The sequence below is a fragment of the Chaetomium fimeti genome (assembly GCF_033439085.1).
Source record: "Chaetomium fimeti strain CBS 168.71 chromosome Unknown B0H64scaffold_4, whole genome shotgun sequence".
NCBI classification, from domain to species: domain Eukaryota; kingdom Fungi; phylum Ascomycota; class Sordariomycetes; order Sordariales; family Chaetomiaceae; genus Chaetomium; species Chaetomium fimeti.
The window spans coordinates 7,901-266,127 of NW_026944332.1; the positions used below are offsets into that span (position 1 = coordinate 7,901).

Genomic DNA, 258,227 nt, shown 5'->3' on the forward strand with positions numbered 1-258,227 from the left:
CAGATCAAGGGGCTCGGCCTCCTGGATCTGTTGACGACCCACCACGGATCACGCAGATCCAGGTACAGAGGTACCTAGGAATTAGATAGTATATAGTCACTCGTTCTGGAGAGCTCTGGGAGTTCTCCAGTTAGCAATCACAACTACAGTTCGCTACAAGCTCGAGAGCCTACTGTTGAGACAAGTCTTTGTTGTGCACCCTTTGGCTGCACCGAACCTAAGCACCCTTGAGAGAATACCTTCGACCGATACTGAACCCTAACAGGACGGGTCCAGAGACAGGTTCGTCACAGTAGTAAAGGTAGAGAGGTTAGTATAGTATCCTAATATTAGGTAGTTAGCTTTTTAACCTTTACTATTAGATTTACCTAAAAGAAAGAATTAACCTAACTTTTTTATTCCTCCCCTCTTTCTTTCCTTTTTACCCTTACTCTTATTTCAATATCCTTCCTTGTCACGAATATGCCCACAAGTGGGACCCCCGAGGCGCGGGACGCCCCGAGCCAGTCGTTTAACGAACCAATCACAGGGTGCTCTATGGAACACCCGGGAGCCAGGAAAGGGGGCGGCCAGTCAGGAGCTGCTCTCATGGGCTCTCGAGAGCTATCAAGAGCGGCGAGCTCTAGAGGGCTCTCGAGAGCTGTCTAGAGCTCAGGAATTAGATAGTATATAGTCACTCGTTCTGGAGAGCTCTGGGAGTTCTCCAGTTAGCAATCACAACTACAGTTCGCTACAAGCTCGAGAGCCTACTGTTGAGACAAGTCTTTGTTGTGCACCCTTTGGCTGCACCGAACCTAAGCACCCTTGAGAGGATACCTTCGACCGATACTGAACCCTAACAGGACGGGTCCAGAGACAGGTTCGTCACACGTTGCTAACTCCCTTTGATCTGTTACAGTTCAGGCTCGAAGGTAAAACGACATGGCAACTCAACCGACGCCGGGCCAGATCACGGCCGCGCTTCAGAGAGTCACCGAACGACTCGACGAAACTGAAGAAGAGCTTGCGAAGACCAAGGCCAGCAACGCGGCATTGGCAGCCCGACTTGCGGCGACCGAGGTCCACACCAAGGACCCGGCCAAGACAAAGGTCAAATTGGAGCAACCCGAGAAGTACGGGGGCGACCAGGAAGCCTTGCCAGGTTGGATCACGGAGATGCGGAACTATCTCGACCACAACTCGCACCAGTTCGCCACCGAGGAGTCCAAGACCAGATACGCCGCCACCCGACTCAAGGACAAGGCCCTCAAGTGGTTCACGGGAACACTGAGTGATTTCCTCGGCGGAGCAATCCACAAACCCTTCACCAAAAAGGTCTTCGAGAACTACTCCGAGTTCGAGAGTGAGATTCAGAAGGTGTTCGGTGACAAGGACGAGAAGTTGCACGCCCAGGAACGGCTAGGACGGCTGAAGCAGACTAGGTCAGCCACCGCCTACGCCACGATTTTCCGACAAGACTCCATGAAGGCAGAGATAGACGACGAGGGGCTGATGCACCTGTTCTACGGAGGGCTGAAGGAGGAGGTCAAGGACGAGCTCTACAAGGAGAGCCGACCCGACACACTCGACGAGTACATCGCCATGGCTGTCAAGATTGACGACCGACAGTTCGCCCGCAAACAACAGAAGAAGGGCAGCGAGACTCAGCGATCCGCAGGCTACCACAAGCCCAACGACAAAAAGAAACGCCAGCACCAGAGCACGTCATACGGTACGCACTCAGGACCCATGGACGTCAGCGCTGCCCAAGCACAATGGGCAGGAAAGAGAGATGGTGCCAAGGACAAATCAGGCATCACTTGCTACAATTGCGGCAAGAAGGGTCACTTCAAACGTGACTGCCGCAGCAAGAAAGAGTGGAGACCGGTTCCAGGGAAGGAAGCCGCCACCATCGACCAAGACACGGTCGGAAGAAGAACCCGATTTCTGGAGGTCGCAGCCGCCAGCTACACGCAGGACGACCTCGAAATCGACATTGACCGAGTCATCGAGCAGGACGATGAACTCACCGACTCGGATCAAGGAGACCTGATGAGCAGCGTCCATCAGGAGGGAAACGACACCGCCCACCATGCTTTCATCGAAACGGATGACGAGGGAGAACTGGCTCCCCCGCGGCACATCCGACAAGTCGCTGAGGACTGGGGCATCACCCTGGTTCAGCAAGAGGATGGGCAATGGCGAACCCACGAGGGTGAAGGAGGAGTCAGCCCGAACCTCATCTTCCTACAGCGGAGGGTCCTAAGCCAACGGCAAAGGATCGAGGAGTTGTCGAGAGAAAAAGAAGAGCTCGAGCAACTGCTTCAGGAGAGGAACGACCAGTATGGACGACTTTGCGCGGAGCTCGAATTCGCGAAGGAACGAGTCCAAGAGATCACCGAGGCCAACAACAGGGCCGGGGATCACGTCGAAAAGACATTAAGGGAAGCACAGGCCTTGCAGGACGACATCCGCCAGGCACTTCCGCATCACACACCGTGGGATGGACCCACCGAAGAGGCGGAGGAATACGAAAACGGAGTGCGATATCCCGAGCAACTTTTCGACTACGCACAGGAGCAGAATGCGGCGAAAGGAAGGAAACAACAGAACTGGGAAGAATACTGGACTCGACATCAGCACATCGTGCGCACCGGGCGACAAACCTCCGACCTCGAGTGGTGGGGTTTCCGGGGCGAGAACAACACGGAGGGATTCCAGTTGTTATCAGAAGACCACGAGCGGGTGGACCCACGAAAAGAGAACCACATCTACCTGCCCTGGTTTCAGTGTATCGCGCACGAATGTCGGTACCATTTCCAGGACAAATTTCGCAACAGTTTCTGGCCCACGAGGGAAGAAAAGGGGATGCAACCCCTGCCCATCAGATGGGTATACGACAGCGGCGACGCTCCCGCAAGCATGTTGTGGGACACACAACGCACTCACGAGGGCAGGCTGAGGGTTAAACCCAAGGCAGCCTGGCCCCGACGCTGTCTAACGGGCGTAGGAGTCAACGAATGCCGAAGCGCAGACTGCCTATCACACGCCGACGAGAAAATCTGGGGATATATGGAACAGCAATCCCAGAGGAAGCCACACCAGAGGACAAGAGCGTCCCGAAGGAACGAGAGGCGCCCAGCCGAGGCGTGGGTGGCCCAATGGCTCCAAGAACACCAGACGATTGATGCCGCAAGCCAAGGTGCGGACAGGGACGCCTTGAAACACCACGAGAGCTTGGGAAACGGCTCAGGGCCCTCCGAGGGGCCCGGAAATCTCTAACTCCACAACAGCGGAGACAGGCTGCGCAGTACAGGAAGAACTGGCGCAAACAGAAGCCTTACAACGACCTCCCAGCAGACGAACACGAAGTAGCTGCTGTACGAAGCACCAAGCCAGACAACAGGCTCTGGATCACTGCGCGATGGGGGAAGATCGAAGCCCTCGCGTTAGTGGATGGAGGAGCGCAGATGGATCTCATCTCGCCCGCATTTGTGAATCAACTCAGAATCCCATGGAGGATCAAGAAGCAACCACACGTCGTCAAAGGACCATTCGACACGCAATGGGTACGACGAGAAACAGAACCACTCGACATCGAGGTGGAGGGAAAAACCACCCAAGTGGTATTTGACATCGTGAACATGGGACCAGAGAAAGACATGATTCTCGGACGCCCATGGCATGAGAATTACGACCCAGACATCAGTTGGAAGGGAGATGGCCATCTGCGACCGCGGGAACAGCGGGAGCATCCGACCAGCTTGATGGGAGAACGCGCAGAACAGGAGCCACGGGAGAGCAGCGGGTCAGAACGAACCCCCTCTACGGGCCCACCGCAGGAAGCAGCCAGTGCAGAACCACGCACTCTGGAATCCGGAAGAAGCGGCACACGACGAAAGAAGCAGACACGGGAGGAACGAACCATCGCCGTCGTCTCAGTCGACGAGCACGGAATGCTCAAACACGAACAATGGGTCAATCAGCTCGAAGCGGCAAGCATCGAGCTGGCAGCAGAAGAAGTCAGGGAACTCGAAGCAGCAAGCATCGAGCCTGGGAACAACAAGTTCGCGTACTACGAGGGTACAGCGAAGAACGCGAAAACGGGACAGATCCCAGACGATTACAAGGGACATCCGGCGTTCACGGCAAAACATCTTGCAGGGCTACCAGACCACGGACCTTGGGATCACGAAATCAAACTCAAGGAAGGAGCCCAGTTGAAGTTTTTCAAGGTGTATCACACCAACGAGAAGCAAGATGCAGAGTTGAGGAGCTATCTCGAAAAGAACCTCGAGATAGGACACATCAGACCATCGACATCTCCAGCAGGCTACCCAGTCCTCTTCGTTCCAAAGAAGGATGGGAAACTCAGGATGTGTGTGGACTACCGACAGTTGAACAACGAGACGGTGAAGAACCGATACCCGCTGCCACTGATTTCGAGGCTTCGAGATCAGCTGTCAGGAGCACAACACTTCACACGACTCGACCTTCCAACAGCGTACGCCCACATCCGCATCAAGAAGGGAGACGAATGGAAAACGGCTTTTCGGACACCCTACGGGCACTACGAGTACCTCGTCATGCCGTTCGGGTTGACCAACGCACCAGCGACGTTTCAAGCCGCTATCGACCACGCAATTCGACATTGCCTCGATAAGTTTGCAGTCTGTTACTTGGATGACATTCTCATCTACTCCAAGACACTCGAAGAACACAAGAAACATGTGCAGCAGGTGCTGGATGCACTGCACAAACACAAGTTGTCAGTCAACAAGGACAAGAGCGAGTTTCATGTCAAAAAGACAGTGTTTCTGGGTTACGAAATCTCCCCAGGATGGGTCAAGATCGAACCCGAGAAACTGGAAGCTGTCAGGACGTGGCCGACACCAACAAACGCCACAGAGGTTAGGGGATTTATCGGATTCGCCAACTTTGTCAGGATGTTCATCAAGAACTTTGGCGATATCGCGAGACCTCTACACGAGCTTACGAAGAAGGATGCCACATTCCAATGGAAGCAGGAGCACGAGGAAGCCTTTCAACGGATCCGCGACGCAATCATCGCCGATCCAGTGCTCATGCTGCCTGACCCAAATACACCTTTCGAAGTCGAGGCTGATGCTTCGGACTTCGCGATCGGAGGACAACTTGGTCAGAGGGACAAGGACGGCAAGCTTCATCCAGTTGCGTTCTTCTCCAAGAAACTCGAAGGACCAAGGCTCAATTACCCGATCCACGACAAGGAGCTTCTCGCAATCATCGAAGCATTTCAGGAATGGAGACCATACCTCAGCGGCACGACACACGAAGTCCAGGTGTACACGGACCACAAGAACTTACGATACTTCACCACCACGAAGGTACTGAACGGACGACAAACTCGGTGGGCAGAATTTCTGTCCGAATTCAACTTCACGATCCACTACAAGAAAGGCTCAGAGAACGCACGAGCGGACGCCTTGAGTAGGAGAGCGGATCACCACGACAACACATCTGAAGCCTCGCCACCATTGCTACATCAACAGACAGACGGATCGCTACGGCACGCTTCCCAACCGACTGAAGACTACGAGATCGCAGCACTTCAGCGACAGTCGGAAGATCCCGAAGCTAGGCCTCTGCAACCGTTTGTAGAATGCTGTGCGGCCTTCAGGGAACAACGATTGGAACAAGATTTCCAAGGAGTCATCGCGGACGACGAGCGCGATGCATGGCAAGAAAAGTCAGAATCCAAGATCGCGGGATTGCGACTTGATGGAACGAGACTCTGGTACCACGACAAGGCCTACGTCAGGCTTGGTGACCAAAAGGAGCTCATTCGAAAGATCCACGAGTCGAGACTCGGAGGACACATGGGAATCAGCAAAACAATTGCAAAAGTCAAGCAGAATTACGACTTCCCAGGAATCAAGCAGGCGACAGAAGCAGTCCTAGCAGAATGCGACCTCTGCGGACGAAGCAAACCAGGACGACACAAGCCCTATGGGCTGTTGCAACCATTGCCAGTCGCAGAACGACCATGGAGCTCGGTGACGATGGACTTCATCACCAAACTGCCAGTCTCCAAGGACTCAGTAACGGGAGTGGAATACGACAGCATCCTCACAATGGTGGACAGACTCACCAAGTGGAGTTACTTCCTCCCTTACAAGGAGACATGGTCAGCAGAACAACTCGCAGACGTGATCTATCGCAACATCACCTCGGTCCACGGCTGGCCGGAGGAATGGATCACAGACAGAGACACGAAGTTCGCATCAAAGTTTTGGCAAGCTCTGATGACGAAGCTGGGTACGAAGAGTAAGCTTTCGACTGCTTATCACCCACAAACGGACGGACAGACGGAACGACTCAACCAGATCGTTGAACAATACCTACGGTTGTACGTCAACTTCCAGCAGGATGATTGGGTCGAGCTGTTGCCAACGGCACAACTCGCCTACAACACCACCGTCACGGAGACCACCAAGGTCACGCCATTCTTCGCGAATTACGGCTACGAAGCAGATTTGCGACAAGGGCCCGATGTTTCGGTGCCCCGAGCGGCAGTCAAAGCCGACAAAATGAGCTCGCTGCACGCGATGCTCAAGGAAGAACTCGAATTCGTACGAACACGGATGAAGAAGTTCTACGACAGGAACAGGCTCGAGGGACCTCGCCTAGAAGAGGGGGGCAAAGTTTACCTCATTTCTCGAAATCTTCGCACGAAACGACCAAGCAGGAAGCTCGACTTCCGCAAGATCGGGCCGTTCAAAATCAACAAAAAGATTTCGGAGAACAATTACGCACTCGCGTTACCCTCGACAATGCGACTACGGACCAACGTTTTCCACATCTCGCTTCTGGAACCAGCACCCAAGGGCGCACGACTCGACAAGGACGCCGAGGCAGAAGACGAAGAGGAGGAATGGGACGTTGAGGAAGTCCTAGATTCACGCATCACGGAAGGACAGTTGGAGTATTTGGTCAAATGGTTGGACTTCGGCCCAGAAGACAATTCATGGCAACCAGCTACAAATCTCAACTGCCCCGAGAAGCTTCAGGAGTTCCACCAGAGGAACCCGGACCGACCAAGAAGGGCCCCGCCGAAAGGTCAACTCCGGCAAGGAAAAGGTCGTCGGAAGAACTAAGCAAGTCAGCGGCAGGGACGGAAGGAGGTCAGGGTAGGACAAACCCCTGAACCCAAGCAGGATCAAACAAAGAAGAATCGACGCCCGAGGAGCTAACGGGTGGAACGTCGGCGGAGGACGGAGGGCCCGAACTGGAGGATGCCTCTTCCTGCGCCACCTCCGAAATGTCCCGCAGTTCGCGAGACACGGCTTTCTGCACGCGCTCCTCCAAGGCACGCTTCTGCTTGCGCAGACGCAACAACTTGGCTAGCGTCTCCTCCTCTTCAAGGTCCAGTTTACTTTTCTCCGCCACAAACGCTCGAACTGGAAGATGGTCAGAAACCAGAAATCGTCGACAAGGAACACACGTACAAGCACCCGGATCAATTCCCCAGACGTCGCAGGACGGACGGTTGAAAAGGTTGCAGGGACCACAGCGCTTGGAAGTGCCGGAGACACTGCAGTCCAGCCCCTTCTCGAGACAATAAGAACACTTGGGCATTAGGAAGGAGGAAGTGGTATTGGCGAGACGGACGCGGCGTTCAGTACTCGTTCCACTTCCGCGCTTTCGTTTCTTTACACTGTCAGTCATGATGAAAGGACAGAAGTGGGGAGGAGAGGAGGAATTACCAACCAGATTGGACTGGGGTTGTTGGCACTATTTCAGAAGAAGGCTGGGAACATGGCCGACGGGACGTCGACCCTGGAGGAGGGGCATCGTGTCACGAATATGCCCACAAGTGGGACCCCCGAGGCGCGGGACGCCCCGAGCCAGTCGTTTAACGAACCAATCACAGGGTGCTCTATGGAACACCCGGGAGCCAGGAAAGGGGGCGGCCAGTCAGGAGCTGCTCTCATGGGCTCTCGAGAGCTATCAAGAGCGGCGAGCTCTAGAGGGCTCTCGAGAGCTGTCTAGAGCTCAGGAATTAGATAGTATATAGTCACTCGTTCTGGAGAGCTCTGGGAGTTCTCCAGTTAGCAATCACAACTACAGTTCGCTACAAGCTCGAGAGCCTACTGTTGAGACAAGTCTTTGTTGTGCACCCTTTGGCTGCACCGAACCTAAGCACCCTTGAGAGGATACCTTCGACCGATACTGAACCCTAACAGGACGGGTCCAGAGACAGGTTCGTCACATTCCTATTAGAATAATAAACTTACTTTAGGAATCCTTAGATTAAAAGGATAATATCTTTAACAATATTTCTAACGTTAAGCTTAATAATCTTATAAATATAATTTTCCCAACTAAAAAACTAAGTTAAGAAAAGGTTTAATAAAATAAAGAATAAGAAAATAGTAAAGAAAGGAGTAATACTAAAGAATTAACTTTAATTCTCGCTCTTTAGTTAGTTTATCCCTTATATATTATTTAGATAGATATAATCCTAGGGTCTGTTCAAAGCTAATAAATTACTATTTAGTAATTAATAAGAAAAATAGGTTCTTTAAAGATCCTTTAGTAGGGAAGATAATAAATCCTTCTTTAATTAGTTCTTTTAATAAGTCTATTTCTACTATAAGTTTCTTATAAAGAGTATTGTTTTAAAGAAGGAGGAAGTAAAAAAGCGGTTTATAGTAAAGTTATAGTTATAAGTATAGGAGAAATTCGAACTAAAGGTAGATAGTCGGAATAGGCGGCTATTTATTTGTTATTTAGGATATCTTACTTTATGTCACGGTCATGGTCGCATGCAGGGCTATGTGGGGGCTGCGCGGGAAGCGCCCCAAGCCAATCATTAAGAATGGGCCTCCGGCCAATCAGCAGAGGAACGGAGGGAACGACTACCGTTCCTCAGGTGCCATAAGGAACGAAGGGAACGGCTACCGTTCCCTATGTTCCTAGGGAAAAGTACGAAGGTACCTATGGACTTAGATAGTATATAGTCACTCGTTCTGGAGAGCTCTGGGAGTTCTCCAGTTAGCAATCACAACTACAGTTCGCTACAAGATCGAGAGCCTACTGTTGAGACAAGTCTTTGTTGTGCACCTTTTGGCTGCACCGAACCTAAGCACCCTTGAGAGAATACCTTCGACCGATACTGAACCCTAACAGGACGGGTCCAGAGACAGGTTCGTCACACGTTGCTAACTCCCTTTGATCTGTTACAGTTCAGGCTCGAAGGTAAAACGACATGGCAACTCAACCGACGCCGGGCCAGATCACGGCCGCGCTTCAGAGAGTCACCGAACGACTCGACGAAACTGAAGAAGAGCTTGCGAAGACCAAGGCCAGCAACGCGGCATTGGCAGCCCGACTTGCGGCGACCGAGGTCCACACCAAGGACCCGGCCAAGACGAAGGTCAAATTGGAGCAACCCGAGAAGTACGGGGGCGACCAGGAAGCCTTGCCAGGTTGGATCACGGCGATGCGGAACTACCTCGACCACAACTCGCACCAATTCGCCACCGAGGAGTCCAAGACCAGATACGCCGCCACCCGACTCAAGGACAAGGCACTCAAGTGGTTCACGGGAACACTGAGTGATTTCCTCGGCGGAGCAATCCACAAACCCTTCACCAAAAAGGTCTTCGAGAACTACTCCGAGTTCGAGAACGAGATTCAGAAGGTGTTCGGCGACAAGGACGAGAAGTTGCACGCCCAGGAACGGCTAGGACGGCTGAAGCAGACTAGGTCAGCCACCGCCTACGCCACGATTTTCCGACAAGACTCCATGAAGGCAGAGATAGACGACGAGGGGCTGATGCACCTGTTCTACGGAGGGCTGAAGGAGGAGGTCAAGGACGAGCTCTACAAGGAGAGCCGACCCGACACGCTCGACGAGTACATCGCCATGGCTGTCAAGATTGACGACCGACAGTTCGCCCGCAAACAACAGAAGAAGGGCAGCGAGATTCAGCGATCCCCAGGCTACCACAAGCCCAACGACAAAAAGAAACGCCAGCACCAGAGCACGTCATACGGCACGCACTCGGGACCCATGGACGTCAGCGCTGCCCAAGCACAGTGGGCAGGAAAGAGAGATGGTGCCAAGGACAAATCAGGCATCACCTGTTACAACTGCGGGAGGAAGGGTCACTTCAAACGTGACTGCCGCAGCAAGAAAGAGTGGAGACCGGTTCCAGGGAAGGAAGCCGCCACCATCGACCAAGACACGGTCGGAAGAAGAACCCGATTTCTGGAGGTCGCAGCCGCCAGCTACACGCAGGACGACCTCGAAATCGACATTGACCGAGTCATCGAGCAGGACGATGAACTCACCGACTCGGATCAAGGAGACCTGATGAGCAGCGTCCACCAGGAGGGAAACGACACCGCCCACCATGCTTTCATCGAAACGGATGACGAGGGAGAACTGGCTCCCCCGCGGCACATCCGACAAGTCGCTGAGGACTGGGGCATCACCCTGGTTCAGCAAGAGGACGGGCAATGGCGAACCCATGAGGGTGAAGGAGGAGTCAGCCCGAACCTCACTTTCCTGCAACAGAGGGTCCTAAGCCAACGGCAAAGGATCGAGGAGTTGTCGAGAGAGAAAGAAGAACTCGAGCAGCTTCTCCAAGAAAGAAACGACCAGTACGGACGACTTTGCGCGGAACTCGACTTCGCCAGAGGACGAGTCCAAGAGATCACCGAGGCCAACAACAGGGCCGGGGATCACGTCGAAAAGACACTAAGGGAAGCACAGGCCTTGCAGGACGACATCCGCCAGGCACTTCCGCATCACACACCGTGGGATGGACCCACCAAGGAGGCGGAAGAATGCGAGAACGGAGTGCGATACCCCGAGCAACTTTTCGACTACGCACAGGAACAGAATGCGGCGAAAGGAAGAAAACAGCAGAGCTGGGAAGAATACTGGACTCGACATCAGCACATCGTGCGCGCCGGGCGACAAACCTCCGACCTCGAATGGTGGGGTTTCCGGGGCGAGAACAACACGGAGGGATTCCAGTTGTTATCAGAAGACCACGAGCGGGTGGACCCACGAAAAGAGAACCACATCTACCTGCCCTGGTTTCAGTGCATCGCGCACGAATGTCGGTACCATTTCCAAGACAAATTTCGCAACAGTTTCTGGCCCATGAGGGAAGAAAAGGGGATGCAACCCCTACCCATCAGATGGGTATACGACAGCGGCGACGCTCCCGCAAGCATGTTGTGGGACACACAACGCACTCATGAGGGCAGGCTAAGGGTTAAGCCCAAGGCGGCCTGGCCTCGACGCTGTCTAACAGGCGTAGGAGTCGACGAATGCCGAAGCGCAGACTGCCTATCACACGCCGACGAGGAAATCTGGGGATATATGGAGCAACAATCCCAGAGGAAGCCACACCAGAGGACAAGAACGTCCCGAAGGAACGAGAGGCGCCCAGCCGAGGCGTGGGTGGCCCAATGGCTCCAAGAACACCAGACGATTGACGCCGCAAGCCAAGGTGCGGACAGGGACGCCTTGAAACACCACGAGAGCTTGGGAAACGGCTCAGGGCCCTCCGAGGGGCCCGGAAATCTCTAACTCCACAACAACGGAGACAGGCTGCGCAGTACAGGAAGAACTGGCGCAAGCAGAAGCCTTACAACGACCTCCCAGCAGACGAACACGAAGTAGCTGCTGTACGAAGCACCAAGCCAGACAACAGGCTCTGGATCACAGCGCGATGGGGGAAGATCGAAGCCCTCGCGTTAGTGGATGGAGGAGCGCAGATGGATCTCATCTCGCCCGCATTTGTGAATCAACTCAGAATCCCATGGAGGATCAAGAAGCAACCACACGTCGTCAAAGGACCATTCGACACACAATGGGTACGACGAGAGACAGAACCACTCGACATTGAGGTGGAAGGAAAAACCACCCAAGTAGTGTTCGACATCGTAAACATGGGGCCGAAGAAAGACATGATTCTCGGGCGCCCATGGCATGAGGAATACGACCCAGACATCAGTTGGAAGGGAGATGGCCATCTGCGACCGCGGGAACAGCGGGAGCATCCGACCAACTCGATGGGAGAACGCGCAGAACAGGAGCCACGGGAGAGCAGCGGGTCAGAACGAACCCCCTCTACGGGCCCACCGCAGGAAGCAGCCAGTGCAGAACCACGCACTCTGGAGTCCGGAAGAAGCGGCACACGACGAAAGAAGCAGACACGGGAGGAACGAACCATCGCCGTCGTCTCAGTCGACGAGCACGGAATGCTCAAACACGAACAATGGGTCAATCAGCTCGAAGCGGCAAGCATCGAGCTGACAGCAGAAGAAGTCAGGGAACTCGAAGCAGCGAGCATCGAGCCTGGGAACAACAAGTTCGCGTACTACGAGGGTACGGCGAAGAACGCAAAGACGGGGCAGATCCCAGACGACTACAAGGGGCACCCGGCGTTCACGGCAAAACATCTTGCAGGGCTACCAGACCACGGACCTTGGGATCACGAGATCAAACTCAAGGAAGGAGCCCAGTTGAAGTTTTTCAAGGTGTACCACACCAACGAGAAGCAAGACGCAGAGTTGAGGAGTTATCTCGAAAAGAATCTCGAGATAGGACACATCAGACCATCGACATCTCCAGCAGGCTACCCAGTCCTCTTCGTTCCAAAGAAAGATGGGAAGCTCAGGATGTGTGTGGACTACCGACAGTTGAACAACGAGACGGTGAAGAACCGATACCCGCTGCCACTGATTTCGAGGCTTCGAGATCAGCTGTCAGGAGCACAACACTTCACACGACTCGACCTTCCAACAGCGTACGCCCACATCCGCATCAAGGAAGGAGACGAATGGAAGACGGCTTTTCGGACACCCTACGGGCACTACGAGTACCTCGTCATGCCGTTTGGGTTGACCAACGCACCAGCGACATTTCAAGCCGCTATCGACCACGCAATACGACATTGCCTCGATAAATTTGCAGTCTGTTACCTGGATGACATTCTCATCTACTCCAAGACACTCGAAGAGCACAAAAAACACGTGCGGCAGGTGCTGGATGCACTGCACGAGCACAAGTTGTCAGTCAACAAAGACAAGAGCGAGTTTCATGTCAAAAAGACAGTATTTCTGGGTTACGAGATCTCCCCAGGATGGGTCAAGATCGAACCCGAGAAACTGGAAGCTGTCAGGACGTGGCCAACACCGACGAACGCCACAGAGGTCAGAGGATTCATCGGATTCGCCAACTTTGTCAGGATGTTCATCAAGAACTTTGGCAACATCGCGAGACCCCTACACGAACTCACGAAGAAGGATGCCACATTCCAGTGGAAGCAGGAGCACGAGCAAGCTTTCCAGCGGATCCGCGATGCGATCATCGCCGACCCGGTGCTCATGCTGCCTGATCCAAGCACACCTTTCGAAGTCGAGGCTGATGCTTCGGACTTCGCGATCGGAGGACAACTTGGTCAGAGGGACAAGGACGGCAAGCTTCATCCAGTTGCGTTCTTCTCCAAGAAACTCGAAGGACCAAGGCTCAATTACCCGATCCACGACAAGGAGCTTCTCGCAATCATTGAAGCATTTCAGGAATGGAGACCATACCTCAGCGGCACGACACACGAAGTCCAGGTGTACACGGACCACAAGAACTTACGATACTTCACCACCACCAAGGTGCTGAACGGACGACAAACTCGGTGGGCAGAATTTCTGTCCGAATTCAACTTCACGATCCACTACAAGAAAGGCTCAGAGAACGCACGAGCAGATGCCTTGAGTAGGAGAGCGGATCATCACGACAACACGTCTGAAGCCTCACCACCATTGCTACATCAACAGACAGACGGATCGCTACGGCACGCTTCCCAACCGACTGAAGACTACGAGATCGCAGCACTTCAGCAACAGTCGGAAGATCCCGAAGCCAGGCCTCTGCAACCGTTTGTAGAATGCTGTGCGGCCTTCAGAGAACAAAGATTGGAACGAGATTTCCAAGGAGTCATCGCGGACGACGAGCGCGATGCATGGCAAGAAAAGTCAGAATCCAAGATCGCGGGATTGCGACTTGATGGAACGAGACTCTGGTACCACGACAAGGCCTACGTCAGGCTTGGTGACCAAAAGGAGCTCATTCGAAAGATCCACGAGTCGAGACTCGGAGGGCACATGGGAATCAGCAAAACAATTGCAAAAGTCAAGCAGAATTACGACTTCCCAGGAATCAAGCAGGCGACAGAAGCAGTCCTAGCAGAATGCGACCTCTGCGAACGAAGCAAACCAGGACGACACAAGCCATATGGGCTGTTGCAACCATTGCCAGTCGCAGAACGACCATGGAGCTCGGTGACGATGGACTTCATCACCAAACTGCCAGTCTCCAAGGACTCAGTAACGGGAGTGGAATACGACAGCATCCTCACAATGGTGGACAGACTCACCAAGTGGAGTTACTTCCTCCCTTACAAGGAGACATGGTCAGCAGAACAACTCGCAGACGTGATCTATCGCAACATCACCTCGGTCCACGGATGGCCGGAAGAATGGATCACAGACAGAGACACGAAGTTCGCATCAAAGTTTTGGCAAGCTCTGATGACGAAGCTGGGTACGAAGAGTAAGCTTTCGACTGCTTATCACCCACAAACGGACGGACAGACGGAACGACTCAACCAGATCGTTGAACAATACCTACGGTTGTACGTCAACTTCCAGCAGGATGATTGGGTCGAGCTGTTGCCAACGGCACAACTCGCCTACAACACCACCGTCACGGAGACCACGAAGGTCACACCATTCTTCGCGAATTACGGCTACGAAGCAGATTTGCGACAAGGGCCCGAAGTCTCGGTGCCCAGAGCGGCAGTCAAAGCCGACAAAATGAGCTCGCTGCATGCGATGCTCAAGGAAGAACTCGAGTTCGTACGAACCAGGATGAAGAGGTTCTACGACAGAAACAGGCTCGAGGGACCTCGCCTAGAAGAGGGGGGCAAAGTTTACCTCATTTCTCGAAATCTTCGCACGAAACGACCAAGCAGGAAGCTCGACTTCCGCAAGATCGGGCCGTTCAAAATCAACAAAAAGATTTCGGAGAACAATTACGCACTCGCGTTACCCTCGACAATGCGACTACGGACCAACGTTTTCCACATCTCGCTTCTGGAACCAGCACCCAAGGGCGCACGACTCGACAAGGACGCCGAGGCAGAAGACGAAGAGGAGGAATGGGACGTTGAGGAAGTCCTAGATTCACGCATCACGGAAGGACAGTTGGAGTATTTGGTCAAATGGTTGGACTTCGGCCCAGAAGACAATTCATGGCAACCAGCTACAAATCTCAACTGCCCCGAGAAGCTTCAGGAGTTCCACCAGAGGAACCCGGACCGACCAAGAAGGGCCCCGCCGAAAGGTCAACTCCGGCAAGGAAAAGGTCGTCGGAAGAACTAAGCAAGTCAGCGGCAGGGACGGAAGGAGGTCAGGGTAGGACAAACCCCTGAACCCAAGCAGGATCAAACAAAGAAGAATCGACGCCCGAGGAGCTAACGGGTGGAACGTCGGCGGAGGACGGAGGGCCCGAACTGGAGGATGCCTCTTCCTGCGCCACCTCCGAAATGTCCCGCAGTTCACGAGACACGGCTTTCTGCACGCGCTCCTCCAAGGCACGCTTCTGCTTGCGCAGACGCAACAACTTGGCTAGCGTCTCCTCCTCTTCAAGGTCCAGTTTACTTTTCTCCGCCACAAACGCTCGAACTGGAAGATGGTCAGAAACCAGAAATCGGCGACAAGGAACACACGTACAAGCACCCGGATCAATTCCCCAGACGTCGCAGGACGGACGGTTGAAAAGGTTGCAGGGACCACAGCGCTTGGAAGTGCCGGAGACACTGCAGTCCAGCCCCTTCTCGAGACAATAAGAACACTTGGGCATTAGGAAGGAGGAAGTGGTATTGGCGAGACGGACGCGGCGTTCAGTACTCGTTCCACTTCCGCGCTTTCGTTTCTTTACACTGTCAGTCATGATGAAAGGACAGAAGTGGGGAGGAGAGGAGGAATTACCAACCAGATTGGACTGGGGTTGTTGGCACTATTTCAGAAGAAGGCTGGGAACATGGCCGACGGGACGTCGACCCTGGAGGAGGGGCATCGTGTCACGAATATGCCCACAAGTGGGACCCCCGAGGCGCGGGACGCCCCGAGCCAGTCGTTTAACGAACCAATCACAGGGTGCTCTATGGAACACCCGGGAGCCAGGAAAGGGGGCGGCCAGTCAGGAGCTGCTCTCATGGGCTCTCGAGAGCTATCAAGAGCGGCGAGCTCTAGAGGGCTCTCGAGAGCTGTCTAGAGCTCAGGAATTAGATAGTATATAGTCACTCATTCTGGAGAGCTCTGGGAGTTCTCCAGTTAGCAATCACAACTACAGTTCGCTACAAGCTCGAGAGCCTACTGTTGAGACAAGTCTTTGTTGTGCACCCTTTGGCTGCACCGAACCTAAGCACCCTTGAGAGGATACCTTCGACCGATACTGAACCCTAACAGGACGGGTCCAGAGACAGGTTCGTCACAATACTTAGAAAGAGTCGATATAAATAAAAGAAGTAGAAGCTCTAATAAGCTAATAAATATTAATAATTCTATAAATAATTACTAGCTAATAAATTTAAATATCTTTAAAGATATTCGCTAGCTATAATAGAGTATAGATTTAATAATACTTTATACTCTGATATAACATTTTATTAAAGAATTAATTTATAAAATCCTAGGTAAGGAACTGCGAATTTAGAGGAGTGTATATGAAGCTCTATAAAAAGCAATAGAGGTATATTTATCTAGGCTTTTTTAAAGTAAATTATCCTCTCCAACTCTATTCCTTTCTATAAGCTTACTAATTAGCTTATAGTGAGTAACCTATATACAATTTATACTTAAAGGGTAATAGTATTACTTTAGGATTTCTATCTTATTTAAGGAATTCTATAAATTATTATATTAATATATAAACTTATAAATATTACTAAATAGGGTTAAATAAGCTGGAGATTTTCTTAAGTAACTAGCTATTTAAATAATAATAAGATTAACCTTACTATCTATATTTCCTAGCTAGTAGATATTATACTATACCTTTAGAACTTTCTTTACTTACTTCCTATAAAGGATAAGGTCTAATACCTTCTAATACTATAACTAAGAGAACCTAGAAGAAAAGACCTATTTAATAATATCTTTAGAGATATTATACTAATCTTCGTTAGAACCGGGGAAGGTTAACTACTTGCTATATATATTACCCGATCTACCTATAATAATCTCTCGGATCTTTATAAAAATGGATTAGCAATAAAGAGGGTAGGTAATTAACTAGTAAGCTTACTATAGTTTACCTATACCAACTGTTCGAATAGCTCGGTAATAGCAACTATAGTTATACACTTATATAGTTGTCACGGATATGGCCGCATGCAGCCGGCCGGCGGGGTATGATGGCAGTAACCCCGGACCAATCACCCGACGAGGCACTCAGCCAGTAAGAAGCGAGAGCCATGGTGCTCAATGTGCTCAGAGCCAAGACTCGTGAGCACCATGAGCACCAGGTGCTCAATGTGCTCAGAGCCAAGACTCGTGAGCATAATGAGCAACAGGATTAGATAGTATATAGTCACTCGTTCTGGAGAGCTCTGGGAGTTCTCCAGTTAGCAATCACAACTACAGTTCGCTACAAGCTCGAGAGCCTACTGTTGAGACAAGTCTTTGTTGTGCACCCTTTGGCTGCACCGAACCTAAGCACCCTTGAGAGAATACCTTCGACCGATACTGAACCCTAACAGGACGGGTCCAGAGACAGGTTCGTCACACGTTGCTAACTCCCTTTGATCTGTTACAGTTCAGGCTCGAAGGTAAAACGACATGGCAACTCAACCGACGCCGGGCCAGATCACGGCCGCGCTTCAGAGAGTCACCGAACGACTCGATGAAACTGAAGAAGAGCTTGCGAAGACCAAGGCCAGCAACGCGGCATTGGCAGCCCGACTTGCGGCGACCGAGGTCCACACCAAGGACCCGGCCAAGACAAAGGTCAAATTGGAGCAACCCGAGAAGTACGGGGGCGACCAGGAAGCCTTGCCAGGTTGGATCACGGAGATGCGGAACTATCTCGACCACAACTCGCACCAGTTCGCCACTGAGGAATCCAAGACCAGATACGCCGCCACCCGACTCAAGGACAAGGCCCTCAAGTGGTTCACGGGAACACTGAGTGATTTCCTCGGCGGAGCAATCCACAAACCCTTCACCAAAAAGGTCTTCGAGAACTACTCCGAGTTCGAGAGTGAGATTCAGAAGGTGTTCGGCGACAAGGACGAGAAGTTGCACGCCCAGGAACGGCTAGGACGGCTGAAGCAGACTAGGTCAGCCACCGCCTACGCCACGATTTTCCGACAAGACTCCATGAAGGCAGAGATAGACGACGAGGGGCTGATGCACCTGTTCTACGGAGGGCTGAAGGAGGAGGTCAAGGACGAGCTCTACAAGGAGAGCCGACCCGACACACTCGACGAGTACATCGCCATGGCTGTCAAGATTGACGACCGACAGTTCGCCCGCAAACAACAGAAGAAGGGCAGCGAGGTTCAGCGATCCGCAGGCTACCACAAGCCCAACGACAAAAAGAAACGCCAGCACCAGAGCACGTCATACGGCACGCACTCGGGACCCATGGACGTCAGCGCTGCCCAGGCACAGTGGGCAGGAAAGAGAGATGGTGCCAAGGACAAATCAGGCATCACCTGTTACAACTGCGGGAGGAAGGGTCACTTCAAACGTGACTGCCGCAGCAAGAAAGAGTGGAGACCGGTTCCAGGGAAGGAAGCCGCCACCATCGACCAAGACACGGTCGGAAGAAGAACCCGGTTTCTGGAGGTCGCAGCCGCCAGCTACACGCAGGACGACCTCGAAATCGACATTGACCGAGTCATCGAGCAGGACGATGAACTCACCGACTCGGATCAAGAAGACTTGAGGAGCAGCAACCACCAGGAGGGGAATGACACCGCCCATCACGCTTTCATCGAAACGGATGACGAGGGAGAACTGGCTCCCCCGCGGTACATCCGACAAGTCGCTGAGGACTGGGGCATCACCCTGGTTCAGCAAGAGGACGGGCAATGGCGAACCCACGAGGGTGAAGGAGGAGTCAGCCCGAACCTCACCTTCCTACAGCAGAGGGTCCTAAGCCAACGGCAAAGGATCGAGGAGTTGTCGAGAGAGAAAGAAGAACTCGAGCAGCTTCTCCAAGCAAGGAACGACCAGTATGGACAACTTTGCGCGGAACTCGATTTCGCCAGAGAACGAGTCCAAGAGATCACCGAGGCCAACAACAGGGCCGGGGATCACGTCGAAAAGACATTAAGAGAGGCACAGGCCTTGCAGGACGACATCCGCCAGGTACTTCCGCATCACACACCGTGGGATGGACCCACCGAAGAGGCGGAGGAATACGAAAACGGAGTGCGATATCCCGAGCAACTTTTCGACTACGCACAGGAACAGAATGCGGCGAAAGGAAGAAAACAGCAGAGCTGGGAAGAATACTGGACGCGACATCAGCACATCGTGCGCGCCGGACGACAAACCTCCGACCTTGAATGGTGGGGTTTTCGGGGCGAGAACAACACGGAGGGATTCCAGTTGTTATCAGAAGACCACGAGCGGGTGGACCCACGAAAAGAGAACCACATCTACCTGCCCTGGTTTCAGTGTATCGCGCACGAATGTCGGTACCATTTCCAGGACAAATTTCGCAACAGTTTCTGGCCCACGAGGGAAGAAAAAGGGATGCAACCCCTACCCATCAGATGGGTATACGACAGCGGCGACGCTCCCGCAAGCATGTTGTGGGACACACAACGCACTCACGAGGGCAGGCTGAGGGTTAAACCCAAGGCAGCCTGGCCCCGACGCTGTCTAACGGGCGTAGGAGTCAACGAATGCCGAAGCGCAGACTGCCTATCACACGCCGACGAGAAAATCTGGGGATATATGGAACAGCAATCCCAGAGGAAGCCACACCAGAGGACAAGAGCGTCCCGAAGGAACGAGAGGCGCCCAGCCGAGGCGTGGGTGGCCCAATGGCTCCAAGAACACCAGACGATTGACGCCGCAAGCCAAGGTGCGGACAGGGACGCCTTGAAACACCACGAGAGCTTGGGAAACGGCTCAGGGCCCTCCGAGGGGCCCGGAAATCTTTAACTCCACAACAACGAAGACAGGCTGCGCAGTACAGGAAGAACTGGCGCAAGCAGAAGCCTTACAACGACCTCCCAGCAGACGAACACGAAGTAGCTGCTGTACGAAGCACCAAGCCAGACAACAGGCTCTGGATCACAGCGCGATGGGGGAAGATCGAAGCCCTCGCGTTAGTGGATGGAGGAGCGCAGATGGATCTCATCTCGCCCACATTTGTGAATCAACTCAGAATCCCATGGAGGATCAAGAAGCAACCACACGTCGTCAAAGGACCATTCGACACACAATGGGTACGACGAGAGACAGAACCACTCGACATTGAGGTGGAAGGGAAAACCACCCAAGTGGTATTCGACATCGTGAACATGGGGCCGAAGAAAGACATGATTCTCGGACGCCCATGGCATGAGGATTACGACCCAGACATCAGCTGGAAGGGAGATGGCCATCTGCGACCGCGGAAACAACGGGAGCATCCGACCAGCTTGATGGGAGAACGCGCAGAACAGGAGCCACGGAAGAGCAGCGGGTCAGAACGAACCCCCTCTACGGGCCCACCGCAGGAAGCAGCCAGTGCAGAACCACGCACTCTGGAGTCCGGAAGAAGCGGCACACGACGAAAGAAGCAGGCACGGGAGGAACGAACCATCGCCGTCGTCTCAGTCGACGAGCACGGAATGCTCAAACATGAACAATGGGTCAATCAGCTCGAAGCGGCAAGCATCGAGCTGGCAGCAGAGGAAGTCAGGGAACTCGAAGCAGCAAGCATCGAGCCTGGGAACAACAAGTTCGCGTACTACGAAGGTACGGCGAAGAGCGCAAAGACGGGGCAGATCCCAGACGACTACAAGGGGCACCCGGCGTTCACGGCAAAACATCTTGCAGGGCTACCAGACCACGGACCTTGGGATCACGAGATCAAACTCAAGGAAGGAGCCCAGTTGAAGTTTTTCAAGGTGTACCACACCAACGAGAAGCAAGATGCAGAGTTGAGGAGCTATCTCGAAAAGAACCTCGAGATAGGACACATCAGACCATCGACATCTCCAGCGGGCTACCCAGTCCTCTTCGTTCCAAAGAAGGATGGGAAACTCAGGATGTGTGTGGACTACCGACAGTTGAACAACGAGACGGTGAAGAACCGATACCCGCTGCCACTGATTTCGAGGCTTCGAGATCAGCTGTCAGGAGCACAACACTTCACACGACTCGACCTTCCAACAGCGTACGCCCACATCCGCATCAAGGAAGGAGACGAATGGAAGACGGCTTTTCGGACACCCTACGGGCACTACGAGTACCTCGTCATGCCGTTCGGGTTGACCAACGCACCAGCGACATTTCAAGCCGCTATCGACCACGCAATTCGACATTGCCTCGATAAATTTGCAGTCTGTTACTTGGATGACATTCTCATCTACTCCAAGACACTCGAAGAACACAAGAGACACGTGCGGCAGGTGCTGGACGCACTGCACGAGCACAAATTGTCAGTCAACAAGGACAAGAGCGAGTTTCATGTCGAGAAAACAGTGTTTCTGGGTTACGAAATCTCCCCGGGATGGGTCAAGATCGAACCCGAGAAACTGGAAGCTGTCAAGACGTGGCCGACACCGACGAACGCCACGGAGGTCAGAGGATTTATCGGATTCGCCAACTTCGTCAGAATGTTCATCAAGAATTTTGGCGACTTCGCGAGACCTCTGCACGAACTTACCAAAAAGGATGCCACATTCCAGTGGAAGCAGGAGCACGAGCAGGCTTTCCAGCGGATCCGCGATGCGATCATCGCCGACCCGGTGCTCATGCTGCCTGATCCAAGCACACCTTTCGAAGTCGAGGCTGATGCTTCGGACTTCGCGATCGGAGGACAACTTGGTCAGAGGGACAAGGACGGCAAGCTTCACCCAGTTGCGTTCTTCTCCAAGAAACTCGAAGGACCAAGGCTTAACTACCCGATCCACGACAAGGAGCTTCTCGCAATCATCGAAGCATTTCAGGAATGGAGACCATACCTCAGCGGCACGACACACGAAGTCCAGGTGTACACGGACCACAAGAACTTACGGTACTTCACCACCACCAAGGTGCTGAACGGACGACAAACTCGGTGGGCAGAATTTCTGTCCGAATTCAACTTCACGATCCACTACAAGAAAGGCTCAGAAAACGCACGAGCGGATGCCTTGAGTAGGAGAGCGGATCACCACGACAACACGTCTGAAGCCTCACCACCATTGCTACATCAACAGACAGACGGATCGCTACGGCACGCTTCCCAACCGACTGAAGACTACGAGATCGCAGCACTTCAGCAGCAGTCGGAAGATCCCGAAGCCAGGCCTCTGCAACCGTTTGTAGAATGCTGTGCGGCCTTCAGAGAACAAAGATTGGAACAAGACTTCCAAGGAATCATCGCGGACGACGAACGCGATGCATGGCAAGAAGAGCCAGAATCCAAGATCGCGGGATTGCGACTTGAAGGAACGAGACTCTGGTACCACGACAAGGCCTATGTCAGGCTGGGTGACCAAAAGGAGCTCATTCGAAAGATCCACGAGTCGAGACTCGGAGGACACATGGGAATCAGCAAGACAATTGCGAAAGTCAAGCAGAACTACGACTTCCCAGGAATCAAGCAGACGGCAGAAGGGGTCCGAGCGGAATGCGACCTCTGCAAGCGGAGCAAGCCAGGACGACACAAGCCGTACGGGCTACTACAGCCATTGCCAGTTGCAGAACGACCATGGAGTTCGGTGACGATGGACTTCATCACCAAACTACCAGCCTCCAAGGACTCAGTAACGGGAGTAGAATACGACAGCATCCTCACGATGGTGGACAGACTCACCAAGTGGAGTTACTTCCTCCCTTACAAGGAGACATGGTCAGCAGAACAACTCGCAGACGTGATCTACCGCAACATCACCTCGGTCCACGGCTGGCCGGAGGAATGGATCACGGACAGAGACACCAAGTTCGCATCAAAGTTTTGGCAGGCTCTGATGACGAGACTGGGTACGAAAAGTAAGCTCTCAACCGCTTACCACCCACAGACGGACGGACAGACGGAACGACTCAACCAGGTCGTCGAACAATACCTACGGTTGTACGTCAATTTCCAGCAGGATGACTGGGTCGAGCTGCTGCCGACAGCGCAACTCGCCTACAACACCACCGTCACGGAGACCACCAGGGTCACACCATTCTTCGCGAATTTCGGCTACGAAGCAGATTTGCGACAAGGGCCCGAAGTTTCGGTGCCCAGAGCGGCAGTCAAAGCCGACAAAATGAGCTCGCTGCACGCGATGCTCAAGGAAGAACTCGAATTCGTACGAACACGGATGAAGAAGTTCTACGACAGAAACAGGCTCGAGGGACCTCGCCTAGAGGAGGGGGGCAAAGTCTACCTCATTTCTCGAAATCTTCGCACGAAGCGACCAAGCAGGAAGCTCGACTTTCGCAAAGTCGGACCGTTCAAGATCGACAAAAAGATTTCGGAGAACAATTACGCTCTCGCGTTACCCTCGACAATGCGACTACGGACCAACGTTTTCCACATCTCACTTCTGGAACCAGCGCCCAAGGGCGCACGACTCGACAAGGACGCCGAGGCAGAAGACGAAGAGGAAGAGTGGGACGTTGAGGAAGTCCTAGATTCACGCATCACGAAAGGACGGTTGGAGTATTTGGTCAAATGGCTGGACTTCGGCCCAGAAGACAATTCATGGCAACCAGCTACCAATCTCAACTGCCCCGAGAAACTTCAGGAGTTCCACCAGAGGAACCCGGATCGACCAACGGGAACCCCACGGACAGGTCGACCCCAGCAAGAGGGTCACCCAAGGACCAATCGAACCCGGAGGAAGGGTCGCCAGAGGAACTAAGTCAATCGTCAGCAACCAACAACGGGGGGGAACAAGAAAAACGAACCTTGAAAGCCACGCAGGGTCGTGAGGGAGCCCGACGGAAGAAGGGTCTGCCGACGGGGGACCGGCAGCTGCTTTTGCCGCCGCCTCCTCCGCCTCCTGCGCTCCAGTTTCTCCAGCTCCTCGATGGAATCGAGCCCCCGAGCAATGGCGCGCTGCATCTTCACCAGCCACGTTCTTTTCAGATTTCGGAGACGACGCACTTTGGCGTTGGCTGCCTCCGCCAGAGCCTCCGCCTGCTCCAGATCCGACTCACTTGATCATGTTGAGCCACGATACCTGAAACATTTGGGCTGTTACACCCAAGGCATCACAAAACGGTTCGTGTCGACGAGTGCATTCGTAACAAGAAAAAGAATCGTCGGAGGACACCTTGCACTCATACCGAACTCCTCGCACCGAGAACAAGGCTTGTGCATAATGACTCCTAGGCGCAAGATACGCGCTAGCAACTCGTCACGTTTAATAGTTTTGGGATGAGGCGTAGAGGGTTTGGGTTTCGTTTTGCTTACGCGGTTTCGACATCTTGTCAGCATCATCGCGGCAGTAAGGCGAGGACAGAAAGAAGGACAGGGGAACCACGCACATCAGGGATGGGCTGACTGGCGCTACTTAAGCAGAAAGGTTGTTGGGGCCTTTCGGGTCGAAAGGCACGGAGGAGGGGCATCGTGTCATGATCACTGTGCCAGACGCACGGAAGCGGGGCGCGGGACGCCCCGAGCCAATCGTCAAGGATGGGAGCGTCAGCCAATAAGAAGCGGATCGTGTGGGAGAATTCACGATCCATGGGATCGTGGAATAGATAAGACGATCCAGGATGGATCGTCTTGAGGATAAGACGATCCAGGAGGCATAGGTACGAAGGTACCTACGGACCTAGATAGTATATAGTCACTCGTTCTGGAGAGCTCTGGGAGTTCTCCAGTTAGCAATCACAACTACAGTTCGCTACAAGCTCGAGAGCCTACTGTTGAGACAAGTCTTTGTTGTGCACCCTTTGGCTGCACCGAACCTAAGCACCCTTGAGAGAATACCTTCGACCGATACTGAACCCTAACAGGACGGGTCCAGAGACAGGTTCGTCACAATACTTCTATAGCTATAACTACAGCTAATCCTCCTACTAGAAGAAGGATATCTCTAAAGAGTAAGTTATAATTATTTTAATCTCTTAATAAACCTCTAATATTAATAATTTTAGCTGCTATACTATAAGAAATTCGATAATACTAGAAGACTTATAACCTATTGATACCCTATAGGCTATTCGAAAGGGTTGTTTATAAAGTTAATATAGACTTTAAAACTAGTTTATACTTCTAGTTAACAGCTATCTATATACTATAGGAGGTAGTAGAGGTATACCTTATTAATCTATTTATAGGTATATTAATATAATTATTTATATAATTACCTACTAATAGTATCTAGTAATAAACCTTATATATATCTATAGTAAGTAGGTTACTATTTAAAATAAGGATATCTATTTTATATAGGCTATCTACTATATAATAAGAGTATATATTAAATTAATTACTATATATAATAGCTAGTAGCTATAGAGGAGGGTAATTAGATTATAATATAATTTATATATACTAAATTAACCTTTAATATTATTTTATACTTTCTATTTCTAAGTTAATATAATTATATAAATAATTATATATAATATAAAGAGACTTACTAATATTATAATTAAATTAATATTATAAATAAAACTAAGTTATACCTAGTCTTCTTATTCCTATAATTGATATTAATAAATATTAAAATCACTTTTAGGTCCAACCCACCTACAACCCAAAGTCATTTAGGTCCAACCCACCCAAAACCCATTCATTCTGGATCCAACCTACCCAAACCCGTTTTCCATTCGGGTCGGGTAGGTAGAACCCAAATAAAGCTTGGCGGACCTATGGGTACCCGTGGGTGGGTAATTCCCGGGCCTAGGTACTCTATTCCTCTCTAGGCTAGGCTAGATATCTTTATCTATGAGAGAGAGTATATCTAGTTTTACTTCCTTCTCGATATCTTCTACTAGTGTAGAGCCCAGATTAATACCTTCTTTCGTAGTTTCTAGCTATCTGTGGGTAGAGTTTATGGTACCTACTTTTCCTTCCGCGAGGTACACCATTTGCTGCTGAGCGAAGGATTTGGTGTGGCAGTGTAGTGGAAGCCTTCGTCCTCCGCGGGGAGTGGAGCATGGGACCATGTACTTGTACTCTGTATATCCTCGCTTCTCCCATACCTCCTTAATCAGCATCATTTCGTACCTACCCGTCCCAAAACGCATCATGTCCCAATCTCGAACCAGAAACACCATTTCAAATGGCCCAACGTCCCTCCGGGGCCCGGGAAGAACGCGTGTGATCGTCAGTGTGACGAACCTGTCTCTGGACCCGTCCTGTTAGGGTTCAGTATCGGTCGAAGGTATTCTCTCAAGGGTGCTTAGGTTCGGTGCAGCCAAAGGGTGCACAACAAAGACTTGTCTCAACAGTAGGCTCTCGAGCTTGTAGCGAACTGTAGTTGTGATTGCTAACTGGAGAACTCCCAGAGCTCTCCAGAACGAGTGACTATATACTATCTAAGTCTTGAGGTATCTCCGTACCTTGCTCTGTATGCTCCGTGCCAGAGCACCCAGAGCGTCGTGCTCTCCCTGCTCTGTGCCAGAGCACCCAGAGCGTAGCGTGCTCTGTCGTGCCAAGAGCAGAGCACCCAGCTGGCCGCCGGTGATTGGCTCGGGGCGGCCCGCGCCCCGTGGTGGCATGTCTCCAGCACGCCCCTCGTTGGCTGTTCGTGACACGATGCCCCTCCCTGTTGGTCTTCGTCCCGAAGACCACGCGCTTCTTTCCGTCCCCGAAATAGATCCAACAATTTCCTACTCTGTCCGTGGTGAGTCTTCTCCTTCACCTTCTTTTCGTCATGTCGCGCGTTCGCAAGCGCAACAGTACTGACCGCCGTCATGATCAGGTCGCCTGTGCCGACGCATTTGGCTCCGTCATGTCTACTTGCTCGTACTGCCGTAAAAAGAAATTAACCTGCACCGCGGCGGACAACGCTTCCAAGTGTCGCCCGTGTCTTGCTGCGAACCGCACTCGTTGTGACGTTCACGGGGCAGATCGTGAGTCCCCCCTTGCCTCGTCAAGTGTCTTCTAACATGGTAGTGCGTGTCTTCATCGAACGGAAACGTCAACTGGACAGTGAGCGCCAAGCGACCCTGAGCAAGCTCCTCCGCTTGGAGCGACAGTCCCGCGCCCTTGAGGAAGAGGCCTTGGAGGCGTTCCGTCGCGAGTCGGAGCTTCTGGACGAGGAGGAGGAGAAAGAGCGACGGGACGCTGAGTCATCCCGGGCGGTGGCCTCCTCGGTTCCCGTCCTGTCCCCTGACGGCACTTCCCTGGTGCCCTCCTGGCCGCAAGGGTCCGCCCTTCCTGTCGACTCTTTTCCTAGCGCCTCATCCGACGATTTCCTCGCCGGGTTTGACTTGTCCGTGGGGTTTCCTTTGGTCGATCCGGGTTCCTCTGGTGGAACTCCTGAAGTTTCTCGGGGCAGTTGAGATTCGTAGCTGGTTGCCATGAATTGTCTTCTGGGCCAAAATCCAGCCATTTAACCAAATACTCCAACTGTCCTTTCGTGATGCGTGAGTCTAGGACTTCCTCAACGTCCCATTCTTTTTCTTCGTCCTCCGCCTCGGCGTCCTTGTCGAGTCGCGCGTTCTCCGGCGCTGGTTCTAGAAGTGAGATGTGGAAAACGTTGGTCCGTAGTCGCATTGTCGAGGGCAACGCGAGAGCGTAATTGTTCTCCGAAATCTTTTTGTCGATCTTGAACGGTCCGACTTTGCGAAAGTCGAGCTTCCTGCTTGGTCGCTTCGTGCGAAGATTTCGAGAAATGAGGTAAACTTTGCCCCCCTCTTCTAGGCGAGGTCCCTCGAGCCTGTTTCTGTCGTAGAACTTCTTCATCCGTGTTCGTACGAATTCGAGTTCTTCCTTGAGCATCGCGTGCAGCGAGCTCATTTTGTCGGCTTTGACTGCCGCTCTGGGCACCGAAACCTCGGGCCCTTGTCGCAAATCTGCTTCGTAGCCGTAATTCGCGAAGAATGGTGTGACCTTCGTGGTCTCCGTGACGGTGGTGTTGTAGGCGAGTTGTGCCGTTGGCAACAGCTCGACCCAGTCATCCTGCTGGAAATTGACGTACAACCGTAGGTATTGTTCGACAACCTGGTTGAGTCGTTCCGTCTGTCCGTCCGTCTGTGGGTGGTAAGCGGTTGAGAGCTTACTTTTCGTACCCAGTCTCGTCATCAGAGCCTGCCAAAACTTTGATGCGAACTTGGTGTCTCTGTCCGTGATCCATTCCTCTGGCCATCCGTGGACCGAGGTTATGTTGCGATAGATCACGTCTGCGAGTTGTTCTGCTGACCATGTTTCCTTGTAAGGGAGGAAGTAACTCCACTTGGTGAGTCTGTCCACCATCGTGAGGATGCTGTCGTATTCCACTCCCGTTACTGAGTCCTTGGATATCGGCAGCTTGGTGATAAAGTCCATCGTCACCGAGCTCCATGGTCGTTCTGCGACTGGCAATGGCTGTAGTAGCCCGTACGGCTTGTGTCGTCCTGGCTTGCTCCGCTTGCAGAGGTCGCATTCCGCCCGGACCTCTTCTGCCGTCTGCTTGATTCCTGGGAAGTCGTAGTTCTGCTTGACTTTCGCAATTGTCTTGCTGATTCCCATGTGTCCTCCGAGTCTCGACTCGTGGATCTTTCGAATGAGCTCCTTTTGGTCACCCAGCCTGACATAGGCCTTGTCGTGGTACCAGAGTCTCGTTCCTTCAAGTCGCAATCCCGCGATCTTGGATTCTGGCTCTTCTTGCCATGCATCGCGTTCGTCGTCCGCGATGATTCCTTGGAAGTCTTGTTCCAATCTTTGTTCTCTGAAGGTCGCACAACATTCTACAAACGGCTGCAGAGGCCTGGCTTCGGGATCTTCCGACTGCTGCTGAAGTGCTGCGATCTCGTAGTCTTCAGTCGGTTGGGAAGCGTGCCGTAGCGATCCGTCTGTCTGTTGATGTAGCAATGGTGGTGAGGCTTCAGACGTGTTGTCGTGGTGATCCGCTCTCCTACTCAAGGCATCCGCTCGTGCGTTTTCTGAGCCTTTCTTGTAGTGGATCGTGAAGTTGAATTCGGACAGAAATTCTGCCCACCGAGTCTGTCGTCCGTTCAGCACCTTGGTGGTGGTGAAGTACCGTAAGTTCTTGTGGTCCGTGTACACCTGGACTTCGTGTGTCGTGCCGCTGAGGTATGGTCTCCATTCCTGGAATGCTTCAATGATTGCGAGAAGCTCCTTGTCGTGGATCGGGTAGTTAAGCCTTGGCCCTTCGAGTTTCTTGGAGAAGAACGCAACTGGATGAAGCTTGCCGTCCTTGTCCCTCTGACCAAGTTGTCCTCCGATCGCGAAGTCCGAAGCATCAGCCTCGACTTCGAAAGGTGTGCTTGGATCAGGCAGCATGAGCACCGGGTCGGCGATGATCGCATCGCGGATCCGGTGGAAAGCCTGCTCGTGCTCCTGCTTCCACTGGAATGTGGCATCCTTTTTGGTAAGTTCGTGCAGAGGTCTCGCGAAGTCGCCAAAATTCTTGATGAACATTCTGACGAAGTTGGCGAATCCGATAAATCCTCTGACCTCCGTGGCGTTCGTCGGTGTCGGCCACGTCTTGACAGCTTCCAGTTTCTCGGGTTCGATCTTGACCCATCCCGGGGAGATTTCGTAACCCAGAAACACTGTTTTCTCGACATGAAACTCGCTCTTGTCCTTGTTGACTGACAATTTGTGCTCGTGCAGTGCGTCCAGCACCTGCCGCACGTGTCTCTTGTGTTCTTCGAGTGTCTTGGAGTAGATGAGAATGTCATCCAAGTAACAGACTGCGAATTTATCGAGGCAATGTCGAATTGCGTGGTCGATAGCGGCTTGAAACGTCGCTGGTGCGTTGGTCAACCCAAACGGCATGACGAGGTACTCGTAGTGTCCGTAGGGTGTCCGAAAAGCCGTCTTCCATTCGTCTCCTTCCTTGATGCGGATGTGGGCGTACGCTGTCGGAAGGTCGAGACGCGTGAAGTATTGTGCCCCTGACAGCTGGTCTCGAAGCCTTGAGATCAGTGGCAGTGGGTAGCGGTTCTTCACCGTTTCGCCGTTCAACTGTCGGTAGTCCACACACATCCTGAGTTTCCCATCCTTCTTTGGAACGAAGAGGACTGGGTAGCCCGCTGGAGATGTCGATGGTCTGATGTGTCCTACCTCGAGGTTCTTTTCGAGATAGCTCCTCAACTCTGCATCTTGCTTCTCGTTGGTGTGGTACACCTTGAAAAACTTCAACTGGGCTCCTTCCTTGAGTTTGATCTCGTGATCCCAAGGTCCGTGGTCTGGTAGCCCTGCAAGATGTTTTGCCGTGAACGCCGGGTGCCCCTTGTAGTCGTCTGGGATCTGCCCCGTCTTTGCGTTCTTCGCTGTACCCTCGTAGTACGCGAACTTGTTGTTCCCAGGCTCGATGCTTGCTGCTTCGAGTTCCCTGACTTCTTCTGCTGCCAGCTCGATGCTTGCCGCTTCGAGCTGATTGACCCATTGTTCGTGTTTGAGCATTCCGTGCTCGTCGACTGAGACGACGGCGATGGTTCGTTCCTCCCGTGTCTGCTTCTTTCGTCGTGTGCCGCTTCTTCCGGACTCCAGAGTGCGTGGTTCTGCACTGGCTGCTTCCTGCGGTGGGCCCGTAGAGGGGGTTCGTTCTGACCCGCTGCTCTCCCGTGGCTCCTGTTCTGCGCGTTCTCCCATCGAGTTGGTCGGATGCTCCCGCTGTTCCCGCGGTCGCAGATGGCCATCTCCCTTCCAACTGATGTCTGGGTCGTATTCCTCATGCCATGGGCGCCCGAGAATCATGTCTTTCTTCGGCCCCATGTTTACGATGTCGAACACCACTTGGGTGGTTTTTCCTTCCACCTCAATGTCGAGTGGTTCTGTCTCTCGTCGTACCCATTGTGTGTCGAATGGTCCCTTGACGACGTGTGGTTGCTTCTTGATCCTCCATGGGATTCTGAGTTGATTCACAAATGCGGGCGAGATGAGATCCATCTGCGCTCCTCCATCCACTAACGCGAGGGCTTCGATCTTCCCCCATCGCGCTGTGATCCAGAGCCTGTTGTCTGGCTTGGTGCTTCGTACAGCAGCTACTTCGTGTTCGTCTGCTGGGAGGTCGTTGTAAGGCTTCTGCTTGCGCCAGTTCTTCCTGTACTGCGCAGCCTGTCTCCGTTGCTGTGGAGTTAGCGGTTTCCGGGCCCCTCGGAGGGCCCTGAGCCGTTTCCCAAGCTCTCGTGGTGTTTCAAGGCGTCCCTGTCCGCACCTTGGCTTGCGGCGTCAATCGTCTGGTGTTCTTGGAGCCATTGGGCCGCCCATGCCTCAACTGGGCGCCTCTCGTTCCTTCGGGACGCTCTCGTCCTCTGGTGTGGCTTCCTCTGGGATTGCTGTTCCATGTATCCCCAGATTTTCTCGTCGGCGTGTGATAGGCAGTCTGCACTTCGGCATTCGTCGACTCCTACGCCTGTCATACAGCGTCGGGGCCAGGCTGCCTTGGGCTTGACCCTTAGCCTGCCCTCGTGAGTGCGTTGGGTGTCCCACAACATGCTTGCGGGAGCGTCGCCGCTGTCGTATACCCATCTGATGGGCAGGGGTTGCATTCCCTTTTCTTCTCTTGTGGGCCAGAAACTGTTGCGAAATTTGTCCTGGAAGTGGTACCGACATTCGTGCGCGATGCACTGGAACCAGGGCAGGTAGATGTGACTTTCTTTTCGTGGGTCCACCCGCTCGTGGTCTTCTGGTAACAACTGGAATCCCTCCGTGTTGTTCTCGCCCCGAAAACCCCACCATTCAAGGTCGGAGGTTTGTCGTCCGGCGCGCACGATGTGCTGATGTCGCGTCCAGTATTCTTCCCAGCTCTGCTGTTTTCTTCCTTTCGCCGCATTCTGTTCCTGTGCGTAGTCGAAAAGTTGCTCGGGGTATCGTACTCCGTTTTCGTATCCTTCCGCCTCTTCGGTGGGTCCATCCCACGGTGTGTGGTGCGGAAGTGCCTGGCGGATGTCGTCCTGCAAGGCCTGTGCCTCTCTTAATGTCTTTTCGACGTGATCCCCGGCCCTGTTGTTGGCCTTGGTGATCTCTTGGACTCGTTCTCTGGCGAAATCGAGTTCCGCGCAAAGTTGTCCGTACTGGTCGTTCCTTCTTTGGAGAAGTTGCTCGAGTTCTTCTTTCTCTCTTGACAACTCCTCGATCCTTTGCCGTTGGCTTAGGACCTTCTGTTGCAGAAAAATGAGGTTCGGGCTGACTCCTCCTTCACCCTCGTGGGTTCGCCATTGCCCGTCCTCTTGCTGAACCAGGGTGATGCCCCAGTCCTCAGCGACTTGTCGGATGTACCGCGGGGGAGCCAGTTCTCCCTCGTCATCCGTTTCGATGAAAGCATGGTGGGCGGTGTCGTTTCCCTCCTGGTGGTTGCTGCTCATCAAGTCTTCTTGATCCGAGTCGGTGAGTTCATCGTCCTGCTCGATGACTCGGTCAATGTCGATTTCGAGGTCGTCCTGCGTGTAGCTGGCGGCTGCGACCTCCAGAAATCGGGTTCTTCTTCCGACCGTGTCTTGGTCGATGGTGGCGGCTTCCTTCCCTGGAACCGGTCTCCACTCTTTCTTGCTGCGGCAGTCACGTTTGAAGTGACCCTTCCTCCCGCAGTTGTAACAGGTGATGCCTGATTTGTCCTTGGCACCATCTCTCTTTCCTGCCCACTGTGCCTGGGCAGCGCTGACGTCCATGGGTCCCGAGTGCGTGCCGTACGCCGTGCTCTGGTGCTGGCGTTTCTTTTTGTCGTTGGGCTTGTGGTAGCCTGCGGATCGCTGAGTCTCGCTGCCCTTCTTCTGTTGTTTGCGGGCGAACTGTCGGTCGTCAATCTTGACAGCCATGGCGATGTACTCGTCGAGCGTGTCAGGTCGGCTCTCCTTGTAGAGCTCGTCCTTGACCTCCTCCTTCAGTCCTCCGTAGAACAGGTGCATCAGCCCCTCGTCGTCTATCTCTGCCTTCATGGAGTCTTGTCGGAAAATCGTGGCGTAGGCGGTGGCTGACCTAGTCTGCTTCAGCCGTCCTAGCCGTTCCTGGGCGTGCAACTTCTCGTCCTTGTCACCGAACACCTTCTGAATCTCACTCTCGAACTCGGAGTAGTTCTCGAAGACCTTTTTGGTGAAGGGTTTGTGGATTGCTCCGCCGAGGAAATCACTCAGTGTTCCCGTGAACCACTTGAGTGCCTTGTCCTTGAGTCGGGTGGCGGCGTATCTGGTCTTGGATTCCTCGGTGGCGAATTGGTGCGAGTTGTGGTCGAGGTAGTTCCGCATCGCCGTGATCCAACCTGGCAAGGCTTCCTGATCGCCCCCGTACTTCTCGGGTTGCTCCAATTTGACCTTCGTCTTGGCCGGGTCCTTGGTGTGGACCTCGGTCGCCGCAAGTCGGGCTGCCAATGCCGCGTTGCTGGCCTTGGTCTTCGCAAGCTCTTCTTCAGTTTCATCGAGTCGTTCGGTGACTCTCTGAAGCGCGGCCGTGATCTGGCCCGGCGTCGGTTGAGTTGCCATGTCGTTTTACCTTCGAGCCTGAACTGTAACAGATCAAAGGGAGTTAGCAACGTGTGACGAACCTGTCTCTGGACCCGTCCTGTTAGGGTTCAGTATCGGTCGAAGGTATTCTCTCAAGGGTGCTTAGGTTCGGTGCAGCCAAAGGGTGCACAACAAAGACTTGTCTCAACAGTAGGCTCTCGAGCTTGTAGCGAACTGTAGTTGTGATTGCTAACTGGAGAACTCCCAGAGCTCTCCAGAACGAGTGACTATATACTATCTAAGTCTTGAGGTATCTCCGTACCTTGCTCTGTATGCTCCGTGCCAGAGCACCCAGAGCGTCGTGCTCTCCCTGCTCTGTGCCAGAGCACCCAGAGCGTAGCGTGCTCTGTCGTGCCAAGAGCAGAGCACCCAGCTGGCCGCCGGTGATTGGCTCGGGGCGGCCCGCGCCCCGTGGTGGCATGTCTCCAGCACGCCCCTCGTTGGCTGTTCGTGACAGTCAGGCAATCCCAAAACCACGACGGAACTCAGGAAGAAACCAGAATATACGAAGACGTGTTGGTCAATCCCGACGGCAGCTTTTTCCTGTTCTCGGACAGGCCGCCAGAGGACGTATTCAATTTCGGCCTACCAATCGGACCCCGCGAATCCTTTATGCAGGTCCAAGAGGTCCGTCTCACCGCGCCGTCGGAACGGTCCATCACCCAAGACAGAGAAGACGGCCTTTGCATCTACTGCCAACTGCTCTTGCTCCCGGACGCACCCGAGTATACCACGCACCAGCCGTGCATGGGGTTGCTGATCCGGAACTGGGACCGCTGTGTGCTCTGTAGGTTGATTAACGTTAGCATCGGACGTGCAAATCCGGCTTGGAAAGCACAATATGAGGCTGGGCTGGCAGATCTGTCGAGTCCGGATACGCGTATCTGGGCCCAGAACAAGAAGTTTGACAAGTATTCCCTTATAGTGGCGACTCTGGGTGGCCACTCGTCCAAGGAGGTTCGAGGGACGCCAATTGTGTGGACTACGAGTAACAAACTAGGTACGACTCCCTTTCCTATTCCTCGGATGAGAGAACCATTGACTTACACTGTAATGTACGAAATAGGAACTTTGAGCCGTCGCCTGATATGGGAGGCCTACTACTCCTCTGAGCAGCACGAAGCAAGTGCGCGGCTCAACGTAATCAAAGACTGGCTGCGCGAATGCCAATCCAAACACACCACTTGCAATCAACTGGCAAGTCAAGGTAGCCGACCACTCCCCACCCGCGTGCTCAGGATCACCCCGCAGAACGCAACTATACCCTTCACCATCCAGCTGCACGAGCCGGACGGCGAGAGTGCACCATACATCGCCCTAAGCCACTGTTGGGGAAAGTCAGGCCCTCTGAGGACGATAAAGTCGAATATCGAACAGCACAAACAAGCAATCGTGTTTGAAGCTCTGCCATTGTCTTATAGAGACGTCGTGGTAAAGGCGTGGTACCTCGGCTTCCAATATCTCTGGATAGACTCCCTCTGCATCATACAGGATGACAACGACGACTGGGAAGCCGAGGCGGCGCGGATGGCCGCCGTCTACTCCAACGCGACACTCACCTTTGCGGCCACCGAGGCCGCAGACCCGTCCGAGGGTTGCTGTCCCCGCTACAGCAGAGCCTTTCCGATACCTCTAGAAGGCGACGACAAAGCCCTCGTCCGTTTCCAGGACAACCTAAACCTAAACGGCGGAGACGCCGCGCTCAACACCCGAGGCTGGGCCTTCCAGGAAGCCGCCCTATCCAGGCGCATGGTCTGTTTTGACAACGACCAGCTGCTGTGGAAGTGCACCAGCAGGCACGAGTCCGAGGACGGCCTGCGGGTCGTCTCCGAGGCCACCCCAAACACGGGCGACTGGAATGTCTGGGCCTGTCTTGCGCAACTGGGCAGCGGCAAACCGAGTTACGTTTTTTGGTACAAGATGATGGAAGACTACTCCGGCCGGAAGTTCACTTTCGAGAAGGACAAGCTCCCGGCGCTGGCGGGTATTGTGGAGGTCTTCGAGGACCACGTCGACGACGCGCCACTCGTGGGTCTCTGGCACGGAGACATTCTGGACGGGCTCCTCTGGCGTGCCCACGAGCCTGGAGAGCGAGTCTCTTTCTCGGGCGTGGTGCCTTCTTGGTCGTGGACCTCGGTTAGCGGCCGGGTCTCCTGGGGAGGCTCATTGATTAGTATCCTGCCAGAGGGCCAGTTGAAAGTCATCTCGGTGGGGGTTGACTGGGCTGGGCGCCCGATGACTTCTCCGATCTCAGGGGCGGCCCTAGAGGTCCATGGGCGCCTAAAGAAGGCAAAGGTCGTCAGGAGCGCCAACCTCGTGTACCTGCACGAGATCGACGAGTCCTCCTCTGAGTCTTCGGAGCTGCGAACATCTGAAAATGGACAAGAGGAAACACTCTCTAGACCAGAGATTCTGGGATATTGTCACTTGGATGTGGTCAATCCCGTGGGTCCCCACATTTGGTGTCTCGAGGTGTATCAGGGCCTCCAACGACCAGGGCCGGAGTGTCCACGGAATCTCGCTCACCGAGTGCTTCTTCTGGAACCTGTGAATGAAGTCAAGAGTGAATTCAGCCGAGTGGGAGTAGGTTGCTTGTGGCGGAACTCGTACCGACAGGACGACGGGGTTATGGGCAGTGCGGTAAAGGAGACATTTCTGGGGGTCCCCCGACGCACGGTTACAATTTTATAAGCCTCGGGGGTTCAATTTGAGTCGATCTTATCGAGGTGAGACTATCATAGCTGCGTAGCGGGGGTACGGGCCAATGCCATACTGCTTGAAACGAAGCTTCAATGTGTTGAAACCGCCATGGACCAGGGGAGATGTTATTTCTGCTCCTATTAGCGGTGTTGTGTGTTCACTAGAAGACGGTGGAATGCCATCGATAAACCTTGGCTAGATTAACCTAAACATGATAGGCAGAGTGTTGGGAAAAGTGGTAAGGGATCTGATTACTGCTTGGGCCCAAGCCATCACTAACGGAAACGAGTTTTCACTCCTCGTAACCTGTGGGGGTGGGCGCGGTTACTGAGCAGCCTTGCGCCCTACTCGGCAGGCGGAAGAGCCGAGAAGGAACATCCGTTACCGCTTCCTCCTTGCGAAGATCCAGAGTTACACGCCTTTGAATACTTAGGCCCTTTGATGGCGGTGATGTGAGCCTTTCCCCGCGGGTGCTTGGGGCACGAGTATAGACTAGACTGTATAGGTTATGGTGTGGAAGATGGATGGGGGAGGACGGGATGCTGCGAAAGGTGCCATCACACAGCGGCGAGTGCTCATCCCGGCTCACCCCATTGAAGGGTGAGCCGGAGCCATGCGCGCAAGAGTGAGATATTCCGTCGAAACAATAGGAAGAGTGATGATTTGCAAAGCCCTGACGTTTAGCTCCTAGCAACGTTGCGAACAGTCGTGGACATGTAACGATAAAACCGAAGAGGAAGAACATCACTCGCATTCAACGAAGGACTGAAACCCATGGGCCATCTGTTGAACCCCAACATCAAAACAGCCAATAGCATTAGGCGCCCTCGTTCAACTTTGCTGGGACGCTGGGTATCCTCACCTCGGTACTTATCCCGCTTCTGTAAGCGGCAAGCCAGCGAGGTAGTATTCGCTAAACCATGTCGCAGCCATCAACCGGGCTTGTTTCGAGTCCCTCGGTCGATCTTGTATCTTATTCGAGCGCCTGGGTAAAACGAGATCGCACGTCCCATTCCCTCACGCTTCAAGACTCGGACATCCAGTGGCCCCTCCGCTGATCGCCCGAACAACAAACATCCTCCAATGGTCAACTTCGTCGATGTTGGTTCTCGAGATTAAATCATCATGGCCCGGATGTCTCGAGAGACCCAAGCGTTCAACGCAACACTAGAATCCAAGAAGGACGTGGATGGTATTCCGGGAATGACAAAGTCGGCAAGTGAAGATGGTACCCAAGCAGGCTGGGAACGATCGGTCGACCGAGTATAAATTGGTCCTCTTAACCCAGCCTTGAAAAAAACCGTTCCACCAGATCCTAGCCATCACATCACTCAGCCCCAACCCTCTCTCTCGATACCCCGGCCGATCAGCTCACTATGCACTTGTCTCTTGCCTACGGGGCGCTCGCCCTGCTCCCGCAGCTTTCACATGCCCACTTCCTCTTCCCGCATCTGATGCTCAATGGCGTCAAGACGGAGGCCTATGAATACGTCCGCGAGCATGACAACGGCTTCCAGCCCTCTTTCACGCCGGAGATCCTCAGCAGTGATGATTTCCGCTGCAACAAGGGCTCGTGGAACCACCGCTCCCAGCCCAAGACGGCCAAGGTGACTGCCGGAAAAGACTCGGTTGGATTCCACCTCCATCTCGACTTTGGCATCTACCACCCAGGCCCGGTCACGGCAAGTCCACCCCCTCAAGCCCCTTCCCCTACTCCAGCTAACCATGTTATCGAACAGATCTACCTGTCCAAGGCGCCCGGGGACGTGCGTGACTACGACGGCTCCGGCGACTGGTTCAAGGTGTACCAACTGGGCACCATGATGCCGTGGAACGGCACCGACCAGGGCTGGTTGACGCGGGACCTGAAGCAGTTCGAGTTCAAGCTCCCCAGCGAGATCCCCGCCGGCCAGTACCTGATGCGCATCGAGCAAATGAGCATCCACCAGCCCTACCGCCAGAAGGAGATGTACTTCCAGGTGAGTCCCGGACAGATCCGAGTCTTCTGTTCTTTGTTTGTTCACTTACTGACACACTGGGCTCGCTTCTAGTGCGCCCACCTCGACATTGCCAGCGACTACAACGGCAAGACGCCGGGACCCACCATCAAGTTCCCTGGTGGTTACCAGCCCAACGATCCTGCGATTCAGCTCGACAGCTGGGCTCAGCCGCCCCCCGACTTTGCTCCCATGCCTGGCCCGGAGCAATGGCCTAACTAAGGGGTGTGGCTTGATGGTCGTGCTGCTAGTGTGTCAAGGGAACATGGGGTGGATATGTGGAGATAAATGAGATGACAGTAGGGATAACATGGCCAACATGACAGGTACCTTTACGTGGATAGCTACTCTACGTATCCAATCATTAGTGTTCGATGGTTCGTTTTACATCTTTCCCTGGGATTATCGAAGTGTTCCCAAACATCAGACGCTTGTAGAAGTGCGGCATCGGCATTCGAGGCCGCATAATTCATCATGACTGAGAAGACACCATCAACATACCTAGGTACCATGACGTCCTTGCCACCCCCGTCCCCCAACCCCCTACCACAACCCCCCATCTACGGCGCCGGGCTATACAACTGCTCCCCATTCTTCTCAAACCCCCTCACCACACCCTGACCCTCGCTCCCCACCAACCACCCCGCAAAATCCTTAGCCATCTCGGGGTTCGGCGCCCTGGCGCCTACCAGCAGGTGCGCCGGGTTGAGCAGCGGGTCCTCGGCGTCGTCGGTCGCGGCCTTGAAGATGGTCGTCTCGCTCGTCAGGTTGGCCGGCAGCGAGAGGAAGGTGCCCCGGTCCGTGAGCGTGTACTCGTCCAGCAGGATGGCGGCGGTTAAGGCTTGGATCGGGAAGGTGATGAATTGGTGGTACCAGGTCGAGTAGGCTGTTGACCAGGGGACCTGGGGGGGGGTGTTAGTGTTTGGGGTGGGGTAGGAGAAAGGGGGGGGGCGTACCTGGCCGATGCTAATCCAGAGGTCGGACTCTTTGATGTTGGTCGCGGATTTGTCGTAGCGGCTTAAGAACCGCACCGACGGGGTTGTGTTGGCGGCCTCGGCAGCCTCGTGCAAGTCGGAGAAGATGGTGTAGATGTCGGAGTCACCCGAGATGTTGGCAGGGTTGGAGGGGGGACCGACGATAAGGAAATGGTCTCGCCAGGCGTAGTAGTCAGGGGCTAATGCGATGCCCTGCTCGATAGCTATCCTTTCCGCTGCTGTGCTGTACGTGATGCCGATGTCGATCAGGCCATCCTTGAGGTAGTTGATGCTGTATGTTGTATCACTTTGATACCAGGCAACCCTGAAGGGGTCTGACCCGTTCGAGACCTTGTCCTCGATGAAGGCATCTGCGAGAGCTATTCCCCAGGCTTGAGTTAAGACCTGTCCTCGAGGGCCGCCCTTGGATTGACTAGATACCTTTGATCAGCCCGCTCTGCCCAGCGCCCCCGTTGCCGATACTGAGGAGAATGGACGAGCCGTTGCCATAGCTAGCGTCATAAACTTCCGCTGGGGTTTGGGCTGCGCAGAGGAACGGCAGCGTTGCAGTGGCGAGGAACCGAAGTGAGACCATCGTGAACTTCTGCAGAAATAGGGATTAAGGGATTATGTTTGACAAGATCTGAGTGCCGTGTCTCTGACACCTGCGAAAGGCGTCGAATTTATGATCCATCACGCAACGATGGTATGCAATGCCCTCGACCGAAAACGACTTAGAGAGAAATAAGCTTCAAGTTTGTCTGGTCTCATGTACGCCACGACATCAATCATTCTTCTTCTCATGCACCAACTAGTCCGTTTTTCATACCCCGGACCAATGCGGACTTATCAGGAAGATTCTCATCACATCCAAGAAAGGGATGGTCTGTGTAGAGCTGAAAACTCCAACGGCTTACGTGGGCCTGGTCGAACAGATTCGGCTGTGCCCACGTCGTCAACGATCAACGGAGGCTTTCCGGCATGCCTGCAATTGGTCCAAGGTCTGCCCGGGAGCAGGGGACAATCCGTCCCCCTCTTCCCAAAACACGTATGGATGAGGCATGTTCCGTGAGGGAATCGGCGGGGTATTCATCGACCTGTCTCCTCACTCTGCTCCATTCCCGGGATTTCCATCCTCCAGAAACTTGAAAAAGGTGAGCCTGTTCCCGTCCGTATCTTTGATTGTAAACTGCCGGTATCCCCACTCCTTATCTGCGATGTCCTCTACCATCTCAGCATTCCCGTGCGACTTTAGCTCTTGGTAGAAGTCATCCAGCTCTGCCGTGCCTAACGCGATCCATGCCGACGACTGCGTAACAGCACTGGAGAAGTAGATGTTGGCCGCCGCTTTGTCACCCGCATAGAGCGAACAGAATGTCTGTTTGCCTGACTGATCATCTGTGTGGATGCCGCCAACCGTGAAACCAAGCACTCGTGTGTAGAAGTCGACCGTGGTTTGGATATTGTCAGACCGGAAATGTGGGATGATCTTCCACGCCGACTGGACTTGGTTTTTGTCCGCCATTGTGCTTGTCACTGTCGACGAGTACTGCTGAATGGCCTGCGAGAGGGCAATAACTCGGTTGAGTTAGCGGGCGGGGAGTGTCAAAGGTTGGGGCTGAAGGTTGAAGCAATGAAGCGGCATTTTGGGCAGCTTCATTTTCGAAGACCTTCCCCTCCCGGCCCAACCCCGGCTCAAAAATGAACGAAACTTGCTGGTGGCTAAATCGACCTTTCGAATTGTTATGGATGTGTAGGAAGCGAGAGCACGAGGTTGGCGGGGCTTCTTTATGGCGGGGCCAAGGCTGCTTCGCTTGACCGCCGCAAGTCCACGCCCGGCCTGGGCTTCGATAAGATGGTGCTAGCTCGTGTGCTTCGCAGTAGTATTCCCGGGTTACAAGGCGTAGTTAGATTTCCCGGTTACAAACACGGGCGGGATGTTTGGCCGGGGACGGTACATAAGGTAGTAAAGGAAAACTTCTATTGTCTATATCGAGGAATCGAAATCGAAAAGAAAAGAAAAATCGAGTACTGGGTTTGAAGCAGTTTATTCTGGCTGCCGGATGATGTTGTTCCATTTCTGTGGTCGAGGTTGGTCGACATTCGACATTTGAAGTCCGGCTTTTTATTCCCATGGTGTGCCTGGGAGTCGTTCTCCTCAAAGCGCGTCAGTATTCGAGAATTGACCGGACTCGGAGTGTGAATCATCAAACGCATCCACATTCGATGTTTTGTCGCAGGGTAAGTGGTCCCCGCCTGGCTGGTGGGGTCGAACATTTCAACGCTAAGCCCGACAGGGCCAAGCCAACGGACCTCCCCCTTGTCGCCCACGCAGAGCTGCCATTGCCGCAGTTGCACTTCAGCCATTCAAAGATTCGCAGCAGTCAGTGCTGGGCAACCTCGACTTTTCGAAAAACTTCAGCCACGACCGACGTAATCACCATCCTCTTCCTCTTCGATTTTCCTCCACGAACATCGCCTCCGCCGCGACCTGCTTTATTGGCTCTTGCCCCAGGAGCGCTTTTCTCTTCTTAAGTTTTTGATACCCGTCTCGGCTGCGCTAGCTTCGGTTGATTTTACGAACATCGGTCGCGCCTCCTCGATTCTCAGCCTCCGCTGATCCCCACGTCAACAACGACTTCTTCCTTCCCTTCGATTTTCTAGTCCGCCTTGCCCCGAATCGCGCGCGGAATCAACTTGCGGGATGGCCTCTGTGAGTTTCTGCCCGGTCCCCGCTACACTACCATCCTACCCTTCTGCCAACTCGATATACAAGCGCCCCGATTCATTCTTGTATCGATTTTATCGCATAATAGCCGCGCACCATGTGCTGCGAGTTCGGCACGTGCGACGCTCGAAGTGTTCGCACACAGCTAATGCCAGACCAGCAACCTCGTCCGACCCCTTACAACCAGGGCTACCTGCCCAACGGCGCTAGCGGCCCCGTTCCTGGCGCCACCCCTCTGCTTCCGAACCAAGGCCGTGTTATCCAGAGCGGTCCTATTAGAGTGCTCTGCATTGCCGATGTGCGAGGTGCGAATACCCAGCAGTGCCCAGACTGCGCGACCTCGGTTTGTTGACGATGGATACATAGGCAACCTCCGCTCCCTCAACGACCTCGCCCGCTCGGCTCGTGCGGATTACATCATTCACACCGGCGATTTTGGCTTCTACGATGAGACATCTCTCGACCGCATCGCCGAGAAGTGAGTTGACATGAAAATCTGGCCACGGCCCCTGCTGACTGTTATTGCGACAGGACCCTAAAGCATGTCGCCCAATACTCCCCGCTCATCTCGGAGGCCACGAAGAAGCTCATCGCGCAGGGCGTTCAGGGCCCGGTCAAGTCACGGTTCGACGCAAGCGAACTGCCACTCTCAGAGCTCCCCCAGCTCATCACCGGCGAGCTGAAGCTGGAGGTACCGGTCTACACGGTATGGGGTGCGTGTGAGGATGTGCGGGTGCTGGAGAAGTTTCGGTCCAAGGAGTATAAGGTGCACAACCTCTTCATCATCGACGAGGCTCAGTCCATGTTGCTGGAGGTCGGCGGCGTGAAGCTCCGGCTTCTCGGGCTGGGCGGCGCCGTCGTCATGCACAAGCTTTTCGACAACGGCGAGGGACGGACGACGATCGCTGGCGGCCAGGGCACCATGTGGACAACTCTGCTGCAGATGGGCGAGCTCGTCGACACGGCAAACCGCGTTTACGACCCCACCGAAACCCGCATCTTTATCACACACGCGTCCCCGGCTCGCGAGGGTATCCTGAACCAGTTGTCGGTTACTCTCAAGTCCGATTTCTCCGTGTCGGCTGGCTTGCACTTTAGGTATGGAAGCTCGTACAACGAATTCAGCGTTAACCCTACCCTGGACCATTACCGCGGCAAGCTCGCAGCGTCCAAAGCGTCCTTCAACGATGTGTGGGACACGGTCAAGGGTGAAGTCGAGCCGGCTATCAGCCAGGTCGAGGCCCAACAGACCCTATTAAAGAACGCACTGGCGGTCGTTGAGAAGATGCCTACGACTGCCGCGGGCGGGAACCCATTTGGCGGCGCTGCTGCCGGCCAGTCGGCCGCGGCCCTGGGCCAGGTCGACGAGAGCGCCTTCAAGAACATGTGGAACTTCAACCTCGCGGATGCTGCCTTTGGCTGGCTCGTCCTAGAGATCCAGGACGGCAGAATCGGAACCGAGATGCGCGCCCAGGGATTCAACTTCTCTCACCGTGGAGCCAAGCAGCAACCCGGTGTTCAGCCCGCCCCTATCGCTGCCGGTAGTAGCCCGGTCATCCACACAGGCCCTTCCGCACCACCGGCGGCCAGCCCTGCCGCTCAGCCGAGGGTCGTCGCCCCGGTACCGGCACCCCCCCCGCAAACAAAGCCAGCCACGCCCCAGCCCCCGCCGGCTACTTCCCCGGCGCCTCGGGAAGAGAAGGCGGCACCGGCTTCTTCTAACGGCGCTGCAAACGCACCCGATGCGGCCCCAGCCCCCAAGAATCCGGCCGATAACATTATCGGCCTCTTCGTTATGAATGCCCAGAGCGATGACCAGGTCCGAGACTTGTTCTCCGAGGATGACAAGGCCAAGATCATCAAGATCGACCGCTGGGGTGTTAATAACAAGGTGGCGCAGTTCAAGACGACCGAAGACCGGGATGCTGCCATGGAGCGTCTTCCTGACGACGTTAAAAACCGCGCCCCCGGTCAGGAGGATCGCTCCAAGCCGCTGGTCAAGATCTTTTCTCCCCCCGCCCCCCGTCAATTCTCGCGCGGCGGTGCTGGCAACTGGGGCAGCGGCCGCGGTGGTCGGGATGGTAGCAATCCCCAGAGCGGGTACCGAAGCGCCGGCGGCGGAGGTGCTAGCGACAGCGAAGGTGCCGGGCGTCGCGGTGGACGTGGCGGACGCGGTGGTCGCGGTGGGGAGCGGGGGCGGGGCAGAGGCCCACGGGGTGGTATCAAGAACGAGGGCGCTAGCCCTGCTCCTCCGGCTGACTCTTAGGTGGCTCAGCCTGAGGCCCTGGCAGCGTCCCGCTTGTCGACAGAGGGTTGGTAGCGGCGTGCTCACTCGCCGTCCTCAACCCATGGCAGCCAGCCCACGTCGACGACGGCCGATCATGCAAGGAGGATGAAATCCCACGAACCGACTACGACACGCGACAACCTTGGCTTCCTCCTTCCACCAACACAATCCCATCGACGACACCATTTCACTGTGATGATATTCGGCTCGCCTCTCGGCAGCCAACCTTGTTTCTTTGTTTCTTTTTCTTCTGGAAGGGCGGAACCTGGATGGATTGGGCTCGCTTCTTCTTTGCTTGGCTTCGGAGATAATACACAACAACGGGGGAGGTGGTTCGGAAAAGAAGCAAAAGATCCCTGTGACTCTTGATATTTCTGGAACTGCGCTTGGGGATCGGAAGGTGGGGGAGTTTAGAGATCCGTTGGTCGTTGGTTGGTTGGCTGCCTCTTGAACTGGTTTTTTTTTCACTTGCCCTCGTCCACCCGGGACACCAACTACACTGCAACCACTTTCGCGCCCCGCCAAGGGAGTTAGCGGTAGCATCAGCGAGGCGACATCTTGTGCTTCTGCTGGGATGTAGTTGGTAGTGAATATTCGCTTGCGAGTGCCATCGTTTTGCGTGGGGGGATGGGATGTGGTCTTGTCCCATATTGTGATCTCGACGCCCTCAACAGCATTGTACCAACTACATATATCGTTCTAACATGTGACCCCCAATCGAAACCTTGTGGTAAAGTGGCCAAGGTAGCCCCGAAAGCCGCGTCATTTCAAGGTGTGGTTGTAAATCATCGCTAAATATCCACGCCCCTTCTAATACGACTGAGCGGGATGCCCGGATCTAGTTTATGTTATGGCACACAAGGATCGTACATGTACACACAAGCCTCCGCTATTACACACCGACGCAACAATATGTACGTCAATCAAGCCCGCGGCTTCATCCCCTTGTGAATCGCCGCCACCCCCCCGGTCAAATCCTCGTATCCCTGCCCGGCCACGACGAACCCGGCATCCACAATCATGTCGCGGAACTCGGCCTGGCTCGGGAACCGCTCGATGCTCTCCACCAGGTACTGGTAGCTGTCGCGGTCCGCCGCCACCAGCTGCCCGATCAGCGGGATCGCCCGGAACGACCACTCCTTGTACAGCGCGTTGAACACGGGGAACCGCGAAGCCTTGCTGAACTCCAGGCACGCGAACACCCCGCCGGGTTTTAGGACTCGGTGCGCTTCGCGCAGCGCCGCGGGTATGTTGCTGAAGTTGCGGATCCCGAAGGCCACCGTGTAGAGGTCGACTGATTCCGCTGCGATTCCGCCGGTGGCGGTGGCCGGGTCGAAGAAGGCTTGCTCCTGGTTGCCTTGCGCGTCGTGGGTTGTCGGCTCGACTGCGGACGGGTAGGCGTGCAGGGGGCGTGTCTGGGTGAGGTTCTCGGCGTTGGCTTCGACGAAGGAGAGTGCTGCTTGTTGGGAGGCGGGGAGTTGTCCGGCGCGTTGTTTGCCGACTGTGAGCATCGCCCGGTTGATGTCGGATATCGTCACCCGCACGTCGGTGTTGCCGTTGAGCTCGTGGGCGGTGCGCAGCATCCGGAAGGCGATGTCCCCCGTGCCGCCCGCGATGTCGAGGATGTGCTGCGGCCCGCGCGGGTCGGGGCCGGTGGTGAGGGGGGAGAAGCCGGGGTTGAGGGAGGCGACGAAGTGGTCTCTGTTAAGGGGGGTTTGGTGTGGTTAGTGTGGGTGTGGTGACTGGGGAGGGCGGCGAAGGGGGGCTAAGGGGAGAACGCACTTCCACACTCGGTGCCAGCCAAAGGACATGAGGTCGTTCATGCGGTCGTACGACTCTGCTACGCTGGTAAAGACACCCGCCACGCGCTCCCGCTTCTCGCTTTCTGTTACTGTCTCGAAGCCGAAGTGGGTTGGCCTGGACGGATCGGGGACGGCATAGTCGGGGGAGGTATTCGGTGTCGGGCTATTGGAAAGGAGTGTTGTTGAGAAGGGTCGTGTGGATCGTAATTGTAGCTCGGGATGTGTAAAGGCGCTCCTCCGTACGGGGCGGAGGGCCCTTCTGAGGGCTGTTCGGGCTGCCATGTTGAGCAAGTTCACGGCACCGAGACAGCTCCGGGACCAGATCTGGAAGAATTCGGGATCAGCTCATGCATGCTTGCTTGCCGAAAAATAAATCGGGTCCGCCCGGAGGTGTGGCTGTCTCATGTGGCTTGACACCCGGGAATCCAACGCCCTGTGTGTTTCAGCCCTGTTTGCGGGGTCGAGATGCGCGCCAAGGGGGTGGAATGGATGGTGGGGTTGACGTTCGAGTTTGTTTGTTCCCGCCGTGCCGCCGTCCTTGCACCTCACCAATACCACCGACGTACCGCCTGTTGGGATGCAGTCGCACGTACCTGGCTTACTGGGCCTCGGAGTCACGGGCCTCGCGCGACTTTACCATAGCACGAGTGGCCGTCCGGACGTACTTGATACCGAGCACGCCGAGAAGTGCAGCGATGCTCAAGACGCAGAGCACGGCGATGACAATGCGGCTTTCGTCCGTCATGCTGCTTGAGTAAATTAAAGGTGGGATTTCAGGTTGTGCTGATGGTTAGGTTGGTTGTTTGGATTTGACTGGGGTTGCAATTGTATCTTGTGGGAGGCACACGATAAAGTTGCTGCAGTCGCACAAGCCGGTGACTCGGGTTGCCGGGTGAGGGGTTGCTGGAAACAACACAATCTAACGTACACAGTACATACCTAGGAAAAAGGTCGGCCAAAATCAGATGAATTCGCGCGCTCGCTCGCTATTTGTCTAGAGTTTCCTTCCCGCCCACAAACTCCCCAAGGTCATACTCATCAGGGTATCTCTCTAGCTGGCTCTTTAACTCCTTCATCTGCTGTTGCAGGTCCGGCGTCAGCTCTTCGTACACGTCCTCGAACATGGTCCGGACCGGTGGCTTCTTCTCGCGCTCGGCCTCAGAGAAGGCCTTGAGCACATCCCGCCTAATACTCTCGCGGGCCTCCTTCTCCTTGTGCTCGTCCCAGCACCCCTTCGCCTCCATCCATTTGCGCAGCCTCGCGATCGGGTTGTCCCGCCTCTTCCAGTCCTCCACTTCTACCTTGGCGCGGTAGGCAAACGAATCGTCCGATGTGCTGTGGTGGCTGACGCGGTATGTCATGGCCTCGATCAGAACGGGCCTGCCGCCGTCCTGCAAGGCGATCTCGCGCGCCTTCTTCATCACCTCGCGGACGGCCCAAAAGTCATTACCGTCCACGCGAATCGTCTCAATTCCGTATCCAAGACCGCGGCTGGCGATGCCGTCGCCACGATATTGCTCTAGCGTCGGCGTCGAGATAGCGTACCCGTTATTGCGGCAGACAAAGATGACCGGGCAGGACCGAGTCGCCGCGATGTTCAAGGCAGCATGGAAGTCGCCCTCGCTGGCTGCGCCCTCGCCAAAGTACGCTGCTACCACTCTCGGAGGTATGCTGGGGTCCTGCATCCGCTGAATCTTGAGGGCATAGGCGGCGCCGGAAGCCTGCGGAAGCTGCGTCGCAAGGGGCGAAGAGATGGTGTGCTGGAACAAGGTAGTCAGCATAACATGGACTAATATCCCGTGCCACGCAGGAGTTCGCCTACGATATTCAATTCCCGACTGCCGTAGTGCACCGGCATGTTCCTGCCCTTCCCAGGATCCTTATGGTTCGCAAACAGCTGGTTCATAAAGTCGGCGAGGGTAAACCCGCGCTGCTTAAAGACGCCCTGCTCGCGATACTGGCAGAACACGACATCCTCCTTCTCAAGCGCCGACGCAGTCGCCACCGACACGGCCTCCTCACCAGCCGACACCATGTAAAAGCTCAGCCGGCCCTGGCGCTGGGCGTCGAACATGATCAGGTCCATGACGGACACGGTCAGCATGTCGCGGTACAGCTTGACCACCTCCTCGTCGCTGAGGTCGGGCTCGAAGCTCGGGTCGACGGCCACGCCGTTCTGGTCGATCGCCCGGTACGTCGGCAGCGCCGGGTAGCCCGCCGGCTGCTCGAATTGCATGCTGCTGCTAAAGGCCGACTTGACCGCCCCGGGAAACATGACGTGCTTGGAGTCCGGGCGCTGCGAGATGGAACCGGCATGTCGGCGGGTTTGCTGTCGCTGGTAATTGTCGCGTTTGTGGTGAAGACCCGGGGACCCGGTCGATGAGGAGGTGAGTAGCTGTGTGGATTGGGCTAAGGGAGAGAACTGAGTCCCTCCCAGACGCAAGAACGCCCCATGAGGGCGGGACAGGCGCATTCTCTTCATTTCTAGACGGCGGGCAGTGTCAATTGGAGGAAGAGGTTGTCAAATGGAGTGGTAGATGTCAAGATTTCAGTCCATTGCCCTTCAATGGAATGGGAAAAAGGACGTCGTCCCTCGGGGCGGGAGGAGAGAGGTCAGCTGGCGCTGTTCCGGGATAACGACGTCACTTGTGCCGACGGAAACCGTGCATGTTCGCGGGGTCTTGGCGTTCAGGGGTGTATTTGTCTGGGGTGCTCCACGAAACCTTCCCGCGGAGGAGAGCTTGGCATCTGCGGCTCCTTGCTCCCTGCTCACCTGCCTGCAAAGTCAACAAACCCAGGTTCGTCTCATCAAGCACATGGTGGGCAGTTTACTGTGTATTGTGTATTAACCCGTCGGGACATTGGACCTACTGTAGATCGGCCGTGTTTTGTCCAAGACTACACATCTAGTTTTCTCCGGTGGGCCGAACCCCTGGACCGACCACATCTCACCACTCGCAGCCATATTCTAGACTTTGTGTCCTCCCGAAACACCAGTGGCGTGGCTCTGTTGGTTCTTTTGCAAGTACATACCTTGGCGGTCGAAAACCCGGATTGTTCAGTACTAGCGGAATTAACATAAACACACAATCAAGGTTATCGTGTCCACTCGTGACCTGGTGCTCGTCCACGAGCGTGGCGATTTTTAGTTCCTGTAGTTGAAAGTCCGAATGCACATCTCAAAATAAAACGTCCTCGCTTCCACATTCATGACAATGTTGAGTGCAATGCCGGCCGGCCAGCCGACACTTGAGCTCCGTCTAAACTAAGCCATCATCGAGTGCCCACAGCACTAACGATAAACGATACACCATAGAGGAGTCCCTGAAGAAGTACCCCGAGCTTATTGAAATCAGACACCCTCACTGCCTGAAGAATTATGAATCTAGGCCAAAACAACGAACTTGCTTGCAAGTACCAGGAACACCGTTCTCAGCCTTTCAACGACAAGTGGAGATTGCGAAAGGAGCACGACAAGCGGCACGTGTTTGAACCATGGCATGGCCCCAAATTTTTACTCTTCCCAGGCGGTGGGAGTTTTATTTCGTTTGTCTAAATACCTAAACTAAGTGTACTCAATATCCGGCGCCTTGTACAGCGGCCTTCGCCGTTATGGAGTTAACTGTAAATCAATTTGGCTACTAGGTACGCAACATTCAAGTTTAGCATTTGAGACCCCAAAGACCTCAACAGCCGCCATTACCGCCATAACATGAATCTTAGTATATCTGCCATCTCTTTCTTACTTCAGACACCCCCCGAGAGGCCTGGACTGGGACATTGATGCTCTTCTTCGAACCTTTTCGCGAGGCCGTTGAGTTGCCTGTTTTCCCATTCTCGGGGGCAACGCAAGCATTATCACTTTGGTTCAGCCTCTACCGGGCAGGGATTACCACCATCTGTTAATCTGTCGTCCTCACTCTGCACCCGGTGTATGTTCAGCGTAAGATATCTCTACTGACGACCTACCCAGCAAGGTTCTCCACCTTCGTAATTCTTAGTACCTAGGTTAGGTACTATATATGAATATTAGTAGAGTACCATTGCGGCCCAAACAAGTCCCAAAGAGAACCGGCATAACAAGTTCTATGATTGGAAACTGATCATGTTAGAAGAAGAGCTCTAGACTGGTTTGGAGATGGTTCTAGACAAGAACCCATTAAATCAGCATTGTCACTTTGTGTGCTCTCCGCAAGCTATATTTTGTGTTTTCTTTATGCTGGGCTGAACCTGTAATTGGCAGACATGGGCAGTTAGGTAGTTATGGGCCCGCCTCGCCCTCCCGTCACCTTGAGGGGTGATTTGATGGTGGATGATTCGGGTTGGGGGAGGTTGAGCTTATCTCAATCTCGCCCGCGCCGCCCCTCCGGAGCGTATCCACTCAATCCGTGCCACCCATGCCGGTCTCTCTTGGCCGAAGCCGGCACAAGGATCCCGCCGAAACAAGCGCCAACCAGATGCTCTGACATCAGGCGCCTTGTCCAACGCAGCATTTCGCTCACCATTGCTGAAGCATCCCCACCAGCCAACCACCTCCGCCTGAAGTCGACCTGCCGCCGACCCCGAACCATCACCAAGCAACCAACACCCGATACCCAACACAATCCATCGTTCGATGAGTAAACCGTATTTTCCTCCAAACCGCCTCCCATCCGAACCGCCGCCTGACTGCCTTCCGATGGCGTAATCCATGGCAGAACGACGCACTGCAAATCCGCGGTCCAGAACGGCTCTTGAGAACGACCCAGCGCGCCTGCCTTTGGCATCATCATCATCACCAGCCGTGACTGCCTCCCCCACGCTTTCATCATCGTTCCTGCCTCCTCCTTCTTCTTCAAGGTACAACCCCCCCACCCCACTCGTTTCCTGATTCTTTCCCTTTTGTCCCGAGTGCTGCACTTGCGTCCTGTCAACCTCCCACTCTGTCGCCTACCTCCGCCGTGCCCAGCCGAGCGACCGATCGAGACCAGACATCACACGGCACTGCTTCCTGCAACCACCCAGCGCCTACCTGCAGTTTCGGAACACCGGTGCAAAGTCGAAAAAGAACAATAAGAACAGGAGAGCGAGATAAAATCTACTCCATTTGTTTGCCTTTGGGTGGTTTGGTCTCGTGCTCGCTTGGGCTGTGACGCATGCAGGGAACTCGGCTCGACTTCAAACTGCCCCACAATCTTGGGCAACAAATGTTCTGTTTCGCGGGCGGCCACTCAATCGCGATCTCCCTTGCAACTGCCCACAAATTTCTTTGATGCCGTCGACCTCTGCGACCTTTCCTAAAACTTCCTTATTTACCCTGCCTGCTGTCGCCTCCATGACAAGCAGGTCTTGAACTCATATTTACTCATGTCGTCCAGGGTTACCCGCTCGTCCGCCCGTCAAGCAGCGAGCCAAGCAGCCGCAGCAGCCTCCTCAAGTACGACTACCGGTACCGCCACTCCCACCTCTGCACCACCTCCCCCGCCGGCCCCGCCGACGCCGAAGCCGGCACCGAGCGCTCGGAAGCGAAAGAACAATACTAGCCCCGCCCAAGGTGCCGCCGAGTCGCCGCCGTCATCCCGCAGGCCCAAGCGACAACGGGTTGCACAAGCATCCCCCCCGCCGCAACCACCTCCCGTCCCAGAATTGACCCCGTCTTCCCGTAGGAAGGGCAAAAGTCTCGCGGCCATGTCGAGCCCTGGGTATGTTAACCCCTAGACGTTGTCTCATTATCGCATTAGATGCTAAGTAAGACCCACACAGAACGCCGGCAGGCCCTGCCGACCACCCCGAGAACCCGCCAACCGCATCGTCCAGTCGGCGATCGAGTCGCAACAAGAAGCCTGTGCAGACGCGAGGTATGTTTTTGTCACCTCCCACTCGCTCTTCTAGTAGTCTTACCCAACCATCTCTAGTGGACACATCCGTTCCCGCCCCTACCTCGAGCCGGCGATCAAAGAGGGGTTCCAACGATGCACAAGACCAAGACGTCGTTATGGGCGGCACCGAAGAACACGAAAAGGCATCCGAAGCGCCGCCCCCGCCGCCTCCTCCCGAGGATAGATTCCCAGAGGATAGTGACGAGAATGACGAGGACGAGGAGGCCCTACGGCGCTACGACGACGAAGACGACGTCGGTGATCCCTTTGGCGGCTTTGGCGCCGCTGGCGGTTCGGTTCCGGGCCTCACCAACACCCTCCGAACGCTGACTGGCATGGTGTCGGGCACATCTTCAAGGCTTAGGGAGATCTTGCATAACCTTCGACAAAAGGAAGATCCCACAATGCAGCTGATCGCGCTGCAGGAGCTTTCGGAGCTTTTGCTCATCCATAACGAAGATACACTCTCGGGGCATTTCTCGCCCGATGCGTTCGTGAAGGAGCTGGTAGGCTTGATGCAACCGAACGAGCTCACGGGGGAAGAGAATCCAGAGATTATGCTCTTGGCATGCCGCTGTCTTGCCAACCTCATGGAAGCCCTGCCAGCCAGCACTTCGAATGTCGTTTACGGCCATGCCGTCCCTATTCTATGCCAAAAGTTGCTCGAGATTTCCTTCATCGACTTGGCCGAGCAAGCGCTCAGCACCCTGGAAAAGATCTCAATCGAATACCCTTCAAGTATCGTCCGCGAAGGCGGCCTGACTGCCTGCCTCTCCTACCTAGAGTTTTTCGCCACAAGCACGCAGCGGGTTGCCGTCACCACCGCTGCGAACTGCTGTCAGAACCTCGACCAAGAAACCTTCCCCGTCGTTCGAGATGTTATGCCAATCCTCCTTAATGTTCTCGGAAGCAGCGACCAGAAGGTCGTCGAGAAGGGCTCGCTTTGCGTCACCCGCATCGTTGAGAGCTTCCGGTTCCACCCGTCAAAGCTGGAGGAACTCGTCAGTGTCGACCTGCTCAAGGCCATTCTCCGCCTCCTTGTCCCGGGCAGCACCAACCTGATCGGCGCGCATATCCACACGCAGTTCCTCCGAATCCTTGCCTTCGCCGCACGGGCGAGCCCCCGCTTATCAGCCGAGCTGTTCAAGATGAATGTGGTAGAGACGCTTTATCAGATTCTGACAGGCGTGTCCCCCCCGAGTGGCCATGATGACATCGCTTCGAAGCTTGATAGCGTCTTGATCATGCAGGCGCTCATTCACCGCCCGCGAGACCAGATCATCGAAACACTCAACGTCATCTGCGAGCTTCTTCCGGATTTGCCAAAGTCGGCCGATCCCGCCTCGTGCGACTTTCCTGAGCTCAGCCCACCGGCTGAGCCTATCACGCCCTCGTCCCTCGGTTCCCGTAGAAAGACTACAAACGAGAGGCGGATCGAGCTCCTCGAGGGCTGCAAAGAGGAGGTCCGGCGGTTCTGCATGATTCTTTTCCCCACCCTCACCGACGCCTACTCGAGCACTGTCAACCTGAGTGTCCGAGAAAGGGTCCTGACGGCTCAGCTCAAGATGCTCTCGAACCTGGACGAAGAGATTCTCGTGGACGCCCTAAAGTCGGTCTCCTACGCATCCTTCCTGGCGTCAATCATTTCTCAACAAGATCACCCCTCGCTTGTTCTTTCTGCAGTAGCGGCTGCCGACTTGCTGATGAGGCGCCTGGGCACCGTGTATCGGTATCAACTCCACCGCGAGGGCGTGATCGCCGAAATCACGAAACTGGCCAACCAGGAACCGGAGCCCGAGCCGGAAGTAGAGCCCGAACCGGAGCCGGTGCAAGAACCGGAATTGAAGGTTTCCACCAATGAGACTCCAGAGCCAGAGGATGAACCGGAGACGGATGCTGAGCCGGAAGCCGAGCTGGAGGTTGAGCCGGAGTCAAACAGGTCTTCGGCAGAGCTCGCCGACGGCCATGCCGACGACGATGGGTCTGAAGCCGAACACGAAGAGGACGAGGAAGCCGACGAGGACGACGAAGACGACGACGAGTCTCACCAATCTTCAGAGGATGACGACGAGAATGAGGATAATGAGAACGGGCACGTCGATGGACAAAATCGGGACGACATGTCGGCCTCTCCAGTTAGCTCCGAGGGCTCCACCATGTCCACTTCTGGGCCTCCCGCTCGCCTCCCCTCGGACCTCCCGTCTATGAAAACGAGGATCATTGAACGTACCAAGAATTTCCTTGAGGTCCACGAGAACGAGGAGGAGGGAAAGGCAATGAAGAAGAAGGCGACCGAAATACTTGACCGTCTGTCGTCTTTGGCGTCTGAGATTGAGAACTTCTACCTCCACCGCACCTTCTCGTCACAACTGGCGCTCGAGAACGGCACCGAACTCTTCAAGAGGTTGGCGTCTTACTTCGACTCGGACGTGTTGGAGAGTGTCACAAGCGCTGAACTGCTCGCATCTGGCGTCGTCCGCGTTCTAGAAGAGGTCATGGGCAACCCGGATGAGCAGCTCGCCGTGGCGGCGCAGACAGCGTTCCTCCAAGTGTTTATGGGATACACCGTCAAGTCGAAGCCGAAGACCGCGACGGCCGATTCCCCCGCTACCCCTCTCAGTGTCATGATCCACAAGCTCCAGGACTTGCTTAGCAGGTCCGAACACTTTGAGGTTCTTACCGTCCATCACCAATCGTTTGATAGCAATCGGAGCAGTGCAACTTCCATGCTAGCAAAGCAGATTCGACTCAAGCTCGTGGCTGATGATGATTCGGACATTCCTCGACATTATCGGAACATCATGGTCTCAATTCACGCCATCACTACCTTGAAGTCCCTCGACGATTATTTGAGGCCTCGAATCAGCCTCTCGGATCGACCTCGTGCGTCTAAGCGCGAGGCCGTTTCGAGGGCGCTCGCTGCGATGGCCAGTTCGGGTCTTCCCATGAGTGCGGCAGCAGCTCGGTTAATGGAGCGCTCGCTGCCGGGGGGTCTGGCCCAGGCCCCTGCGCCACCTCCGGCTCCAACATCATCGCAGCCATCAGGCTCGCGGTCGACCCGAAAGTCCAAGTCCAAGTCAGAGCCAGTAAACGACACACCAGCAACACCGGAACCTTCATCCTCAAAGGAGAAGACTACACTGCGCCGGTCCTCTCGCCGTCAAGTGGTGTCGGAAGGGACGCCGCCGCCGCCGCCGCCGCCGCCGCCAGAGAATGAGAATGACGTTGAGAATACGCTCGAGTGCGCTGATGAGAGGCAGCTGTCGGATGACGAGGAGATGGGTGATGATGACGCCTTGGATATGGTCCCTGACGTTGACGAGGGAATGGAAGACGCGCCCACGCCTGACCCGTCCGCCGTGAACCTAGAGTTTGTTGCTGGGGGTAAGGTGACGGCACGCCAGGAGGATGGGACTAGAGTGCCCACTCCATCCCAGAGCCAGAGCCGACCCACGACCTCGCTTCCCAACCGTTCAAGCGCGCTGACCGCGGCTTTGCTTGGGACTCCAACTCCTGCCGGGTCTTCACGACCAATGTCCTATGCAGCCGCGATCCAGTCCGTCCCGCAAGATTGGCACCTGGAGTTCAGTATTGACGGCAAGGTTGTGCCCAACGAGACGACTATATACCGTGCTGTGCATAACTCTGCGCAAACGACTAATGACCATTATGGCCGCACCGTCTGGTCGTCCGTTCACCCTATCAAGTTCAGGCGGGTGCCTGGTCCGCCCCCGACAGAATCTGCCGCCTTTGGCAACCCGACCGAGCTGGGCGCGGACTCCGAGGACAGCAACACTCCTGGATCCCTGGCCAAGTCTCCGGTCACGGCGTCTATTCTGCGACTGCTGAAGAAACTACACGATCTTAACGCCAACATCGACGATGTTTTGGTCGAAAACAAGGAGACTCTCAAAGTCAATGTCGAGCCCCTGTCGCAGTTCGTCAACACCAAACTTACCGCCAAGTTGAACCGGCAGCTGGAGGAGCCGCTGATCGTGGCGAGCAACTGCCTCCCGAGCTGGAGTGAAGACCTGGCCAGGCTTTATCCCTTCCTGTTCCCGTTCGAGACCCGTCATCTTTTCCTACAGTCGACCTCTTTCGGTTACGCCAGATCTATGAGCCGCTGGCAAAGCGCCCAATCTCAGGAAGAGGCTCGGCGAGACCGGCGAGACGAGAGGCCGTTCCTCGGGCGCCTGCAGCGCCAAAAGGTTCGGATTTCCCGATCCAAGATTCTCGAGTCGGCCGTAAAGGTGATGGAGCTCTACGGCGCTTCGCAAAGCATCCTAGAAGTCGAATACTTTGACGAAGTTGGCACCGGACTTGGACCCACGCTCGAGTTCTACTCGACCGTTTCCAAGGAGTTCTGCAAGAAGAAGCTCAAGCTCTGGCGCGACAATGACCCCAACGGAGATGACGAGTTTGTCTTTGGCCCGAACGGGCTCTTCCCTCGGCCGGTCAGCGAAGCATTTGCGGCTTCCGAAGAAGGGGACAAGATTCTTCAGCTCTACAAGATGCTTGGCAAGTTCGTTGCGCGGTCCATGATCGATTCCCGGATTATCGATGTGAACTTCAACCCCATCTTCTTCCGCATCGGCGCGGAGCTGACAGCTGTTCGGCCGTCTTTGGGCGCGATCAAGTCGGTCGACCCGATGGTTGCGAGATCGCTCATGATTGTGAAGAAGTTCGCGCTGGCGAAGAAGGCGATTGACGAGGATCCGAGTCGGAGTGCGGCCCAGAAGGTCATCGATACGGAAAACATCGTGGTCGACAAGATCCGGATTGACGACTTGTATCTCGACTTCACGCTGCCCGGCTACCCGGAGATCGAGCTCATTCCCGAGGGGGCCCAGACGCAGGTGACCATCGACAACGTCGACCTATATCTCGAGAAGGTAATCGACATGACTCTGGGGTCCGGAGTCCGTCGGCAGGTGGATGCATTCCAGGCGGGCTTCTCGCAGGTGTTCCCATACTCGGCGCTGAGCGCCTTCACGCCGGACGAGTTATGCACGTTGTTTGGACGGGTGGATGAGGATTGGTCACTCGAGAGTAAGCAACCTTTTCCCCTTTTGCCACGATGAATTGCGACGAATTGCGAGCCGTATCTAACCATGTCTGTTTAGCTTTGATGGATTCGGTCAAGGCGGATCACGGGTACAACATGGATAGCAAGACAGTCAGGAACTTGCTACAGGCGATGAGCGAGTTCACTCCGGCTCAGCGCCGCGATTTCTTGCAGTTTACTACGGGCAGCCCGAAGCTTCCTATTGGTGGTAGGTTTTCCGCCATCTCGTATCTTTGGCGTGGTAACTAACGAATCATTACAAACAGGCTTCAGGAAGCTCACGCCCATGTTCACGGTGGTTTGTAAGCCCAGCGAGTCACCCTACACGTCGGACGACTACCTCCCCAGCGTCATGACGTGTGTCAACTACCTCAAGCTGCCCGACTATTCGAACATTGATATTCTACGGAAGCAGCTGTTTACGGCAGTGAAGGAGGGTCAGGGGGCGTTCCATCTGTCTTGAGGGGGGGAAACACGGAGGGCAAAAGCATGATTGGGAGGGAGGCCGTGTACTTAGTGTAGTTATTTTGTTTGGACCGGACAGGGCCGTATCTCTTTCTTCGGCAACCTCGCAATAGCAAGACTTATGGTACAATTATCATGGGTTTCGAATATCTTGAGACCACGGTAGTCAGCGTGCAGTGAAGTTAAAAGTCACCGTCTACAACGTTTAATATGGTCATGTTAATCCCGCCGTAGGATTCGTTGGCTTGATCTGATGCCTCAAGACATAGGGTCACCGTGATGGTGGATGGGATTTGCCTGCGCAAAAGGTCAAAGTTAGGGTTACTTGGGACGCAACTGCCCCTTTTTCTTCGCGAGAGGTTGTGTATTTGTGTATGTTTGTTTGGTAAAAAAGGAAGGAAGAAGACAAGGCAAAAGATTAAAACACTAAACGACGAAACGAAGATATACTCTTGAGTTTGGAGGCAAGTAGGGGACTAGGAACAGGAGACACATATTATTTTCCCAAAAGTTGGCAGCGGTTGTTTGAACTAATTTGACGAGTTGAGCTGGCTGATTCGTTTGTTGACTTTTGTTTGTTTACCATACCTTAGTAAATAGGTAGTGTAAATAAATCGAAGCCGTTTCCCATCTGTAATTTACAAAATTGGACAATTGGACTCGATTCTGATAGAATCCGCAACTCGCACTCCATCTTCAAACTCGCACAGACTCGGGATGGGACCAGAGCCGATGATGTCATTCCTTGCGGTTCGATCATTAAATGAAGTGCTGCTGCAGGGGTGCGCGACCAACGCGCCCCACTTTACAGACGCGTTGGTCGACGCGCCCTGGACTTGCGAAAGTCAAACTAAATCCCCATTGACAACCTCATTTTCGAAATCAAAATCCAGCCAACTCGGTCGCACACATCTGTGGCGCATGCGTATTCCTCGGTCTAAGTTGTAATCACCACTTGTTTTACTTCGTCCACCACGCACAGCCGTGATCGACCGGCTATCACCCACACCCACACACACCGAATAAACATAACTGTGAACCGCAACACACAGCGGCCACCCGAGCGGCAACCACAACCGCGTAACCACGAAACAAGCTACAACCCACGCCACACCTTCAAGAAACCAACATCGGGAGAGACTCCACAACAACCTAGCGAAAGAAAGACACCCAACATGCCACCCCGCCGAACCCCGCGGCGCCCCGCCGGCACCACCGCCCCAACACCCACCACCACCACCAAGAACAACAACAACCCCAAACCCACCACCACAACCGCAGCCCCCAAACCACCCGCCCGAATCAAATACGAATCGACCCCCGTCCCCCAGCAAGCCACCTTCCCCGCCCGCCGCAAAACAGTCCGCACCTACGGCGCCGGCGGTCGCCGCTCCCTGCCCGCGCGCCTGGAGACCACGACACCGCCTGCGTCGAGCGAGAGAGCGGCGACGAGGAGGAGTCTCAGGCAGCAGACGCTGACGCAGATTGATTATGTGAGGTCTTCGTCGGGGCTTGGGGGGGAGGAGGAGGAAGGGGGTGGGGATGATGGGGAGGGGTTGTTGTTGGGGGAGGAGGAGGTGGAGGGGTTGCAGCGTGGGAGGGATTCCAATGGGGAAGGAGAGGAGGGGGAGGGGATGGATGTGGAGGTGGAGATGGTGAAGGTGGTGGCGAAGCGGAAAGCGGCGCCGGAGAGGAGGTCTAAGAGGAGGAGGACGATGGGGGATGTGCCCGCGCCCACGCCGGCACTGGTGAAGAAGGGGTCGAGCTTTCATACCCAAACGCTGACGCAGTTTTTGGGGGGGTCTGCGTCGAGAGTGGAGGATGAGGGGTTGCGGGTGGAGGAGGATGGGGAGGGGGATGTGTGGGATGTGCCGCTGTCCGGGGAGACACCTGTCAAGGCCTCTGTGCCGCGGTGGAAAGGGAAAGGGAAGGCTGTGGTGCCTGACGACCCCTGTACCCCCAGCAACAAGCGCATCAAGGTCAACCCTGACGAGGTTCCTGCTTCGCAACCGACGCCGTTCACGCCGCTGCTGGGTCACAGTCCGCTTGTGCCGATCAAGTCGCCGCTGACGCAGAAGTCGACCAATCTCGATGCCCCGCTGCCGACGATAGAAACGGTCTCGAAGTTGCCGCGGACTTTGACTATCCAGGATAGTTACAGCATGGGGGATAGTAGCAGTCTGGGATTCCCGTCGTCGGCGGCAGGTGATACGCCGAAAAAGGAGGAGACACCCACGCAACAATCGATGCGGGAGCCGTTGAGTGAGATACCAGTTGCTAGTATCGAACTCGGTGTCGGTTCCACTCCGGCCGGGGAAACACCCACAGCGAGGAGAAAGAGGATGTTTTTTGAGATTCCGGATACGGACGATGAATTGGACAGCATCGCGTCGACGCCCTTCAAGACGCGTTCTACACAGCAAACACCTCTGAAGCGAGAGGTGACGCAGGACTTCGACATAGCTGCGGATCCAGGCTCACGGTCACGAGCTAGGGTGATTGCTAGTTCGGAAACTCCCGCCAGTTCGTGCAAGTCAGATAAGGAGAATGGGACACCTGCCCACGGGACACCTACTATCGGGATGTGGGAAGACGAGGACGATCGCGCGGATGAGAGGGAGGGCACGCCAACTCCAACGCAGGGCAGAAAATCGCAAGCGGCTAACAGGGCGAGCCAAGTCAGCCCCAACACGGCCTCGCAGTTTTGGACGGGATCGGCTGAGAATAATGCCAGCATAGGGGCATCAGCTGGGGGTTCACGCGAACCTTTGACCGAACTTGTGGTGGAAGAGGAGTTAATGGTCAGTGAAGAAGACCAGCCCGGTTTACCAACATCGGCTCCTCTCGCATCACAGTTCCACGGCAGCATGGGCAAATCGGATGGACGGATTCGTAGGGGCAGTCTCCAGTTCGAGGATCCGGATGAAACAGCCAGCGAGGCCGAGGAAGAAGAGCAGGCCGAGGAGGAACATATGCCAGTCTCAATTCTTCGGAAGGCGACGTCACAAAAAAGCCAGCGCGCCGATAGCAGGAAAAAGCGCGAGTCTACGCCAGAGCTCAACTCAGAGTCGTCAACTGGCCAGGCTCCGGGAACTCCAACACCTGTCGTCCGGAGGGTCCAAATCGAGCTGCCGCCGTCATCTCCCCGTGAGGTTTACAAGGAGACTCCCCGAAAGCCGCACAAATCGTCGCCCATTTACCAACGACATACCCAAGTCCGGTCTCAGTTTTACAGCCAGGGCCTCGAGAGCCAGCGTATTCCGCTGGCGGTTATTCGCTCCCTTGGACCGCAGACCGACCGCTCTGACGTCCTCACCTTGTTCCCCGCGGATATTGTTGAGGGCATTACGAGCGGCGTGAGGGACCACGAGTTTCGCAATTACAAATTCCCGGTCCAAATCTCACGCTGCTGGATCTACACCGACCTCCCCGTGGGCGAAGTGAAATACATGGCCACCCTTGGTCCTGCCAAAGAGCCTGGACAGATCGATGCCCGCACTGGTGTCGGCAACGCCGAGTTCAACGCGGGCACATCAGGCTACAAGTTTGCCCACAAGCTTTTACAAGTGTATCAACTCAACAACCCGGTGCCACTGGCAGATATGGAAGAAAATGGGCTAGGACCAGGGGCACCGCAGCATTACAAATACCTCCCTCCGGCGATTGTGGGACAGCTGGTAGCAAACCTGAGGTGTCCGCTCTTTGCCGAAGAATACGAGGAAGACTTCTCAGGCGACGACGAGGATGTGACAATCTCGCAGGAACTGGCAGACCAAATACGCAGCGACATCCTGCACTCGACACAGAAACCGTCTCGCGGCGGCCGCCCTCATAACGAGGAAGATATCATCCCCGCCAGCCAGAGCCCGACCAAGCAGCGCCCAGCTCCCACTACGTCCCAAAAAGCAGAAAACGGCTTCACCCGACCCCCAGTCCCGGCACGATCAAGCCAACGGATCCGCGACCACCAAAGCAGCCAACCATCGACAACTCCGCGCCCCAACCCACCACCGCACCACCACCGCCCTCAACCAACCCCCTCCCGAGCAACAACAACACGCAGACCCCCGTCATCGCGATACGTCCGCCCCTCCCAAGCAACCACCGCCTCGGACATATCCGCCGTCTCATCCCCCGAGAAATCCTCCGGCCCGCCCTCCGTGCCCCGCCCCCCTTTACCCGGGTCCAGCGACCACTCGCTGCCCAGCCTTCCGGATGATGACGACGATGACGCGGGCGCCAGCCTGCTCCCGCGCCCGCGCCCGGGCTTGATCCTGTCGTCGTCCCAGGGCGGGGTGCTGCCGCCGGATAGTTTGCTGGTGGATGATGTGAGGATGGCGCCGCCTCCGGTGGAGGTGTGGGATTCGGACGATGATGATGATGATGTGTATGGGGATGTGGTTTGAGGGGGAGGGGGTATGGGGGGTGATTGATTGGGTTTGTGCGTTGGGCGGGTTGGGTTATGTTATGTTTATAATGATGGTGGGAGGGGATTTGTTGGGGGTGGGAGGAGCCAGCGTCGTTTTATGTGCATATATACATAGTATACGCTTACTTGTTCGTTTGGTGGTTGGAGCACGACGGGGTTATATACATGGATGGGAACTAGAGGGATGGCTTTCGGAACAGAAGCCGGAAAGGGGAACACGAAAACTGGGACCAAAGATGGAATACCAGAGTTGGTATTTGGTCTTGTTGCGAGAGCGATTTGTAGTTTATTTTTACGAACATATGGTCACCTAATGATTCGTTGGGGACACCATGGCATGAACACGACTCGCAGAGGTACGGCAGTTGCCAGGGATTGATTCAGGGCTGTCTGTTATTGTTTGAATAAGATGTGCATGCCTATCTTCGAGGATGGAGGGAAATAGGACTGGCTTTCGAGGGTAAAAGACTGAAATTGCCATCTTTGTGAGCAAACCTCAATTGAAGATGTAGTGTGGTGAAAAGAGATCTGACCAAAACAGCACGCCAAGAGCCAGCATCTTCGAGTCCCTGTTGCAGATGTCTTGGCCTGCGTGGCCTGCGGCAGGACCCGGTCCAACGAACCACAGCATGCCGTTTTAAGACCGCACGGGCCTCGAGCTCAGCAGCGCTTCCTCGAAATCGGTTCCATCACAGGGGCTTGCAAGCCTCATCCAACTCCACCTGCAACTCCACCTTTTGCATCTCGACGAAGCTGCCCCCGCGATTTGGGCTCGATTGCGCATTGACGGCATTCGCAGCCGGATCTACACAGAACATCGGCCAAACGACAACACATTCCGCGACTCCAGTCGATCCATTGTGCGAGCAGCGCCCCCCAAAATGTCACGGCACCCCCGCCATCAGTCGCTGCCCGATCGTTCATGAATCTCGAAATACAACCTCAGCTTGACGGGCGCTCTTTCCCGTCGTAACCACGGCAATGAACGGCCGCGAGGTGAACAGGGCGGAGAGGTTCGAGGACGAGAAGAGGAGGATAATCGATAGCTGCTTCGCCAAGCGCGACGAGGATGGATCCCGTAAGCACCCCTTCTCGTTCTATCTGGAGTTTGTTCCGGACAGATTTCCCCAGCTGACAGCGTGTCGTATAGCCCTCGAAACATATATAACACATATCAAGATCACCGAGTACCAGACCTCCCCAACGTCGCCGCCCCCGCCCTCGGCGAGAACCCCCCAGTACGAGAAGCCCCGCGTTATTATCGTCGCTGTGCGCAAATCCGGCCGCGTACGCGTGCACAAATCCAAGGAGAATCCCAATGGCACCTTCTCGATCGGAAAGACCTGGTTTCTCGACGACTTGACAGCGATCGAGTCTTTCACGAGCCCGACCGTCAACCCGAACAGCCAGCAATGGGCCGGAGATGTGGGCTTTGTGGTGTCGCTTGGCAAGCCGTATTACTGGCAGGCCCAGTCCGACAAGGAGAAGAAGTTCTTCATCGCCAGCCTAATCAAGATCTACAACAAGTACACCGGCGGGCGCAACCCCACGTTAACAGGCTTTGAACAACGCGAGCTAGACCAAGTCCTCGGCGGTGCCCAAGTACCTCGGCGACAGGAGCGACCACCCCCTCGACCCTCCCCGCTCGACACCGCCCCAAACAGTACGAATGCCTCCGTTTCTTCTGGATACAATGCGCCCCTCAGCGCGCAAACCACTCCGGCGCCGGCCGGCTTTCCTGAACGGATGGTCTCTCGCAACCCTTTGGTGCCGAACGGAAACTCGTCGCCTGCTCAGAGTATCGATACGGGCCGGCCATCTCAGGATCATCAGTCACTGCGCAGGCTCGCATCTAGCAACAAGAGCCAAGACTCAGTTGCAGCGTCGTCCATTACGAGAAGCGAAGATGCAATCAGCCTACGGCCGAGTACGAGAAACGGGCCGAACGGCTCCTCTCCTTACATTACCCCTGAGCCGACCCCAGCCCCAGCATCCGAGGAAAAGCCCCCTGAGCGGAAACGGCCTCCAATGGATCCTCTGCGGCCGTTGGGAGTTGATAAGAACCTGATACCTGCCCCGCTTATGAGCCCAGGCATGCGCCGAGAGCCTACGGTGCCGCCGCGAAACGTAGAAAGAGTCGCACCTCGAAAGGACTCGATTAGTAGTCGCCGAAACGAACCTCCGCCTCGAGCCGAGGTCACGACGCCCAAGCGGTCGCCCAGCCCGGCGGTTTCAACGCCGCCTTCTGCCCCTCCAACATCTGCCATACCACCCATCCCCACGCCCCCCGCTGACAACACCGTACCGGAGTCTCCGCCAGAGCCTGAAGAGGAAACTAAACCGGGCCTCAGGTCCATGATTAACAAGAAATCTAAGGGGGAAATTGCGGGAGCGTTTTGGAAAGCTGCGAGCGCAGCTAGCGCGTTCAAGCCGAGGCCTGGTGGTGCCGCGGAACGTCTGCGGTCGAATCAAAACAAGACTAGCGACGGCCCCGATGGTATCACGAGCGTCGTCCCAGCGCCTCCGAAGCCCGTACCAGTTCAAAAACCACCAGAGCCCGCTCCAGCACCACTTAAGGCAGCGGACAAAGCCGCCGCCCCCAGCATACCCGAAGTCAAGGTTACCGGCTCCGACTCCACCACCAGGTCAATCAGTGCTCAACCGTCGATTGGGGATCTCAAGGAGAAGAAGGCCGAGGAACCAGCGGTGGTGGAGCCGAGGCGTTCTGTCGTCGCCGGCAATGACACCAAATATCTTGCCACGCTCGGCATAGATCCGTCCCTGCTCGACAACCGGACGAACGAGTTTGCCAAGTGGTTGGACTACTTTGGGTGGGTTCCAGGCGAGAAGATGCGCGCGCGCAACTTTGACGAGATGCGGACAGACCTGGATCGCGAGTTAAGCAAAGCGCAAGCCGGCGGCTGGCTCGCCCGTTTTCAGGAGGAGGATGAGAGGGTTGAGGCCATCAAAAGGGGCATCGATCTATCCATCACTGAGTGTGACGAGCTCGACAACTTGCTTACGCTCTACAGCGTTGAGCTATCGGTAAGTTCATCTGATTTTTCATCGTTGCCCATCGTGGTCTGACGGGTGCAGACGCTGTCGGATGACATTGCGTATATCGAGGCCCAGGGCCATGGCCTCCAGGTGCAAGCCGCAAATCAGAAGCTGCTCAGGAAAGAGCTAGAGTCGCTGCTGGAGACCTGCGCCATCAGCGAAACCGACCTCGACGCTCTCAAGGTGGCACCTCTCGAGACAGCAGCTGGCGTGGAGGATATCGAGTCGTCTCTTGTGACGCTGTTCAAGGCCATGATCAAGATTGACCCAACACTGGGTAATAGTGAGTCGCGCAAGAGCGAGGACATGAACGCCGACCAGTCCCTCGGCCTCGACAGCGACTACGGCAAGATGCGCATCGTACAAGAGAAGAAGGAAATGTATCTCGCCGAGAGCTCCCAGTTCATGCGCAGGCTCGTCGTCTTCATGGAGCGGCATTTCTCGGAAGCCTTCCGCGAGACGAAGATGGCACTTGACGGGGCGCTGGCGAAGAAGGCCGACGCCCGCAACCATGAACCCGGTAGAGATCTCCTGTGGATGTACAGCCCGCTGATTCTCTACGCGAGGGACGTCGACCTCGATAACTGGAATCGCATCCTCCAAATTTACCAGGACCGGAGCCATCCGATCTACAAGACCGAATTTAGGGACGCCATAGAAGCGTGGAAAAAGAACGCGAGGAAGGTGACGGGCGATGAGAGCGAGCTCCTTTTCACTTCGCAACAGGAGAAGAAGGAGGAAGGGCTCGCGACAACGGCGCGGAAGCTCACTGTCAAGCGCAGCCAAACGCTGGCGAGAAGTCTCCGGTCCCCGCTCGGCGAGGGTAGCCGGACGAACCTCGCCGAGAAGACACCGGACGGCAGGGCGCTGCCCTACGAGGTGTTCGCTGGCGTCTTAGACGACTTGCTGCCGTTGGTGGAGATGGAGCAGAACTTTATCGTTGACTTTTTCCACGCCACGACACTCGAACAGTCCGACTTCCCGGATCTCGTCACGGCTTCGCGACCTCACGACCGACGTGGTGGTGATCTGAAGCGGCACCGCTTGATGGAGCCCGACCGCGACCTCGCGCGCCGGGTCACCAAGGCGATGGAGACAATATTCATGTTCCTAGAGTCCGGTTTGCAACAACTGATGGACTGGGTGCTGGTCATGGACCCTCTGTAAGACTTCCCCCGCCCTCCTTTTTCCTTCGTCTGAACGCTAACAACCCCCTAGACAAGGCGTCGGCATCCTGGCCACCCTCGAGCGCAAAATGGCCGACATGAGCCAGTCCAACCAAGACTTCCTCAACAACGTCCTTCAAAAGCTGCACGGCAACCTCGAGACCAAGTTCAAGAAGTTCGTCGACGACCAGATCCGCGCCATCGAGGAAACCAAAGTCAAGATCAAGAAGCGCAAGGGCGTCATCCACTTCATCCGCATCTTCCCCCACTTCAGCACGGCCGTCGAGAACATGCTCGCCTCCACGGACCCGTCCCTCGCCGTCCGGCGCATGGTCGACCGCGAGTACGACCGACTCCTCAAATCGATGTTCGACTCGCTCAAAGTCATCGCGCGCGAGAACCCGGCGCTCGGCAGCACGGGCATCCCATCCGCCGCCACGGCGGCCTCGGCCGCGGCCGACCCGGAGGACAAGGAGGCGCTCAACTTCCACATCCTCCTCATCGAGAACATGAACCACTTCCTCGAGGAGGTCGACAACCCGCGCCGCCTCGAGGTCCTCGACGACTGGCGCGACGCCGCCCACCGCGAGATGGCCGAGCACCTCGGCCTCTACCTCAACGCCGTCATGCGCAGGCCCCTCGGCAAGCTGCTCGAGCACCTCGAGAACATCGAGGCCCAGCTGCAGGGCGGGAAGAGTGCTGCGGGTGTCGCGGCCCAGCCGAGTAATACCAAGGCCGTGTTTAACAAGGTGCTGGGTGGGTATGATGGGCGTGAGGTCAGGAAGGGCATCGAGGCGCTGCGGAAGCGGGTGGAGAAGCACTTTGGGGAGGAGGAGGCTGGTGGTGGTGGGGCTGGTGGCGGCGGGTTGACTGTCGGCGGGGGTGGTGCGGCTGGCGTGCCGAGTTTGCCGGGCCGGAGCGTGAGCGGTGGGAATAGTAGTCTGGTGAATCGGGTTACCAAGGAGTGTGAGAAGTTTTATGGGGATGTGGAGATGCGTGTCGGGAGGGTTACCACGGATGTGTATGGTGGTGATGTGCTGTTTGAGTGGCCGCGCGCGGAGGTCCGGAGCGCGTTTTCGAATGGGGCGGGGAGGTGAGCTGGCGGGTAGCGTGTGTTAGATAGTATGGGGGGCTATGGTGATTGATATATAGTTCTTTTCATTTCTTTCTTTTTGGAAGTTGTGTTTCCCTAACTTATGAAGTGATGAGTGGTCAGGGGGGAGGGTTGCGGAGCCAGGGGGCGGGGAGCGGAGGGTTGTGTGCATTGGTTATACAACATTGCGGATTGGAAACGGAAAAACTGGGTTTATGGACCATGTGCATTGATATCACCTTGCCAGAGCACGCCTTTGTTTGGGTTTGTTTGTTCGAGGGTTGCATGACCCAACCTCAACAACTACAAAGGCCCCGTGGGACGGCCATCGTGGGTAGCCATGCTCAATGCCGTCTCGAGTTCTTTGGGTCACCTGACAGTTATGGTAAGCTAACGCTTTGGAAGCATTATTTCAGTCTCAAATATCGCTGGATTCTGTCCTAACCAGAAGCACAAGGTCACGTCGAATTATCCCCAGCCGAAGGAGTCTAGCTCCTCCCAGCAGCCACGTTATTCCGCGAAACTGAACGACACCAGGTCCACGATCCAAAACCCCAACCACCTCTCTCCTCTCCTCTCCCATCGTTGCACCCTCAGCCAACCAACCCAGTTTCTATCCCCACCCTCATTCCCCCCCTCCCCATCAGAAACCCCATCACCATCAGTCCCAACCATCAATCACTCCCCCAATCACTCCCCCCATCACTCTCCCCACTAAACCCCCCATCACTCCCCCCCTCCTCATCCGTATCAACACCCATCAGCCCCCGCCACACCCCCTCCCCAAGCGAGCCCAGCTCCTGCTCCACCAGCACCACCGCCAGCGACACCTCGGCCGCCGCAACCCCGCGCCACCGGCCCCAACCGCCGCCAGCACCAACGCCAACGCCAACACCAACACCACCTTCTTTCCCGTCTGAGACGGAAGAGACGGAAGAGGCTTCGTCGTAGGCGGAGTCGTCGCTGTAGTAGGTGAGGGCGTCGCTTTGGTAGCTGGTGGTGGTGTTGGTAGAGGTGGTGGGGAAGTGGGGCGGGGAAGGGGGTGAGAGGGTGATAGATGGTGGTGTGGGTGAGGTTGGGGGGTTGAGGGTGTCGAACAAGATGAGGAGGGTGGGGGTGGGAGCGGTGGGAAGGGGAGAGGATGAAGCGGGGGGGAGGGAGGAGGGAATAGGTTGAAAATGGTTGGGGATGGTGATGGTTGCTGCAGGACTTGGTGACGGGTCGTCTCGGTTGGGACCCCCCGCGGGAAGGTGGAGGGGATGAACGGTCCATGGGAGAGCGGCGGGTGGGATGCTCGCGCTAGTGGACTGTGTTGAAAACCCGTCGTGGATATCCCGGGAAGTTGGTGATGAGTCTCCGGAGAGGGTGAGCTCGCCAAGGGTTGTGATGTTCTCCATGAGGAGTGGCGACAAGGGCGCTCCCATAATAGGTGAGCGCACGGCGGGGCGGGTAGAGAAGGGAGAGTCGGCGTCCTCAAAATAGATGTCGCTGCTCTCCCATTCGTCATTGCTTTCCTCCAGAAGCTCGTCGTCGGCATCGTAGGAGTCGATGTAAGGGCAGGACAGGCAACCATGGCCTTCTATCCCATCGTGGTGGTTACACTCAGCGGCGTTGTTGCTGAAGTAAATCGCAGTGTTGACAGGGAATCCCAGGAAAGACAGGGTATTGTGGAATAGGCGTGTGGCGTGCTGGTCGATGGGGGTGACCTGGTTGTCCATATCGACCGTGTTGTGGACCGCGATGGGGTTGTCGACCTGATTTGTGTCCTCGTTACTAGGCAAATCACCGGTGAGTTGATTAAGTTGCGGCACACTCGGGGATGTCGACGCCGGACGAGAAAAGATTTAAGACGACGACAAGGGAAGGAAGATATGGTAAAGACTGGCGCGGATAAGTAAATGCTTGAGTACCCAATGCGGAGGAGCTGGTAAATAAGGGTGGGTTTACTGGGTTTGTTCAAAGAACCTTAGAACAAGAGACACTTCTAAGTTGGTTGTTCTGAAAGAGGGAGGAAAATGATATTTATATACTCATCCTTGATGAACACCTAGCTCGCACAATAAGCTATGCTCCCATTCAAGCCTCACAAGCTTGAAGTTGATTGCAATTCTTTGCCTATTGTGTAAACATTGTGAAGTAGGTATGCACACTCGCACACTGTGCTTCATTCCACATTAGACACCATCCCACTTACACAATGCCGCCCCCACCCTGAACAATAGCGGCACAATAGCCCCCTTTCATCTCATCAATGCTCCAGCGCATCCTCAAACAACCGCCTCAGCTGATCCCTCTCCTGCTCCAACTCCTTCGCCAGCCCCGGGGCCAGCATCAGCACGCGCGCCTGCGGTATCGTGCCCTCGACCAGCTCCTCAATATGCTCGCGGCGGAACCCCAGTTGCTTTAACCCGGCAGGCTGGTCACCCAAATCAGCCAGGAACTTGGTCAGCGCGTCGGCCAGCACCTCGCCCGCGCTCTCCTTCTTGACGTTGCTAACATCCACGCCAAAGGCCTCGGCGGCGGCGAGATGGCGCTCCGGGTTCGAGGGGCCGGTGAAGCGGAACACGGCCGGCGCCGACACCGCCACCGACACGCCGTGCGGGATGATGGGCGCGTCGACCTCGTACCCGGCGTGCCGGTACCCCGGGTTCTGGCCCGAGATGGGGTATGACATGCCTGGGGGAGGGAAACAAGGAGGGTTAGCAGCCAGGTCCCTCTCTCATCTAAACCATTAAAGTAGGACAGGCTTCACTCACCATGGCACAGATGCACGCCCGCATTCCCGAATCCAACCCCCGCGAGCGTGCTCGCCAGCAGCATCTCGCTCTGGGCCTCCATATCGTCAGGGTCCCGGACAGAGCGCGGCAGGTACTTGACGGTCTGGCGCAGGGCATTCAGCGAGAAGATATCACTGATCGGGTTGGCGCCCTGGTAAGCCGGGCGGAGGATGGGGTTGGTCGGGCGCGGGGTGCGCTCCTGGAAGGGGATGGCGGTCCACGACTCGAGCGAGTGGCAGAGCACGTCGAGCCCCGAGGCGGCCTTGACGGCGGCGGGCATGGTGCGGGTGTTGAGCGGGTCGCAGATGCCGAGCGTCGGCTTGAGGTTGCGGTGCGCCACGCCCGTCTTGGCCCGCCGCGACGCCAGGTCGAAGATGGCCGTCCCCGTCGTCTCGCTGCCCGTTCCGGCTGTCGTGGGCACCGCGATGAGCGGCTTCAGCTTGCGGTCGACCGGCCGCCCCTTGCCGAGTGGCGCGTTGACGAAGTCCATGAAGTCGGCATCCGGGTAGCAGGTGTAGAGGTTCATTAGCTTGGCCGTGTCCATGACGGAGCCGCCGCCGACGGCGAGGAAGGCGTCAGGCGCGTACGGCTTGGCCCATTCGATGGCCTCCTTGACACTACCAGAGCAAGCCTGTCAGACTCCAACCCATCTCACCTAGCAAACACCAAACACCTCACGAAAGAGAACCGAAAAGAGAAGAGAGAAAAACGCACGAATAATCCTTCGGCTCCACCACCACCTTCGCATACACCCGGTACTCAATCCCCTCCGCATCGAGCGCCTCCCGCACCTGGCGCATCGCCTCCAGCCGATCTACAGTCGGATCCGTCACCACGGCCACCCGCTTAGCGCCCATGTTGGCCAGATCCATACCAACCTCACGAGTCACCCCCGGCCCAAACCGGATCGACGACGCCGCCATCTCGAAGGCGTATTCCTTCTGCTGGGCCGGGTCGCGCGGCGTGGCATACCCGCGGCTGCTGCTGCTGCCGCTCCCTCGGTTGGTGTGGTGGAGGGCAGAGGTGCGGTCGGCGAAGCGGGAGACGGTGGTTAACGCTGAGGGCGCGGTGGCGGCGTGGTGGTGGTGGTTGGGGTTGGAGTGGCAGGGGCAGGATGGCGGGTGGCTGAATTGTACTGTGCGGAGGAGGTTGACTGCTCGGGCGGCCCGCTGCGTGGTGGTGATGTGAGTTGAGATGGGCCCGGGAGGTGAGTGAGTGAGAAGGGGATGAGGCGGGGGGCTTACGTTGGGCAGGACGCGGATGGTTGCTGCTCCCATGTTGACCGCTGTAGTTGGAAGAGGGGGTGATTGATAAGTTCAGGGATGGGTTTACTTGTTAGTTTCAGTGTGTGAAATGTAGGTTTTTGTTTTGACTTCGATGAGATGAGAACCCAAAGTGTGGAAAAGTATGTCTAAGAGGAAAGTAGGTTCACGGCGGTCCTGCATACAAACAAATGCAGGGCAAGCACACACGGCAAACCCTCCGAGGTATCGACTGCCTTCCCCCGGACCGAGCCCCAGTTACCCCACACTCCGGTTAAGCAACTCCCGCGCGGGCTGAGGCGGGTTGCGCCGGATTTAGCATTCTCTCGACACCTCTCATAGGCTGTTGCTTGCCCCGGATCCTCGGGGATTGGGGCGGTGGCATCCCCGGCCCACAGCGGAGCTTCCCCCGCACAACACCAGACGACCGACGCTCCGACATTGGTGATCGGTGGGAATGGCAACCAGCTTGTCACTCAACGCTCCAGTCACTGGATAATAATATCTCATTGGATCAACTGATCATGCCGCCAAGGTATGTACGAGCCAAAGTCACCTCGACCAAGAAAGTATATGCAACACAAAAACAACAGAAAACCCAACCGCTCGCTTGTGCAAATCAAATCTAGTACACCTCCAACACATAGCGCGAATCCTCCTTCAACCTCTCGATCTCCTTGCGGGGATCAACCTTCCTCGCACCCTCCTTCGCCTCGACCGCAATCGCCTCCTCCAGCACCGCCGTAACATCCGGCACGGGCCACGTCGGCCCGCACAAGTAAAACGACCCCTCATCCTTGATATACGCCTGCACAATATCGGCAATAGTCTGGCGCATGCGGTCCTGAATATAAATCTTCTGGGGCTGGTCGCGCGAGAAGGCGGCGCCCAGCAGGGTGATGACGCCCGCGTCCATGTAGGCCTCCCACTCCTCGCCGTACAGGTACTCCTCGCGCTGGTGCCGGCTGCCCAGGTACAGCAAGATCGCGCCGATCTCCTTGCCCTGCGCCTTCTGCATGGCCCGGTACTGCACAAAGGCCCGGAACGGCGCCAGGCCCGTGCCCAGCCCGGCCATGATCAGCGGCGCCGTGTCGGCCGTGGGGAGTTTCATGACGGAGGGCTTGACGGAGACTGTTACGGCTGTGCCCGGCTTGAGTCCCGACAGATAGCGTGTGGCTTGTCCGTAGCGCGTGCGGCCCTTGGTGTCGACCCAGTCGACGACGACGATCATGAGCGCGACCGAGGTCGGCGTGACGGCCTGCGCCGACGCGATGCTGTACTCCCTGCGCTTGAGCGGGGCGACGATGCGGACGAGGTCGGCAAAGGCCGGGTGCGCCGACCGGAACGTCTCGAGCACGTCGACGTAGCTGACCGTCTCGACCTCGGACAGCTTCTTGAAGTCGTGGGCGCCGTCCTTGCCGCCCAGGAACTCGAGCTTCTTCCTCTCGGCCTCGTCCGTCGCGAACTCGGCGAGCGCCTCGAAGAAGCGCTTCGGCGGCTTGCCCAGGATGTCCAGGTTCTGCACCAGCGACTGGTACACGGTGCGCGTCTCGGCCACCGCCGCGTCCTCGCGCGACGGCACCTGCACGAGGTCGTCGGCGTTGAGGCCGTAGAAGTTGATAAAGTCCACCACCTGCTTCGGGTCGTTGTCGGCGTGGATGCCGAGCGCCTCGCCGATGTTGTACGTGAGCCCGGAGGTGCCGAGATCGAACTCGATGTGGAAGATGTTGCGGTCGTAGGCATCCGGCGTGAGCCGGCGGTTCTCCTGGACGTGGACCGTGAACGTCTTCACCGTGAGGTCGGGGCGGAGGTCGATCTGGGTGCCGTACGCCTCCTTGAAGACGAGGCCCTTGGCAGCCTCTTGCCAGCTATCGAGCTTGAGCGCCGGCTCCTGCTCGTTCTTGTCGAAAGGCACGAAGCTGGTGGGCGTGAGCGCCTTGAGGGGCACGGCTGGGGCTTCGGTCGCCTCAGCCCAGGTAGCCGGGACCTCGATCGTCTTGAGCGCTTGCGGGAGGGCATCGGCAAACTCGGCTAGCGTCACTTCGCCTTGGGCGACTTCACCCAACTTGGCGAGCTCGGGCACCGTAATCTCGGGCCGTGCGACGTGCAAGAAGGCAAGCTGGGCCAAGAGTCCGGCGTCCTTTTCCAGAGCGGGCGAGAAAGAAGAGTCGAGCACAAAAAGCTCGAGGCCCTTTTCTTGAATCTGCTTCCTTGCCGCAGTAGGGATCCGCTTCTCCAGGTCATCCTCCTTGAAGTTGGGCAACCGGACGATGAGCTTGCTGCCAGCCTTGGAACCCTTCACCACGTCGAGGTCCTTGAGCAGCTTCTCCTCGCCGACGAAAACAACATCGGCCTCCTCGATGGCAAAAGGTGCCTCGATGGACTTCTCAGAGCTCCGGATGTCGGTGCGCACAGCGCCGCCCTGAATGAGGTTGTCGTACGTCTCGTGGACGTAGACGTTGTTGGGAGCCTCGCGCGCGAGCAGCTTACCGAGAGACTTGGGCGCAGCGACAGCCGACGAGTTGTCTACGTCCCAGAAGGTGTACTGACGAGCCTGTTCCAGCGCTTGCAGGGCGAGGGTGATCTCGTTCTGGCTGTCCTTGGCAGTGAGCTGGTGGATGATGGAGGCAACCGAGCTGGGGGTGTGGACCGTCGACGCGGCATACTTGACGTCGACAACCACCGGCTCGTGCGACCGGTCGGCGAACGAGACGGCAGTCAGGACGTCCGAGTACAGCGCAGATTGTACAGACGCGTCGTCCACGGCCACGGCGTCACGGACCTGGCCGAGCACGGCGATCTGGCGCACCGACTCGGGGAGGGCCTCGAGGAATGCCTCCTCGATGAACGGCCGGTAGATGCGGACGTTGATAGCACCGACCTTCTTGCCCTCGGCGGCGAGCGTGTTCACCACCTGCTTGGCGAGCTGGGCCTCGACGCTGCCGAAGACCACGAGAACCAGCTCCGGCGCCTCATGGCCGTGGTACTCGAACGGGGCATACGCGGTTCCGAGCTCGCTGTTGAACGAGCGCAGGAGCTCGACTACCTTGCCGGCGGTGTCCAGCCTCTTGTTCAGAGCGCCGGCTGCCTGCGCAATCTTCTTGTAGATGTCGGCAATGCTGGTCTCGCTCAGCGCATCCACCACCCTCAGCGTCTCCCTGGCCGTGCGAAGGCCGTCGTAGACGTGGAGCGTGGGCAGCAACGAAGCCAGGGCAGTCGCGAGAAGCGACATGTGCTGAACTTCGTAGGCAGAGGCGCTGGAGACGAGACCCAGGCCCAGGTCCTCGGCAGTCTGGAGAGCGCTCTCGTAGTCGGGGACCAGGCCATCGTGGGCCGAGTAGTCGGCGGCAGCGATGTGGGCAACAAAGGGGCTGGCCACGCCATACAACAACGAGAGCTGGTCGAGGGCGGAGCGCAGGTGACGAAGGCTCAGCGAGGGGGCCAGAAGGGTCTGGGGGATGTGGCGCTTGCTGAGGTCAAAGTCCTTGGAGAAGATGTAGCCCAGCGCAAAGGTTCCGGCACCGGCCCGGGTTTGGAGCGGCACGACAGTTGTTGTCTCGCCATGGATGTTCTTCTCGTCGGCATTCGACCACTCCTTCACGGCATTGTCGAGGTTAAAGGTCTCGGGAGAGAAGGAGAAGATCTTGTCGGAGAGCTTATAAGCCGTCTGCTGGACGAGCAGCTGACCGGTGGCATATGTCGGCCCGGAGATGGAGCTAAGGGGGATCTGCTGGTTCGGGGAGGTCTTTTCGAGGCCGGCGAGAGGGATATTCGCTTCTGGGACGGGCGCAATGCCTCCCGTGTTCACCTCGTGCTTCAATTGCATGGTGGGCAGGTTGATATCGTCTTCAATGGCAGTGGCGGAGTGGCTCTTGAACGCTTCTTCAAGAGCAGGGGCTTGGCCGTTCGCAAAGTAACGAGGCAAGAGGCTCGAGAAGGGCCCGGGAACTGCCTCGAAGCGCTTGCGAACCGCAGAAACGGAGAGAAACGACTGCGCCAGCGAGAAATGCTGGGGAAAATGGTGGAATTGGAAGCTCTTGAAGAGAGTTCTGCAGAAACAAAAAAAGGAAAATCACTGAACGAGATGTTCATCCTACCTTTTTGTCAGCCCGCTCGGCCCACGGCAACCCGCGCGGCGTCTCCATAAGTGCCGCAAACATGACTACGCAGTATGGCAAATTCTGGACCGAGCCATCAAAATGCTGTGGCTTCGTCTCGAAGTCGCGTTGATGGAGGACGATGGCGTGATTGACGCTAGCCGTATTTGGTGGTTTTGTGGGGGTCGCTGATTTCAACACTGAGGTTTTTGTAAGCCGTCCCACGTGGGATGGCACGTGTTTGACCTCCGATTCCGGTGCCGTGGCCACCGAGCCGCCGAGAGCCACCGAGCCCCGACGCCGAGCCACCCTCGAGCCGACTTCAACTCGACGAGACATGTCCGAGCGAGGTTGGTTCGTGGAAGAACATGGGGGCAGAGTGGTCATACAGATGAAGTGAAATGCCTCCGATCCCTTAATTGACAGGAACCAAAGACCAAAGTGTTGAAAAGAATCAAGCACCGATCAAAAACAGAGAACAAGAGAATCCGACAGGCTAGGCAGGGTACAACTTCCCAACGGCCGGGTGGTCCTGCCCGTCAGGGCTCTTCATTCGTCCTGTGCCTGGTTCCTGAAACCATGCACCAGGAAACAAGATACGGCCAAGTTAGCCTTTTGCAGTCGGTCGCACAAAATGTTACCACCCCATGCCCGCGACAACACTGGGGGTTATGGGGGAGTTAAGAAAGCAAACTCGAAAGTGAGTGAGAGATGCATTGGCTGAGGTGAGGTTGCGGAGGCATCCATGCTCCGCAAAACGATTTTAGCGCCCGGAGAGAGGAGCCCCTTCTTGGCACGGCAAAAGGGTCCACTCCTCCGAATGTGGGGAATCATTTTCAGAATCCCTAATTGCTGGCCGCACAATGGTCTCAAGAGAATATGAATGTGGTGGCACAGGGTGGTGGAAGTCCGCGATACATCAGTAATTTTATCCGATACCCGCATAAAAGCTCTAAATATCGTAATAGTCCCAACCATATCTTCCGCTCGACCCTTCCCTCGTCAGTCAAGCATCAGCAAGCCGTGGCGATCTCGGTGCCAAGCCGGCGAAGTGGAAACGTCGTCCGGAGCGGCGGCCGGGGACCAAACCGGCCCGATTTTCAGCAGAATCGGGTGGAAGCGGACAGAGTCCGGCGTGTCCGGCTCCGAACCTGTCTCGAGCCACCCCACAGCCGCCGTCCATTCGCGAGGCTGCACCGCTCATCAGATGCGTCATGGGGTGTCATGGGGCCCAGATTGCAAAAGTCGGGCGCCGATGCGGGAGGCGATCCCGAACCGGCTGCGGCTTTTGTGCGCCGCGGGCTGGCCAATGATCTGGTCTCGCCACCCTCGCAATCGCCAGACTGATGATGCATTCCTCCTTGGCATCAAGCTTGCGAAGAACCACCTCCAAGGCACCCGTAAGTATTAGGCATAATATTAATTTTTTCGCCATCGTGTGACTTCAATCCGGCTTGTGAGGTTCGGTTCGAAGGCCGGACTATGTACTTCCAGGTACCCACTGTTGGGACAAAGAAGATGCAGCACCGCAAAAGTCTCTCTGTCGATGCTCGGATGCGGGCAGCGGGAGGACTTGACTGCCGGATCTCCCAGATCCCAAGTCCGAGATCGATGGGAACCTGGGGAAACCAGAAACTGAGATGGAAGGAACAGTCCAACTTTTACCGGGCCGGCAACCACGCCAAACTTGGAAAGCGGATCCCAAACCATCACGGAGTCCAGACAACCGCAGCCATCTTGGCACTGAAACCTGCGTCAATTGTGCGTGAAAACTGCTGAATAATTTTGGGAACAAAAAACTATCGCCTTCGATGGCGTTTGACGACAACTATTGTATTGCAACTATATCAGCCCTGTCAATCAAAAAGTCAGTCGCCTCCTGTTCGCACCTGTCATACCCTGTTTGCCATCAGATCGCCATTAATTCCTTTTATTTATTATTGCTTCCATTCCTGTTCTTTGCATCCCAAACCTTCTTACACTCAGTACCGTCTTGTTCCCGTACAGTACCTGCAATCTCTCATTGACTGATTGCCCCAGTACCCCATTTCCCCACGAGCAAACAGCAAACGGCGCCCAGATCGGCGCTTTCAGCCTATATCCCGGCGCTGGCTACCCCAGACATCCGCATTTCCTAGAAAGGAAACCTTTAATCTACGCCCGCGGTGCCACGTCCGACTGACATCGCCAATCACTCAGGTCGCACACACACTGCTGCTGCTTTCGGCACTAGCCAGCCGAAGTGACGCCGGCACATACCCTCTGACCCGGCGCTGCTTGCTCGGACTCTGCAGGGCTCAGGCCGCCCGGGTTGGGCAGCCGCACGTGCATATCACATCATGGCACCCTCTATCCGCCGGCCGGTGGCAACCGGACAGCCTGAGACTGTCTCAACCTCGTTCCTGCTGGCCAATCTTCACTGTCCCACCTGTGTGTCGACCATAAAAAGCGCGCTCCACGAGTCCTGTGGGGAGCTCATCAAGTGGATTTCACCTAATATAGTCACTTCCGTGGTGACAGTTGAGCACGCCCCGGACGCATCTCCCCGCCAGATGCGCAACGCCCTCGAGGAAAACGGCTTCGAAGTATGCGGCATCACAACCTCGTCCGACGCCGTATCTGACCTGGACTTGGAACTTGGTGACGATCAGCAGCACGGCGAGAGCAGTAACAGCAACATGGAGCGCTCAGCGTCAGGATTCAGTCGGTGGTTCAAGCCCTCCGGGCCACAGACCTCGCGGTCTCAAAAGACACTGGCCCATCTCGCAAATTGCGAGCAGTGCCGAGGCACCATGGGTGCCGAAACGGACGAGAAGGGCGTGTTGGAGACCGTGTCCCACCATGCCAACCTGGCCCTGGGCTCACCCACTGGCTCAAGCCCGCACACCAGCGCCGCCAAATCTTTCATTGCCATTGAGAGCGATATGGACTCCTTGGCTCAACCGCTCTGGCGGGCCACGCTGGCCGTCGGAGGCATGACATGCTCCGCCTGTGCCAATATGATCACCGAAGGACTGAAGAAGAATGACTGGGTCACAAACGTCGTCGTCAACCTCCTCGGCAACAGCGCGACCGTGGACGTAAGGGAAAAGGAGAAGGCCGACGAGCTAGTCCAAGCCATAGAGGACCTCGGGTACGAAGCGACCCTGGACTCGGTAACTGACCTCAACCAGGAGAAGCGGAAGGGCCCAGACCACTCAGACACGTGGCGGGTAACCGTTGCCATTGGCGGTATGACGTGCGCCTCCTGCTCAAACGGTATCACGAGGGAAATGAAGAAAAGGGATTGGGTCGAGGACATAACCGTCAACCTACTCACCAACAGTGCCTCGGTCGACATCCAAGGCCGTGACAATGCCGACAAGCTGGTGGAAGCGATCGAAGACCTGGGCTACGACGCCGCCCTTGACGCCGTCGTCAGCCTAGCCCAAGAAGCCGCCGAGGACCACGAACGAACGGTCGAGATCCGCATCGACGGCCTTTACTGCGAGCACTGCCCGGACCGCGTAACCAAAAGCCTTGCCGGCTTTCGGCGCCAGATCGAAGTCATCACCCCACCAACCCGCCAGCGCCCCATCATGAAACTCACATACACCCCGGACGCGCCGTCCTTCACCATCCGCCGCATCCTCAGCGCCGTCGAGGCGAGCGACCCGGGCTTCACCGCCACCATCTACCATCCACCAACCCTCGAAGAGCGCTCCAAGCAGATCCAGCGCAAACACCGATTCCAGATCCTCTACCGTGTCATCTTCACCGGCGCCGTCTGCATCCCCTCCTTCATCATCGGCATCGTGTATATGTCGCTGATCCCCTCCGACGACCATACCAAGCACTTCATGATGGAGCCTTGGACATCGGGCATCGGCCGCGCACAAATAGCCCTCTTCATCATGGCGACGCCCGTCTACTTTTTCGCCGCCGATCTGTTCCACCGCCGCGCCATCAAGGAGATCCGCACCCTCTGGCGGCGTGGCAGCAGGGTGCCCATTTTGCAGCGGTTTTATCGGTTCGGAAGCATGAACACGCTCATGTCGTTGGGCACGACCATCGCCTACATCAGCTCGGTGAGCCAGATGATTGCCGCCGCTGTGTACCAGCCGGAGGAGGTCAACGACTCGAATTTTTATTTTGACTCGGTCGTGTTCTTGACCTTTTTCTTATTGTTGGGTCGGTTGATCGAGAGTTATAGCAAGTCGAAGACGGGCGATGCGGTGGAGATGCTAGCGAAGCTGAGGCCGACGACGGCGATTCTAGTGGAGGGGTACGGGACCGAGAAGGAGGCGGATGTCGTCGTCAAGGCGGATTTGCTCGACTTTGGGGATGTTGTGCGCGTTACGCACGGCGCTTCGCCCCCCTCCGACGGCACGATCGTGAGGGGCGAGAGCAACTTTGACGAGTCCAGTCTGACGGGCGAGTCGCGGTTGGTGAAGAAGGTGCCGGGTGATGAGGTTTTCTCGGGGACGGTCAACAAGAACGCCTCGCTCCTGGTGCGCATCACCGGCGTGGCGGGAACGTCGTTGTTGGACCAGATCGTCCACGTCGTCCGCGAGGGTCAGACGAAGCGGGCCCCGATCGAACAGGTTGCGGATATGTTGACGTCGTACTTCGTCCCTGTTGTCACCTTCATCGCCGTCCTCACCTGGATCACCTGGCTCTCCCTCGGCCTCAGTGGCCGCATCCCGGCCCATTACCTGGATGTCACATCGGGCGGCTGGGTTGCATTTTCGCTGCAGTTCGCCATATCGGTCTTCGTCGTGGCCTGCCCCTGTGGTCTCGCTCTTGCGGCTCCGACAGCCATCTTCGTCGGTAGCGGCCTCGCGGCGAAGCATGGTATCCTGGCCAAGGGCGGCGGCGAGGCGTTCGAGAAGGCCAGCAGGATCGATTGCGTCGTCTTCGACAAGACCGGGACCTTGACCATGGGTGGCGAACCGAGCATCACCGACTCCGAGATCTACCGGGAAGATGCTTCCCAAAGGGACGCCGTCCTCGCGACCCTCAAAGCGGTCGAGGAGAACAGCAGCCACCCCATCGCCAAGGCCATCGTCTCCTTTTGCGCTACCCACACCACCTCCAGAGCCACCATTGACAACCTTCAAGAAGTTCCCGGTAAAGGGATGAAGGCGACATACCATAGCTCCGCCACGCCCGAATCCTCCTTCGAGCTCGCCGTCGGCAACGAGTCCTTCATGTCCGACTTCTCCGTCTTGATCCCGGCTGAAACAACAGCCACACTCCAGCGCTGGAAATCCGAAGCCAAGTCGGTCGCCCTGGCAGCCACCCGACCCCTCGACGGCGAGAAATGGACCCTCGCCGCCGCACTCTCCATCTCAGACCCCATCCGCCCCGAGGCTCCGCGTATTATCCGCGCCCTCCAATCCCGGGGCACCCGCGTCTGGATGCTATCAGGCGACAACCCCACCACGGCGGTAGCCGTCGCTCAGCAGCTGGGCATTCCCGACGACCAAGTCATCGCCGGCGTGCTACCGACGGGCAAGGCGGAGAAGATCAAGTATCTGCAGTCGACGCTCCGGGCGCGGGTGGGCGACAAGGACGAGTCTAGCAGCAAGCGCGCGATGGTGGCCATGGTCGGCGACGGCATCAACGATTCGCCGGCGCTGGCCACGGCCGACGTCGGCGTGGCGATCGGGTCCGGCGCCGACGTGGCCATCAGCAGCGCCGATTTCGTGCTGGTCAAGAGCGACCTGCGCTCGGTCGTGGATCTGCTGGACCTGTCCAAGGTGGTGTTCACGCGCATCAAGTTCAACTTTGGCTGGGCCGTCGTGTACAACTGCATCGCGCTGCCCGTGGCCGCGGGCATCTTCTACCCCATCATGAGCAACGGGCAGCATGTGAGGCTGGACCCCGTGTGGGCGAGCCTGGCGATGGCGCTGAGCAGTATAAGCGTGGTGCTGAGCTCGCTGGCGCTGAGGGTGCGGATGAACGGGATCGGGTACCGGGAGAGGCGGATCGAGTGAGCGAGTGATGCGAGTGAGCGAGTTGATTTGCGTGCGTTAGTTTTCTTGGGCTTCTTGGTCGTGCTTGTGCTGTGGCCTATGGGAGGGAGCGGTTGGGTCGGACAGGCAGCATGCATGTCTTGGTTTGCATGCCACATAAAGATAGTTAGATACCCTTAGTTTTTATTCAATGTCTTATGTCTTGTATTACTTTGTCTTTCCTTGAGATGTCCATGAACTAGCTGACTCGCTGTTGCTGTAAAGAAATAGCTTAGTTACAGGTCTTAACCTGGAACTCGGGAAAGGAGGTCGTCTTGGTCCGAGACTCGAAATGAGATGGAAGTCCACACTGTGCGGGCACTGTGATTTGCATGCCAGGATCAGAGCTTCAGCTGCCGCAAGCTCAGATCCGACTGGGCCTGGTTCCGAAATGTTCATCAGTCAACATGAGCAAACAACGGAAGGAACCGATTTCCATCCACTTCATCTAACTTCCAGGCCTGAATATTGGCCAATATGTGTTAGCTAACATACTTGTCCGATTTTGTGGTTACAAAGAGCAGGCCGTTTCTTTCTCCTCGCTCTCAATCGAAAGTTACGACACCAAACAGTGGGGGTTCGTCACTACGGCGACCACACCAGCCGCGCCCAACTTCAGCCGCCGCACAGCCGTGGAACACAGTACGGAGCAGAGCAATCACATTTCGGCACATAGCAAAAAAATGAATTCCAACGTTAAGCGCAAGTTCAATGCGCTCCTCCAGGGCATTGGCAACCGCCCACCAGCTGAATACGGCACCGATCGCGACAGCATAGCCGATCCCGCATCATCACCCGCTTCGCAGCGCTCATCGCCGCACCTCCCGAGGACAATGGCCAGCGACAGCAGCGTCGATCTGCAAAAGAAGCGCCGCGTCGGCGGACCGACTACGACCCCCTCAAAATATACCACATTACAAACGACCCCGATGCGATCCTCGCCCGCGAGCATACGCAGCGTCGCCCCGACCACGACCTCCGTCTCGAACGTCACACTACGCAAATGGACACCCGGTGCCGGCAGCCCGGCGCCCGACGCAAGGGAGGGGCTCCCCCCCGCGCCCAAATATTGCCCGGGCGACCGCGACCAGCTGCTCCGGCGGCTCGGCACCTTCCAGGAGCTGACGGACTGGACGCCCAAACCGGACCGCGTCAGCGAGGTGGAGTGGGCGAAGCGCGGCTGGGCGTGCCAGGGCAAGGAGCGGGTTAGGTGCACGCTGTGCGGCCGCGAGCTGGTGGTCAAGGTGAACCGCAAGGAGGTCGACGGGAAGGAGGTCGCGGTGCTGATCGCGTCCGAGGTGGCCGAGTCGGTCGTGGACGCGTACGCCGAGCTGATTGTCGAGTCGCATGCCGAGGACTGTCTGTGGAGGAAGAGGGGATGCGATGGTAAGTTTTTCTTCTGCCCGCCGCCCACCGCCCGCCGATCGTCACGTTTTACCCAGTCCATAACTAACAACCCCGCAGATTCCCTCCTCCGCCTGCCCCTCCCGAACCCAAAACTCGCCCTCCAAGGCCTCCGCCAGCGCTACGACGAGCTCTGCGAACGCTCCGCCTTCCTCCCCTACGAATCCAACCTCCGCCTCCCGCCCACCCTCGACCTCGACACCATCATCACCCACCTCCCCGCCAACTTCTTCACCTCCCCACCCCCACCCCCCAACAAAGCCAACCCCACCATCACCACCACCGCCGCCACAGACGAACCAAAACCCAACCGCCCCGCACTCGCCCTCGCCCTCCTCGGCTGGCAATCCCTGACCCACCCCCAGCTCGGCACCGCCGTGCCCAACAGCGCCTCCTGCCACACCTGCCTGCGCCGCCTGGGCCTGTGGATGTTCAAGCCGCGCGAGATCGACCCGGCCTCGGGCGCCGTGCTGGTGCCCGCGCCGATGGACCACCTCGATCCCCTGCGGGAGCACCGGTTCTTTTGTCCGTGGAAGAATCCCGAGGCGCAGCGGAACCCGGGTGCCGCTGTGAGGTCTGGCGGGGGTGGGAAGGGTGAGGAGGGGGTGCTGCCGGCGGCGTGGGAGGTGCTGGTTGTGGGGTTGAGGAATGAGGCGTTTATTCGGGAGAGGGTGGCTGGTGGTGGTGAGCTTGGTGGGATTGGTGGGGGCAGTCGCAAGAAGAAGGCCAGGGGCGGCGTGGTGCCGGGCCATGGCCGGAGTAAGAGTAGCGTTCCTGCTCCCGGGTCGGGCGCTGCTGCTGCTGCGGGGCCGGGGGGTACGGGTGGGGAGGCGGTGCCCAAGACGCCTGAGCGGCCGATGACGGTGGGTGGGGGGCCGCGGGGATTGGGTGGGGGTGGGGATGAGGATGGGGAGGAAGAGGGGGAGGGGGATGACGAGGAGGCGAGGGATAGGAAGGATCGGGATATGATGTCAAGGTTGAGGAGGGTCAAGAGTCTGTTTAATACCAAGGCGGGCGGGAAGTTGAGGAAGCTGGGGTCGAGCAGGCCGGGGACGTCGCATTCGAGTGTGGGCGGTGGGGAGTAGGGCTGGATGGTTTGGGAGGTTGTGTTATGGGAGGGTAGCGGAATGGTACGGGGAGTAATGGGCGGGCGACAGGGTGCGGCATTTGTATTGTTTTCGGATGTTGAAGCGTGTAAAAAGGCAATGAGGTTACTGTGTTGTTGGGCTTGAGCCAACTCCACGAAACCATGTACAAGTTGTATCGCAACCTTCTCTACGCCCTGTGAAAAGATCAACCTCGGCCAGGCTAGCATGTGACTCTGTAGCCTTGTTTTCTTGAACGTGTCGATTTTCAACAATGGGGTTAGTTCTTAGAGCTTATTATGATACTTCTTGGCTTTAACCGGGGTTTCGTTGTAGGACTTGAGAATCGGACTAATAAGAGTAAGTAAAACTCGAGCAAGTGAACAGGCCCCCTCAAAATAGGTGCAAAAAGATCAACAACAAAGTTCCGTGAATTGCTCGGTGTTGCACGTCGCGTTTGGAGAAGAATGAGGTTAAAAATTCAACAGAATTGGGGCTGTCCGGGGATTGAACCCGGGACCTCTCGCAGAATAGGTGCTAACCCAAAGCGAGAATCATACCGCTAGACCAACAGCCCTTCTTCATCTCGTGTGCGATATCGGAGGTAATTTAACCTGAGAGGGGCGGTTTGACGGTTGCGAGCAGGATCGAATAAAACTTACTCGTGCAAGTAAGTGAAAAAAATGTGCTTTTTCGACTGACTTCTTAGTCCTTACTTTACTTTCTTTCGCCTGAGCTGTGTTTCATGACCCTTAGCTTGGTATAATTTCCAAAAGCTGGACTAAGTATTTTATATTTCCTTACCACTATTAAACAGATACTTGGTACTTATCCATTCTTTCTTGTAATGAGATTTCTCGGACAATGGTGATGCTAAATTGTTAACTATAACTACAACTATAACTTAATCTGCATGTCTGTCGCTCTGAGTATCTCAATCTTATATGGCTTTTCTCGTCAAAGGTGAGAGATACGTCATTGCGATATGGGGCGAAGGCCAAAAATCGAGGACCACACACTAATTCAGTAACACAAGTACGTTACTACATGTATGTACTCGATGGAGTAACAATTCCAGTGTTTGTCGTTTAATGCGTCCGATGCATTCAAACTTCGTACAAGTCTCGCCGATGGTATCGCACCGCCTCTTCCCAACCGTCCCATTCCCTTCATCTTCTCTTTTCCGACGTCATTTGCTCAAAGTGCTACACGGGATCTATCTTAGTCACAGGCACGTCAGGTGATGTCGTTGCCGGCTTGAAAAGCCACTCACGTTTCCGTCGTCACGTCGCACCTGCCGCTTCGGTGCCCCCGCCCGAAAAAAGAACGCCTCGGAAGAGATGTACCTCGCCATAGAAACGGGCCTCTTTAGATAAACCTGTCGGTCGACGGCGCATTTCGCAAAATTCCTGCATTTAAAGAGAAACGCGGCCCGCGCCTTCCCCAACTCTGCAAGCCTACCGGAAACGTTGATACCGTGGTCATGCCTACTGGTATTATGGTATGCCACCCTCCCCCTCCCCCGTCTACCTATCGTCCGCTACTAACCGGAGAAGGGAGACACAACACTACCAGGAGAATATGAATTCATTCTCGTTCGTGTTTTTCCGGCGGTGGGACATGACAGAGAGATACACTGGAGAGGTCAAGGGCATATGGGTCTGGGAGCCATCATTATTGGGCAACATGGAGAGAGCCTGTCTCGGCAGGCGCTGAAAGACCACGGCAAAAGGACCGTTCCAGCAACGAAATCTGTACAGGTGGTTTTTATGGAGGTAAAATTCACACATTAACATGTTCAGAAACATTACTCTACGTATACAACGTCATGCCGGTCCATTAGTAATGTTCCCCAAGCCTCCAACCCCGGATCGCCACTACTTTCGCGTCTCGACCACATGGCTCCCTCACAGCCAGTTGACCCACCCGGCACATTCAGGAGACCCTCGTTTACGTGTATGTCAGACTATCAGGGCTTCCTTGCTCGACCGTTGCGCGCCGAGAGCCTGGGGTCCGTCAAGGTAAGCTCAGCCAGCGCCAAGACAAGAATTTCACTCACAGATTGTTGTCCGGTTTGGGACGTAAGCTTCAAACTGGCAAGGCGGAGTGTGGAGGCAATCTTGGTAGGTCCTGGACCTGGACCCAGATACGGAAAACAATGGGATGGCGGTATGGTCGGTTGACGACTTCCAGTGCTGGATTAAACTGATAGAAGTGCTGACGCGTATGGAGTGGCTCATGTTCGTTAATTATTGCTAACTCCGTCTCACTGTCACTCCTAAGCCCGGCTACGACGTTGACGGTTGAACATCCATAACGATCATGTTGGCCATTGATAACGGGGTTGAGCATGAACAGAATGGTCTATAAGTATGCCGTCAGTATGCCGTCTTTTCGCCCGCTTCTCATCATCCTCATCCTTCACTCGACAGTTCATCGCATACACGCACCCTGCTTCCCTCAAGTATCCTCACGACATTCATCGTCCTCGGCACAATGAAGTCTTTCATCGCTATCCTTGTTTCAGCTTCCTTCCTTTCCGGAGCTGTCTCAGCTCAGAACAGTAAGAACTCATATTCAGCCCCCGTATGTTGAGTCCGCTAACACGTACAGACAACACCGTCTCCCACGCCCCATCTTTGATCGACCCGCGAACGCTCTACCCTCAGCGGGTCATCCTCCCTGACCAAGGCTTCCCGGGCCTTCACCGGAACTGGGATCCCCCCATCGACAGCGGCGAGCAATCATACGTCGGCACCGGCCGACTCAAGGGCCGCAAGGCCCTCATCACGGGCGGAGACTCCGGCATCGGGCGAGCAGTCGCCATCGCCTACGCGCGCGAAGGCGCCGACGTGACCATCAACTACCTGCCCGAAGAACAACCCGACGCGGACGAAGTGCGCACCCTCGTCGAAGCCGCCGGCGTGCGCTACTTCGCCATGCCGGGCGACCTGCGCAACGAGACCTTCTGCGCCGACCTCATCCACCGCGCGCACGCCGCCATGGGGGGGCTCGACATCCTGGTCAGCAACGCGGGCTACTTCGTGCAGCACTTCGACATCGCGACCCTGCCCACCGAGCAGATCCTCCAGACCTTCCAGGTCAACGTCTTCGCCTCCTTCTACCTCGTCCGCGCCGCAGCCCCCCTCCTCCCGCCCGGCGCATCCGTCATCTTCACCTCCTCGGGCATGGCGCGCCGTCCGCACGGCGCGGCAGTTGACTACGCTGCCACAAAGGCCGCGCTGGTGTCTATGGCCCAGACGCTGGGCCTGCAGCTCGGCCCGCAGGGGATTCGGGTTAATGCGGTGGCTCCCGGGCTGACTGCTACTAATTTCTTGACGTCGCATGGTTTGACGACGGAGAATGCGGATACCATCGCGGGCCAGCTGCCGCTGGGACGGATTGCGCAGCCGGCGGAGCTTGCCCCTGTTTATGTGATGATTGCGGAGGGCAGGAGCTCGCAGTCGCTTGCTAGTGCGTATGGGGTGAATGGGGGGAATCTGTCGTTTTGAGGGGGGTTGTTAGTGGTTGAGAGGGGAGGGGGTTCCTGGGGGAGAAATAGGTGAGTGTGAGGGGACGGAGGATGTGCTGATGGGTTAGTGGCTTGTTTAGTTGTTTATACTATGGAGACTAGGCTTAGGGGTGCTGTTATGGCCGACTAAATTACCTAGGTACTTACCTACCTAAGGTACTTGAAGAGTGACTATACTATTATACTATTCGCACTGATCCTCAAGTTGTCTTTGGGACAACGTCGATTAGCTATTCTAGAAAGCAGTTGGAGGCAATACGACGTAATTGCTATTCCTGGCTGGCCATATGCATGCATTTATTAACCGGCTGATTATATCTCTAGTTACCAACAACCAAAGGGTGAGTTGCATGATAGCCTTTTTCGGGGCTCAGTCTTACCATCCACTGCACTCAAGACTTGCGGCAGAGAGGCCCGTCGGGCTTCTCGATAAAGGCCTCGGCGCCCACGCAGGTTGGGCAGTAGAATACATGTTCCGGGTCGTACTTCTTCTTGGCCGCCAGGTGGCTCTCATAGTTGGATCCATAAAAGGCCTGGATGTAATCCGGGTCGTGGCGGTCACCCTCATTCATGTAGCCTCCCGTGTCAGGGGCAAGCTTCTTAAGGGCTGCTCCCTTGACGTGGGTGATCTCATGGGTGACGTAGTCCCGAATCTCGCGGCTCGCAACCTTGGGTATGCCCTGCCCGGTGACGAGGACAAAGGGGGAGGTCCGCCAGGCGGGGTGCAGGCCCGAGGTGGTGTCCGAGGCATCCTGGAAGACTTGGCCGCCTGAAACGAGGAGGACAACGTTGGACGCGAACTCCTCGGGCTTGCCGCTGATGATCTCCACCGTGTCGCGGACTTTTTGGTAATCGGACACGGCCTTGTTATCGATCATACGGGACGTCAAGATGGACGTGCTACCCGTGGGATCGTAGAGGCCAGACTCGGCGTGGTAGAATGACCAGTAGTCGGGGTACTCGGCCAACGTTGAGTGAATAAACAGCTTGTCCTCAAACTTCTCAAGGGCCTTGAGTGCAACGGCGATGGCTTCCTCAGCCTCAGCCTTCCCCTTGCCAATTGCCCAGATGCCGTGGGAATAACCAGATGGTGTCTCGCCGATGAAGGGCATGGGAAAGTTGCGGAACCAATACGCATAACCGGCGTATCCCTCCTCGCTGATGTTAGGGAGATGCTGGAGCAGGACTGCAACGGCATCGAGGAGGTCCACGTTCTCGGGGGTATGCTCAAGCGGAGCGATAGCGAGTCGATGGACGGTAACAACGTCCACATTGGGATGCACCTTGATGTGCTGGCTGAGGACGATGCCGTAGCCAGGGCCACCGCCGCGAATGGCACGAAAGAGGTCAGTGTTTTCGCAGTGGTTGGCGGTGACAATTGTCCCGTCTGCGAGCATCACCTCGGCCTCGAGGATCTGATCGGCGCCGAGCCCGTAGTTGCGTGTGGCAGGCCCATGGCCACCGCCGGACGACCACCCTCCGATGGCACCTGGAGAGACAGCACCACCACCGACGGCGATGACATTGTTTGCCTCGGCAACCTTGTACACATCACGCCATTGCCATGCGCCATCGATGTGAATGGCGCTGCCTGTCCAGCCAGACTTTGTGCACGACCCACCCACCCCTTTTCCGTCGGAGGATTTGCCCGAGAAGGTCTCTTGGAAGTAGATGCCGTTGCGGTAGTGGCGCAGCCACACTTGGAGACTGCCATAGCCGTCAGAGCGGGCGAGAAGATCGTGTCCCGTGCTCGTGACGACGAGACGAATGTTGTTGCGCTTAGCAAAGTCGAGCGTGAGGGAAATATCCTCTTTTGTGGTGGCATTAACGGCGTACTGGGGAAGGGGGCCAAGAATGCAAGACGTGGGAGTCTCTCCAGCCGCATAGTCCACGGGAGCGCAGGTGATATTGTAGGGATAAGGTCTGCCAATGGGTTGATTCGTTTGGAAGTCCTGATCCGACCACATCTGTGTCACATGGGCGCATTCATCAAGGTCCTTGTGCGGGCCGTTGTAACATGACTCGGCAATGGGAGAAGTCTTGATGAGCTTCCCTTTGCCCAGCTTCTCGTCCAAGTCTTGCCAGTGGCAGGGCTTTGGCCAGCAGGCATCGCCAGGGACCTGGCGGTGGGTTTGGAAACGAGGTCAGCTTGCAGCACGCACCGAGGGAGGCAGTTGAAAATTCTGAAGACAGTATGAACCGAAAGACTTACACATCTGCAGCCAGGATCGGTCTTCTGCTGAAGTCCCGTGGCAAGGCTAGCTGTGAGGAGCAGTGGCAGTGTCACCTGGAGACGCATTTTGGCGTGGGAAGAGACTCAAGAGAGGCAATAGGGGGTAGCGAAGTGGAGGAGCAGGATGCGAAAAAGTCAGAAACCCATGTTTTTAACTTGATAATTGTCGCAACCACAAGCTCGGGCACGTGGAAATTAGGGGGTGTACCAGAAGAAGATTTGAGCATATTGGGGGCCAAATGCCTCCGTGAGAGAAATGTAACTCCTCCCTGTCCCGGAACCACGTATGGTGTTGCCGCCGTTGGCGCTAGTTAAGTCTTGGTGAAGGACTCGAGCCTTAGCGAACCATTATCAAATCAACAGAGACGCAGTCAGCGGCCAAGCTAACTAAGGCCCGAACCATGCTAGTAGGGGAACAGGGGTCGAAGTTCTGAAATTCTAAATGCAAGATCCAGTCCCCGAGAATCCGGCAGCCCGGCTCCGGTCTCCGTAACCGATGTGCTCATGATTCATGGCGAGAGGTTTCCTTCATATGTGTAAGTTCACCGCTCGATAGGTTTATTCAACGTGGTCGTCGGTAGTCATGCTCAGCCCCAATATTGCCGCTCAGCCTGCAGATAGGCAGCATCGTAGGCTCACCTAGCCTGCTCCCTCGCGGACAGCACAGCCACACTCTCTCACAAAAGTCGGCCGCTCGGGGAAAATAATAATATTGTTTTGTGTCTCGTAAATCTAAAGTTTACTCTATCACGGCCTGTTACGCCACACGATCTCTTGGGTTGGTGAGCAGAGTTGGACCGGTTGTTGACCATTTAGTTGACAGTTGATACCCTCAGAAAGCTAAACTGACGTTTGCCATTGGACACAACTCAACAAAGTCAACATTTCAAGCGCCATGACAGACTCGGGTGATATCGCGGCCTGGGCAGCACTTGCCGCGGCACTGCTGGCCCTCGTCGTCGCCCTCGCCCAGGCGACCCAGCAGTATGTCGCCACGGCCCAGAACATGCGCAAGTGTGAAAAGTCAGTTTGGGGTCCAATGCCCGGACACGCCGGACGCCGGGTGTGGGTGTGGCACCAACTCCGGTTCCGCATCGTCTTCGACATGCCCAACATCTTCCTCCCGACCGAGTACTGGGAGACTCCCGGGAACGCTCGCCAGTTCCCTCCGCACCGGATAACTACCCTCCCGGCGCCATTCGACCGCCCGTCCCCAACCAAGGGGAACGAGATCGACCTCGAGGGGAGCGGAGGCGCCGTCTTCCAGAACCGTTCCGAGGCATGCTGGGTCGCGTTCGCGAGGCAGCTGAGCCGGGTGTGCCCCACGGCGGTGCGCGTCGGACTCATGATGGGCGACGTGGACCGGCTGCCGGCAGACCTCCCCGTGGTGCCGATGCAGGTCAGTCTCCGGGACGTCATTGCGTTGGGGCTGATGACGGGAATGTCCCTCCAGGCGGCCGGCGGGGACTTCATCGAGATGAGCGGGCCGTCAGGCTTCATCAAGAGCAGCGACCACCCGCTCCTCGGCCGTCTACTTCATTTCACCGCATTTTCGGCTGACCTCCGATCGACACTGCTGAAGGGAGACATCAACAAGTCTTGGCTACGGCGGATGGAGGGCATCGCGTCTGTGGCCAACCAGCCCTTTGACAAAGCCAAGAGACGCTACTACGAGGTCATCGGCATGAGATGGCGTACGCATTCCACCCAGTTGCCCTACAAACCAGAGACGGACTCCGAGAACGAGGCCCCCGAGGAGGAGAAGATATTGCTGCCGTTCATCGACCTTAAAGGGGTGGAACATAAGATACCAGCGGACAAGTGTGAGAGCTGGGATGTGCGTCTTCCTGTGTCTATTATCCACCTGGCGGTCCCATCTTCGGTTTGACGCTGACCCCTACTCTAAATAGGCCCTGTTGCAAACTTTGGAAAGTGAAAGCGTAGCGAAACCTCCCTTCATAATCAGAGGCGTAGACAACAAGGCCGTTGCGCCAAAGTCTTGGAGGACGCTACACAGGGTGATTTGCAAGGGGGATCTAAAACCCACCTTCAAGGTAAGAAAGCCGTTGCCTTTATAACTACCGAAACTAATCCGATGAACCAGATCACCCAGGGAGAATACATCTTGCCGCGGCCGGAGGCGCCTGGCGCACCCGTTACCCCTGAAACTAAGCCTTCCGATAATGCCCGAGATGCTGCCACAAAAGACACCGCCAACGGGGAGACGGATGGCGGTAATGACATAGAGTTGAAAGAAACCCCAACGGAAATGCCCAATGAGCCGGCAGGAGGTGTTGCTCAGGGAACCAAACGAAGTCGGCCTAGGAAGGCCCCCCTTGCGTTAACATTGGTGGCACACAACAAAGAAGACCCTATCGAGAGCGCTCCAGCTCCACCCCGACGTGGAAATCAAGCTAGACTTTTTTCTTTTCTTTCAGCCGGACCTGGACCTCGACCCCAACCCCGGGCAGCTTCCGTAACCTCCATGTCCTATTACTCCGGCGACTCCTCTGACGACGAGGACGACGACTACCTCCACGGACCCACACGCTACGCACGCCGCGTCGCCTACGACTCAGAAGAGTACTGGCGCGGGCGCATGAGCCAAGCCTACGTCTCCTCCAGCACGCGCTACTGCACCCCGAGCCCCCCAGTCCTCCCCTTCTTCTGGGCCTCCCAAATCGACATCGAGCTCGGCTACTGGGCCACCCCCTGGGCGCGGGGACTGTACACCTCCTGCCTGAACGCCCTCCCCATGATGGTCGACGTCGCCCTGATCGGCCTGTCCTACACCCTCGCATCCGCCAACATCACTTCAGCCACCACCACCACCACCACCAACAACACTACCACCACCACCCCCAAGGCGAAAGCAAAACAACCCCGCTCCACCATCCTCAAAAACGAAGTCATCTACACGTCCTTCCCCGACCAAGGCGTCTTCCGCCTCGACGACCTCTGGCAACGCCTACGCGCAGGCGAGCACACCTGGCCGCCGTACGCCATCAACGCGCGCGGCGGCGTGACCGGGCTCGAGCCCACCACACTAACCAAATTCGCAGCCTTTGGCGAGAATGCCCCCCTCCCGCCGCTGGCGCTGCTGCAGTCGGTGCACGACGCGGCGCACAGCCCCGACAAGGGGGGTGTATCAAAACCGCTGCTCGCGCGGGACCGGCTGGTGGAGCTGGCGTCGCTGGACCTGTGGCTGTCGTGCGCGGCGGACACGCCGGCGCTGGCGGAGGGGGAGGGGAACTTGGTGAGCAACGCGCCGGCGGTGGTGGAGGAGCTGTGGCTGGACCTTGGGAGCGATATCATGCGCACGCGGGAGGAGCGGTGGAGTCGGGACGGGGGCGATTATGCGGTGCGGCAGCTGGCGAAAAGGATGACGGCATGGATTGAGAGGGTGGTGCGCTCGCCGGCGGAGCGGTATTTTGTGTGGGTGGCGTTTCTGCGTGCGGTGAAGGTGATGGAGTGCGTGCAGGATGGGCCGAGTACGTATGAGGCGTTGGGGATGTTTAAGAATGATATATTGGTCTACCTTGTGTAGGTGGTAGATAGGCTCAGCAAAGTTTAAGAATTAGAGGGCATGTCAATTACAAAAGCAGTATTATGGACGGCGGATGTCAGACCTTCAGATCAAATCATACTCATAACACTTCCCTGTATGGTCAAACGGGACCAGTGGCGGTAATTACAAGCAACTACCTAAACACTATATCCACTCCTTAAGATTCACGAAATCTTAGTCCAACATGGAGGCTATTGGTACCCCTGTGGCCAGGACTTTATACTCCTTTTCCAAGTTGTTGATGTGATGGCACTCTGGAGAGCTTGGGCGAAGACCCAAGTAAAGGTACTTGATATATTGAGGGAACAAACCGTTATCCCGACATCTAAGAAGTCCTAAACACCGACGGAATTTGACACGAACACGGTCAGAACAGTTGCAAATCTGGGCACGGGGCTTCGTTAGCATGTCCTCGAGAACAGAATGTACCACGTTAGTGCAGAACGAAACAAGGGGCTGCTTCTTACGTTGCGCCTGCCAATATCAACTCTAGCATCCTTGATCTTGTAAGTAGCGATAGAACCGTCAAATACAAAGCTGTGGACACAGCAATGACAACGACCCGTGCGGCGAAGCTCTTTACGAGAATGCACACTATCACGGGAGCGAGGAGCAGAAAGGTTATGAGACATAACATCAGGGCCCTCGCAATGTTATTGATGAACGGGCCGGAGGGTACGTAGACGGTTGGGTTGGTCGAGATGTCATGCCCGAGGCCCTGTTTAGTGGTGTTATTAGTTCACTTGTACTGTGAATTCAAGATAGTGGGTTTTCCTTCGTACAACTCTGAACCTTTTGTAGTGCCGTACCAGTCGATCCTCGACCCAGTCCTCCAGTCGTTTCAATGCCGAATCGGTGGGCGACGCGAGGGTGATCAGGTCGCTGGGCTGGTCGAGGTATGCGGTCTCCTCGCGCGTCAAGCATCCTGTCTGGTCCAACCAATTCTGAAGACTGGCTACATCCCGTGGGCTCCCTCGGCTATAGGCCAACATCTGACGGCATCGCTCGACAAGAGCATCTGGAGGAGCTCGGAGATTTAGCATAACGAAATCAGAAGATGGACTCTGTTAGCTGAACACACCGTAGTCAGCTAATTTTGAATGAATCTGCGTGATAATGTCGGCGCGTGCCACATTCCTGTCGCCCCGGCATGTGCCGAGATAGAACGGTGAGGCCTCCTCGCGGTCGACTTGGTTGAGCCGCGCTTCAAGGACGCCGATCTCATCCTGCTGCAAGAGCAGTAGTCTTGCCCGCAACTGGCGGAAAGACCGAAAGGCGAAGAAAGGGCCGTAGGACGAAATAAGGGCCGAGTATTGTGGGTATCCGGAGGGATACTCTTCGACTGGCTTCTGTGAACAAAAGAGCTCTCGCGTGCAATCGGGCACTCTTACCTACTGGGGCATGCCTTGACACCGATTTCGGCAACTGGGAGGAGCTCTGCGGCGTCTTCGACACGTTGGGTGGCCGGCCACCACCTCCTCCAGCTAGACAATACAGCCCGGAACCGATACATTTGGGCTACCGCTACTCCGAATGGTTAGGGGAAGGGGTAACTATGTCAAGTCAACGTGCAAAACTATTTTGTGGAAGCATGGGAGAAAGGGGCAACTGTTGGCGGTACTTGGCCTGGTAGTCTCACTCGTCCACAATAAGCTGTCAGGACATCGGGATTGGCCCCTCTGGCATGCTCTGGATGGAGCCATGTTGCCACACTCCAGCGTTAACTCTGGTTACTGGACCACTCGCTTGCGGTCCTATGCAGGGAGGGGCACATCACCACCCTAACCAACGTGGCAGTGTAACTAGCACTTGCGCCCAAGTATAGGCAGCCTTGGCTGGCCATTCCAAAGTCAGACTCAGCCCATAAGCCATTCTTGGGTTACACAAGCTGAGAGCACACGAAAACCAGGGGCACGTCTCGCGCGCCGATTCGTCGGCCCCGAGAGCTACTGAGGAGCGTGGCTGCGCCAGACAACAACTTTACTCCGTAGGTACACCGCTTTCACGGCAGTGTAATGCAATGCATGGCAATGGCACACAGCCCACAATTGCAGGAACCCTAGTTGGTTGGGCGTCGGGTCATGTGTGAGGCGAGCGAGAGCTGTCAGGCTCCCGTACAAGCGGTGGTCTCCATCGAGTTCAACATAATAAGGTATCCTGCCCCTTCGAATATGGTTTAGAAATTAACCTCGCATTTGTTATCCCTCGAAGACCTTGAACCATGGCAGATTCCCGACGTCCTGCGCCCCCGGCCTTGTATAAGATGAGCAGTTCATCATCAATAACCGTCAGACACTGGCGGGACGAAGGCAACGACAAACGCGCAGTCATCGTAAAGCCGAAAAATGTGTGTTGCTCTCCAGACCAACAAATGGCTATGCTAACTTCAGCTGATGCTAGGGGAGACCGAAGTTCAGAGTCGGGGACACGGTGTACATCCAAGCCACTGCCAACACCAACCGTGATGGGCCCTACCAAATTGAAAGGGTGTTATGGGAATCCCACCACTTCACACTCTGCCGTGCTGGCATCAGCGCTAAGGACGGCCAGTCCTTCTCGGCGGATGAGTTGGAGAACTAAGGTAGCCTCAGGTTTGAATTCCTAGACGAGGGAGTTGGCGGCTTGCGTATGGTAACCTAACCCGTTTGGTACTCGGGATGATGAAACTCGAAGCCTGGAAGAAGTGCGTGCGATGGGATCAGGGCTTTGTGTGTCGTTGTCGTTGTCATAGGACTACCTAGGAAGGAATGATGTAGCTATATTGAACATATAGTAGCCTTGCTCGACCCCTTAATGACGAAGTACCTCGTGTTGGATATTAAGCTCCGCTCGAGCTCTCTTTCGTATCCCCCCAAATTTTACCGAAAGGAAAAGAAGCAACCGGACAATACAAAACGGCCGTTGAAGCTGGGATCCTGAGTCAAACATCTCAGATAGGTAGGTTTCAAAAGAAGCTACTGCTACTCCGTCAGTTAGGGAGCGATGTTGAATCAGCCCATTACACTACTACACATCAGACCCTACGGAACCACGATTTTAGCACTCCGTCCGCCCCACAACCAAGCAGCCAGCCGGTCAAATCTCAGACCACCTCAGCAGCATGGCCGCAGCAATAACAGGCAAGACACTAACCAGCTCGCCGAGGCCGGCAAACTCGGGCGGGATCCTTGCGCGGACAAACGCACCGGCGGCGAGCAGGACGGCAAAGAGGTTGTAGACAAAGCTCCAGCCGAAGTTGAACGCGATCCTACGAATCGACTTCCTGCTCACGGCAATGGTGGTGAGGATACCCGCGAGGTTCGGGCGCATGAGGACGACATCGGCCGCCGAGCTGGCGACGTCGGTGCCGCCCTCGTTCATGTGCACGCCAATGGTGGCCTGGGCGAGAGCAACCGCGTCGTTGGTGCCGTCGCCGCAGAAGATGACGACCGGTTTCTTGCGCTTTGGCGGTGGTGGTGTGGTTTGGAGAGGTACTGGGGTCAAGCAGCGCCTGGATGTAGGCTTGCTTGTCTGAGGGGGTACAGCGGGATCGGATATTGGTTTCGGGGACGTTCAGCTGTGCTCCGACAGAGCGCACCGCGCCATCGTCATCACCTGAGATGATATGGACGGATATGCCACTCTCGATCAGAGTCTTGACCGTGGAAGCGGCGTCGGGTCGGATCGAGTCTTCGAGACCAAAGACTGCAGCGATAGAACCGGCGATGGTGAAGCAGAATACGGTGTATCCTTGCGACAACGTCAACTGCACTTCCGGATCGGAACCGAGGTTGAGCCATCGTGAATTACCCGCCCGAAGGAGCGAGCCAGAGCCTTTGGCAGTCCCTTCGACACCCTTTCCAGTGAGAGTCTTTGGCTGAGAGACTGGGGATGGTGACACGCCTTGACCTTTCAGGTGTGTTGCTACGGCGGCGGAGACGGGGTGCTTGATGCTCCCTACCAGGCCTAGAAGCAGCGACTTGGCCGTGTTTTGGTCGCTTCTAGCATACCATTCCCGAGAAACGGATAACTTTCCCTCGGTGATGGTACCCGTTTTGTCGAGAACGACATGAGAGGTTTTATAGGCAACCTCGATGCTCTCCGCCGATTTGAAGATGACTCCTCGCTCGGCGGCAACGCCGCTGGCAATAACGATCACCATAGGGACCGCAAGGCCGATGGCACATGGGCAAGATACGATCAGGACGGCGATCGCGTAGGTAATTGCTTCAATCGTAGCTTCCTTTCCTGGCTGTTGGCGTACAGCGACGCCGATGGCAATCCAGATAACGAACGTGATTATTGTCAGCGCAACAACAGCCGGTACGAAATAGCCGGCAACACGGTCTGCAAGATCCTGGATCTTTGGCTTTGATAACTTTGCCTCGTCAACCATTCCGGCGATGGTACTGATGGTATTATCGCCGGGGAGTCGCGTGAGCCGGACAAGCAGCACGCCTGAACCGTTCACTGATCCGGCAATGACTGGGGATTTGGCGTGCTTCTCAACTGGTCTGGACTCTCCTGTAATCATCGACTCGTTGACTTCGGATGAGCCTGACACCACCGTGCCATCGGTAGGTATTCTCGATTCAGGAACAACCTTGAAAACATCGCCGTACTGAAGAAGGCGGGCGTCGATCTCCGTCTCCCCGTCGTCGTTGACAAGGAGGGCGGTAGAGGTCTGCAGGGATCGTATGGAGATAGACTCCACGGCCTTCTGACGGGCCAAGGCGCCGACCCAACGGCCCACCATAATCAGGGTGACCAACAAGGTGCTCGTTTCGAAGAATTCGCCCGTCGACAGTGGCTGGCCCGAGACGAGGTAGCCGAACGAGACAACCGAGAAGATGTAAGCCGCGCTAGTGCTCAGGACAATGAGGAAGTCCATTTCGATAATCCTCGAGAATATAAAACTTTTGAGAGCCTTCGGATAGAAGGGACCTGCGATGGCGAACTGAACGACAGTCGCCAAGGCTAGGGATGCCGAGCCGTACTCGATCTTGCGTTCAGGAAGCGGAGCCCAGGCCATAACCAGAACGGGGATCGTAAGACACGCGGAGAGCAAGGTCATGTATCCCATGTGGCGAACGTGCTTGCTGCCGGCTTCGAGAGTTAGGTCGGGCCGAGGCGGAGCGAGATCGATTGGACCATCATCCCAGCCGTGGTTGACGAGATCGCGAGCTCCAATAACCTTGCCGTCGAAGCTGACGTTGACCGTCTTCTTGTCCGCCACTCTCACTTCAGTCACTCCGCCCGGCCAGGGTCGGTCGACGAAGGCAGCGGCATCACCGCCAGGGGCGATGAGATCGAGGTTTGACCCCTTGTTCGTGACCCTCTCGCACTTGAACTCGGTCGTCCTTTCGAGATGCTTCATGACCTCGACCACGGAAGCAGCACCAACCACGTCAAACTCGGCGCGGGAAAGTACCAAGCTGGTCTTCAGATTCTTGACCGCGGGATGTGTGCCAAGAGTGCGGACCAGTTTGGTCTCGCACCCGGTGCACGTCATACCGGAGATGCTGAGAATGACATGCTCCTTCTCATTTTTTGTGAATGCCCTTTCGACGTCGGCACCGTCCTCCTCATCCGCGCAGACTTCCACCGCCCCACTGACGCGGCCTGCAGGCCTCTTCTCGTCGCAGCAAGAATCGGCACAAACGCCTGCGGCTTTACGAGGCCCAGGCTCGGCATCTGTGGAACCAGAGCGGCGACGTCCCTTCTTCGAGCCCGGACGCCTCTTCGCGGAGCAACCGGCCGCGTCTACACCGCTGGCGGCGCAACACGAGTCGACAGAGACGCGAGAAAATGACGGTGTCTCCCGGGAGCAGCGGCGGATGCTCCTCGCGGACGACGAGGGCGGAGGCAAGCAACAAGACTCTTGCCCGAGGGCGACCAGAGCACGGCAGATACAGCCGAGGGCTGCGAGCGTCTCCGCGTACGTCAGGCGGGCCTTGTTTGCATGGTCCACGCACGGCTTGCGGTCCTTGCCTCGGCCGCAAGTAGAGACGGTTGAGCCTGCGAAATAAACATCTTAGCGACACGCGCGGAAGAGCGGGTGGGGGAGTCGATGGAGCACATACTGCGGGTTGTAAGGCTGGGCGTGTATTTCTCGCATTCGCGCAGTGCGAGGCGATCGAGACAGGACTGGTCACAGCAGGGAGCGGCTTTCCCCTCGCAACAACCGGATGCGGCCGTGTCATCCGAACGCGCCGGCGCCGGCGCAGAGCAGCAGCCCTTCTTGCAGTCCGCGTCAGGTGGCGTGGGCTTGGGAGCGCAGCAGTCGTCCTCTTCGGTAGGCTTGGGAGCGCAGCAGCCCCCCTCTTTGGTAGGCTCGTCACGAGTGGATTTCACCTCGCAACAGCTAGGCACGGCTGTGCCATCCGAACGAGGCGGCGCCTGAGTAGAGCAGCAGCCCTTGTTGCAATCCGAGTCAGGTAATGAAGGCTCGGGAGCACAGCAATCCTCCTCTTCGGTAGACTCATCACGAGCGGCGCTAACAGCCCCGAGCTGTTCGGGATTCTTGTCGGTTCCCAGGTTCACATCGTCACAGCAGCTGTCGCGATCGTCCTGCATCGGCGTGAGAGTGGGAACAGGGTCAGAGTCGGCCTGGTGGGAAGGAGCCGGAACTGGCTGCCCACAACAACCGGAGCCGCAGGCCATGATTGATGGTTGCGTAGTCTCGGGCTTTTATCAAGGGGGTGGTAGTTGGTTGGGGCGGGGGACGGCGAATTGAAACGGAGAACAGTTGCTTCGGGCGGAAGAAGTGAAGAACGCTGCACGCCGGGGCATGGATGAACCATTATGCCATGGTGTCGACTGCCAAGCACACCGTGGCGCTCGCTCTATGTAGCTCAATGGCCAGCCTCAGGTGTTCAGACATGTGGCCTATGACCACGACTTCGCGCACCGTACCATCACGAGACGCGTCTGTCGCGAGGGCGTTTGAAGTTCTGGGGAATTCGGAGGAGGAGGTGGAGACGAAATCAAGCAAAAAGACCAAATACAAAGAAATCGAAAGGAGAACAAGAATCAAGAAAAGGGAACAAATAAAAAGAAATCGAGAAGAATAAATCAAATAAAAGATAAGTAAATGGGTCTCTCTGTGCGTCTCGGCATCCCCGTCATGACCGGTCATCAGGTTTGAAGAAGGCCTTCCCCCACCATCGAAAGTGGCGCTCAAGACCGACCTTGGTGATATCTTCCTGTTCCTGCGGAGAGAGCTTCAGCGCAACGGCGCTGAGGTACTCATCCATCCTCTCGCCCTTGCTTGTCGTTGTTATGGGAACGACAGTTTTCCCGATGGCCCAGCTGAGGAGTACCGCGTCGGGGGTTGTAGCGTGTTTAACGGCAATCGACGAGAGCACGGCGTCCAATGGTCCACCAGGTGCTACCGTGACAGGGGCTAATGTCTTGAAGGACGAGACTTGGATTCCCTTCTGTTGCATCCAGGGGACGTAGTTGTCCGAGCGCTGGAGATAGGGGTGATACTCGAGCTGGTTCAAGGCCGGAGGCTCGGTGCATGTCTTCAGGATAGCCTCGAGATGGTGACGCTGGAAGTTGGATACTCCAATGGCCCTGGTGAGGCCGGCTGCTTTTGTCAGCCGATGCCCACGCAGGCAATTCCTAAACAGATTGGATAGGGACAGGGCCGGGAATTGGGGCTAGTGGGTACATACAGGTCGACATAATCAAGCTGGAGTCTCTCCAAACTCTCCTTGAGTGCTTTAGGCGCGTCACGCCAGCCTTCCAGGACCTTTGTGGTGACGAACAACTTGTCCCTGGGGATCCCGCTCTCCTTGATAGCGACACCAACCTCGCGCTCGGTGCCGTACGAGTCAGCTGCGTCGAGATGGATAAGTCCTTTGGCGAGGGCGGCCTTCAAAACTAGTACAAGCTCGGGATTAAAAGGGTCATTGGGGTCGTCCTTGTACCAGGCGGTACCGGTTCCAAACCCAAGCTGCAACGGAAAATAAGATTAGCATCGACTCAGAGACGACAAAACAGGGAATTAGAGGGCGCTAATACAATGGGGACAAGAACACCATCCTTGAGAGGCACGGTCGGCCAGTCAATGGTTGCCATGGTTGCTGTCGAGTACAGTCGTGACTGCTGGGTCGTGAGGATGGGGGAGAATGGACAGCCAAGAACGGACTGGCAGGCGTGCGAGGCTCGAGGTCGGAGACCAACACTGTAGGCGAAGATGAAAGAGCGAAGGAACAGCTAATGTTGGAACCGACGCCCAAACATAATAGCTTCGACGAGGACCCTTGTCGCACAAGACCCGGCAGGGCTACTAGATGTACGAGGGAGCGTCGTGGGACAAACTGGGCTCAAGAAAGTGGAAAATGCCACCTGCCTAGAGCTACGCGTGAAAGAAACAGAAGTTGATTATGGCAAGTGCGGGCGATCCGTGTGACCAGTGCAGAATGGCGTGTTGCCCCGGGTGGCTGCACTGTTCTAGTATGTAGGTACCTAGGTACCTATCCAGGTGAGTGGAATTCACCATTGCCATCGCCTCAGCCATCAGGCATTTCAGGCTTTCGGAGCTACCTACACGATCCAGGACACTCTCGCCGTACAACAACTGGAATACTCTATTCGGTCGACTCCGGAAGCCTTCGGAAACTCAGATCTCGGATTTAACAGCTTCGGAAACTCGCCGAGGCGAAAAAGACTTAGTCCACTCCGATACTGAGCTGATTCGGAAGCTTGAGAAGATGCAGGCCACAAACCAAGACCAGCAGGTCGCGCTTCCGGCGATGTCAAACCATTCCCTACCCTCGGAACCCGGCCTTTTTCGGGAGAAACGATATCTTGCAGGCCATCTCGGTGGCCTTTGAGGGGCAGACATTGCGACCGGCATCGGTGGCCATTTGGGGCACCGGCGGTATTGGAAAGACACATATTGCCCTCGAATTCGCCCACAGACTGTGGTTGAGCGGAGAGGAAACCATCTTGTGGATCTCTAGCGAGACGACAGCCGAGGTCTCCAAGTCCTTCAACGATGCGGCCAAGGCGCTTGAACTCGAAAAGTATTCCGCCGTCAATACCCCGCGCCGGAATAGACAGTTGGTGTTCCAGTGGCTTCAGCATACAGGCGAGTACTCAACATCACGTTGCTTCTTTCCGTCGTGAGATACAAGTCTAATTGGTTGGGTTGTATAGATGTGCCTTGGTTGTTAGTCCTTGACAACGTCGGCAGCTATGAGGCCGTTATCCAAAACTGGCCAACGGTTGGGAATGGCAAGGTCCTCGTGACTTGCCGCAACACCTTTGTAGCAGAAGCGAATACTATTGCAATCGCAATCGAAGTCCCGGCCTTTACAGTTGCCCAAAGTACCGAAATGATCCACAAGATCATAAACAAAAGGTCGGTGCCTGGGGGTAGCAACCAGCTCGAGGAGGACGCGACAAACCAGCTGTCTGTCAGACTTGGGGGGCTCCCACTTGCCATTGACACTATTGCCAAGCAGATCAAGCTTTCTCCAAGATTCAAATCCGTTGCAGGATATTTGGTGTACTACGGAGGGAACCAGGAGCCGGCCCTGAAGCGACGGAAGCGAGGGGGTGAGGATCCGTGGTACCCTCGGGACCTGCATAATCTTTGGCAGCCGGCCTTCGACAAACTTAGCGAAGATGCTACGGAACTGATGGGTATGATCTGCTTCATGCACCCCGAGGCAATTCCGTCATTTCTTTTCCACGGAAAAGACTGGTCTATGCTCCGCCCACGTTGGGAGTCCTTGGAAGATGAAGAAAGGTAGGTTGGGTAGGTACTTTACCTACAGGCTACAATTGCTATGTAACCATCGGCTGCGATATCTGTGCTAACCTTGCGTTGACTAGAGTTGAGGAAGCTACTAACATCCTCCTGGAGTCTGCCCTGGTCGGCATTAACAACGAAACAGGCACTATCGCGGTGCACCGTCTAATCCAAGACAGCTACTTCCTCCAGATGACGGCAGAAAGTCGCCTCAAGTCTTTCCATTCCACCCTTACCCTGCTTCGGACTCACTTCCCTTCACAAGAGTCGGATGGGGTACGTCACTTTTACACAAAATGGGATTTATGCGCCCGTTTGCATCAACACATTGTCGCATTTCGCGATCGTTGCCAATCTGGGAAATGCCGTGGTACACTCCCAACAAACGAGCCAGCGTTTATCGACCTTATCCGTGACGATGCTTGGTACATGGTTGAGACAGAACAGTTTCTTCAGGCCGAGACGGCTCTCCTGTCCATCCTCGGCGATCTCGACAAGGGGTCCCTCCTCGCTGCTACCATCCAGCGAGGCCTGCTTGGACTGTACGAACGGACAGGCAGAAGCGTCAAAGCATGTGCCGCTGCTGAAATCGAGTTCGAAATACTGGAAAAGCATGGCGTCTCCGAAGGCAATGACGCGGCCAACGCCAAGAGCAATGTCGGTTACGCCAGGACCTCGGCACTCAGGGCTGCAGAAGGTCTGAAGTACCTCGATGCAGCAGTGGCAATAGCCAGGTCGTACCCTGAGCCGGAGTGCTACGAGGACTTCAATATCGACCGCTTCCTGAGGAACAGGGGCCGCTGCAAGATGCAGCTAAAACAGTTCGACGAGGCTCTTCGGGACTTTGACGAGGCGGAATACTTCCAGGACAAGGTGCATGGCCCTGACAGCCACTACCACGGAGAGTATGTCCCAGCAGCTTCCCAACCACCCCCCGAACCTTAGACCATGGCTATACGCCTAAACAGACACAAAACGATCCAACGGTGCCAGACTAACCAGTCTCCCAGGACAAAACACGAACGCTCCAAAATCGCCGCCTGGCGCGGCAACCTAACCTTAGCCGCGCAACTCAGCCGCGAAGCCCACGCCCTCGTCTCGGCCGGAAAGCCCACCCACGCGAGCGTCATGGCGGCATTGTACCGCCAGGGCTGGATCGCCATGCTCCAAGGCGACTACAACGACGACTACGACAACTACAACGCAGCACTGCAGCTGTTCGAGAAGGCGCTGGCCATCTGCCAGCTCAACGAGCCGCACCGGGGCAACGCGGGCGAATCGGCGCGAGTTTGGTGGCGCATGGCGCAGGTTTATGAGCGGAAGGGAATGGAGGAGGAGTGGCGGCTGAGGGACATGGCGGAGAGGGTGAGGAGGGAGTTGGTGGTGACGGGGGATTATGTGGTTGTGAAGGGTGGTGATGATGATGAGGAGGAGGAGGCGGGGTGGGATGCGTTGGTTGGGCTGCTTTATCGGTGATGAGGATGGGGGGAGTTAAATCGGGTTTGGCTCGAGGCGGGAATGTAGAGTACCTACCTAGATAGGTAGGTAGATTGTAAGACTTTTCGGGTGTGAGGCCCTCCCGAGACACCTACCCAAGAAATGGCCACCATTGTCCAGGAATGTTGGTATAAAGAACGCACTATATATGTCAGTGCGTTGTGCGTCTCCCTGTATGTACTGGTGACATAAATAACAAGTGCGTTTCGAGCATCACAAGTAAAGCCTGCGCTTTCATTTTCATATGTATCTCCAGTTGTTAGAGACAGTCAAAATCTTTGAAGCTCTTGGAACGGCCGGTGCTGAAGGTTGTCCACCCCATGTCGGGTGGTGTTTCCATGTTTCCCAACATGTAGCCCATTTCCGAACGGCCGGTTCATCAATGGATTCGGCTCAATGGTCTAGTGGTATGATTCGCGCTTCGGGTGGACACCCACAGCCTGTAAACAGGCAAGAAGATGTGCGAGGTCTCGGGTTCGATCCCCGATTGAGCCCCTATCTAGAGTCCATAACTTTTAGTGTTTATTTTTAGACTTGTCTGAGCTATCCTAGCTCTACCATCTCATCATGGAATTGAGCAGATGTTAATATCCATAAAATACATACCCTAACCTATTTCTCAAATTGTTCCGAGTTATCTCACTCTACTCCACTCATTTACTCTATCTACCAAGGACACAAATCCCTTATGGAAAGTCTGGTGAATAAAAGGAGAAGGCGTAGTTTACATTTTTATGAAGCGACCTTGGTGATTACTTTCTAGACTACCTGAGATTCGGGTGACTCATTTTCGTATCAACTACAAACAAGATGAAAAGAAGGTAGGCAAGTAGGAGCAAGTTGCCAGAACCATATTTTCGATTGGGTTAACACAACTAAGACTACTTAGTTCTTAGGATGGATAGAAGGCCTTCGGTCAGATACCAGGTCTTGGGATGGACGCTAGGGTTTAGGACGGACATTGATCCTTGGGACGGACAGTACGACTTTGGATGGACAGAGTAACAACCGTCCGAAGTTATCTTAACGCCCTCCTTATCCAAATCCACGGCGAGCAGCCGGCCGAGCCATGCGGCAAATATGCGGAAATATGCGGCCCAGCCCTCCCGCGGCCCGTTCATGTTCTGCCGGCAGGCTTTTGGCTTTTCCCATGGCGCCCGCTCCAATTTGCAGCTTGCTCCTCCTCCGCCGCAACCTTGATGTCTTCGATGACACTGCCCAGGTACCTCGTCAAAGTCAAGCACGGAGAGCGGCAACGTGCAGAATGAGTCCCCGTTCGATGAGACGAGGCCGTCAGGCTGCTCAACTTGGCGGCTCAATTCGTCCATCGCTTTCCCGACCTTCACGATGTCGCCATTGCGTCCAGAACCATGATGAGAAAGATGTGGCCGGCCACGAACATCGTGTCGCGAGACGGGCCCATCCATACTGTTATGTGTTTGTCGGAGGGGGTAGTTTCGCGCACGCCCTTGCCGGGCTCGCTACGGGTGTATTCTCTGCCATGCACTCCCTTGCGGATGATGATGAATGGGAACCGACAGAGCCTTGCAGTATTAGCAGCACTTATCTGTGGCATCCCGATTCTTCGCCGCCGCGAGCATGACCCGGACCGCCTTCATCGTGGGACCTTCGCCGACATCAAAGGTCGCGACGAGAAGGCTGCACCGACTGTCGCGGCGGCGATGACGAAAGCCGGCGAAGGTGCCACGATGAAGGCGGTCCAGATCATGCTCGCGGCGGCGAAGAATCGAGATGCCACAGATAAGACGGCAAAGGACTACTAGTATGGTTCCACGGAGCTGGCGATTCGGGACATGGCCGCGACAGCGGAAACCAACGGTACGTCTGTGTAGAGATTGGAGGTTGGATAGCTTGATATGGATAGTATAGCTTGGGACGGACAACACAGGTTAGGACGGACGGTAGATCTTCATCCGATGGTATAGCGTCTATCTCAAAGGTGCGTCCGTCTCAAAGGTAAGACGGACGTACCTTTAAGATGGACGCCCATTGTGAACTCTGATATTGCAATGATCGGGATGAGGCGGTTGTTTGCTAATTCTCACCAGAGTTCTCGCAAGAAAACGCAAAGTTTTTCTTGGCCTCAAACTTCCATTAGTCCAAGAAGGAAGTTGTAAAGCGGCAGGTAGATGTTGCCGTCTAGGAAGGCGGCAGCGATCTACCGGTCATCATCAAGTCGTTCATCCTGTCGCTCCCTCACAAGGATTTCAAATGGGCACGCGTCTGCGTCGACGAGGCGCAGTCGATGCGGAAGATGTGTGGCAGCAACTCACGCATCATCCGCCTCTTGGAGGCCAACGCCCTCCATATGATGACCGCCACCCCCGCCCTCAACAAGATCGAGGATGTCAAGTCCTTTGGCTCGCTGGCCTAGCGCTTCAGCAAGCTGGACCTGATCACCCCGAGCAGCTGCGACTGGGAGTACGTGGCCGAAATCGGCAACATAAACCGGGTTGGTTGGCTGGCGTACTCTTCTATTCCTCATGATGAGGCCACGGTCAAAGACTTCCAGGCTGACGCAGGTTCCGACCGCCGTCGACGACGTCACCCTCTGCCGCGGCCTGAATGTCCTCGATGACGGCCTCGAAGCTCGGCTCGTCGACGTATGACCTGCCTTCCCACCGTTGGCCCAATATTCAGCTTGATTCTCTGACATTGTGTCGGCTGTTATGATTGCTTGTCCTTGTTCAACACAAGCTACCTAGACAAGGGCGCAAACCAAACCGCTCGGTACCGCTCTACAACTTCCTTCTCAGATTGTGGCCTGCCGCCGCGCAGTGTCTGCCGACATGGGCAGTGTTCCGGCCTCGCTGTCGCTGGGATACAGTTTCCTCGCAATTGTTGTCATACAAGATGACTCGCAATCCTTAATATATTGCTATATGCTATGAAAGTCGAAATGGGGATAGAAGTATGGTATGTTCATTGGTCCTTGGCTGACTCAAGGCCGTACCTCAAGGTATGCCCGTAGCTGCTAACATTCCGCAATTTCTTGGCCATGTCGGCGATGACGGTAAGTCCCTTCCAGTCCGGTTTGTTGCAACCGAAGAGGACGCGCTTGTCTCCGTCCTTTCCACGGTACACCGATAAGAATACCACGGTAGGCCTTCCGTCCCCGAGCTTTCGTGTTTTAGTGAACTCGAGGGTCGACGATGATGAAGAGAACGGCTTACCCACCCTTCGAGGTCAAAGTAACGAATTGATCCTACTATAGCCGCCCCCCGCGTCGGCCTGGCCCTGCCTCCGGCATGCAACAAACCCGCTGCTGCTAGCAAGATCGCCTGCCTTCGCTGCGACGTCGGCCTTTCCAAGCAGTGTCCTCCCTCTAGCGACGCCGAGTCCGTCGAGCAGGCCATCGACGCCGCCATCCCGTACATGTGTACGGCCAAGTGTACTGCGGGACCCCGTAGCTAATATTATTAATATATTTAAAGCTTTTAATTGAGTGTGTAAAGTACCCGTCCATCCCATTCTATAACATCCGTCTTAACGAAGTATCTGTCTTAAAATAGTATCCATCCCAAGGTAGTGTCCGTCTTATCTTTGGGACGGACGCTATACCGTGGGATGGAAACACACCGTCCGTCCTAACCCGTGCTTTCCATCCCAAACTATACTGCCCGTCTCAAGCTATCCAATTTCTACGATGCGACCTTGTTTGTTATCCCGGGGACGACCGCATCCTCTTCGGTGTGGAAATGCTGATGCGTGTTTTGTGTGCCGAGTTCTGGAGGCCTGCAACCACTGTAATGTCGTCTGCCAAGGTCTCGATTTGCAAGTCTCCTAGGTTTCCGTATAGCTCGCGGACCTGTATGGGGTTGGTCCTGGTCTCTGGGATGTCGGTAGATGTGCGATCTTCCTCCGTGTCGATTTGCTCCATGAAAGGCCGCAAGCCAGGAGTATTGTAGACAATCGAATCCTGGTTTGTCAATGGCGACATCCACGTCAAGCGAAACCATGGCTTCATCAACAGATGGAACACCGCCATGGCTGTCAGCCTCCGACACAACCATGACATCTCCTTTCTGAACACAACAACCAGGTCGCTCTCTCTTATGTTCTATACAACAAACTACGCTACCAAGCTCCAGACCCCGATGTGGCAGCGGCTAGCCTTGATAAACGAAGTTCGCCAACGCCTAGATGATGAGAACACAGACCGAAACACTGCTCGAGGAGAGACTAACAACGATAACGGCGCTAATACGAGCAAGACTCGTATGTTCTTTATATACTGGGCAAACAAGATCTTTACCGACAGAGAGATATCGGCGGTAGAGGTGTGTTACTACCTGTTTGGATATCCGACCGACTTTTGCAATTTCTCGACCTGGGAGTTCCTATTCCCAGGGACTCTCTTTCGAGAGATGACAAGACGGATGGCAGCACTAGACATAGATCCAGAGGAAGAAGGAGAGGGAGAGGATACGATCGTTCTTTCTCACAACGGCGTTCGCCCTAACCGTTACCAAGCATAGGTACTCAGATCGCGGGAGTCACCTCCAAAATCTGTGCTTTTGGGACGACCGCATCCTCTTCGGTGTGGAAATGCTCGCCTCGACTACGTTCAAGAAAACAAGCTTAATACTGCGGGGAGACTTCGAAAATTCGATGGGAATGTCGATATGAAGTGCGCCATCCGCAATAGCCTTCAAGAACTAGATAACGCAACCACGAAGGCCGAATGGATCTTCGACGTAGAAACGTTCGGCTCCGCCAAATCGAGGAATTTCTCCGCAAGTCTAAGGACGACGCCGAACTGCTTCGTAATATAAAGAACTTCGTTCCCGAACGCACTTTCTCACGGACCGTTGGTTTCCGCTGTCGCGGCCATGACCCGGGTCGCCAGCTCGGTGGAACCCTAGTTCTTTGCCGTCTTATCCGTGGCATCTCGATTCTTCGCCGCCGCGAGCATGACCCGAGACTGACCTTTCCAGAGTCCCTAGCGAGCCCTCCTGCCTCCGCTGCGCCGTCGGCCTGTCCAAGTGCTGCCCGCCCGCCGACACCGCTCATGGCATCGCTACCATTTTCGACAACGCCGTTTCCGACCTCTGCTCCGTCAAGCTCCCCGCCGAGCTGGTCCCCTTCACCATGCGCATGCGCGAGGCCTTCGCCTACATGGTCCTCGTCGACCGCGCCGAGATCGTGCGCCCTTCTCCCGCCTCGGCCCCATCCCCATGCCTCATCTCCCTCCTTCTCTTCTTTGGTTTTTCCCACCGGTTCAATTGTTGAAGGAACGCATGTACTTAGTACCTAGCGTGATAAGAGTAATAATAATAATATTAACTAGGGAAGGGTAAGTTAACTTCATCCCATAGTATAGCGTCCGTCTCAAAGGTAAGACGGACGCTATATTATAGGATGGACACCGCCATAGGATGGACACTATAGCATGGGATGGACACTATTTCGTCGGATGGCCCGGAGTATCTCGCCCTAACTATATCGGTACGTACGGAATGGACATTACCTTGGGATGGAAATCTTAATTCATTCGAGTTGGTTATAGTCGTTAAATAGCTAGACTATAGTAGTAACTAGGTTAGGAAAGGGTAAGTCAACTTTAGACGGACAGCATGATTCAGATGACTGCTACCCTATCCATCCCAAGTCGTGCTGTCCGTCCCAAGAATTAAATCTGACTGCTTTCTCTAGTGCAGTCATCTAGAAATGTGACAACAAGGCTGAAGGCAAAGCCATCGGCATTAGAGGGGCAGAACGATTCCGGCAGTGACGCAAAAATGACTTTCGATCTCGAGGTGGACAGACCGGGTGAGAGGCAGGAGTTACGAGACGAAAGCAACTATGGAAAGTGCATCGACGAAGACCACAACTGGAACCACAAGAGTGTGTGATCGTGAGTGACACATAACTAACTCTTCGGCGAGACATTCGAGTGGTCGAGGGATGGGCGGAACATGTTTCACGCCAAGACCAAGTTCCAAGACCATCACCCTGATGCGCACCGCGTACAGATTAGTCGAACACGCTTCATCCTGTAACCGTTGGTGTAGTATTCTACCGTTGAGACTTCTTGCTGTTGTTACAAAACTAAACATAATCCGACATCTCGCTGATGCTGATTCTGCTATGTTCTTGGAATGCCAATATCGCCAACCATGTAGCCCACATGCGTATTCCTACACAAAAATACCCTCAGACCATCCGTCCTACACCCAGACGCCAAAGTAGTCAGTCATGTTGATCACACGACACGCACACCCCATACCATAATCCCGCCATCCATAGGGTTACCAGATCAAGACACGGACAGCTAGGGGGGTATATCAACCAACACCCCAAGCTCATCCACTGCCCATCCCCCCATCCCTCATTCCCCTCGTCCACCCATCAATACTCAGCCCCAACCCAATCCAAAACCGCACAAACCACCTCAACAGCCACAACCGCCCCCCTCGCCGCCATCGCAACCACGCTCTCAACCAGCAACACAGCCATCCACACCGCCGCAAACGCCGCCTCACCCATGCTACTCAAGCCCCTGAGCACCCTCGCCAGCGCGACCGCGACCGCCACCGCCGCAACCGCGTCCCGCCGTCGCGCACCGCCAGCAGCCGTAGCAGAATGCCTCGCATAGCCCAGCCCATGCAAGTGCCCATACCCGGCACCCACCGCAGCCGCAGCCGCATCACCGGGACAGCCCTCGGCAGCCCAGGCTAGTCAATGCCCCCCACCACCACCACCTCCCCCTCCACCACCAGCCACACCCACCATCCCCAAACCACCCCCCACACCCACACCCCCAACACCACCACCATGCAAACCCGACCCCGACCCCGAACCAGCCGAAGCCGAAAGCAGCCTCCGATTCTTCCGCATCAGCTGCCCCAGGCTCTTCTCCAGCTTCTCCGTCTCGCGCCGCGCCGTCGCCAGCGCCTGCTCGGCGTCCTCGAGCGACATGAGCGGCACGTTGCCGAAGGGCCCCGGCGACGTGAAGTTGATGGCGCCGCCGCCTGCGCCGATGCCCGGGCCGACGCCCGCTGCTGCGGCCGCGATGGCTGAGGTGGCGGCGGCGGCGGAGGGGATTGGGAGTTGGGGTTGGTGTGGTTGGGGTGGTTGTTGTTGGCGTTGTTGTGGTTGTTGTTGTTGTTGTTGTTGTTGTTGGAGTTGGGGGGGTTGGGGTTGTTGTTGGGAGTGGTGATGGTGGTGGTGGTGGTGATGATGGTGAGCGTGGTGGTGATGTCGGGGGGAGGAGGACGAGGCTGCTGCTGCTGCTGCTGCTGCGCCGGAGGCGGCGCTGAAGACTTCTTCGACGGTGGGGAGTTGGGAGTTGATGTCGAGGTATGCGCTGTGCGGGTCGGTGTGGTGGTGTAGCTCGTCGGCGAAGGCGCCAACGGGGCCTGGGTAGCTCAGCTCGGGTGGGGCGACGCCAACATCGAGAATGTCGTCGTGGGAGAGCGGTTGGTGGTGGGAAGAGGACACGGCGCCGCCGATACCGCTGTACAGCCATGGAGCGACCGAGCTGAGGTTTGCGGCGGCTGAGCCGCGCGGGTCGGTTGTCCAGGTGGACATGGCCTTGGGCAGGCTCATGTCTCTCGAGTTGAGGTTCAACCGCGGCAAGACGTACTGGTTGATGTAGTAGATGGCCTCCTCGCGCTGGATCTTGTTCACTGGATCGGAGGGATAGGCGCCGGGGGCCGGGGGGAAATAACTGGGAGGTCCGTTGGGTACAGCGCGACCTTTGATCAGGCTGAACCCGCCCCCGGCTTCGTGACGGGAGGAGACAAAGGCGGCAGGGCTGGCGGTGGATTCGGCGACGAGCCGTTGAAGGTCGAGGAAGCGGTCTTCCTCATCGGGAGTGAGATTGCGGATACAGTCGCCGTTGGGGGTCAAGAGAATACGCGTGCCGTCCATGACTTTGCGGACGGGCTTACCCGCTAGGAGCGACGCCTGGTCGTCCTCAGTGACGATCGACTTGGTCGGGGTCATGGAGTTCTTCGCTGCCTGATCCCGAAGCCCCGCGCTGTTGGCATCATTCCGCGACTTGTCCAGCTGGACGCTAACCGACTTGAAAAAGGCCAGGCTCTCGACGCTGTCCGGCACTAGCTCGGCCGCTTGAAGGTCGTGCAGTACCGAGGCCGGCGTGGGTAGGGTTCGTGGAGTGGATAACTCGGAGCTCTTGTCGAGCTTCTCTCCGGCCTTCCCCTTCACGTCCCCGTACCGGCCTTTGTGCAGCGGCGGTTCGTCAGTCAAGGTGGTGGTCTCGTTTGCCGTCGACCGGTACGCTGAAGACTCTTCCCTGATCTCCTTGGCCTCGGCCTCGACGGTTTCCTTGATCTCCTTGACAGGCGGCGGAACAGTCGCAAGCGGAGTCTCCGGGCGACTTGCCGCAGGAGTTGCGCCCTTGCTACTAGGCTTCTCTTTCTCCTTCCTCTGCTTCTTCTTGCGGCCAACGATGGGCGCGATCTCGGCGGCCGCCTCCACCTTGGCAGGCTGCGCTGCGATAGTAGCCGACTCTTTCTTCAGCGCCTCCTTCCGCTGTTTGCGCTGCTGACTCTTTGTCGTCGTTCTTACCGGAGCGGAACCGATTTTGGACGGCGGGGGGGAATTCGTGCGTGACGCCGAGATGGAAGCCGACATGATAGACGCCGTGTCCGAGATCAGCTCGCTCGCGGGTGTCTCGGGGCGCATGCCCGCAGTTGTTACTGATCGCATGCCAGGAGCCGCCAAGATCGGAGTCGATGGCGCTTCTGTCTTTGGCGTCGATACTACGCGGAGGGTCTTGGGAGCCGAACGAGCGAGAGGAGATGCGACAGAGATAGGCGTAAGGGTTGGGAGAGCTGGGAAGGCAGAGTCTCGATCCGTGGCCGACCTGTCCGTCGCCGATGGTGCTTCCAGGTTCTTGATTTGAGATACCTTGGTTGCTGCAGCGATGTTCAGTATGCCAGGGGTGGGACGCTTGTCCGTCTTCTTCCCAGGCGTCACCTCAGAGGCCTTGTCTGGGGCCGTTCCACGGGCTTTCACCTCCGGCTTGGGTGTCTCGCTCTTTTCAGGGGTCGGGATGGGTGCGGGCGCAGGTGAGGGCTTCTCTTTTTCCTTCCCTTTGTCTTTTCCCTTTGCCTTTTCGGCAGGCTTCTCGGGAGACTTTTTACCACTTGCTTTGCTGGCCGCAGCCTTGGGCTGGGGAACCGGCGTTGCGGACCGGGGCTTGGGCGAGTCGAGGGCCGGAAAGTCCTCATCCTGCAAGACCTTCGATTTGGCTTTTGCAATGTCCTTTGATAACCCGCTCTCAGCGGCGAGAGCCTTGACAGCCTTTCTAGACTCTGGCGCCGGCGTGATCGCCTTCTTGGTAAGCGGGCTGGACGCGGCGACGGGCGGTTTTGCCGGAACCTTGGGGAGCGCAACCGGTGGCGTCTGCCGCCCTACACTAGTAGCCGGCAGAGACGAATGCGAGATGGCCGGGGAGGGCTGGGCGCTCGGGAACGAGAACCCGGGAGGCACGGACGGGGTCCCTACGCGACCAAGTAGCTCAAACGCGCCAGGGGGTTGCCGAATGCCGATGTCAATAGGCTCGTCGGCGACGAGAGCATCTATGCTGGACCTCACCTCATCGAGTGAGGGCAGTTCGTCATCTACGGAAACCGGGGTTAGCGTCTTGGTTCGAAATGCGGCAAATGCAACAACGCGCAGGCAAACAAGCTGAAGACACCGAAACATCTCTGATCAGGGGAGGGGCAACACAACAAGCCGCCAGCGCCGCTATGTACAGAAGGGCTTGGGTTACGTCTAGACTACCATCATCGTCTTCCTGAAAGATGGAAAGTTGGAATCCGGTCATGAGAAAGTGGTGTAATGATGCTCTATTATGACCACCGATGCCACCTCGGCCCCGACGGTGCAAAACCTGGGGCCCAAGTTAACGTACATGGGGAACCTGAGAGGAAGACGATGAGAGCTTGCCTGACGTAACCCGATAACCCTGGCGATGCAAAGACCCTGACCGAGGAAGCCAACAGGACAAAGTGAGCCCAAGTTTGCGAACCCCCGGAGAAAGGCACCGTGCTTTTTCGCCCAAAATGCAAATGACGCCAGCCCGAGGCGGCTCCTCCCTCGGAGCCGGCGCTCGGGCGATGCTCCACGGAATCAAGGCGTTGCCTCTTGAACCCTCATACCCTTCGTTGCCAGCGACGCCGCCGTAATATATAATTTGACAAAAAAAGGAAAGAAAAACAACAAAACCGGGTGCCGCCCCTCCCGTGAAGAGATGAATCAATAGAAATCGTAAATGTCGCAGTACCGAAATCACCAGGCCCGGTATCCCGGGTTATACATCATGCCCGGGTTCGTGTACCCACCTTGCGACTGACCACCGAACAGTCCCTGTCCGAGACCGGCATTGCTCTGTTGCTGCAGATGCTGCTGGGACTGCATCCTCGCCTGCAGGATACTCGGGTCCGCAAGATCAACTAGGCCACTCCCCCCAGAGGAGGAAGTGTTAGCGTGTCTGTGCTTCTTCCCCTTCTTCTTCTGCTTTGAACCCAAATCATGGAAGGCTCCAGGCTGAGAACCGTAGAGCGTTGCCAGGTGGCTCGAGGCAGGAGCTGGGGTGGATGAGGTGGAGGGTGGGTACTGGTTAGGAAAGGAAGAGAACATGTACTCACGCTTTCCGGCATCATGCGCCTGGCTGCCCGCACCCCGGCTGCGGAAAATCTGCAGCATCTCGTTGGTGTCCTTCGAAGCGCCGCCGAATGCGGCCGACCCAAAGCTGTGCTGCCCAAACACGCCCGGTGGTGTGCCCGTCGACTTGAGCCCTGGCGGGGGTCCGGGGACAGAACTGGCGTAAAACTGACCACCAGGTTGGTTGTGGAAGGACGACGGCATCATCGACGATTGCTGCGCCATGATCCGGGGGTTCGCCGCCAGCTTCACGGACGTAGCCGAAGCGGTCTCTCTTCCTTCGTTGGCGAAGCTAAAACGCGAGCCCTGGCGATTGTGACCCTGTCCCTGGAACAAGTTCGGCTGCGCAGACAGGTGGTCGACAAAGTTGCTCGGCTGTCGCATGAACGCCGGCTGTTGCGGTGTCATGGTGCGGCTGCCGCCGATTGAGCCTAGATTCGCGCCCGGCTGTGTAAAGGCGGAACCGACGGCCTGGCCAAAAAGCCCATCCGTACTGCCTCTTTGAATAGGCGGCTGCGCGGCTCGCCGGGGGTCGAAGCTAGGGCCCTCGCGACCATGCTCCCGATCCTCGGGTTCACCGCCCAAAGCCAGACTTCCACTGCTCTCGGGTTCGTCTTCCGAGGGCTCCCGGGCGGCGCTCGATTGCTGATCGTCCACGCTGCTGGTATCTTCGGATGCGCGCATAGCTCGCCGGCGCATGCCACCACGGACATCGAAGAGCGGGGGGTAGAGCTTGTTAAACTCCTCGTCAGGTATGTCGCCGCCGGGTTTAGGCCATGCAAGTGAGCACCCCTCAAGTGATTTCAACAAGGACTTGAGAGCGTCGTGCGGGATCCGCTTCGCCTTCTCGACCGCCGGGCTAGCGCTGGGCCTCTTGGAAACTGCTGCCGGGGTATCCCGAGAGGGACCCGCGCCGGTAGAGGGTTCAGCTGGCGCGTCTTCGACAGCCGATTCGGCAGTTACCGGCAGTGAGTTCGAGATCGCCGGACTGGGGGCCGCGGCGCTAGTGGCGTGACTGCCCCGTCGGCTACGAACCTGCGGGTTACGCGCCCAGTTCGCCGAGGCCGGTAGTGCTGGGGCATCGCCGTTGTCGGAGCCGTCTTTGCTGGAGCTTCTCACCATGGGATGCGCGATGGCGGGGGATGGGGACGGGTGAGCTTGTTGTCTCGACGCGGAACGGGAGGAGCCGGCGTTTTGGATAGGTCGCTGCGAGTTGATGCTGTTCATCGAAGATAGATCCTGTCGGCTGTAGCTATCCTCCTCATCCCCCAACTCGTGGAGGAACATGCACTGTCGATTACCGCACTGTTCATGCCTCAGCCAGGCCGAGCAGTACTTGGTTGTTCCTAGCTGCGCCCTCAGCACCCTATCGCCGTTTTGGGAGCCATTAACAGCCTGAATGCACCGGCCAGCGTCCTCCTTCTTCTCAAACGTCACATAAACGCCGAGAGACTGGTTGTGACCGTCGGTGCCCTTGCGACTGCTAATGGAAATCTTGAGGATGTTGCCGTACTGACCGAAAAACTCGGGTTTCCGGAGGGTCTTGAGCAACTCGTCCTCGCGGACTGTTGGGGTCAACCCGGTCACATAAACCAAGTTCTTCTGGACGACCCTGACGCCCACTAGATTCTTCCGATTCTCCTTCTCGGCCTCGCGTTTCTGCACCTCCTTCTGTCGCTGTTCGGCGGCGCGCTTTTTCTGGTTCTTCTGAATATTCGCTCGGAACTCGGCGACCCTATAGCTAGTCAGTGACTGAGAACCCAGAACCGGGTGGACTCAGCTTACTCTTCCTGCGTGACAACCTTCCATTGTATGGTCTTCTCATCATATGGGCGGCGGCATGCTGGGCAGAGCCCGTTCATGTTCGACCGAATGTTGTTGAAGCAAAACTGGCATATCTGGAGGAGCTGTCAGCGGCGCACAGCCAGGGGTATGGGGGAAGAGAGGCGGCCAAGTCCGTACCTGGTATCCACAAGGGCAAGGTCGAAAGTTTCGGTCCGAGAGATCGAACTCCTCGATGCAAAGAGGGCTGTGGCACGCGGGGTTAACGGGTGGAAGAGGGACGCTGAGGGCACAATGGACGGAGAGTGGCGGGGTTGAGATGGTGGGATTTGTTTGGTGGGAAGTTCCATACCAGCAGTCCTCCTCATCATCGAAGTATGTATCTTCTGGCGCCATGGCTGCGGCGGGAGTTCAGGGCAGGGATGAAGCAACGTGGTCGCGTCGAACTGAGAAGGTTGAGGTTAACGATCGATCGGTCGGTTCGTTGAAGATCTTGGCGAACTCGAGTGTTGAGTATTAGGTATCGTGAATGTGACTGGAAAATAGAAGGAAAAATAAGAAATGATCCCTCTGATGAACGCCTTTGGAAATTCACAACGAGGACATGGGCATCCCCCGCAAGTTTGGTTTGTTGGTGGAAAATAGGTAGCAGGAGGAGTGGTTTGCGTGTTTTGAGGAAGAATGCAGGCGACGCAGAGCCTTTCACCCAAGGGCCCGGTGCTGACGCTAGACTAATCCTGGATTAGTGCCCTGCTGAACGTGTCCCTCGGTCTGTGGTTGGACACAGCGGGTCGGCTCCTTGAATTGCTGCTCAGAGTGTCAGGGAACTTGCTCACGTAACCATCCACGTGACTGTCCACCATGCGCTGCGTGGACCAAGCTCCAAGCTCGACGTCAATCTGAAATCGAATCGCATCGTCAAGCAGTCTTCGACCGAGGCCACCGGCTGATTCTCGATCAATTGGCGCCCGCCTCCCGACCACAACCATGGCCAGCAAGCTCTGCAGAAATAGGGCTCTGGCCTCAGCACTACGACCGGCAAACCCATCGGCCGTAGCTCGCAACGAGGCCGCCGTGCGGTGTTTCGCGACAACTGCCCGCACCAACGTCGCCCTTCCCAAGGATGTCCAGAACCCGCGCGCCGCACCCCGCGGTCAGGTCGGCACCCCTCTTCAGGCCCCTCTCGTCAACCCCGCAGACAAATACCAGTCCAAGTCCGACAACATGCACAAGTATGGGTCATGGCTCATGGGGTGTCTCCCCAAGTACATCCAGCAGTTCTCGGTCTGGAAGGACGAATTGACCATCTACATCCCCCCTGCCGGCATTATCCCGGTCTTCGCTTTCTTGAAGTGTAAGGCGACGCTGGACGACCTGTGTGACCGGTAGCTGATTATCTATCTAGACAACACCGCCGCTGAATTTACCCAGATGAGCACCGTCACGGCCGTTGACTTCCCCACCCGCGACCAACGGTTCGAAATTGTCTACAACTTGCTCAGTGTCCGGCACAACTCCCGAATCCGCGTCAAGACCTATGCGGACGAGACCACGCCGGTGCCCAGCGCCACCCCCCTGTTCGACGGCGCCAACTGGTACGAACGGGAGGTGTATGACATGTTCGGCGTCTTCTTCCTCAATCACCCTGACCTGCGCCGCATCATGACGGACTACGGTTTCGAAGGCCACCCGCTGCGCAAGGATTTCCCAGTCACGGGCTATACCGAGATTCGGTGGGACGAGGAGAAGAAGCGCATTGTCACAGAACCGCTGGAGCTTACGCAGGCGTTCCGTAACTTCGAGGGAGGGTCCAGCGCGTGGGAACAGATTGGTGGTGGTGTGGACAGGACACCCGACACATTCAAGTTACCGACACCGAAACCAGAAGAGAAGCCCGAGGAGAAGAAATAGAACAGTTGTGGTGCTGTACATATTCTGACAACAAAACTCATCCAATTCGCCAGTGCTGGGAGGCGCAAAAGGGCGGTTGTTTTGCATCCGAGGTAATCCCAAGGGGTGTGCGGGGCCAATTGAAGTTGAATCGGCCTGAACATTTGCCTCAAGCGCAAGGTCAGATGGGTCCCTGTATCAACCGCCCTGTTTGAAACCCAAAATCTCCATGGCTCTGTGTCCTAGTATTGGGCAGTTACAGCTCCCGCCCAGAGAGCCGAAACCCGGCGCCACCGGAACCTGTGCCAGGCTTCCTTTCCGAGGCATCTCCCCCCAACCCGACTGAGCAAGGCCGAAGAGGGAGGAAGTAACATGCTACATTCCAATCCATCTACTCGTCTCAGCCCCTCATCGACCTCTAATTGCACTATCATCCATCCCATTTGACGCAGACCAAACCAGGTGTTCACACTTATTCCAACCCACCCCCAACATTCCATGTCCAACAACCAACCCTAACCCAGCCTCCTGGACGAAGGGGGCAACCCCCCGACTCCACCACCACCCATCCATCCCGTCCCGTCCTTAACCCCCATCTCCACCCCACAACTCTCAACAATCTTCCAGAAGGCAAGGTGGCCGAGCGGTCTAAGGCGCCACGTTAAGGAGTTTCAATCCTTGATCCTGACTCTTGCGAGTTTCCGTGGTCTCGAAAGGGGCGTGAGTTCGAATCTCACCCTTGTCATTCATTAGTTCACACAGTGAACATTATGGTTTTGCTTCGTTTTGTTGGCTTTTCTCTCAAGAGCAACTGAGCCCTCGTATTTTCCTTTTACTGTTACTAGGGGTCACGTTCTTTTTCGTTTTGAGGTTGCTACCGCTTGTTTATTCAGTCTACTTTGGATCTTCCCACTGGGCAGCTGTCTCTCATGGCTCGACCTTCAGCTTTGCGAGGCACAAACTGTAGTCCATGAGAGGGTGGGTTGTGTCGAGTATTGCCAACAGTGATACCAGGCTCTCCATAACCTTGGTACCAGATGTGATTTGGTCGTCAGCCAATCCGGGGTTCGGCACAGGACGCGGATTCATTACAGCACAAACAAGGCACCACCAGTATGTTAATATTTTTAATTCTCATACATGTCGAAATAATATGATCGCTAGTTCTCTCAAATGACAAATCCCCTCCCAACTACATCCAGCCAGCGCCTGGAGCAGGGTATATACATGCCGATATATGTACAAAGAAATAACCCCACTTCTCAATCGTCACAATCCCACCACCCGGACCGTCACCTAAAGACGGCCCTTGTAGCCCTTGGGGGCGAGGTTGACGTTGTACTCGAGGTCGAGCACGGCCTTGGGGTCGCCCTTGAGGGGCTTGAAGTCGACGACGAGGTCGTCCTTGACGGCGAAGACGGTGTCGCTCTTGATCCACGGGTCGTCGCTGGGGTACAGCTGGGTGGTGCAGCCCTGGAAGTCCTTGTGGGTGACCATGATGTGGATGTGGGCGGGCCGCATCGGGTGCCGGTCCATCATGGTGAGCAGCTGCCACGAGGGCCCGTCGCGCGGCAGCGAGTAGGCCGTCGGGTGCAGGCAGTAGAACCAGTACCTGCCCTCGGCGTCGGCGCGGAACTTGCCCCGCAGGTTGTTGGGCGTCTGGTTGTCCGGGTCCTGGAAGTCGTACTTGCCGTTGGCCGACGCTTGCCAGATGTCGAAGACGGCGTTGGGGATCGGCCGGCCCGTGGTGATGTCGCGGATCACGCCGTGCATCCTGGTCACGCGGCCGTTGGGCGGCACGCCGTCCTGGAAGATGACGTCGCCGTGCTCGCGGAAGGGCGCGTTGGGCGACCAGAAGGGGCCCAGGATGGAGGAGGATGTGGGGTCCATGCCAGACTCGGAGATGATCTTGTGGGCGATCTCGTCGACCAGCCTGGGTGATGTTAGAATAAGGTTTGCTTTTGCTTCTGGCAAGGGGAAACAGGGGTGGGCTTACGACTCGAGACCAAGGACATCACAGATGCGGTGTGTCTCGTTACGGGTCTTGTTGCTTTTCACGTAGATCTCGCCTAGGGCGTTGACGAACTTGACACCCTCCATCCACTCCTCGATCGTGAGCTCCGTCTCGCGGGCAAAGTCATGGATGTGGCGGATTAGAGCACCGAGGACCACACGGTTTCGAGGGGTCGTCTTGGGCCCCATACCATCAACCACCTGCGCGGTGAAGTTGGGGTCGAAGCGGTGAGACGGCTTGTCGGGGGCCATTGTGGTGGTTATGGTGGTGTGTGTTGTGGTAGTAAGGGAGATGGGTGAGTGTAAGAGGTGGTAGCGGATAGGAAGTCAAGGATACAATGATACGTTAAATATCAAGCCTGGAGGGTGAATATTGAAGATGCAAGGTGTGAATGAGAAGCAGAAAGCGGGAAACAAGGCAGGTAACATGATTTGACTTATATAGACCCGGAGGCACCTCGCCTCACCTCGCCCTCCGGTACAGATGAGACATCGCGGCCGGGCAGCCGGTTGTGAATTGGGTTAACGTGATAGGCGCACAGGGCCCATGTGGCATCATTTTCCCCGCTGAGAACCATCGGGGTGTTGTCACGGCAGCTTTGTTCATCCCCAGGTCACCGCTACGGGAGTGGGGTTGGGGAAGGGGCAACTCGGGACAAATTTAGCCCTGCTGCCCTGCCAGGACATGCATTCAGGGGTCAGGGACATCCAGGACCACCGTGCTCGGACGGATCTGGGGCGCTGGAAAACCCGCTGAACCCCAACCAATCCCCAGTTCACTGACATCGGCTTCCCTGTCATGGCGTCCAACGTGCTAACAAGGTCCCTGCGACCGTGCATTTCCATGGCATCCGTTGCCGTCTCATGAATCGCTGAGCGGCTCGCATCGAGGTTCATCCGTGATGGGATGGCTCTATGTACTGCAAAGCCAGAAAGCGTACTGTGTTAGCACTAGGTAGGTAGCTCGCGCAAAAATATCGATTTCGCCGCAACTTGGATACTCCTTCGGGTTCATCCTTTCAGGTTTCGCGCTTTGTGGCGACGATGTGAGGAATGAAGCTCGGCCTCGCGACTGCCAGGGATCTCATCAACAAAATGGTGGGGATGAGCTTTTTACCCTTTCGATCCGGGGTAGCAAGATGCGCGAAAGGCGGGAGGCGGGAGGCGGCAGGCAGCCTGGCAGCCGAGCAAACCATTTCGTGGAATTGCCGGGGCCCGAGTCGCGTGGGGCAGAACTGAAAGCGCAAGAAATCCCGACAAATGCTGGGCGGTTCTTGCATTTACCGCCGCCGCTCCCGACCCCACAATCGCAATTCCGAAGGCGAGGCGCGCCGAGGGGTAAAGATTCACACAGCGCTCAGCGTCATGTCCAGCGCCAAGAAAGGTCAAGCAACCTGATGGAGGGTAATATTACAGACCAGTTACAGAAAAGAGAGATAGCATCAACTGCAATGACAATTCTCCATTCAACACCAATCTTTTCTCGTACGATTCTAAGGGCGTCCCGCAATTGCTTCTCCTTCTTTAGAAGTTATTCCTCTCAGCCCCAAGAACCCCCCCAAGAAAGCCCCCGGCAACAGCATCCGACGTCATTGGCAGCCATGCCCCTCCACCACTTGATGATCGGGACATGGACCCCGCCAGGGGCCATCTTCACCGTTCAGTTCGACGACGAAAACCTCACCCTGAAGCTGGTCAAGCGCACCGAGATTCCACAAGACGAGCCGATATCATGGATGACCTTCGACGTACGATCCCAATTGGCCGTCCAATAAAGGAGGATCAGCTCACAATGGGATGCAGCATACGAGGAAAAACATTTACGGCGCGGCCATGAAGAAGTGGTCCAGCTTTGCCGTCCGGAGCCCGACTGAAATTGTCCACGAAGCATCCCATCCCATGGGTGACGACCGTATGTTTTTATTATTATTCTCACGTCATAGTCATAGCCGAGTCGCCTGCCCGCAATCAACCGCTGACAATCTGACTCGCCCATTAGCCCAAGCGAACAGCGCCGACACAAACACACGCGCCATCTTTTTGCTCGCGGCCAAGAAGCCACCCTACGCCGTCTATGCCAACCCTTTCTACAAGCACGCCGGCTTCGGCAACATCTTCTCCGTCTCGGACACCGGCAAGCTCGAGACCAACATCCAGAACTACCCCTACCAGCCCAACACGGGCATCCACGGCATGGTGTTCGACCCGACCGAGACGTACCTCTACTCGGCCGACCTAACAGCCAACAAGCTGTGGACGCACCGCAAGCTCCCCTCGGGCGAGGTCGAGCTGGTCGGCAGCGTCGACGCCCCCGACGCCGGCGACCACCCGCGCTGGGTGGCCATGCACCCGACCGGCAACTACCTCTACGCGCTGATGGAAGCCGGCAACCGCATCTGCGAGTACCTCATCGACCCGGCCACCCACCTGCCCGTGTACACGCACCACAGCTACCCGCTGATCCCGCCCGGCATACCCGCACACGACAAGGACACGGGCAAGGGCCTGTACCGCGCGGACGTGGTGGCGCTGACCTCCAGCGGGCAGCACATGTTCGCGTCGTCGCGCGCCAACCGCTTCGACCTGCAGGGCTACGTGGCCGCCTTCAAGCTGCGGGACTGCGGGAGTATTGAGAGGCAGATCCTGCTCCACCCCACCCCGACCAGCGGCGGCCACAGCAACGCCGTCTCGCCGTGCCCCTGGAGCGACGAGTGGGTGGCGATTACGGATGACCAGGAGGGCTGGATTGAGATATATCGGTGGAAGGACGAGTTCCTGCACCGCGTGGCGCGCCTGCGGATTCCGGAGCCGGGGTTTGGGATGAATGCTATTTGGTATGACTGATCGTTGTTGGGTTGGGGACCATGGGGCGCGGGCATGATAAAAGTAGAAGGGGTGTGGATCTTGTCGTTTGCCGAGTTTCTGTCCGTGAATGTGGCATGGTGGCCACGGTTGGTTTGTGTACCATCTGTGAACACACCCGGCTTAGGTCCCCTCATGGAACCTGGAACGGTATCGTTGAAGCCAGCACCAGTTTTCGGCATGGAAACAGAAGTTGCATAATTTAGCAATTCGGTCGAACGAGAGACCTCCGCGTCCCAGCCCAAGAACGCTTGTATGTCTGTCGGTTCTTTGGGATCTTCAATATTTGGTATTTCGATGCCGATTGTGTGGCGGGCGGGGACATTCGGGGCACTCGAACCCTGTGTAGTCGATGGATTCCGTCGCCGTGTTGTTTGCTGAAACATTCCGCAACCGCGTTCTTTGCTGAAGCATCCGGCAACTATCGCAACCGAAACCTCTCCAGCTCCATCCCGGTCCCAGTCCCAAACAGCCCCGAGGCGTCCTCCATCAAACCCGGGACATACGCCTCGCCAATGAAAGTCCGCTTATCAGCGTCCTTTGGATCGAGCCTCAGCACATACAGTGTTTCGCCTCCCCGCAAAATACACAGGAGATCGCCCGTCTTGGTCGTAGGCGGCACCATCGCAAAGTAGCGCGACTCCTCCGTCACGGCGAAGCAGCGATGCACGGCGTGGCCCTCTGCCGCCTGTAGCCACGCAGTCGGGTTTGGCTTGGGGGGCTCTCTTGCCGGCGTTGCCTCGCTATTGGGAGGCTTGCGCGGGTCGTGTTTAGTGCTGAACGCGGCAGCGGGAAACAATTTGGATAACACCGAGATGCCTGAAGCGTATGCGGCGTCGGCAATGTCGCGCGGTGTCGAAGAACTCGAAGGAGACGAGATATGACCGAAGAGTGCGGATGGGGCGAAAGTGTCGAGGAATGCCTTGAGAGCCGGTACAGAGGCGTCGTTCTGGTATGTTCCCTGGGTGGACCACTTGGAGGGCTCGTGTTTGGAACTCTGGCCAGGCGTGGGCTTAGGAGGCCGACAGCAACGCCATGCAGTCTGGATAACCTCCTTCTTGGGAGACTCCGAGTTGAAGCAGCTCGAGGTGAATTTGGCGGTAACCTTGTCAATGGTGTCAACAACGAGGCCCTCGACTAACAAAGTGTCGTAGTTATCCTCGAACGAATCCTTTGTGATCAACGACTTGGTCGAGCCGGATGTTTTGTAGCGCCCAGGGTGACCTATAAGGCTGTGAAATCTCCCCGCGTCCCACCGCGGCACCCAGCTCGGTAGTGCTTTTGGTCCCGGAAGTGGTGGCCTAGTCTCCCCATTGTCCGACACACTGTTCAGCAGCATCAAAGTGCTATCAACAGTCAGTGCGCGGATGGCAATCTCGTGGTAGACAGCCGCAATGGTGTTGTCATAGTCGGGCTGGATGATGAGCGCCTGCTCAGCTTTGATCCATGCCGAGTAGTGGCCAAGCTGTGAGAAGACATAGTCTCGAGGATCCGTGGCCAAGTTCCTAGCACTCAAGCACAGTTGGTAAACGAAACTGTGCCGTGCTCGTCCCTCGGGCTCCTCTCGTGGCCGCTCAACAAACCGCCCAAACAGCACCGTGACAGAACTGGTATTAATCTTGTGCTTTTTCTTGAGCTCCCAGCCTTGGGTCTCCAGCTTCCTCATGGAGTGATGCAAAGCCTCCCACTGGATGCTCTCCGAACCCCAATGGACGATTGCTTCAGCGTCCGTCCCAATCTCCTGAGGGATCCAAGCCCTGCGAAACCAAGGTAGTCTGCTGAGCTCCCGCAGAGATTTCCAATTTTCGACAGGAATCCAATCAAGATTCGCCCCTTTCGACTTGCAGAGGCTCGAAAGAAGTTTGTCCTCGAAAATGGAACGTAGGGCGTTTGCAAGCTGAAAGGCTCGGGGTCCGTGGCCTTCGGGATCTGCACCAAGCCATACGAGAACTCGGTGTGCGTCCCGGAAAATAGCATGCATGAGCCGGACCTGTTGGCTCCGCTCGATCGAGTCGCTCTGGTTGATGCATATTTGGTCGATCCAGATTCGTAGCGGAGGTTGTCCGGCAACAGGACGGAGCCGCCGTAGGGCGTTACCGAGACTGTTTGTGATGGCCAGTCTTTTCCCATCGATGAGGATCACATCATTAAACTTAGGCTCGCCCCAGACATAGGAGAGTGCCGAGTAGCGCGGCCCGTTGCCATCGATCCACATGTCTTCGAGACTACCCGCCAGCTTGTCTGTTTTCTTGCCGGCCTTGAGAACGAGCACGCGCGACTCGTAGTAATTCTGGATGGGCTTGTACCGGTAAAAGTCGGCCAGTACGGCCGATTCTAGTGTCTTCTCCCTCGCCAACCGTTCATTTTCCAACGTCTGTCTCCACAGCTCTGCTTGATTTTCTGCTTGCTGTTCCTGAACGTACCGGTGTAAGCTAACCCTTACAGGGGAATAAGAAATATACGGGTCGGGCTCGGTCATAGCTCGTGCAAACGCCAAATACAGGTTGGGATAGTAGGGTTGAAGAAGGAAGATGCACCTTGGCGGTTTACTCTTGGGATGGGAACGAGGAGCAAGATCCGTGACGGAGTGTAAAACCCGACATGAGGCTGTGCCAAAAATAAGCGAGGCGGACTTAGACGCTGCAGATTTCTGCCTCGCATGCCGAGCTACGAATGCATCCACGGCTGGTCTGCTTCAATCACAGATAATCCGTGAGAGAGAAGGAGACCTACTTTCTCATCGGACCTAACGAAGGCTTTTTCTCATAAAAGACTGCCAACCTTAACCGCTGCTCGTACCACTACCTAATCAAGTAAGGAACTACCACCAAAATGAGGCTCTGAGAACGGAGCACAATCGTAATGAGCTTAGTACGGCAGAGCGTCGAACAGAGGGGCTTGTAAGCTAACTAACATGTTACAAAAGTGACTTCTACTATTATAGAACTCAAGCATCCCGTTCAATTCGAAACATCCTATTAAGTCAATGATGTTATAGCAAGATAGACGGAAAAGGAAGCGATGGTTGTAAATGATATAAGCCTAAATCACACTAAGCAAGAATTAAGTTATGGGATAATAGTATAGTGGTCAGTACTTCTCGTTGTGGTTTAACACAGCGATCCGAGAGGACCCAGGTTCGATTCCTGGTTATCCCACTCTTTTTGCTCTCTTCCTTTTCCTCCCCTCCCAGGCTTTTCCGGTTCTCTCTTTTGTGAACCAGCAAAGATGCCCCGTCCCGTCCATCTATGGTGGAGCAACCTCGGCTTCTCGAGGGTTTGCCCACCTAAAGTTGTCTCCTTCAAGAAGCTTAATGTCGTTAGCTCCAAAGAGCTCGTGCGTGCAGTTATCTTCATGAATTCCAGAGCTCCTGGAAGGAAATGCCTCAATGCCCGGCGTGGCGGTCCCCGTAAAGCCCGCTGGTGATGTGGTTGGACTTCTTGAAAGCCCGGGTTTCCGCTGTGGAGCACTCAACCCCCACCATGGAAACAACGTCAGCGTAATCGCATCGCAACTTCTGGAATGCGGGGAATCTACGGAGAGCAGGACCAACTTGTAAGCGGGATAAATAAAGAGAACAGCAATTTATCTCACACGGCTAAGTTAATGATCAACTCTCGACAATCTCCAACTGCCGCCACTCGCAGCCGACCCAAACCCAAGCTCAAACTCAAACTCCATCCTATCTCAATCCTCTCCCTCCTCGTCCTCACACTGGCAATCTTCTTCGCCACCATCACCACCACCACCATCCCTCGCCGTCTAGGTCTCATCCTCAACCACCTCACCCACCACCACCACCACACCACCATTACCACAACCCCAACAACAACAACAACCAACACCATGACCTCCATCTACGCCCGCGAGCTCGAGATCGCCCAGCTGGCCGTGCAGCGCGCCGCCATCCTCACCAAGCGGGTCTTCCACGAGAAGGCCAAGGGCACCGTGTCCAAGGACGACGCGTCGCCGGTGACGGTGGGCGACTTTGGCGCGCAGGCGCTCATCATCGCCGCCCTGCGCGCCAACTTCCCCGGCGACGCCATCGTCGCCGAGGAGGAGGCCGCCCAGCTGCGCTCGGACGAGGCGCTGCGCGGTCTGATCTGGGGGTTGGTGAAGGGGACGAAGCTGGAGGACGAGGCTGCGGAGGCGTTGTTGGGGGGTGGGTTGCGGGATGTGCAGGATATGTTGGAGGTGATTGATCTGGGGAGGAGTGAAGGGGGGAGGACGGGTAGGGTGTGGACGCTGGATCCGATTGATGGGACGAAGGGGTTTTTGAGGGGTGGGCAGTATGCGCTGGCGCTGGCGCTGTTGGAGGATGGGGATGTGAAGGTTGGGGTGTTGGGGTGCCCCAACTTGCCGGTTGATGATGCGGCGCCGTTGGCGGCGGATATTGGCGCCAACCAGACGGATGACGAGGGACGCGGTGTGATCTTCTCGGCGGTCATTGGGCAGGGTGCGACGAGCAGGCCGTTGAGCACTGGTGGATTGACGGAGGGGAAGAGCATCAAGATGAAGGAGGTGACCGAGATGGCCAGCGCGAGCTTCTGCGAGAGTGTCGAGTCGGGTCACTCGAACCAGTCCGAGGCTGCGCAGATTGCGCAGAAGTTGGGAATCACGAAGCCCAGCGTCAGGATGGACTCGCAGGCCAAGTACGGCTCCATTGCCCGCGGCGCTGGCGATATCTATCTGCGCCTGCCGACTTCCAAGACCTACCAAGAGAAGATCTGGGACCATGCGGGCGGCGACCTGATCGTCCGCGAGGCTGGCGGCCGGGTCACGGACACCAAGGGGCGTCGTCTCGACTTTGGCGTTGGCAGAACGCTGGCTAGCAACAGCGGCGTGATTGCCGCGCCGGCGGCAGTCCACGGCCAGGTCCTCGACGTCGTTCAGGACGTTCTCGGGCTGAAATAAGCCATCTCGTGATCGATGCCAAAATATTGTACATATCTATTGCACAGATACAGCCAAATAAAAATCCGGTGATGGAGGAAAATACTGCTAGACATACAACGGCCCACCCGCGACTCGTCTATTTGATCTTCTTTTGCTTCAGCTTGATGGTCTCGTCGTTGATGAAAATGCCCTTGCCCTTGTACGGCTCCGGCACTCTCCACCTGCGGATCTTGGCGGCGAACTGCATGATCTGTTCCTTGTTGATGCCCTCGAGGAGCACTCGGGTAGGCTGCGGCGCGCTGGCCTTCATGCCCTTGGGCAAACCCATCTCGACCGGGTGCGAGAAGCCCAGCTTCAGGCAGACAAACTGCTGGTCGGGGTATTCCTCCAACGCGGGCCGCGGCTCGATCGTCGCCCTGTAACCGATACCGACCAGGCGGAGGACAGCCGTGTGCCCTTCCGATACACCCATAATGTGATTGTTAAGGTACGACCACGTGGTTCCTGCGGCAGTCTGTCAGCCTCCGGTCTGATCGCATTGCTGGCTGTGGCGACGGTAGTCCATACCCCACATCTCCCGCTGGTTCCTCTGGTCCCGGTCCTTCACGCTCAGCTCCACCCTCCTCGCTGCGGCGTCATGGTCGATGTTGACGTAGTCGGGGATCTCGAGCTCCAATGTTCCTAGAACATGTCAGTGCCCCGGTCGACGGGTTGCCGACGCATGCTGCTCACCCAACGGCCCGGCCACTGTGATCTTCCGCTTGTACGTCTTCAGGTACGATGTCATGTCCTTCTTGATGAACAGGTCGCCAATCGAGAGGTCCACGCCCGGCGGCACCGAGAGCGGCGTCCTGCCGAGCTTGGAGGGCCGGTGTGTCGTCGCCGAGAAGGCTCGCCGGGCCGATGCTTGCGATGTCTGGAAGGCCGGGACGAGGAAGCCCGGCAGTGTGACGGTCGAGGAGGGATTGGGTCCCAATGCCCGTTGGAGGGCCTGTCGCCCTGTCCTTGGTGCGAGCATTGTGGGCGACGGCGGACTGGCAACTCAACTCGCGGCGCGCTGGAATCGGCTCTCCTTCAATTGATGCTTGCTCAAAAAAGTTCGGGCACAGCACCGGCGGGCTCCATGTGGGGCTCTATCTTAGTCAGCGGCCAGGGGTTTGACAGTTCGCTCAACACCAAGGCTCAACCTCCATGATTATCACCAAAACGTGCTGGAGATCCCAGCTTGCAACCACGACTCACAATGGCATAAATTTGCTGGTCAATAATCATAAATACTTATTGTGTTTTTCTTATTAAGGTTTTGTTGCCTAGTTCTTTTTTTGATCACTAAAATAAACCCTCCCAGGTACTCTTTCTCTCCCAAGCGCACCTTCCATTCTGCACAAGGGATGTCATGAACTCTCTAAAGCCTTTCCTCTTGTTGAACTTTCACAATAGTTAGGTATTCAGGCATGGCTTACACTTTGCAGGATTTTACTAAGTTCAGATGAAGTTGCAGTTCAGCGCTGTGCTCAACTTAATTCTTCCGTTCCGGATTGTATAGGCAGTTAGGATTTCTGAGTTGTCTATGGTTCATCCAGTTCCAGGCCTCTCCCAGAGCAATTCACGAGTCAAATTTGACACACAAGACTTCAGCATCGAGAATCCATTTCTGCCTATGTGATGTTCCTCACCCCCCTCCCACCTATTCAAGATGCGCCTTCCTTCCCGTTTAAACTCCATGCCCTTCAGCCAAACTTTGCCCACTTCCTTCAGGTTTGTGCCTTTTATTTCCTCTCCAGCAACTTAAACTTCAACCTTCTCTCCCCACCATCATTTACTTTTCCCAAAGCCGCACCAGCAACACTCTTGATCCACCCTTTGGTATACTTGTCTTCCAAGACAACTTCACTTGCGACTAGCTAGCACAAGCAACGAAAAACGACGGAATCGACCAACATGCAGGCCCCCATACTCCTACTAGCCCTTTTGGCGCCCTGCATCCACGGTATCTCCTGGAGAAACGAGAAGAAGGCTGCATTCCGTAAGTTGTGACAAGGATTTGGAACAAACCCGACAGCGACTAACCATCCGCAGTCGTAGCGAACTCAGATAAGCCCTCCGAGGTGCTCCAGAAATCCCGCCTCCCCAACATTTACGCCGTTGCCTTGAGCGAGCTTGAGCAACTTGAGTTGGAGCCTCTCTGCCATCGCGTGGCCGCACGGCTCCTGGTCAACAACTGCCAGCTAGTCGACGGCAAGGACGACGCGACCATTCTCACCGACAGCGGGAGGAAAATTCGCGACTTTGTCGACTCGTATGCCGCAAGCCTAGCCATTTGCGACCTGGAGCGCGGCAGCTTCTCGATCCCTAAGCAGTGCGCCAAATTTCGCGAGCCGTCACTCAGCCAAATCGCCATGCGAGATGAGCCACAGTTGCATGTGAGCCCTGGGGAGATTGGTCTCTGTCTGTCGGCGCTGGCGGCGTCGGATGCCGCGTGGACCACCTGGGTCAGCTATCGCCACAAGGCACTGCGATTTTGCGAGGCTGCTAGGGCCGACCATGAGAAGTGTGAGTTCGCTTGACTGGCTCCATCCCGTACATGACTGACCCTTTCGCAGCCCAAAACATCTTGCTCTATCAGCGACTTACGCGAGTCATTTCTCAGCTCACTAACGGCGTCGAGGCTGAGCTTCAAAAGCGCATGGATGATCTCGACAATCGCGCCCGTCAGTCTGTTGAGACACTCGAGCAGCTCACCCCACACATTGACCGGTTGAGCGAAGGGTTAGCACGCGTGGAAAACTATCTCTCAAAGGACCTTGACCTCGCACTGAAGAAGACCTCCGAGTCTTACCACGATGGGCTCCAACACGCCGAAAACTTGCAACACTTACTGAGTCTCTTAGTCAACAATGTCCTCGAGAGCAATTCTCAACTAGCCTTCGCACACGAAAACACACTTGCGCAAGCAACGCACCGGGTAAACGAGGACATGAGTGCTCTGGCAGCGGTTGTCTCGTCAGCGGTGATTTCTTCTACCTCTCTACAGCAGCAAATCGTAAGTATCCAAGTCTCGCCCCTTATGCCCAGCTGCTGACCTCTCCACCCAGGAAGTTGCGGACCAACAGGCCGTTCTGCTTGCCCAACGCCAAGATAACCTCGAGCAAGGAATGGACCGGCTGGTCACAGCAACTGAGAAGCTTTCCACGAAATTTGACGACCACGCGGGCATGCTCAAGCAAGCCAATAACATCACCAACGATATCCTCGACGCACTGGAGGAGACGGCAGCCGTGGCATCTTCAATGAACGAGTCCTTCTTCACACGCGTGACAACCCGCAGCTGGTGGCCCTTTGTCGTCTTCCCCACCGCATCACTCGTTATGGGATCTTACGGCCTTCCTCCTTCCATGCTGCGGAATATCGGGTTGCTGGCGTTTGGCGAGGCCGTCGGGTTCGTGGTCTCATCTTACGAGCGAATCTCGGCCCAACTCTTCGGTTCTTTGGGGAAAGTTGCGACAAACACGACGATGCCCTCACTCTGATTGCGTGCTTCGGCCAGGTTTCTTACCTATCATCACTTGCTTCTGGCGCACGGCGTTGGTCTCTGGACTTGGGTGGGGGATGGAAAATCGGGAAGCACAGGCGTATAAAGCAGGATCTCGGCATACATGATTTTATTCGGCAAGGTACAGGCCCGCATCATCTGGTAGCTATGATAAAATGATACAATCGTTACATATCCGTAATCCTCTTCTAAAACGGTTGTCACTCGATATGGTGTTTATCCCTCGGTGTTCGGAATTCGTGTCCTCGCAGTGAGCTTGACCATTCTATCTAGTCATTCGATATGACATCACCCCTAATGCATGCAAGTAAATGCATAACTGCTCTCAACAGCCCTTCCTAGATACGCATGCTAGAGGTGAAACCCTCACATAATACAGAATAATGATACGCACTAACGCATACTCCCGCAAACGATATGCTTCCCCGGGTATCCATCCATCCATCCATCCGCATGTACCGTTCTACCATGCATGCTAAAACAACCCACCCCCCTCCACAACTCCAAACACCCCACATATGCATGCCTGCCTGTACCAAATCACTGACCCGAGTGATGCTCCTCCCTAGCAGCCCTCAACTCGTCCCCCAACCTCGCAATCAACCGCTCCAAGATCCACTCGGCCTCCTCCTGCGAGTCCATCAGCGGGCTCCTGCTGCCGACCCAACTCCAGGGAAGCCGGCCCCCTTTCTCTACCAATCCTTCGCCCCCTTTCCCAGCATCACCCCCTTTCCCACCACCACCACCACCACCACCATCACCACCATCCCTCTTCTCTCCACCCCCATCCCCACTCCCCGCTTCCACCGCAGCAGTAGCGCCAGCACCAGCAGCCACCGCCGCCCCGCGCACAGCATGCACCTCCCGCCGATGACGCGCCGCATCAGCCTCGTCCTCGCCCATCAGGCGCAGGTACCAGGCCCACTCGCGGAAGGTGTACTTGCGGGGCGGGCGGTGGCGCAGGTGCTGGGTGACGCGGCGGATCTCGTCGACGAGGGTGATGTGGTAGTCGTGTTTGGAGGGGGGTAGGGCGAGGGTGTGCGGGGTGTGGTGGGTGTGGTGATCGTGATCGTGATCGTGTTTGGTGGGTGGGAGAGTGACGGCGTGCGGGATGTGGACGGGGTGTGGGGGGTGTGGTTTTGGATGTGGTTTGGGGTTTTGGTTGGGTCCTGGTCTTGGTGGCGAAGATGAAGGGGAGGATGAGGGGGTCAAGATGGTAATTTTGGTGTTGGTGGGGCCGGGGAGTTCGTCGTTCTTGCCTGTTTCCGCGGCGGTGGTTTCGGCTTGGGGTTTGTAGCCCTCTTCGGGATCGGTATGGCTGGCGCATCCCTCCTTTGCTTGGGCCATGTTAGTGGCTTCTAACCCGAGCTCGGCTTCGAACATCCCCGCTTGGGCGTCGTTGGCCCGGTTGTTGTGATCAGTCGAGGGTTCGAGGCGCCGTGGTCGGCCGAGAAAGCCGGCGGGCGCCTGCTCGGTATCCTCTTTGAAGAAAACACCGCAGGAGAGCGTCCGCAGCAGCCGTCTAAGCTCCATCTTGTACCCTTGCTCGCCGGGCAGGATGGTGACGGTGGCTACCTGGTCCGTCGCGTCTCGTATCCCCTTGACAATGGTGTCGCCTGCATTAGAGATCAGGACAGTCATGGTAGGCAGAGCCAGTAGCGCCCAAAACACCCAAAAGGACTTGCCAGCGTTGGAAACGGGCGTCATATCGCCGTACCCGATTGTGGTCAAGCTGACAAAAGCAAAATAGAAGCCGTCGAAGTAGCTCCACCCCTGATATCGCTCCTCGCACTCCTGGAATACCCTTGCGCCAGCGAGCCACAGAGCCAACCAGGTACCAGTCGACACGCCCATGGCAAACCACCGCCGGCGGTGAGCAGACACGTTTTGGATCTTGCGCATGATATTGAACTCACGCTCTCTCCGCTCGAACTCGGTCAAAGCTGAGGAGTCGGTCCGTACGGACAACATAGTCGGTGGGTCGTCTCTGATGGGGATCAGAACCTCGTCTTTTCCCAACCGCGTCATCCGCCTCAAGGTCCTGCGTCGCTTCTTTTCCAACATGCGATCCCCAAGCCGCCGCTTACCACGGTCGAGGACCAGGCTGCGGATGGAGCCAATAACAAGACCGAGACTTATAATACCAATCAGTGAGTAAGGAATCAGCAATGCTCTACCAAGAGCTGTGGTGGCATAGAGATCGCCAAAGCCAACGGTGAAGAGCGTCACGGCCGCCCAGTAGACTGCGTCGAGGTAAGACCAGCCCTCGACTTGACGGAATACCAGAGCTCCGAGCAACAGGTACACGAGGAACATGATGGTCTGCAGCATAAGGGTGCGCTGGCTCGAGGTAAGTATGAAGTCTTTAGGATAGCGGCCAGCCTGGGCGCCCAGGTAGGTGACTACCATAAGAGAGGCGACGAAGAAGTACAGGACGGCCGAATAAATTCCGTAATAGAATGCCTGGGACCAGATGAACTCCTCGGCGGGCTCCACCACCAGAGGGCCCGAAGCAGTGGCAGTGAGGGAAATCAGGGCAAAGGACGAGATGTACCAGCCGATGATGGTAACAGGTTGGGCGATGGTGAAACTGAGCCGCCTTGTCATGTTTAGGAGCAGGGCCATATTGGCGACAATAGCAAGAACAAGTTGGACGGCGTTGACGGCGGTTAGCCAGCTCGGGTCGCGGATGTACGGAGCCAGGGCAATGTCGGTCCCGGGCGGGAAGCTCTGGCGCCATGGCTTCACGAGGGCACAGATGCTGAAGGCAGACGCAACGGGGCCCAGGGTACCCGCGATCATGGGGAAGGCGGAGGACGCGAACCACCAACGACTCAAGAGTGACAACAACCCATTAGCGGCTGAAATATTGTATAGCGGATTATTTATTTCCAGGCCAAAACTCACCTAGGGTTCAAATGATCCCGTTCTTTCGAAACCTGCTTGGGAACATATTCCTGGATTTCATCGCTGTATTCGTTCATTGTGTCGTCGTTGAGTGAGGGTGAGAGTCCCCCAGACCTTCGTGTGCATTGTCCCACTTCCTTTGACGAAGCGTTCAGAAAGCTTTCGCACCGGGCGCAGGTCAATCGGCATGGTTCGTCTCATGATTATAGGAAAGGAAAGTCGGGAGGGTTAATGGGATGATGAAATGCGAAGGATGGTCAGATGGTAAGTTGCAAACCCCTCCCCATCCATTGACATGACGATTGGTTTCCAGGCCTGGAAGGCGCTGAACAAAGCAGGGACGATTGGCGGCGATGGCGGCGATAGCGGCTTGTGATTGGCCAAAGGGGCTGCAGCGCCCCTCGAATCCCTGAAAGTGCTGCCACAAAGCTCGAAGGCCCGTATGGAGACGGATTCAAACATCGAAACACACTTCTTTTTCTGCATGCGGAGGAGGTTGATGAGATCTCCCATCATAACTACCTAAATCTCTATTTGCCCCCCAACCGGCATACCCACTTAAAAGATAAACTGGATCATGAGCTACACTGGATCAAGAGCCGGAATGGAATGAGATAACATCAAGGTTTTAGTCTAAAAAGTACAAACCACCACGCGCTCTTGTCATCTCGGAAAAGTCATGTCGCGATGGTTTCGCCTCACAAGAGTGCGGTGTCTGGTTCGGCCCCGGCAATTTCAATCAAGATTTCTGAGCTCTCAGTCACCGATAGAACATGTCCGGATACCATGTGCATCTGCGGGTGAGATTACCGTGAGGTGAGCAATCCAAGTCCCAGTCATGTCGAATATCTCTCTGACTGACTGTAACAGCCTCCACAACATCAACGACCACGACACCACCACCCCTTTAATCATTCTCATCCCGCCAGTCTCTCAACCTCGCCCCGACTCTGTCGCGCCAGTCCCAGCATGCTTCCATGACTACCCAACCGCCGTCATCAACTACCGGTGGCAGGACTATGACGAAGATAAACCGCGTGCGACCCCCCTTCACTGGCCCGTCCCTCTTCACGACATCACCTTTGGCTACTCCTGGATTATGAACAATCTCGGCTCGGGTACCAACCCTTCTACCAAGCCCCGTCCTGCCTATATCTACGGTTCTTACCTCGGCGCTAGCCTGGCCGCCGGCCTCGCCCTGACCGAGACCCACGTGCCCACCCGCTACCAGCCCATGACCATCCGCGGCCTAATCGCCCACAACGGCATCTACAACTGGACCATGTTCCTACCCGACCACCCCATCCACACGCCCAAGCTCAGAAATAACCGTGGCGCTCTCCTCCCCATCGCCACCATCAACGACGAGCCCATCGAAGAAGGAGGCATCTTCACGGACCTCAAGCACCACGCGCCAGCCCTCTTCGGCACGCCCTCCAACCTCTTCGACCCGTTCGCGTCAGCCTGCCTCTTCTTCCACTCCCCGGACCTGCACGTCCCAGACGACTTCACGACACCGCTCAGCGCCCCCCACCCCCTCGGCGGTGCCTTTAACGCAGCCGTCAACACGCTCACCAACCGCTCACCAACCCCCTCCCGATCCCCAACCCCCCCTCCCTCCTCCTCCTCCTCCTCCTCCACCACCACCACTCCCTCAAACACAGCCCAATCCCCACCCCCAGAACAAACCGAACCCCCCAAAAAAGAAAAAGAAAAAGAAGAAGAAAAAGAAGAATCCGCCGCCACCATCCTCGCCCTTGCCACCCACCGCGCCAAGCAGCGCAAGCCGCCCCGCAAGGGCTACAGCTGGTTCCCGCCCATCAACGGCACGCTGCGCCTGCCCTTCACCCTGCTCGTCTACTCGGCGCCGACGACGCCCACCCACACACACACATACCACCCACACACCCAAAACAGCAGCAGCAATGGTAACAGCAGCAACGGCAACGGTAACAACTTCGCCGTGCAGGCGAACCAGCTGGCGGGGCTGATGATGCGCTCGCTGGACATGCACGAGTTTGGGCGGCGGCGCGGGGTGTGGGGCCCGGCGCCGTGGGAGCGGGAGTTCGAAGGGGAGAACGGAGAGGGGGAGGGGGTGGATCGCGGGGGGGAGAGGTGGAAGGCGATCGAGAGGCGGGTGCAGAGCTTTGAGGCGGCGGGTGTTGGGGCCGGGGTGGACGGGGAGGAGGAGGAGGGCGGGCTGGGGTTGGATGGACAGGGGGAGGCAGTGGTGGGGGAGTGGTTGAGGGAGAGGATTGATGAGGATTTGGGGGAGCAGGGGGGGAAGAGGAATGGGGTGGAGGGGTTGTGAGTTTGGATGTACACTAGTGTGATGGTGGTGAGAGGGGGAAGGGGTGTGTAAGATGTGAAAGACCCCGTCGTGGGTTGTTTGTTGTGATACTTGTAGGTACCTCTAGCTAGAGTAAGACGCATAATTCGTCCCGTGTAGAAGGCACAATAAGCAAGAAGATGACGAGTTTCATATTCACACATCAGCTTAGACATTACTATCCTGAGACTACCTAGGAAAGCAAAGCAAGTGAACGGCTAAACTGGCCGCCCATGCAACCGACCCGACCCAATGGGCTGGAACCGCATTGTGGGTGTTGCATCCTCCCGCTGCATCATGCAAGCCACAGCATCTGGCATGCTAGCCTTCTGCCAAGTAAACCAATCTAGGGCATTGGCGACGCATGCCAGCGCGATGTTGCCGATGATGTCATCGTAAAGCGTCGCGATCGCGTCAGAATTCATTACCGCCTCCTACTACAAAAAAGTGTCTACGGCCAATATTCCCATGAGCAGAACGCCGCTCTTCCAGCAGACGTCCGCAAGGTATCCTAGGGCTCGACGCTACCTCGGCGAGATGCCGGCAGTGCGGAGCCTAGCTAAAGGCCAGCCACCTCTAAACTCCCAACACCTCTGATAGCATGTATCGGGGTATCTCAACGTCCAAGTGAAGCACTGCAGTTCCTGCGTGTCGACCAGTCGCTGCCTCCCTACGCCAATTGTTGCCAGTCTAGACTGTGCGCGGGTATCCCCCAATGCGCATCCCAGTCCTGTCGCCGTTTTTGATGGTTGACAGCTGCGTCAGAACGTCCAACTCACTCAGCCCTTGATAGGCTTCGAGTTTGAAGGCTCAGGGCCAACATCTGGTGTCCGGCTCCGGGACATGGCTGAGTTGGACTCGAACAGCCCGTGCTCGTTGATGTACTGTCATGCGTAAGTGAACGTTCAAACAGGCATTGGGGGTCATGACGAACATCAACAACAGGGTCCGGAATCAGGTACCGGACACTGAGATCCTTCTTCAAGAACAGGCGGACCTTCGTGGAGCTGATATCGTTCTGGATGACTTGGCTGATCACCCAGATGTTGTCCTCATACTGCCTAAGCGAGGCCAGGGCTTCGTCGATATCGGTCCCCGAGCGCTCAATGATGAACGCGCCGTACGAGCCGAGAATGGTGGCCAAGTCCTTTGGTGCCCAGAGTCCGGGCTCCCCTAGAGCAAGTTAGCGTTTATGTCGAACGGATGCGATCCTCCGCAAAACCTACCCATGGACATGACCAAGTCGGCGCCTAAAATGGGATGTTAGCACAAAGCTCTCTGTTCGTTCGAGTAGTAATTGACGCACCAGCCAGGAGCGCAATCCGGGCCTTCTTCATCTGCCCATCAGTGCCCTCGATGCCTCCAAGCACGGTGTTGATCTCGTGGTCGAAGTGACGCAAGACCTTGGCCGTTGGGACGTATTGCGGCTCGCCATTCTCGTCGCTATTCACCGTTTCGAAGGGGTCGACCATGAGCCAGGGCGATTGCTCAACCGCCCGACCGCACATGTTGACCCGGTGGGAGCCCGGGGCTAGCCCCACCTTCTTGTAAGCGTCGCTGACCTGTGACACCTCATCATCAGCCCCCTGTTGCAGATCTTCTTCAGCAATATTCGGCCATACCGGTGACAAATATCCGGCGCAAACCTCGAAGTCGGTATTGAAGCGGACAAAATCGCTCGCCATCTCGAACATGCGGAGGTGCAGATAAGTGATGGCTTGCGTGGGTGTCAGCAATTGCAACAATCATATGTGGGCACTGGTACCTACGAGAAAATGAACCACATGCAACCAGCACCAGGGGTGTCTTGCCCGGCTGCACCAGTTGGCGCTTCAGTTTCTCGGTTGGGAACGTGTAGGGCGACTGGGCGCCATCGAGGATCGGTTGCCCCATGGGCGGGGAGGGTGTTTGTGTGCCTGAGTCGCTAGTTCCGGCAGTCATTTTGGCAAAATCGAGAGTGGTTGCGACGTTGAATTGAGGAGAGATCGAGCGTGCCGGGTGACGTGACGCACGCAGCGAGGCAGGCGAAATGGCACCTGGGCGTTCGGTGTCTGCGGGGGCCGTGCACTTGCGCAATGCCGAGCAGGACGATAGGGACCTAATGAGAGTCGAGCTGTCGCCGAAAACACGGCGCAGAAGGGTACCAATCGAGAGGGCGATTGGTATAGTGGAATTTTAAAGGATGTCAATCGGGAGAGGAGGTTGCAGTATTTGTTGAGTCGGGTCGTTTGGAGATGAGGAAGGTGAATGAAGGTCGGATGAAGGTATGGAACAAAGGGTGGCCAGGCAGAGAGGTGGGATGCGGGCGGCCCTTTCACTTATTCAGCGAGTGACGCGGGGGCCGAACAGCACCTATGCTCAAGCCTCCTCGCCTAATCGGGACGGACGCTCAGATCCATACGCTCAGATCCTCAGATCCATTCTTTTTCGATCTCAATTTGTTTGCAACGAACAGGGCTTCTTCACAACGTCCGCTGCCGGAGTTAAGCCTGGGCTAAAAAGACGCAACCCACTCTTGAGCTCACGCAATGACCTGATTGTTACAAAATGGACCGAAATCGCTAGGATTGGGTCGACCTATTTGGCCCATGTGTTGGTTTTGTCTGGTTTCACAATCCCAAGCTTATACCTCCTGCGCCAGGTGCCGAAACAAACAAGCACCGCTCAAACTGTATGTAAAGATGCATTTCCAAGCAGCTTTGTCAACCCGTCTGTTCTTACAGGTTTCATGTGTTCCAACCTCGAGGCCTCCCATGCAGGACTGTAGCACTTCAGGTAGGTTGTCCGCGTGGCGCCGAGTACCGTGTTCCGGCGTCGCTGGGCATTCGGGCCAAGGCCTTGCAGTAGAGAGTGGGGTTTCCAAGAACTCGCCTGCTGCCGCGGGTTACGAAGGTTGCACATGCATGCTTGCTTGGATGCAATTGCTATGTGACTCGGCATCTGCCACCTTGATACAAACACAGAGTGCAACAGAAACCCGATAAAAGCCCGGTGATTCCGGCTAATCTCAGTTACGTCTGACAAAGCAAAAGCGAAACTACCTAGGTAGGTTCTTTACGCGGTCGGCAGGTAAGCTTCAATCAAGCCTTGGAGTTGCTCTTGAAGTTCCTGAGTCCCCGATTTCGGCATGCCTTATCAACCAACCACCGCTCCCCTCGCGTGTAGGTACTAGTACCTGACGGTAACTCGGCACGGCGAGCTCTGGTAAGTTTTCACATGATTAATTTACTGCCCGAAAACTAGGATTCAAGAATGAGTCCAACATTTGTGTAAGTTATGGAAATATGGCCTCATAGTGTAAATTACAGTGTGACCCTGTTTCTCGTCCAACCTACCTACCCAGGTAGGTAGGTAGGCAGTCAACAAACACCCCCTAACCCCTGAGCCGGCACCATCAATACTCGAAACTCTCAAGCACAACCTCCTCGTCCTCAAGCCAATCCACCACCGATCTGAGCATTCCAGGACTCGCACAGGCAAAATACTTTGTTCCCCTCGCAACATCCCTCGCCGCAAGCACGTCCTCCCTCAGCATCCTCCGAACCTCAACCGTCGCCCCCAGTTCCCTCATCCTCTCAACCACCCCCTCCCCAATCCCGCCCGTACCGCCCGTAACAAAAACAGTCGTCACCCCTCCCAGCCCTTCAATCCCCTCAAACACATCCACCGCCAGCGGCAGATCCTCCCCCCTCAAACTCCACAGCACCCCAACCGCCGAACCACTTCCACCAGCACCAACACCCTCACCTGCACCCGCACCCGCAGCCAACACACCCGGCGCCTGCGCAAGAAGCGGCGTGATGCCGATACCCCCCGCCACAAACACCGCCTTCTTCCCCCCAGAACCACCACCACCACCCCCCAAAATCCGAAACCTCTCCTCCCCACCCACCCCCAGAACAGGCACCTCCAGCGCCGGCACCGTCGGATCCAGCAGCCGATGCGCAAAGAGCAACCCCGTGGCCGGCCCGTGGCGGCGGAGCGTCAGCTGCACTTCCGTTTCCTTCCCATCCCCATCCCCATCCCCGTCCCCAGAAAGAGCGGGAGGAAGCGGCGGTGGTGGGTTGGAAATGGTGAAGGTGCGCACGAAATCGTCGTTGAGGCTCTGCGGGTCGGCCTCGCGCATGTGGCTGTAGCCCATGTCCAGCTCGGGCGCGAAGGCCAGCGTGATGTGTTGGCCGGGGTGCCACCGGAGTTGTTGTTTTGGGGGGCTGCTGTCTGGGCTACGGGCCGGGCGGAGGACGAAGGTGAAGCGTGCGATGGTGGGGGTGAGGAGGTCGCGCCGGGTGAGGATGAGGGTGGCGGCCGGGGGTGTGTGGGGTGGGGTTGTTGCGAGGGAGGCGGGGGATTCGGTGGCCAGGCGCCGGACCGGGGGGTTGTAGGGGCTGGGCTCGCCGGGGGTGCCGCGGAAGGGGAGGCCGTCTCTGACGAGGCGGGCGGCGTGGACGGTGATTTTGACGGCGAGGTTGGCGTGTGGCATGAGGGATGCCGCGGCGGGGCCGACGAGGAGCTGGGTCGAGCCGGTGAGGTAGAGGACGTCGGAAGTGGTGTAGTCTGGGATGGCGATGCCGATGAGGGGGTTGGTGTGCAGGTTGCCAAGGGTCTGATAGAGGCGGTTGCCGGAGTACTCGGGGTACGCTAACACGACGCTGTCCGGGGAGTTGCTCACGAGCCGGATGAACCCTGCTGGCCCTCCGCGGTGGTTGGTGTCCATGGTCTGCCCGTTGGTGGACGAGAGGAAAAACATGTCTGCCTGTTCGATCAGGGCCAATGCTTCCGCCGGAAGGGGCAGAGAGGGCGAGACCAGTTGTGGCGAAGGTACATGGGCGCGGATATCCTTGATGTTGAGGTACTTTGGACAGTTGCCCAGACTCTCCTGGACGAGCATGGCCAACTGTGTTTCGGCGACGGTGCTGTTGTCCGACCGCCCAGCCAAAGTCCCGACCGTCATCTTCCCTGCCAGCTTGACGCGGTCTCGGGTTTCGAGATCCACGCTCAAGGCACTCATGACTTTCCCATCCTCTGGTTGAAGCACTTCCCCGTCGGCTGCCTTGCCCAGGAGGGCCTCCACCACTGGGTCATGGGCCTTGTCGACCAGACTCCGTACACCCAAAATGCCTTGAGCTACCGACTGTGCAAAACCACGTTCTCCGCCCCAGATAGTAGTCCATGGCCGGCCCTGGTCATCCAGTGTCCCCACGGCCAGAAGAGGCGAAACGGCAACACGGTGAGCATAAGAGGGGGGTAACCCGGTAGTTGTTGGGTTCTGGCGGCCTGACGTGGGGACTTTGAGGAGAGTGTGAACTGCACGCTCGCCGGCATGCCAGCCGTTGGTGTTGTCCAGCAGCGTTGCCATGACTGGGGGGCTGTTATAGCCGAGGCCGTTGAACTGGGACAGGAAGCTGGAATCTCTGAATTGTAGTTGGTCAACGTCCGCAGTGCCCTGAGCTATGCTAACAAGCAGGAGCGCCAAGTATCTATGCGGAGGTTTCATGAGAATGTTCGGGAGATTGACGGGGCTACCTACTTCGACTATTTGTTGTTTTATATGCAATGTTGAACATGGCCAGGCCCGGCCCCGAATAAGGTATGACAAATCACTGGCTCATGAAGAAGGAAGGGCGCAGTGGCTGTCTCTTTGACAAATCCGGAGGCTAATCCTTTCTCCTACCTATTTTCCCTCGAAAAGGTTCTTACTGTTCTTACTCATCCACCCAAACAGATCAAAAATGAAGCCACATAACTGTTCGCATCATGCAGAATTGAGTTGAAGGATGCTGCTAACCCCGCACCGGCTCGCGCCATCGGCAAGAGAAACATTCGAAGTCCAACGTCCATTTCACCATCACGCTTCCATACAACAACGCGAGAAACATCTACGAATATTTATATACAACAATAACCCTGTACATGGAAAGCACCCGCTTGCAATATCGCACAGATTCCCTCATCGCTTCATACTGCCTTTCACGTGCCCCTTGCCTAACCCACCCCCAACTGTACGAGCCAAAAACGCCGTGTACCCCAAAAAGAGCATCCCGCCGTGATATATATATGCAATGCCGATGAAACAACGACAGTTGTCCGCCCAAATGTCGTCATCAAATACCCATCACCATCTCTCATGTCCGTCAGGTTGAAAATCCGTCCCATTCCCACGTGTGTGGGGACCGGTTGGCCAAACAACCTACCCCTTTTTGGGGCTCATCAACCGAACGCCCGCCGCAGAACGATAGCAGAAGTGTGAGCCCTCAATTGCCGACAATTGTCGCAATGCGTAGGCCATTCTCGTTTCCTTTTTTTCTTTTTGCGCCGAACCGTGACGTTCCGGTCGATCAAGCCAAGTCATCACCACTGCTCCCACTCGACGACGTTGTGACTGTCCCGTGCACGTTCCGCCGCGCGACGCTGACGAGGTGGTAGATACCGAACGCGATCAGCGCCAGCACGATGAACAGGACGATGATGATCACCGCAATGACATCGTTTTGCTTCATCTTTGCTGATTTCTAGCTCGGAGGCCGGGCCGCTGTCTCGCTCTCTGTGTGTGGTGCGGGGCCGTGTCGTGCGGGACGGGAGGGGCCGGTAGAGCGGCTCGTGGCACGGCGGGGACGAGCTGCACCGTTTGGGCAACGTGGGTTCGATCCGGCCGGTTGGAGACGGCAATGCTTGTGTCCGCAGGTTTGGGGGGTGGTGTAAGTGGAAGATAGCGTGTGTGTCGAGCTAGAGCCTCGAGTTTGACGACGACGGCGTGGGTCTGTCGGGCTGTGGTAGTTGAAGCTCAATCTGTCAAACGTTAGCTGCAAGAGGCTTGGATGGCAACTAGAAATGGGAGAAACTCACAGCAGCAAGCAGCTCTCCGTTTGTTGCGGGGTTAGAATGTTCCGCAAAGGGACGCCGTGTTCCGTCAGAAGTCACAAAACTTCGAAATGTTCAAACAATGGAACAAAATCAACAACAAAGGGTCCGTAACGTCGTCAAAGGCTGGTGAGATCACAAAATCGACATGCAGCGCAAGTTGGGCAGCCCGCCGCGTTGCGCGGGACCAGGAGGCGCCCGCGTAAAATAGGTGGTTGCCCCGCCACCTCATTGTTGCAAAAAAGTCAATAAAAGAGAAGGCTGGCAGCGCCGCAGTGAGCTGGACCGACCCTAACCCCTGTACGACAGGGTGTGCACACGCCATCTTGGTGGGGCCTTGTCCAGCCCCCTTCTGCAAGTCGGGCTCTGATACGTCGAATCCTGAATCTCGGGTCAGGGGTCGTGCTCGAGGATCTGGCAAGCTGCCAGGGGGTTCATTGTTGGGTGCGTCATGGCCACAAAACTGGCCAACGCATGGAACTGTGGTACGCGTTGAAAAGAGACGGTAAAGGCGGGAATTGTCCGTAGGGGAAGTGATTCCTCGTCTTGCCGACTGAAGGATCAACTACGAATTCAAAATTAATTATCTCTACGTACAAAAGCAGAGGAGGCCATCCCGGGCCAGCAACCGCTCGGTGAACTCACTCGCATCCATAGACCCGTCTGGTACCAACACAAAAGTTGAAGGGAAACTGAATATATTGTCCCGAAGAATGCGAAGCTGAACGCCGAGTCCGCGTAAAAGACGCAGCTGTTCAAGCAGAAAGCGCTTAGAGGGGACGCCTGCCGTGCGGAAAATGCATGCAGAGAGCAAGGAATCAAATCGTCGGGTATTATAAACTCCGGCCTCATAAAGAGTCGGCGTCGGACTCTCGTTTTATGATCCTCACATGCTGCTCGTAGAATTGCAACATCTGGAACCGGTAAGCTTTTGTCAAAGCAGCCCTGCCATAACGTAACATACCTTTTGTGGACATCTTTGATAGATAACCTTCGTGGAATGTTGCGTCTTGTGCCCGTTTTTCCACGTGAGGTATACCATCAGGTTACCCGATACTTCATCTTCGCAAGCGTCAAGGTGGTCGATGTGCTCTTCCCAACTCCCTGGTGGTGGCTTCCATGTCACCGCTTTCGCGCTCAGCGGTGGTTCTTCGTCGGCGGGATGGTCTCCGTTTCGCCGGGAACGCTTCCCGCTCGCCTGTGGTGTAGACGAGGATGGCCTGCCTCGCTTTTTATTCTTCAATGCGTTCGCGCTGTCTTCGTAAAGCTTGTCCCGGCCGCCGATGCTTTGGAGATACTCATTGAGGGCGTCCGAGGCGTTGTCGCTAAAGGAAACGGTCAGCACAAGTGTATGCTGCGAGTAAGCAAGCCAGTATCCTACATGAGGTTCTCTTCTGGCTCCCACGTCCGATCAGACTTCTTCTCGTACCCCTCCCACTTGACCTCGAAAAGCGGCTTCCCCTGTTGTTCGCGTCAGACGATGATCCAGCCTGAAAGACCGCCGGATTCATGATTTACCTTATCGATCATATGCGACATGATCTTCTCTACCACGTAGCTAGTCCGTGTCAGTAACCTCTGCGGCGGGTCCCAATTGTTATCATGGTTCGTACACTTCTTCGTCCAGATCTTCGTCGTCATCGTCGCCCTCCTCGTCATCCCCCTCCGCAATCCCGTTGTTTTCATCAGCCGAGGCGGCATCTTCGTCTTGAGGAATCTCGTCCTCGTATTTGGCGGGTGTTCTTGTCCGGGTCGATTTCTTGGCCGAAGTTTGCTCCACCTCGACGTCGGAGCCCTCGTCGTCACTAAACGCTACGGGAGGCATTGTCAGCAGAGAAATAGTCGTGGATATCGAATATTCGACCGATCGGCGACGAGGCGAGCCAAGGCGCAACTCGCAGGCGCAGGTTAAATTGGATTTGGTGACCACGGGCTTACCTGGTGGCATCGCAACAACTGTGCAACAAAAGCTGAGGTCTCTGAATGGGGTGAATTGGTTATCGGGAGGGTTATGTTGCGTTGGCAGTTTGGCTCGGGCTCAACTCGCGCTCCGGCGGAAAGATGAAAGTGGTGATGGCTTCGCGCGCGAACGCGCCAGAGAAGAAATTGGGGCCGGAATTGGCATGGTGAATAACGCTATCACGTGATCACTTTGCAAACAACGAGAAACAAACAACGGGTTAGGGTTATGTCGACGAAACCCCTTTCTGTGCTGCTTGCGTTCCCGCTATCAATGATGTGTGCCAGAAAGTATTTGGGTAGTTTGGTACTTGTTCCTTTTTCTTCTCTTCTTATCCGATTCGCAAACTCCGCAGCAAAGCATTATTGAGCCCCCCAGCCGCTCACAGTACGCAACTAATGACTCCAGGGGGAAGATTGCATCGATCGACCCCAGACACCCACCTTCTGCATCGTTTTCCAAACAGTCCTCCTCCCTTTTCTCCCCTGTTTTATGCCGTCTTTGATCTCTCTCTTTTCTACCGCCCAAGCCACGATCTCACCCCTTTACCCCGTACCCATCCTTCACTGTCACCATGGAACCCACCCCTCGTCAACAGCCCCATCCGCACGGAAATTGACTCCATGAGGTAGAATCTTTCCCGTCCCGTGTAGTAGCACCTGTGGGTAAGCTCGGCGTATGCCTAGTAAATGCGCCCGATACTGGCACGTGTTCGTTCAAGTTGGGAATTGTCACTTCGACTGAAAAACGAAGAGAGATCGCTGTCTCGATCTGGAACCCCTGGACAAGGAGGAGGTTATATGAGACTATGACAATGACATGATGAAGTTGGGGTGACATCGAGACTGAACTTGGCAATAGGTTCTACGAATACCTCGATGGAATTCTTGAAGTGGCAGACAGAACGATTGACTCAGATCCATTCACTCAGGACTGTGGCCCAGAGTGGTGCAGGGGGGCGTTGATACGTGAATAACTAGGAGAACAGTTTACCCATGTCACTGGGATAAAGTGTAGTGCAACTTGGACGCATGTTAAACTTGCCCAACATGGGCCTTGCCCTGGGTCTTGGCCCATGCTGTTGCTCCGGCGTTGGCTCTGGCATCGAAAGGGGCATTGAATGTGTCGGAACTGAAGCCGAACTAACCCGCTATGCAAACATCCGTGCAGAAACCGAGCTACCTAGGTTATTGCGGAGTCAAGATACGGGCAGTCGAAGAAATGAGCTATGCAATGCAGCTAGCAAGACAACCTCATCCTCGTGCCGGTTGCCGGCAGTGAGTCTGACGGCATCGACTGAGGCTTCTTTCAGAAACTCGGGCTCGACACTAGGTTGCTCGGGCGCCGGGCAGTATGTTTGCCTCGAACTCGTCATCTTTCCATCCTCTGTATCTGCGTAAGGCTGCGCCGAAACTTGCAGTTTTAAAGGAAGTTGGGGCCCGACATGTACCTAACTCCTATGGAAGGTGCCACCTGACGGGGCAATTGGTCCCTGATATTCGGGCAGGGAGGCACTTCCCATATTTATTCTACTCCCTAGGTCGCAGCTGCCTCGTTTGTGCCTCGTTTGCCTGCGGTCGGCAGTATCAGTGTTTCTCGGTGGAAAACACAACCCCTCCGGTTTGTTTTGTTCGTTGCCTAATTCCATCGTACGTTCCATTGTTTAACGAAACCTGGAACCTTCGGCCGTACCGGAACAGACGAGGACATCTTCACGGAGAAAGAGAGCATATGACGACGGTGTGTTCTATCGGCTACTTTGACTTTCCGTTTCGTTTCCTCCCACTTCCTTCCTCTCGTTTTTTTTTTATTACTTCAAAGCCCCAAGCGAAGACAACCATCAACGGCCTCACGCCAGAGGACAAGGGTCGCGATGTGGAACACAGCCGGGCGTCCAGGAAACAAACAGGCAATAACTCTGGGAACATCCGTTTTGTGTTTCAAACATTCTGAACCACTTCCCGTCTTGACCGCCGAGATGAAACCCGCCACACTCTTCTTGTCACGTCCATGCGTATACAACGGCCAGCGACTTCTCCATAACGAAGCCCAGGATGCTGATGGACACGCTGGCCGCTTCGAGTTAATCCTGGCGCTGCCGCCGTTGCCGCCACCGGGTCTATCCGCGCAACACCGGACCGTCAGGATCCCGGACACCACCACACGGAACGCCTCCGACTTGCTCCCTCTCTCTGTGGTCTGTGGCCGATTCCCAGGGTCCTTTCCTTCTGCGGAATCGCACGACTGATGCGAATGACCTCCACATCCAATCCCGCGACAATCCACTCCGGCGGGACTGTCCCCCAGGTGTTCGGCGAAGCTAACGGCGGAGCTAGCGAGCTCCTTGGGACCGCCAAGGCACTGGCCATTGGCCCGGCAAGGGCACCGAGTTGCCCGGTCCCAGGATCCCCGGGTACCTCTCCAGGGGGGGCTCATTTACTCAGTCGGGGGGTTGAGACTCCAGGAATTGGAAAGGGGTCGCGGTTTGCGCAAGAAAAAGAAACACTCGAGTCTTGCGTCGGCTTATTCCCAACGGCTCTGACAGTTGGAATGCACTGGAATAAGCAATTGCGACATGCAGGAACACATCATAGCTCGACCTTGGCTGCGGGATGCCTGTGGGGATCCGTCCTTTTCTGGCAAAATTAACCAGATCAAGCCCGACCTAAGAGGTGCAAACGACAGACGGAGGGATAAACTATGCTAAATATAGCGGAAGAGTCCGTTAGCTTGTGAGGACTCGCCGTTCACTCATCACAGCTGTTCCCTTCCCAGCTGATCTCGAATCCCCTCGACCTGTCACTTCTTGCGAATCCAGCACACTAACGAAAGAAGCCGCAACAAGCCTGCGGTCCAGGCCGTTGATCAGCGCCAAGCAATTGCCAGAGCCAACAGCGAAGCAGCCGGTAGCCGGGCCTCTCCTTGCTGGGGGAGCACATCAGATGTCACTCCAATCTCAACGGCGATGTGACAGGGGCATCTCAGAGACGTTGAAATCCACCTGCACCGTACCGAGGAGACTTGGCCGATCTGAAATTAGATGAATAAGCGGGATGGAACGGCAGGAACACGACCGCTCGGCACTGTACGAAATGCAAGAGCCTGCGACAAGTGCGACGCTGGAGAGTGTTTTCTCTCTGGCCGACGGGAAGCGTTTAAGGGCCGAGGTTCCAGACGGCATGGCATCCTCAACGGCCCGCACCCCCCTTCGCCAAACCGCAACTGACGGCTGCATTCTGCAAGCCAACGACCACCGCCTCACGACACACGCAACCCGGTTCAGCAGTCACCGGGACCCCGGTTGGGCTAAGAGGTGCCCTGTCCACAAATGCTACCCAGACGGGAAAAGGGGCTCCAAATATAATCAAGCTTTTTGGTTTTGGAGGTCAAGATGGTGCCGCGAGAAGCAAAAATGGTCCACTCATTGACACTTCGCCAACACGTATTAAACCGCCCACTCCCACAGGACTCCGCGCTGCGGCTTCCTACCAGTCTCTTCTCGGAACGATCCTTCTATGATTATGAAGCCGTTTGCTCCCTCGACAGCAGTAATTTCTAGTCATTAACGCTGCCGTTTTCCGTTGGACTCTTGGGATATCTTCTCCGCATCATTCTCGGCCCGCACCCGGCAGCGCCACCCGGGCCTTTGGCCTAAACAGGCACGAACAAAACATGGACGACACGTCGAGCGGCCCTCTAGAGGCAAACGCGACGAAGGCGGTCAAGGACAAGAGCTGTCCGTACTGCCACCAGGCCTTTACTTCTTCGTCATTGGGCCGCCATCTCGACCTCTACATCCGGGAGAAGAACCCAAAGGCTCCAGATGGGGTGCATGATGTAGATGCCATACGAAAACTGAGGCAAAACATTACCCGTCGGCAACCCAAGGGTGCTGTGGCTCGACGAGCCACGTCAGCTTCGGTGGGGACTCCGACCACAGCGTCGAGAAGAAGTCCCGCTTCCGGGGATGCCGACTCATCCGCCGCAAGGTCTCCGCTATCCCAGAAAGACAGCTCAAAGGCTGGGACCGCCGCAGAAAGCAAATACCCGTTCAAGCCGCGCTGGGAAACTACGGGGGTAATTAATGACCTTGCCGTTCGGGGAGTTGGAGCCGGAGCAACCGGGGACGCCGGAGGGGACGGGACCGGCAGGGGAGCGAGGCCAGGGCCCTCCCAGCGCTCCGTTTGCAGACAGACGCTCAAGCAGCATCTCGACATGAGACAACAGATCCAGGACGCTGAAGACAAGTCGAGGGCTTCAGAGTTAGCATTGAGGGAGCTAGTCAGTTCATTGCGAGCCGCCAAGTCCGTTCCGTTCCCCTTCCTCGGTCGCGCCTTGACCTGGTGATCCACGCGTATGCTAACTGTAGCTGGTAGGTATCAAATCGATATTGACTCGACGCCCTTCGACTTTGATCCATTTTCGCTGGACTTTCCGGCTCTGACACTGCAATGTCTCGAGCCCCCACCGACCCTCTTTGCCTCAACGCAGCACCCAACGCCCACGTCATGGTCAATCTCACCGCCGGGGCAGACTCAACTTGAAGCGCTCCACGCTCACTTCCAGGAAGAGTTTAGGCGGTGGAAGGTTACCTGCGCAGCAGCCACAACCGCCTTCAGTGAAGAGTTGACCTGCCCCCCATCCTCAGAACACGTGAGAACAGACTCCAAGGCCGAAGTGCTCAAGGCGGAGAAGGCAGCTGTGCAGATGGAAAAGCATGTCTATGACCATCTGGGAGCCACCTACTCGATCTGGAACGGTCTCGCACAAGAGCAGCGTGAGCAGCTTTGGAGATTGGAATTGGCGCGGGGCGTCGGCAGAAAACGAAAAGAGGTGGACAAGCTAAAGGAAGGGCAACACCTACTCCGACAAGAGAATGCGAACCTCAAAATCCAGATCGAGCAACTGGCCCGTCTGCAACAGCCGCGCGAATTCAACATCGCGCCTCCATCGACCGTCTACGTCGGCGAGAAGCTGATGACGCACATGGTGGAGGGAGGGGTGGCGGACGGAAAGAACTTCGTCGGCTTGAACCTTGCCGATCGGCATTCAGACCTGAGCACTGTCGTCTCGTCGGTCATCGACCGGTGGAGAAAGGTGATTGTGTCAACTCGCTCGGCGAGTGGCGGCCTCCAAGCACAGCGGTCCCTCAATGTAGGGAGCGCTGCCCCGAGCCCGCGAGGCTCGATCGGGGATGTGTCGCCGACAAATCAGCAGCAAGGGCTACGTCTGCCCCAGCAGTCCTTCGGAGGTCGCCGAAACCGGCCCCAGCCACGCCAACTCTCCATAGCTAGCTATGGGGGGACGAGCTATCCCGCCTCGATCGCCTCGCCCACTTCAGCCCTCACTCCGCGGATTCCAACAACACCGGCCATTCCTAGCACGGCACCTTCCATAAGTATTCATGCCGATGACGAAGACGAGGACATGAGCGATCGGGATGCTGGGTCGGGCGCCGAAGCAAACGCTGAGGCGGAACAAGAGCCGAACGCAGATGGAGACGCCGAAGGTGATACCGACGCAGATGCCGATGCCGATGCTGATGCCGACGCGGACGCGGACGCTGACATGGAAGACGATCCTGGCGGGTATATCGATGCCCAACTCCAACCACTCCAGCAACAGCAGCAGCTGCAGCAGCTGCAGCAACAACAGCAACACCCGGTTGTGCCCGTGCCGTTACCGTCACAGCATATGGGGCAACTGGAAGTAGCACGGACACGCCAACAGATGGGAGGTGGAAGGAGGAGCAATACCGACGACGGCACGGCAAGCTATGTAGGTCTCGGTCAGGGACAGGTGCACGTGCGGGGCCGGATGCCGAGCTGGGCTTGAGAGATCCGAAGAAAAGCTAAGTGAGAGCGTTGGCACCGGCGTGGATGTAGACGAGGGAGGTGGCCTCGTCTTGTGGTGGGCTCCATGGCCAGAAGCACCAAATTTGGGAGGATGTGTTGGATATCAATGACTTGTAATAATCACTAGACTATAGACGAAACCCGGAAACGGCCGTGTACATGTACACGATGCATACCGTAGTTACAGAAGCACAGCCTTCCCACTCACCACAACTTGTGTGCTTTTGGTGTCGCTCAGGGGCAACACCCTCTTCCTCCGTTTTGATAACGGGGGTTAGGGTTAACTTAGACGCGAGACCACCACCGCGCCTGAGTCACCCCGCCTCGACCACAACCAAAAGTTTGTGACTCAAATTGTCGTTGAAAAAATACCCCGCTGTGGGGTTATTTAGCAATTGGGTTCGATGCACCTTCTGCAACAAAAACCTAACCTCCCGCACAACGATACAAACAAGCGGACGGCTGCATTGGCTCCCGTCCTCTGATTCACCGTGTTCTCCAGCCAGAACCACTCCCAGTAGCCACCATGGCTGACTCGACCGCCCCTGCGCCTCCGACGGAGGAGGTCGCCAACCTACACCTGGACGAGGTCACGGGCGAGCGCGTGTCCAAGACGGAACTGAAGAAGCGCCAGAAGCAGCGCCAGAAGGAGGCCGAGAAGGCGGCCAAGGCAGCTGCCGCACCTTCCAAGGCATCGGGCAAGCCCAAGAACGCGGCGGGCGAGGAGGAGAAGGACCTCAACCCCAACCAATACTACGAGATCCGGACTCGGCATGTCAATGAGCGTATGTCACCCTCACGACTGTCTCACCACTGCAGAATCGTGTACCTTACTGACTGTCCCCGTACACGCAGTGCTCAAGAACCCCGAGACGAACCCGTACCCGCACAAGTTCCAGGTCACATACGACGATTCCAAGTTCGTCGAAGAGTTCGGCCACCTCAAGTCGGGCGAGACGGCCGAGGGCAAGGAGATCCGGATCGCAGGGCGCATCTACAACAAGCGCGCGAGCGGCTCCAAGCTGATCTTCTACGGTAACCCCCTCCCCACTCCCATCCCCCTCCCCCAAAACCAACCCCCCCCCCCTTTTCAACCAATACCCAATACCCAGAAACAGAAACTAACCACAAGCCACGCGGCACCAACCCCAACGAAACAGACCTCCGCACGTCGGCCGACACGGTCAGCATCGGCACGCAGCTGCAGGTGGTGTGCCAGGCGCAGCTGGTCAAGGAGGATGCCGGGGCGGCGTCGTTCGAGAAGCAGCACGAGAACATCCGGCGCGGCGACGTCATCGGCATTGTTGGCTATGCCGGCCGCACCAACCCCAAGAACCGCGTCGCCGAGGGCAAGGAGGGCGAGCTGTCCGTCTTTGCGACTGAGATTGTGCTGTTGAGCCCGTGTCTGCATATGCTGCCGAGTGTGCGGTTTCCGTTTTCGGATGGGGAGCAGAGGTGTGTTTTCTTTTTTCTTTTTTCTTCTTTTTGGTGTTTGGTGGTGGTTGGATATGGTTTGGTGATGGTGGCGGGCGCTGACGGTGGTGATAGGGCCCGTATGAGGTATCTGGATATGTTGTGGAATGACAAGAGCCGAGAAGTGCTGTGGCAGCGCAGCCGGGCGGTTCGCTACATCCGCGAGTGTATGTTCGTCCCTTTCCAAGGCGAAAGGGGTGGATTACTGATAGAATGGATCTAGACCTGCACGAGCGTCGTTTCATCGAGGTCGAAACCCCCATGATGCACGCCATTGCCGGTGGCGCAACTGCCGTAAGTCAACATTTTGGACCAGTTGGAAAGGTGGAAGTGGGATGGAGGAGATATTGACCGTTGGCAGCTTCCCTTCACTACTCATCACAACGACCTCGACATCGACATGTACATGCGTGTCGCCCCCGAGCTGTTCCTCAAGAAGATGATTGTGGGTCAGTTTGGCAAGGTCTTCGAGATCGGCAAGAACTTCCGCAACGAGGGCATCGACCTCACACATAACCCCGAGTTCACAACCTGCGAGTTCTACTGGGCGTATGCGGATATGTACGACCTGATGGAGTTGACTGAGGATCTCGTTTCCGGTCTGGTCAAGCAACTTACTGGCTCCTACAAGACCACCTTCACCACCCAGCACGGCGAGACATACGAGGTGAACTGGGAGGCGCCGTGGCGCAGGGTCTCGATGATTCCGGAGCTTGAGAAGGCCACGGGCGAGAAGTTCCCTCCCTCGGAGGACCTTCACACAGAAGAGACCAACCAGTTCTTGCAGAAGGTCTGCAAGAAAATGGGCGTCGAGTGCTCACCCCCGCTCACCAACGCCCGCATGATTGACAAGCTTACGGGCGAGTTCATCGAGAACACCTGCGTGAACCCCAGCTTCATTAGTGAGTTCTGCTCCATACGAGAAAGAGATGAAGGGAAGTGTGCTGACACGAGGCGCAGTTGAACACCCGCAGGTGATGAGTCCTTTGGCCAAGTATCACCGGTCCAAGAAGGGTATGTGCAGACGAAACCCCTTTCGCTGAAAGCAGGTTAGGCTAACCAGGCATGTTGGACAGGGCTATGCGAGAGATTTGAGTAGGTTGCCTTGCTGCTGCACGAGGTTCCGGTTGCCGGGGTACTAACCGTTTGATAGGGCGTTCGTCTGCAAGAAGGAAATTGCGAACGCGTACACAGAATTGAACAACCCGTTCGACCAGAGACTGCGGTTCGAGGAACAGGCGCGCCAGAAGGACCAGGGCGATGACGAGGCGTACGTTTCTATTAGTGTTGTTGTGGTATCCGAGCAAAGCTAATGTTGTGTAACAGTCAACTCGTGGACGAGAGCTTCCTGAATGCGCTCGAGTATGGCTGTGAGTTTCCATAACCTGGACAGCTTGGTGTTCATATTACTGACTTATGTGACAAGTGCCGCCTACTGGTGGTTGGGGTCTCGGCATCGACCGTCTCACCATGGTAAGGACTGTAGGCAACAAGTTGTTGAATCTCGGACTAACGTCGCATGCAGTTCATCACGAACAACTACTCGATTCGGGAGGTCCTTGCCTTCCCGTTCCTGCGCGAGGAGAAGCAGGGTACCAAGGAGAAGTTCGCGGCGGAGCTGGTCAATGTCCAGCCCCTTCCCGAGGAGGGCATTCGTGAGTCCGAAGCCTGGTTATCCTCGAGGTTCGATTGCTGACTTTGACATCTTTCCAGCCCACAAATAGATGAGGATACCCGTGATGATGGATGATTGGGATGACGGATGAAGCATCTGAAGGAAGTGGTCCTCTTTCTCACTCAACAGATCTTGTTAATCTGTTTACACATGTGTCACACATTGTGTGTGAGGCTTCATCTCGGCACGTAGGCTATGCAGCAGCTGCAGGGTACAGAATACGATTGGGTTGCTTCTCAAGTGTAGTTTGTTTTGGCGTGCTTCTTGTCGTGGTGGCTATGCAGTTTTTGGTGACGCGGCTTCCTGAGGATTGGTTTGTTTCGGCACAGCAGTGGGGCAATCTTTCAACCCCCCACCCGGCTTGGCATCCCGTCACCCGTGGAGCCGTGGTAGGAGGGGCAATCATCAGTTCGGTTGGAGAGCGAAAGCGAAATCTCTCACGCAAGGCCCGCACCTGAATTACGGGCCGAGTCCCTGGAAGAGAGAGCCCATGTACAGGTCTGTAAGTAACCAGTAACTCACATCAACAGACGCAAAGACAGGTTCGGCTGACTCGGAACGGAGTTCCATGGCAGCGTAGGCTAACAGCAGTATTAGTTATGGCATTCACATATATGTATCTCTGCTTCCAATAACTACCTACGAAGAGGTATGGAGCTTCGTATCTGAACGATCGCCGCGGAAGTTACAGAGTGCCACATCCTTCGAGCTTGTGTCCGCCCCAGCCAAGGCGGAACCACGGCGAAGAGTTGGAGAACGAAAGTACCTTGCTTCAGTGGACAAAGCATGGAGCCAAGCGCCGAGCTTGATGGCGGCACGCTGAGCCTCGCTTGCTTTCACGGATGGCCCCCAAATTATTCCCGATCCCGCGTCTGTGTTTTCTCAACTCAGATCGGGCAACTTATTATTCTTTTGATCTCCTGCATCATTGGCGGCGTCATCAACCTCGCCAAATATGACCGTCTTTCATTCTCGTAATTAGGGCCGCCTGTCACCTGCAAACACACTCAGGAAATCCGATGAAAAAAGCCAATAACCGACACTCGTTTTTTTAATTTAATTTAACTCGTTCCTCAGGTGCAGACGCAGCGCATTGAGTGGCCCGGAACGATCCGAGACCATCGACTGAAGCCAGACAGCAAGCAGCCAGCCAGCGCGCGCAAACGCCAACGCCGATCCCGATCGCGAAACGGGAAAGGTTGTTTTTGCTGCCGCCCTGCCCGTCTGAGACCTGACCAAACCCGATCCGATCCGGACCCGATCCGGGAATCCGAGCCGACCCGACTCCGTCCGTGAACGGGCCGGCGTTCGGCGCCCGCCATGGCAGCCCTCCTCCGCCAGACATGGACGCTGGTGCTCAAGAATTGGCTCATCGTCCTCGGCCGCCACAGCTTCGCCACCGTTATCCGCGCCTTTGTCTTGCCCATCATTCTGACGGCCTTCCTGAGCTTCGCCCGCAACTTGTTTGTGCCCTCGGCGACGTTTGGCATCAGTGATGTCCGTCCGGTGCGCTCGTTGGCGGATGGGTTGAGCGTGGCCTCGGGGAGTGGCAGGGATAATGTGGTGTTTGTGAATAAGGGGTTTACGGGGGGTGAGATCGAGCGCGTGATTGACGAGTTGGCGAGGGTGGTGAGGGTGGATGCCGGGTTGAATGCCAGCGTCGTGGAGAGCGAAGAGGAGGTGCCGATCGTCTGCCGGGCTTCCCTCCGCGGCGTCACCCCGTGCGCTGCTGCCGTCATCTTCCATGGCTCTCCGACCGAGGGCGGTGGCGGGCGGTGGAATTATACCCTTCGCGCCGACGCCGCCCTCGGCGCTGGCCGCATCGACGCCGAGAGCGATACGAACGACGCCCAGGTCTATTTGCTGCCCTTGCAGCACGCCCTTGACTCCGCCATCTCTCGCCAGAATGGCGGTGCCGATGGCGGCGTCGAGGGCGCAGAGCCGCTTCCCAGTGCCATGGACGAGTACCCCTTCACCTCGCTCACCAATGAGGAGCTGGCCGACCGCGTCCGTGTCGTTTATCAGGGCATGATCATGAACTTCCTCGGCGTCGTCTTTATCGTAACGATCATTGGTATCGCTTACCACATGGCTGGATTCATCGCGACCGAGCGAGAGTCGGGCATGTCGACCCTGATCGAGGCCATGATGGCTAACAAAAGCCGCTGGCAACCCCAGGCCGCTCGTATCATTGCGTACCACATATCTTTCTCGGTCCTGTACCTTCCTGGCTGGGTTGTGTCGGCTTTGATTTTGTGGTCTGGCGTCTTCGTCCACACGAGCGCTGCCGTTGTTTTCTTCTACTTCATCCTCTCCGGTCTAGCCCTCGGCTCCATGGCGATCCTCGGCGCCGCCTTCTTCAAGAAGGCCCAGCTGAGTGGTGTGTTGATCACCATCCTCTTCATTCTTCTGGCCATCATCGCGCAGACAATCAGCTGGCCCCAAACGTCCGCCGTCGTCGTGCTTAGTCTTCTCTTCACGCCCTGCAACTTCACTTATTTCATCTCGCTGCTCGCCCGCTGGGAGCAGCAGGAATGGCCGACCGACCTCTCCCAATCGCCACCCAATAGCCCCTGGGAGCTGCCGGGTATCGTCTTCTTCATCTTCCTCGCCGTGCAGGTCATCGTGTACCCGATCATCGGAGCCCTGGTCGAGCGGTGGCTGCACGGCACCACGTCCAGCGGGCGCAACATCGTTGTGGGCGACAAGAACCGGGGCGATCTCGGCTCGGACTGCGCCGTGCAGCTCGAGGAGTTCACCAAGGTCTACAGCCCCGGCATCCTGCGCCGCATGTTCTCCTTCATCTCAAGACCCAAGGAGCCCGTGGTTGCCGTCAACAAGCTCACGCTGAACGCGACCCGGGGTCAGATCCTCGCCCTGCTCGGCGCCAACGGCAGCGGAAAGAGCACTACGCTCGACACCATCGCCGGCATCAACAAGGCCACTAGCGGCCGCATCACCATCGACGGCACCGGCGGCCTGGGCATCGCCCCGCAAAAGAACGTCCTCTGGGACGAGCTGACCGTCTTCGAACACATCCGCATCTTCAACAAGCTCAAGTCTCCCAGCAAATATGCCTCCAAGGACGAGATCCGCGAACTGGTGCTGGCCGTCGATTTGGAGAAGAAGATGAAGGCCCAGTCGCGTACCCTCTCGGGCGGCCAGAAGCGGAAGCTGCAGCTCGGGATGATGCTTACGGGCGGCAGCGCCGTGTGCTGCGTCGACGAAGTCTCCAGCGGCTTGGACCCCCTGAGCCGAAGGAAGATCTGGGATATCCTGCTGGCCGAGCGCGGACGGCGCACCATGATTCTGACGACCCATTTCCTAGACGAGGCTGATTTGTTGGCCGACTACATCGCCGTCATGTCCAAGGGTAATCTCCGTGCCAAGGGAACCTCCGTGGAGCTGAAGGACCGGCTGGGCGGCGGGTACAAGATTCATATCAACAACGTCAAGCTGATCCCGCAACTGCCCAATATTGCCGGCGTGAAGAAGAAGGCTACTCACGAAGAGGCTGCGTACATTGCATCGACGTCCGCAATGGCGGCGACTGTTATTAGGGAGCTTGAGGCGGCCGGCATTACGGACTACCGGTTCTCCGGGCCGACGATCGAGGATGTCTTCCTGCAGCTTGCCGACGAGGTTCGCGGTGACGGTTCGGGGCTCGACTCGCGCGGGATCCTTAGCTCGGCCGACGAGAAGTCTGAGAAGGCGGCCGACGCTACGGAGACGGAGAAGGGCCTCGAACTCATGTCCGGACAGCCCGTCGGCTTCTTCAGACAGATCTGGGTGCTGTTTCTTAAGCGGTGCGTCATCTTCAAGGGCAACTGGTTCCCGTCCGCCATTGCGTTCGTGATCCCCGTCATCGCGGCCGGTCTGGTTATGCTATTTGTCCGGGACCAGCCTGCCCTTGGGTGCTCCCCCCTAGAGCAGTCATCGAGGGCAACGGCCGTCAACATCTTTGACCTCGATTTATTCTTGGTTGGTGGTCCGCCGGACAAGTTCTCGGAGGATAACCTGCTTCGTTTGTTTGCGCCCATCTACCTCGATATGCAGGCCAACAACGGCGGCAATGGCAGCTTCAGCCAGGGTAACGGGTCGTCGGCAGGACCGGCCGCCCTCTTCCAGGACCTGACTCTCGTCAACTCGATCGACGAGTTCAACAACGCCGTCGTCCAGTATCGCAAGAATATTACGCCCGCCGGAATCTGGCTCGGCGACGACAATTCTAGTCCAACCCTCGTCTACAAAGCCAACGCGCCCGAAATGGTCTACGCCTGGTTCGGCAAATGGGTCATGGATATGTTGCTGACCAACACCACCATCGCATCGAACTACATCCCTTTCGATAGTCCGTTTGCTCCAGATGCCGGTGATTCGCTACAGCTAGTGGTGTACATCGGTCTTGCTCTGTGCGCCTACCCGGCCTTCTTCTCGCTATACCCCAACTTGGAACGCCGCCGTCAAGTTCGCGGCTTGCAGTATTCAAACGGAGTCAAGCCGCTGCCCCTATGGATCGCCTACACGGCCTTCGACTTCGCCATTGTGCTGGCCGGGGCGGTCATCAGCATCGCGCTGCTTGCTGGCCTCGCCCCCAACTTGTGGTACCACATAGGTTACGTCTTCTTGATCTTCATCCTGCACGGTCTCGCGTCCATCTTGCTGGCCTACAACGTATCGCTAGTCGCTGCCAACCAGCTGTCGTCCTACGCCTTCACGGCCGCCTGGCAGGTCGTCTGGGTTCTCATCTACCTCATCTGCTACATGGTCGTCATCATGTACGCGCCGGTCCACCAGATCGACAATTTTGTGCTCGTCGTACATTTTGTCATCTCGGTGTTTGCGCCCATCAACTCGGTCATCCGCGCGCTCTTCGTGACCTTGAACCTCTTCTCCACGGCCTGCGACGGCCACCAACTATCTTCCAACCCGGGTAGCATGGTCCAATACGGCGGCCCGATCTTGTACCTATTCGTCCAGATCGCCATCCTTTTCCTCGTCCTCGTCTGGGCCGATGGCGGCAACGCAGGCTTCAGCCTCTGGCGCATGTTCAAGCGCTCCGCCCCCCCTTCGCAGAGCACCGCCGAGGAGCGCGCCGCCATCTCCGACGAAGAAGTCGCCAACGAGCTCGTCCGCGTCAAGTCCAACGCCACCACCGGCGCCACCAGCCCGACCGACGGCCTGCGCGTCGTCAACCTCACCAAGACCTTCGGCTCCAACACCGCCGTCGACAACGTCACCTTCGGCATCCCGCACGGCGAGGTCTTCGCCCTGCTCGGCCCCAACGGCGCCGGCAAGTCCACCACCATCAGCGTCATCCGCGGCGACCTCAAACCCTCCGCCGGCGGCGACGTCTTCGTCGAAGACGCCAGCGTCACCCGCCACCTCGCCACCGCGCGCACCCACCTCGGCGTCTGCCCACAATTCGACGCCGTCGACGTCATGACGGTGGAAGAACACCTGCGCTTCTACGCGCGCGTGCGCGGCATCCCCGACATCGCCCACAACGTGTCCGCCGTCCTCCGCGCCGTCGGCCTCGCCGCCTTCCGCACCCGCCAGGCCCACGCCCTCTCGGGCGGCAACAAGCGCAAGCTGTCCCTGGGGATCGCCCTCATGGGCAACCCCTCCGTGCTCCTCCTCGACGAGCCCTCCTCGGGCCTCGACGCCGCCGCCAAGCGCGTCATGTGGCGCACCCTGGCCGCGACCGTCCCCGGCCGGAGCTTGTTGCTGACGACGCATAGCATGGAGGAGGCGGATGCGCTGGCCGGGCGCGCGGGGATTCTGGCCAAGCGCATGCTGGCGCTGGGCGGGGTTGAGCAGTTGCGCCACCGCTTTGGCGATCGCCTGCATGTGCATCTGGTCTGTCGGGGCGCGCCGCGCACGCCGGATGCGGATGTCGAGCGGGTCCGGCAGTGGGTGCTAAGGGAGCTGGAGGGTGCGGATGTGGAGCAGAAGACGTACCATGGCCAGATGCGCTTTACGGTGCCGGCGGCTGCGGTTGCTGCGGAGGGTAGTGAGGGGGTGTCGCCGGTGGAGCAGGATGAGATTGGTCGCGCGGCGGCTGGGGGTGGGTCGTCGTCTTCGGCGTCGTCGGGGTCGGCGATCGGCAGGCTGGTGGTGTTGTTGGAGGAGAACAGGGAGGCGCTGGGGATTGAGCATTATAGTGTCAGCCCGACGACGCTGGATCAGGTGTTCTTGACGGTGGTCGGGGCGCATAATGTTAAGGAGGAGGGGTATCAGGAGGAGACGAAGAAGAAGGCGTGGTGGCAGTGGGGGAAATAGATGCGGGTTGTGTTGCGTAGACGGGGAGTCAAGCGGGTGGCTTGGTTGCTTGCAGGGCGTGGGGCGAACCGGGATCCGTTTGGTGATGGAGTGGGGGAGCACAGCCCTGACGGGTAACTTTTCTTCTTCTTATTCTTCTTTTATTTGTTTTTCTTTGGGTATATATTGGTTATAGATTACAATGTGGTTGTAGATGTGGTCTTGTCACATACTGAGCTTCAATAGAAGAGGGAGAAGAATAACGGCTGGGGATCTGTGGTTTTGATACACCAGGAAAGAGAGGCACTTGTGTGTTTAACTTGCTATAAACAACATCATTGTAGACTTATGATTCCTGTGATATCTTTCTATAGATGAGTTTGAACAGCCACAGAAATGCCCACTAGTGGGCAGCCCCGAGGTTCGGACTGGGTGTCGAATTCATCGCCCTTCAACAATAGATCAAAAAGTTGTGACCGTGACCACTGCTCGGTGCTATATGTAAAAGTTCTTTTTTGTAAGACTTCAACGAGGGCCACCACGCAAGCGAGTGGCTTGGTTGGCAAGGGAGGGCCTGGCCGGTGAGCCTTTGTCAAAACTTAGCCGCGTGAACTTGTTGTTGTCTTTAGGTATCATGTAGTTCTTTAGTAGGTCTGGTAGAGTAAACCGGCTTGTCCCGCTCTCAAATAAAACAATGGTCGGTGGTCAAAGTATCTTATCACTCAACCCCCCAGCAGCTTGCGCCTGGGTCGGATGCGTGAGACCGGGCTACTGAAAGGGAAACCGCGGTCCGCAACCCAGTAGCTGTTTCACTGGACAGCTTGCTACTAGCTAGAGATGAGGATCGAGAGGGTCAAGAAGAAGGGTATCCTCTCGAACCCCCGCGCCATGTATCCGGCCCCAGGTGGCTTGAGTGTGGTACCGCTGCGTCTTCTCGCGGCTTTTCTATCAGTGCTAATCGTGGTGGTTCCTAGTGATTTCTAGTCACTATATTAGCTAGCACCAAAAGGTAAAAGAAGGGGGGAGTTGTAGGCATATCATTTGGGAAGAGCTGTCGGCCTTGTGTGCCTGCCGGCCACCAGCAAGCCCCAAGTCCCCATCCGATAATGCGCTTTTTTACCTTGTCTGTACCAGAATGAAGCGTGTATTCACAACCAAACCATGGGAGAAAACAAGCTTGAAACAAAGTGTATTCGTCACGAAGAATCGGCTCCGCGTTTTGAAGCTGCATCATCAATCCCCCCAACTGTATGAAATATGTACAATAGATAGAATACAGCCAGACCCTTATGCCAGGTCTGGTGCTGTTTGTATACACCCCGAAGTCATCCAAGTCTCGAGACTTTATGCAACGTCGCCACTCGAGAATGAGGAATGGCAGATTACCATCAACTCAGGGGAAGGTAGATGTTTTGTTTATACCCGGTGCGGTCCCGTTTATGAAACACTCAATATCTCGGCCCTCCCCTCTCCAAGTCTCGGTTCCACCCGTCGTCGTCGTTGCGGTTGTTGTTGTCGCCATACCCGCCCTGAGGTCCCCTCTGGTTGTTGGACGGAGCAGGGTTCGGCTGACTTGAAAACCCGCTGTACTCGCTAACGATGTCTGATTCATCGTACGACACCGCGTTGACCATATTCCTTAACGAGCTGTTGCTAGCACTCGGTTGATGGTAGGGTTGGTACGGCTGGTACAGCGGTGCCGCACTTTGCATGCTCCTCTGCGAGCCATTGCTATTGGTTGGCCGGTGGAAAGGCTGCATGGGCTGGGTCATGGCTCTTGAGGGCGGGAACTGGGGCGCACCCCGTGGCGGCATTGGGTTCGTGGCACTGCGAATGGGGTAGCCATCCGGCCCCGGTCCGCGCGGTGACATTGGGTTGCTGCGGTATGTGGTTGCCGATGGGGCGGGGCTAGCACGTCCGCTCGCTAGGTCGTCGAAGGGCGACCTGTTGTCGGCAGGGTAGGGCATTCTGTTGTCTTCGGGGAAAGGCGAGCTAGTGTCGCCGCGTTGAGGTATCCTGTTGTCACCGGGATAGGGAGACCTGGTATCGCCGCGCTGGGGCAGTCCGTTATCCCCAGGGAAAGGCGACCCGGTATCACCAGGATGGGGCGACCTAGTGTCGCCGCGCTGGGGTATCCTGTTGTCACCAGGGAAAGGCAGCCCGGTGTCACCGGGATAGGGAGATCTAGTATCCCCGCGCTGGGGAAGTCCGTTATGCCCAGGGAAAGGCGACCTGGTATCACCAGGATGGGGAGATCTGGTGTCACCGCGCTGGGGCAGCCTATGGTCCTCAGGGAAAGGTGACCTGGTGTCCCCGCGCTGGGGCAGTCTGTTATCCCCGGTATAGGGTAACCTCGGCTGGTTCGGGTGATTCGGACCGGGGCCTCTATAGTTGTTAAAGGGTCCAACTGGTGACATAACGGGTGGCGGAAGAGATGGCATGGGTTCGGACGCAAAAGTCGCGGGGCTAGCTGTGTAGCCGCGCAAAGAGGAGCCGCTCGAGGCCAATCCCTTGAGTGGCGGAGGAGGTCCGTAGCTCCTGCTAGATGATGACGTTGCGGTGCGTACTGGCGGGTAGCCTCCGAGGTCGATTGGTGGCAAAGTCGGGGTAGATGATTCGGAGTTGGCCATGCCCATCCCGGCAGCGCCGCCTAGAAGTGAAGTATCGGCCGAATACTGGCTCGCCGTCATCGTTTTGGTGTCCAATCTCGATGGCATGGGCGGCTTTCGGCCGAGAGAGTTCATCTCGAAGCTCCCAGGGGTACTCGGGTGAGATGGCTTTTCTGCGAAAGAGGCAAAGGTGTCCGCCCGGCTGAGGGATGGCATTTGCGCGAGGTTGTCGTCCCCGAGAACGGGCAGGGATGGCTTCATCGTCATCGGCCTGTCACCGCCGTTCTTTTTCGCCGCCTTAAGCTCCGCTTTCTTTCGTTGCCGCTCCTCCTCGGCCATGGCCTTGTTGATCTTGATGGAGACGATTTGCTTGAGGCGCTTGTTGATCTTGCGCTCGCAGAACCCGGACAAGCCGCCATCTTCTCGGGGGATGTACCTCCACAAGAAGAAGACGAAGAAGAACGCAGCGAGGAGCAATGACAGGAAGGAGAAGATCCAGATGACGAGAGTGAAGAGCATACCGGACAGGATGACGGCCTGACGGGGTTCCTCGGTCGCAAGAGCGCTAATCTTATCAAAGAAGTCGGCGAGAGAGGATTCGAAGCTGGCCTGGTTGATTTGAAGCCTCGCGTCGTAGACAGAGTAGAGGGTCATTGCGTTGATGGCCTGGCGAGGCCCGGAACAAAGAATAGTGCGGATCCAAGCTATTCATTGTTAGTAAACACACTCCCCGCTTGGTTGTATCCTGAGAGGGGCGCCCTACATTGAAAGCTGAAGAAGGTGAAGAGGGCAATGTACTCGGCGCCCTTTTTACTCTTGGTGAGCTCCGCAAAGACCAGGAATCTCTTCCAACCTCGGCCGTTTCCCATCCGAATACACTCCAGACGCGCAGCCAAGCTGTCCAAGAAGCATTCGGCCACGCTCCCTCTGCGCATGATTGTTATGGCACGGAAGTACTCATAGGCAAGATTGGCAAAGGAAAGAAGGATGCAGACGGTGAAGATCCATTTCGAGATGTCGAAAGGGACGAATTGGGCGGGCTCAATCTGCGAGGACCATCTGTTGAAGGCGAGAAGTTGGTAGGCGGTGAACACGTCAACAGCATAGACGGCGAGCGAGATAAATAGGGAGAACCAGAGGTAGCCGTAGGCCAACGGCGCGAAGCAGGAGGTGGACTTGAAATCGTTGAGACTCTACAAAGAATGGTTAGTTGCGGCTCGAGTTCCTGTGTCCTTCCGGGTAATCTGTACTCACAATGAAATCCCACCTCTGTTCGGGATGGACCTCGACATCCCGCCTACCATGCCTAAGAAAACCCATTGTGTGGATGGCGCGAACCAGGCGCAAGAAAACGGGCTAGCCGGACCAACAAGATGTGGTATCGACACTGTCGAAGAAGAATTGGTGAAGTTGAAGTCGTCGACACAATCGATGTGCCGTTGGGGTATCGTAAAAAGAGTGATTCAAGTGATGGCTTTGCTGCCGGACGCACAAGTCGTTCCTCGCCCGCGAAGAAACCGACTGTGCCTAGGTCGTCGAAAGAGCGAGAGGCTCCGAGTGTTCGGAGTCGATGAGGTCACGCCGCTGCGTGAAGGAGAGACAAAAGAAGTAAACGTCAGAGAGTGGGTCGGATTGGTGGGATCGGAAGGCCGGGAGTGGCCTCAACAGCGTTTTCTTCCCGCTAGCATCGCGATGACGGTGGTAGTCGGGATCCGTAGTGTTGAGGGACAATGCGGCCGCCTGAGAGGCAGGGAGCGCGTTGCGAGAGTCGTCTCGGCGCTGTGGGGATACCGGATCACGATGGGCCAGCGTCCGCTGTGCTGGGTTGGAGGAGGGCCCAGAATCGGGGAGGCGAGGTCGTGGTCGGGTGAGGTTAGAGGAGGGCTGCTGGGTTCTGTGGCCGTGGGATCGTGGGGTATGTCGACAACGCCTGCGAGTCCGGGTTTGATCGACTAGGCGAAGTTCCAAGGCCTGGAGTCGGATCGGCCGAATCGGGAAAGATGCGACAGAGCGGGGAGGAGGGCGTTGAGATCGGAAGTTGTGCGGTCGATGAAGTATTATTGTTCAATTGTCGGGGAACAATAGCCCGGTGTGGTTTTGTGAATAGTGCGCCGTGTATTGCCCAATTCACAACAAAAAATGAATGTTATTTACTGCGGCATGCGGTAAAGAATGACTGGCTAGTCGATCGTGTTTCCAACTGATCCTGGATCGGCCGTCCTGACGACTTGTGAAGGGTCCGAGGAACGAAGGGAGGGTGAGGGAGGGCGCATCTGCGACAGGTGGAGAGGATAAGGGGCATGAATTCAGAAGGACAGGGGGGACGCCCACGAGTAAGGTGGGCCTGAAAGCGGCCTCAGATGGCGTGCGGGATTGGTCGGACGGTGGGTCGACGCGGGGCAGGAACTATCTCGGAGTGTCTGACTACAGGAAACTATCGACTTTAGACCGTGAATGAGCGAATAAAATGTCCGATATCTTGTCCCCTCTCTTCGAGTCCCTCGTCTGACTGCAGGCACCATATCCCTGCATTCCGTTCCTGCCGCCCCTGCCGCGGAAGTCCTTCGGTTGCCTCTCCATTGGCCGAGTCGCGCACCCCTTGCATAACCCCATCCGAAGTTCAGACCCTATGAAACACTTGCCCAACCACGGATGGAAAAGTCAACCTCGAGGGTTTGCGAAACACGGAAACTCGATCCCGAAGAAGCAGGACGCGGGTGGCGGCTGCGCGGCATCAACGGTCCTTCTGGCCCGCGCAAGCCAAGAGGCAGCCACCAACTTGGCGGATTCCTTGGCTGGCGGCCGCCATCGATGCCGACAAAAAGAATATCGAGATTGGGCCGGGGATCCGAATGGTTTGCTGAGACAACACAGCTTTCGTCGGCGCAACGCAGCACGCCGCCACTGCTTTTCCGTGTCAGCATTATTGCCTGATACAATTTTATTTCCGAACCAACGTCTGCGCACCGGTATTGCCAATCAACCTCGGCACCAAAGGCGTTGGTGTTACATCTTTCAACGCAACGTGCGAGATGAGCCAACCAAACTTCCCGCGCGCTTTCGGATAGATATAAATGGACAGAGGGCCCCGATCTACAGTCTGTCTTACTTGGCCTCCACTTTTGGTAGTGAAATCGTTCGTTGTCAAGTTCAACACAGAACATGACAGGCCGTCTTATTGTAACTATTAGAGTGTGAAACTTTCTCGACGTGGTCCTATTGAAAGGAAAGACCGAAAAGGGAAAGAAACCGATGGCAAAGACGAACGAGAGAACAGAAACCCCAGAAGGCCATCTCATTTCGCCTACAAAGTATTCCCAATGACAGACCAGTCACTAACACAGAAGAAGTAAGCTACTCCGTAAGGTTGTATGAATGTAACTTTGTCTCTCCATCGGTTGACAGCCGTTCTCTAACAGGAACCACTTGCAAGCGTTCTGAGTTCTAAGCATGTCTATGACCCCCAAAACGACCGGCGACGGGGCCGAAGGACATCAACATCACCCTCCCGTCCGTATTCTAAGCCAAGCGACCAACCCAAGTTCCCCTTCACCAACCACCCCCTCTCTAGATATCCAGTCCAGCCATCTAAACACGAGACACCCTAACCTCTATGTACCCTAATTCTTCTCCCCATCCGCCCCCCACTCCTCCACCAAACTCCCCTCCACCGCCGCCCTCAACTCCATCTGCTCCGTCTCCGTCAACCCCGCCGCACTGCCCCTCCGCCGCCGCCAACTCTCCCCCGTCTCCCGCAGCGCCGCCTCCCCATCCCCATCCCCACTCCCACCCGCCCCCTCCACAAACTCATAACTCCTCCACTCCGTATTCACCCACCCCGTCCCCGCCTCCGGATTCATCCCATCCCAATCCCCCGTCAAGAAGTGCAAGAACCCCCCATGCGTCACCACCGCAACATGCGCATCCACGCCCGGATTCACCTCCTCAAACCTCCGCCCCAGCTCGCGCAGCCATACCCGCGCGGCGCGCGCCCGCGCCTCCAGCCGCGCCATGACCGGCGCGAAGGGGCTGGCGCCGGTTTTCACGTTCCAGTCCGGAACGGCGCGGACGAGCGACAGGTCGACGGTTCCCGCGGGGCCGAACTCGGCGTCGAGGGCGGCGGGGGACGAGCCGGTGTCGCAGGGGAAGCGAGAGACTTCTTGTAGTTCGGGGAGGGCGACGACCACGGCGGCGGGCGGGTTGGGGGGGGTGGTTTGTTGTTGTTGTGATTGTTGTTGTTGGAGGTGCTGCAGGGCGGGCTCGAAGGAGAGGAGGCAGGTGTAGATGGTGCGGCGGAGCGGGGAGGCGACGAGGTGGGTGAGTTGGGACTGGAAGGGGAATGTCTTGGCCAGCGTGGCGCACTGCTCCTTGCCGAGCGGGGTGAGGTCTGGGTCCGGGAGCTGGTGGTTGGCGACGCAGAGGTTGTGGAAGCCTTGGGCGTGGCGGACGAGGTGGATGTAGGTGGGCATCTTGCGTGAAGGGGAGGGGTTGACTGAGGACGGGTGGTTAATAAGAGGTAGGTGGTTGTGAGAGCCTCAGGGTATTGATCACAACTTCAGTGTAGATATGGATTGTTGGGTTGAGCTTGTTGGTTGTCTCGCAAACTTCCAGTTCGTCCCTTAAATGACACCGTCAGTGAGTCATTTGCCGGCCTGGACTTCAAAACGCCGTTCACCGCATGTCGGCCCGACACCTGTCTCCACCGTCTGCTCCAGTCCGGTGCCGGATCGTGTCGGCGCCCAAGCCCGTATCACCGGTCTTATCCCCTGGACAGGGACCCGCTCGCCATCAATATGGCGACCACGGGCAGCCCCGGCAGACCGCCATTGGCCGGACGCCACCATTACGTCAGCCTTCTCCAGGTCTCTCCGGGATGCGGGCCATTCGGGGTCTTGATGAGCTCGAGGAGCTGGTGGTAAAGAGGCAGTTCTCAAAAGGCTTGGCTCGTTGGTCCAACAATACATGGTAATTTGCCGTTACAGCGCCGCCCTCATGTTCACCCCCCCCTCCCCCCCATAACTCCGTTTACATACAGATGCCGTCTCATCCTTAGAAACCGGGCACACTTTGCCCGGTTTGCTTGAACGCCTTCCCAAACTGAACATCCTACATTGCCTATCCCTCGCATCCTCCCCACCGCCATACTTGAAACTGCCGCTGCCTATAGATCAATCAAGCTCTCCTCCATCACGGGCTGCTTTGGAGCATGGTGTGGCGCGGAGGGGAAAGCCTCTTGAGTATAACCTGCGTACGCAGCGCTCGGAGGAGGTTGCCACACCGGCGGAAGCTGCGTCTGCTGAGCGGCCGAATGCTGCCAGTACGGCTGCTGGGGTTGCGGGGGCGCTTGATGCGCTTGATGCTGTTGCTGTGGTTGCTGCGATTGCTGCGGTTGTTGCGGTTGCTGCGGCTGAGAAGGCTGGGCCGGAATGGATGCCGGTGTCTGGGGCAGGGACGGCTGGTATGAGTGCAATGGTTGAGCCAGGTTAGGATATGGCGACATGGTCGGGTCGGGCGGGGAGCTGGGCACCTGCTGCGGCTGCGGCTGCTGTTGTTGCTGCGAATTGAAGTAGAATGACGCGCTGGGGTCAGCCGTAGGGGTGGTGCCGACAGAGTCGTTTGGCGCGGGCGCGGAGAGGTGCGCCGGAGTCGGCGTTTGTTGCAATTGGGCGGCTTGAGGAGGCTCGTTTGGCGGGTAGTTGGGCTGCTGACCGTATTGCTGGGCAGGCGCCGCAGGACCCCAGTTTCCGGTGTGCTGGGGCATCTGTTGCTGGGGGTACTGGTTGCTTGATGGCCCGGAAACAGAACCACGCTTGTCGTAGGCCCCGTATTGCGCCGGCGTCGGCTGCGGATAAGGCTGGTGCGCCGTCGGCTGGTTGTAATCCTGCTGTTGCTCGCCCGTGTAGAAGTTCTCTGCTGGCCCCGCGGCAGGGGGCGCATTGGGTTGCAATGATGGATACGGTCCAGGAGCCTGCCTCGGTGGCGGTAGGTTGTATCCCCCTATGCTGTGCTGACTATAAGCCTTGGACAGGCGCTCTTCAAGCATGCGGTCGTAGTAACGGACAACCGTTGACAGTTTCGCATGTAAATCAAGGAGTGTGTCTGGTCAGAAGAGTCAGTTTCCGCTTCCTAACTTCGTCGTGAGCCGACTTACCGTGCTTGCTCATGGTTTCTCCATAAGTCCGTGCAAGCTTGGGTCGCAACGTGCCGATGCTGTCATAAAGCTCCTGGATCTGCGGTTCGCGCAAAATTGTCCCGGGCGGCTGTGTTTGCAGGCGGTCAACAAGAGTTGAAAAGAGGTTGATGTTCTCCGCCTCGAGCGGAGTGAGTTCATAATCGTTCTTGGGAAGCGCGGACGGGGCGGCTGATGACGAGCTTGCCACGCCTGAGGCCTGCTGCTTTAGTGCGGCGGCATGCTGCTTCTTCTGCTCCTCCATATCTGCTAGGGATGCCGCAATGGCGGCCTTCAAATCCTCGTCCTCCTCTTCGGCCGCCTTGGGCGCGGCGTGTCCATTTGGCTTTGGCTGGTTCGAGGCCACCCCATTGGGTGTAGGGGAGGAGACATAGCCCCTGGAATGGCTCTTGACTTCTTCAAGACTCATCGCCAGAGCCTTCTTCAAGTCCTCGTCAAAACCATCGTCCACCCGAGCATTCCGCGGCTGCATTGAATGCCCTTTGGGCTTGGCGGAGAAAGAGGATGGGCGTTCGGGAGGGAACCCGCCGGCCTTGGAAGACCTATCGGTAAGCTTGGCATAGCATCCATCGTCTACCCGGACCGCCTGGAGAATGCCGAGATGAGGGAGGGGAAGAGATTTAGTCGAGCATTGCTGGTCGAAACAGTTGCCACAGTTGCGGCAGTGGTGCTTTCTATTGGTGAATGTGAAGGCGGTTCGACACCGCATACAGACGTCGGAGTCGACCCATTCAGGGGGCTAGGTGGTATTAGCATTTTCGCCATCCATCTCTCCTCGACTTATTGAGAAACATACCGCGTTACTGTCGATCATGCTGCTAGCAACAGTGACCCGAGGTGGGAACTGGTGACCCTCTCGCTGCAGGGTCTTGTACACCTCTCCGATATAACCGAGTTCGTAGCGGCCTTCCGCAGCCGTGGCCCAGGACTGGATGAGCTCGAGAATCTTGGCGCGCACTTCGGCGTTCACGGTACCAGGGCCGACCGCCTTGAGAAGCGATACCAGGCACTCCATAAACTCTCTAGAGGCTATCTCGGTGAGGAAGTGGGCACCGCCATTTTTAACGCAGGTATCGGTGAGCTAGTAAAGTTAGCAGCCATGTCCGCGCGATTCCGGGCGAGGAGCGAAGGGCATGGGGTGCGGGCTGAGGCTCACGTTCAGCGCACTGAGCTGGGTATTGGGATTCCTGTTGTTGATACGCTTTTTAAGCGAGCGCATGGCTTCTTTCGGTTGTACCGTCTTCGATCTGATGATGTCGGAGATCTCGAGGTTGAGAGCGATATCTTCACTAAGGGGATACAATTAGTTTGGGCTCTGTCGCAGGCTCGTAACGGGGATTCGGTATGCTCATACAGGCTGCTGCTCGTAGCCTTGTCGATCTGCTCATCTAGGGCATTGTTGGCCCCAGACGACCACCACCCCATCATTTTGAGGGAATAAATGGGGAACTAGAAATGTTGCTGTTGAAGGGAGGTAAACGAGGGATGCGATTCGTGGAGTTGCTCTCGAGGTTAGGTAGGTGGTTGGAGGGTTGGAGGGTTGCGGGGCGAGCGTCTTGGGTCAAGCAGTTGTCTGTCGATGACGGAATCGATAATATCCGAGCGACGCAACAATGATCTGAGCGTAGGTATTTAATAAGCAGCACGTGTAAGTGCGTCGGCAGGTTACGCGGCGGGTATTTGCGATGGAGGAAGGTTGGAGTTTTTGGATGCGGCTGCCTTGCTGTTGGTTACGTATGGGTCGCCTCGCTGAGGGCCGCAGCTTGCCTCCCACGAGCTTGCCAAGAGGCGACATGGGGTCCCTTGCAACTCGGGCCTTGCCTGCAGAGTTCCACACTGCAAGCTGCGGCGGGCTCACTCTTTCGCTGAATGAACCGTGTATATTCGTACTTCAGTTTACAGTCGGATTACACAGTATACAAATCTTGACTCTTTCTGACCCTCTATTTACTTTTCTCCTCCCCCTTGTTTTTTACCCTTCAACCTCTCATGACTACAATTTGAGTTTCCATTTAACCCTGATCAAAATTTGAGCGCCTTGTGGTCCATTGAGCAGCGGCCATCCCAAGCATTCCATGAGCCACTGCCAAGAAGAAAAGGTACCTCCCGAGAGGCGAGGTGGGGGGGGGGGGGCCGCATTCGTCACAGGCTCCTCTCAATGAAAAGACCCCAGTCTCCAAGGTGCTTGCTTCCCCAGCTCCCCAGAACACCCCACATGACAACTCGGCAGCAGCAGACCGACAACAACACGTACCCCTCCGGAGTTCGAGACAGTTCGGAACAAAGAATGACCTCTGCCCCAACAAAGAAACAAATCTTCTGACTTGCGCCGTCTTGTTTTCCGGTTCTCATCCACGGCAGTAGTCTTGCATTTTCCCCGTCCACCACTCGCGATTTTCTGACGACAACCCCGACGCTACGAGACTACGGCACCAGTCCCACGCTCAAAGTCAAGCCATGATAATCTCGATTCCGATATAGTCGACTTGTACCCTTCACTCCGCGAACCCGTGCTCGGACTGCCCCTCTTCGGTACCGCATCGCCTAGGCCCGGCCAGGCACTCGAAGACTTGCATCCTCCGCCATGCCGGGCTCGACGACCGCGCCCAGGCGTGCCGGGCCTCCGCCTCCACCGCCGCCTCCAAGTTCTGATGACGCAAAGGGGGGGAAGCGACCGCTTCCACACATCGAAGACATCACCTCCGTCACAGTAGACCTTGACCCGCATGCGCCCATCGAGAAGGTCCTCCAGACAGCAGAACTCTGTCTACGGCAAGCTGAGTCGTCCAAGAGCTTCGGCAGGCCCGACTTTGCCCTCAAAGACTACATACGGACCAACATTATCCTCCTCGACGTCATCAAGAAGAACAAGGGGTGGGTGTCGCTGCATAGCGATAATAGGTCGCAGTTCGAGCGCTACAAGCGGCTTATGCGTCATGTGGATGCCGTCCACAGCGACTTTGAGGCTCTAAAAGCACAAATAAAAACGGACAATGCTAGAACGGGTGTCCAGCCTACCACCCGTCGACCAGAATCCGCGGGGAAGGGGACCGCGAACGGGGAGGGGAGAGGGAACGCTGCGAATGGGGCCCTCGAGGTCAACAAGCCTCCGGTATCCTCTCCGCCCAAAAACAAGCCCGTCGTCCACCCAAAGCCCCAGGGCCTCCACGGTAATGCGCTGCGCCCGGCCACAGCGGGAACCCCAATCAAGGACCAGGACCTTCACCAGCGCTTCGAAAAACTTCGCGCGCGCATAGGCAACGCTCCCCAAGGCCCCAACCACGCCCGAACACAATCGGCCGTGTCGTCGAGGTTGTCAGGGGGTCACAACCCCCCAGAAACGCCGACTCGAAACGCGCCAGTAAACGGGGCAATCGCTGGGTTGCCCAGGATGCCTGACGCGATTTACAACCCGCCACGAGGAACTATCTCGAGCGAAACGGCTGCTCTGCCCTCGAGTGCTCCCCGTGCTATGTTTACGAGGACCAACTCGGCTACAGCTCTAAATCCGCCCAAACATGTCAGGCCAACCCGGCCCCTTGGTACCTCTACACCAGCTCCGAATTCCGTGCCCGCAAATGCTCCGGCGAAACGGACCAAGCTATCCGTCCCAGACGGCAACACAATATCTGTTAAAGATTTACTTCAGTTTATGAGGGCCGGAGCCAAGGACTTTTCGATTCTACTCATTGATATCAGGAGCCGCGAGGAATTCGATGATGGTCACATCATGTCACAGGCTACTATATGCCTAGAGCCCGAGGTGCTCGCGAGGAACCACATCTCTGCGGATCAGGTCGCAAATAGCATGGTTCTGGCTCCGACGTCAGAACATCTATTCTTTGAAAAGCGCCATGAGTTTGACTTGGTGGTGTTTTACGACCAGGACTCCGAACAGATCGTTCCTAGGCCGCAAACCCTCGAAGAGAAAGCCGCATGTGGCCTGTTCAATGCTCTTACCCAGTACGACTTTACGGGCCCATCAGGTTTGCAAGTTTCCCCCAAATTGCTGCGCGGAGGCCTGGACGCGTGGACTAGTCTGGTCGGCAACGCGAGTCTTCAAACGTCTTCAGCACCTACATCGAAGAGGCACACGGCGAGCCCCATGGCACGTTCATTCCTAAACCCGCGCACAAAGTATGTGACTCGGCCGATCCAAGATCCGGCAGAGGCCAAACGATGGGAAGAAACGATTGGAGATGCCGGGGCGATATCCCCGGTCAGAACCACCGAGGATTTCCTTCGCCGGTTCCCTTCCATTTCCGAACACCACGAGTCGATGGTGTCTCCTATCAGTCCCCCAACAAGTCGGCCGCAGAGTCCTTTCCATCATCGTTTATCACACGAAGAGAACCTCTACACCTCGCTCCCGTCGCCACCCGCGCGCCCACCGCCGGCACTTCCGCGAAGAAGCTACAGCGGGCTTGCCGAGGCCGAGGACAGCTCTGTCATTTTGGCCAAGAAGTCCGGCACCCAAACCGTCGATACGGTCCGGAAGCACCGAACAGGCCTGCAGAACCCGGGCGTCTTCTGCTTCGCGAACAGTTCCTTGCAAGCCATGTTTGCCACGCCGGGCTTCGCGCGTGAGGTGTGGACCGGCGAATGGAAGGATGCGTACAGGGTGCCCATGAAGCCGGATGAGAACCTTGACAATCCCCAGTTCCTCATCAAGTGCCTGGCCAATCTTTTCCATTGGCTCAACCAAGGGTCGTTCCGGTCTCTTGCGGCCAAGACGTTCATGGTCAGTACTTGTGTCACTGTTGCGATGTGCCCGTTGCTAACATTAAACAGGAGTACATCCACTTTATTCATTCCAAGGGCTCGGACGGTAGAAAGAAGCCGGACGGCGACATCTTTGGTGGCTGCTCGCAGCAAGACGCTCAAGAGTTTTACTCTTTTATCATGGACAATATCCACGACGAGACCAACGTCCGCCGCGACAGAAAGCCCCCCAAAGAGGAAAAGCCGTACACACCCAAGAACGGCACCATCATCCAAAATGCCGTGGACTACTGGCACGATTACTCCAAAGCCAGCGCATCTGTCGTGGACAAGTACTTCCGCGGGCTCGAGGTGTTTATCTCACGGTGCCACAACAACGCCTGCCGGCAAGAAATCCGCCTCTTTCAGCCGTGCGACGTCTGGATCCTCAACCTCGCCGGCATGGACGACCCGACGGACCTCGACAGCCTGCTCGCCAACCACCAAACCTCGGAGCACTTCCCCGACCTGATCTGCGAGACGTGCAACAAGCCCGGGCGCACGCGCAAGGCCAAGTTCGCGCGGCTGCCCGACCGCCTCGCCTTCTGCCTCAACCGCTTCAACAGCGCCGGCGGCGGCGGCGGCGGCGGCGGGTTCAGCAACCGGCTCATGTCGTCGGGCAAGATCCACTCCAAGGTCCGCTTCCCGATCCGCGACCTCGACCTCACGCGCTACTGCGCCGAGCCCGACCCGGACATGGCCACCACCGACGACCGCCACTTCGCCGGCAGGATGCGCTACGACTGCTACGCCGTCACCGTCCACGTCGGCCAGGGCATCAACGGGGGGCACTACTACAGCTACGTCCAGGACGAGCTGTCCAAGGACCCGACAGATTGGTTCCGCTGCAACGACGACGTCGTGGACCGCGTCAAGATTGGTAACGCCGGCCAGTCTGGGGACGTGACCGAGGCTATGTATCAGAGTGGGAATACGTCGGCGTATATGGTTTATTATCGGCGGAGGGGGACGTAGGGTGGCGGTGTGGGTGGAGGGGGGGTGCTTTTTGGATAGACGGAGTAAGTGCGATTAGCGATTAGCTGGAAGAGGCGCTTCATATAGATGGGGAGCGGGCTTTCTGAGAGGGGTTGAAGCTAAGAAGAAAAGGGAGTTAATGACCGGAATGCGTTATGAGAGAGGTTGGGGAAGCAAGGCGCCCGGGACAGGTTCGTCTCCAAGCATTGTTATCGAGATACCATTGCATTAGTTCCATCATATCATCATTAGTTCATCAAGTTTGATACCTAAGTTTTCAGAAATATTTTGTCCCAGAGCAGCGTGCAAGATTGTCCAAGATGGAGAAGTAGTTCCAGTTCGAGATCCCCAACGCCGCCGCCCAAGTGCTTGTTCACCCTACGCCCGGCCCAATTCCAAGACGACAAACACAAGGTAGAATGCTAATAAAATCACTCCCAGACCCGGCATCGCCGAGTTAGAAACCAAGAATCAACAGTCCCAAGTATAGATGAATCACTTGCCCTCCACGCAAGCCTTGATCTCCTTGCCGTACCTCTCCCTAATCGCCTTGCGATTCAACTTCTGCGTCGCCGTCACCAGGCCCTGTCATCAACGTTAGTAACTAGCCATAATCTCCCACCATCCACCAACCAGTGGGTTGGGAATAGACAGATGGGGAAAGGGAAAAAAAAGGAATACTCACATTCGCCGGCGTCCACTCCTCCTCGACCACCACCACCCCCGCGACAGTCTCCATCCCACTCAACCCCTCCTTCCGCGCAACCCCCTGCAGCGCCTTCAGCACCGCCCCCTTCACCTTCTTATCGGCATAGAGATCCGCCCCCTCGGGCACCCCGACCTCCTTCGCCATCTCAGCGAGCACCTTCTCATTCGCCAGCACGAGCGCGATCGGCCGCGGCGCCGAGCTGTCGCCGTGGACCATGACGTTCTGGGCGCAGGCGGCGCCGCGGTAGATGGCTTCGAGCTTCTCCAGCGCGATGTACTCGCCGCCCTGCAGCTTGACCAGGTTCTTGACGCGGTCGATGACGGCGACGTGGCCGGCGGCGTCGAACTCGCCGATGTCGCCGGTGCGGAACCAGCCGTCGGGGGTCATGGCCTTGGCCGTCTCGTCCGGGTTGTCGAGATAGGCGGTGAAGACGGGCGCGCCGCGGATGAGGATCTCGCCTTGCGGCGGGGTCGTGGCGGTGGAGTAGTTGAGGTCGGGGAGGGAGACCAGCTTGATCTCGACCGCGGCGGGGATGGGCCCGATGGCGGTGCCGGGGTTCCATTGGAGCGGGCAGCCGAGCGCGCCGTTGCCGCAGGTCTCGGTCAGCCCGTAGCCGTTGAGCATGGGCGCGACGGCCATGGAGATGAAGTGGAGGGTGGGGGTGGCGATGCCGCTGGCGCCGTTGACGACGAAGCGGAGGCGGCCGCCCGTGACGGCGCGCACCTGCTTGAAGACGGTGCTATCGAGGAGGCCGCCGCCGGGGAGGCCGGTGCGCACCAGGAAGGACTTGAGGGCGAGGGCGGTGCTGAAAACGGTGCGGGCGAGGGGGCCCGAGGAGTTGACCTTGCTCTCGATGCCTTTCTTGACCGTCTCCCAGATCTGCGGGACACCGACCATGATGGTGGGCGCGAGGGCGCGCATGTCCCCGTAGCAGTTGCGCATGCTGGTGTCGGAGAGCGTGCGCGGGGAGCCGTAGCCGAGGGTGGCGCCGACGAAGACGACCAGGTTCTCGAGCACGAGCTCGAAGATGTGCGCCAGCGGGAGGTAGGCCAGGATGTACTCTTTGTGGCTCACTGATTCCTCCATTACCGAGTACAGGCCCGCCACGGCGGCAACGAAGCCCGCGTGGGAGACGGGAACGCCCTTGGGCGGGCCAGTGCTGCCGGAGGTGTACATGATACAGTATATCTCTTCAGGGCTCGGCTCGACCGGTTCTGCCGGGTTGTTCTCGCCCAGTGCGCGCAGTTCGCCGAATGATAGGATGGTGAGTGCCGGGTGGGCGGATTTGAACTTCTCAATCTCGTCATCGGTCACCGGGAGGTGGGTTTCCTCGTTGTAGATGAGAAACTTGACGGCTTCTGCCTTTTTGAGCGGGTTGTTGACCGTTTTAAACAGGTGCGGGTCGACAAACATGGCGTTCGCCTTGCTCTGGACGAGCGAGTGCTCAACGCCGCTCTCGCCGAGGGTGTCATAGGCGGTGACAATGGTCATGGATTGCGAGGAGCATGCATGTGCCATGGAAAGCCATTGTGGGCTATCCCGTCCGTCTGAGCGTTAGCAAATACGTACACCACATAAGAACGGGTTCGAGGGGCGGTCGCACCTTGTCGTTGCAAAAATATGCAACCTATCCTTTGGCGATAGCCCCAACTTCCTCAGACCAGCGCCGACCTGTGAAACCTGGGTAAAGTACTCCCGGTATGTGATGTAAGTGTAGTCAGACAGCTCGTAGTAGGTCCATTCCTTCTCGACCTCGGTGGTCTTGCCGTCGACGACCTTGGGGATCTTCTTCTTCTCTCTGTGGGTGTGAATCAGCTTCCGGCTGCCGACGGCCGGCTCGTTGCCGTAGTGCTCGACACTCCGTTTCAACAGGTCGAAGGTGGTGTTGACATCCGGAGCTGGCCGCTCCACCAGGCCATCTTTGGCTTTGGGATGCCGGCGCGGGATAGTCTCGCCTTCCACGGGCTGGGCACCCGGTGCCTCGATGGTGTAAGGGGGCTTTTGCACCTTGCCCAGAGGCGTCGGCTTGGCACTGTACTTGTACACCATGTTGCGAAGCTGCTGGTTGGAGACAGCTCTGACACCTTGCTCCTTGAAATGTTTCTCGTTCCGCGAAAGAGCTTCACTGATCGGGGAGTGTACTCGTGCAACTTAGTATTTAATTAGTTATTGAACTACGATGGTGGGTGGAACTGTCGTGTGCCGAGGTTTGCGACTTTGTATCTTGGTCACACGGGGAGCGGCCTCGGTTGGCGTTCTGTTCTGGGGACCCTGCAATTCAGCTGATGGCAGGTGAGACAGTGCAGATGGGCGCAGGCGGTATGCTTCGCCAATCGAGACACAGGTTGTGGTTTTTGTTGAGATTCGCGCTGGGGGTTGGCGTTTCGGCCGCAGCGAGCAGCAGTCGATAGATGTTGAGTAATCTTGGTCCTTTTGAGCTGCCCCCCTCGCTTTGCGAAGGAGGCACGGAGAGGTTCTTTCAGGCTGGCTCTCCTCTGCATCTTCGAAGCGGCACGATGACGCACTAGGTCCAGCTAGCTGTGGAACAGTGAACCCCCGGAGGCCCTCCACAGCACAGCAGATTCATCGTTACTTGTACGCTTTCGGAGCCATGCCAAGGCATTAGCCCGCGTTGCCGATCGCCAAGCCTGTCACTTCGACCCACCATTTCTCGTTCAGAACCCACATGACGTTTATCGCAAAAAGGAATTGACCGGGTTGAAGACCACGGGACGAAGTCAAAAGAAGAAACGAACGACTGTGTAGATCGAGCAAAAGAAAACTAACCCTGGGCAGAAAGATAACCGCAGTAAACGGAACAGCACGAAGGCCACCCGCCAGCATAAAGAATGGCTCTTTAAAGAATATAGATAAGGTCGGGTTGTGGTGTTCATCCTGTGCTGCCAGGGCTTCCGTGGAGATGGGACGGCCAAGCCCAGGGCATCCATCCCCCAAGCCGAGGGCCGGGGAGATTTCCTATATGTGTTCCGTAAAGCCAGGTCCTCGCCGACACTAGCGGCTGGCCACTCTACACAGCAAGTCAGAGTAGGGCACGCCATCCCGACAAGCAGTAAAAAAAGACATAACGAAGGTGTTTCCGTCCGAGGCGGGAAGGTACCAACGGACCGAGGTACATACCTTTCTACGTTCCGGCCGACGCAGTAACTGCCCACCGAATGCAACTCCACCTTCATTTCGTTCCGCACAAGAATTATTCTAGGAGATGGAGTCAGGTATTAACCTCGCCCCTTGAGTCTCTTCATTCGACAGTAAACGAAGGACATATACCTAATCACAGATTCCATCCCGATTCACTTTCTCCAGCATGTTCGAACTGGGGACGGCTCCGTTTCTTGGCGACGGCACCCCCCTGGTCTTGGCTCCCAATTAACGGTCGCAAGGCTTCAAGGGTCGCAAGTGGGAACAATGAGAGTTGCATTCGCGGCCTTCGGGCCATTGCACTCCCGGAGGCTGACATTCGGCCAACTCTGACTGACGACAGCATCAACGTCAGCTTTGGTGGCTGCATAATGTCAAGGCACACACCCGAACTTCTCTTGTCTCTGCGCTCTTCCGTCTTGCTGGCTTCCTCACGTTTCACTTCAGTTGGTTGATCGACGACGCCTCCGCTGTTGCGAGTTATCCCGGGTGAGGTCGCAAGCAGACCAGGAACCGGAACCGGTGGAACCATGAGCTCGGAGAATGCGGACCCGGTCAGCTCGCCGGGCTCCGCCCTGATATCGGCTACCGGAACCCCGTCGCCGGATCCCGCCGAGTTAAGCATCAGGGTTCGCCGGAGGCCGATTCCTCGGAAGGGCCACACCAAGTCGCGCCGAGGCTGCCTCAACTGCAAGCGCAGAAAAGTCAAATGCCAGGAGTCACGACCCGAATGCTCCAACTGCACCCGCATCGGCCTAGACTGCGAGTACCCCGACAGTCGCCCCCGGCAATCACAGATTTCCCCGACGCCGATCGAGTCGACATCACTATCCATGATACCCTCACCCTCGATTCCGCTCCAGTCTACTACGACGCTATTTACCCCGGACGACATGCGTTTCTTCCACCACTTCCTAGTTACCGCCTATCCCCCGCTTCCCATGAAAGGTGACGAGATATGGAAGAATGTAGCACCCTTAGCGCACTCCGTCAGTTCCCCGTGGTGTATACCTACTTGAAATGTCCATCGAATGACAGTGCTGACGGGCGCGTGCCAGTATGACTACTTGATGCACGCCATGCTGGGCCTGGCCGCTTCACACCTTGGCATATACGGTGCTGCCGTTTCGTCTCACGCTTTGTCCCACCGAGTCAAAGCCATCACCCTATTAAACCAAGCGTTGAGCACGCCGCCAAAGTCTACCGCGGAAGCAGATGCCAGGTATGCTGCCATCTTAGCGCTAGCCTTTCAAGCCTCGTGTATGCCCGAGGGCATGACCGAGTTCATGTCCATGATAAGAGGCTGCCACGTCATTGCGAGTACAACAATGACCGAGTACCACGACTCCCTCTTCCGGTCCTTTAATCAAAGCGGTTATGGCGACAGCGTCCGGAAGATCCTCGGGGCAGCCCCGGCCGTCCTCAAGGCAAAAGAACAAGACCTCCTTGACGGCTTTCTCAAGTCCCTGCGCGCCCTCGGCCCCCTTTGCACCAGCTCGTTGGAGGTCAAGTTTCTAGCTTCCACTGAGCGCGTCGTCAAGGTCGCGAGGGTCTCCCCTACCGAAGGTCAGTACTAGTTCTCCCTCAACCCATCGCTTTCACCCTCCTTCCCCTAAGCTGACACCCCGTGCCCAGCCTTTGCTCAGTTGTCCGGACACTACGGCTTAGTCATGCACGCAGCTCTCGAGGAGTTTGCCCCGTTCGTAGACCCCAAGCACTACCCGGCGCAGCTCCTCCTCATCCACTTCGTCCTCGTCGAGTTCGCCATCGGCTACGTCGCCCTCGGCGAGGTCGGCCGCCGCTTCGCCTACCGCGAAAAGTCCTGCATCGCCTGGATGGAGCAGCTCGCCGCCAACCTGCCCGACCGGTACAAGAAGTACGCCGAGTGGCCTACGAACTACGTCCGGACCGAGCTGGTCGGCTGAGCGAGGATATCCCGGCATTATCCACCCGGCGGTCGTTGTCTGCCAGAAGTATCCTGTTGGCGATCGACTGCCCGCTGCAGTCCTCGGCTCGGGCTGGTACGCCCCTATCCAGCCATTCCTCGGTGCAACACACACCAGCATGGTCCGGTCGTCGAAACACTCGGAATTCGTGTGTGGAATTCGTGTGTGAGCCTCCGGAACCTGCCCCGTATCCACGTCCGTACTCCGGAGAGTTGGAGTAGTTAGCCGACTGCTACCGCCATCTAAGCAGGATGACCTGAATGTGGGTGGATGGTGAGAAGGGGGCTGGAGCGGTTAGGGTTCCTATGTAGGGTAGGGGAATGTTGAGAGGGGAACAAGGGCAAACGATACCGACAAGTATCAATTATGATGCTCAGGGTAATCATGTGGGGGTGGCTGGTGGTTTTATAGGCGTTGGTTCCGGTGGCTGGCTAGACAAGAGCTGGGACCTTGGTTGTAGAAGTGGCTCCGATAGAAGCAATTCGGAAGGGAAACACGGGAATCCAAATCTAACGGGGATGGACTGCTTGGGTCTTTATAGAGAATGCAGCAATGCTTGGATCGGTGGCCCATGTTGAGCTATCAGGGGAGACGTATAATTGGCCCGCTCAGGCGAGCTGTCTGTTGCCAATCCGAGGAATGCGACGGGTGGCTTTCTCGGCTCGGAATGCCCTCGCATACATCGGATACGTGTTACTCGGCTGCGTGGGGTTACATCCAATAGCCCTTCCTTTGCTAATGATGGGTTCCGACGATCCTCTGCTGTTGTTGGTTGGTTGGTTGGTTGGTGGTGGTGCATTCTGGAAGCTCGAGTTCAGACTATAAACGAGTCCTAACATCGCCAAACCTAGGGTTGAATAACACTAGGGAACTGATATCAAAATGGTGAACGATAGTAGCTGGGCAACTCCAGCTCCATACAATCCTAGAAAGCCGAGATCTCTACTAACAAACCTCTCATTCTCCTCTCCGGGGACGTCCTCTTCGTCCTTGAACTCCGCTGGGACCCCATATCCTCCAAGTCATACTGATGCAACGACACATATACGAGCACCAAGGAATTTGAGAAAATACAGAACTGCGCACCGGGCACCGGCTCTGACCAAACTGCCGCTTAGCTTCGGAACCATAGCCCTCGCGTCTAGGTTGTCCACATCATATCTAGGTAGCTACCGTTTCTCATACGATATTCGAATTAGTGACGCACTTCTCATCCATTCATCATAACGGTGACGAGACTGAGCCCGGGATGAATCATCGACACTCTTACTTTTGGAAACTCCGTTCACCTCCATCTCCCTAGCTCGAACACTCTACCTACGGCGGAACGCGCAAAGGTACCGAACACATCGCAGTAGGTACCAAGGGTTCTGGTAGATTCTATTAATCCCAACATTCGTAAGGATACGTCATGAACAGGCTTACTCTGGACAGTTAGGTGTCCTTTATTTCAGCCCTAAGGGTCATATGATGCTGGCTTGTCCCAATATTGACATGTGAAGAGGCAACATACGAGAACATGAGGCCGTAGACCTTACGTAGTAGGCCAGTCGTCGGGTACCGAGCCGGTATGTACAAGCCGGTTCCCCCCAGACCTATACATGCTGATTGCTGAACAGGATAATAAACTTGTGGAAGGAGAAAAGGTTTTGGCCATCCGGTGACATAACGGTCAAGCCGATGCAACTAGAGGCCTTAGCCCTAATGTCAGAACTGCTGTTTGAGTACGATACATGAAAGGGGGCCAGCCCATCTTGAACCTTCGATAGCGTTCGCGAGAAACGGCGGCTTCATACCTACGTAGCCGCAAACGCTGGTCTCTATCAGACGAGACACGATAATATTGATCGATAAAACACAAAATAGAAAATAAACCCTTTTTTCTCGAGCCTCCGCTCTCGTGATAGCCCTACAGAGCCCTGACATCACCGTCCCATCTCGCTCACAGCCCCATGACTCTACCACAACCCAACATCAGACCAAATCCCACAGGCGGCAAATCACGAGGTCACGATGGCCATCATCAGCCACCCGCCTCGAGATCTCAGGGGGACCCGAGAGAAAGAAATTGCTCGTACTGTGCAGGCCCGCCCACCAACTCATCACCCACTCCACTACCCCATACCCCAGGTTTTCTCCACGACTTGTTTAGACGAAGCTGTACACAGCAGCCCTGGTCTCACCACCACAACCTCACACCAAGGGATGTGAAAATTTTGCTTCCCCGCCCACCCTCCGCAGAGTTTGATAGCCACATGGGGATGGAGGCGCAATCGATCGACGGGAGGCTCGTGATGATGCGATACCATCGCGAGAGCAGCCCGATCCGATTCACAGGCAAGGGTGTCGTGATGGTGGCATGTTGCCACGGCTTTAGCTATCCTCTTTCAAGGGGGCTTATGAGTGACAAGCTTGTGTTGAACGCTTGAGCCGAGGAAATGGGGAGTTTACACGGTAAGTTGGAGTTAAAGAAGAGGAAGGGGAGAGCGCTTGCTATGGCGGTGATTCTCGCCGGGCTTCTGCGCGCCGTTTGAGTCTACGAGTAACCAAACCACACCCATAGCAACCGACACGCTCTGAAAATGCACCCTAGGGTGACGAAACATCAACAACAACAACAAAAAGACACTTACTCGCCCACCGACATGTGAACAAACCCCTCCCCCCCACGTCGCGCAAAAAGCTCGCTCTCCCACCACCCGTCCGCTCCCCGCCCGCCGGGTCCGCCGGCGCTACGGCCGGTCCCCACATGCCGCAACTGGTGTTTGGGTGCGCCGTTCGTCTGGACTTTTTTCTCGCTGCGTACTGTACAAGAAAGGGATGGTAGCTGAAAAAAACAACGAGATCGAGATCTCGCCCTCAGCTTGGGTAGCCCATCCCATCGCCCGCCGCCGCCCCGCAGCCGCCCCGCCGCCGCCGCCGCCGCCACACGAGGAGCGTACCGGCTACTTCGGCCATGTACCGACGGGTTCCCCTGATTCCCTCCCGAGTCAGGCCGGCGCTGGCTCCGTCATGTTCCGAGACCGCAGCGGGATCCGACTCAGTCCTAGTCTGCTCCGATGCAATGGCGTGCTGTGTGCTGGTTACGTCATGGTCAGGAATCTCCGGCGAGACCGAGCACCGGGGCCGGGAGCGAATTCGAAGCGGTTGGGGAGGATGGGGGGGGAAGGGGGGGTGCCGAGCGGTCACGACCTCGGCAGCCCCGGAGTCCGGTGTGCGCCCGATATCATTCCCGGCGACGTCCCGGTGTGGACCGGGTGGGGCCCGGCGAAGGTTTCTAGAAGCCTTCCTAAACGGGGTGGGGTTCGAGGTCGGCCGAGGTTCCGTTTCCCCCTGGCTGGCTGGCTGGAGGGGCTGGTGGAGGGTCGGGTGGAATGGGTTGAATGATACGCCGGTGCTGACCGACGAAGGCCCGACTCCCGCTTCGCTCAGCGAGTTGGTGAGTGAAGGTTTTGACTCTCGGTCTGTTAGCTCTTGAACATACTTGTATGTCAGCGGGGCACAGGGACGGTGAATTGCTGCAACTACCCCTGTTTTAAAGAACACTTGCTGGGAAGTCAAGAGGATGATGATGAATGCACCAATGATGAGCAGTCGTTTGTGGTTATGGTCCCGCTTCTGCTTGTAAGTTGCAACACTCGGCAACTTCAAACTTACTCGTCCGTGAGACTCAATTGGGTCCCGAACTACTAGTAAGGTGATGATTGAGATTCGGATGCTTGGTGAAAGTCAGGCAAGAAAGCTGAAGGGTGGCTTAATGTCTTGGCCTTGTTGGCGACAAGCTGGAACGCATTTCAAGATCTCGCGCTCTGGCCAAAAACTACCCATCTTGCTCCCGGCGTGTCCGGTACCCCCTCTGTCGGGGCAAGGCACTTCCTCGGAGGTTATGTCGGCCACTGCATGTTATGCACGGGGCTACTGCGGACCGTTTGCTAGTTACTTTTCTTGAGGGTGAAGAAAACGCTGGTCTCCCCATGGCAGGGGCTCGATGCCTGAAGATGGACGCGGAAAGGACCGGCTGCGAGGTTTCTCCCGCACCCCCCTCCGCCTCCATCGGCAAACGAAAAGACTGGCTGCCGAGCCGTGGTGAGAACCCAAGGCCGAGCGGAGAGAGGTCATGTTCTGGCGCAAAATTGCAGCCTCAAAAGTCGGTGAGTGGGCGCAACACGCAATGATTTGTACACGACTGCTCGTGAGGGAACATGCCGTGGCGGGGCACGCATTCGGGCAGCCCTCGACAAGCCCTACCGCGGGAATGATGCAACACCACACCTCCCTTACCTGCCCCTTGCCAACGCACCACCTCCCATTGCCCATTGGCATACGAAAAGAGTAAAATCTTGAGGCAGGAGCTACCCCTCTATTATTTATTTTTTCCCGTTTGTGAGCGGGGCCTTTGCTGTCATCCATTTGTGGTGTGCTCGCTGCGGAAGCCGCGATCCAACCAAGCAGACGAACCCGCAGTTGTTGTGGTGGCCCGAAACCCGCTAAAAAGTCCAGTCTCGACACAGTACCGTACCTATTGAGAGAAAATGGAGATAAATTGGATTTGCAAATTATAACAATTAATAAATGGCCCGATTGTATTTCCAAGGCTGAGTCTTGACACCCCGATGTTGTATGAGTACATACCTCCCTACCCTGGGCAGCCCTGGAAAACACCGGCGTCAACGACCCTCTCCCGTTCACTTGAAGGTGTACCCAACCAACCACCCCGCGCGCCGGTTCGTCAAAGGAGTTCCATGCTACCTATTGGGCCCTGATTGAGGCATTCCGAACTTCGACAACGAGCGCCGGCTCGCTCGTCACGGCGGGAGCTGAGCTGCGAACGTGAGAACCCCACTCATCGGGATTCCTACCGCGCTTGCCTCACATGGAACAGAAGAAAAGTCAACTCATCAATTACCTAGGTAATTAAACAAAACGGAATTCGAGATCAGCTGCCTTTTCTCACGTTGAAACTAACGCTTGCCCGATCGAATTGTAACAATATCAATGCCTTGATTGTTGAAAACGTACGACTCTCTCCTAGCTCCGTTCCCTAAATCCACCGATGATGAGGGGTCCCCGGAGCGCGATGCGCGTCGACGTTAGTGCGATCGGCGAGCGTTGAACGGCACCACGGTTAGGGGCCGTTTCGGTAGGAATCAATGTCGTCATTCTCTCGTTTTGTCCCTGCCGCTAAAATCCGGATAGACATGTGAACAGTGTAAAGGAGACCGGGCAGACGAGATGGCTACCTGTCAAGAGTCCGTGGTGTTTGTTTATGGACAAGACGGAAACTATCACCGTAACAAGAAATTTCACCCGGAGCTTGAATGGAACCCCAAACACGGACACACGGACACTGCCGATCGCCATCGTCAATTCTTCACGTGCTGCGACGAGATCTCAACGTCTGAGAATATTTGGAATGGTTTGCGAACAAGGGTTGGAAACGTATTCGATAGCCTCTTCGGCTGCAATTGCCCAGGGTCACACATTTTAAACATGTCTTCTGACTTCGCGCCAAGCATCTCGACCATCGAGATCTTCACAGCAATCTGGCGAGCCGTTTGGCATGGGGGTAGAAATACCCACTTCGGCAAGTGTACCCAACAACAACAGCTTTCGTCTCTGCTGTCTTCCGGCAGCTAAATGAAGCCGCGAAATTGGCCAACGGTCCGGTGACACTTTGTGACCTGTACCGCGATGCAGCGTCGGCCCGGTGCCCCTGCTGCAAAAGAACGGAACGGAACCGGCCCCGGTGACAGCGATGGATGGGGACATCAAAACCTGGAAAGGGCCATGTCAGTGACCTCACCTCTGCTTACTCAACGCTAAAACGTTGGAGCATGTGGTTCAGTGTGACAGTGGAAGACAGAAGGGTCTGGGCCGACGGTAAAATTGGCTAAAGTAACACCAGAGAGTGCCGCCGGTAGTGTCGCATGGGTGTCACAGTGGGTGTGGTCTCGATCCGATCGGGGAGGACGGGGGTGTGTGGTGGTGTTGGTGATGGCACATCGTGTCAATGGAGGTGTGGTACCTGCCAAGTCTGCCGAACTCATCATCAACCGCCTCTCAGAGAACACAACGCTCATCATGACCAGCCTTAAAAAAGCACGAGCTCATCTCACGGCCGTCGACGGCATCCTCCCCGATTTGCGATGGGAATGAATGTATGTATGTACATACGCATGTACGTGTGTCCGTGTACCCCCTACATACCTCCCCTATCCTATCGTGGGCGTCTTCACATGACTCTCCAAACAATCCTCTCCCACGTGGCACAAACAGCAAAGACGCGCCAGCTCCCAGCAACAACAAGAAACCGAAAGAAAGGGAAAAGACGCCCTCCCGGCCGCAAGTCAGCCCATCTCGGGACCGGACCAGCCATGCCCGGGGGCAGGCAAGGCCAGACAAGACACAAGACAGACAGCCGGACCGGCCGAGAACAAACAACAAGGCAAGTTCGAACGGGAAACAAACTCAAAACCCTAATTGTCTTCTGAGTCTGGACCGCACCCCTTTTTAAAGCCCGACGACCGTCGGCACCACCGCCCTCCCCGCCTTCCCCAGCCCGCCCCATCCATCCCGCCCGCCCAGGCGCCTCGTCTTTGTTCCAATCTTAAGGTAAGGTACCCGCAAGCCACTGATGCGATCTCCAACGGTTTTGGAAGGGGCCAGAACCCCCCCCCAACCAGAACAAGAAGATCAAGCAAAGGCGCGGGGAAGATATGACGAGATGTGACAGTGACGAGGGGCGGCGGCGGTTGCCGTCTAACTATTGTGTAAGTCGTCGAGTCGAATCGAGGGAGAGCAAGCAACCCGAGTACGACGGGCGAGGAAAGGGATAACTAAGCCCGCAAGCAAGCAAGCAAACAAAAAAAAAACGAGTGATCGAGTCTAACCGTCTGTCGTAGCTCCGTTGTAGATCTGGAGAGGGAGAGATGACGCGGGAGGGATGGTGTTGGTCGGCAGCTCGGTACCTATTGAAGCCGGTCCCCGGATCTCCACAATTCCTCAGTTCAGTTCATCGTGGGCAGAGACTCGAACTTCTGTTCAGACAAACATCGCAAGGGTGGTTAGGTTGGGTGGTTGGTACATGGACAGAGCGCACTTTCGGAACCTCCCAAGAAAACGGCTCGCCATCATGTCACTCAAGGAATGTCAAGTGTTTTTAAATAACGTTTTGGATTGTTTTGGCTGTCTTTTTGATGACTTTTTGAAATTTTTAGCTTTGCGACGATGACGTCCAAGCAGACAGGCAGCGCCATCTCGAGTTGAGACAACTCCACAAACCACTCGCTGTGTCTACCCTTTTTGTCCCTCCTCCACCTGACCCATTTTCTTCTCCCTTTCATGCGGCCCCGCTCCAAACCCGCCAACAGCCCGCACAAAACGCGGGAGCAGGAGAAAAAAATAGGAGTGCTACCCCGCGGTTGCCCGCCGGGGCTTCCCTTGGTAGAATACACACTTCTCTTCTTGATAGAAGTGTGGGAGAGTGAGAAAAAATGCAGACCGTGGTATCATTGTGACCAGAAACGCCGCTGAATGGTAAAAAAGAAAAAGAGAAAAGAAATAGTAAAAAACAGCCCGTGATGAACCCTCCATCCATGTTTGTCTTCCTAAAACTCCAACCGGGTGATGCATCAGCTCATAAACCATGCTGGTTTCATTGAGCCGAGTAATACACGGCAGAGGTAACCGTCTGCCAAAAAGAAAGGCTGTTGCCTCCGGGTATCGTATCGTATGCAAGAATGGGAAAGTCGCAGGCGTGGTCGGTGAATAGGTATTAGGGTATTACCAGGCTTGCGCATATCCTGCAAAAGGGTTCTGGAAGTATTTATCCCAGCTGGTTGGGTCGGTATCCACGTCCTTTTCCTTCTTCATGAAGGGCTTCTCGGGATACTGTTTCAGGTTCGCAACATCGGTCGACGTGTGCCGGCGCTTGAGGACTGCATTGGCCGTCGAGGCCTTCTGGGACCGCTCGCGAAGAAGACCCCTTCGCAGGGACTCGGTCAGCTCGGTCGAGAGCATGTTGCGCCGGGTGGTGCGCGGCGAGAGGGCTGCGTGGTGTTGCATGCCTGAAGCATTGACGTTGATGGGCTGTGCGGCGGAACGAGGAACTTCGTTGATGGGGCGCATCGGCGGGGCGCGCGCGGTGCCCCTCTTCATCATCAACGGGGCCTCATCCGAGTCGTTCGGGGAGGCAACCAAAGACGGGCCATTGAGAGATGCCCTGGTGCGAGGAAGGGCCGAGGTCGACTGCGACGCCACATTGCCGAGCCTTTGAGTCCGGTCGTTATGCGCGAGCATGAGGGTGATGAGCGACCGCCGGGATGGGAGGTTTGCAGACGAATCGACGCGTCTGAAGTGGATCTTGTCCTCGCCCATCGAGCTGCCCGTCTCCTCGGCCTCCTCCTCCTCCCAATCTTCATCGTCGTCGTCAATGGCGCTCTCGTCCAGGTAGTCGTCCTCGGTATCGCTAATGGCAGAGGACGTGAAAGTCTGTGTGACGACTTGGTTGTTGAACGAAGCCGTCTTCTTTTGCCCATTGCTCGTTGCGACGGCCCTTTGCAATTGCGACGCGGACTGAGGAGAGTCGTCTCCGGAAGAGCCTCCGAGCTGGAACATCTTGTTTCCGGGCCGGACGGCAAGCTTTCTCGTCTCCAGATCACGGTCCTTAAAGGACTCTTCGTCTGATCCCGAGGAGCCACCAAGCGCAAACTTTGCTTGCTGCTTCTTCGGGAGAATGACCTTCGGCGCCGGTGAACCAGTGGGCTCAGGGATGGCGCATGGCGACGGAACCTTGGATGCCGCCAACGCCATTTGGCTCACGGGGATCGGGGATGGCGAGAAACCACGGGTAACGATAGTACGGGGTTGCGCCTCCTGCTCTGGCTCCGGGGTTTGTTGCGAGGGGGGCAAATCGGTCAAGGCATCCTCCGAGGTTTCGCATGGCGACTCTGAAGTGGCCGATCCTGATTGTTCTGGCTCGACCACGCTGCTCTCACTGGATGGGGAGCGTGGGATGCTGGGAAGGGGGGCATTGAGTGGCTGTTTGGCCTCCATGATAGAGACAACCATCTTCTCCAGCTCATCCGAAGTGATATGGCGTTCCCGTCCACGACTCCGGCTGCTAGCACACGAATCCTGCCTCTGTATCCTCGGTCGTACAATGTCGACCGGTGTGGTGTCTGTGCTCATATCGACCGCCTCCTCGTCGGCGACTGAATCAACGCTGCCAGAAAGTTGCGGGAGGTCCTCCACGGCCGTCTCACGCGGATATTGGATATCCCGCGGTTGGCTGGTAGCGCAAGAGGAAATAAGCAGCTCCTCGCCTTCGCAGCAAAATGTTTCCCTGTTCCACAAGCGCCAGCTCAGATTCTCAAGCCGCCGCCCTTGAGCGACTGAGTCACGACACCTTGCAAAGACTGGTCGCTGTGGTCAGTAAACTTAGATCACTAATAAAGTATTGCCATTGAACTCACCAGTCCACATGCTAAAAAGGTTTGCAGGGTTTGTTGTGTCGACCTTGTGAATCACATTTGCGTCCACCTGGAGGACTGGTGCCTCTAATGACATGGGCATGGTGACTGCCAATTGTTCGAATTCTCGAACAGGTTCCGAGCAGTGATCAGAGGAAAGAGCGAAGTCCACTTTCGCTAACTCGAGATTCAGACGTGGGTCCCTGGTTGTTGCTCCCGTGTTTCGTAGTGTGGGGACTCCCAAGGCGCGACCGTTGGATCTGCTCGACGCCGACAATTCTTGTATGGGAGAGAATTCTGACAATGCCTTTCGGTCTTTGTTACTCGGTTGCTCTGGATCGACTTCGTTGTCGTTTCTCGAGATAAATAGTTGGTAAGTCGTCGAGGTCGCGTCCGGTTGGATACTCGTCGTCGGCAAGAGCGTGGTTCTTGTGTCGACTTGGTGAGTTGTTTGTGACGGGATTCCGAGTTGACGACTATGTTCACAGGCGATCAACTCCCGTATCAACGTCGTGTGGTGTTGCTGAAGCTCAGAAATTGGAAAGGAAGGGAGGTGTGGTGGGGAGCGGATGCGAAGTACATGTATAAGGGAATTGTCGGGGCGCCAACCACTGGGCCAGGGCCAGGTGCGTGGGATGTGGGTTCGATTCGCGGTGAATAAAAGCAATTACCAGGGCAGGTACCCACGACCACCATACCCCGGTCAGTCTCAGTTCCCGGTACCAGTACAATCCTTCGCATCTCCCCGGCGTACCAGCCAGGAGAGCCGAGGAGAGGGATTGGTGGCAAAGCGTGTGATGGAAACAGGGTCCAGGGGCAAAAGAAAGAGTACGTACCTGGCAAGTACATCTGTACCCTCGGCACGCATTTCGACCACTGCACTTTGGAATCGCAATTGCTCGCACCCCAGAGAGCGCAGTGAATCTGACCAAGTTAAAACCGGTGACAGTGATGATGCTATCATCAATCCCGAAGTTCATTAACCAGCGAACTATCTAAGTCTACGAAACTACGGAGACTGAGCAACAGTCGTGAAGGAGAACCCGACGGAGGTACAAAGACCACCAGCGACCTCCCTCGCACGAACGGACCGAAAACCCTGGCCCAGCCCCGCCGCTGAGCCACTATTCTTAACACGGTAAGCTGGGCCATAATATCGCCCCATTTGGCATAGTGCACCCAGCACCGCTAAACCACCAAGAGAAGTAAACTTTTCTCAGGTCATGTGCATCTTGCCAACGGCGTTTTGTCGCGTAAAACGCAGCCTCATTCTGAACGGAAGGGGGATCCCACTTTTCCGTCACCAACCCCAAAACGGCATTATTCATTGTCTGAAAGAGGCAAGAACACAGCGTCGCGACTCAGAGGTTTCCCGAACAACCGGTTCAAACCCAACAACGCGATTTTTAGGATCCGTTGTCGCAAACGAGGCAATGAATTGAAAAACATGGCGCCACACGAGGTATCTTCCTCCCCTCGTTTCTTCTCGCGGCCGTTGCTTTTGGCGCGAACGTTATTTTCCCTGCTCTCTGTGCCAGTGCGTGTCGCAAGGGGCGAAGGAAGCCGATTTTGGCTCTTTCCTAAATCGGCATAGCTTCCGGGGGGAGTCAGGAGGCAGCCTTGCCGCCGCAAAGCAAGTCAGGTGCTCTCAGCTGGAAAGCCCAGGCCGTTTCCCCGCAAATCCTCTCCACCACTCAATTCGGTCCACGGCCTCCAGGGCTTGAGTCGTGCCTGTTGCTCATCAGCCAACCCATGATCACGAGTGCGTTTCTTTAATTGCTTGCTCCTGTTGCCGACTGAGGTGGCTGTTTCCGGTTCATTTTGGAGAAGCCAAGTGAGGCAATGCGCACAGCGGACGACCCACGCCGCGGGCGCTCATTCCACGATCAGTTGGGCACTCGAACGGCCCAATTGCATAGGCAGCTTGCTTGTTCAGGTGCTGGAATCACTCAACTCGCAATCACAGGGATTTGGTCAGAAGTCAGTTCACTGACGACTCGTACTTATGAGCAGGGGTGATGGTCAAATTGATGGCCGCGAACGGTGTTGTGCTGACACAGCCAGGATGGCGGGCGCTCAGTGGCTCTGCAAAGCCCAGCAGGCGCCAGTTTTCTCCGGTGATGATTTTCTCCTGCCCCGTGATCCCGTTTGTCACAACGGTGCCCGTTCCGATCACCACAGCCAACTTTCAGCACGGCCTGTTCCCACGTTGGGCGGCATTCTCCCACGGCTCCCAAGTGCTTGCCATGGCCACACCTCGCTCTGACTCCCAATCGATCTCACATGGTTGTAAAATCCATGGCGATGCCTCAACACCGTTTCGCAAAAGGGGGTTTCTCATTCTCACATGATACCTCCGTGGCGCCGTTCACCCCACGCCGAGGACCCGAAAGCCCCTGTCAAAGGCGCAATCTCACCAACCCCGGGAGGCGCTTCCGGTAACCCAAAGCCCGATATCACTTTGATCCCTGTTCGCGGAAGTGCTCCCGGTGTGTGTTGGTGTGTGTGAGAGACGATGCCTTACCGAATTTGGTACATACACCTTTCCCTTGTCGGCGCCCGCAACGAAAAAGCGGAGACCCCAGTTTTCCCGTCGCTGTGGTTCATGCTCGAGTTGCGACGCCGTGGCTTTGGGACGATGCGAAATTGCTCCTCTCTTGGCAAACCACGGCGGCCTTGTCTTGCGAGATGTCGTGACTTCGGAAGCGATCATGGGAACTCTTGTCGTCATCATCCTGGAATTCGGGCATATCCGTTGTTGATTTCTCGCGCGGAAACGGATCCGTACCCAGGTCGAGAAACAGGGCCAGAAGGTTGAAAATGCATGTAAGACGTCGTGCCAGGCGGCCATCGTCCAGACGTCCATCCAACCCTGGATTCTGGTTTTGCGTCCAATATCCGAAGTAACGAACTACCGGAAGTAATCAACAGCACGTTTGACAGGCTTGGTCGGTCCGTTCCCTCCTCGTTGAACTTTCTGACCACCGGGTTTCTCAAAACCAAGAGGAATTCCCACACTTCGAGGCATAAGCAACCCCCCACCAAAACCTGCGGGACGTCCCGGACGCACGTTGGCCCCCACATCCAATCACCCCTGCTACAACATGAATTCTTTCACACCTCCTTCTCGGTTGCCCTCTCGGTCACAGCAATTGGAAGCTCAGGGCGAGCTTTTTGGACGTCTAATTTTGGTGCTGATCCTCGAACGTCCGCAAATCTCAACACGTGGTTTAACCAGCATGCTATTCGAATTGCAACGTCAGCCAGTTGAGCAGACACTGCTCACCACGTGAGGTTCAAGCAGCTGATCGTCACCCGTCTAAGAATCATCCTCCAATAGTCCAGGGGCAGCTGAAATTGTCCCGAGTCCGAAGCCCACGACTTTTTCTCAATACTGAGACGGCGGAACAGCAAAAGAAACATTGATCCCCTGCACCCTTCCTGCGTCGCAGATCCAAGGGGCTCGCCAGGAACCTGTGACCTGTCTTCGCCCGCGGTAACCGGCCGGAGTGATGAGTGACAACCGCACAACGGGGCACCAATGAAAGGTTTGCCACCATGGAAAATTCGACCGCTGTCACCTTGAATACCTACGCAGAAAGTGACAGTCCCGAGACAAGACAATTAATAAAAAACCAGCACTGACCCGACACCGCGGAGCCAGCCCCATGGGGTTGCACGGCACAGCTGCAGCAACGGACCGCCCTTTTACCCCGTGCGAACGGAGGAGGTACGCAGCTTCGCCATCCGTTTCCAAGAATATTTATTCTTTCGGACGAACAAACAAAGTCCCCAAAAAGCGAAACTCGAAACGTACTCGTCACCAACACCCAAGAACGGCCAGTCTGTCCAGGCCGGGCCAGACCGTCCCGCCTTTTCAGAGGGGTCGTCGCTGCGCCGCACTCGATCAGGGGCCAACTTCCTCGAAACACGTCTCAGGAGAACCAACCCCCAAGGCCTGCAATTGAGAATTGGAGGAGAGTATTCGTGGAACCCCCACATTCTTGACCCCCAACCCGAAAGAACCACAGAAAGGCGTGGTGTTTGGCTTGTGCCAATGCGGCTTCCCTTGGGACAGGGGTTGGGAGATGCGGGCGTTCGTTACGCAACGTTCACCACGCGTTTCTGCCACAACCTTGCATTGTATTTATGGACACACGTATGGTTGGCAACTTGGATGTAAGTATGTATGTGCTGCATTTCTGAGGATCTGGTTAAGCAAGGCCGTGCAACCTCTGGACCCTGGCCAACTGGACTAGACACCGCGGCCCGGGGCCTCGAGAGCGAGTATGTACCTAGACATACTCCGAAAAGTCCAAGCGAACGGCCAGTCAGTGCGGCCTCGGTTTGACACAGCACGCACAGATAGAATGCCCGATTTCTGTGCAACGTTCGTATCGTTCCCCATCGAATTGGACATGACGCCCGTCGGGTATCGGCGTCCGGGATCTGCTTTGCGGATGCGTGTCGTCTGTCTGCTGACAGCTGAGGGATGTTGACACCACTTATAAACAGAGCCGACCGGGGTTTACGTGCGAATCATCCCAATTTGAGTGGCCGATTTTGTAGCTGGTCCGGGCTCCGCGTAGGCTGATTCCCCTTGACTCTCCCAGCCCATGTGTCCACGACATCGATGGCGATGCAGTGCGCCAGCCGACATTCGGGAACTGAAGACAACAGGCATCGGGTATCGAGGTATGGAATCCAAGATAAGCGAGTTTACTTCGTCGGGGTCCCCACCCGGAAAACAGTGGGGATGGAAGGTTTTGGTCGAGTCTCACCGACTAGGAAACGGAGGGCGAACCCTGAGGTTGCTGTGGACAAACCGCAGGCCAGTCGCGTTTCAAAGACATACAAAATTACAAACGCCTGAGGTCAAGTCAACCAGCACAAGAATAATGGCAGGTCTTTACTTGCTAAAAAGGTTCCGATTTCCTCGTCCTCGCAAAACGAATCCCTCCGTACAACGTTTCGCCACAAGCTCTCACCTGACGGCCGCAAAGGTCGGTCATTACATACAAGCACCCAACGTTTCGACCAGCCAGGTCAGCGCGAGCAGGTGTCCGCAAACACCAATCACCGCCAACGGAATTCACAGTGTCATCCGTCTCAGATATCCATTGTTACATACCAGGAAGAAGTGGAGGACCACATGCCATGATTCCCCTTCATCAAAAGCCGGCAACATGACGAAGGAACGCCGAACGCTTTCCCCGATGCAGGGAGACCCCGATCCAATCCCTGAACGTTGCATCCTGGCAACGTTCTCGGGCGCCAAGCCAGGCACTTCAACGTCTTTGGTGACCGAGCACGCCGCGCTCGAACCGAGCCGCGGTGCCGGTCTCTGGCGCGGCCCAACATCCTTGCCTTAACAACAGACAGAACAGAAAGGCGAGGCCTCAGAAGGTCTTCACCTCGGCGCGTGAAGACACGGAGGCGAGACCCAGCGGCCCTGGACGAGATTGTTCTCGCCGTTTCTCGTCCACTCGGTCGGAACCTAGAATATCATCCCGATGAATGTCTCGGGAACTCTGCGATGGTATCGTCGCATCTGAAGAAAACTCGATGCGACAAACGCCGAATTCCTTGGGTCGGTCCAGGATTGCCGCAACGGCGGCGTTCTCAAACCCATGGACGCCATGAGAATTTTGATGAAAGATCCGGGATTAATCGGTCCTCCCCGCAGTTCCGTCCCGACGGTTATTCACAGGCCCTCGCCTCGCATCGCATCGCAGATGTCAAAAAAGTCGACGAAATTTACCCGGCACGTGTGGAGAGGAATCGCCCCGTGATTTTCTCTTGGCTCCCTCGAAGGAGATTTTCGGGGTTTTCCAGAACATTGCGGAGCCCTGAACCCCGTCGTCCCGGCGTAATTATTCCCCTCGGTCCATCATCTTCCTTGCTGTGAGTCGGCGACGGCCCGACTCCCTAGTGGAACGTGTCTCCATTGTGACGACACTGCTTGGGGGTTTTCGACTCGAGCGCATGAGAGGATGGGGTTCGAGAATTGTCAGCTTGGCGAGAATGGCCTTTTTCAATCCCCTGCCGTGCCTGCCTCACAAGTCCCCTGGTCGGAATGACTGCCCGTCGCAACCTAACAGACTTGGAAAACACCTCACGAACTCATGTGGTGGATCCGTCCGTTGTTAGACCGAAGTCAACCCCACATCCACGTGCGCCTTGGTGGGAGAATGAGACGAAATGTGGCACTGTGGCTCGTGCAGTCGTGTGCCACATCAAGTATTTTCATGTATGACGGATGTGGCGCCGGCTCCGAGGGGCAATCTTCAGAACAAAAACATCCGCCAATTGGGAAACGCTGTGTCTGCGGCCAGGTACGAAGTCTGCCAGGTTAGCTGTCCGTCATTCCGGCCCTACGAATGAATGATCGACTGTGCATGTCGATTCCTGTGTATTGGCCATTCTCGCCTCAGTTTGAAGACGCATCTGCCGAAGCTGCTGTCGAGTCACTTTCCCTGTCCGTGCCTGTTTGCCCATCTGCCAAATCCACACGGCAAGCGCTTTTCCGACAAGGAATTCCTGCTCGCTCTTGCTGCCGTCACCGCCTCACCGCTCGTTCACACCTTGATGTCTCCGCTTTATTGCGTCGCCGCGTCTCAGGGACTGGTGCATCTCAACCAACCGAGAGACATCGAGTTACGAAACAAGTCGGAGAAAAATTCTGACTTCTTCAGAGAATCACAAGACGTCGCGGCATGAACCTGTCGAGAGGCTCCAGTCGCAAACCTCCCCCGATTATTCAGAGCCGAGTCCCGAGGTCACCGCCCATATGTAGGAAAGAGGCATTTAACTCGCCGGACCCCCTGCCCCGCCTCGGCCCCGGGCAATCCCGGGCAACCCCGGCTTTACACATGGTCGTGAGGATGAACGGGGGACGGCTGTCAGTTGACAAACCCATCTGATGAAGAAACAACCGAGTTTGGGGCGAAAGGACGCGTTTCGTGACGTGATATTCCTCTTTCCATCGCAACAAACTCCCCCTTTCGGCCGGCCAGCCTCAACTGGCCGGGGTAAACCCCGTGGAGCCGCGGCAAGGAAAGCCGTGAAGAGGAAGACCGCCGGTAACTACCTGACTCGGGAAATCCACACCGGTGGATGACAGGACAACAATTGCGTCAAAACTCGGGATTAAATCAACGCTCGTTCTTTTACCATTTGATCTTTTTTATCTTTTGATTTATTTTATTTATTTATTGCCAAGTGCCGGACTGTGTATGCAAGGTCGAGCCGACTTTCCCAGGGTCTCTCTGTGGAGTTTCAACCCGTCTTGAGTTACCGTTCCCAGAAGCAGGAAACAGATCATGATGCTTGGCATCTGGGGTCATCGCAACCGTGGCATTGCCACATATTGTACGGAATACGCTGGTTGCATCGCCAGAGCACTCAATGGGACGCTGACGGGTGGTCCGTAAACCGTTCCGCTCAGTGTTCGCCCGGGCGCCGATCGACCGTTTCGAATTGAGCTGCCGAAGAGGACACAGAGAAGCAGTCGGGAACCTTCAGCTCCGCCTGCCCAGCCGTAGCCCGCATAAGCGGACCGGCAATGCGGCGCCGTTGCGGCCGTTTTTTTCGTCTGGCCAGCGGGTTCGTTCGGTACTTGACGACATTAGCCGATGCAAACGAACAGGTCACAAGGCTATCGAAGTTCTCAGCCCTGTGCGGTTAATGCTTAAAATACACTTTGATATGGCCTGTCACGCCTGTCCAACAACCACGTCAATACACAATGTGGTTGATGAACCTCAGCGTCCCGTTGATGTCTCACCGCTTCATCCATCTAGCCCAGGCCTGAGACACGCGGGATACGGGATGGATGGTCTGACTTCCCGAGAAAAGGCGACCAAGACACAGTCGAGCGAAATGGACCTGATGATCTTCGCTCGGTGGGCGGGAAGGTAGGGTCACAGCAACACTCACCCGCCGCCGCGGTCGTTTCAGGGTCCGGAGTGGTGAAGCCCAGACGAGAGGGTGTGTGCTGTTGAGACACTGGACCCTCGATCGGCCGCTCCAGCGACTGCCGCGTGTAAGGTGCGTTGTCCAGGGTGTGGTCAGTCGGTCGACAGCTGGCCAGATCCCCGGTGTCGTGACCTCGGGAACGGGATCACCAGTTTTCTTCCTTCTCGCCAAAGTCGCTTCCACGCTCAACCATTTCCCCAGATTCTCGGCTGCAGATCACGTTGTTCGGTTCGGAATTGTATGTACATAGCGGGCGGACGGACGGGGCAAAATGGAGTCGATTGCCTTGCCTTGCCTCGCCTGCCCGTTCTTTGCCGCTTGCCGCGCCACCCAGGAGTCAGTCATGTGCACCCACTTTGGGCCTCAGACTTCCATCTTGTTCGGGCGCAGCAGCAGGAGAGCAGCAGCTTTTTTCGAGTCCCGCTCAACGTCGAGCCTCTTCCACCGGCCCGGCCAGTCAATGCCTGAACAGGAAGCCAATCACGAAAACCCGAAGCGGGATTCCAAGCGAGGTCGCCGCCGCCGTGGTGCCACCGAGGCGGCGCTCGTCAAGTGACTTGTGTTCTTTTTTTTGTTGGCCCGCTCGCCCAGCCTGGCCTTTGCGCCTGTCGCACGGGTCGGACCCCGCTCGGCCATTGCTAATGATGGATGGGCGATGCGGCAATTGCGTTGTCCCTCACTCACATGCACTTGTGTGGTTTGGTTGTTGGTTGTCCGGGTCAGCAGCGGCGGGCAAGTTCGTTGCTTTCCCCGGATGACACCGCTGACAAGCCAGCGTTCTCTCGGGCTGTCGTTACTTGGTACGTTCCTCTGACGCAACTCCTCCACACCGAGGATAGCAATGGCAAGCAGGACCGAACAAGCGAGCAACGCAGGGTCTCGGGAACGACTCTCGACAATCCCGCAGAGTGGAAATTGGGGTACTTTCGAATCCCACGTGGCTGATAATTGCGCCGGAAGTGCGGGACTTGAGGGGTCGGTTCGGTGACGAGGAGCGGTCATGGCACGCACTCCAACCCGGCCCGGCAGTCCACCTCTCTGGACAGCACAGCGCTACCTCGTACTTCCCCCGTTGGAACCGAGAAGACTGCTCGCTAGGTAGCAAGACGACCCGGAGTCGAGATTGCGGTTTCACCGGCCGGGTTGCCATGTGCAAAGTACCGTGAACATGGCTCGAAGTCACCACCTCGAATTTCGGGACAAGGCTCGGGCATGGAGGTTGGTGTTTTCAGGCTGATTCCCCGGATCTGGGGAACCTGGGGAAATCAGTTCCAGGCTCCTGGGCGCTGGAATTACAGAGGCCCACCTCTCGGTGCCCCTCATCGTGGCTTTTCAGTGGCTGTTGGTGGGGCCGAATCCACCCAAACCAACCAACGTCGGCCTTCAGGCTTCGAAGTTCTCTTCATCCAACTCATCATCAATTCAATGACTCAAGATTCAACAACAATGACAGTCATCTAATCAGGTCCAGAGCAATTGCAGCCAGCGGAAGCAGCCTGGATCTGTGTAATACAACAGCACGGATAGGTCAAAACCCGATTCGGCCGAGTGCGAAGCAAGCAGAGACAAGGCAAGCTGCATCCGATCGATTGTCCTCCCGTTCCGGGATTTCTTCGAGACACGATGCTGCATGTAGGAAAGAGCGTGTATCTTTGACGCAGAGGTCTTTAATCGAATTTTCCGAATTATGGGGCTTTTTACTGAATTTTATTTTATTTATTCTTTTTTTTCTTTTCTCTTTTCTTCCGTTCCTTTGCACTCCGGTCATGCCCGCAACCCCTGAGGGCAACCTACAACGGCGAAGCAGAGATCTCATGTGCAGCGGAACACCACTTCGTCAATCCTCCAAACCACACGGATGCGCCTCTGACACGCAAGCTGCGGCCATTAATTTGCACCCGAGCCACACCGCTGACTCGTTGACCTTGTCCCGGCAGTTGGCACCTCACGGCGCAGCTATTGGGTGTCGAATCGGATTGCTTGGCTGTTAACTCCCTTTCTGAGTATGGTCATCAGAACTTTGATGATATTGCTTCCGCCCAGCTTCGATGGTAGTACACGATGGTCTGCTTCGACAGCATCCGGGCCATTCAGGACGGTTTGGCGATGATGAACTGAACCAACAATAGCTAGGCAGTCCAGTTATACGGCCTACGGTGCCATCTGACCCTTATCCCTCTCAACCGGAGTCCGACAGAGCTGCGGTGCAACCATCCTGAACCCAGCGCCGCGGATTAACGAGGGTATTGGTATTGCGGCTTCTCTATCACGAAGCAACGCATTTGTTGTGTCACCTTTCGGCTCACCCAGCGAGGCGTCAAAGGCTACTGTCAGTCTCGTGTCTCCTGATCACCCCTTTACCTCAGCCAAGTGACGATGTCGTACAACCCCAAAGCAAATTTCGCCGATGCCGCGAGCAAGCAAATGAGATCCGAAGACATGCAGCAGCGCGAGCAACAGCTCCATGACCGCGCAGCAGGGCTGATTCAAAATCCGGCACGAGTCTCACAAGCAGCACCGAGGGTTGGTGGACCATGTTAACCCACAACCGAGTTCGTGGAACAGCTTCCCGTCCCCCACGGTCACCACGCGGCTGGCTGGGATTCTGCCTTCGGGCCCGGCGTGTTCTCGACTCCTGGAGTCGAGGAGATGAAAAGGGGCATGATCCAGGTCATCTCGTGATACAGTTAGCATTGACGTTGTGAGACCGCCACGACTGTATCGTCAGCATGCTCACTTCAGCACCTCGCTTCTGCCGCCTCTCTACTACCCCCTTCTCAATCCTTTCGCTCGGCGACGTCAGGTTTGTCGTCGCCGACCTCCACTATCGTTCAATTTTAGGGGCATGGCGTGATCATTTCGATTCTCTACACTGCTACATACATACACTCCGCGGCGGGACATCTGGACGGCATGGCATATATTGCTGACCTCAGAACTTTCTTGCGCCACATTCGTTCACTCCCTGGTTCATATCTCATCACTTCTCCGGGGAAGCACCCGGCGCTACGACACTCCCGCACCGGACCGTTCCACTGCCCCGGCCTTCTGATCAATGAGTTTCCCCGTGGTCAGACGAACGAGCTCAACCGTCAGCCACAGGGTCGCACAACACGGGGTTGGACAACCCAATGGGAACTTGTCCCGGCGCGCAGGTGAGCCGCTCGGTGAAGCTTCGCCGTTGTCTTGCTTGAGGGAGGATGTCCAATCAGGTCGAGCAGTTTTGGGCTGAAGACTTGGGTGGGCTGGCTGTTTCTGGAACTGGGGAGGATTGGGGTTGCCAAATCCAGCCCTACGCAACCCAACTCGGTTGTCAAGTGCCGGCAGAGTCCTGCCTTCTGTTTGCGAATCGGGCATGCATATTTCGGTTTTTGGTTTTTCTGATTTTATCTCACCAACCTCGTTAAGCCCGTTTCAACTTCTCTCCCTGTCTCAACATATCGGTACTTCCAGGCCGAGATCACCGGCATCCCGTTCGAAGGCTGATTGGACGGAGTCCAAGACGGGATTCGAGGCACGAGACTTTCGAGAAACTCTTGACCGCCTCTTCATCCCGTCCCTCATATCCAAAAGGCCCGACGAGGTTCGTTGGCTCTGGTCTACCTCAGGTACGTCCCGAACGAAGGATGAGCCATGAGCACTCACTGGCACGCCGGTGAGGCTTGTCGCCCTGGTCCCCGCGCAGGCTAAATCACCCGGTTAATGTCTCCTGGGCGACTTGCCGGAGGGCCAGCTGATGGGCTGAGAGAAGTTCTCTCAGCCCAACCCTGGCTCTCCATTTAGCCGGCGGACGTGAAAGACGCGGCCGCCTTAAATGGCTCAGGACGCTCCGCCCAGACCCTTTGGCGCCGGCACGGCAGCTAAAATGACCCGAACGCCCCGCGCTTGGACCGCGGGTCACGGTCGCGGTTGGCACCGTTGCGCGGGGCGCCAGCGCGCTTCGTTGGTGGGTTTTCAACGGTGAACTCGGATCCTCCCTCGCGGGGTCGAACGACGCGATGGGCCAACGAGGATGGACTGGCAATTCTCACTTCAATCCTCAGCACATCCTCGCTGATGACTGTGATGGTCGGGTCTCCGTCAGGGGATATGACTCGGAGACGGAATCCGGCTGCCCAGCCGGAGACGGGACTTCGCCCGTTTCAACAAGAATCTCGCAGGGACATCGCCTCGAATCTGCCCGTTTCCAACCTAGCCGCTGAAGTCACATTTAGCGTTGGCGGCATCGGCGCGGTTCCTCATCTTGGTCTTGCTTTTCTCTCTGTGGGCGCGAAGCAAATCCGCGCACTGCATTGATCACAGCCCGGTCCTCGGCTGCGTAGCCCATGATCGCTGGTCAAGTGAGCACCAGCTGACTCTCCAGCCGCGTTCCAACCCCTGGACGCGGGGGTGGTTTTGAGGCGGGGAAGCAAGGGCCCCAAGGGGGTTGAGCCTGGTTGGTGGAACCATTGCGTGCTCTCGATGTTCGCCCAAGACTCGGCCTGTCCCGTGGTTCACTGCCAGGAGCACCACTGGTTCGCGATGGATCCGATCACGGCGCGTCACCTCGACGTCCCTCTCGAAATACGCTCTATCCCTCACTCACCCCACGCCGTGGCCGTGCCGCACCGCACCCCGCGATGATGAGGTGATCAAGAACCCTTGCGAACGACCGCAAAGCATTGACAACCAGAAGCCGGCTCCAGGCCGGTTCGGCAAGCGAAGCGAAGTTCCGGACCAGAGCTGCAGGGACCTCCACCCGCTTTGACGTTTCCTTTCTGAGACTTCATCAAAGTCCAAAAACAGAAACCCCGCATCATCTGAGAGTCCAGCGTCCTCACAACGAAACTGGTCAGCATGTCGCCATTCGAGTGGCGTTGACTCCCTGGGGGAAATGAACCGGTAAGCGTCAGGTTGCTGCGCAAGTTTAGTCGAGGCCCAAGAACAGCCTCCCCAGCCACTTAGCATCAGACTACGCTCCCCTATCATTGTCGATACGCACGACGTTGAAGTGGGCAACTATCCACCTCCAGGAGGTCCTTCACCGTGGCGGAGGCGTCTCTCCCAAGCTCCGCAGACCGCCCCAGAGCGAAAGACAGACGAGCAAGACCTCCCAGGTCTCGCTGATTGGAACCGAGTTATCCAGGGCGGCCTCCCGTGGTCAGCGAAGGCAACGAACCTAATCTCAACCATCTCCAACCCCTCTTCAGTAACCGCGCCGGTGCCAACGAACCCGCAGCACCCCTCTCTCGTCCGGCATACCCGGCCGCATCTCACTCTCAAATCTGCGTAGTCCCTTCGTCGGCGGGCTCAGGCTCGGAGACGTCCGGCGGCTCCCCCTCCCCCCACGACCCCGCCGCGGCGGCGGGGTCGCACAGCGTTTGAATTGGCGAGCGAGCGCATGCCCCTCGTGCGGTGACCGGTACTGGCCTGCACCGTAGTGTATGTAGATAGGCTGGGGAGGAGCCGTCGTCGACGGTCAGGGTCTCGGAGCCTGCCGACTGGGCCGTGATGCCCTGCCACGTTGGTGTTGGGTTGTTGAAAAGGAGGGGCTGCTCCGCGACTTCGGCGGCGTCGTTCCACAGAACCGAACCGCCCCCGCGCAAACCAAAACCCCCACTAACTACCGGGTCAAGCGTCGCGGGCGTGGGCGTGGGCGGTATGCGTTCGTGACTCTGACTCGCGCGCATTGTGCGCCTGGCCGAGGCCGCTTGGCCGGTCGGCGCCGCCCTCGAGGTGAGCCGGCCGTGTTGGTAAGGCATGAAACATTTGGGGAAACGAATCAATGGGCTTGCGCCGTTTGGGCGATGATAAATCCCACCGTTCCATACTACCCGCACAGCACTGCCGGCTGCTGGGCGAGGTCGCCGCGCGGGAGGGCAGTCGGGACACAGGCACAGGCGCCGGCGATGACAGCGCCCTCCGTTCCATCCCCCCTTTTTTTTCGACCAAGAGCTCTGCACCTCATCACCTTCTAAGGCCAGCAAACAACAACGACTGCGGTAAAGAAAGAACACACCCGCCCCTCCTGCACCGCCATGCACAGTAATCAGCCGGCCGGCACTTGCCCACACTGCCGAAAAAGGCCTCGCATCCCCACCTACCACAAGCCGCCGTCGTCAACAATAAGGTTTTAAGCCCGGGGGTGTGTATGTAATCTATAATCTGTGCACACACAAACGTGCTGGGTGCCAGGCTTAATCTATTCCATCGTGTCCATCAGCGACCGCGCTGCGACCCCAGCGCGGCACACCATGGTCGCCACCCCCTCAACCCCCGACCGACCGGTCAATCGGGCCAGTCGGGTCCCCCTCCCGGCCTGGCCAGTTACATAGGGCTGCGGTCATGGGGGGGTGCGAGAGACAACGCGAGGGTTACGCTGGGGGGAGGCGATCAGCGGATCCCCTTTTTTCTGACTGCTGCGGTTGCGGTTGCGCTGGCACGGCTGGGTGTGTTGCAACGACCTTGTTTCTCTTTACCCCTCGGGTTGTGGATATGCTGTGTGGTGTTTTGGCTGTCTCGTGAGTTTACGCGAGGTGGTAGACCGCAGAACCTTGCGGCTTGGGAGGTTGTGATGTGAGACGGCCGGTGGGCGGGCTGAGGGGGCATGGTGGGAGGCGGCGCGGCCGCGATCACGAGGTGCCTTTCTGAAACAGGGTGAGACTGTGGTTGGATGGCGGCGCTGGGGGATGTTGACTTTGCCGTTGAAGGTATTGTGAGCCGGACGAGAGTCTGAGGATAGTTGTTTAGTGCTTGTATCTCCTGTAAATTCTCTATTTGCCTTGTTGGTCGAACCGTCTTACTGGTGCTGGTTACAAAGCCCTTAGTTCCTGTGTATGCTTGCGGTGTGCGTTGAGGATCAGGGCTCGGCTGTTTCAAACGGCGATGGGGCACGGAAACATCGTGCAAAGAGCGAAAGAATTGATAGCAAACGGCGTTGATACTTGAGGAATTGGTCGGTCCAAGGCCTTGTCTCAGGAAGGACGGTAGGAACGAGTTCTTCATGATGAACTTGTATTGAGCCTATGTCCGTCTCACCCTGGGAATTGGAACCAACACCAGCATCAAAACAGGAATAAGGACCTGGGAAACCCATCAGTGTCCTGATTCCCTTGCCTCTCTGCTTTGAGCCTTATTTGCCATCTGGCATTTGCATCAAACTGGTTGGGAACAAGCTGAGGTGTAGATAAAGCCAAAAGCTCGAGGGACTCCAAACTCTGAAGCGCAAAAGCACGGCATCCATATACACTTACACATAAGTCCGGGTACTGGTCTCTCAACCTAAACGGCAAACCTGTATACCGTTATAAGACCTTTTGTAGTTACTAAATAGGAGCAAGTTCATAGGCATCTCTCTATTAGAGAAAACACCAGATATCACAATACCTCTATTGAAACTAGAAGCGACTACTAACCGCAGCTTTAGCCGCCGCCTCTAACCAAGGAGGTTGTATAGAAACCAGAAGTTATAGATAACCACAAACAGGGCCAAAATTATGATGTGGAATCCGCACGAACAGGATCAGAGAGGACGTCGCGTCCCGGTTTAGGCATGCTGTTCTCCAAGGAAGGACACAGTGAAGGTTCCTTTAGACAACGTTTATGTGCTGTAATAGCTTTAAGCTTTACACATCGCCTAGGGAGAGGGTGCAGTTGTGATGTGATTACTCGACTTTATAAATAAGATAATTGCCGGGTTCGGGCGGGTTTCTCGAGTGTTATGGGTTATGTGTTCCTAAGGCCCGATAAAAGAATTCCAACTTAACCAAATGTATAAGCTTTATTGCCCGGGTGAACCTCGACCTGACTGAATGTTAATCCCAAGTCAGACGGCAACTGCAAAATGACTTTGCCTTGAGTCCTTGTATGGGTTAGAGCTCCATAGACAGATATTGGGCATTGTTGTCCGCGGCTGCAACCACGCATTCCGCGCTCAAGTGTGCTTATTCCGCAAATATTCTCCATCTGCAATGTCACCACCGCGTCAAGACCTACCGGAAAGCCGGACAATCCCTAGAAGCAGATCACGATCGTAGCTGGTACAAGGCAACACCCACCACGAAATGTACCATGTATCTTGACACACTTCTCATCCCTCGCTCCATCAGCTCTGTACACGTACTCTCACTATGATCTCAGACATAAGCACCGATGAAGTAGAAGGCGCTGCTTGCCCAATGGAAGATGCAACAGTGAGATCACTTGGTGGTCGACGTCAGAGGTTGAGCCGCGTGGGATTTGTTGATGGGCATCTGGTACCGTGGCACCTGATTGCTGCGGCAATACGATGAAATGCGATTGGGTTGTTTGCGGGAGAGATCATAAGGGGATCTGCATTTGCCGGTGCCAAATCGACATGTTCTCTCGCATGGCAAAGAGCTTGTCGAGGGATCCTTTCGCGTGAGATCTTAACCCCCCAATCTAAGAGCCGCGATCTTGATCGAAGTGATGTGATCCAGTATTTCCTCTACATCATAGATCGTTGGCGTTCGACAATTGCGACGATGGCCTCAGGGCTTTTTCCCTTGCCCGAGAAGCAACGGCTCGACAAGGAGGAACAAGTGGTGACGTCGTCTGCTGTGTAGGATCCGGCAACAATTGGTGAAACATGAGTGGAGGCGAGCACATCATCATTGGTAACCAGTTTCCCGGGAAATTGACTGCGAGCCGAACGGAACCACGTTCGTCCGCTGTTTATTCCTGTTTTTTTGATAAAAATAATAAAAATAATAGAGGCATGAACGAAACACTCAGCGTTCTTTTTCATGAAGGTTGAAAACGGAGGACACGACCCACACTGGACTTTTGATCCTTGACTAGGCTCGAGCCAGGCCATTCTTGGTCCCAGGGCAGCCAATAACATCTGGCGATCGAGCCGGTGATTTCCGGATTGGGGAAGGCATTTGCACAGGACAGGGACCAGCTCCCAGCACTTTTTGACCTCTTGGGGCGTCGAGGGCTTCTGGAAACCGCGTGGAAGGTGTCGTCGGCGACGACTAACGAGTTAGTGTACGGAGGAGCTTCCACTTGGGATGGAGCACAGGGTACGAATCCCGGCGAGGATGTTTGGGACCCACGCCAGTCAGCCCCAGGAGACGAACGGCCGTCCCCTGCGAGTCAGTGCTCAGGGAAAACCGCGAGCGTTGACGTCGGGGTCGGCGTTGCCGTTCTCTTGACTCGCTTGGAGGAAAAATCTCTTCTCGACCCGATGTGGGGACGATTATGGCGCGACGTTGACCGTTCGGCCGAGGCGGATTTCCTTCAGGCATGCCCTGAACATGTCCCCAACAGCACCATGCCCTGGTTCCTTCGGTTGCGATGGGCCGAAAGCATGATGCAATGCTCAAGCAATCAAAGCCGCACCGCCCGATCGGGCCGATCATTGTAGAGAGTGGAGAAAGCCTGATCTTATGAACAGGTCCATCTCAGGCCGCAACTCATTTCGGCTCTGTTTTTGCAATGGACCCGACTCGGACAGGCCGGGCTCGAGCTGGGCTTTTCGGCCCCTGAAATCTTCCCCGGATTCCGCTAGCGCTCATGGGGCCGCCAATGCAGGGGCAGGCGCACCTGACATCTCATATTTGACTGTCAAAGCGCGGTGTCTTGAAGGACGAGCTGCTTGGAGGATGGTCTGTGTTTCCATGGTGTATCGGTACTTTGGGCGTCGTTGTGAGGTTGCATGAGCGTTGCTGGTTATGGCAATACCAAGTCGGTCGCTCCCTTCAGCAAAACCAACCCGGCAGCTGACAAAGGCCCAAGAACAGTTGCTCGGGTTGGATGTTCCAGAAGCTACTCGATAATGAGGCGACGATTGGTAATAGCGCCGATCACGACTTTTTGTTACTTTAGCTCTTTGCTTGCTCGACAGGAGTTGACAAGACACTTCAAATTGAGCCGTCGACCCGTGTCACGCGCCTGTCGAGTTTGCTAATGACCGCTGGGATTTGCCCCACATTCCGAGACGAGCCAGTGCCCGGGCGTGTATGGTCATGCTTTTTCTTCTGAGTTAAGAATCAATAAGAATTAATGAGAGAGGTGATGGAAAGGTTTTGAGATTTCGTTGGTGCAAGGCAAAAATCGAGATGTGAAGGAAGGTGCTTCTTGAACCTGTATGGCCCGTGCACACAGACAGGCCTGAGTTGTCGTTTTGGATGAACTACCCCACTTTCAACCTCGTTCCTGCATCTGGTTCAATCTGAGTCATTCTGACTCACGCTTCTTTTCCTCCTCGCCGTCTCCCTTTGTGGTGTTGCATTTTTGGCAGGGGCGATTTCTTATTAGTTTTAAGAGTATTGAAGTCTGGGAGGACTTGGAAAATTGGAGTGAAGGAGCGGGAGGCGATTTGGTTTTGACACTGGGAATCGATTAATTGCCACATCAGTTTTGCGGCAACATTCTCGCCGGCGCCTTGTTTAACAGCATCCAAATTATTTTTGACACCCTCTCATACTCGCATTTTTATCAATTTACTATTGAAAGACCTCCCCTCTCCGCAAAATGATACCGATTCGGCCACGCGGTGGTGCCTCAACCAGATCTAGCAGGCAAGCGGTTGTCGAGACCCCACAGTCTCGGGTCGTGCCGAGGCCGGTCCCAGAACGAGAGACCAAAGATAAAAAGAGTTACCACATTGATCAAATCAAGCGTCGATATTCCGCTAAGGAAACCGACCTCGGTCACGGAGAGGTTTCCCTTTCCTTCCACCTGAAACCATCTGACCCGGACTTCCCCTTCGACCTCGACCACTTGGAATGCGATCTCCGCGTCCCGGAGGGCTACCCAAAGAACCCACCCCAACTACGAATCAAGAACAAGGATATTGCTCGGGGGTTCTCCATCAACATCGAAAGGGGTTGGGAAGATCTCGTCCGGGAGAAGCGCGGCGCCACCCTCCTCACCTTGACTAAAGCTCTGGATAGGAAACTGGAGGAACTGTTGTCAAAGGAGAAGGTGGAGACGGTCAAGTTGACCATATTCAAGGGTACCAGGAATCAGGATGCTGAACCGGCTTCCGTACCAGCTTCACAGCCTGTCAAAACAGTCACCAAACCGCCTGTGGATCGGCCATACATCCCCGAGGAATCATACTCCAAGGACCAGATCGCTGAAGCTAAAGCACGACGAGCCCAAGATGTGAGGCAACTCGAAGCTCGCATGAGCCGTTCTCCGGTTTACCAAAAGTCCAGCGACGGCATTATCTACACCTTGTCCCTGCAACCGAACCGCAGGGCCAGCCTTCCCCCGGGTCTTCAGCCCGTCCAGTCTGTCCAACTCATCATCCCGCTTCTCTATCCCCTCCAACCGTTAAGGATCCTCTTAAACGACGTTGAATCTGAGGATGCCGAGCCGGTCGAGGAGCTCTTCATACAGAAGGCCGCCGAGCAGAAGCAGATGTCCTTGACAAGCCATCTGAACTACCTCGCCCAGAACATGCACAGCTTGGCGAAGCAGGCTCAGAAGACGGTCGCCGAGGCTGCGCCAGCCCTTGATAAACCCGTTAATGCGGTACAGGGGGCAGAAAAGGCCACACGCCCGTCCTCTATGGATACGGGGAAGGGCCATGTGCATGTCATCCCCCGACCTATGGAATGGGCTCTTGACGATGGCACTGACAGCTCCGAGTCCGAAGACGACTCATACGATGAGGACGACGAGGATGGAGGGGCCGTCATCGAGGAGGCAGGGCCGTCTGAACCCAGCTTGCCCATACAAACGCCGGAACGCGGGACAGCAATGTCGTTCCCTTCTGTCGAACTGTATGGCATCGAGCTACTCCAGGTTTCGATGCTCAACCTCAACATCAAATGCGAGCGCTGCAAGACCATCAACGAAATAACCGGTCTAGTAGACAACCTTGAAAAAGCCAGCAGCTGCAAGAAGTGCGCCACCCCCTTCACCGTCCGCTTCCGCCAGGAGCTCATCCACCAACACTCGACCCGCGCCGGCTTCATCGACGCCACCGGCTGCACCGTAGCCGACCTCCTCCCAAGGTAACCCCCCCCCCCCCCCCCTCGCAGTAACTCCCACACACACCAATACTAACCACCGCCCCTCCCCCCCACCAGCACCTTCACCCCAACCTGCGCAACCTGCTCCACCCCCTCCCGCACGGGCTTCACCTCGGTGCGCGGCGAGACGACCACCAACGTCTGCCGCGACTGCCACACCCGCTTCACCTTCGCGCTCCCGGACGTACGCTTCCTCGCCTATTCCCCCGGATCTCAGGAGCTACCACCACCCACAACCGGCCCGCGCCGCCGCCAGGAGCGCCTGGGCCTGCGCGCGGGCGAGCCGCTCCCCGCGAGGGGGGCTTGTAGCCATTATAGGAGGAGTTATCGGTGGTTTCGGTTCTCGTGCTGTGCGAAAGTGTATCCGTGTGATAAGTGCCATGATGCGGAGGAGGAGCATGGGAATGAGTGGGCGGCGAGGATGGTGTGTGGGTGGTGTAGTCGGGAACAGCGGTTTCAGATGGAGAGTTGGTGCGTATTATCTCGTCTCTCTTTCCCCCCCTTTTTTTGGTGTTGTTGTGGGAGGGTATGGTGGTGTTGGGTTTGGTCGCGGTTGGCTGACGTGGTGGTTGATGATAGTGCGTTCTGTGGGAGGAGTGTGATTGGGAAGAGGGGGAATGGGTTCTGGGAGGGTGGCAAGGGGACGAGGGACCAGAGGCTGATGAGGCGTGGGGATAAGAGGAAGTATAGGCGGCTGGGGACGGCGAAGAAGAAGGACTGATGTGTGGACTTGAAGATGGGTCTAACGTGTGGTTCCATGTTCTAGCCGCTCTTGCTACGATCTGCTCTGGCTTGTGGAAAGTAACCGGGGGAGTCGTCAACAATGGTAGCTTGGTTTCGATTATCAGCTCGGACTGCCAACTACTCAACCCACCCAATGGAAGCACTATATTCACTGACAACCTATATTCGAATACTATTTCCTGGCCTTCGATAGTCGTATCGTTGAGTTCAAACGATCGAAAGAGTTGATGGCATCTCTATGTAGCAGGGAATCAGTAGGGAATAAGTGGACGGTGAGGACGAGAGTGTGAAAAGGGCAATGGCAATAGGGGGTAACAACATAGTCCTAACTCCCTTTCTCCTATCTTCCATCTTGTGTTAAACTGAAGTTGACTAGGGCCTTGCCCCCTTTGTCATCATGTGGCTTTCAGCACAACTTGCCTCCATTACCGAGTCTCAGCCGACATTGTTTGTTTTGTCGACACTAGTCTTCAAGATCCCACCACAGACTGAATCTCGGTATACTGGTTCTTCAACCCTCGGTGTGGAAGGTGGCTTGCATAGACGTACATGGATGTATTGCAGGGCACTTATGGAACCAGGGTTGAGTCCACAGTGAGAGGGCGCTTCCTACTTGCAGCTAGAGATCCAGTGCATGCAGCTGCAGACATGCAAGTCAACAACCTGGATGCAGCCGAGATGCTGATCTCTTAACACATCGGGGCTCTTCGGCATGTTGACGTGGAAACGGGAGTCTTGAGCGGCAGGTCTCAAAGCCATCCGATGCCGGTCGCCTTGAGAAGCCCCTCGAAAGGGCTGTTGTCGAGCTACATCGTCTCTTGTCGCCAGTACTCAAGGTCAGGCATCAAGGTAGCCAGGCCTCACCGGGCCCAACCTGCACTTCTTTAAAAAGGCACCCGGGCGTTCGGCACTGTCTTGATGATGATGCGTGACGGGGCTCGGAGTGCAACCAGACCATGCCAGTTGGCATCCGCAAGTGTCAGAAGACAGATACCACGAGCCTCTCACTGGGGATAGGGGACGAGGGCAGACGACACACCAGGCCGAACTACCGGGTCGGCCAACTGCAAAGTGCTGAAGTTATCAACCAACGGCATGCAAAGAATTGGGCACGAGATAGGCAGGCTCGTGCCAGGAAACGAAGACCTCGGCGGCAGGAGACCCGACGGTTGACGCGCGTAGGGCGACTGGGAACGGCAGTGGGGAGGTCCAGCCTCCCCTTCATTTTTGCATGCTGCGCAGTACAGTACATGCGAGCGCCAGCGTGATCGGGCTGGGGCTGCAGGACCGCAATCAGATTCAGCACCATGGTCACCACGATCACACGGCGGACAGCCAACGAGACAGCAGCCCCAAGTGCGCCATGCAGACGGCGCCCAGGCAGCCGCTGTTCGAGTTCGAGTCCCCCGTTACGAATCAAGCCCCATCTGTCCATACAAGGGCTTTGCCACGTTGAAGTCGAACCCCGCGGCCATCCCGCGCGGTTGCTGCGCGGTTACGGTGCGGTGCGGTGCCGAAGTCGGTTGGGCGCCAATCCGCTGTCTGGGCCGCTGTCTGATGACCTGGGCTATCGACTCCTCGTTGCTGTTTGTCACGTCGCCAGAACGGCAGATGGGCAGACACTCGCAGGACGAGGTAAAGGTTCCCTATTGCTTTTGCTCACAGTCGGCGGATTGGAGTGGGATAGAGAAAATGGCCTTCCTGGAGAGGGCTCGGGGCAAAGACCCGAATTGGGGCTGTGGCGACGGTGATGTGGGCGGTTGGTGTTGATGACACGATAAAAGGGCCGGACGTGCCGGAGTGCAAAATGCAATTAGTGGTTTGGGCGATGCAATTCCTTGATTTTGCTGCATTTCCGAGGTCCCTTTTGCCCGGTGTCCCGCCTCCGTGGCTCTATGACGATTCGACGACAGAGCGGTGAAGAGATGGTGGAGGGTGCGGCGGCGCAGATGGCATTACTCACCTGGCGATTGTTGATGAGTTGGCAAGTCTCGGCCTGGCCAGATGACCTGTGTGCCTGCCTTCCAATGCACCCGCGAGCCCAGCCAAAGGGTTGGCCACACACCCTCACCACTGAGGCAACCCTCTAAATCCTGGGGCGGGCGCGGGGATTTGGGGAAGGGGCGGGACGGAGAGGAAGGCGGGACGTCCAACCGAGCCCGAGCCTGAGCCTATTACCTACAGCTCATGTGACGCCCAAGTCGAGTCACCGTCGAGGCTTGTAACGTGGGGTTTACGAAGTACACCAAACAAAAATGCATTTTATTATTTATTATTTTTTGTTTTTTATTTCAACCAACTTATTATTGTTGGACGGCGACTGGCTACCTTAGATGTCTGGCGTTTGCGCCGAGTGAGAGAACCGGAGCCACTTGTGTCGCTTGCACCTACTCTGTACATCATCCCTTTAACGCGCACTTGGAACAGTTTTAGCGGGGCCACCAATTGGAAGCTGTAGATGCGCCAAGTCCGTATCCACAGTACATTGTTGTTTGGTGGTGATACATTTGTTGACCCTAGCCAACACCAAAATCCCCCCTGTTGGGCGCCACAATCTCACCAAAATAATGTGGCTGATTGTACCCAAGTAGATTTTCGGACCCGCTAAAACTGTTCCAAGTGCGCGTTAAAGGGATTTGTATTTCCGAGAGGTACCGGCATGTGGAATTGGGCTTTCAGCCAAGCGTAAGTAAGTACATACATCTGGGCCAAAGTATATTTATTTTCTCTCGCAATTCCCCGTGCCTTCATGAATATTTAAAATCCCAGAGCGGAAAAAGGACAAACGACTCAAGAGGTGCGGCCCCCGGATGCGATCACCGAACGTGTCAGCTGGGGCCGAGAATAGGCTCAGGGCAAACCACGAAGTGAGACATCAGGGTCCTGGTGGGTGGTGACAAAGCTTCTTTCATTGTTCCGTCCACGATGCTGAAGCAAACAGCTTGGTTGGTTGCAGCGTGTGCCGCTGACGGTGCCACAAACGGTACCGCCTGATGCACCACCCCAAGGTAAAAAAAGAAATCGATAAATTCCGACGACGCATTCCCAGCACTTCTTCAGAATGTAAACGGTGGGACTACGGCTAATACGAAGTGCCCCAATGATGAAACGGACCCTCCGATCAGATTTGTGTAACCCCCAACTTCCAACTTTAAGCTTCCCCATGCCCCAGCCTCGCTCAGCCCGGAACGGCACCGAGAAGGTTCAAGAGACCAAGCAGAAGCAGGGGCGGGGCAATGTAGCTCAGCCATTACTCAGGTGTCTCTCCAGGCATCTCCCACATTCCCAGCCACAGTCACCTCAGGGAGACACCTGACATTCAGCCTCCCTTCCGGAGCCAACAACATATCTCTCAACACCAGAAATAGCACATTGGCGCCGCATCCGGCCAAGATGCTGGTTGGAACCGTACCATAACCGCCAACGACAACCGTCTACTACCACGAAGTACCATAACACCCACCGTCCTCACCACCATGTACACTTCCCATCACCACCCCACGAACCCCCCAACCCCCACGCCACCCCAAAGTCACAGAAGCCATCACACAAAATGCCACGCACCACCAACACAAGGGAACAGACGGGGCGACCGCGTACCCCGTAACTATCCCGTAGAACCCCCTCACCAGTGACCACCTTACCACAAACCACCCCCGCCCCCCCGCGGTCGGCCATCACGGTACTCGGTAACTAGCGCTCCGGCATCTCCCATCCACTTCCCCGGTGAAGGTGAAGCCCCCCCCCATGACTGTCACCAAGCGGTGGCACAGAACGGATACAACAAACAACAGCAGCAACAGCAACAACAGAAACAACAGCACAGCCACAAAAGGCAAAAAGGTAACCGTTCTGGAATATAACACCAGTATGCATCGCATGTGCGCCCGTTGTGGTACCGCCAGCGGTACGTGGTCGGGGGTCAACGAATGACTGACTGGGGGCGTGGCGGGTGGCCGTCTCCCCCCGCCCGGCCTGGCAAGAAGATGTGGTGGGAGGTGTTTGCTCGCCCCATGTTTTTGGGGGGGGAGAAAGTAGGCACGAAAAAAGGGGGGATGGGTGATAAAAGGGTAGAGGCAAGCTGAGGAGAAGGGGGGCCGACTACCGTAACTTGACGTCGGAAGCGGAGTTTAACACCGGACCATCCATAAATCAAGTGGTATCTGCACTGAGATGGCTTGATGGCTTCCTTCTGATACTTTTACACGCTACCTCCAAAGCGGAGGGATGGTGGTACACATGAAGAGACATTTGAAAACGACAGGCTGTAGAAACTTTAGGTAAGATCCAAGTTGGAAGGGAGCGCACTAGCCGAAGCAAACAAAAGCCGATAGCGTAGAGTGAATAGGGGCAATGCAATGATAAATATATCTGCCCCTCGATCGCTGCGAGAACATCATGTCCACTAACCCTACTTTCTAATCACTGTCTCGCCTCCATACACTAATCACCATATGCCGAGTAACAGCCCCTTAATGCGTAAGGAACCACGTCGTCTACTTCTTAAAGGCATCTGTGATGCCAAAAAAGTCCCCTAATCCTTTCAAACCCTCCGCCTTCTCCTCAGCCACCGCCTTCTCCTTGGCCACCTTCTTCTCAGCAGCAGCTTTCTTCTTATCCGCCTTCTTTTCGGCGGCAGCCTTCTTCCTGGCCGCCTTCTCCCGCGCCTTCTTCCGTTTCCTCTTCGCCTTTTCGGTTTTACCGTCCGGGCTCTCATCTATCTCACCACCTGCCTCGCCATCCCCTTCGCCTTGCTCAACCCCATCAACACCACTGGCCTCTGCTCCTCCCCCTTCATTGTCAGCCGGCTGGACATGGCCCAAATTCGCGTTGGTCGCCGCGCCGCTAGTTCCCGCAGGTGGACTGCCCTAGTTGCCCTGCGCCACAGCCGGCACAGCGTTTCGGTCGGCAAAGGGATTATCTTCGTCATTTTCCTCCTCGTCATCGCCGCTATCCGCGTCTATGTCAGAGTTCATGTCATCTTTGTGACTCTCCGCGGTACGGGGACGTGGGAAAAATGACGAGGGCTTCGTCGCTGCCGACGGACGGGGGGGCGGCGGCGGACGCAACGCCGTCGGTGATTGCCGCGATGGGCTGAGGTGAAGGTTGGCCATGCCCGAAGCCGGAGGACTAGTGGACGAGCTTGATTCTACGCCCTTGCCTTTCTCCGTCGCCACTGCAGGGGAGTTAGTCGACCCGGTCAACATGTTCCTGAGGGTGAGCGGCTAAACGTACTTCGGTAAAGATGGGCCTGTTCAGCGAGCTCGTCGTCCGAGTCACTGTCCGCGTCGATGGATCGATCCAGCTGTTCAAACATCATGAGCGCAGTGACCAGACTGTCGTTGGCGGTCAGCAGGCTGCCCAGCCACTCCTCATCCTCAACGTGATGAATATAACGCAAGATCTTCCGCCGGAGCTTTTTGCATTCCTCGAACCGGTGCGATGCGATCTGATTCTCCGAAATCCTCTCTTGTTCCCGATTGATGGTTTGGAGAGTGTTCGTCAAATTGGTCGCCATGATTGATGCTTCGGCGATGACTGTCTTCATCTGCCCCTGTTCGGCTGCCAGGTTGAATTTGGACTTTTTGCCCCTTTTGTCCTTCTTTGCTTTTTTCGTGTCGTAGTTGGCGGGTGAGGCTTGTTTCGCCAGCGGGTTGGAAAGAGACGACGCTCTAGAGTGACCTCCGGAAAACCCTGCTTGACTGGGCTTACCATCGGCGTCGTCGTCGTCGTCCTCTTCGCCAAACGGGTTCTCTGTCTCCTTGATAGCCTTGGACTCCTTCTGCGTAACAACTTGTTTGCGGCGAGGGGTTTCCTGGCAGCGGTGAGCAAGAGTATAGTAGGAAGGATGATCTGAGCAGAATTGCTACCCTATGTAGTTTGGCAACTTGCCCCATGCCTGGCGTGTTCTTGTACTCGGCAGCCCAGCCGGCAAAAAGTTCCCTGCATTTCTTTTTCACATCCGGGTCGGACAGCTCTGCCGTACCGCAGAAACGCAGGCGCTCGAGCAGGGCTTCATCCGCGAAGGTTCTCTGGAAGCGAGATCCCGCATTCTGAATAAGCCCGTCGAGGATGGTTAAGGCACGGAGCTGGCGGTGTAGGTTCCCGTACTTGAGCTTCTTCCGGATGGCGCGTGAAGCCTCTCTAGGGCCTGTATCCTGGATGTTGATGATCTCTACGAGGTCTGGAATCCCACTCAAATCATCGACGGGCACCGCTTCACTCGTCAATGACTCGATAGTCACGGTCACTGCCGAGTACGGTTTCTTCTGTCGGAAATGTAAGCTTAAGGTCTCAGAACGCAGTGCAGCCAATGTTACCTGGGAGAACATGATTCCTATCTCGCACGGTACAGCCAGCCGATGGACTGTAATCGAGAGAGAGTCGAAGTGGACGATTAGAGTGCCGTGTCGCGAGAGTCAACGGGGACACGGCGAGCCGAGGCACAGAAGACGCGCCGAGGATCTGCTATGCGGCTGAAATGTACGAAGTGCAGAAAATGATCGTTGAATAACAGTAAGGCTCTGGATACCTATGGCTCGAGAAAGGCTGAACAAAGCTCGGCGGTAATGAATGCGGGTTGCGGGTTGCAGGTTGCTGCATGTATGGTCGGTTGGAGTGGGGTGGGGGGCAGTGTTGGACCGCGGGGTAAGGGACAGACAGCTTTTGGATCAAACAAGCAACAAACCGGACAAGGCGACTTGGCAAGGCTCAATAGAAGTTGTAAACCACTGCACGCGATGCTGGGACATTACGAAGGAAATCCCCTCGTCTTTGAGGGGAAGAAGAAAGAACGAATACCGTGGGGTCCCCGTGTTCCTGAGATGACCCGCGATGTGGCATCGAGGAAGGCGCATGCCCCGCGGTCCCACCAACATTTCCAAGGATCGTCATCAGGGGTCCAAGCTCGGACCATTGGTTGGCACAACGGAAGATTCTCGGCGCACCGAGTGTGTGAGGCCGGGGAAAACAAGTTTTAGGTCGAATTCAACGCCGTATCATTTTCTTTTTCTTTCTAGGTCCCTTGGTGCCTGAATAGCTAGCAAAAAACCAAAAACCGTCGCCTAGACTAGGTTCGTCGCCCCAAACCGATCCATGGACTCAGCGCAGGTACGTGGCCGGATGAGGAGCCCTCTCCTTGATCGCCAGCCGCGACTGCAACATGCCCTTACTCTTTTGGTTTGTCCACTCCTGCTTCTTGCCCTTGTTGACGATGCTTCTCGTCTGCTGATCGTCGAGAGAAGCGACGCCAAGCCCCCGTACATCCCTTGGTATCAGGGCCCGCCCACGAGGACGTTCGTCGCCGTCAACGTCCATCTCGTTATCCCTCTCGCTCTCCTCGATAGCCAGGCGTTCCGCCCGCTCCTCCGGAGTCGGGTAGTGGTAAAGGTTTTGTCGGTAGTACTTGTTGAGTGACCGGTGACCCACAGATTTTCCATTCGGGAGATGGAGTTCGTACTCGTCGTGGAAAACTGCCTGGGCGCGTTTGGGGGCGTGTGCGTGCCAGCCATCTGCTTGGTGATGGCTACGAGAAGTGTTTCGCGAGTGGTGGGGGTGCTTGTTGAGGCGGTCGTACTGGTGATAATGTTGATCCGCGGGGACAGCGTGGAGATCGTTAGAGTCGAGAGACGATGCCTCGCTGTCAGTCTCCCAAGTCTCGTCCTCCATAACTTCATCGCCGTCCTCGCCAGTGACCTTGCTTTCGCGCTTCGCCCCGAGTTTGACGCCCCCGTTCTGCTGTCCCTCGTCGTCCGACTCGTCTTCCCACTCTCCCTCGTCAGAGTACGTGCTGCGGAAGTCGTAAAACTCGCCAATCTCAACCTGCTCTTCCTCGGTGGTGTATGGGATTTGGCAGTGGCTCTTGTCACGCATGTGCGTCTGCACGGCGAATGCGTTTGACTTGAATTTTCCACAGGTGAGGCATTGGTTCAGACTAAAGACCTGCTCCCGGAAATAACCAAGCAACCCTTCCAGGTTCACCAAATATTGCTTTTCCGGAATAAACATGCCGTGAATACGCTCCATGTGTGATACATTGAGCGGCGGTGTCGGAGACTCGTAGTTACAAAACAGGCATGTTTTGAGCGACGGAGCCTCCGGGGCCTGTTTCGGCCCCGTGGGGGTGGGGGCCGACGGGGTTGTAGTAGACGACTCCTCCTCGCTCGACGTTCGCGAGAGGGGGTGCTCTGGCTTGTTTTGAGCTTCGGCGGATAAATGGGGATTCGAGGGTCGCTTGACAGGAGAGGTAGACTCTTGAAGCCCAGTGTTCTTGAGTCCCTCAACAACCTCGTTGAACTCCTCCTCGGCGTCCGAATCCACCACCGAATCTGCCGCCGGCTCGCCTAGGGAGAAGGACATGGAGCCCGCCTCGTCGTCGGCTTTGCCATTCGACCGCGATGCTAAAGCGACGGCCCTCGCCTTGTGCTTCGCGCTGCTGAGGTGATTCCGGAACGAATTCTCGCTGTAGTATGTCTTTTGGCACGTCTCACAAGCGCGCTCGAAACCGGCCTTGTCGGCTTGTGCGGTTGTCTCAGCCCGAGCCTGGAGAACCTTCTCAGTGAAAACTTCGGACGAGATGGGCGGTAGCGTAGCAACACGGCGCTGGAGGTTGTATCGGCTGTGTACGAAGGTAAGCGTCTGAGCACGGAGAACATCGTTCAACAGGGCAGGGTTACTTACTGCCAATCGCTGCGCATGTGTCCCCTCTGAAGGTCGCTGTTGCGGAAGGCGACTTGACATGTGTTGCAAGTATACGGATGCGAAGTATTCGTCGGAATGTCGCTGCTAGGAGCAGTTCTCCCGCTTGAAATCGTTGCCATGGCTTCTGAGATGGCTAAGCCCGTGGAGTTCGGTTTGTTGAAGGTTGTGGAATTGTATCCTGGATATGTAGGTAGGTAAGGTAGTACCTTGAGGACGGGTTGTGCCAGTGAGTTTTAAACCACTTCACGCACGTGTTCTACTATGTGAAGGGAAGAACAGAATATGCCTGCTGAATAATGCTGGAAAGAGCAACAGGAGAGGCGGCGTTAAGTACTCTCGTAGTATTTTTTTGGTGGCAAGCGGTTTATGGCGGGGTTCAACTGTGGACGTCACATTTGCTTGGCATGCGGGAAGCCCTGGTCGGTTCGCTCGGGCAGTTCGCTCGCGGTACGGATCCACAGTGCGAGTCTGAAAATGAGGAAGAGACAAGTTAGTTGATTTGTACGTGGATTTCTTTGAATGTTTTGTTGTACGATGAGTAGGTAGCCGCATAGAATCCCACCAACAAACTAATCTGAAACTTTCGAGCATGGTGGAAATAATGACATCCCGCCGCAGACGTTGGGTGTTGGAAGTGAGTCACGGGACACACGTCGAATGGAAGCTTTCCTTCGGTTTGGTAAGCGACCCCACCGAGACGGGACTTGGCCCAGGAGCCCAGTGCCCAGACGCCCCGCCAAGCCGAGATCCAGAATATCAGTGGGTCCAGCCCGCGTGCTGCAGCCCGGCTTGTGGAAACCTCGCCCCGAACGGCGGCAACGCAACTCACCGAGCGCAGCATCACCGATGTTGCCGCTTTGACGACGAACCTAAGGATCCCCAACGCGGAAAATCAAGCTACCGACCTGGAGACTTTGACCACTCGGCATTGCATCTCTTACCACCGTCCCAACGCCCCAACGTCCCACCTCCCTCCGAACAACCCGAAAGCTCAAGGCCTACTCAATCCCCGAAACCCTCTCCGCTAAGCTCGACTTATTCGGCCCATCCATGTCATGACGCGAGACACCATGCGGCCAGTTAGTGCCGGCAGTCGCAGAGACAAGAATAGCGATGACCTGGACCTTCTGGCCGGTCTCTGGGAAGAGGCACACTTCGCGAGGCTGCCGTGGGATGCGCCCAGCGAGTTGAAGGATTTGGTTGAGGACATCGACAACCCGAAGCGCATTTATGCGATACATAAGGCCAGCCGCCGCCACAACTTCCAACAGCTTGTGCAAAAGTAATCCAGGCCTGATCTCCCGGCTCTGTTCGTTTCGATTGACACTAACCACCTGCGCAGGTACATCGTTCAGCTCCGCGAAGGCTGTGGCGTTGAACAATGCACAACCTCCACGTGCTTCACTTGCCGGAAAAGGATCGCAGGTCGAGCTCCAACCCGCAAGTACAACACAACGAGCGCAAGATCGTTAGCCGTATACCTCGCGAGTCAGGACAACCCGGAAACCGGCCTCTGTCCAAATTTGCGACCCCCCAAGACGCCTCCCGCTGCAGTAGCCTCCCTGGTCTTCGTGCCAAATCCCAATTCCCGGCCACGAGATGACGGTGTCCCTCATCCTTCCCCGAAGGCCCTGCCGTTCCGCAACCCACCCGGCTCGCCCAAGACGGGCGATGGTAATGGCGCAGCACCATCGTTTTCTCGGAGCCGCAGTGGTACTTTAAATGGGGATAGTAAAGAGAATAAAAAAGCCGCAGGCGCCCAGGCTGGGGTGGATTCTGACAAGCAAGCTCAGCGCCCCGGTTTCACGATCGCGGAGAAGCCGGTTAGCAAGGACCATCGTTCTTTTGCCGCGAATGTCATTGGCACCGTTGCCTTCAAAATGCTCGAGTGGTTGACCCCGGCGGCGCTCGAAGATATGCACAACAAGACACGGGCCTTCGGCGGCAGGGCCCAGTCTGACGCCGAACATCCGAACCCTCCTAAAGACGAATCCGGGTTAGAGAATGGCGTTGGGCAGAGCGCACGCATGGAGTTGCAAGAGTCACCGGTCTTGCCTGTACTGCCGAACGGGGACTTGACCAGCAGACCTGACCTACCTGGGCATGGCCAGGCCGAGAAGGAAACCCGCAGTGTAAAAGACAGCCAACCGCAACAGGATCCCCAATCCAGCCCTCGTGCGGCAAATGCGCGCCGTAACTCGAACGCGAAGGTCCGCACTTCATCCGGGCCGAAACCGAAGCGACAGCTGTCGATCGACCCGTATGCCCAAGACACTTCTGCTGAAGAACCCTACGCAGCTCTATTGAGATCCCCTCGCACCACTGGAGGTGGTGCCGAGAAAGGATCACGCATTTCCAAAGCGGCTGGCTCCAACATCACACGGCCCATATCTCAGCTCTCGTCGGCAGGCTTTTTCGACGACGTCTCCCTGGAGAAGATGCCTCCCCCGAAAACCATCGATCTCAGGCCAAGGGCCGGTCGTGTCGCAATCGGCAGTGCGGGAAACGGTGGACCACATAGCCCGAAGCCTCCCAGTACTTCGTCAGGCGTCGTCTCTGAGAAATCGTACAGCGACGGCTCAGGTGCAGCCACGGGCCAGGACTCGGAATCGGAGGATGAGGCACTGCTTCCCCAAGCGCTAACTAGGTTGACCGCGGAAGTTGTCGACTTCGTTTGCGATGTCATTCAAGAGGATGGGACCGCTGAAGAACATATACTCGAACCTCGGTCGGTTGACAGATTCCACAACCGACACTCGGGGCAAGGGAAGCTAGCTAGACGGAAGCATCGGGCAGCCCGGGGATCCTCCACCAATGCGAGGCTGGAGTGGAAGCTTTTCATTGATCAAACGCTCTTCTACGTCCTCAGCGACCCGCAGCTAGCGCTCCGATCCTTCACCAAAAAGGGGCAGCTGTACGACTCGCAGACGCTCTGGTATTGCATGCTCAGGATGACGCGAGTTTCGCCTAGCCTGGTATTTCACAGCTTGTGGATGGCCGCCGCTAGTCTTTTCGCGCCTCCCAGATCGCTCCAAACCCTGAGGTCGCCGTCGACAAAGGTATTCCCCAAAAGCGGGCAGTCACTCTCAAACTTGGAGGCGGGGCGTCTCATGTCGATATGCTTGCATGCCTTGATCGCTGCCGCGCCCTTGGTTAGCGACTCGCGACAGCTGTTCGACATGTCGAGGATTCGATCTCATGGCCTGAGTCTTGCGGGTAGCGGCGCGGTAGCAAGGCAGCCGACAGAATTGTGCGTGCAATATGAGGATGCTTTTAGCCATGATATGGCTCTGAGGCTAGCTCGAAGGTTATTCGCCGCCATCACCACGCGCCGCCGCTTTGACGCGCTGAGCGAGTCGACCATGGGACCCCACGAACACGGCGAACAGGATGTGCTAGCCCCCCTCTTCTCGCAACTAGATTTCCTGAACATGGACGCGGTCTATGTGCTAGACTTCTCCTTCCCCGACCGCGCCCTGCACGAAACTCGTGTCCCGATTCTTTTACTTGATTGGGCGCGGGCTGTCATGCTGAACGATTGGGACGGCTCCCCCGAGGTTCCTGGGGACGGTCCCTTCGGCGGTGCTCTCGCCCTGATCGAAGCCATGCGTAAGTTAACCACCCCTACCCCCTTCCCCCACCCCTTTGTTTTAGGGCGAGGCAATTCTGATGTCCGTCACAGATGAGAGACGACAGGATCTCCTCTTAGCCGATGCCCAATTTCGGTCCGACTATTTCACGGAGCGGCTTGACACGATAAAAATGCCCATCTCGTGGCTGTCTCACACCCCGACGCGGCAACGCCTCCACCTCCTAGACTTCCCCTACATTTTCAGCCCATCGACACTGGTGTCGTACTTCCGATCAATCAATTTCTCGCGCATGAGTCGTGCTTTTGAGGAGTCTACTTCTTTTCATGATAAAATCACCGTGATCGCTCAGCGGGCAGGTCTCACCCAGCATCATAAGGACGTCTTGGTGGAACGGTTGGGGCCTGCGGGCTCCAAGTATTTGATCCTTGACATTCGGAGGGGCACCGTTCTAGAGGACGCGCTCGACCAGTTATGGCGTCGGGAAGAACGCGAGCTGCTCAAGCCCTTGAAGGTCCACCTGGGAGAGGCAACCGGGGAAGAGGGCTTTGATTCCGGTGGCGTGCAACAAGAATTTTTCCGTTTGGCCATCGGAGAAGCTCTCAATCCTGACCACGGCGCCTTCACTGTCGACGAGCGCACCCGCATGACTTGGTTCCTGCCGGGCTCGATGGAGGACGAATGGAAGTTCGAGTTGATCGGTCTGCTGGTATCGCTCGCCGTGTACAACGGCCTGACGCTCCCAGTTACATTTCCAAGAGCCCTCTACCGAAAGCTCCTGGGCGAACCTGTCACCGAGCTGCACCACATTGCCGACGGTTGGCCTGACCTCGCAAGCGGCCTTACTTCGCTGCTCGAGTGGGACGAAAAGGACGGTGCTGTAGAAGACGTCTTTGCCCGCACCTACGAGTTCTCGGTTTCGGCCTTTGGGCAGCACATCACCAGAGAAATGAAAACGCCCTTAAACAGCAACCACCACCACCACCACCATCATACCCGCAAGGACGAATTCTGGCCGCAGTTCGCCAAGACAACCTCCCGATCCTCCTCTCACCCGCCGCCACACCAAGGCAACCCCACCGAGGACGAGGCCCCGCTCGTCACCAGCGCCAACCGCAACGCCTACGTCTCCGACTACATCCGCTACCTAGCCGACGTGTCGGTGCGGCCGCAGTACGAGGCCTTCGCGCGCGGGTTCCACGCATGCCTGCACCCCAAGTCGCTCTCGCTCCTGACGCCCAACCTGCTGCAGTCGGTGGTGGAGGGGGTGCAGGAGATCGACGTGGCGGAGCTGAAGCGGCACGCGCGCTACGTGGGGTGGGACGCGTCGCACCGCACCGTCAAGGACTTCTGGAGCGTCGTGAAGCGCTACGACGACGCCATGAAGCGCAAGCTGCTCGAGTTCGTCACCGCCAGCGACCGCGTCCCCGTCGGCGGCGTCAAGAACCTCATGTTCATCATCCAGCGCAACGGCGAGGAGGACGACCCCGCCGGCAGGCTGCCCACCTCGTACACCTGCTACGGCACCCTGCTGCTGCCCGAGTATAAGGATAAGGAGATGCTGAGGCAGCGGTTGGGGATGGCTTTGGAGAATGCGCAGGGGTTTGGGTTTGCTTGAGGCTTTTCCCTTCCTTTCTGTTGTGTGTGCGGGTTGGAAGGGTGGGCGGATGGAGAGGGGGGGTTGATAAGGAAGTTAACCAGGCAGGGAAGGATGTGAAGGGCCAGGGCCATGGGAAGCGATGATTTCAGTTTCGATCTGAGCGCCTATCTAGGATTCCTTTCTCTTCGCATCAGCATTGGCATTCGTTTCTCGGCAATTTGCAGCGGAAAGGGGGTGGAGTGGCAGGGATGGGAAGGAGGTGCTATTCATTTGGAGCCTGATGTGAGCGAATTTGTGCCGGAGCACCAAACAAATACCTTTAATGGCGTGTGATTCAGCTAGCGGCAGTGTACTTTTCTGAACCAGGCAGATTTCAGGCCTCTTAGACAGACAGGCCTGGCTGTACTGGAGGAAATCAAAAGCGCTTCTTTCTTCTCTTACATGCTCTCCACCTTCAGCGTGTATAGAATCTCAACGAGACACGGCTTCCCCGAGTTGTATACCCGAGTATTGCATGCAGAAACGGTTGCATCTGCGCCACATGATAGGACCCGTATGTGTCATTCTGATTTCATACATTAATTCATGCATGTATCGACGCCCACAGGTAGGTATCTAGCTATCCCGAGACAGTTACCCCTGTCCAAAGACCCTTTTATATGTCTATCCCTAGAAGTCGTCCTCGCCTGACCCAGCCACGATAACATTATTCACCTTGAGCACCATGCGGCACAGCTGGGTGGCCAACATGAGCTGCTGCTTCTTGCCGATGAGCGGGTCAATCACAAACGCCTCCTTCATGTTGTTGGACCCGCGGCTCATGCAGTCGACGCCTAGGCGACCGCGGCCGGAGGGGTCGTTGACCTGCTGGCTCTTGACCTCGGCGAGGGTCGCGATCGGGTTGAGACCGCTGTTCTCGGCTAGAGCCATGGGGATAGAATCGAGAGCCTCGGAAAATGCACGCATCGCGTACTGCTCCAGACCGGGGGTCTTGACGGCGGCGTCCTCGACTGCTAGGCTGCAAGCAATCTCGGCTGAGCCACCGCCGTAGACGACGCGGTTGTCGCGGACCAGGTTGCGGACGACGCAAAGGGCGTCGTGGAGGGAGCGCTTGGCCTCGTCGATGATCTGAGGAAAGTTAGATAGGCGTCCTTGGTAACAGGCAGACAGGTTAGGAGACTCACCATCTTGTTGCTCCCCCTGACAAAGACGGTGACCGCCCGCGTGTTGGCGCACTCCTCGATGACGAGCATCTTCTCTCTTGTTGTACCGAACGTCATCTCTCGGACAATACCCGCCGTTCCGAGTTTCTCCGGCTTGAGGTCCTCGAACCGAGGAACGATCCGGCCGTTGGTCGCAATTGCGATGAGTTCGATCTCCGGGCCACCCACCCACCTTACCGCGGGAAGGTTGTTTTGGAGGAGAAGGTGGTTGGCCTCGTCGTCGAAACCCCACTGGCAAATGGCCAGGTTCGCACCGGCATCTTTTATTTGCTGGATCATCTCGATAAACTTTTCACGCTCGTAGGTTTGCAGCTTCTTAAACTCCTCCACGCTGTTAATCTCGAGCTTGTGCTTCGTCTTGGGCTTGGGCGGCTCGAAGGCGCACGTCAGGATGGCGATCTTGGCGTCCCGCACCTCGGAGGGCATTTGAGGGTGTGAGAAGTCCTTGTCGACAATGACGCCCTTTACGAGGATGGTGTCCTCGAGAGCGCCGCCCATCTTGCCATCCACCTTGATCAACTCGAAGTCGACATCCTTGCGCTCCAAGTCGGCAACAGAGAGGACGGCGTCCAAAGCAATGTTGGCGAACTGGTCGTGCGCCTTCGAAACGATCTTGCTTCCCAAGCTTGTCCTTGCCACCTTGACCAAGTTCTCCGTCTTCTCCTTGCTAAACTCGATCACGTCGGAAATTTTGTCGAGCTCGGCCACAGCAATGTCGCAGGCCTGGTCGTACCCGTCGGCAATCCGGATGGGGTGGATCCCCTTGTCGATGAGCTCGGCCGCCTGTTCCAAGAGAGCACCGGCCAAAACGACCACGCCCGTTGTCCCATCGCCGATTTCGTCGTCCTGTGACTTGGAGAGCTCTACCAACAACTTCGCAACATGGTTCGTAACCTCCATCTGCTGCAGAATAGTGGCGCCATCGTTTGTTACTGTGATGTCGCCGTCGGGGGAGATGAGGATCTTGTCGAGCCCGCGGGGACCTAATGAAGTCTTGATGATGTTGGCAACGGTGCGAGCGGCGAGAATGTGGGACTTGACGGCCTCGTTGCCGTACTGGCGCTTCTTCTTGCCCTGGCTATAGGAGGGGTTAGCGGGGGAGAGCAAGGGGGGGAGGGCAAGCATGTGACCGACTCTCTAACGACGATAAACGGCCGGCCCTGCTCGTCCTGTATCACGGAGGCTATCACATATCCTGGTTAGCGAGCTGACCGAGCCCTGGCGAGATATAGGTGTTGCCGCATACCGTTCGCCAAATCCAAATCTAAGGGTCCGCCTGTTAGCCCTCCGTTTTTGCGCTTGATGCGGGGGTCACCGGAGACATACTCATTGCCATTTTTGCTGCTGTTTATCCCGTGAGTTGCGCGAAGCTTGTCCGAGAAAAACAAAAACGGAGCTTTAAGGTCGAAGTCCAAATTATCGTGTCGATGGAACAGGCACCAGGGGTCCGCTTGGAGCTCTACACTGTTGTATCTCCTAAGCTCAAAAAATTGAGGCACCACACCCGTTGATTTCAGGCGGACCACGGCAGAATCTAAGTCCGGCAGGGTGCTGTGGTTGGTTATGGCGGTCGACCCGCATGCTGCCCCGCGATTTAGGCCCTCACCGCCTTAGCCTGATGGAGTCATTTCCAACCACAATGGTGGGGTAAACCTGGCACAACTCACACTCCCTATCCATTTCACGGAGTGCTGACACCCAGGGCTCTTTTTCGTGCGAGGACGCCTTACTGAATTTTATCTGTAAGTTTGTTGCACTAGCCCTTTGCGGCAGTAAATGGAAAATTCTCATCGGCTGGTGCCCATTGGCGTGTAGCTGCCTCAGCTAAAAAGGCCAGGATACTCGTCTGAGCACTGAGATAGGGCCCTGGCTGCTGCCCCGCAACACCAGGCATCGAACTCCAGCACTGTGATCCGCCCCTACTCCAACCAAACTCAAAGCTTCGGTCAACCGCTGTACAGTACATCTAGGGCAGGAATTCTCGGTTTGAATTTTGCAACAACATTTATCGGCCGCTTGGTTAAAGTTTTCGGATCATTGCCGAATTGGAGTTGCGGAACGTGTACATAGGTTGGTGCGTCGTCACACTTTCAACGTTCTCATCCTTTTCTCTTTTACTTACCTACCTACCATGGAAGCAGACGCTTCGCTCACCTTCCGGCAGACGCACAGCACAATATCTTCAACACCGAACCCCTAACCTACTCCACGTATTCGCTCACCGCAACATTTTCATCCGTCCTCATCAATCGCCAACATGTCTCGCCATCAGTACATTCGCAACTTGGATTATGGGGATGCCGTGGACGAGTACGAGGGTTATTCGGAAGAGGAGGACGAGCTCAGTCCGGAGGACCGGGCGTTGATGAACCAAGGCACCGCCGATGTCCAGGCGGCCCTCGGTGTTGAGGTTTCCAAGGTCACCGTCGCCCAGATCGAGGAGGCCTTGTGGCATTATTATTACGATGTCGACAAGTCGGTCGCCTATCTCATTTCCAAATTTGTCAACCCGCGCCCCAAAGCAACAAAATCGGCAGTACAACCACCCAATGGTAAGTCCGTCACTCGTGCAATTGATACCGCAGCGGCCGGCCTTCCCCTTGAACTTGGCGTTCCATCGCACTGGGCGGCGAAGTATCTGGACCTGACAGACGCCGGCCTCTCAGCAATGCAGACATATTCTCCAAGCTTGGTATCATGGCGTCAACCCGCAGAACACCCATCAAGTGCCAGGACACCATCGTCTTCCACTGCCGGGTCCTTTGAGCACGGGACGTCGACTTCGCATCTCTTCCAAGATATGCCGTGGGGCAACATCCCGAAGCATAGAGAGACAACCTTCATCGCACCACAGATGCCTCGTGGTGGGCTGCTCGGAGGATCAGGGGCGCCACCAAAGATGTCCAAGCTTCAAGCCCTTGCTGCTGCGCGTAAAAAGAAAGCCGAGGAAAAGAAGGCTATCGACAATAAAGCGGAACAAACGCGGATGCAGGTGGAAAGTCTCTCGATGGAACACACGTCGGCTGGGAAGGAGAACGTTCCACTGGCTGAGCCATCTAGCAAGCGTCCCAGGACCTCGGAATGTACTGCTGAGGGCATTGCGCCTATATTAGGCTCTAAGCCAGCGCAGCCCGAAGCATCGCATCATCTGGGCATGGTGATGGATGTGCCAGACGACGAATCGCCGCTGGGGCAGAGCTTTTTCGGTTCTCAACCCGGCGTCTCCAAGCCAACGGCATCTGAAGACGAGCGGGCAGCAATCATGGCCGAACCATCTGCATTTGCTCAACTCCTCTGTCGGAATCCATCCGCCTCTCGCCCGCCGAATGATATGGAAAGCGACCCTTTATACGGGTTTGGGTGTGGATATGGAGCGGACAACAAGGGAAACCCACCGAACAAGCCGTCGGCCCCTACCGACTGGTTCGACGTCCGTAAGCGGAAAAGAGATGATTCGGACAACTACGAAGAGGAAGTCATTCTCTACCCGAACCTGCCCCAGTCTGTTCGAGATACCTTCGCCCAGCCCAGTCCGGATGACGTCGTTCTCACGGCCCAAGCCAAGGCCAAATCGATGAAAGGTTCGCTCTTGAAGAGCAAGCGCTAACGTGGATACTAATAGCCGATACAGCTGGACCCAAGACAGCTGCAGCCCAGCCTAAGAAGAAGGGCACGGCATCCACAGACGCCGCCACAACGGGGATGGAAGGACTAAAGATTAACGATGCGCCACTTCCCAAGAGCCGAAATCTCGATGTCCTCTCCGAGTTGGAAAAGAGCAAGCCCAAGAAAAGTGCCAGCTTCGTGGTGGTCGGGCACGTAGATGCCGGGAAGAGCACCATGATGGGCCGGTTGCTCTTCGATCTCAAGGTGGTCGACCAGCGCACAGTCGAAAAGCTCCAGAGAGAGGCGAGAACCGAAGGCAAAGGTTCTTTTGGCCTCGCCTGGGTTCTGGATCAACGTCCAGAAGAACGGAGCAGGGGGATAACCATGGACATCGCCACCCGACGTTTTGAGACAGAACACACAGCTTTTACCATTCTCGACGCGCCAGGCCACGCGGAATACATCTATAACATGATCGCCGGCGCTAGCCAGGCGGACTTTGCCATTCTAGTCATCGACGCCAGCGTTGATGCCTTCGAATCCGGGCTAAAGGGGCAAACTAAGGAACATTCTCTGCTAATTCGCAGCATGGGAGTATCGCGCATCATTGTGGCCATCAACAAGTTGGACACAGTTGCCTGGTCTCAGGAGAGGTTCAGCGAGATCAAGGACCAAATGGCTGGTTTCCTGTCCACGGCAAACTTTCAGCACAAGAACATGGCCTTCGTCCCCGTTTCTGGCCTGAACGGTGACAACCTGGTTCAAAGGTCCTCCGATCTGGCAGCATCATGGTACACCGGCCCGACGCTAGTGGAAGAGTTGGAGAACTCAGAGCCAAGCGCGCGGGCGCTGGCGAAACCTTTGCGGATGACTGTTTTTGAGGTGTACCGCACCATGCAGAGTCCTGTAACAGTTTCGGGACGCATCGAGGCGGGATCTGTGCAGATGGGCGATGCACTCCTCGTTCAACCGAGCGGACAAAAGGCATATGTCAAGTCGATCCTTGCCAACGAGGCTGCAGTTGACTGGGCAGTCGCTGGTCAAAATGTCGTGCTCCACCTCAGCCATATCGATCCCATCCACGTCCGGGACGGAGACATCATCTGCGATCCGGCGAAACCAGTTCCCAAGGCCGACACGTTCAAACTAAAGGCGCTAGCCTTTGACATTCTAATGCCCATGCCGGTGGAAGTTCACAGGGGCCGGCTGAACCAAGCCGGGAAGATCGAGGCCATCCCGGCCCTCTTGGATAAGGCGACAGGGGCGGTGGTCAAGAAAAACCCCAAGATCATCAAACCTGGCATGGTGGCGAGGATTGTGGTCAAGCTGGAGTCGCAGGTGCCGCTAGAGGCGGGACAGAGAGTGGTTTTGAGGAGCGGCGGACAGACGGTGGCTGCCGGGTTGTTGGAATAGAGGTGGTCACGAGAATTGAGGCTCTTCGGCAATATGTGTCTGTACTTAAAAGGGAGCGTGGGGTAAGGGTGCAACATGCATCATGGAACTTAGCACTGTTTTCGCTTCAACTGGTCCCGCTTCTACCCGATGTTCGTTTGCACGCAGGACTTCGTAAATGTGGTGGCAGCATAGGTTTCTTGCTTCGGATACCCGCATCGGTCATGAAATTGAGATCTGTCCTTTTCTCATGCTTCCATTTTGAGTTCCAATCCTTACTCTGTACTTCGTATGGAAGTTCTCTTTGTCGTTCTGAACGATGAAACACTGTCTCTCCCCAGGGAGGCGGAACGCCACAGGCCAGACCGCCCATGACCAGTGAAAAAGGCCACTCTGGCACAAACAGGGGGTTCAGTGCCACTTGCAGGGCCCAACGACCCGCCCTGCCGCCCTATGGGCAATTGTCTGCGGGGCAAGCCCACCGCATTCCCGCCGTTTGCTTGTCCCCGATTTGGAGATGGAAGTCGCTGGAAACCCGATCGCCGGAAGATGGGGATCCTGTCACGCAAAGGAAGAATGGAAGACTTTGAATTGAACTAGTAAGTAATTTATACGCGTACTAAATATCCCGTGGCTGCAGTGTCGAGATAATTCCAAAAATAATCAAAGATTTCTCATGTCAAAAAGAATTGCGAAGTGACTACTGGTCGTTTGTCGGGAGGGAGAGCTGAGTAAAGATGCAAGCTGTTCTCCGTGCTCAATGGTCATGCAGATCCCCAACGCCAGGGGTAGCATGTACCGTGTACCGCCAGCCTTGTTAAACTTGCGGTCGGTTGAGACGCTCCGTTGGTCGCTCGACCTCGTTAGTCCCGCACAGTGGGGCCAGTGAGTTGCCCCAATTCAGAAGGCGACGAATGGGCCAGTGCGGAAGCGCGAGGTGGCTTAAGCCAGGATAAGGACAGATTTCCGGTTGCCCCAAAAAAACAAGGAGCCAACCTTCAAAAGGCTGAACTTGCTTCCGCTCCAACTTCCCTCTCCCGTTTCACCAACCACCTCACTCGACGACGCCGGAATCCTCGAGTTCCTCTTCATCTACTTCCTGACCATTAGCCCGGTAGGAACGGTTCGAGGCGAGCGCGGCTTCATTTCTTAACACCCTTCTCACCGCCTGCAAGCAGTAGCGCAAAGAGGGTTGTCGTTTGTTCTCTTCTTTTTTACCACACAGCTTTCGACATGGAGAGTCGATCGCGGAGCTGGGCCCTCGGCCTGAGCTTCATTGGGTTCTTTGCCCTCCTCTTCTCTCTGGGCTTCGTCCAGCAAGTCAAGGCGGACGATGTCTCTGAGTACGGCACCGTCATTGGTATTGTAGGTTCACTCCAAAATAGACGCTGGGAACCAATTGCAAGCAGAACTAACACGGTTTTAACAGGATCTGGGCACCACCTACTCGTAAGTCACCTCGATCGCGAACTTCGACTCCCCCACCATCTGCGCTATTCCGCTCTGTCTGGTGTGGGCGGTTGAGGACACAGTGTCAAGGATGGCGCAGGAGTGGAGCACACACAGGGGCAAGGACACGGTGCTAACATGCACTTAGCTGTGTTGGTGTGATGCAAAAGGGCAAGGTCGAGATTCTGGTCAACGATCAAGGTACGTCCAATATCACGGGCACCTCACATCAACGGCCACAGCTGACAGTCCACCCCCAGGAAACCGTATCACCCCCTCTTACGTCGCCTTCACCGAGGATGAGAGACTCGTCGGTGACGCCGCCAAGAACCAGGCCGCGGCCAACCCGTTCAAGACCATCTACGACATCAAGCGTCTGATCGGCCGCAAGTTCTCGGAGAAGGACGTGCAGACCGATATCAAGCACTTCCCCTACAAGGTTGTTTCCAAGGATGAGAAGCCGGTTGTCAAGGTCGAGGTTGGCGGCTCTGAGAAGACCTTCACCCCCGAGGAGATCTCCGCCATGGTTCTCACCAAGGTACGTTGGCTTGCGCATTGCACGCCTTGACACATTTGTGACAGTGGCTAACAACCCGATAGATGAAGGAGACCGCCGAGGCCTACCTTGGCAAGAAGGTCACCCACGCCGTCGTTACCGTCCCCGCCTACTTCAACGACAACCAGCGTCAGGCTACCAAGGATGCCGGCATGATCGCTGGTCTCAACGTTCTCCGTATCGTCAACGAGCCCACCGCCGCCGCTATCGCTTACGGCCTGGACAAGACCCAGGGCGAGCGCCAGATCATCGTCTACGACCTTGGTGGTGGTACTTTCGATGTCTCGCTCCTGTCCATCGACCAGGGTGTGTTCGAGGTCCTGGCTACCGCCGGTGACACCCATCTTGGTGGTGAGGATTTCGACCAGCGTCTCATCAGCCACTTCGCCAAGACCTTCAACAAGAAGAACAGCGTCGATGTTACTTCTGACGCCAAGGCCATGGGCAAGCTCAAGCGTGAGGCCGAGAAGGCGAAGCGCACTCTGTCGAGCCAGATGTCCACTCGCATCGAAATCGAGGCCTTCTTCCAGGGCAAGGACTTCAGCGAGACCCTGACCCGCGCCAAGTTCGAGGAGATCAACGGCGACCTCTTCCGCAAGACCCTGAAGCCTGTCGAGCAGGTTCTCAAGGATGCTAAGGTCAGCAAGAGCGAAGTCGATGATATCGTCCTCGTTGGTGGTTCCACCCGTATCCCCAAGGTCCAGTCCCTCATCGAGGAGTTCTTCGGCAAGCCGGCCAGCAAGGGTATCAACCCCGACGAGGCTGTCGCTTTCGGTGCCGCCGTCCAGGCTGGTGTGCTTAGCGGCGAGGAGGGTACTGAGGAGATCGTGCTCATGGATGTCAACCCGCTCACCCTCGGTATCGAGACCACTGGCGGTGTCATGACCAAGCTCATCCCCCGCAACACCCCCATCCCCACCCGCAAGAGCCAGATCTTCTCGACCGCCGCCGACAACCAGCCCGTGGTCCTCATCCAGGTCTACGAGGGTGAGCGTTCCATGACCAAGGACAACAACATCCTCGGCAAGTTCGAGCTCACCGGCATCCCCCCCGCCCCCCGCGGCGTTCCCCAGATCGAGGTCTCTTTCGAGCTCGATGCCAACGGAATCCTCAAGGTCTCCGCCCACGACAAGGGCACCGGCAAGGGCGAGTCCATCACCATCACCAACGACAAGGGCCGTCTCACCCAGGAGGAGATCGACCGCATGGTCGCCGAGGCTGAGAAGTATGCCGAGGAGGACAAGGCTACCCGTGAGCGCATTGAGGCTCGCAACGGCCTGGAGAACTATGCCTTCAGCCTGAAGAACCAGGTCAACGACGAGGAGGGCATGGGCAGCAAGGTCTCTGAGGAGGACAAGGAGACCATCCTTGACGCCGTCAAGGAGGCCCAGGACTGGCTCGAGGAGAACGGTAAGCTTGCTCCCTTCCTCTGGTTTTCCAGTAACAAAGTGCTAACTAGACTACAGCCGCTACTGCCTCCGCTGAGGACTTTGAGGAGCAGAAGGAGAAGCTCAGCAACGTGGCGTACCCGATCACGAGCAAGCTGTACTCTGGTGGCGAGGCTGGTGGCGAGGAGGACGAGCCCGAGTCGCATGACGAGCTTTAATTACCTCGATCCTATTAGTATCATAGAGATTCCCCCCGTTTTTGTTTTGATGGCATAAAAAATGAAGCCTGCCCAGGTTTGGGGCTGGGTTTACTTACCTTTTGGTCTTGGGACCCTTGCCGGTATTGTGTTTGTGTTTGGTCAACGGCAAGAGGGGATGCATGTTGCATGTCGGTGGTGAGATGATGACGAGTGTTGTATGTTGCGAGGGCTTGTACAAGTATCAGTTGAGTCGCTAGTTGTGACAATGCATAGAAACTTTGACGATCAATAACTAGCTGCTTCGTTGAGTGATTAGCCAGCAAAAAGAAGGGAATGGTTGTTATCTGTTGTGCCACGGCAACCAAACAAACGGACTGCTGTTCCCTCCAGAGTGAGAACGCGTCAACTGCCATCAATGCCACCCCCCGCCCCTTTGACAGAGATGTCTCTAGAAGGATGTTTGTGTCAAGGGCCACCTAATCTGTCATGTGTGACAGTCGGTTGTGAGCAAAGAGCATGGCCACGACTCTTCCCTCTCCACGGCTGAGATGTCATCTCTCAGCACCCTCCTAAAATTGTTGCCGCATAGTGAGCCACGACATAACGAGCCAGAACATAGTTAGTGAAGCAGAAAACAGAATTCAGCAGAGAAACGTATCAGCAATAGGAAAAGACTGACGTGAATAAGTACTGGCTAAACTCCAGTGCAAAGAACAGACCCTAAAAGAAAAAGGAAAGAAAAAGAAAGAAAAGACAGGCCGTCATATCCACCGTTGCATGACCTTTCCGGACCACTTGCAACCTTGGTAGCACCCGGATAGTTATATCGTCCTCGTTTTCAAGACCACCAACCTCCAACGTAATATACCCCTGTTCAACATATCCAAACAGAGCCTCAGAACCTCGGCATCCCGGCTGAGTCCCAATTGTCCGGCGACTGCGACGCGGTTGACAGCACCGCCAGCAAGCCGCTCGGGTCTCCGTTCCGGGCGTACAGGGCCTCTGCGTCCCTCATCCTCCTGCGCAGGACTTCCCTCTGCAGCAGCCGCTCGGCTCGGCTGCTGCCCCCTCCTCGGTCCTTGCTCCATGAGTCCTCCCCGAAGTTGGAGTCCGCCGCCTCCGAGGGCTCGGAGAAGAGGCCGCTGCTGGAGCCCACCGAGGCCGTGTCCGCATGGCCCGGCTCCGGCTCCGAGAACTCGGAGACCTCGTCGTCTGCCGGTCCGGCGGGAAGGTATCCTACGGGGTATGCCAGAGCGGGGTACTCCGGCTTCCATTTGTCCATATCCATGAAGGGGACCGGCGGGAGAGATAGCTTGGGGTCGCCGCGGGGCCGGCCCAGATTCCACCGGGGCGCGCTTTGGGGCCCGAGGAAGGGGCAGCTCGGCGGCTGGAGCCGCTGTGCCACCTTCCACATGTTCACGGCCCAGTCGAGCCCCCCGCTGAAGCTCACGTGGCCCGGCGCCGCGGTGTCCGTGACGAGGAGGTGACGGGTCGTGAACTTGGGATGGTCCCAGCCGGGGAAGATCCAGACCAGCTTGACAAAGCAATCCTTGGCGGCTGCCCATTGCTTGAGGTCTTCCAGACTGTAGTCCAATAGCAGGGACAAGAGGTAAACTGAGATATAATGGGGCTGTCCGGGCCCGTGGCTCAGGGGTTTTAAAAGATATTTCAGGGACTGGGCAGCCAACCTCGGCTTTTCGTATACAGAGAGTGAATGAAGGTAGATTTCCTCCTGTATCGTCGCCTGCCAGACGTTAGCAATAATATCTCTCTCTTCCTCATGTGTCAGGGGGGGCAAACCGAGGCAGAACAAGGGAGCGGTTCAGTGTTTGGAACATGATCCGACATCTTGTGCAAACATCCGAGAGACTGAGGCGGCATGGGGCAGGATTGACGGTGAGATGCTAGCCATGGTCTTTATACAGCTTTGGGGTTCTTCTCAGGAATGTTAGTACAGCTGGTAGCGGCAAGGCTGGGGCTAAAATCCCTCTTTGATTGGGCGTATCCCACGCAAGTTCCGGCCCGGCATTATCTTACAAAACGTCCAGCTGCCACTCCCATCCCGTTTCGGGAATTGTACTTTTTGCCCCGTCCTGGGAAGCGGAGCGGGGCCGAGCCTGTCAGAAGGAGAAGCAACACACCATCTCAGGGGGGAGCTGAACTTCACCCGCACCTCGTTGCTCGGTTTGCTCCAGCAGCAGTCTGGCCATTGGCAACGGGCACGCTCACCGAATTCCAGGGTTCTCCGCATGCATGTGCAGCTCCCTTTTTGGGAGTTTGGAAGTGTTCACGACCGAAAGAGGCCCGCGTCACTTCTGGCCACGCATCACGCATCACAACCAACGTGTCTGAGTGGCTCCTGGCGCGGACGAGTCTTAAAATGCCTCTCCAAGCTTCGGTAGGTTATCGGCTCAGCCTACGCCACCCTTATGCCAAGTCCCCCCAGAGCCGCCGGACGCCCAGGTACCGTGTGGTAGCCGTCTGTAGAGGGACGACGCCTTGTCGCCTCGCCTATATCTCGACGCACAGTGCTGTGCGGACCGCGGCAGTGCAACGATTATGGAGTAAAATTATAAGTTCCGGGTCCTGTCTGGTTTCTTGACTCCCCTTGTCTTGTGTCCCCCCCTCCCTCGCCCCCCTCCCGCCTCCCAGGCCCGAGGTTCATAAAGTGTGGCCAAGAGTCCAGCCTTGTATCGCAAGCCTTACTCGGAAGTACAAGTCAACATCAGCCACTCAAACAGTGAGTCCAGGCCAGCCGAGAATCGCTGTGAGCGTTTTCGGCAAAACGCTGACAACCTAGAGTTCACAAACATTCTACATACCACATCCACCTAGCCAACCCGACCCTGGTTCGCCTCTCTCTCTCTCTTCCCGGATATAATACGACAATACACATCACATATCTAGGAGGGCTCTTCCTGATATCGACCTTCATGAAAGCGGGCCAAAGCACAGTTAAAAAAGATGGATCAATATCGCACCATGCCCGATAACCACCAATTCAGGCGTGCTGGCAGGCGGCAAGGGGTCAGGAGACGAGGCTTCATCCAACCTCCGTTCGACACGAACAACCTCCGGCCTGATGAGCTGATGTCAGAGCTCACCATCATGCTCGCCCATGGCAACGAGATGACTGTCCCGTTTCTATTCAGCCGAGACTTCCCCCACGGCTTCTTCCATGCCTGGTATGCGGAGGGAACCGGGTTCCCCATCACCGAGTTGGTACGGTCGTACATGACGCCCTTCGGGGCCATTCACTGCACCAGGGCTATCAATCTCTTCGTCAAGCCTGCCGGCGCAGACCGCTTCGTCTTGGTCCAGCTTTCCCTTTTGGAAACCGAGACTTACCCGTACGGGAACCTGCCCGCCATCTTCGGCCAGCCGTTTGTCGACTATTTCTACGGCACGAGCTGGCCGTACATCAACGTTATCCAACCTCTCGTCCATCTCGACTTTTCCCCACGCCAGTCGACTACGTTTCCGGGTCCTGCGGTGCACGACCCCATGGCAGCGGCAGGGAGCTTCACCAACAATGCGTCAACCTGGCCGGCCCCAAGCCAACTCCAGGTCGGCTTTGCCCAGGCCGGCGACACTATTACATTTGCTGCCACCGCTGCGACGACGGACGAGCTCTCTCGGGAGGACCAGACGCGGATCTGGGTCGAGGAAAACGGGTCCCCCTCCCAGTATGTTACCTCTCGATGTTATGTCGTCAAAACAAGACACGGGGTTAGCCTCGTCTCATGTCGTACCTCACAACGCTAACCCACCTTGGCAGGGATGTGGTGGACGGGTAACTGCATGTATGGCGTGCATTGCATATCATGTCATGCGAGGTTGAGGGGGTGGAGACTCAGGGCCAGTGAGGTGAGTTCTTTGGTCGTCGTTGTTGTTGTTGTTGCACAGATCGGCCACTGACCACTGACCGCTGGGCCGCTTCGACAGTGGTCACACACCCGTTCCAACTCCGGTTGGCGGGACTGATGATGATGATGAGTTATGATCGCGATGTTTTATTCCGCTCGACCCTAGGATGGCCATAACGGCCTGTGCGTCGAGTCGGTTTATGACTGGAGAGGAGTGTTATTTCTTTGTCGGGTACGAGCAGTGGAACTCTCCCAGTTCCCCTACGCGCTGATATGCTGCAATACGTCGGCTTGCGCGAAAGAAAAAAAAGAGAAAACCCCCAAAAAAGACCTGTTTTGCTTGCTTTCACTCCTTTGTGGTCGGGACTCGGGATTGCGGGCGTTTGTTTGGATGAGCACCCAGATTGAAGTCTCTGCTCACTATTTTTGCCCTTTTATTATGACGAGAACGGCTGACTGCTTTTATGGATCGAACTTGGCTTCGGTTGTTTTCATTTCACTTCGGGTTCCGTGTTGGCAATTGATTATTTCCCAAACCACATTATTTGCCACCATCCCGATGTGTGAATAGCTTCAACTTTTAGTTAGGCGATATGGAAATCTAGGACTGTGGTGGATACCGGTGTGGTCAAGAAAAAGAGAAGAGAAAAAGGCAAAAGCTCACCGGCCAACCCCCCTCGACCAGTCGTCACTGATAAAGGGGACGTGGCCGGTTACGAAACCCCCTTGGAGGTTTACTCCGTTCTGAGCAGCGTCACTGCTCAGAAAAGCCCGGGCAGTTGAGGTTCGAACCCATAACCTCCCCGTCGGGAGAGGGGTTGAACCCGAGTCGCCGGGGCCTCGAGGACCACTGCCGGTTACCATTTGGCCAACCATCGAGTGGGCGGTGGTCCTCGGTGGGATTTGGAGATGCTGAATATAATACATATAGCACGTGCGGGCATAGCATGACCAACGCTATGAACCGGTAGTTGACACTGTGCCCTGATGCCATGACCGGGTACTCATCAAGGTCATGGGCACGACGATGGGTGTCGATTGCAGAGGTAGGGCCGAGTCTGTTCTGTAAACATCTGAGGTGTCTGTCAAACACTACTAGCGTTTATCCCCAGAGCTATCAATGCTCTAGACAAAGGGGTAGCATACGCAGATGACACTACAGGTGCTATGAGTTATGTTCAGTCGACTAGATACTGTCACCAACTCCCTAGATGAAGCCATCTCCAAACAACCGCCCCCTTCACAGAACAAACCCACACCCCCCAACACCAAATATATCATGACGAACACTTCCCCCCACGACGATACCCAACCAACCCCCATCCCCTCTGCAAACAAACAAACCAACCCACACATTGGAGAGAGAGAGAGAGAAAACACCAACCCACGACAACCACAATGTGTTCGCACAAGGTCTACCACTACTACGGCTGCGGCTGCTACGACAGCAACGGCGTCCTCCGCTGCACCAGGGCTCTGCGGCGGAAGCGGAACTGCGACCGTCGGCGGTGGACCAGCACCCTTCGCGGGACCCGCCGCGGGGACTGCCCGGCCTGCACTTACCTGACGCCTCCGGATACGCCGGTTGGGGGTTATTAGGGGGGGGGTTCAAACTAACCGGCCGAGTTGTCGTCACCCTACTAACGGTAGGGCTGTGGCATGTTATTATCACTGCTTGACAGCAGTTGGGAAGCGGGAGTATGAACACCTTGTGGCGTGGTGGTACAGATTGATCAACACAAACGTGCCGCAATGTGCCATCTATGGGACGGCCCGGGAGGAAGATCGACTGCCGTTCCACCGATGAATCACACCCAAATCGTGATTGCATGCAGGAAGAGCTCACTCGGCCCCAGGATCTCAGGGAAGTTTGGATGGATGCCGCGCACCCGCAGGAGGGACCAGGATTCGGTCTGCTGCCGTACGGCGTAGGAATAGTAAGATAGTCCCATAATCTAGCATCATCTCTGGATTTAACATCACGTACTTCGCCTGCCTATAGCAAATAAACTCAGATTGCCCTTGGTAAAAACTAACGAAAACTCCTTGTCTCGCCCGACGCCATACCGGGAATGGGGGAAACATCCAACCGCAAAGCCAGTACCGAAACCATCTCTTCGTCCCAAAATCATTCTCGCCATCCGTATGGGAAGATGTGCCATGCCTCTGAGGCCCCTCTAAGCGATATCTTAGTCCGTGCCCAAAGTTCCTCTGTCACCCAAGTGCCATCTCCGGCCCTTACGCCCTCTTGCTTGTCACCAGATGTGTTGTCAACATGGCCTCCCCGCATCACTCCTTCATCTTCACGTAGTTGCTAGGGAATATCCCGTGCTTCGTCCCGATCATGCCCGTCCTGCAATCGTAAGTTAGCGCCAGACTTTCCAGTGCTGCCCCAGGAAAATAGACATACCACCAGTCGTTATCACTCTCCGTCTTCTTCAGCACGGTGATGACATCCCCCTTCTTAAACGCCAGGTCGCCCGGCTGGTCCGCCTCGAACGTAAACAGCGCGACCGCCTCGTTCTTCTTCAGCAAGGCCTCCTTGCTGGCATAATTCGGCTTCGGCGCCGCCGGCCGGCCGGGGCCCACCTTCTTCTCCGCCGCACCAGTGACCCCCGCCCCGGCCCCGGCCCCGGCCCCGTAGCCGTCGTGGAAGGTGCTCGACCTCGAAGCCTGGCCGAACGCCCGCGGCTGCTGGTCGTAGACGTCGTCCTGCCACGTGGACGAGCGCTTAGGGCGCCCGAACTCGTCGTGGCCCTGCCCGTTGGCGGCGCCGCCGTACCCGCTGTCGCGCTGCTCGCCCTCGCGGTACCCGGGCCCCGTGTTGTTGTCCCCCCACACCACGTTGTCGCGGTTGTCGTCGTACACGGGGATGTCGTTGTACATGCGGTCGTCGGCCGTCGCGGGCGCCATGCCGCGGAACGCGCGCGAGTTGAGGATGCTCAGCAGCGGCGCGGCCTGCGGCGGGGGGCGCTCCGTGCCGGAAAGCAGCTCCTTCGCCGAGATCGGCCGCCCGTACAGCTTCGCGTTGGCATCCTTGCGCTCGATGATAGCGGAGCCCTCGAGAGACACGCCCGCGAACAGGCCCTTGGTTTTGGAGTAGCTGAAGATGCCCGCGACGCTGCGCAGGGAGGCGGCGCCCGCGGCCTCGGCGTTGCGGCCGACCGGCCCCGCCGCGATGGATACGTTGCCGCCGAGTGTGAGCGACCCCGCCTGCGAGAAGGTCTTGACGGCGCTCGCGTCGTTGAGGATGAAGACGAAGTCCGTCAGCTCGAACCCAATCTGTCCGCCGAAGCCCGCGCCGCCCGTTGCGATGGCCGTCGGTGCGCTCCACGACCCGTCCGGCAGCCGCGCCACTACCAACCCGCTGCCGAAACGAGCCGACCCGAGGAAGCCGGCTTTAATGACTGTGAGGATTGCGAGGCCCTATATAGGGGGCCGAGTTAGTATGAGGGGGGTTGATGCGCCGAAGGGGGGAAGGGCTGGGGGAGGGGAGGGAAGGCATTTCCCTACCTTGGCGCCGGCGAGGACGGACGGCGGAATAACTTTTTCTGGGCTGAAGGCTTGTCGCGGGTCGACGAAGGAGGATAGGATCTTGCCGCACTTTTTGCATTCCGCTATCTTCAGTGTCAGCAGACAAGAGCGACGAGCGACCACCATGGACACCAATGTGTCTTGTCGCGCGCACTAATCAGCGCGGAACGGCCGGGACCAACTTACACGCCATAGACGACGGAAGGGGGTTGTTGATACCCATGGCTGCTGGGTGGGCAGGCGCGCCGTTGAAGATATTCAAAAAGCCTGAAGAATTCCTGGGTAGAAAGTGTGCTGAATGTTTATCAAGGTCGGCAGTCGCGTGGTGGTCAAGTGGACAGCTGGAGGCAGCACCGAAGGATCAGGAAGAATGTGGGGTTACCGGGTCGGCGCCGAGTGAATTTGCGATTAACCTTGGCTTTCAAAGTTCCGTTAGCCGGCTTGGCTGTTAATCGTAGGCGCGCACAAAGATTGATGCTCTTGACAAGAAGTTTATTTTCTAGGGAAGGGGCGACCTTGACTAAGGTATGATAAAGAGTAAAAGAGGCAGCCGCGCGTCGTAGTGGCGGCTGTGAGGGCCGGATGGCAAGCAGTCCAAGACGGGAGAAGGCGGTTCCCCGCAGCAACCAAGTCACAAGGGCGCCAATGGAAATATCACGGTTGCGAAGTCTCGTAAGGAAAGGAATCGGAAAAATGGAATGCATGTTATTATTACCTTACTTATGGGAAATGGACACATTACTTGGTCACGACCTGGATCAGTATATCATTCTGTACCCTCGATACCGACCAATAAGTCCTCGGAGTCGAATTGAGGATGGACCGAACGTCGAAGATTCCCACCCCACATCCCCCAAATTCCCCAGCCGCGTGCTGACGTCAAAGGTTGGGTGCCGCCACACTGTGGCTGAGCGAGCCCAATGCCAAGCTGGCTCTGGCTCCGGTTCGGCTGGGACGCTGGCTGGACCCCTGACTGCAGCACCGCCAACCCCTTTCGCGGCCTCTTGAGTTGCCGACTGCCACCTCTTCGCGGCAAAAGCAGCTATTCCGAACATTTCAACAAACAAAGGTTCCAATCACACCGGCTGCTGCTAAAACGAACCCAGCATTTCCATATCGCCGCCTTTCAGTCCTTCCGACCCCGAGTGTAGTAATCCACCCGCGCATCGCAACCAATCCGAAACACCACCCCGGAACACCGCTCATCGCGGCCCACCAAACCACAACCGAACCAACTTACCCTAGCCCACGGAGGCACCAACCACACGCAATCACCACCTCACCAAACCTCAACCGAAGACCTTGACCTCCTCCCAGTGCGCAAACCAACCCGACCCAGCCAAGCGCAAGAAGAGAAGGAAGGAAAGCAACCGGAGAGCCGAGACCAACCAACCAACCCCCTCAGCAGCACCCCTCAAAACCCACCAAAAGAAAAATGTCGGAAGCCTTCGAGCGCGAGCGCCAGAACAACGCCCGCCTAGACGAGCTCTCGGCCAAGGTGTCGGCCCTGCGCGGCGTGACCATCGACATCTACGACTCGGCGCGCTCGCAGGAGGTGATCGAGTCGACCGTACGTTTTGCCCCCCCCCCTTCTTCCCCCGACGCCGCAACAACAGAAGACATGATGCATCTGCGGACGGAATAAGGAAGGAATGAACGTGAAAAGAGAGAAAAAAAAGTAGGGGCTGACTTAGCGTGCAGAGCGAGACGTTCTCGTCGATGACGACACAGATCAAGGGCTCCGCCGGCCGGTTGGGCCGCATGGCGGCGTCGGGGAATAAGGTGGCCGTGTTCAAATTGTCGGGCATCATCATCGGTGTGGTGCTGGTGTTATACTATATCTGGAGGTTGTTTTTCTAGGCGGGCACCTAAATGGTGTGGGAGTTGAGGGTCGGTTAGCTTTTGCTTTTCCAAACAGGGGTTGGGCAGAAGGACGTGATGGACGTGTTCTAACGGCCTAAACGGCTGTCGAGGGGTTGGATCGGTCAGTTACGCAGCGCAGCGCGGTGTATGGGATGTATTTGGACATGTATTATGGTTTGGTCCGGCTCTGGACTTGGGCATGGCAAGGCGTTGGGCGTGGGCTGGCTTTGGCTGTTTTAACTCAGCCGCGTTGAATAATACGATATATACACTTCGTGATGTGTCAGAAATAATGTATCTTGGCTCATGAAGCCGGTCTTCCGCAAAGCAAAGCAACCCGGCCTCCTGTTTTTCCTCGTCCTCGCTATGCGCTTCATGTACATGAGGACCGAAACAACCAGGCAAGACGCCCCTTTGTCTAGGTACAACTACCTTACCCCTATCGAGAGCACCACGCAGCCTCACTGCCACACATTCGAAAACAAGTCGTCCCCTCCCCCAAATCCGGACGCCGGCTTGGATGTATTGTTTGTATTCGACGTCGTTGTGCTGCTGGTCCACCCACCAAACTCTTCGTCTGCCGCGACCTTGGGCGCAAATCCTCCTGACGAGCCGGGAACGATGGGCTGGCTGGCGAGCGAGGCCCATCCCATGTCGTTTGTCGCCGCAGGTGCAGACGGTTTTGCCGGCTCCGGAGTAGCCTTGGGCGCTTCAGCCGAAGCCCACGCATTGCCGCCCCAGACGTCCGAACCCCCCCAGTTGCCCCCGCCCAGTGAACCTAATGGGTTTGAACTAGCCGTGGCGGCCGGAGGGCTGGGCTTCGGCTGCGTTGCGGATAAGTTGAAGACTGAGGAACCGGTTGTCGTCGTGGTCGGGGCGAGCGCAGGCTGAGGAACGGGTGCGGGCGCGGAAGATGCGGAGAAGTCAAATAAGTCGCCCAGTGCAGAGGACGCGGGCGCTGGAGCGGGTTTGGGTGCTGCCGCGGGGGAGGCAACAGAACCCCAGCCTGATGGGCTACCAACGGACTGTTTCGGCTGCTGCGAGGCAGCCGCCGGCTTCGAGTCGAAGAAGCTGCCGCCACTCAGCGCTGAGAAGGCGGAGCCGCTCGATTGAGGGGCAGGACGGGGGGACCCGAAGGAGCCGAGGCCGGAAAAGGCATCGTTTTGGGCTGGCTTAGGAGATGGTGCGCTGGCAAAGCTCAAACCGCTAAATGCGTCATTGAGCCCGCCCGCTGGGTTCTGCACCTGGCTCATGCCGGTGGGGGAGGACATTCCGCCAAACGAACCCGACGGAGCATGGGACACATGTTGGGCGGCCGGCTGGGGTTGCGGCCGCGGAGCCGTCGCATAAAGAGAGAGAATAGACTGCTTAAGATCCGGACGTGAGTGGCCGCTGCTAGGTGTACCCGTGGTGCTGGCTGGTCGCGGCGGCGCGGTGGTCTCACCGCCCAGAAAATCGAGCCCAAGTAGCGAGTCCTTTGTACTGGTTGCCTTGGGCGGGGCGGGCCCAGACTTTGGAGGTACTTGCATCGCCGTCGGTCCAGTACTACTGGCTCTCAGCGGCGGTGGTACCGGAGCCGCAACCTGGTCCCCTCCGATAAGATCGGCCTGAGGGGCTGCTGACCGGCCGACGGATGCTTTGCGGACGGATTCACGGCGTTCCACGTTTTGCTTCTCCTTAACAACGCTCAGTGGTACATCGTCATCGCCATCTGCGTCGAGTGTTGCGGGATCCGGGATGGGTCCTTCCATCGCCCACCTCTTCAGCTCGTACTTTGTGCGGATAAAGTTCTCGATCTTGGCTTCGGAGGGAACATGGTTCGCCGCCAACTTCGCCTCCCAGTACTTGTTCGCGCGCGCATTGCCCCAGTTCAGGATGCTCTGTAGTTGCTCGTCGGTCCATGCGTCCAAGTCGACCGACTTAACTCGGCTGATGTGAGTGCCCATTCCGCGGTGGATGCCCGAGCAGCGGATGCAGACGAACACGCCGAGGTTCCAACTCGCCCATCTCGGGTCTAATAGGGAAGTTGTCAGTGATATTCTGGGTGTGCCGTAGGAGAAACCCACGTTTATTGCGCTTGCAGTCGGCGCACACCTTGTTAGGCTCTAGCTTCAGGAGGTTCTTAATCGTCTGCTGGTTTTGCGCTGCCCGCTCTGCAGCGGGGTTCGGGGGCCGTCGAGACATGGCAAATTTTGGGTTGATTGGTAGTGGTGTGGGTTGGCGTATGGGTACGCGGGAAGGCAGACGGTATTCGGAACTACCTTAGAATTCGAGTTCAGGACAAGTTCAAGACGTTGGGTTCGCAGATAAAGGTGCGGGACAGTGCAACGCGAAACGGAGTGGCGGTGGGGAACCGTTTAACCGAGCCGTTCTGAGATTGATATGGTGCATAGCTCGGGTAGTAGCATATATAAGTGCGACTTTCCCAACTTTCAAGCATGCAGAAACAAATAGTTTCTAAAGCCGCGAACATGCCGAAAGGAAAGCCAAATACTGAGGACACTCACTTATGTCTTCAAGATTCATTCTCAAACCTCGTGAGCTTGAATCAAGGCAACGAAGGTCTTGCGTGTATGATGTTACATAAATACCGTGCAAGAGTGTGAAGAGCCCTCGTCTGCACTGTAATTTTCGGATGGCCCTGACCACCCCGAGGACATACAGTGTGTGAAATACAATATCATGGTTTGATATCAATTGCTGTCGTTATCATCGACCCCTCGGCCTTGGGGCAGGAATTCAAGCGGGTGATGCTCAACTCCGCCACTTTGATTCCAAACCTCAACCCACCCCGCCTTACTAGCCGCAATAACCATGATTTGTCACTTCCAGTTCCGCTGTATTCGATGCATTGCCTCAACTTCCTTCCCATCTTAACGAGAACATATAAACCCCAACTTCTCCGCACCGTCTCACTCACAGCTCACCCTCCATGCGCTCGCGATTCTTCCGGTTCTTACTTACCCTCTCTAATCTCACCCGGCCTACTCCCTTCCAAGCTGCTCCTCGACTCAGAAACACGGCTCCTCCTCTCAAATCAATGAACATCCCTTTTCTCAGCGCTCTCTTTGGAACATCGGCCCCATCCTCCAAGAACGCCATGACATCATACCCAGACCAGCGCACCCCTGACGAGTGGCGCGCCGTCTTGAGCCCGGGTAAGTGAATCACTACCTTTTTACGCCATACACCAACCCATTCCACACCACCAAAACCACACCAATCTCAACCCAATAACTAACCCACCCCCCCGCCCCAACAGAACAATTCCGCATCCTCCGCGAAAAAGGCACCGAACGGCCCTCCTCGGGCGCCTACGACAAGCACCACCCCTCCGCGGGCACGTACGCGTGCGCGGGGTGCGGGGCGGCGCTGTACGAGGCGCGGCACAAGTTCGCGTCCGGGTGCGGGTGGCCGGCCTACTTCGACAGCCTTCCGGGGGCCGTGGTCCGGCACGAGGACCGCTCGCTGGGCATGGCGCGCACCGAGATCGTGTGCGCCAACTGCGGGGGCCATCTTGGGCATGTTTTTAAGGGCGAGGGCTATGACACGCCGACGGATGAGCGGCATTGTGTGAATAGTGTTTCGTTGACGTTTAAGGAGGAGGGGGCGGAGGGGGGTGGTGAGGCGGGGGCGGAGGGGAAAGCAGGGGAGAGTAAGGTGTAGGAATCCGTGGGAGGAGGGGTTGAGGAAAGGGGGTTGGTCTTGAGTGGCTGGATTTTGGTGGGTAGGTTGGAGTTGTCGGCGCTGCTTTGTGAAGTAACAGGGAATGGACGGAGCCCAAGGCATGTTCTGGTGGTGGAAGTGCCATCATGGTTCATCTTGACCAGGTTTACGCAACATAAACCCAGATGCCGGTTTTATCATGGAGAACGCAACCATATTTAACACCAAAACAACAAAGCTTCCGTCTCAGAAACGTCTCATATTCTGCGCCGTAGCAGACACAACTCCTTCCCAACGCCGCGTAAACTCGTCTTCGAATCTCGACAACACATCCGACAAATCCCTGGATGGCTCCGCCGCTGCCATTTCCTTGTTCGCTTTATCCACGAACTCATCCCATATTTTGCTTGCTTCGCACAGTCCTTGATGCTGAATCTGCGAGCATTGTATCAACCAGTCGTCCCGTAATTCGCGCTCGGTTGGCTGCTCGAAGAGTGTCGGACTTGAACTGAAGAGGAAGACATCGTCAGTGCCTTTTGATGCCAGATTTGGCTGTGAAAAGGAAAACCCATGTCTGCTTTTCTCCTCATTAACGCTAGAGAGAAGGGGGTTCTCCTCGTTGTAGTTAAAACCGGCAGACGGGCTTGTATCTAGAGCATGGTTCGCTGTTCGTAGCCGTCTGAGCCCTGGCTGGTGTTGGGCGTTGACCGGGATGCGCTCTAAAACACTCGACATCCGAGCCGGGTATTGCCATGCTTTCTGCTCTTGCCCGGGTTTTCCTTGGTCTTCAGCCCTCGAATTACCCAGGCTGGGTGATCTAGTCGGGTAGGAGGATGTCGACTCGCCCTGCAAGCTCGAAGACAACCCTCGCCCCAGATATCGTCCCCTTGTCGCATGAAGAATATCCGCTCTGCTGAGAGTCTTATCGAAGTGCTTAGAAACTGTGTACAACCCATGGCCTTGCTGCTCGATGGGTGTGGTAGTCCGTCTTGCTCTCAGCCGACTGGAGGAGGTAGGTCCGATCTTGCTGAGTTTGTAGATGCCTTCACCTAGAATTCCGGGTACACCGAGTGTTGTTGCTGGCCGAGATGGTATAAACGCCGGTGACCAAGGGCGCTGTCCTGCTTGTAAATCTGTAGGCGGCTCTAATGGGTGGCTAGGAGGTCGTTGAAGGGAACCATAGAGATGTCTTTCCGGGTATGATGGGTATTGTGCCTGTGAGGTTGGTCCCGTACCCAGACGAGGGCTCGTGCTTTCGAACGGCCGTACGTCGCCGGGTGGTCGGTATGTTGATCGAAGCGTCTGGCCCGCTGGTCCCCATGATCTGAAGATAGCTGATCCAGAGAGGGACCTCTGCTCTTGGTTGCCGTGGTCATCTTCTACGCAGATACCCAGAGTGCTAAGCTCTTGCATAATAATCTCAAAATCCGAAGCGTTCTGTACGGTGATGCTAAGTGTTGCTGAAACCTGACAAACTGGATGAGCTGGTGACTATCACTCAAGAGTTTCGATAGTTGACAGCTCAACTCACACTCTCTGTACTCCCTGGGTACTGAAAGAGGAGGGAGTACTCAGACGAAGAACAAGTAATAGAACAGCGAATAGTAGCATCGCCATCTGCTGGAGACGGTTTGAATGTGTCCAGATCCAACTTCACCTGTTGAGTGGTCTCAGCATACGTGTACGTCTTGAAACAAAGTTGGTAACAAACTAGTTCATCGGCTTTGTCTTTCACATGCACCATCAAAAAGTAGCGCCAAAGAGGTACCCGTGGGCGCGATCCAGTGTAAGGCCTACGGGGAGCAAGCTCGAGCTGCGGTTTGAGGACCAGCTGCGGCTTCTTGTATGCGTTTGGTTTACCATTGATGCTGATGCTCGCCAAGTCGAACCTCAGTATTGGGCGCCGGGTGGTTGGGGTGTTCTGTGACCGGGAGGGTGGCATAGTCACTAGCTTTCACGGGTCCAGCGTGTAATGGACATGACTTGGCAAAGTTGTTGGGTGTGAAATCATGAAGTGTCCGAGTCCGTGAAGCAAGAATATCGAGCAAGACCGGCCAAAAGAGCAAGTGCCAACTTGACTGAGCGGGAGAGTTCCCGTCTTGGAAGGAACTATCGGAGTCAAAGATATGCAAACTTGCAATTCTGTGCCTTTGATATTGCTTTCTGTTCTATAAACTAGACTTGGCCGGCAAGTGGCAATATTTTGTATCAAGCTCTTTGCTATTATTTAATAGCCTTGATATAGCGAAGCTGCAAGGAAGGTTGAACTTAGGTTGTTGAGAGAGAGAGACCGAAGGGTTGGTTGTCAAGCTGGTCACTCACACAAGAGATGGCCCGTGCACCACGCTAGGCTGCAAGGCCCACAACCTTAACACTCACCAAGCAGATCGGAGCCAAAAACCTCCCGCAAATGCCAATCGCAGTTTCCATCGCGTCGCATCGCCGATTCGCAACCCGTGTACCCTCGGTCGACTGCATCCCGGCGCGTCTTGCAAACGAATATCGCGATCTCAACCTAACATCATATTGTCTCCGATATTTTTCACAGTTTAGCTAAATAGTTCTCGGCGCCTTGCTGCGCTCAATGCGCCAAAATGGCACCCACCAAGGCGACCGTCGAGCACTCGGTCGATCGAACCCCCGAGTATGAGAAATTCATCGAGGAATTGCGCGTCTTCCACGAGAAGCGCGGCACAAATTTCGACCCGGAGCCAAAGATGGGCAACTTCACAGTCGACCTCCTCAAACTCTTCAATTACATCATCGAGCATGGCGGCTATGACAAGGTGTCCGATGAGAAGCTTATGTGGCGGAAAATGTGCGAAGGCCTGGGTCTGATGCGGCATAATGCCCCAGCAGATGCCTATACTCTGAAACAGATCTTCTACAAGAATCTAGCCGCATACGAGATCAAAACTGTTCACAACAAGGAACCTCCCCCGCCCGAGATCCTCGAGTTTACTACAGCCAAGGGAGGGTCTCTACTCACCCGGACACTGGAGACATTCCAAGCTCGAGCGAAGGCAGATAGGGAAGGGTCAACTGAAGATGGTACGCCGAGTAGGGAACGGCGCGCCGAAGAAACCCCCGCCTCTGGCCGGGCCTCTCGCGGCCTTAGAGAAGCTCCAGCCCCCAGGGTCATATTCCATCCCGACACAAACTCATCGCGGCAGACCCGGCACGCTTCAGGCCAACAATCTGGCGCGTCCGGTTCAACCGCACAACCCCAGTCTCAACCCCATCACAACTCGCAGTCCCACGGCGGCACCCAGGTCGCGATGCATCAGAGCCACCCCCACCCGGGCCGCGGCGCGCCCTCTGTGGTCTACAATCCTCCAGGACCCGACATGAGCAACCCGTTCGTGCAAAACTATCAACCGCAGCCCTCCCAACAGGTACCGCTGCGTATCGTCGACACCCCCGCGAGCAACCCCGACTTGTTTGCAAGGAAGCAGCGGCTCTTGCGCCAGCCGACGGCTCCGGCGCCCAACCCAGGGGCACTCGTGCGGGCGTCCATTCCTCCGGGTAAGCTATTCGCAACCATCGACTGCTATCATGTCCATCTAGGTCGTTCTAACATGAAGCAGGGACTCTCGACGGGCCGAACATTTACGAAAGGTGCCTCTTGGCTCTTCGCTCCGGTATCCAAGCAGAGCAGGCCTTCGGCCTGAACCACCTCGTCAAGATATCTTATGAGCGCGGTGACAAGTACAAATTCTCGCAGTTTAGTGGACTAGCAGAAGGCTTGACCGAGTTTGCTCTTGGCGTCGGGAACATGTTCTATGAAGTCGAGTGGACCATTTCCAACGACCCCGATTTTGACGACGGCGAGATCAGCGAGCTTGACGGCCTCAATGGCACAGCCGACATTCTCGAGAGGATTTCCCAGCTCAAACTCAAGGACGTGCAAGACAATTTCCAACCAGTTGAGTTCACAGACCAGTTGATGCTGGTCACCGAGGCTGTCTTGACCATCCGGAACATGGTCATGTTGCCCGAGAACGCCTGGTTCATCGCCGACTACCCGCCTGTGAAGGATCTTCTCTGCATCCTGCTCCATCTCCCGCCGATGGACGTGGCCGTGGAGCTCAAGCATTCTGCTCTCGACATTGCGGAACAAATTACCCCATACCTCATCCTCGACTCCGAGGACCCGCTCTATCAAACGCTCCTCGCGCAGCTTCAATCCTCGGATCGCGGGATGATTCTTACCGCGCTCCGTGCTATCAGCCGTATTGCCATGAACCACCCCACCGAGACCAACCAGCTCGGTGACGTCCCGCCTACCACCCTACAATGTCTCATGGACTGGCTGATGCTCAACGACGACGAACTCGTGGATGCCTGCCTAGACTTTTTGTACCAGTACACAGCCGTCATCTCCAACCTGGACGTGATGTTGGAGGGGACCAAGGTTGAGCACCTCGTAGTACACCTTGTCCGGCTGCTCTCGCACGGAGCTAAGCGCTACCAGCGAGAAATTGTCGTCAGCGAGCAGCGTCTTGCCTACGAACCCGCCTCGGAGCAGGTCGTTCCGATTCCCAGGGACCTCCAAGAGCGGCTCCTCGCCATGGAAGAGCCCGAGCGCTGCTTTGCGTGGCTTCGCTGCTTCTTCGAGGAGGATCCGGAAGCTCAAATCACGCAGATTGCCATCTGGCAGGCGTACAATGCGTCATTCCTCGAATCTCTGAAGAGGATGGGCCGCACCATGATCAACGCACCCGAGTTCATCCGTCACATTAGCACAGTCCACCAAAATGCCGGCGCGCAGGTCATTCGCGAAGCAAACGGCGAGTCGCAGAAGTTCATTATGCGTGGCATCCGCCCCCGGGCGTTCCCCGTGACCACCGACGGCCGCGGCTATTTCCAATGCCAATGGCAGCGCGCGCCCGGCCAGCACATCAAGTGCGGGACCTGGAACATCTCGACCGAAAAGATGTGGGAACATATCCTCACGGACCACCTGAACGAAACCCCCAGCGAGGACGGCAAGTACCAGAACCGCGAGGCGACCTACGTCTGCGCCTGGGACGGGTGCGCCAAGTACCACAAACCAACCAAACTCCACCTCACCCAGTTCATGACGCACATCAAAACCCACCTCAAAGCCGAGGAAGCCTCCCGCGCCGCCGCCGCCGCCGCCTCGCAACAAGCCGACCTCCCGTCCACCCCGCACGGCGGCGGCGGCGGCAGCGGCAGCAGCGCGACGGGCTCCCCCTCCAAACGCGGCTCCATATCCTCTGCCAGCGGCGGCGGCGGCAGCGGCACCCTCAACAACAACAACAGCAGCGGCAGCAGCAACAGCAGCAGGGCGCGCGTGGTGCGTCCCGCCAAGACCATCACGCTGACCTTCGAGGACACGGCCTCGGCGCGCGACGAGCGCAACGCCAACGCCCCGCCCCAGGCCGCCGGCATCCCGCTGTCGGCCGCGCTCATCCTGCGCAACATCGCGCGCAACGTCATCAAGACGGGCGCGGAGGAGCGGCTGGTCAAGCGCGCTGCGGAGAGGCGGGAGAAGGAGGCTGGGGGTGGTGGTGGTGAGGGTGGTGAAGGGAAGGAGGGTGGTAATAGTGAGGGTAGTGGTGAGGATGGGGGTGAGGATGCGGGCTGGAATGAGCGGCTGTTTAGGCCTGTCATGCCCCGTCTGTGGGAGGTGTTCACGGAGAACCGCCTGCTGGCGCCGTATGTGACCAGCCTGTTCCAGCTGCTGGAGAAGGAGAGGGACGGGTTCGCTTTTGGCAGCTAAGTTGCCGCCATTAATGCCCGTCCGTCCGTTCGTCTCCATTCCTTGATGCGGAGCCTCGCTAGGGTTGGTATCCATTGATGGGTGGGCCGAGACGAGACGGGACGGCGGGAGAAGGGCGCGGATCCATGATGACCGACCGTTGTGTCGGGACTATTTTTGTCATTGGAATGTATGTACAGTAATACCCTTCCTTTGCGTGGAGTTTATCGGGGTTAGCGAGGAGGAGGGGGCAAGTACGGTCTGTATGGAATTGATGATGATTGTAATTTCACGTTCGTTCATGACTAAGTGTTACCTAGCCAGCTACGGGGGTCGGGAACATGTTTTGTCGGGCTACGCAAGTTCTAGGCAACACTTGCGTGGAAGCAGAAGAACACGGGGGGGACAATCGATCAGAAATATTCCTGGGACGCTCGCTACATGACAGGGGACAGGCCGGCATTCTGGGTTTTACGAGTCACGAGTCACGAGTCACGATGCTCCTCCCCTGAGAGGACCCTGTTGACGGTTGTCCCGTCTGGGTTCGACTGAACCCAATCCCTGAGCCCACGCAATCGACGGGGCGACCCGGCTGGACCCGACGATCTCACGTCGAGCGGACTGGGCGATGGCAGCGGGGCCACCCGTGGCCGGCGACGCGTGGCGGGCGGAAAGCGGGACGGGAAACGAGACATCGTGAAGTGGAAAATTTGCGGCACCTCGCGTAGGGCTGCATGCTGCGGGCGGAAACGTTATGTTGTGGTCCAAGCTTTTCCCCTAGGGGGTCAGGGGTGTTTTTGCGGTCGATCCCGGGTGGCGAAAATTTGAGGCCATCGTGAGATCTGGGGGAGCAGGGCTTCACGATTGGTGTTACCGGCGGGCTGGGACAAGGTGTGGCGGCTCGCTTGGATCTGTCATCCGTTTTCTTGGCATTTTTGTGTTTTGGGGTCGAGATCATCGGATGATCCGCTGCTTGCCCGACTTCAGTTTTTAAGAAGACTGGATGAACATGCCACAATAAAAGAGAAGAGAAAGGTCAAGAGGTTCGGGAAGTAAAGTGAGCTGCCCAAGGGGGCCATCCTCTCCCCCCGTTCTCTCGACTCCCTGAGATGTGAAAATGTTTTGGTTCCGAGCATACACCGCCCACTTTACTCGAACGGCAACCGAACGGCGCGAGGTGGGTACCCAACCTTCTGGAAGTTAGACAAGGATAACGACTGCTGGCAAACTTTGTTGACACGAGCGACACGGGGCGAAGAGACGGGAGCGATTGGACAGTGTTGCCGTGGGGGGGGGGGAAGAAATTTTCGAATTGGGGGTGTCTTTCATCGCCGGTCGGGGAGTTGATGAATCCTTTGACATCAAGGATATGGGTTGACGTGGGCTTCGGTCAAGGATAGTATCTTCGGCTCAATGCTGATCCATTCAAAGCGGCGGAGGGAATGAATTTCCAGTTTCAACGAGTCAAACAAAACCCTCAAGATAGGAGGATTGGTGGAGAAGGTGGCCAGGAGCTACGCGGGAGGAGCGGGGTGCCTGATGCCCGTTAGGGACCTCAGTTACCCGTTGCACAGCGTTGTCAAACCCGGATAAGGTGGTTGGACAACGTGGAGAGCGGCTACCTGTCCTCTCCGAAGTCACTGCTCGTGTTCTTCGCCACTGTCCGTGACTTGCGGTCGTGTTGCTCCGATGAGCGGCAAGACGATCGGCGGGCGACCGAAGCGATTGGGGATTTTGATACAGCTGCATGGAGTGGTGGATGTGCCCATTGGGTTGCAGTCGCGCGCATGCGTGCCGGAGAGGTTCCCGCGGTCGAAGCTTGCCACCCTGGTCTCGAATTTATGGAGACTGTTCCAGAGCCCCCCGGCACTGCCCCTGATTTCCGAGCCAAGTGCGCCCGGGATTCGGGAATCCAGCAGTCGAGGTGGCCACATGACCACCAAACTTTTCTTGCTGCCGCTGACGTGCATGGTGACTTGGGTACATCAAGGTACGTACCGACCAGGGGTCAGCCCATGACAACTGGCGAGTTGTGGGGGAACGCATCAAACCCGAAGGCTGGCAACCGAGATCTTTGTGCTGCCATTGGCATTGACAACGGCACCGTCAGAACATTGGTGGTCCCTCCTCGGGCGTGACTCGGTGGTCGGTGACTTTCCCGGCTCCCCAATCCAGTCTACTTGTAACTGCTGCTGTTGTGGCATTCTCTCTGTGGAATGGTTGTTGAATGTACGCAGTAAGGTATGTACGAATAGAATAGTACGGCGTGTATGGGCAGAATTTGACTCCAGCCCGCCACAGGTTGAGTCGTTGCTAAACAGCTTCCCGTAACACCATTCCGGAGTACGACGCGTTTGGGGGGACTCGGTGAGCCGCAGAACGCGCCGGCGCCGTCGCCGCCTTCGGAATGCCACCTGCGTTTGCCACTAATGCAATCGTAGAAAGAGACGCGTCTCAAGCGCATGCAGGGGATTCGGACAGCACACGCAGCTACTCACCGCTCCGAGGGTCTCAATGGGGGGAAACGACGAAAAGAGTGCTCCCGTTGGTTGGTGTTACAGGTAGAAGGCACCGGTGTGAGGGGAGTATGGGAATTGACAGATACTGGCCCCCCCACGCGGTGCATCCATCGAATTTCTTTCGCCAAGCCAACGGGCGAGGCTTCTGCACTGCAACTCCATGCACACCTGCCGCGGGGCAAGATGGGCTGACAGGGGACCCCGCTAAACCTTGGCACGTCCATCTCGGTCAGTCAAGTTCGACCAGCAAAGCTCCCCGCCAGAACACCATGGATTCCCCGAGAGACAGCCAGCATGCGTTTTGCCTCTGGAGCTTCGGCCAAGGGCAGAACCGTGAGAACAAACCAAACAAGGGCGGCCCGAGACAGGGTCGGATCAGGGGTCCGGTATCGTCCTTGCTGATCAGTCGAAGCCAAACCCACAACGAAATCTCTGTCGGAGATGCAAGGTCCCTCGAGGCGCGAGGCGGAGATTGACTGATCGTCCACGTCGCCCTCCCGCCCTTCTCTATTCTCGCGCTCCACTTCCCCAGTTAAGTTAAGCAGGAGGAGTACCAATGTCAAAACACCAGATTATAGGCCGCAGATATTTGCCTTTTTGGCAAGGATGGAGGACAGGCGCGCAAGCCCGGCTGTTTTCCGCGGCCGCCACGCCAGCTTTTGGAACACCGCACGTATGCGGCGTGGGTGGTGAAAATTGAGGATGGTCTTGTGACTACCTCCCAATCTCTTGGTTCCACAAGACACAACTCACCGCCCGCTCCTGATGTGTCGGGATGCTCGGACTGATTACCTTGGGGGTAATCCTACAAAGATTTTCCAGATATAAATACCAGGCCAGGACCATCTGGAGCGTGTCTGAACTGTGTACACAACTTTGAACATTAGACGACATCATCCCATTTTCGACCCCCCACGCAAAGACAGCAACACAAAGTACTACTGAGATTTCTCAGCGAAGAGGTATGTGGACCTGTGAACCTGGTTTTGTTGCTGGTCAAAATATTCGGTACCTATCTGGGGCTGGTGGGTGGTGTTGGGGAGTTCAACTGAACTTCCACTGACGCCATCGACTGTGGAGATGGAAAATGCCACCTCGGACCTTCCGCTCCCCGCAAAACTAGGATAGGGGCCAGCAGGCGAAGTGTTGGAAACGTGCAGAACCCACGCTGACCTTGCTTTCGGGCCAGCCGTTTCTTGGTTTCTCGTTCCCACGACTCA

At 56.3% G+C, this 258,227-nt stretch overlaps 68 protein-coding genes and 4 non-coding genes across 72 annotated transcripts; 39 read left to right on the top strand and 33 right to left on the bottom strand.

The window, feature by feature from the left end:
• Positions 1 to 32,917: 32,917 nt before the first annotated feature.
• On the top strand, positions 32,918 to 36,504 carry B0H64DRAFT_416915 (HET domain protein; the record flags this gene model as incomplete). The annotated part of the gene is made up of 4 exons (XM_062805203.1): positions 32,918 to 32,928; positions 34,275 to 34,813; positions 34,880 to 36,396; positions 36,430 to 36,504. 4 exons carry the CDS (start codon positions 32,918 to 32,920, stop codon positions 36,502 to 36,504), a joined length of 2,142 nt encoding a protein of 713 aa, XP_062658612.1.
• A 998-nt stretch (positions 36,505 to 37,502) lies between these two features.
• On the top strand, positions 37,503 to 38,898 carry B0H64DRAFT_358428 (glycoside hydrolase). The gene is made up of 3 exons (XM_062801649.1): positions 37,503 to 38,195; positions 38,253 to 38,492; positions 38,565 to 38,898. The coding sequence occupies exons 1-3, from the start codon at positions 37,890 to 37,892 to the stop codon at positions 38,730 to 38,732; spliced, it is 714 nt and encodes a 237-aa protein (XP_062658613.1). The 5' UTR covers positions 37,503 to 37,889; the 3' UTR covers positions 38,733 to 38,898.
• Positions 38,899 to 39,043: 145 nt separating this feature from the next.
• Positions 39,044 to 40,295, bottom strand: B0H64DRAFT_431914 (uncharacterized protein). Its single transcript, XM_062805991.1, has 3 exons — positions 39,926 to 40,295; positions 39,467 to 39,864; positions 39,044 to 39,412 (listed from the first exon to the last, which is right to left on the bottom strand). The coding sequence occupies exons 1-3, from the start codon at positions 40,077 to 40,079 to the stop codon at positions 39,071 to 39,073; spliced, it is 894 nt and encodes a 297-aa protein (XP_062658614.1). The 5' UTR covers positions 40,080 to 40,295; the 3' UTR covers positions 39,044 to 39,070.
• Positions 40,296 to 40,565: 270 nt separating this feature from the next.
• On the bottom strand, positions 40,566 to 41,236 carry B0H64DRAFT_138119 (Glyoxalase/Bleomycin resistance protein/Dihydroxybiphenyl dioxygenase). The gene has a single exon (XM_062798240.1). It carries the CDS (start codon positions 41,007 to 41,009, stop codon positions 40,590 to 40,592), a length of 420 nt encoding a protein of 139 aa, XP_062658615.1. The 5' UTR covers positions 41,010 to 41,236; the 3' UTR covers positions 40,566 to 40,589.
• A 1,124-nt stretch (positions 41,237 to 42,360) lies between these two features.
• On the top strand, positions 42,361 to 44,478 carry B0H64DRAFT_322958 (uncharacterized protein; the record flags this gene model as incomplete). Its single annotated transcript, XM_062800587.1, has 3 exons — positions 42,361 to 42,517; positions 42,579 to 42,690; positions 42,744 to 44,478. The coding sequence occupies 3 exons, from the start codon at positions 42,361 to 42,363 to the stop codon at positions 44,476 to 44,478; spliced, it is 2,004 nt and encodes a 667-aa protein (XP_062658616.1).
• A 37-nt stretch (positions 44,479 to 44,515) lies between these two features.
• Positions 44,516 to 45,232, bottom strand: B0H64DRAFT_138156 (uncharacterized protein). The gene has a single exon (XM_062798241.1). It carries the CDS (start codon positions 45,040 to 45,042, stop codon positions 44,554 to 44,556), a length of 489 nt encoding a protein of 162 aa, XP_062658617.1. The 5' UTR covers positions 45,043 to 45,232; the 3' UTR covers positions 44,516 to 44,553.
• Position 45,233: 1 nt separating this feature from the next.
• Positions 45,234 to 46,684, bottom strand: B0H64DRAFT_340311 (ubiE/COQ5 methyltransferase family-domain-containing protein). Its single transcript, XM_062801227.1, has 2 exons — positions 46,282 to 46,684; positions 45,234 to 46,200 (listed from the first exon to the last, which is right to left on the bottom strand). The coding sequence occupies exons 1-2, from the start codon at positions 46,581 to 46,583 to the stop codon at positions 45,423 to 45,425; spliced, it is 1,080 nt and encodes a 359-aa protein (XP_062658618.1). The 5' UTR covers positions 46,584 to 46,684; the 3' UTR covers positions 45,234 to 45,422.
• A 215-nt stretch (positions 46,685 to 46,899) lies between these two features.
• B0H64DRAFT_322882 (thiamine diphosphate-binding protein) lies at positions 46,900 to 48,537 on the bottom strand (the record flags this gene model as incomplete). The annotated part of the gene is made up of 3 exons (XM_062800585.1): positions 46,900 to 47,032; positions 47,337 to 48,061; positions 48,124 to 48,537. The coding sequence occupies 3 exons, from the start codon at positions 48,535 to 48,537 to the stop codon at positions 46,900 to 46,902; spliced, it is 1,272 nt and encodes a 423-aa protein (XP_062658619.1).
• A 2,843-nt stretch (positions 48,538 to 51,380) lies between these two features.
• B0H64DRAFT_138266 (uncharacterized protein) lies at positions 51,381 to 57,721 on the top strand. The gene is made up of 4 exons (XM_062798242.1): positions 51,381 to 51,982; positions 52,044 to 52,138; positions 52,196 to 57,208; positions 57,283 to 57,721. Exons 1-4 carry the CDS (start codon positions 51,648 to 51,650, stop codon positions 57,471 to 57,473), a joined length of 5,634 nt encoding a protein of 1,877 aa, XP_062658620.1. The 5' UTR covers positions 51,381 to 51,647; the 3' UTR covers positions 57,474 to 57,721.
• Positions 57,722 to 58,459: 738 nt separating this feature from the next.
• On the top strand, positions 58,460 to 62,127 carry B0H64DRAFT_423964 (uncharacterized protein). The gene is made up of 2 exons (XM_062805626.1): positions 58,460 to 59,182; positions 59,261 to 62,127. The coding sequence occupies exons 1-2, from the start codon at positions 58,865 to 58,867 to the stop codon at positions 62,093 to 62,095; spliced, it is 3,153 nt and encodes a 1,050-aa protein (XP_062658621.1). The 5' UTR covers positions 58,460 to 58,864; the 3' UTR covers positions 62,096 to 62,127.
• On the top strand, positions 62,127 to 62,835 carry B0H64DRAFT_394267 (uncharacterized protein). Its single transcript, XM_062803681.1, has one exon. The coding sequence runs from the start codon at positions 62,157 to 62,159 to the stop codon at positions 62,430 to 62,432; it is 276 nt and encodes a 91-aa protein (XP_062658622.1). The 5' UTR covers positions 62,127 to 62,156; the 3' UTR covers positions 62,433 to 62,835.
• On the top strand, positions 62,824 to 67,561 carry B0H64DRAFT_423965 (exocyst complex component Sec3-domain-containing protein). The gene is made up of 4 exons (XM_062805627.1): positions 62,824 to 63,196; positions 63,269 to 65,163; positions 65,215 to 66,338; positions 66,394 to 67,561. The coding sequence occupies exons 1-4, from the start codon at positions 63,100 to 63,102 to the stop codon at positions 67,436 to 67,438; spliced, it is 4,161 nt and encodes a 1,386-aa protein (XP_062658623.1). The 5' UTR covers positions 62,824 to 63,099; the 3' UTR covers positions 67,439 to 67,561.
• A 547-nt stretch (positions 67,562 to 68,108) lies between these two features.
• On the bottom strand, positions 68,109 to 69,152 carry B0H64DRAFT_441535 (uncharacterized protein; the record flags this gene model as incomplete). The annotated part of the gene is made up of 1 exon (XM_062806578.1): positions 68,109 to 69,152. The coding sequence occupies one exon, from the start codon at positions 69,150 to 69,152 to the stop codon at positions 68,109 to 68,111; it is 1,044 nt and encodes a 347-aa protein (XP_062658624.1).
• Positions 69,153 to 69,682: 530 nt separating this feature from the next.
• Positions 69,683 to 75,909, bottom strand: B0H64DRAFT_416926 (sulfite reductase [NADPH] flavoprotein component-like protein; the record flags this gene model as incomplete). Its single annotated transcript, XM_062805204.1, has 5 exons — positions 69,683 to 70,110; positions 70,191 to 70,828; positions 70,926 to 71,380; positions 72,108 to 75,200; positions 75,571 to 75,909. 5 exons carry the CDS (start codon positions 75,907 to 75,909, stop codon positions 69,683 to 69,685), a joined length of 4,953 nt encoding a protein of 1,650 aa, XP_062658625.1.
• Positions 75,910 to 77,629: 1,720 nt separating this feature from the next.
• B0H64DRAFT_138421 (E1-E2 ATPase-domain-containing protein) lies at positions 77,630 to 81,737 on the top strand. The gene has a single exon (XM_062798243.1). It carries the CDS (start codon positions 77,910 to 77,912, stop codon positions 81,546 to 81,548), a length of 3,639 nt encoding a protein of 1,212 aa, XP_062658626.1. The 5' UTR covers positions 77,630 to 77,909; the 3' UTR covers positions 81,549 to 81,737.
• A 205-nt stretch (positions 81,738 to 81,942) lies between these two features.
• Positions 81,943 to 84,505, top strand: B0H64DRAFT_358460 (C3HC zinc finger-like-domain-containing protein). Its single transcript, XM_062801650.1, has 3 exons — positions 81,943 to 82,952; positions 83,031 to 83,641; positions 83,696 to 84,505. The coding sequence occupies exons 1-3, from the start codon at positions 82,250 to 82,252 to the stop codon at positions 84,053 to 84,055; spliced, it is 1,674 nt and encodes a 557-aa protein (XP_062658627.1). The 5' UTR covers positions 81,943 to 82,249; the 3' UTR covers positions 84,056 to 84,505.
• A 42-nt stretch (positions 84,506 to 84,547) lies between these two features.
• On the bottom strand, positions 84,548 to 84,632 carry B0H64DRAFT_t96. Its single transcript has one exon. It is a non-coding gene; the product is annotated as a tRNA-Pro (tRNA).
• A 1,919-nt stretch (positions 84,633 to 86,551) lies between these two features.
• On the top strand, positions 86,552 to 87,567 carry B0H64DRAFT_458943 (uncharacterized protein; the record flags this gene model as incomplete). The annotated part of the gene is made up of 2 exons (XM_062807426.1): positions 86,552 to 86,618; positions 86,669 to 87,567. The coding sequence occupies 2 exons, from the start codon at positions 86,552 to 86,554 to the stop codon at positions 87,565 to 87,567; spliced, it is 966 nt and encodes a 321-aa protein (XP_062658628.1).
• A 301-nt stretch (positions 87,568 to 87,868) lies between these two features.
• Positions 87,869 to 90,303, bottom strand: B0H64DRAFT_458947 (uncharacterized protein). The gene is made up of 2 exons (XM_062807427.1): positions 89,800 to 90,303; positions 87,869 to 89,707 (listed from the first exon to the last, which is right to left on the bottom strand). The coding sequence occupies exons 1-2, from the start codon at positions 89,884 to 89,886 to the stop codon at positions 87,980 to 87,982; spliced, it is 1,815 nt and encodes a 604-aa protein (XP_062658629.1). The 5' UTR covers positions 89,887 to 90,303; the 3' UTR covers positions 87,869 to 87,979.
• A 260-nt stretch (positions 90,304 to 90,563) lies between these two features.
• B0H64DRAFT_138505 (uncharacterized protein) lies at positions 90,564 to 93,443 on the top strand. Its single transcript, XM_062798244.1, has 3 exons — positions 90,564 to 91,657; positions 91,731 to 91,874; positions 91,925 to 93,443. The coding sequence occupies exons 1-3, from the start codon at positions 90,716 to 90,718 to the stop codon at positions 93,365 to 93,367; spliced, it is 2,529 nt and encodes an 842-aa protein (XP_062658630.1). The 5' UTR covers positions 90,564 to 90,715; the 3' UTR covers positions 93,368 to 93,443.
• On the bottom strand, positions 93,444 to 95,197 carry B0H64DRAFT_394294 (uncharacterized protein). The gene is made up of 5 exons (XM_062803682.1): positions 94,784 to 95,197; positions 94,470 to 94,730; positions 94,171 to 94,406; positions 93,856 to 94,106; positions 93,444 to 93,772 (listed from the first exon to the last, which is right to left on the bottom strand). The coding sequence occupies exons 1-5, from the start codon at positions 94,899 to 94,901 to the stop codon at positions 93,724 to 93,726; spliced, it is 915 nt and encodes a 304-aa protein (XP_062658631.1). The 5' UTR covers positions 94,902 to 95,197; the 3' UTR covers positions 93,444 to 93,723.
• A 1,266-nt stretch (positions 95,198 to 96,463) lies between these two features.
• On the bottom strand, positions 96,464 to 100,097 carry B0H64DRAFT_458956 (E1-E2 ATPase-domain-containing protein; the record flags this gene model as incomplete). The annotated part of the gene is made up of 3 exons (XM_062807428.1): positions 99,451 to 100,097; positions 96,911 to 99,385; positions 96,464 to 96,861 (listed from the first exon to the last, which is right to left on the bottom strand). The coding sequence occupies exons 1-3, from the start codon at positions 100,028 to 100,030 to the stop codon at positions 96,464 to 96,466; spliced, it is 3,453 nt and encodes a 1,150-aa protein (XP_062658632.1). The 5' UTR covers positions 100,031 to 100,097.
• Positions 100,098 to 100,462: 365 nt separating this feature from the next.
• Positions 100,463 to 101,722, bottom strand: B0H64DRAFT_458960 (NADP-dependent oxidoreductase domain-containing protein). The gene is made up of 3 exons (XM_062807429.1): positions 101,396 to 101,722; positions 101,047 to 101,327; positions 100,463 to 100,993 (listed from the first exon to the last, which is right to left on the bottom strand). The coding sequence occupies exons 1-3, from the start codon at positions 101,450 to 101,452 to the stop codon at positions 100,492 to 100,494; spliced, it is 840 nt and encodes a 279-aa protein (XP_062658633.1). The 5' UTR covers positions 101,453 to 101,722; the 3' UTR covers positions 100,463 to 100,491.
• Positions 101,723 to 101,796: 74 nt separating this feature from the next.
• On the top strand, positions 101,797 to 104,609 carry B0H64DRAFT_416934 (P-loop containing nucleoside triphosphate hydrolase protein; the record flags this gene model as incomplete). The annotated part of the gene is made up of 5 exons (XM_062805205.1): positions 101,797 to 101,834; positions 102,115 to 102,471; positions 102,507 to 103,130; positions 103,217 to 104,038; positions 104,144 to 104,609. 5 exons carry the CDS (start codon positions 101,797 to 101,799, stop codon positions 104,607 to 104,609), a joined length of 2,307 nt encoding a protein of 768 aa, XP_062658634.1.
• A 411-nt stretch (positions 104,610 to 105,020) lies between these two features.
• Positions 105,021 to 105,125, top strand: B0H64DRAFT_t69. Its single transcript has one exon. It is a non-coding gene; the product is annotated as a tRNA-Pro (tRNA).
• Positions 105,126 to 105,647: 522 nt separating this feature from the next.
• On the top strand, positions 105,648 to 107,207 carry B0H64DRAFT_474136 (uncharacterized protein). Its single transcript, XM_062808033.1, has 2 exons — positions 105,648 to 106,413; positions 106,806 to 107,207. The coding sequence occupies exons 1-2, from the start codon at positions 106,001 to 106,003 to the stop codon at positions 107,023 to 107,025; spliced, it is 633 nt and encodes a 210-aa protein (XP_062658635.1). The 5' UTR covers positions 105,648 to 106,000; the 3' UTR covers positions 107,026 to 107,207.
• Positions 106,636 to 110,653, top strand: B0H64DRAFT_474137 (uncharacterized protein; the record flags this gene model as incomplete). The annotated part of the gene is made up of 5 exons (XM_062808034.1): positions 106,636 to 107,254; positions 107,598 to 107,664; positions 107,866 to 108,022; positions 109,589 to 109,796; positions 110,540 to 110,653. The coding sequence occupies exons 1-5, from the start codon at positions 107,135 to 107,137 to the stop codon at positions 110,651 to 110,653; spliced, it is 666 nt and encodes a 221-aa protein (XP_062658636.1). The 5' UTR covers positions 106,636 to 107,134.
• A 3,968-nt stretch (positions 110,654 to 114,621) lies between these two features.
• B0H64DRAFT_138577 (RNA recognition domain-containing protein) lies at positions 114,622 to 117,835 on the bottom strand. Its single transcript, XM_062798245.1, has 4 exons — positions 117,424 to 117,835; positions 117,252 to 117,318; positions 117,075 to 117,187; positions 114,622 to 117,024 (listed from the first exon to the last, which is right to left on the bottom strand). Exons 1-4 carry the CDS (start codon positions 117,465 to 117,467, stop codon positions 114,915 to 114,917), a joined length of 2,334 nt encoding a protein of 777 aa, XP_062658637.1. The 5' UTR covers positions 117,468 to 117,835; the 3' UTR covers positions 114,622 to 114,914.
• Positions 117,836 to 117,939: 104 nt separating this feature from the next.
• Positions 117,940 to 119,093, top strand: B0H64DRAFT_138641 (NADH-ubiquinone oxidoreductase 30.4 kDa subunit, mitochondrial). The gene is made up of 2 exons (XM_062798246.1): positions 117,940 to 118,425; positions 118,477 to 119,093. Exons 1-2 carry the CDS (start codon positions 118,059 to 118,061, stop codon positions 118,980 to 118,982), a joined length of 873 nt encoding a protein of 290 aa, XP_062658638.1. The 5' UTR covers positions 117,940 to 118,058; the 3' UTR covers positions 118,983 to 119,093.
• Positions 119,094 to 119,590: 497 nt separating this feature from the next.
• Positions 119,591 to 119,706, top strand: B0H64DRAFT_t70. The gene has a single exon. It is a non-coding gene; the product is annotated as a tRNA-Leu (tRNA).
• Positions 119,707 to 120,153: 447 nt separating this feature from the next.
• B0H64DRAFT_138726 (Intradiol ring-cleavage dioxygenase-like protein) lies at positions 120,154 to 121,401 on the bottom strand. The gene is made up of 2 exons (XM_062798247.1): positions 120,958 to 121,401; positions 120,154 to 120,894 (listed from the first exon to the last, which is right to left on the bottom strand). The coding sequence occupies exons 1-2, from the start codon at positions 121,224 to 121,226 to the stop codon at positions 120,258 to 120,260; spliced, it is 906 nt and encodes a 301-aa protein (XP_062658639.1). The 5' UTR covers positions 121,227 to 121,401; the 3' UTR covers positions 120,154 to 120,257.
• Positions 121,402 to 122,575: 1,174 nt separating this feature from the next.
• Positions 122,576 to 123,818, top strand: B0H64DRAFT_416938 (uncharacterized protein; the record flags this gene model as incomplete). Its single annotated transcript, XM_062805206.1, has 3 exons — positions 122,576 to 122,722; positions 122,778 to 122,886; positions 122,974 to 123,818. 3 exons carry the CDS (start codon positions 122,576 to 122,578, stop codon positions 123,816 to 123,818), a joined length of 1,101 nt encoding a protein of 366 aa, XP_062658640.1.
• Positions 123,819 to 124,257: 439 nt separating this feature from the next.
• B0H64DRAFT_321930 (heterokaryon incompatibility protein-domain-containing protein) lies at positions 124,258 to 126,315 on the bottom strand (the record flags this gene model as incomplete). Its single annotated transcript, XM_062800536.1, has 2 exons — positions 124,258 to 125,443; positions 125,525 to 126,315. 2 exons carry the CDS (start codon positions 126,313 to 126,315, stop codon positions 124,258 to 124,260), a joined length of 1,977 nt encoding a protein of 658 aa, XP_062658641.1.
• A 593-nt stretch (positions 126,316 to 126,908) lies between these two features.
• On the top strand, positions 126,909 to 126,994 carry B0H64DRAFT_t71. The gene has a single exon. It is a non-coding gene; the product is annotated as a tRNA-His (tRNA).
• Positions 126,995 to 127,682: 688 nt separating this feature from the next.
• On the top strand, positions 127,683 to 128,750 carry B0H64DRAFT_416939 (uncharacterized protein; the record flags this gene model as incomplete). Its single annotated transcript, XM_062805207.1, has 1 exon — positions 127,683 to 128,750. The coding sequence occupies one exon, from the start codon at positions 127,683 to 127,685 to the stop codon at positions 128,748 to 128,750; it is 1,068 nt and encodes a 355-aa protein (XP_062658642.1).
• Positions 128,751 to 128,813: 63 nt separating this feature from the next.
• On the bottom strand, positions 128,814 to 129,812 carry B0H64DRAFT_431939 (mitochondrial 54S ribosomal protein YmL16). The gene is made up of 3 exons (XM_062805992.1): positions 129,465 to 129,812; positions 129,300 to 129,413; positions 128,814 to 129,236 (listed from the first exon to the last, which is right to left on the bottom strand). The coding sequence occupies exons 1-3, from the start codon at positions 129,748 to 129,750 to the stop codon at positions 128,869 to 128,871; spliced, it is 768 nt and encodes a 255-aa protein (XP_062658643.1). The 5' UTR covers positions 129,751 to 129,812; the 3' UTR covers positions 128,814 to 128,868.
• A 514-nt stretch (positions 129,813 to 130,326) lies between these two features.
• B0H64DRAFT_138781 (uncharacterized protein) lies at positions 130,327 to 132,544 on the top strand. The gene is made up of 4 exons (XM_062798248.1): positions 130,327 to 130,758; positions 130,812 to 131,285; positions 131,336 to 131,775; positions 131,828 to 132,544. Exons 1-4 carry the CDS (start codon positions 130,674 to 130,676, stop codon positions 132,260 to 132,262), a joined length of 1,434 nt encoding a protein of 477 aa, XP_062658644.1. The 5' UTR covers positions 130,327 to 130,673; the 3' UTR covers positions 132,263 to 132,544.
• Positions 132,545 to 133,689: 1,145 nt separating this feature from the next.
• On the bottom strand, positions 133,690 to 135,269 carry B0H64DRAFT_302618 (uncharacterized protein; the record flags this gene model as incomplete). The annotated part of the gene is made up of 2 exons (XM_062800113.1): positions 133,690 to 135,118; positions 135,193 to 135,269. Coding segments are annotated over 2 exons (1,506 nt in total), but the record flags the coding sequence as incomplete, so codon positions are not given.
• Positions 135,270 to 135,651: 382 nt separating this feature from the next.
• B0H64DRAFT_474147 (uncharacterized protein) lies at positions 135,652 to 137,669 on the top strand. The gene is made up of 2 exons (XM_062808035.1): positions 135,652 to 136,008; positions 136,063 to 137,669. The coding sequence occupies exons 1-2, from the start codon at positions 135,872 to 135,874 to the stop codon at positions 137,501 to 137,503; spliced, it is 1,578 nt and encodes a 525-aa protein (XP_062658646.1). The 5' UTR covers positions 135,652 to 135,871; the 3' UTR covers positions 137,504 to 137,669.
• Positions 137,670 to 138,300: 631 nt separating this feature from the next.
• On the bottom strand, positions 138,301 to 139,462 carry B0H64DRAFT_323287 (uncharacterized protein; the record flags this gene model as incomplete). The annotated part of the gene is made up of 6 exons (XM_062800603.1): positions 138,301 to 138,405; positions 138,456 to 138,694; positions 138,748 to 138,771; positions 138,828 to 139,083; positions 139,144 to 139,238; positions 139,291 to 139,462. The coding sequence occupies 6 exons, from the start codon at positions 139,460 to 139,462 to the stop codon at positions 138,301 to 138,303; spliced, it is 891 nt and encodes a 296-aa protein (XP_062658647.1).
• Positions 139,463 to 140,473: 1,011 nt separating this feature from the next.
• B0H64DRAFT_138973 (uncharacterized protein) lies at positions 140,474 to 143,111 on the bottom strand. The gene is made up of 2 exons (XM_062798249.1): positions 143,049 to 143,111; positions 140,474 to 142,998 (listed from the first exon to the last, which is right to left on the bottom strand). The coding sequence occupies exon 2, from the start codon at positions 142,875 to 142,877 to the stop codon at positions 140,916 to 140,918; it is 1,962 nt and encodes a 653-aa protein (XP_062658648.1). The 5' UTR covers positions 142,878 to 142,998; positions 143,049 to 143,111; the 3' UTR covers positions 140,474 to 140,915.
• A 1,834-nt stretch (positions 143,112 to 144,945) lies between these two features.
• On the bottom strand, positions 144,946 to 146,459 carry B0H64DRAFT_394344 (uncharacterized protein). The gene is made up of 5 exons (XM_062803683.1): positions 146,318 to 146,459; positions 145,993 to 146,191; positions 145,898 to 145,937; positions 145,761 to 145,840; positions 144,946 to 145,704 (listed from the first exon to the last, which is right to left on the bottom strand). Exons 1-5 carry the CDS (start codon positions 146,325 to 146,327, stop codon positions 145,314 to 145,316), a joined length of 720 nt encoding a protein of 239 aa, XP_062658649.1. The 5' UTR covers positions 146,328 to 146,459; the 3' UTR covers positions 144,946 to 145,313.
• Positions 146,460 to 149,793: 3,334 nt separating this feature from the next.
• On the top strand, positions 149,794 to 152,383 carry B0H64DRAFT_139013 (uncharacterized protein). The gene is made up of 2 exons (XM_062798250.1): positions 149,794 to 150,643; positions 150,716 to 152,383. Exons 1-2 carry the CDS (start codon positions 150,012 to 150,014, stop codon positions 152,172 to 152,174), a joined length of 2,091 nt encoding a protein of 696 aa, XP_062658650.1. The 5' UTR covers positions 149,794 to 150,011; the 3' UTR covers positions 152,175 to 152,383.
• Positions 152,384 to 152,467: 84 nt separating this feature from the next.
• Positions 152,468 to 155,582, top strand: B0H64DRAFT_394354 (uncharacterized protein). Its single transcript, XM_062803684.1, has 13 exons — positions 152,468 to 152,979; positions 153,050 to 153,229; positions 153,355 to 153,649; positions 153,743 to 153,834; positions 153,891 to 153,961; positions 154,029 to 154,569; positions 154,628 to 154,681; positions 154,744 to 154,762; positions 154,821 to 154,937; positions 154,994 to 155,037; positions 155,094 to 155,140; positions 155,193 to 155,322; positions 155,381 to 155,582. The coding sequence occupies exons 1-13, from the start codon at positions 152,721 to 152,723 to the stop codon at positions 155,389 to 155,391; spliced, it is 1,860 nt and encodes a 619-aa protein (XP_062658651.1). The 5' UTR covers positions 152,468 to 152,720; the 3' UTR covers positions 155,392 to 155,582.
• Positions 155,583 to 156,662: 1,080 nt separating this feature from the next.
• On the top strand, positions 156,663 to 161,624 carry B0H64DRAFT_323738 (uncharacterized protein; the record flags this gene model as incomplete). The annotated part of the gene is made up of 1 exon (XM_062800624.1): positions 156,663 to 161,624. The coding sequence occupies one exon, from the start codon at positions 156,663 to 156,665 to the stop codon at positions 161,622 to 161,624; it is 4,962 nt and encodes a 1,653-aa protein (XP_062658652.1).
• Positions 161,625 to 162,944: 1,320 nt separating this feature from the next.
• On the bottom strand, positions 162,945 to 165,935 carry B0H64DRAFT_139286 (uncharacterized protein). Its single transcript, XM_062798251.1, has 3 exons — positions 165,467 to 165,935; positions 164,976 to 165,405; positions 162,945 to 164,916 (listed from the first exon to the last, which is right to left on the bottom strand). Exons 1-3 carry the CDS (start codon positions 165,530 to 165,532, stop codon positions 163,052 to 163,054), a joined length of 2,361 nt encoding a protein of 786 aa, XP_062658653.1. The 5' UTR covers positions 165,533 to 165,935; the 3' UTR covers positions 162,945 to 163,051.
• Positions 165,936 to 166,557: 622 nt separating this feature from the next.
• Positions 166,558 to 167,672, bottom strand: B0H64DRAFT_139316 (uncharacterized protein). Its single transcript, XM_062798252.1, has one exon. It carries the CDS (start codon positions 167,509 to 167,511, stop codon positions 166,840 to 166,842), a length of 672 nt encoding a protein of 223 aa, XP_062658654.1. The 5' UTR covers positions 167,512 to 167,672; the 3' UTR covers positions 166,558 to 166,839.
• Positions 167,673 to 168,767, bottom strand: B0H64DRAFT_139317 (histidine phosphatase superfamily). Its single transcript, XM_062798253.1, has one exon. The coding sequence runs from the start codon at positions 168,679 to 168,681 to the stop codon at positions 167,833 to 167,835; it is 849 nt and encodes a 282-aa protein (XP_062658655.1). The 5' UTR covers positions 168,682 to 168,767; the 3' UTR covers positions 167,673 to 167,832.
• A 455-nt stretch (positions 168,768 to 169,222) lies between these two features.
• B0H64DRAFT_340395 (vacuolar protein sorting-associated protein 27) lies at positions 169,223 to 172,260 on the bottom strand. Its single transcript, XM_062801228.1, has 5 exons — positions 171,757 to 172,260; positions 171,559 to 171,691; positions 171,199 to 171,483; positions 170,364 to 171,141; positions 169,223 to 170,311 (listed from the first exon to the last, which is right to left on the bottom strand). Exons 1-5 carry the CDS (start codon positions 171,828 to 171,830, stop codon positions 169,374 to 169,376), a joined length of 2,208 nt encoding a protein of 735 aa, XP_062658656.1. The 5' UTR covers positions 171,831 to 172,260; the 3' UTR covers positions 169,223 to 169,373.
• Positions 172,261 to 172,870: 610 nt separating this feature from the next.
• B0H64DRAFT_139352 (uncharacterized protein) lies at positions 172,871 to 176,573 on the top strand. Its single transcript, XM_062798254.1, has 2 exons — positions 172,871 to 175,143; positions 175,194 to 176,573. The coding sequence occupies exons 1-2, from the start codon at positions 172,987 to 172,989 to the stop codon at positions 176,136 to 176,138; spliced, it is 3,102 nt and encodes a 1,033-aa protein (XP_062658657.1). The 5' UTR covers positions 172,871 to 172,986; the 3' UTR covers positions 176,139 to 176,573.
• Positions 176,135 to 178,985, bottom strand: B0H64DRAFT_139384 (uncharacterized protein). Its single transcript, XM_062798255.1, has 3 exons — positions 178,451 to 178,985; positions 176,824 to 178,381; positions 176,135 to 176,723 (listed from the first exon to the last, which is right to left on the bottom strand). The coding sequence occupies exons 1-3, from the start codon at positions 178,894 to 178,896 to the stop codon at positions 176,634 to 176,636; spliced, it is 2,094 nt and encodes a 697-aa protein (XP_062658658.1). The 5' UTR covers positions 178,897 to 178,985; the 3' UTR covers positions 176,135 to 176,633.
• A 1,520-nt stretch (positions 178,986 to 180,505) lies between these two features.
• On the top strand, positions 180,506 to 182,102 carry B0H64DRAFT_139576 (uncharacterized protein). The gene is made up of 3 exons (XM_062798256.1): positions 180,506 to 181,006; positions 181,065 to 181,572; positions 181,642 to 182,102. The coding sequence occupies exons 1-3, from the start codon at positions 180,965 to 180,967 to the stop codon at positions 181,929 to 181,931; spliced, it is 840 nt and encodes a 279-aa protein (XP_062658659.1). The 5' UTR covers positions 180,506 to 180,964; the 3' UTR covers positions 181,932 to 182,102.
• A 2,699-nt stretch (positions 182,103 to 184,801) lies between these two features.
• Positions 184,802 to 186,076, top strand: B0H64DRAFT_394374 (uncharacterized protein). Its single transcript, XM_062803685.1, has 2 exons — positions 184,802 to 185,374; positions 185,437 to 186,076. The coding sequence occupies exons 1-2, from the start codon at positions 184,909 to 184,911 to the stop codon at positions 185,643 to 185,645; spliced, it is 675 nt and encodes a 224-aa protein (XP_062658660.1). The 5' UTR covers positions 184,802 to 184,908; the 3' UTR covers positions 185,646 to 186,076.
• A 1,841-nt stretch (positions 186,077 to 187,917) lies between these two features.
• B0H64DRAFT_139886 (uncharacterized protein) lies at positions 187,918 to 189,203 on the top strand. The gene is made up of 4 exons (XM_062798257.1): positions 187,918 to 188,397; positions 188,469 to 188,564; positions 188,728 to 188,796; positions 188,855 to 189,203. Exons 1-4 carry the CDS (start codon positions 188,113 to 188,115, stop codon positions 189,113 to 189,115), a joined length of 711 nt encoding a protein of 236 aa, XP_062658661.1. The 5' UTR covers positions 187,918 to 188,112; the 3' UTR covers positions 189,116 to 189,203.
• Positions 189,204 to 189,734: 531 nt separating this feature from the next.
• Positions 189,735 to 191,525, bottom strand: B0H64DRAFT_373415 (uncharacterized protein; the record flags this gene model as incomplete). The annotated part of the gene is made up of 2 exons (XM_062802283.1): positions 189,735 to 191,368; positions 191,426 to 191,525. 2 exons carry the CDS (start codon positions 191,523 to 191,525, stop codon positions 189,735 to 189,737), a joined length of 1,734 nt encoding a protein of 577 aa, XP_062658662.1.
• A 4,189-nt stretch (positions 191,526 to 195,714) lies between these two features.
• B0H64DRAFT_140188 (uncharacterized protein) lies at positions 195,715 to 196,876 on the top strand. Its single transcript, XM_062798258.1, has one exon. The coding sequence runs from the start codon at positions 196,039 to 196,041 to the stop codon at positions 196,792 to 196,794; it is 756 nt and encodes a 251-aa protein (XP_062658663.1). The 5' UTR covers positions 195,715 to 196,038; the 3' UTR covers positions 196,795 to 196,876.
• Positions 196,877 to 200,181: 3,305 nt separating this feature from the next.
• Positions 200,182 to 201,576, top strand: B0H64DRAFT_140327 (uncharacterized protein). The gene is made up of 3 exons (XM_062798260.1): positions 200,182 to 200,199; positions 200,360 to 200,617; positions 200,871 to 201,576. Exons 2-3 carry the CDS (start codon positions 200,568 to 200,570, stop codon positions 201,388 to 201,390), a joined length of 570 nt encoding a protein of 189 aa, XP_062658664.1. The 5' UTR covers positions 200,182 to 200,199; positions 200,360 to 200,567; the 3' UTR covers positions 201,391 to 201,576.
• An 8,299-nt stretch (positions 201,577 to 209,875) lies between these two features.
• B0H64DRAFT_321614 (uncharacterized protein) lies at positions 209,876 to 212,107 on the top strand (the record flags this gene model as incomplete). Its single annotated transcript, XM_062800526.1, has 3 exons — positions 209,876 to 211,368; positions 211,444 to 211,857; positions 211,966 to 212,107. The coding sequence occupies 3 exons, from the start codon at positions 209,876 to 209,878 to the stop codon at positions 212,105 to 212,107; spliced, it is 2,049 nt and encodes a 682-aa protein (XP_062658665.1).
• A 4,499-nt stretch (positions 212,108 to 216,606) lies between these two features.
• On the bottom strand, positions 216,607 to 218,580 carry B0H64DRAFT_140514 (uncharacterized protein). The gene is made up of 4 exons (XM_062798263.1): positions 218,451 to 218,580; positions 218,001 to 218,399; positions 217,366 to 217,945; positions 216,607 to 217,306 (listed from the first exon to the last, which is right to left on the bottom strand). Exons 1-4 carry the CDS (start codon positions 218,460 to 218,462, stop codon positions 216,999 to 217,001), a joined length of 1,299 nt encoding a protein of 432 aa, XP_062658666.1. The 5' UTR covers positions 218,463 to 218,580; the 3' UTR covers positions 216,607 to 216,998.
• A 590-nt stretch (positions 218,581 to 219,170) lies between these two features.
• On the bottom strand, positions 219,171 to 221,134 carry B0H64DRAFT_140503 (C2H2 type zinc-finger-domain-containing protein). Its single transcript, XM_062798262.1, has 2 exons — positions 220,810 to 221,134; positions 219,171 to 220,747 (listed from the first exon to the last, which is right to left on the bottom strand). Exons 1-2 carry the CDS (start codon positions 220,947 to 220,949, stop codon positions 219,232 to 219,234), a joined length of 1,656 nt encoding a protein of 551 aa, XP_062658667.1. The 5' UTR covers positions 220,950 to 221,134; the 3' UTR covers positions 219,171 to 219,231.
• Positions 221,135 to 221,900: 766 nt separating this feature from the next.
• B0H64DRAFT_416960 (uncharacterized protein) lies at positions 221,901 to 226,038 on the top strand (the record flags this gene model as incomplete). The annotated part of the gene is made up of 3 exons (XM_062805209.1): positions 221,901 to 222,112; positions 222,173 to 224,439; positions 224,513 to 226,038. 3 exons carry the CDS (start codon positions 221,901 to 221,903, stop codon positions 226,036 to 226,038), a joined length of 4,005 nt encoding a protein of 1,334 aa, XP_062658668.1.
• A 651-nt stretch (positions 226,039 to 226,689) lies between these two features.
• On the bottom strand, positions 226,690 to 228,579 carry B0H64DRAFT_441577 (chaperonin Cpn60/TCP-1 family; the record flags this gene model as incomplete). Its single annotated transcript, XM_062806579.1, has 5 exons — positions 226,690 to 227,148; positions 227,205 to 228,321; positions 228,378 to 228,426; positions 228,490 to 228,507; positions 228,570 to 228,579. 5 exons carry the CDS (start codon positions 228,577 to 228,579, stop codon positions 226,690 to 226,692), a joined length of 1,653 nt encoding a protein of 550 aa, XP_062658669.1.
• Positions 228,580 to 229,406: 827 nt separating this feature from the next.
• B0H64DRAFT_394412 (P-loop containing nucleoside triphosphate hydrolase protein) lies at positions 229,407 to 232,494 on the top strand. Its single transcript, XM_062803686.1, has 2 exons — positions 229,407 to 229,795; positions 230,866 to 232,494. The coding sequence occupies exons 1-2, from the start codon at positions 229,501 to 229,503 to the stop codon at positions 232,260 to 232,262; spliced, it is 1,692 nt and encodes a 563-aa protein (XP_062658670.1). The 5' UTR covers positions 229,407 to 229,500; the 3' UTR covers positions 232,263 to 232,494.
• Positions 232,495 to 233,150: 656 nt separating this feature from the next.
• On the top strand, positions 233,151 to 236,248 carry B0H64DRAFT_140660 (heat shock protein 70 family). Its single transcript, XM_062798264.1, has 6 exons — positions 233,151 to 233,606; positions 233,671 to 233,690; positions 233,839 to 233,891; positions 233,951 to 234,228; positions 234,291 to 235,656; positions 235,713 to 236,248. The coding sequence occupies exons 1-6, from the start codon at positions 233,475 to 233,477 to the stop codon at positions 235,850 to 235,852; spliced, it is 1,989 nt and encodes a 662-aa protein (XP_062658671.1). The 5' UTR covers positions 233,151 to 233,474; the 3' UTR covers positions 235,853 to 236,248.
• A 481-nt stretch (positions 236,249 to 236,729) lies between these two features.
• B0H64DRAFT_441580 (uncharacterized protein) lies at positions 236,730 to 237,682 on the bottom strand (the record flags this gene model as incomplete). The annotated part of the gene is made up of 2 exons (XM_062806580.1): positions 236,730 to 237,578; positions 237,635 to 237,682. The coding sequence occupies 2 exons, from the start codon at positions 237,680 to 237,682 to the stop codon at positions 236,730 to 236,732; spliced, it is 897 nt and encodes a 298-aa protein (XP_062658672.1).
• Positions 237,683 to 238,816: 1,134 nt separating this feature from the next.
• On the top strand, positions 238,817 to 239,631 carry B0H64DRAFT_373424 (uncharacterized protein; the record flags this gene model as incomplete). The annotated part of the gene is made up of 2 exons (XM_062802284.1): positions 238,817 to 239,520; positions 239,613 to 239,631. The coding sequence occupies 2 exons, from the start codon at positions 238,817 to 238,819 to the stop codon at positions 239,629 to 239,631; spliced, it is 723 nt and encodes a 240-aa protein (XP_062658673.1).
• Positions 239,632 to 241,552: 1,921 nt separating this feature from the next.
• On the bottom strand, positions 241,553 to 243,443 carry B0H64DRAFT_394420 (uncharacterized protein). The gene is made up of 3 exons (XM_062803687.1): positions 243,214 to 243,443; positions 242,111 to 243,126; positions 241,553 to 242,053 (listed from the first exon to the last, which is right to left on the bottom strand). The coding sequence occupies exons 1-3, from the start codon at positions 243,358 to 243,360 to the stop codon at positions 241,990 to 241,992; spliced, it is 1,227 nt and encodes a 408-aa protein (XP_062658674.1). The 5' UTR covers positions 243,361 to 243,443; the 3' UTR covers positions 241,553 to 241,989.
• A 1,013-nt stretch (positions 243,444 to 244,456) lies between these two features.
• On the top strand, positions 244,457 to 245,326 carry B0H64DRAFT_140852 (uncharacterized protein). Its single transcript, XM_062798265.1, has 2 exons — positions 244,457 to 244,804; positions 244,936 to 245,326. Exons 1-2 carry the CDS (start codon positions 244,670 to 244,672, stop codon positions 245,092 to 245,094), a joined length of 294 nt encoding a protein of 97 aa, XP_062658675.1. The 5' UTR covers positions 244,457 to 244,669; the 3' UTR covers positions 245,095 to 245,326.
• Positions 245,327 to 245,367: 41 nt separating this feature from the next.
• B0H64DRAFT_340430 (uncharacterized protein) lies at positions 245,368 to 247,464 on the bottom strand. The gene is made up of 2 exons (XM_062801229.1): positions 247,164 to 247,464; positions 245,368 to 247,111 (listed from the first exon to the last, which is right to left on the bottom strand). The coding sequence occupies exons 1-2, from the start codon at positions 247,279 to 247,281 to the stop codon at positions 245,559 to 245,561; spliced, it is 1,671 nt and encodes a 556-aa protein (XP_062658676.1). The 5' UTR covers positions 247,282 to 247,464; the 3' UTR covers positions 245,368 to 245,558.
• Positions 247,465 to 247,572: 108 nt separating this feature from the next.
• B0H64DRAFT_424004 (Mss4-like protein) lies at positions 247,573 to 248,763 on the top strand (the record flags this gene model as incomplete). The annotated part of the gene is made up of 2 exons (XM_062805628.1): positions 247,573 to 248,255; positions 248,360 to 248,763. Exons 1-2 carry the CDS (start codon positions 248,030 to 248,032, stop codon positions 248,761 to 248,763), a joined length of 630 nt encoding a protein of 209 aa, XP_062658677.1. The 5' UTR covers positions 247,573 to 248,029.
• B0H64DRAFT_141016 (uncharacterized protein) lies at positions 248,726 to 250,608 on the bottom strand. The gene is made up of 3 exons (XM_062798266.1): positions 250,475 to 250,608; positions 250,295 to 250,420; positions 248,726 to 250,238 (listed from the first exon to the last, which is right to left on the bottom strand). Exon 3 carries the CDS (start codon positions 250,174 to 250,176, stop codon positions 249,010 to 249,012), a length of 1,167 nt encoding a protein of 388 aa, XP_062658678.1. The 5' UTR covers positions 250,177 to 250,238; positions 250,295 to 250,420; positions 250,475 to 250,608; the 3' UTR covers positions 248,726 to 249,009.
• Positions 250,609 to 251,172: 564 nt separating this feature from the next.
• B0H64DRAFT_141029 (uncharacterized protein) lies at positions 251,173 to 254,669 on the top strand. Its single transcript, XM_062798267.1, has 2 exons — positions 251,173 to 252,288; positions 252,351 to 254,669. The coding sequence occupies exons 1-2, from the start codon at positions 251,358 to 251,360 to the stop codon at positions 254,507 to 254,509; spliced, it is 3,090 nt and encodes a 1,029-aa protein (XP_062658679.1). The 5' UTR covers positions 251,173 to 251,357; the 3' UTR covers positions 254,510 to 254,669.
• Positions 254,670 to 258,227: the final 3,558 nt, after the last annotated feature.

Bases quoted from the DNA above. Each gene is read 5' to 3' on its own strand.
- B0H64DRAFT_358428 (XM_062801649.1), top strand. From the start codon at position 37,890: ATGCACTTGTCTCTTGCCTACGGGGCGCTCGCCCTGCTCCCGCAGCTT. The intron at 38,196-38,252 runs GCAAGTCCACCC...GTTATCGAACAG, and splicing joins ACCACCCAGGCCCGGTCACG to ATCTACCTGTCCAAGGCGCC. The intron at 38,493-38,564 runs GTGAGTCCCGGA...GCTCGCTTCTAG, and splicing joins AGAAGGAGATGTACTTCCAG to TGCGCCCACCTCGACATTGC.
- B0H64DRAFT_431914 (XM_062805991.1), bottom strand. From the start codon at position 40,079: ATGGTCTCACTTCGGTTCCTCGCCACTGCAACGCTGCCGTTCCTCTGC. The intron at 39,865-39,925 runs GTATCTAGTCAA...CCTGGGGAATAG, and splicing joins GCAGAGCGGGCTGATCAAAG to CTCTCGCAGATGCCTTCATC. The intron at 39,413-39,466 runs GTACGCCCCCCC...ACCCCCCCCCAG, and splicing joins TCTGGATTAGCATCGGCCAG to GTCCCCTGGTCAACAGCCTA.
- B0H64DRAFT_138119 (XM_062798240.1), bottom strand. From the start codon at position 41,009: ATGGCGGACAAAAACCAAGTCCAGTCGGCGTGGAAGATCATCCCACAT.
- B0H64DRAFT_138156 (XM_062798241.1), bottom strand. From the start codon at position 45,042: ATGCTACCGCTAACTCCCTTGGCGGGGCGCGAAAGTGGTTGCAGTGTA.
- B0H64DRAFT_340311 (XM_062801227.1), bottom strand. From the start codon at position 46,583: ATGGCAGCCCGAACAGCCCTCAGAAGGGCCCTCCGCCCCGTACGGAGG. The intron at 46,201-46,281 runs GTGCGTTCTCCC...CCCCCTTAACAG, and splicing joins GGCTGGCACCGAGTGTGGAA to AGACCACTTCGTCGCCTCCC.
- B0H64DRAFT_138266 (XM_062798242.1), top strand. From the start codon at position 51,648: ATGTCGTCCAGGGTTACCCGCTCGTCCGCCCGTCAAGCAGCGAGCCAA. The intron at 52,139-52,195 runs GTATGTTTTTGT...AACCATCTCTAG, and splicing joins GAAGCCTGTGCAGACGCGAG to TGGACACATCCGTTCCCGCC. The intron at 57,209-57,282 runs GTAAGCAACCTT...ATGTCTGTTTAG, and splicing joins TGAGGATTGGTCACTCGAGA to CTTTGATGGATTCGGTCAAG.
- B0H64DRAFT_423964 (XM_062805626.1), top strand. From the start codon at position 58,865: ATGCCACCCCGCCGAACCCCGCGGCGCCCCGCCGGCACCACCGCCCCA. The intron at 59,183-59,260 runs GTGAGGTCTTCG...TTGTTGGGGGAG, and splicing joins CGCTGACGCAGATTGATTAT to GAGGAGGTGGAGGGGTTGCA.
- B0H64DRAFT_394267 (XM_062803681.1), top strand. From the start codon at position 62,157: ATGTTTATAATGATGGTGGGAGGGGATTTGTTGGGGGTGGGAGGAGCC.
- B0H64DRAFT_423965 (XM_062805627.1), top strand. From the start codon at position 63,100: ATGAACGGCCGCGAGGTGAACAGGGCGGAGAGGTTCGAGGACGAGAAG. The intron at 63,197-63,268 runs GTAAGCACCCCT...CGTGTCGTATAG, and splicing joins GCGCGACGAGGATGGATCCC to CCCTCGAAACATATATAACA. The intron at 65,164-65,214 runs GTAAGTTCATCT...TGACGGGTGCAG, and splicing joins TCTACAGCGTTGAGCTATCG to ACGCTGTCGGATGACATTGC.
- B0H64DRAFT_138421 (XM_062798243.1), top strand. From the start codon at position 77,910: ATGGCACCCTCTATCCGCCGGCCGGTGGCAACCGGACAGCCTGAGACT.
- B0H64DRAFT_358460 (XM_062801650.1), top strand. From the start codon at position 82,250: ATGAATTCCAACGTTAAGCGCAAGTTCAATGCGCTCCTCCAGGGCATT. The intron at 82,953-83,030 runs GTAAGTTTTTCT...ACAACCCCGCAG, and splicing joins GAGGAAGAGGGGATGCGATG to ATTCCCTCCTCCGCCTGCCC. The intron at 83,642-83,695 runs GTGGCTGGTGGT...CGCAAGAAGAAG, and splicing joins AGGCGTTTATTCGGGAGAGG to GCCAGGGGCGGCGTGGTGCC.
- B0H64DRAFT_458947 (XM_062807427.1), bottom strand. From the start codon at position 89,886: ATGCGTCTCCAGGTGACACTGCCACTGCTCCTCACAGCTAGCCTTGCC. The intron at 89,708-89,799 runs GTAAGTCTTTCG...ACCCACCGCCAG, and splicing joins CCGATCCTGGCTGCAGATGT to GTCCCTGGCGATGCCTGCTG.
- B0H64DRAFT_138505 (XM_062798244.1), top strand. From the start codon at position 90,716: ATGACAGACTCGGGTGATATCGCGGCCTGGGCAGCACTTGCCGCGGCA. The intron at 91,658-91,730 runs GTGCGTCTTCCT...TACTCTAAATAG, and splicing joins ACAAGTGTGAGAGCTGGGAT to GCCCTGTTGCAAACTTTGGA. The intron at 91,875-91,924 runs GTAAGAAAGCCG...CCGATGAACCAG, and splicing joins ATCTAAAACCCACCTTCAAG to ATCACCCAGGGAGAATACAT.
- B0H64DRAFT_394294 (XM_062803682.1), bottom strand. From the start codon at position 94,901: ATGTATCGGTTCCGGGCTGTATTGTCTAGCTGGAGGAGGTGGTGGCCG. The intron at 94,731-94,783 runs GTAGGTAAGAGT...CACAGAAGCCAG, and splicing joins CGGTGTCAAGGCATGCCCCA to TCGAAGAGTATCCCTCCGGA. The intron at 94,107-94,170 runs GTACGAAGGAAA...ACCACTAAACAG, and splicing joins ACTACAAAAGGTTCAGAGTT to GGCCTCGGGCATGACATCTC.
- B0H64DRAFT_458960 (XM_062807429.1), bottom strand. From the start codon at position 101,452: ATGGCAACCATTGACTGGCCGACCGTGCCTCTCAAGGATGGTGTTCTT. The intron at 101,328-101,395 runs GTATTAGCGCCC...TTTCCGTTGCAG, and splicing joins ATGGTGTTCTTGTCCCCATT to CTTGGGTTTGGAACCGGTAC. The intron at 100,994-101,046 runs GTATGTACCCAC...CAATCTGTTTAG, and splicing joins CAGCTTGATTATGTCGACCT to GAATTGCCTGCGTGGGCATC.
- B0H64DRAFT_474136 (XM_062808033.1), top strand. From the start codon at position 106,001: ATGATGAGAAAGATGTGGCCGGCCACGAACATCGTGTCGCGAGACGGG. The intron at 106,414-106,805 runs GTATGGTTCCAC...GGAAGGCGGCAG, and splicing joins AAGACGGCAAAGGACTACTA to CGATCTACCGGTCATCATCA.
- B0H64DRAFT_138577 (XM_062798245.1), bottom strand. From the start codon at position 117,467: ATGGCGCCAGAAGATACATACTTCGATGATGAGGAGGACTGCTG. The intron at 117,319-117,423 runs GTATGGAACTTC...CGCGTGCCACAG, and splicing joins GATGATGAGGAGGACTGCTG to CCCTCTTTGCATCGAGGAGT. The intron at 117,188-117,251 runs GTACGGACTTGG...CAGCTCCTCCAG, and splicing joins CTTGCCCTTGTGGATACCAG to ATATGCCAGTTTTGCTTCAA.
- B0H64DRAFT_138641 (XM_062798246.1), top strand. From the start codon at position 118,059: ATGGCCAGCAAGCTCTGCAGAAATAGGGCTCTGGCCTCAGCACTACGA. The intron at 118,426-118,476 runs GTAAGGCGACGC...TTATCTATCTAG, and splicing joins GGTCTTCGCTTTCTTGAAGT to ACAACACCGCCGCTGAATTT.
- B0H64DRAFT_138726 (XM_062798247.1), bottom strand. From the start codon at position 121,226: ATGGCCCCCGACAAGCCGTCTCACCGCTTCGACCCCAACTTCACCGCG. The intron at 120,895-120,957 runs GTAAGCCCACCC...AACATCACCCAG, and splicing joins GATGTCCTTGGTCTCGAGTC to GCTGGTCGACGAGATCGCCC.
- B0H64DRAFT_431939 (XM_062805992.1), bottom strand. From the start codon at position 129,750: ATGCTCGCACCAAGGACAGGGCGACAGGCCCTCCAACGGGCATTGGGA. The intron at 129,414-129,464 runs GTGAGCAGCATG...GACATGTTCTAG, and splicing joins CACAGTGGCCGGGCCGTTGG to GAACATTGGAGCTCGAGATC. The intron at 129,237-129,299 runs GTATGGACTACC...AGACTGCCGCAG, and splicing joins GAACCAGCGGGAGATGTGGG to GAACCACGTGGTCGTACCTT.
- B0H64DRAFT_138781 (XM_062798248.1), top strand. From the start codon at position 130,674: ATGCAGGCCCCCATACTCCTACTAGCCCTTTTGGCGCCCTGCATCCAC. The intron at 130,759-130,811 runs GTAAGTTGTGAC...AACCATCCGCAG, and splicing joins CGAGAAGAAGGCTGCATTCC to TCGTAGCGAACTCAGATAAG. The intron at 131,286-131,335 runs GTGAGTTCGCTT...ACCCTTTCGCAG, and splicing joins TAGGGCCGACCATGAGAAGT to CCCAAAACATCTTGCTCTAT.
- B0H64DRAFT_474147 (XM_062808035.1), top strand. From the start codon at position 135,872: ATGTCGCGATGGTTTCGCCTCACAAGAGTGCGGTGTCTGGTTCGGCCC. The intron at 136,009-136,062 runs GTGAGCAATCCA...TGACTGTAACAG, and splicing joins GCGGGTGAGATTACCGTGAG to CCTCCACAACATCAACGACC.
- B0H64DRAFT_138973 (XM_062798249.1), bottom strand. From the start codon at position 142,877: ATGGCAACGCTGCTGGACAACACCAACGGCTGGCATGCCGGCGAGCGT.
- B0H64DRAFT_394344 (XM_062803683.1), bottom strand. The intron at 145,841-145,897 runs GTAAATCATGAA...CGCGAACAACAG, and splicing joins TGTCGCATATGATCGATAAG to GGGAAGCCGCTTTTCGAGGT. The intron at 145,705-145,760 runs GTAGGATACTGG...CGTTTCCTTTAG, and splicing joins GAGCCAGAAGAGAACCTCAT to CGACAACGCCTCGGACGCCC.
- B0H64DRAFT_139013 (XM_062798250.1), top strand. From the start codon at position 150,012: ATGGACGACACGTCGAGCGGCCCTCTAGAGGCAAACGCGACGAAGGCG. The intron at 150,644-150,715 runs GTCCGTTCCGTT...TGTAGCTGGTAG, and splicing joins AGTTCATTGCGAGCCGCCAA to GTATCAAATCGATATTGACT.
- B0H64DRAFT_394354 (XM_062803684.1), top strand. From the start codon at position 152,721: ATGGCTGACTCGACCGCCCCTGCGCCTCCGACGGAGGAGGTCGCCAAC. The intron at 153,230-153,354 runs GTAACCCCCTCC...CCAACGAAACAG, and splicing joins CTCCAAGCTGATCTTCTACG to ACCTCCGCACGTCGGCCGAC. The intron at 153,835-153,890 runs GTATGTTCGTCC...GAATGGATCTAG, and splicing joins GGTTCGCTACATCCGCGAGT to ACCTGCACGAGCGTCGTTTC.
- B0H64DRAFT_139286 (XM_062798251.1), bottom strand. From the start codon at position 165,532: ATGGGTTTTCTTAGGCATGGTAGGCGGGATGTCGAGGTCCATCCCGAA. The intron at 165,406-165,466 runs GTGAGTACAGAT...CATTCTTTGTAG, and splicing joins AACAGAGGTGGGATTTCATT to AGTCTCAACGATTTCAAGTC. The intron at 164,917-164,975 runs GTAGGGCGCCCC...AACAATGAATAG, and splicing joins CACCTTCTTCAGCTTTCAAT to CTTGGATCCGCACTATTCTT.
- B0H64DRAFT_139316 (XM_062798252.1), bottom strand. From the start codon at position 167,511: ATGAGATGGCCTTCTGGGGTTTCTGTTCTCTCGTTCGTCTTTGCCATC.
- B0H64DRAFT_139317 (XM_062798253.1), bottom strand. From the start codon at position 168,681: ATGCCCACCTACATCCACCTCGTCCGCCACGCCCAAGGCTTCCACAAC.
- B0H64DRAFT_340395 (XM_062801228.1), bottom strand. From the start codon at position 171,830: ATGATGGGGTGGTGGTCGTCTGGGGCCAACAATGCCCTAGATGAGCAG. The intron at 171,692-171,756 runs GTATGAGCATAC...GTATCCCCTTAG, and splicing joins AAGGCTACGAGCAGCAGCCT to TGAAGATATCGCTCTCAACC. The intron at 171,484-171,558 runs GTGAGCCTCAGC...TAACTTTACTAG, and splicing joins CCCAGCTCAGTGCGCTGAAC to CTCACCGATACCTGCGTTAA.
- B0H64DRAFT_139352 (XM_062798254.1), top strand. From the start codon at position 172,987: ATGCCGGGCTCGACGACCGCGCCCAGGCGTGCCGGGCCTCCGCCTCCA. The intron at 175,144-175,193 runs GTCAGTACTTGT...AACATTAAACAG, and splicing joins TTGCGGCCAAGACGTTCATG to GAGTACATCCACTTTATTCA.
- B0H64DRAFT_139384 (XM_062798255.1), bottom strand. From the start codon at position 178,896: ATGGTGTACAAGTACAGTGCCAAGCCGACGCCTCTGGGCAAGGTGCAA. The intron at 178,382-178,450 runs GTGCGACCGCCC...CGGACGGGATAG, and splicing joins CATATTTTTGCAACGACAAG to CCCACAATGGCTTTCCATGG. The intron at 176,724-176,823 runs GTGAGTATTCCT...CGTTGATGACAG, and splicing joins AGGAGTGGACGCCGGCGAAT to GGCCTGGTGACGGCGACGCA.
- B0H64DRAFT_139576 (XM_062798256.1), top strand. From the start codon at position 180,965: ATGGAAGAATGTAGCACCCTTAGCGCACTCCGTCAGTTCCCC. The intron at 181,007-181,064 runs GTGGTGTATACC...GGCGCGTGCCAG, and splicing joins GCGCACTCCGTCAGTTCCCC to TATGACTACTTGATGCACGC. The intron at 181,573-181,641 runs GTCAGTACTAGT...CCCCGTGCCCAG, and splicing joins GAGGGTCTCCCCTACCGAAG to CCTTTGCTCAGTTGTCCGGA.
- B0H64DRAFT_394374 (XM_062803685.1), top strand. From the start codon at position 184,909: ATGTACCGACGGGTTCCCCTGATTCCCTCCCGAGTCAGGCCGGCGCTG. The intron at 185,375-185,436 runs CTTCGCTCAGCG...TCTTGAACATAC, and splicing joins CGACGAAGGCCCGACTCCCG to TTGTATGTCAGCGGGGCACA.
- B0H64DRAFT_139886 (XM_062798257.1), top strand. From the start codon at position 188,113: ATGTATGTACATACGCATGTACGTGTGTCCGTGTACCCCCTACATACC. The intron at 188,565-188,727 runs GTAAGGTACCCG...CTATTGTGTAAG, and splicing joins GTCTTTGTTCCAATCTTAAG to TCGTCGAGTCGAATCGAGGG. The intron at 188,797-188,854 runs GCAAGCAAGCAA...CGTCTGTCGTAG, and splicing joins GGAAAGGGATAACTAAGCCC to CTCCGTTGTAGATCTGGAGA.
- B0H64DRAFT_140188 (XM_062798258.1), top strand. From the start codon at position 196,039: ATGTGTCCACGACATCGATGGCGATGCAGTGCGCCAGCCGACATTCGG.
- B0H64DRAFT_140327 (XM_062798260.1), top strand. From the start codon at position 200,568: ATGGCTCGAAGTCACCACCTCGAATTTCGGGACAAGGCTCGGGCATGG. The intron at 200,618-200,870 runs GTTGGTGTTTTC...AATCAGGTCCAG, and splicing joins GACAAGGCTCGGGCATGGAG to AGCAATTGCAGCCAGCGGAA.
- B0H64DRAFT_140514 (XM_062798263.1), bottom strand. The intron at 217,946-218,000 runs GTAGCAATTCTG...CACCGCTGCCAG, and splicing joins AAGTTGCCAAACTACATAGG to GAAACCCCTCGCCGCAAACA. The intron at 217,307-217,365 runs GTACGTTTAGCC...ACTCCCCTGCAG, and splicing joins ACAGGCCCATCTTTACCGAA to TGGCGACGGAGAAAGGCAAG.
- B0H64DRAFT_140503 (XM_062798262.1), bottom strand. From the start codon at position 220,949: ATGGCAACGATTTCAAGCGGGAGAACTGCTCCTAGCAGCGACATTCCG. The intron at 220,748-220,809 runs GTAAGTAACCCT...CTTCGTACACAG, and splicing joins CACATGCGCAGCGATTGGCA to CCGATACAACCTCCAGCGCC.
- B0H64DRAFT_394412 (XM_062803686.1), top strand. From the start codon at position 229,501: ATGTCTCGCCATCAGTACATTCGCAACTTGGATTATGGGGATGCCGTG. The intron at 229,796-230,865 runs GTAAGTCCGTCA...GGATACTAATAG, and splicing joins GGCAGTACAACCACCCAATG to CCGATACAGCTGGACCCAAG.
- B0H64DRAFT_140660 (XM_062798264.1), top strand. From the start codon at position 233,475: ATGGAGAGTCGATCGCGGAGCTGGGCCCTCGGCCTGAGCTTCATTGGG. The intron at 233,892-233,950 runs GTACGTCCAATA...GTCCACCCCCAG, and splicing joins GATTCTGGTCAACGATCAAG to GAAACCGTATCACCCCCTCT. The intron at 235,657-235,712 runs GTAAGCTTGCTC...ACTAGACTACAG, and splicing joins GGACTGGCTCGAGGAGAACG to CCGCTACTGCCTCCGCTGAG.
- B0H64DRAFT_394420 (XM_062803687.1), bottom strand. From the start codon at position 243,360: ATGGTGGTCGCTCGTCGCTCTTGTCTGCTGACACTGAAGATAGCGGAA. The intron at 243,127-243,213 runs GTAGGGAAATGC...CCCCCTATATAG, and splicing joins CCGTCCTCGCCGGCGCCAAG to GGCCTCGCAATCCTCACAGT. The intron at 242,054-242,110 runs GTATGTCTATTT...TTACGATTGCAG, and splicing joins GAGAGTGATAACGACTGGTG to GACGGGCATGATCGGGACGA.
- B0H64DRAFT_140852 (XM_062798265.1), top strand. From the start codon at position 244,670: ATGTCGGAAGCCTTCGAGCGCGAGCGCCAGAACAACGCCCGCCTAGAC. The intron at 244,805-244,935 runs GTACGTTTTGCC...CTTAGCGTGCAG, and splicing joins AGGAGGTGATCGAGTCGACC to AGCGAGACGTTCTCGTCGAT.
- B0H64DRAFT_340430 (XM_062801229.1), bottom strand. From the start codon at position 247,281: ATGTCTCGACGGCCCCCGAACCCCGCTGCAGAGCGGGCAGCGCAAAAC. The intron at 247,112-247,163 runs GTGGGTTTCTCC...CTTCCCTATTAG, and splicing joins CGACTGCAAGCGCAATAAAC to ACCCGAGATGGGCGAGTTGG.
- B0H64DRAFT_141016 (XM_062798266.1), bottom strand. From the start codon at position 250,176: ATGCAAGAGCTTAGCACTCTGGGTATCTGCGTAGAAGATGACCACGGC.
- B0H64DRAFT_141029 (XM_062798267.1), top strand. From the start codon at position 251,358: ATGGCACCCACCAAGGCGACCGTCGAGCACTCGGTCGATCGAACCCCC. The intron at 252,289-252,350 runs GTAAGCTATTCG...AACATGAAGCAG, and splicing joins GCGGGCGTCCATTCCTCCGG to GGACTCTCGACGGGCCGAAC.